At 35.3% G+C, this 233,559-nt stretch overlaps 12 protein-coding genes, 7 long non-coding RNA genes and 2 other non-coding genes across 28 annotated transcripts; 10 read left to right on the forward strand and 11 right to left on the reverse strand.

The window, feature by feature from the left end:
* Nucleotides 1-5,806: 5,806 nt before the first annotated feature.
* Nucleotides 5,807-124,739, forward strand: LOC124455229. 5 transcript variants are annotated; one of them, XM_047005921.1, is made up of 16 exons: nt 5,807-6,063; nt 10,719-10,781; nt 11,998-12,069; nt 15,162-15,269; nt 16,386-16,493; nt 17,610-17,717; nt 18,836-18,943; nt 20,062-20,169; nt 21,286-21,393; nt 22,510-22,617; nt 23,731-23,838; nt 24,955-25,062; nt 26,179-26,286; nt 123,481-123,588; nt 124,103-124,145; nt 124,705-124,739. In XM_047005921.1, exons 2-15 carry the CDS (start codon nt 10,727-10,729, stop codon nt 124,132-124,134), a joined length of 1,347 nt encoding a protein of 448 aa, XP_046861877.1. In that variant the 5' UTR covers nt 5,807-6,063; nt 10,719-10,726; the 3' UTR covers nt 124,135-124,145; nt 124,705-124,739. The 5 variants fall into 5 exon arrangements, with proteins under 5 accessions (XP_046861877.1, XP_046861878.1, XP_046861879.1 ...); XM_047005922.1 differs by lacking the exon at nt 124,705-124,739 and adding an exon at nt 124,369-124,423; XM_047005923.1 differs by lacking the exons at nt 123,481-123,588; nt 124,103-124,145; nt 124,705-124,739 and adding an exon at nt 29,724-30,310.
* On the forward strand, nt 36,164-37,322 carry LOC124455236. The gene is made up of 2 exons (XR_006951782.1): nt 36,164-36,392; nt 37,131-37,322. It is a non-coding gene; the product is annotated as an uncharacterized LOC124455236 (long non-coding RNA).
* LOC124455239 lies at nt 45,937-46,993 on the forward strand. Its single transcript, XR_006951785.1, has 2 exons — nt 45,937-46,071; nt 46,802-46,993. It is a non-coding gene; the product is annotated as an uncharacterized LOC124455239 (long non-coding RNA).
* Nucleotides 48,199-51,270, forward strand: LOC124455235. The gene is made up of 2 exons (XR_006951781.1): nt 48,199-50,341; nt 51,079-51,270. It is a non-coding gene; the product is annotated as an uncharacterized LOC124455235 (long non-coding RNA).
* Nucleotides 79,116-80,436, forward strand: LOC124455234. Its single transcript, XR_006951780.1, has 4 exons — nt 79,116-79,327; nt 79,488-79,671; nt 79,875-80,087; nt 80,290-80,436. It is a non-coding gene; the product is annotated as an uncharacterized LOC124455234 (long non-coding RNA).
* Nucleotides 80,658-85,938, forward strand: LOC124455232 (cytoplasmic dynein 1 heavy chain 1-like). Its single transcript, XM_047005928.1, has 7 exons — nt 80,658-80,927; nt 81,003-81,159; nt 81,526-81,750; nt 82,064-82,157; nt 82,251-82,418; nt 83,177-83,521; nt 85,509-85,938. The coding sequence occupies exons 1-4, from the start codon at nt 80,845-80,847 to the stop codon at nt 82,097-82,099; spliced, it is 501 nt and encodes a 166-aa protein (XP_046861884.1). The 5' UTR covers nt 80,658-80,844; the 3' UTR covers nt 82,100-82,157; nt 82,251-82,418; nt 83,177-83,521; nt 85,509-85,938.
* Nucleotides 86,478-89,392, reverse strand: LOC124455230 (midasin-like). 2 transcript variants are annotated; one of them, XM_047005927.1, is made up of 7 exons: nt 89,229-89,392; nt 88,795-88,951; nt 88,570-88,686; nt 88,407-88,491; nt 87,894-87,996; nt 87,687-87,817; nt 86,478-87,300 (listed from the first exon to the last, which is right to left on the reverse strand). In XM_047005927.1, the coding sequence occupies exons 2-7, from the start codon at nt 88,941-88,943 to the stop codon at nt 87,271-87,273; spliced, it is 615 nt and encodes a 204-aa protein (XP_046861883.1). In that variant the 5' UTR covers nt 88,944-88,951; nt 89,229-89,392; the 3' UTR covers nt 86,478-87,270. The 2 variants fall into 2 exon arrangements, with proteins under 2 accessions (XP_046861883.1, XP_046861882.1); XM_047005926.1 differs by having other exon boundaries at nt 89,136-89,387.
* Trnaa-ggc lies at nt 92,073-92,147 on the reverse strand. The gene has a single exon. It is a non-coding gene; the product is annotated as a tRNA-Ala (tRNA).
* On the reverse strand, nt 92,309-92,383 carry Trnaa-ggc. Its single transcript has one exon. It is a non-coding gene; the product is annotated as a tRNA-Ala (tRNA).
* On the reverse strand, nt 119,466-119,855 carry LOC124455237. Its single transcript, XR_006951783.1, has 3 exons — nt 119,692-119,855; nt 119,561-119,604; nt 119,466-119,490 (listed from the first exon to the last, which is right to left on the reverse strand). It is a non-coding gene; the product is annotated as an uncharacterized LOC124455237 (long non-coding RNA).
* On the reverse strand, nt 120,612-123,105 carry LOC124455233. 2 transcript variants are annotated; one of them, XR_006951778.1, is made up of 4 exons: nt 123,038-123,099; nt 122,481-122,523; nt 121,814-121,921; nt 120,612-120,697 (listed from the first exon to the last, which is right to left on the reverse strand). It is a non-coding gene; the product is annotated as an uncharacterized LOC124455233 (long non-coding RNA). The 2 variants fall into 2 exon arrangements; XR_006951779.1 differs by lacking the exon at nt 122,481-122,523 and having other exon boundaries at nt 123,038-123,105.
* An 11,918-nt stretch (nt 124,740-136,657) lies between the features above and the next one.
* LOC124455167 lies at nt 136,658-137,539 on the reverse strand. Its single transcript, XM_047005876.1, has 2 exons — nt 137,194-137,539; nt 136,658-136,702 (listed from the first exon to the last, which is right to left on the reverse strand). Exons 1-2 carry the CDS (start codon nt 137,519-137,521, stop codon nt 136,692-136,694), a joined length of 339 nt encoding a protein of 112 aa, XP_046861832.1. The 5' UTR covers nt 137,522-137,539; the 3' UTR covers nt 136,658-136,691.
* A 4,659-nt stretch (nt 137,540-142,198) lies between these two features.
* Nucleotides 142,199-149,555, reverse strand: LOC124455168 (complement C3-like). Its single transcript, XM_047005877.1, has 4 exons — nt 149,500-149,555; nt 149,300-149,390; nt 148,838-149,018; nt 142,199-142,267 (listed from the first exon to the last, which is right to left on the reverse strand). Exons 2-4 carry the CDS (start codon nt 149,360-149,362, stop codon nt 142,257-142,259), a joined length of 255 nt encoding a protein of 84 aa, XP_046861833.1. The 5' UTR covers nt 149,363-149,390; nt 149,500-149,555; the 3' UTR covers nt 142,199-142,256.
* A 288-nt stretch (nt 149,556-149,843) lies between these two features.
* LOC124455166 lies at nt 149,844-150,799 on the reverse strand. Its single transcript, XR_006951739.1, has 4 exons — nt 150,558-150,799; nt 150,313-150,398; nt 150,089-150,246; nt 149,844-149,997 (listed from the first exon to the last, which is right to left on the reverse strand). It is a non-coding gene; the product is annotated as an uncharacterized LOC124455166 (long non-coding RNA).
* Nucleotides 150,800-151,159: 360 nt separating this feature from the next.
* Nucleotides 151,160-155,013, reverse strand: LOC124455260 (targeting protein for Xklp2-like). The gene is made up of 9 exons (XM_047005949.1): nt 154,826-155,013; nt 154,124-154,745; nt 153,869-154,057; nt 153,457-153,778; nt 152,580-152,953; nt 152,179-152,344; nt 151,894-152,070; nt 151,656-151,802; nt 151,160-151,567 (listed from the first exon to the last, which is right to left on the reverse strand). Exons 1-9 carry the CDS (start codon nt 154,929-154,931, stop codon nt 151,160-151,162), a joined length of 2,511 nt encoding a protein of 836 aa, XP_046861905.1. The 5' UTR covers nt 154,932-155,013.
* Nucleotides 155,014-155,198: 185 nt separating this feature from the next.
* On the forward strand, nt 155,199-159,827 carry LOC124455261. Its single transcript, XM_047005950.1, has 11 exons — nt 155,199-155,329; nt 155,457-155,673; nt 155,761-155,804; nt 155,875-156,011; nt 156,078-156,176; nt 156,372-156,484; nt 156,606-156,716; nt 157,395-157,521; nt 158,659-158,772; nt 159,099-159,447; nt 159,700-159,827. Exons 2-11 carry the CDS (start codon nt 155,486-155,488, stop codon nt 159,825-159,827), a joined length of 1,410 nt encoding a protein of 469 aa, XP_046861906.1. The 5' UTR covers nt 155,199-155,329; nt 155,457-155,485.
* Nucleotides 159,828-164,962: 5,135 nt separating this feature from the next.
* On the forward strand, nt 164,963-180,605 carry LOC124455209 (kinesin-like protein KIF18A). The gene is made up of 14 exons (XM_047005902.1): nt 164,963-165,574; nt 167,448-167,552; nt 168,951-169,259; nt 169,565-169,662; nt 171,110-171,260; nt 172,890-172,990; nt 173,692-173,800; nt 174,919-174,975; nt 175,661-175,956; nt 176,477-176,682; nt 177,140-177,435; nt 178,399-178,552; nt 179,769-179,859; nt 180,358-180,605. Exons 1-14 carry the CDS (start codon nt 165,053-165,055, stop codon nt 180,452-180,454), a joined length of 2,592 nt encoding a protein of 863 aa, XP_046861858.1. The 5' UTR covers nt 164,963-165,052; the 3' UTR covers nt 180,455-180,605.
* A 1,560-nt stretch (nt 180,606-182,165) lies between these two features.
* On the reverse strand, nt 182,166-185,438 carry LOC124455262 (exosome RNA helicase MTR4-like). The gene is made up of 10 exons (XM_047005951.1): nt 185,402-185,438; nt 185,027-185,113; nt 184,830-184,930; nt 184,593-184,690; nt 184,414-184,479; nt 184,153-184,266; nt 183,824-184,041; nt 183,284-183,347; nt 182,712-182,773; nt 182,166-182,645 (listed from the first exon to the last, which is right to left on the reverse strand). Exons 1-10 carry the CDS (start codon nt 185,436-185,438, stop codon nt 182,593-182,595), a joined length of 900 nt encoding a protein of 299 aa, XP_046861907.1. The 3' UTR covers nt 182,166-182,592.
* A 126-nt stretch (nt 185,439-185,564) lies between these two features.
* LOC124455263 (brefeldin A-inhibited guanine nucleotide-exchange protein 1-like) lies at nt 185,565-187,915 on the forward strand. Its single transcript, XM_047005953.1, has 6 exons — nt 185,565-185,620; nt 186,059-186,143; nt 186,324-186,489; nt 186,738-186,889; nt 187,213-187,341; nt 187,793-187,915. The coding sequence occupies exons 1-6, from the start codon at nt 185,580-185,582 to the stop codon at nt 187,913-187,915; spliced, it is 696 nt and encodes a 231-aa protein (XP_046861909.1). The 5' UTR covers nt 185,565-185,579.
* Nucleotides 187,916-200,539: 12,624 nt separating this feature from the next.
* Nucleotides 200,540-202,400, reverse strand: LOC124455122 (zinc finger MYM-type protein 1-like). 2 transcript variants are annotated; one of them, XR_006951714.1, is made up of 3 exons: nt 201,948-202,400; nt 201,539-201,630; nt 200,540-200,734 (listed from the first exon to the last, which is right to left on the reverse strand). XR_006951714.1 is itself a non-coding variant. In XM_047005851.1 (2 exons), exons 1-2 carry the CDS (start codon nt 202,391-202,393, stop codon nt 201,582-201,584), a joined length of 495 nt encoding a protein of 164 aa, XP_046861807.1. In that variant the 5' UTR covers nt 202,394-202,400; the 3' UTR covers nt 201,153-201,581. The 2 variants fall into 2 exon arrangements, 1 of the variants encoding a protein (XP_046861807.1); XM_047005851.1 differs by lacking the exon at nt 200,540-200,734 and having other exon boundaries at nt 201,153-201,630.
* Nucleotides 202,401-224,856: 22,456 nt separating this feature from the next.
* On the forward strand, nt 224,857-230,419 carry LOC124455264 (fibroblast growth factor receptor 3-like). Its single transcript, XM_047005954.1, has 12 exons — nt 224,857-225,127; nt 225,223-225,521; nt 225,602-225,628; nt 226,336-226,574; nt 227,165-227,501; nt 228,252-228,555; nt 228,628-228,760; nt 228,836-229,007; nt 229,393-229,503; nt 229,790-229,974; nt 230,058-230,180; nt 230,259-230,419. Exons 1-12 carry the CDS (start codon nt 224,877-224,879, stop codon nt 230,331-230,333), a joined length of 2,256 nt encoding a protein of 751 aa, XP_046861910.1. The 5' UTR covers nt 224,857-224,876; the 3' UTR covers nt 230,334-230,419.
* The last annotated feature ends 3,140 nt before the right edge of the window (nt 230,420-233,559 follow it).

The raw sequence follows: 233,559 nt of genomic DNA on the forward strand, positions 1-233,559 counted from the left end.
GATATGCCATTGAACATATCTTCTACTAAAAACGGTATCTTTATCAATTCTTTGAATTATTCCGTTTTGCAATGTCGAATTGTAGTGTGTATTCTTTTTTGCTTGCTACTTGCAGTGAAAATTATTGTTTAAAGTAATTATAAGTCCGTAAGTTAAAAGTTTTTAGAACATTTTCTAAAGAATTTTACCAAATCAGAATATCGGCAACAATGGCTTGCTTCCGTAGTCCGTGTGGTTTTTCTGATATCTAAAACGTAGCTACATTACATGATAACTGTGATTATGATAACTGTCTCAAAACTCAATTTTTTGTCCTTGTATGTGATGGCAACAGGATGTATTTTTATACTAAAAATAATTAGAGGAAACAATTTTAAAAAGTATGCATAAAGTTCCAAAGCAAAAAGAATTCCAAAAATAAACCTTATTATGTTTACGTATACTTCTGTTTTAGTTCCCACATCATGTTTCTCAATGACAAGATTTTCAACTGTTATGCCATTCAACATATCTTCTACTAAAAACGGTATCTTTATCAATTCTTTAAATTATTTCGTTTTGCAGTGTTGAATTGTAGTGTGTATTCTTTTTTGCTTACAACTTGCAGTGAAAATTATTGTTTAAAGTAATTATAAGTCTGTAAGTTAAAAAGTTTTCTAGAACATTTTCTAAAGAATTTTTACCAAATCAGAATATCGGCAACAATGGCTTGCTTCCGTTGTCCGTGTGGTTTTTCTGATATTTAAAATGTAGCTACATTACATGATAATGTTATAAAAATTGCTTATTAAAAATAAATTATTTCAATCTAAAAGAGGAGAGCATTAGCTAATTCAAATTTTTAATAAGTTAAAGTTAACAAAAATATGATGTTCATTTGAATTGTAGTGTGTATTCTTTTTTGCTTACTACTTGCAGTGAAAATTATTGTTTAAAGTAATTATAAGTCCGTAAGTTAAAAAGTTTTCTAGAACATTTTCTAAAGAATTTTTACCAAATCAGAATATCGGCAACAATGGCTTGCTTCCGTAGTCCGTGTGGTTTTTCTGTTATTTAAAATGTAGCTACACTACATGATGTGTTTGATGATGATTACATTGTGATTTATTAGCCTATTTTTGCCTAAAGCCTTAACGAGATAAATGAAACAGCTGTCGTTGTGTATGAAGAAAAAAACAAAGAGGAGTTGGAGTCATGTGCTGTTTCAGAAAATCCGTTTACTATTGAAGACAACACGTCTGGTACACATGAAATAGCAGAATTTGAGGCAATGCTAGATGATAATATAAACGAAGAAGTGGAACTTTGTGTGGCTGTTGAAGAGCCATTATTTGTTGACGACGACACTTCTGTTAACAGTCACGCAGCGAGACTTGGAGCAGTAGAAAATAGTTGTTTGCTTAGGTTATCCATCTGTTAAAAGCAGATTTTTGTATTTAATTTACTGGATGTGTCTTTTTTACAATGTCTTTATACGTTTAGGCTGCACAAATTGAAAAGTCATCAAACTGTGATTCAGATAACCAAGAAGATATTACATGGATCACTTGTGCAGGACACTTATTACCGATAACATTAACGATTGCATCGACAAAATAAAACCTCTTGGAGAGAGCTTACAGCTGCAGCTAGAAAGGCCGATGGTTGAAACAGTTAATGAAATGTGTAGTCTTTTTCCACCGGCGGTAAAAGATGTTGATGCAGAAATACTGCTGTTGGAGTTGGAAATTTTCAACGATATTGTGTCATAAAAACTAAAATCAGAACCTAAATCCCTTCAAGACGTTGCGTTATTTGCTTTCAAACACAAAAACATCTTACAACGGAGTGCAAGGCGTATTAACTATTGCTGACCGCTCCAGTGTCCGTGGCAAAAGGTGTTTCAGCAAGCTTAAGATGGTCAAAAACTGCCTGAGATCCACAATGAAAGATACGCGATTAAATGACTTAATCGTTCTTGCATGTGAAAAAGATCTTACGGACATGTTGACTTAAATATTATTTAAAAAAATTGGGCAACTGCAAAGATGCGAAAACTGCTATCAAAGATATAATAGTATGCTGAAGTGCGTTCTGCCACTAAAATACAACATGTATTACAAAAATATATAGTGTAAGTACTGTTCCATATGATCTGCAGGGCATCTTATGTCCTTGCAGGGCAATTTCATCCCCAGCCCCCCCTCCTCCCCCCATTAAAAAGGTGCTAGTTTCGCCCCTGCCTACAGTTCCTCCACTCCTCGCTAATGACTAATAGAATTATAATTAAACTTCGACTTAAGGTAAGTCTCGTATAATTTCCAATAGGTAACAAAGTGAGACACCTAAGGATCACAAACATGAATGATCATAGGATCACTCCATCTTAAGGTCATGAATGATCATGACCTTAAGATGGAGTCTGTTTTTAAAATTACTACCAAATAATTATTAGATGACAAGGATTCTTTTGGCCAAATTTGGACTTAACAATGTTTTTCGTTGTGCAGCTACATTGTAATGAATGAAAAATTGTCCCACTTCGCTCCAGGTTACGCTAAAATATGACGGGAAAAACGACAACAGTGTTTTATGGCTAATGACGAGTCACGGTTTCCCGAATGATGGAGGTTTTTGTATGTCTGGAGCATTGCGATATTAAACAGTTGGGATTCTTCAGTACATTTGTTTATATTTCAAGTATTAAGACGGTAAATTTTCTAAAGGTGCCCGTATTCTTGAGGCTCTCTCTGTGTTGTTGAGCACCCCACTAATCCTGTATTAAAAATGAAACCATATAAACTGTAAATAATTTTTGTTACGATTGGCGCTCCATAGTAAATCACTAAAGGTGTTCTTAACTATCCAACTATGGTCATCTCTTAACTAGATGGGTCTCAAGGCATTCTCTAATCAAAAACAAATTTTGAAATTTACGATTTCGGTTCATCAGAAATAAGATTTTGTGCTTTTTCAGGGCCTTTTCGTGATCCTGTTCTAAACAATTTGGTATACACAGGAAACAAGTCAGGAAGGCAGGTGTATAGTAAGATAAATAGAAAATACTTATTCAAAACAGTATTACCTTACACTGTTATCAAAAACAACCAATGAATGAGTCAGAATGACCAGTGTATTTTCCCATCCAAAAATGCCTTCCTTCTGGAAATCATAAAGTATTGGCAGCTCCAAAGGCAGGAAAAGATGCAAAATTCAAATCTTATCAGAAAATGTAAACGTTCGTAAAAGCGCCATTGTGACTTTACAACATGGAAAATGTTTATAAACACATGTTTAGAATAAATTTATGATTTTCTTGAAAACAAATTACTGTTCTCATAATTTCTTCTTTCGTCGGCTATCACGTACTCCGATTCATTATTTTTTTCAAAGATTCATAATTATTATCTTCTTTATTCCTTTTTGACAAATGCAATTCTTGATAATTTGTATCAACAGAATTTATCCTAACTTCAGATGGAGATTGAAATTGTTGACAATTTTTACAAAACGAATGTCGACGATATTGAAAAACAATTAAAATAGAAACCAAAATTACAACGATAATTCCAGATGTTAAAGTTATTAAAATAATGTACCATTCTGTTTTGCACTGTTTTATTCTCTCTTTTTGGTCATCACAAAGAACGTTGTCTAGAGAAGAAACATAGAACTTACAACATGGAAAAAAATCAAAAGAGTCTTTTTGCATACAATACTAAAATACACATTTAATATAAACGACAACTTTTTTGAAAATAGACATGTTTCGACATCTCATGATGCCATCTTCAGTATGAGTGAAATAATAGGTGATACAGGGAAATAAGATAAATTAATGAGGAGCGTCCGAGCGTATTATAAACTAAATATTGTATTGAATTTAAAAACTTGAACATTGAGGTCAGAGTTAGTTTTGTTAATGTGGAGTGCTTCTTTGATTTTAAGGGTGAGTGAGGTGTCGGCAGTGTCGATGATTTTGAAACAAGAGGGTGAATAGTTGATTTTGCATGAGTGAGATTTAAGAAAGTGTCGGTAGAAATGAGAGTTTTTCTCTGTTGTGGTATGTTCCCTCATTCTGGTGGATAAATGGCGCGAAGTTTCGCCCATGTATCGGGAATTACATCCCGCGCAATTGAAATCATATACCACCATAGATTTAAGTGAACCAGGGATTGGGTCTTTGAATGACAAAAGGTTTTTGATTTTGAATGATGTGAAAATTAGTCGAATGTCAATATCTGTACAGAAGCGTTTCATAATGTTTGTAAGTCTGCGTTGTGTGTGTTGTGAGTAATGTCCGATGTATGGTAGTTTGAAGTATAGAGTTGTTCTTTTGGAAATGAAAATTCCCGATACATCGGCGAAACTTCGCGCCATTTATCCACCAGAATGAGGGAACATGCCACAGCAGACAAAAACTCTCATATCTACCGACACTTTCTTAAATCTCACTCATGCAAAACTAACTATTCACCCTCTTGTTTCAAAATCATCGACACTGCCGACAGCCCGACACCTCATTCACCCTTAAAATCAAAGAAGCACTCCACATTAACAAAACTAACCCTGACCTCAATGTTGAAGTTTTTAAATTCAATACAATATTTAGTTTATAATACGCTGGGACGCTCCTCATTAATTTATCTTATTTCCATTTTATTGTTGTAATTTATGTATCATATTACTTTTATATAAACCTTGTATCACCTACTATTTCACTCATACTGAAGATGGCATCATGACATGTCGAAACATGTCTATTTTCAAAAAAGTTGTCGTTATATTAAATGTGTATTGGCAATAGTGCTTTTACGAAATTATAGAAATACTAAAATACATATGATAACAAGATTGGAGCATTTTGATTGAGCATTGGATAAATTGAATTAAACATTTCCATTAACTCTAAGGCGAAGGTCGAGATGTTTATTGCATTGTGTGGTTAGAGCTAAAGTTTGCTATAAAAGAGCCATTTGCTTAAATTTTCTTTTAAAGAAGTATCAGAGATAATGAACGTTATTATGTTACACCTGTGTTACACCTATACACAAAATTTAAATTCAGTCCTTAACAAAAATCTTTTGTGGTCTTATGATTTATCTGTTGCCACAGTCAACAAAAACATTATCCACACACCACGAGATCCGGAAACTTTTGCTTAATCTGCCCAGTCACGTTGTGTAACGAAACAGTTCCTTATCAGGTTTGTCCCACCTTCCTCAGTTCCACTAACTACTGTGTCCTGTCTGGATAATGGTATTGTTACCATTATACAAGTCATAGCTCTTCTCATCTTGTTTTTCAAAAATATATAAAATATATGTTTGCACAGGATGGTCAAAGGAATAGACCTTTCATCTTTTGAACATTTCAATACACAACATTTTAATTTTAGGAATACTTTTTTGGAGACCTTGACTTGACCTCAGTCTGCCTGTCTCTACATAGTTTTCTGACTTATTTATGTTTTATTTAAAGACTTATACAAACTGAGGAGACTTAGGAAAACTTGAGAGAAAATCAGTGAAAGCTTGAGACCGAAGGTCGAGTTGTCGACCGTTGCACCTTTTACCCGCTTGATAGTTCTCATAAACGTCTCCTCGACTTAACTAAGCCAGTGCAAACACAATCATCTTTTATTTCTTTACAAAACAGCAATAATGCAAACAGACAAATGTAAAACAAACATTTTAAAATGTATTCATGTGATTTGCAATTAATTTGCCTTTAAGTACTTATTTCCATAGGAACTTTATGAATATCAGAATTTGTTTTTGAAATTGATACTATTGTCACATGACCTTAAATATACACTCCACAATGCAAACTGCTTAGTAATAGTAATTGAACATTCGAAAGTGAACATGTTTCTTACTTACTTGAGCTGTTAAATGTTCAGTTTGTTGGTTTAGTTGCTAAAAGACCGATCAAGCACTTCAGAAGATCACACTTTAGCTCTCGTCTCAATATCTACGAAAATAAATATTAAATAAGGGCATTTTCATTGTGCTGTTGACGACGTATAAAATACAAGAGACAAGCAACAAGAAACCAGCCAAAGAAACAAGCCAAAATATCTGGGTAAGTTACATTTCGTATTTTGTTTTATTGTTAATGCACATGCGTACTTGCTGTTGTAAGTCTTAAGAAAAAAGATTGTTTTGCTGTAAGGTGTTGGCTTAAGTATTCATACCACTTGGAAGACGCCATCCGCCGTTCATTGAATTCGCAGTACGAAAATAATGGCGATTTTGAATTTCAAATTGTGAGAAAAATCATTAAGCATTTCTTCAGTTAAAATGCTTTTGTTTGTGCTTTTGAAAATGAAGTACCTAAGAAGAAAGGTAGTACATTGAGTGGAAATCGATGATAATTTTTTACCATATTAAAGTGAATCTTTATATATATTATAATTCTGCGTAAAAGGATATCACAAGAATAATATTTCCATAAAGGCAAATTTTGTTTGTACAAGTCATATTTTTTCATCAAAAGTAAGAAACGATGCTGAAACATAAGACAACTGACATTCCGTATAAAGTAAACATTTTTAGTCTAAACGCTTCGACAAAGACAAAGCGTTAAATGAGCCGTTTGGTTTTATTCACTATGATGATATGATGTTTGAATTTCGAGTTAAACGTTATGACTTCCATGTACCCATATTGGTTTTCCGTCGGATGAAGTTAATTGTGATAACTCTTTGAATATGCACCATGCACAAGACAAACTTCCGGCCGATTAAAGTTTGGATAGAATACTTGCGAAGTACGTACGTTTTAATTGTATGTTATACGAAGTATACAAGTGCAGATTCATAAGAAAAGGAATAAGAGTAAAAAGACGAAACGGTGAAATTGGTCGTTTTTACAATATTTGGATGACAAAATAATTCAATATTTATATGTTAACGATGGCAGTAATTCTGTTCCAAGGACAGTCTCAGGCTTAGTTGAATTTTGGTAGTTTATTTAGCCAAATTTTGTTATTGATTTGTCTTATTACATTCATTGATTAAAAAGCAGTTCTTTATTACTGATTCAAGCATAAACAGTCTTTTTGCTCTTATGTGTCGTAAGGAATGAACCCTCCCTTTTTTTTTACTGTATTGTATATCATTCTGGAGGCAAAATGATTTTTAATTAACATGAGAGACATTCCTTTAGTTCATGGTAATGGCAATTTTAAAATACACATAAATATGTATAAGATACATAAATAAAATACACATAAAATACACATAAGTATGTTCATCGAAAATTACAAGAATCCAGATCTTACAAACAACTCCATCCTAACACAAACGAATTTGTCACAAACATCTCGAGCAAACCACTAACTGCACAGCAAACTAAAATTTTAAACAAAGGATTACATTACAACTTCAAAGACGCGAACAAACTTGACGAACTTAAAGTAAATGGCTCGAACCCGGGAGTATCGTTACATGTTTGTAAATGTAGATCGCCCAGGTTGGTATAGTCCTGAGAAGGACTGTTTTCGTTGTTGTTGACTGACGTTTCAACAACCTTAGCGGTAGACTCTGAAGATGACTACCGCTAAGGTTGTCGAAACGTCAGTCAACAACAACAAAAACAGTCCTTCTCAGGACTTTATTAACCTGGACGATCATCATTTACAAACATGAAACTTGACTACGTTGCCGACCTGGAATCAGCTTTAAAGTACACCAACTTAACAGACCAAAACAACAAAGAACTACGAGCACTTAAATACCTACAAAACGACGACGAAATAATCATATTACGAGCTGACAAAGGACGCAAAACAGTTATCATGGACATATCAGAATACATCGACAAAGCCAAAATCCTCCTACAAGACACCACCACCTACGAACTTCTCCACGCAGACCCCAGCAAAACGACCACCAACCGCATAAACCAGAAACTGAAACAACTAAAAGACAAAAAGAAACTGACCGAAGACGATTACATAAGAATCCGACCTAATGACGCATCCACCGCCAAATTCTACGGACTACCAAAATTCCACAAAGAAAACAACCCACTTCGACCTATCGTATCACTTTCAGGATCACCTACGTATGAACTTTCAAAATATCTTTATAACATCCTGTATCCATTAGTCAAAAATTCACCTCACACCATCAGACATCAACTCAAATCATGTTTCACCAAACATAAAGACAAAACAACAATTCATGATACAACTGACGCGATCTACATGATACCATGTAAAGAGTGTTCAAAGCAATACATAGGACAAACATCAAAGAAAATCGAAACAAGACTCACAGAACACAAAAACGCCATAAAACGACGAGATCCGAACTCACTACCGGCAGAACATACGCACGGAAACAACCACACATTCGACTGGACAGAAACTAAAGTACTCGGACGCGCACAGACTAAACACGCACGCAAATTTAAAGAAGCTTGGTACAGTAAAGACAACGACACAATAAAAAGACATATCGACATACCCATCATATACTCACAACTAAAGAAAAAAGACAAAAATACTACAAACAACACCAAAACTATCCTATAGGATAACTGCAATAGGATAATATTCGGGACTACTACGCACGCAACCAAGATGGTCTTGACCACTATAATATATTATTTTTCAACTCTCTTACCAACACTCCTCCTTACCCAAAATCTGCAGGATTTTCCTTACCTAGGCAATGTCATCTCTCTGCCACCTCTCCCAACTCTCTTTCACGCTCTTAGGCAACACATCATCCCAATCTGTAAAACAGGGACTTTGTCGTGGTGACAAATTTGAATATCGCCTTAAAGAGAGCAATTGCCATAGCGAATGGACTGAAACCAAATAAAAACCACGAAACCCTAGATAAAACCGAGAAAATACTAAACAGACAAAACAAAGAAAACATCAAGAGTTCGGAAAAGAACTGTTTTAGAAACTTTGCATTTAGGCAAACAACTCGTCAGTTGTCAACATTTGTTATCTGTTTGGGTGAATTAACTTGTGTATATATGTTAAGTTTTATCTTTACGCTGTCGACAACTCCTGCATGTTTGTTTGTCAAAGCGAAAAACGTTGATTGCTATTAAAGAAGAAATATTCTATAAAAGTCACGAAAACGTCTGAAACTTCAACTCACTGTCTCACAAATGAAAGTATCAAGTGTAAAGTAAATATTGACTTTCATAATTTATCAGTACTTGTACATGTTGCCATTATTTGGAAACAAGATCTTGGAGGAGTTACCGAAAGTAGAAAGTAAGGTCTCTTTTTCTTTGTATTTTAATTAAAACATGTTTTATCAATTTTGCCGCGTTTTTGCTTAGTTTGAGCTGAATAGTCTTTTATCAAACTATCTTTGATACGATATAGTTGTTCAGTTGGCCTTGACTTGTCGAATTATTTTCTGAATCTATCAAAGTTTCAGTCGTTTAATTTCTGCAGTTAGTTTTACAACCTTGAAATTGTAGTTTTTGAGTTGTTGCCGCTAAAACGTTTGTTGATCTTTTGTTTTTTTCTGTGCGTTTAGTGTTATAATACTGTTTTTAAAGCCTAGTTTGCATAGTAACTTATAATTTAAATTTGCAACTACTCTTTTGTCTGCCCACATAAATTTTTAGATGCACAGCTTGCATATACGGCAAAAACATACAAATCTTAAACAAACAGCAGATAAAGTGACGAAGTTCTGCCGAAAACTTTCGTTGTATTACAGCTATAGAATACTGATGTATACCGAGTGCTAGCCGCTAAGAGAAAGAGTCAGAGTTTGAGTTGTATTTTGTGCACATTTTTACGGGAAGTTCTTGCTATGAAATTTGAGCATACGTCAGTTGGGTGACATTCACAGCATTACATGTACTTGTATTCAAAAAGGTGAAAGGTCAGCAATTGCAAAAACATTTGTCAACCGCACTTTTACTCATTTCACGTAACACAGTACAAGGTATTTTTGTCCATACCAGCATTACTGCCAGCATTTTATCTGTTTCTAGAATAAAAGAAAAAGCAAGCACATATCACAATTCTTGTTATAATGATCAAAGCATGACATTAAGTAACTGTATATTTACAATTAAATTTTTTCTGAATATAATACTTCCATATATCCTGATATTATGTGCTATGCACAACGTCGATTTCAAATCGTTTTAAAAAAGTTATTTTTAAACAGCGTCAAAGTCTATCATATGCATTTCCTTTAGTATCATATCTTTGAGAAGAAAACTTTCTATGTGATAAGTATAAAACTGACAATGTTCTCCGAATGTTTTATAGTTACCTTCTTCAAGCAAACTTAACTCTCGCAGAATATAATTTAATTTAATATATTGACCTTCTTCTAATTCATAAAAATAACCCCACTTACTTGGATCCCGATAAACAGACTCAGGAAAATATAAATTGTTTTTGATTAGATTAACTCATATGTGGCTTAAACCTAGTAGTTAAGATTGTAGGCAAAAAACCTCTTGTAAATTGTCTACGCCCGAAAAAAAAACAATGGTTTTATAGGTAATGAGTAATAATGGAAATGCCTGAATTATGTCCAGGATTATTCAAATCAAATAAGATTATCAACACAAAACCATTCAAGCAATATAGACCGTTAGATCCCTCAATCATGGCAATATTTGATTTAAATCTTAACTATTTAGCTAGTTTGGTTTGATTTTTATGCAAAAAACATTTGTTTTTTTAAAAGATACTTAAAATGCTACATATAATTTTGAGCAAAAACTATTTCGTTTTAGGAAGAACAATGAAAGCTGCAACTGCAATTGTTTTTTTTACAATTTTTATTTCTCTTTGCAAAGGTATTATAAATCAAATAATTTTAATTTTCTTGACTTCTGATGCAAAAATACTCTTCTGTTTACAGGAAATATAACAGTTTTAAATAAGAACAAAACATTCTTATTTCGTCCTGGTACCACAATAAATATAACGTGGACGTTATATTTATTGTGGTACCAGGACGAAAAGTTTCATACCCAATTATATATCGGATGTGGCTTTTTACTCCCCATGGCTCGTCTTCCCGTAAAAGACTTGCAGACTTGCATGATCATGGAGGAATTGTATATTATCATCCTTATTCAAACTTAGAAATTCACGTTTATAAGCCATCAATCTTAGAACTAAAAAATGTAGATACACGTTACAATGGGGAATATACCCTAATCATCCATACCACAATGAAACGCTATTCGAGGAATGTCAATGTGTATATCGTTGGTAAGCTTTGATTTTATTCATTAGGCTCATTGTTTTGTGGCTTGGTACTTGTTCATGTGGCTTGGTACTTCTTCATCTTTATTATACATGTTGCCGTTTTCATGATCTTTATATGTAAATTATTGTTTAAACGAAACAACTTTTTTGAAATATATGATCCGATTAATTTTTCAGACCCATGGTTTAAAGTATGGCATCTTCAAAACGATACAAAGATATTGCGAATTAAAAAAATTTTTGCTTTTGTTCTAGCTTCTAGATCACGTTTAATGCCGACAGCATTTTCAACTATAAAGCTACCCAGAAATTCTACTTCTAGAAATAATAACTTTCTAATGTTTTTTCAGCGTTTTTCATCGTTAAACTGTGCATTTTTTTGGTTGTGCTTGCATTGTATGTGATTGTTTTAGGTAATAAAGTTCGTGAAAAAAGGTTTTCTTAAACATTTTTTTAAGAACTTTTCTTAAAATAAAATATGTGAATATCACCAGCTCATTAGTTTAAGCACCAAAAACAAATGATGGAATTAAGTTGTCAAATTTGCTTAATTGCTCAATATAAAATTCACAATTATGAATTTTACTTGGTTAGTTTTCTGAGCTAGCTTGAAGTATCGTGTCATTGTGATAACTGTCACAAAACTCAATTTTTTGTCCTTGCATGTGATGGCAACAGGATGTATTTTTATACTAAAAATAATTAGAGTAAACAATTGTAAAAAGTATGCATAAAGTTCCTAAGCAAAAAGAATTCCAAAAATAAACCTTATTATGTTTACGTATACTTCTGTTTTAGTTCCCACATCATGTTCCTCAATGACAAGATTTTCAACTGATATGCCATTCAACATATCTTCTACTAAAAGCGGTATCTCTATCAATTCTTTGAATTATTCCGTTTTGCAGTGTCAAATTGTAGTGTGCATTCTTTTTTGCTTACTAGTGGCAGTGAAAATTATTGTTTAAAGTAATTATAAGTCCTTGAGAAAAACGACGATTTTTTTGAGAGCAAACATGTTTCGACATTATCAGAATGCTATCTTCAGTGCAGAGTGGTTAGTGTTAAGTAATATGATACGTAATATGATATGAATAAATTAATTACAATGAATAGGATTATGATTCAGTTACTAAATATAAAATATATTACAAAAAAGGAAAAGAAAAATAAGTATTAAGAACTTATAACAAAAAATATTATTATAAAGTAAATATAGTGTTGTAGTGGTGAACTTGGATATTTAAATCGGGATTAGTTTTATTAATGTGTAGAGCTTCCTTGATTTTGAGTGAGAAAGTGGATTGATCAGTGTCGATGATTTTAAAACAGGAAGGTGAGAATTTGTTTTACATGAAGGAGAGGCTTGAAGATGTTTGTAGATAGTGGAGTTTTGTCTGTGTGAGTATGTTCCTTTATCCTGGTAGATAATTGGCGAGAAGTTTCACCAATATAGGGAATTACATCCCGCACATGAAAATTGATAAACTACCATAGATTTGGAAAGTTCGGGAAGTGGGTCTTTAAATGAAAATAAAGATTTTATTTTAAAAGGTGTGAAAATAAGTTTAACGTCAATGTCAGTGCAGTAGCGTTTAATGATTTGTTTGAGTTTGCGTTGTGTGTGTCGTGAGTAATCACCTATGTAAGGTAGTTTGAAATAACGTTTATTGTCAGGTTGTTGTATATCGTTAGTGTTAGTTGTGGCGTTAGATGAGTCAGTGCTTATCTTGTTGTCCAAATAGTGTTGTATAGTGTTGTTGATGAAATGAAAAGGAAAAGAATTACGTTGGAGAGTGAATATTAGTTTCTTTAAGTCACGTTGAAAGCCTATGTCCGTGTTGTTAAGTTTCCGTGCTCTGTCGGTCAGTGTTCGTATCAGTCCAATTTTGTAATTTAATGGTGTGAAACTAAAAAAGTTAGTCAGTACTCCTGTATTTGTTGGTTTATGGTACGTAGAGGTCATACAGTTTTCATGTGATTTAGTTAGTAAGATGTCAAGAAAGGGTAACTGATTGTCTTGTTCGGTTTCGTATGTAAAGTTTATGTTTTGATGTTGTTTGTTGATGTATTCGTAAAAGAGTAATGCTTCGTCTTTGTTATGAAAAATACAAAAAATGTCGTCAACCTATCTGCGGTAAAATAAAGGTTTGTTGTTGCCGTAGTTATTTAACCAGTTTCGTTCGTGAAAACCCATGAAAAGGTTGGCTAGAATGGGTGCCAAGGGTGAGCCCATACTTACCCCGTCAATTTGGTCGTAGTACTTACCGTTAAATAAAAAATGAGTCTCGGCTGTAGCGATGTTAAACAATAGTTTTAGTTCTGTTCTGTTCATTTTGAATGTAGGGTTGTTGGTAAAAATTAAATCAATAGCAATGTCTATGGTTTCGGTCAGTGGTATGTTGGTAAAAAGGTATAAATTCTTCAATCAATTCATATAACTACAAATTAGCCAAATACCTCAGCTCTTTACTCCAACCCCTAATAGCTAATGACCATTCTGCTAAAGATTCTTTTAGTTTTGCCGATGATTTTTTATCTTTTAACACTAACGCTCCACATGACAAATTCTTTATTTCTTTTGACGTTGAAAGCCTTTTTACCAACATACCACTGACCGAAACCATAGACATTGCTATTGATTTAATTTTTACCAACAATCCTACATTCAAAATGAACAGAACAGAACTAAAACAATTGTTTAACATCGCTACAGCTGAGACTCATTTTTTATTTAACGGTAAGTACTACGACCAAATCGACGGGGTAAGTATGGGCTCACCCTTGGCACCCATTTTAGCCAACATTTTCATGGGTTTTCACGAACGAAACTGGTTAAATAACTACGGCAACAACAAACCTTTATTTTACCGCAGATAGGTTGACGACATTTTTTGTATTTTTCATAACAGACGAAGCATTACTCTTTTACGAATACATCAACAAACAACATCAAAACATAAACTTTACATACGAAACCGAACAAGACAATCAGTTACCCTTTCTTGACATCTTACTAACTAAATCACATGAAAACTGTATGACCTCTACGTACCATAAACCAACAAATACAGGAGTACTGACTAACTTTTTTAGTTTCACACCATTAAATTACAAAATTGGACTGATACGAACACTGACCGACAGAGCACGGAAACTTAACAACACGGACATAGGCTTTCAACGTGATTTAAAGAAACTAATATTCACTCTCCAACGTAATTCTTTTCCTTTTCATTTCATCAACAACACTATACAACACTATTTGGACAACAAGATAAGCACTGACTCATCTAACGCCACAACTAACACTAACGATATACAACAACCTGACAATAAACGTTATTTCAAACTACCTTACATAGGTGATTACTCACGACACACACAACGCAAACTCAAACAAATCATTAAACGCTACTGCACTGACATTGACGTTAAACTTATTTTCACACCTTTTAAAATAAAATCTTTATTTTCGTTTAAAGACCCACTTCCCGAACTTTCCAAATCTATGGTAGTTTATCAATTTTCATGTGCGGGATGTAATTCCCGCTATGTTGGTGAAACTTCTCGCCAATTATCTACCAGGATAAAGGAACATACTCACACAGACAAAAACTCCACTATCTACAAACATCTTCAAGCCTCTCCTTCATGTAAAAACAAATTCTCACCTTCCTGTTTTAAAATCATCGACACTGATCAATCCACTTTCTCACTCAAAATCAAGGAAGCTCTACACAAGATCCTGTGCATACGTACATGGCCAAGAAAGAATAATGCATGCATTGTACCTATTGTAAATGTTTTCTGCATCATAATTGCGCCTGTCAAATAAACTGAGAAAGAATTTACATACTTCACAAGGATTACACCAAAAATGATTGAAAATAAGTAGAGTAAAATAATGGTCGTTGAAATTGATAAGAAAATTATAGTTTTTATTTCATTGTGTATTATAGACACTGCTTCTGCCTACAAGAATGAAGAAGACATCGGAAAAAGCTTGAAAACATTCTTACCAAAATATGGTCTTAAAAGATCTGACATATTCATAACTAGCAAGCTTGGTGAGTGTCGAAAATATTGTCAATGATCGAAATATTTCTCTCTCCATTGGGAAAGAAATGTACCCTGACGCGCTGGTCGCTTGTAGCACTTGTGATGTACATATTGCTGTCGGTGTGGCGATCTGAGAGACTGAGAATATTAAAACATTCAGAAATCAACCGAAAAAGTAGGTGTATAATGTTTGTAAGTATTAGGACTATATAATGCATTATTACTGTGGAGTGTACGGAATACAATCTCAGTATAATGGCTAACTCAGACCGCCACAGCCGGACCAGTTTGAGATATTTTTTCACCTTCACATATTGTTGGTCTGTCTAGGACAATTTGTGATGTCGTGTTTTTTTCGTGATACAAAATTTTTCAGCAAGGCTTTTTCATTTTGCGAGCGGATGCAGATGTATGAAGTTTTGATATAGCGAATCAGTTGAATTAGTTTTCTCCTATAGGCAATTTTCAATTTGCATGTTATGTCATAGCAAAACCGCTCTGCATTAAGTCTGTTTTTTGCAGTAATTGGTGAAGAGAGGACACGTATTCCTTAATAGACAAGACGGTAAGCGAAAATAATTGCAAGGATCTAGCTACAACAATAACTGTAAAACGGGAAGACGGTTTTTTACTTCTGTACGGTAACTGCTCGATGGAAATTCCAATCTGAAGACAGTTTGTTGTAACCATATTTTTATATTTGTTTAAAGCTCTAAATGATCAAGGTCTTGATACTGCGTACAGTGCGTGTTTACGAGCAATAGCAAACATCGGATACGAATATTTAGATTTATATCTGATTCATTGGCCTGGAGCAGCGCAACTTAAACGCGAGGATCAATGTTGTAATCAATTAGAAGAATGGTGAAGTGAATATAAAATTTATTTGACCAAATTATCCAGCAAGATCCTGTGCATACGTACATGGCCAAGTAAGAATAATGCATGCATTGTACCTATTGTAAATGTTTTCTGCATCATAATTGCGCCTATCAAATAAACTGAGAAAGAATTTACATACTTCACAAGGATTACACAAAAAATGATTGAAAATAAGTAGAGTAAAATAATGGTCGATGAAATTGATAAGAGAATTATAGTTTTTATTTCATTGTGTATTATAGACACTGCTTCTGCCTACAAGAATGAAGAAGACATCGGAAAAAGCTTGAAAACATTCTTACCAAAATATGGTCTTAAAAGATCTGACATATTCATAACTAGCAAGCTTGGTGAGTGTCGAAAATATTGTCAATGATCGAAATATTTCTCTCTCCATTGGGAAAGAAATGTACCCTGACGCGCTGGTCGCTTGTAGCACTTGTGATGTACATATTGCTGTCGGTGTGGCGATCTGAGAGACTGAGAATAATAAAACATTCAGAAATCAAGCGAAAAAATAGGTGTATAATGTTTGTAAGTATTAGGACTAAATAATACGTTATTACTGTGGAGTGTACGGATTACAATCTCAGTATAATGGCTAACTCAGACCGCCCCACCCGGACCAGTTTGAGATATTTTTTCACCTTCACATTTTGTTGGTCTGTCTAGGACAATTTGTAATGTCGTGTTTTTTTCGTGATACAAAATTTTTCAGCAAGGCTTTTTCATTTTGCGAGCGGATGCAGATGTATGAAGTATTGATATAGCGAATCAGTTGAATTATTTTTCTCCTATAGGCAATTTTCAATTTGCATGTTATGTCATAGCAAAACCGCTCTGCATTAAGTCTGTTTTTTGCAGTAATTGGTGAAGAGAGGGCACGTATTCCTTAATAGACAAGACGGTAAGCGTAAATAATTGCAAGGGTCTAGCTACAACAATAACTGTAAAACGGGAAGACGGTTTTTTACTTCTGTACGGTAACTGCTCGATGGAAATTCCAATCTGAAGACAATTTGTTGTAAACATATTTTTATATTTGTTTAAAGTTCTAAATGATCAAGGTCTTGATACTGCGTACAGTGCGTGTTTACGAGCAATAGAAAACATCGGATACGAATATTTAGATTTATATCTGATTCATTGGCCTGGAGCAGCGCAACTTAAACGCGAGGATCAATGTTGTAATCAATTAGAAGAATGGTGAAGTGAATATAAAATTTATTTGACCAAATTATCCAGCAAGATCCTGTGCATACGTACATGGCCAAGTAAGAATAATGCATGCATTGTACCTATTGTAAATGTTTTCTGCATCATAATTGCGCCTATCAAATAAACTGAGAAAGAATTTACATACTTCACAAGGATTACACAAAAAATGATTGAAAATAAGTAGAGTAAAATAATGGTCGATGAAATTGATAAGAGAATTATAGTTTTTATTTCATTGTGTATTATAGACACTGCTTCTGCCTACAAGAATGAAGAAGACATCGGAAAAAGCTTGAAAACATTCTTACCAAAATATGGTCTTAAAAGATCTGACATATTCATAACTAGCAAGCTTGGTGAGTGTCGAAAATATTGTCAATGATCGAAATATTTCTCTCTCTCCATTGGGAAAGAAATGTACCCTGACGCGCTGGTCGCTTGTAGCACTTGTGATGTACATATTGCTGTCGGTGTGGCGATCTGAGAGACTGAGAATAATAAAACATTCAGAAATCAAGCGAAAAAATAGGTGTATAATGTTTGTAAGTATTAGGACTAAATAATACGTTATTACTGTGGAGTGTACGGATTACAATCTCAGTATAATGGCTAACTCAGACCGCCCCACCCGGACCAGTTTGAGATATTTTTTCACCTTCACATTTTGTTGGTCTGTCTAGGACAATTTGTAATGTCGTGTTTTTTTCGTGATACAAAATTTTTCAGCAAGGCTTTTTCATTTTGCGAGCGGATGCAGATGTATGAAGTTTTGATATAGCGAATCAGTTGAATTATTTTTCCCCTATAGGCAATTTTTAATTTGCATGTTATATCAAAGCAAAACCGCTCTGCATTAAGTCTGTTTTTTGCAGTAATTGGTGAAGAGAGGACACGTAATCCTTAATAGACAAGACGGTAAGCGTAAATAATTGCAAGGATCTAGCTACAACAATAACTGTAAAACGGGAAGACGGTTTTTTACTTCTGTACGGTAACTGCTCGATGGAAATTCCAATCTGAAGACAGTTTGTTGTAACCATATTTTTATATTTGTGTAAAGCTCTAAATGATCAAGGTTTTGATACTGCGAACAGTGCGTGTTTACGAGCAATAGAAAACATCGGATACGAATATTTAGATTTATATTTGATTCATTGGCCTGGAGCAGCGCAACTTAAACGCTAGGATCAATGTTGTAATCAATTAGAAGAATGGTGAAGTGAATATAAAATTTATTTGACCAAATTATCCAGCAAGATCCTGTGCATACGTACATGGCCAAGAAAGAATAATGCATGCATTGTACCTATTGTAAATGTTTTCTGCATCATAATTGCGCCTGTCAAATAAACTGAGAAAGAACTCACATACTTCACAAGGATTACACCAAAAATGATTGAAAATAAGTAGAGTAAAATAATGGTCGTTGAAATTGATAAGAGAATTATAGTTTTTATTTCATTGTGTATTATAGACACTGCTTCTGCCTACAAGAATGAAGAAGACATCGGAAAAAGCTTGAAAACATTCTTACCAAAATATAATCTTAAAAGATCTGACTTATTCATAACTAGCAAGCTTGGTGAGTGTCGAAAATATTGTCAATGATCGAAATATTTCTCTCTCCATTGGGAAAGAAATGTACCCTGACGCGCTGGTCGCTTGTAGCACTTGTGATGTACATATTGCTGTCGGTGTGGCGATCTGAGAGACTGAGAATAATAAAACATTCAGAAATAGACCGAAAAAAGTAGGTGTATAATGTTTGTAAGTATTAGGACTATATGATGCATTATTACTGTGGAGTGTACGGAATACAATCTCAGTATAACGGCTAACTCAGACCGCCACAGCCGGACCAGTTTGAGATATTTTTTTCACCTTCACATTTTGTTGGTCTGTCTAGGACAATTTGTAATGTCGTGTTTTTTTCGTGATACAAAATTTTTCAGCAAGGCTTTTTCATTTTGCGAGCGGATGCAGATGTATGAAGTATTGATATAGCGAATCAGTTGAATTATTTTTCTCCTATAGGCAATTTTCAATTTGCATGTTATGTCATAGCAAAACCGCTCTGCATTAAGTCTGTTTTTTGCAGTAATTGGTGAAGAGAGGACACGTAATCCTTAATAGACAAGACGGTAAGCGTAAATAATTGCAAGGATCTAGCTACAACAATAACTGTAAAACGGGAAGACGGTTTTTTACTTCTGTACGGTAACTGCTCGATGGAAATTCCAATCTGAAGACAATTTGTTGTAAACATATTTTTATATTTGTTTAAAGTTCTAAATGATCAAGGTCTTGATACTGCGTACAGTGCGTGTTTACGAGCAATAGCAAACATCGGATACGAATATTTAGATTTATATCTGATTCATTGGCCTGGAGCAGCGCAACTTAAACGCGAGGATCAATGTTGTAATCAATTAGAAGAATGGTGAAGTGAATATAAAATTTATTTGACCAAATTATCCAGCAAGATCCTGTGCATACGTACATGGCCAAGAAAGAATAATGCATGCATTGTACCTATTGTAAATGTTTTCTGCATCATAATTGCGCCTGTCAAATGAACTGAGAAAGAATTTACATATTTCACAAGGATTACACCAAAAATGATTGAAAATAACTAGAGTAAAATAATGGTCGTTGAAATTGATAAGACAATTATAGTTTTTATTTCGTTGTGTATTATAGACACTGCTTCTGCCTACAAGAATGAAGAAGACATCGGAAAAAGCTTGAAAACATTCTTACCAAAATATAATCTTAAAAGATCTGACTTATTCATAACTAGCAAGCTTGGTGAGTGTCGAAAATATTGTCAATGATCGAAATATTTCTCTCTCCATTGGGAAAGAAATGTACCCTGACGCGCTGGTCGCTTGTAGCACTTGTGATGTACATATTGCTGTCGGTGTGGCGATCTGAGAGACTGAGAATATTAAAACATTCAGAAATAGACCGAAAAAGTAGGTGTATAATGTTTGTAAGTATTAGGACTATATGATGCATTATTACTGTGGAGTGTACGGAATACAATCTCAGTATAACGGCTAACTCAGACCGCCACAGCCGGACCAGTTTGAGATATTTTTTCACCTTCACATTTTGTTGGTCTGTCTAGGACATATTGTGATGTCGTGTTTTTTTCGTGATACAAAATTTTTCAGCAAGGCTTTTTCATTTTGCGAGCGGATGCAGATGTATGAAGTTTTGATATAGCGAATCAGTTGAATTATTTTTCCCCTATAGGCAATTTTTAATTTGCATGTTATATCAAAGCAAAACCGCTCTGCATTAAGTCTGTTTTTTGCAGTAATTGGTGAAGAGAGGACACGTAATCCTTAATAGACAAGACGGTAAGCGTAAATAATTGCAAGGATCTAGCTACAACAATAACTGTAAAACGGGAAGACGGTTTTTTACTTCTGTACGGTAACTGCTCGATGGAAATTCCAATCTGAAGACAGTTTGTTGTAACCATATTTTTATATTTGTGTAAAGCTCTAAATGATCAAGGTTTTGATACTGCGAACAGTGCGTGTTTACGAGCAATAGAAAACATCGGATACGAATATTTAGATTTATATTTGATTCATTGGCCTGGAGCAGCGCAACTTAAACGCTAGGATCAATGTTGTAATCAATTAGAAGAATGGTGAAGTGAATATAAAATTTATTTGACCAAATTATCCAGCAAGATCCTGTGCATACGTACATGGCCAAGAAAGAATAATGCATGCATTGTACCTATTGTAAATGTTTTCTGCATCATAATTGCGCCTGTCAAATAAACTGAGAAAGAATTTACATACTTCATAAGGATTACACCAAAAATGATTGAAAATAAGTAGAGTAAAATAATGGTCGTTGAAATTGATAAGAGAATTATAGTTTTTATTTCATTGTGTATTATAGACACTGCTTCTGCCTACAAGAATGAAGAAGACATCGGAAAAAGCTTGAAAACATTGTTACCAAAATATGGTCTTAAAAGATCTGACGTATTCATAACTAGCAAGCTTGGTGAGTGTCGAAAATATTGTCAATGATCGAAATATTTCTCTCTCCATTGGAAAGGAAATGTACCCTGACGCGCTGGTCGCTTGTAGCACTTGTGATGTACATATTGCTGTCGGTGTGGCGATCTGAGAGACTGAGAATATTAAAACATTCAGAAATAGACCGAAAAAGTAGGTGTATAATGTTTGTAAGTATTAGGACTATATGATGCATTATTACTGTGGAGTGTACGGAATACAATCTCAGTATAACGGCTAACTCAGACCGCCACAGCCGGACCAGTTTGAGATATTTTTTCACCTTCACATTTTGTTGGTCTGTCTAGGACATATTGTGATGTCGTGTTTTTTTCGTGATACAAAATTTTTCAGCAAGGCTTTTTCATTTTGCGAGCGGATGCAGATGTATGAAGTTTTGATATAGCGAATCAGTTGAATTATTTTTCCCCTATAGGCAATTTTTAATTTGCATGTTATATCAAAGCAAAACCGCTCTGCATTAAGTCTGTTTTTTGCAGTAATTGGTGAAGAGAGGACACGTATTCCTTAATAGACAAGACGGTAAGCGTAAATAATTGCAAGGATCTAGCTACAACAATAATTGTAAAACGGGAAGACGGTTTTTTACTTCTGTACGGTAACTGCTCGATGGAAATTCCAATCTGAAGACAGTTTGTTGTAACCATATTTTTATATTTGTGTAAAGCTCTAAATGATCAAGGTTTTGATACTGCGAACAGTGCGTGTTTACGAGCAATAGAAAACATCGGATACGAATATTTAGATTTATATTTGATTCATTGGCCTGGAGCAGCGCAACTTAAACGCTAGGATCAATGTTGTTATTAATTAGAAGAATGGTGAAGTGAATATAAAATTTATTTGACCAAATTATCCAGCAAGATCCTGTGCATACGTACATGGCCAAGAAAGAATAATGCATGCATTGTACCTATTGTAAATGTTTTCTGCATCATAATTGCGCCTGTCAAATAAACTGAGAAAGAATTTACATACTTCATAAGGATTACACCAAAAATGATTGAAAATAAGTAGAGTAAAATAATGGTCGTTGAAATTGATAAGAGAATTATAGTTTTTATTTCATTGTGTATTATAGACACTGCTTCTGCCTACAAGAATGAAGAAGACATCGGAAAAAGCTTGAAAACATTGTTACCAAAATATGGTCTTAAAAGATCTGACGTATTCATAACTAGCAAGCTTGGTGAGTGTCGAAAATATTGTCAATGATCGAAATATTTGTCTCTCCATTGGGAAAGAAATGTACCCTGACGCGCTGGTCGCTTGTAGCACTTGTGATGTACATATTGCTGTCGGTGTGGCGATCTGAGAGACTGAGAATAATAAAACATTCAGAAATCAAGCGAAAAAATAGGTGTATAATGTTTGTAAGTATAAGGACTATATAATGCGTTATTACTGTGGAGTGTACGGAATACAATCTCAGTATAATGGCTAACTCAGACCACCACACCCGGACCAGTTTGAGATATTTTTCACCTTCACATTTTGTTGGTCTGTCTAGGACAATTTGTGATGTCGTGTTTTTCGTAATACAAAATTTTTCAGGAAGGCTTTTTCATTTTGCAAGCGGATGCAGATGTATAAAGTTTTGATATAGCGAATCAGTTGAATTATTTTTCTCCTATAGGCAATTTTCAATTTGCATGTTATGTCATAGCAAAACCGCTCTGCATTAAGTCTGTTTTTTGCAGTAATTGGTGAAGAGAGGACACGTATTCCTTAATAGACAAGACGGTAAGCCTAAATAATTGCAAGGATCTAGCTACAACAATAACTGTAAAACGGGAAGACGGTTTTTTACTTCTGTACGGTAACTGCTCGATGGAAATTCCAATCTGAAGACAGTTTGTTGTAACCATATTTTTATATTTGTTTAAAGCTCTAAATGAACAAGGTTTTGATACTGCGAACAGTGCGTGTTTACGAGCAATAGAAAACATCGGATACGAATATTTAGATTTATATTTGATTCATTGGCCTGGAGCAGCGCAACTTAAACGCTAGGATCAATGTTGTTATTAATTAGAAGAATGGTGAAGTGAATATAAAATTTATTTGACCAAATTATCCAGCAAGATCCTGTGCATACGTACATGGCCAAGAAAGAATAATGCATGCATTGTACCTATTGTAAATGTTTTCTGCATCATAATTGCGCCTGTCAAATGAACTGAGAAAGAATTTACATATTTCACAAGGATTACACCAAAAATGATTGAAAATAACTAGAGTAAAATAATGGTCGTTGAAATTGATAAGACAATTATAGTTTTTATTTCGTTGTGTATTATAGACACTGCTTCTGCCTACAAGAATGAAGAAGACATCGGAAAAAGCTTGAAAACATTGTTACCAAAATATGGTCTTAAAAGATCTGACATATTCATAACTAGCAAGCTTGGTGAGTGTCGAAAATATTGTCAATGATCGAAATATTTCTCTCTCCATTGGAAAGGAAATGTACCCTGACGCGCTGGTCGCTTGTAGCACTTGTGATGTACATATTGCTGTCGGTGTGGCGATCTGAGAGACTGAGAATATTAAAACATTCAGAAATCAACCGAAAAAATAGGTGTATAATGTTTGTAAGTTATAGGACTATATAATGCGTTATTACTGTGGAGTGTACGAAATACAATCTCAGTATAATGGCTAACTCAGACCGCCACAGCCGGACCAGTTTGAGATATTTTTTCACCTTCACATTTTGTTGGTCTGTCTAGGACAATTTGTGATGTCGTGTTTTTTTCGTGATACAAATTTTTTCAGCAAGGGTTTTTCATTTTGCGAGCGGATGCAGATGTATGAAGTTTTGATATAGCGAATCAGTTGAATTATTTTTCTTCTATAGGCAATTTTCAATTTGCATGTTATGTCATAGCAAAACCGCTCTGCATTAAGTCTGTTTTTTGCAGTAATTGGTGAAGAGAGGACACGTATTCCTTAATAGACAAGACGGTAAGCGTAAATAATTGCAAGGATCTAGCTACAACAATAATTGTAAAACGGGAAGACGGTTTTTTACTTCTGTACGGTAACTGCTCGATGGAAATTCCAATCTGAAAACAGTTTGTTGTAACCATATTTTTATATTTGTTTAAAGCTCTAAACGATCAAGGTCTTGATACTGCGTACAGTGCGTGTTTACGAGCAATAGAAAACATCGGATACACATATTTAGATTTATATCTGATTCATTGGCCTGGAGCAGCGCAACTTAAACGCGAGGATCAATGTTGTAATCAATTAGAAGAATGGTGAAGTGAATATAAAATTTATTTGACCAAATTATCCAGCAAGATCCTGTGCATACGTACATGGCCAAGAAAGAATAATGCATGCATTGTACCTATTGTAAATGTTTTCTGCATCATAAATGCGCCTGTCAAATAAACTGAGAAAGAATTTACATACTTCACAAGGATTACACCAAAAATGATTGAAAATAAGTAGAGTAAAATAATGGTCGTTGAAATTGATAAGAGAATTATAGTTTTTATTTCATTGTGTATTATAGACACTGCTTCTGCCTACAAGAATGAAGAAGACATCGGAAAAAGCTTGAAAACATTGTTACCAAAATATGGTCTTAAAAGATCTGACGTATTCATAACTAGCAAGCTTGGTGAGTGTCGAAAATATTGTCAATGATCGAAATATTTGTCTCTCCATTGGGAAAGAAATGTACCCTGACGCGCTGGTCGCTTGTAGCACTTGTGATGTACATATTGCTGTCGGTGTGGCGATCTGAGAGACTGAGAATAATAAAACATTCAGAAATCAAGCGAAAAAATAGGTGTATAATGTTTGTAAGTATAAGGACTATATAATGCGTTATTACTGTGGAGTGTACGGAATACAATCTCAGTATTATGGCTAACTCAGACCACCACACCCGGACCAGTTTGAGATATTTTTTCACCTTCACATTTTGTTGGTCTGTCTAGGACAATTTGTGATGTCGTGTTTTTTTCGTAATACAAAATTTTTCAGGAAGGCTTTTTCATTTTGCAAGCGGATGCAGATGTATAAAGTTTTGATATAGCGAATCAGTTGAATTATTTTTCTCCTATAGGCAATTTTCAATTTGCATGTTATGTCATAGCAAAACCGCTCTGCATTAAGTCTGTTTTTTGCAGTAATTGGTGAAGAGAGGACACGTATTCCTTAATAGACAAGACGGTAAGCCTAAATAATTGCAAGGATCTAGCTACAACAATAACTGTAAAACGGGAAGACGGTTTTTTACTTCTGTACGGTAACTGCTCGATGGAAATTCCAATCTGAAGACAGTTTGTTGTAACCATATTTTTATATTTGTTTAAAGCTCTAAATGATCAAGGTCTTGATATTGCGTACAGTGCGTTTTTTACGAGCAATAGAAAACATCGGATACGAATATTTAGATTTATATCTGATTCATTGGCCTGTAGCAGCGCAACTTAAACGCGAGGATCAATGTTGTAATCAATTAGAAGAATGGTGAAGTGAATATAAAATTTATTTGACCAAATTATCCAGCAAGATCCTGTGCATACGTACATGGCCAAGAAAGAATAATGCATGCATTGTACCTATTGTAAATGTTTTCTGCATCATAAATGCGCCTGTCAAATAAACTGAGAAAGAATTTACATACTTCACAAGGATTACACCAAAAATGATTGAAAATAAGTAGAGTAAAATAATGGTCGTTGAAATTGATAAGAGAATTATAGTTTTATTTCATTGTGTATTATAGACACTGCTTCTGCCTACAAGAATGAAGAAGACATCGGAAAAAGCTTGAAAACATTGTTACCAAAATATGGTCTTAAAAGATCTGACATATTCATAACTAGCAAGCTTGGTGAGTGTCGAAAATATTGTCAATGATCGAAATATTTCTCTCTCCATTGGGAAAGAAATGTACCCTGACGCGTTGGTCGCTTGTAGCACTTGTGATGTACATATTGCTGTCGGTGTGGCGATCTGAGAGACTGAGAATATTAAAACATTCAGAAATGGACCGAAAAAATAGGTGTATAATGCTTGTTAGTATTAGGACTATATAATGCGTTATTACTGTGGAGTGTACGGAATACAATCTCAGTATAATGGCTAACTCAGACCGCCACACCCGTACCAGTTTGAGATATTTTTTCACCTTCACATTTTGTTGGTCTGTCTAGGACAATTTGTGATGTCGTGTTTTTTTCGTGATAGAAAATTTTTCAGCAAGGCTTTTTCATTTTGCGAGCGGATGCAGATGTATGAAGTTTTGATATAGCGAATCAGTTGAATTATTTTTCTCCTATTAAGTTGTATTAAGTCTGTTTTGCAGTAATTGGTGAAGACGACGTATTCCTATATACAAGACAGTAAGCGTAAATAGTGCAAGGATCTAGCTACAACAACTGTAAAACGGAAGACGGTTTTACTTCTCTACGGTAACTGCTCGATGGAAATTCCAATCTGAAGACAGTTTGTTGTAACCATATTTTTATATTTGTTTAAAACTCTAAATGATCAAGGTCTTGATACTGCGTACAGTGCGTGTTTACGAGCAGTATAAAACATCGGACACGAATATGTAGATTTATATCTGATTCATTGGCGTTTCTTTGTAGACAGAAGCAGTGTGTATAATGCACAATGAAATACAAACTATAATTCTGTTATCAATTTCAGCGACCATTATTTTACTCTACTTATTTTCAATCATTTTGGTGTAATCCTTGTGAGTATGTAAATTCTTTCTCAGTTTATTTGACAGGCGCAATTATGATGCGAAAACTTTTACAATATGTACAATGCATGCATTATTCTTTCTTGGCCATGAACGTATGCACAAGATCTTGCTGGATAATTTGGTCAAATAAATTTTATATTCACTTCACCATTCTTCTAATTGATTACAACATTGATCCTCGCGTTTAAGTTGCGCTGCTACAGGCCAATGAATCAGATATAAATCTAAATATTCGTATCCGATGTTTCTGTTGCTCGTAAACACACTGTACGCAGTATCAAGACTTGATCATTTAGAGCTTTAAACAAATATAAAATATGGTTACAACAAACTGTCTTCAGAATTTCCATCGAGCAGAGAAACCAAAACCGTCTTCCGTTTACAGTTATTGTTGTAGCAATTGCCACATCTTACGCTTACCGTCTTGTCTATTAAGGAATACGTGTCTCTCTTCACCAATTATCAAAAACAGAACTTAATGCAGAGCGGTTTTGCTATGACATAACATGCAAATTGAAAATTGCCTATAGGAAAAAATAATTCAACTGATTCGTTATATCAAAACTTATGCATCCGCTCGCAAAATGAAAAACCTTGCATTTTGTATCACGAAAAAACGACATCTGAAATTGTCCTAGAACAGACCAACAAAATGTGAAGGTGAATATCTCAAACTGGATCGGGTTTGGCGGCCTGAGTTTGCCATTATACTGAGATTGTATTCCGTACACTCCACAGTAATAACGCATTATATAGTCCTAATACTTACAAACATTATACACCTATTTTTTCGGTTGATTTCTGAATGTTTTAATATTCTTAGTCTCTCAGATCGCCACACCGACAGCAATATGTACATCACAATGCTACAAGCGACCAGCGCGTCAGGGTACATTTCCCAATGGAGAGAAATATTTCAATCATTGACAATATTTTCGACACCACCAAGCTTGCTAGTTATGAATATGTCAGATCTTTAAGACCATATTTTGGTAACAATGTTTTCAAGCTTTCCGATGTCTTCTTCATTCTTGTAGGCAGAAGCAGTGTCTATAATACACAATGAAATAAAGCTATAATTCTCTTATCAATTTCAACGACCATTATTTTACTCTACTTATTTTCAATCATTTTGGTGTAATCCTTGTGAAGTATGTAAATTCTTTCTCATTTATTTGACAGGCGCAATTATGATGCAGAAAACATTTACAATGGTACAATGCATGCATTATTCTTTCTTGGCCATGCGTATGCACAGGATCTTGCTGGATAATTTGGTCAAATAAATTTATATTCACTTCACCATTCTTCTAATTGATTACAACATTGATCCTCGCGTTTGGTTGCGCTACTACAGCCAATGAATCAGATATAAATCTAAATATTCGTATCCGATGTTTTCTATTGCTCGTAAACACGCACTGTACGCAGTATCAAGACCTTGATCATTTAGAGCTTTAAACAAATATAAAATATGGTTACAACAAACTGTCTTCAGCCTGGATTTTCCATCGAGCAGTTACCGTACGAAGTAAAATCTTCCCGTTTTACAGTTATTGTTGTAGCTAGATCCTGCAATTATTTACGCTTACCGTCTTGTCTATTAGTACGTATCTCTTCACCAATAATTGCAAAACAGACTTAATGCAGAGCATTTTGCTATGACATAACATGCAAATTGAAAATTGCCTATAGGAGAAAAATAATTCAACTTATTCGCTATATCAAAACTTCATACATCTGCATCCGCTCGCAAAATGAAAAAGCCTTGCTGAAAAATTTTGTATCACGAAAAAAACACGTGAAGAATTGCAGTGTGATTTCAATAACAAAGTGCACAATACAACTCAAGTTTAATAAGAAATAAATTTCTTGACTTCGCTATAAACTACAGCGTTCAAAAGCAGCGTTTCCAATGTACGTCATGTCCGGTGAACTAGACCCAGTCGCAGCACCTCACGGTCAAACACGAAAAAACCCAACAAAAGACCCCCCAAAGTCAAGGAAGATAAATTTTCGACTTATAAAATATATTGCAAATGTTCTTAAAATACTTAAATTTAGCTAAATAGACAATTTCCCTGAGGGTGACGTAGGCACTTTATAAACGTTTATAATTTCCCTGAGGGTGACTTTAAGAACGTCTAAGCTTAGAGCTTGTTCGTAACAGAATTGGAAACTTAGAACAATTTATTAACAAAGTAGGGAACTTAGAACAAGTTATTAACAAAGTAAGGAACTTACAACAAGTTATTAACAAAGTAAGGAACTTACAACAAATTATTATCCCAAAAATAATAAGGCGATTATTATCCCAAAATCGTACTTTTCAAATATTGTTACATAGTACGCCAGCGTCAAGTTAATGGCCAGAGAAATGGCAGACCTAACATGCGTACAGAAAATATGCCACGCGTTTCACCTGCGTGTTGCCCTTCTATATATTCTCTCTTCTATGGTGATACCTGGGTTTTTATGCTATCATAACTAATGGTATTGTAGATGATAAAATGATAAAAAATCAATGATTGTTTGTTAAATCTTTCTTGTAAAAGGTTAAATTTAGTCCCCGTCGTAAAGAAGGATTTGGCCTAACTGACGGTGAGATGTTGGAGAGATTGTGGGCTTACATTCGCAAATTTAGCAGAATGACTAAAGAAATGCGTCCAAGTCACAGAGTTGATGTACAAAGTGGTAGCCTCCTTTCACGATGGCATGCAGACAGAGTCCAGGAAAGTGGGAGACATCAGACCCATTTCCTGTGAAGAAGGGTGTGAAGCAAGGTTCTGTTCTTGTCCCCACTCTCAGCATAAGGACATTTGGGACTGGAAACTAGATTCAAGCTTCACATAACAATAAAGCAAAAGAAGTTAGTGAAGTCAAAATTACGAATGTGCTGAAGTTGCTGTTATCAAACGAAATATATCAAATCAAAAAAAGACAAAAATATGTACCGAGAATTGAAATGTCATGAATTGAAATGACGTTGAAAGTCATCGTGAAAATATACCTGAGTTTCAGAATGATTATTTTTGGCTGTATATGAGTGAATTCTGGAGACTTCTTTCATCGCGCATCTTAAAACGATTAGTGAATGCAGATAACATTAAATATAATGACAATAATGTTTGAAGGTGAAAAATCTCTATTAAAATTACTTGTTTCGTATTTGATCGGTGCCTTTACATCTAGTAAATGGAAACCTCGTTTGATTTTCCTTAATAACTCATAACGCCTCTGACCATGTACCTTTTTAAAAAAGTAAAAGACCTTCGTGGTGATAATCATTTCACATAATCTCCAATTGTTCTCACCTTCAGATAAAACGTTTCATCGGAACTTGAAGATAAATCAGCCGCACATTCTTAAACCACTTCCTCTCTTCACAACAAATCCATCGCTCACATAAGGATTTACAGGAAAATAATGTCGATTAAAATAATAATATATATTAAAATATATATTATTATCTTATTGATAATAAATTTAATTTATTATCAATTTATGTTATACCAGAATTGTTGAAGATTTTGAGATGTATTGTAGTTAGTTGTTTTCCTACGGTCTCGACGATACTTTTCTTCATTCTTCCAGCCATTCCCATGTCATCTGAGCCTGCTGTCCTTTCTTTTTCCACAATGTCGTGGAGAAATTTTCGAATCCAGACTTGACATCGACCAAACTCTATTTCATCTTCATTTTGCGATTGCTTATACAAGAAAAACTTGCGAAAATGTAGTACAAAATATCTGCCCTGCAGATCATATGGAACAGTACTTACATTTTATGGCAGAACGCACACTATTATATCTTTGATGGCAGTTTTCGCATCTTTGCAGTTGCCCAATTTTTTAAAATAATATTTAAGTCAACATTGTCCGTAAGATCTTTTTCACATGCAAGAACGATTAAGTCATTTAATCGCGTATCTTTCATTGTGGATCTCAGGCAGTTTTTGACAATCTTTAACTTGCTGAAACACCTTTTGCCACGGACACTGGAGTGGTCAGCAATAGTTGATACGCCTTGCACACCGTTGGAAAGACGTTTTTGTGTTTGAAAGCAAATAACGCAACGTCTTGAAGGGATTTAGGTTCTGATTTAAGTTGTGATGACACAATATTGTTGAAAATTTCCAACTCCAACAGCAGTATTTCGGCATCAACATCTTTTACCGCCGGTGGAAAAAGACTACACATTTCATTAACTGTTTCAACCATCGGCCTTTCTAGCGGCAGCTGTAAGCTCTCTCCAAGAGGTTTTGTTTTTTCGATGCAATCTTTAATGTTATCGGTATACTCGGTAATAAGTGTCCTGCACAAGTGATCCATGTAATATCTTCTTGGTTATCTGAATCACAGTTTGATGACTTTTCAATTTGTGCAGTCTAAACGTACAAAGACATTGTAAAAAAGACACATCCAGTAAATTAAATACAAAAATCTGCTTTTAACAGATGGATAACCTAAGCAAACAACTATTTTCTACTGCTTCAAATCTCGCTGCGTGACTGTTAACAGAAGTGTCGTCGTCAACAAATAATGGCTCTTCAACAGCCACACAAAGTTCCACTTCTTCGTTTATATTATCATCTAGCATTGCCTCAAATTCTGCTATTTCATGTGTACCAGACGTGTTGTCTTCAATAGTAAACGGATTTTCTGAAACAGCACATGACTCCAACTCCTCTTTGTTTTTTTCTTCATACACAACGACAGCTGTTTCATTTATCTCGTTAAGGCTTTTGGCAAAAATAGGCTAATAAATCACAATGTAATCATCATCAAACACATCATGTAGTGTAGCTACATTTTAAATATCAGAAAAACCACCCGGACTACGGAAGCAAGCCATTGTTGCCGATATTCTGATTTGGTAAAAATTCTTTAGAAAATGTTCTAGAAAACTTTTTAACTTACGGACTTATAATTACTCTAAACAATAATTTTCACTGCAAGTAGTAAGCAAAAAAGAATACACACTACAATTCAAATGAACATCATATTTTTGTTAACTTGAACTTACTAAAAATTTGAATTAGCTTCTGCTCTCTTTAGATTGAAATAATTTATTTTTAATAATCAACTTTATAACATTATCATGTAATGTAGCTACATTTTAAATATCAGAAAACCACGGACAACGGAAGCAAGCCATTGTTGTCGATATTCTGATTTGGTAGTAATTCTTAGAAAATGTTCTAGAAAACTTTTAACTTACAGACTTATAATTACTTTAAACAATAATTTTCACTGCAAGTAGTAAGCAAGAATACACTACAATTCGACACTGCAAAATGGAATAATTCAAAGAATTGTAGAAGATATGTTGAATTATATACATAATAATGACGGGAAAATTTCAAAATACAAACTTTAACATTAGTCTGCAAAAATAGCAAGCTTATAAAATAGCACATTTCTTCATTTTTTCGCTGTTGTCCAATAAGAAAGTGAAATTGCATGCTTGTCTCGGTGCGTAAATTAATTACATACATGCATGGTATGTAACTATAATAACTGACCCGTAATATTGTCACATTTTGTATGTTCTCATGATATAATATAGTAAAATTCATCACTGTAAACTTCAGAACAATGTCGTCATTTATTTCCGTAGAAATCTATTGTTTTAACAGCAAGTAATCATCATGTGGTAAACACATAAGCATTAGGCGGCCAAATTTGCCAGCTGGCTACCCGGCTATGCCACAGATAATATGACTTTTGACCTGAAACCCTTGACCAAAAAGACATACGTTTAATGACCTTTGACCTGTCAGTCTAGAGAGGTTTAGACATATACATATTTATTATAAAAACGGCCTTTAATAGGTTATTTCTCGTGCTTCTTCTTTCAAATTTCCTAACCAAATTTCCCAGTTTTAATAGAAACATTCAATAGCTTACTTTAACTGTTTATACTTATCGAAATGAAACCCATGTCACAACAACTCCAGTAATGGCAAGAATGGCCAAAAAGCTGATGACTAATATTAAGATTGCTTTTTGTTCAAACTCTAAAATAATGTGTATAAAAATAGCTTCATTAGCAGTTTAGCACTAAACTTTCAGGTAAATGAGTCATTAAATCAATCTCATAAGTTAACTTAAGACCTTATACTTGGAATTTAATTCAGACAAATTTCATTGGATGTTCAGTTCATGACAGTTCGTCGATAGATCGTTCGACGGTTGTTTATTTCAAAAAAGGTAACCTCACAACTTCAATTGACAACTTACCCTCGATTTTGCAAACTAGTAGTTTGGATAAAATTACCATAAAAAAGAACAATTAAAGCAGACATAATTTATTTTAATATAATATATCAACATACCATCGTTTAAGTGAACAGATGGATTAATTTGATTTGTTGTAACCATAACTTTAGAATGATTTTTATTTATAGTCGGTATAGTCATCGAGATTTTGTTGTAATTGGGAGCTGAGAAACAGACAAAGAAAAGATGGACATAAACAGCCATCCTACTATACAATTACAAACAATGCACCTAATGAGTAAAATCAAAGCTTACCAATGATATACACATTGACATTCCTCGAATAGCCTTTCGTTTTGGTATAAATGTTTAATGTATATTTCCCCTTGTAATGTGTATCCATATTTTTTAGTTCTATTGTTGATTGTATGTAAACGTGAAATTTTAAGTTTGTTTCATGATGATAATATGCAACTCTGTTATCATCATTCGTTTCTGCAAGTTTTCTGCTAGTTGAGGAGCCATAGGGCGAGAACAGCCACACCCGATATACAATGGGTGACGAAACTGTAAAAGTCCAGGTTATATTTCGAGTTGATCCAACGATTATTTCAAACGTATTTCATCACGTGATAGTTTCGTAGGAAGCAGAAGGGCTGAAGGAGTTTACTCTTGAAGAGTTTATAATTGGATTAGATTAGTGTCTTTCTGAAAGTGGTGTAAAGAAGTTACTGCTTGGCCAGATTTATGCTAAAGACTGATCATCTATCTGGACAAACTTAAGCAAGCAAAACATAGTTCGTCTTCAAGTTCGTCTGTGTGTATATGCGCGCAAACTTACAGATCATCCGTCAAGATGCTTACGAATTATTTGAGTAGTTTGTTTATTTAGACGAATTTGCACGGGTATTTTGACTTGAGGCATCATCCTTCTGTAAATACAAATGTGAAATGAGGACAAACTACGGAAAAAATGATACTTCGTAGTTCATAACTCGCTCCAAAATCTTCCAAAGGCAAAATTGGAATTTGTTTAGTTTATTAATAGATAGTTCGTCTTGTCTACTTATACTTCTTTAGATTGGATCATCCTCCATACAGATGATCCGTCTCTAGTATGAAAATTGACCTATACTAAAAATTAACAAAGACATGATCCTGATTTTGCAATCGTGACTTTTGCTCATTAACGATTTTCACTAAATCTGACATCATTGATAGTTATTCTTCAAGGCAATATCTATATCATTATTGGAGTTCCTACATTCTGTATTATTGGTAAATAGCACAACAACTACATGCATCTTAGCATTTATCACAAGTTCTTGAACTTTTTATAAGAGCTTTAAACTTTCCTGATCAACCTGAGCTCTAGTTCATTCGCATCAAGGTGTATCAATTCAAAATATTGCTATTTGGGTACAACGCTCGAATTACTTTTTCCAAGAAGACATCAATCACTGCAGTTCAGAATGAAAGAAAATCTTGTCTCGCACAAAGGTTAATTAGAGGGTAGCATTTTGGAGAGCCAATCCTGCCATAAGTCAATGAAATGGGTGAGGCTTTAGGTGATTATCCTGACATTATTTACGACAAAATTATACCAAATAAGATAGAAAGTATATACAATATGCATAAATTGCGACAGCAACTGCAATGCTCACAAATTGTTGGTATGTTACAGTCCACAAAAGTCAGATCGATCATGTTAAGCTCTATGTTTTTTGTAAAAATTATCTTGATTGCACTATACTTTGTGTTGCAGTTTTTCTCCTTTGCGCGTTAACACAAAGCAGTTATGCGTCCACCGATTCGTTATTGAACTGTATGCCATCCAAATTGTATGCGATCTCGACACACAATATTGTTTAGTAAATTGCCTAAACGACTTATCAAGCGCAGCAAAATCATTCAAATTAAATCCTGATAAGGCTAAATTACCTGAAGGAAGTATCGTCGCATGATCGAAAAGTGCTTTGAATGGACCCAAAAACACTTGTAGAAATACAATCGTTTTGTTTTTGTAGTGCATTTGGTTGTGATGTTTAACAATAGATCATTCTTTCCATGTATTTTTTTGAAAGTTTTTGTTGTTTCAATGTTTTTATGGGGGACTGTTTTGATGTCTACCACAGGTCTTCGATGTCCAGCATATGAAACGATTCAAGTTAATATTGCTGGACTTTTAGTTTCTTTTTTTGGTAGGGATATCAATATCATCTTTGCATCTAAAATATTTCAATTTCAACTTGAATCAATGTGTGTGATACCTACCAAAATTTTTTTAGTATAAAGTCCGCAAATTTTGTTGTAACTATACAAAGTTTCTCAGAAAAAATGTTTCTAAACATTGCAAATAAAATTAGTTTCAAGAATGCTTAGTTTAGAACCTTGGCCAGGAGTGGTCCAGGAGATTGTGAAAAAGGGAGCCGAACTCTTTGAACTTGTTTAAAACTAAAACTTTCCTGTCATTTTTTATTATCATTCAATTTTTGTTTTTTTCCAGCAAAAGGGGGATTTGCGGCCGTTTTGCCTCCCCCCCTAAATCCGCCCCTGTTGGCGTTTCAAAAAATGCTAAACTGAAATTCACTTCGAGAAGTGCTTATTAAAGGCTAAACAGTTTGTTTCTTGACGAATAGCCTTAAACGTAAATAAACCTTAATTTCGTATTTGCACTTAAATAGCGTATAAATAATAAGGACATTTGGCACGCCACAATCATACATTTGTCATACATGCATCACATTTATTTTTTTTTACTATGCAGTATACAACTTAAAAATTACGAAATCACTCATGATTTACTTTCTTTGTTTCGGTTATGTTGTATTTTTTTATTCTTCTGACACATATGCGAAGCTCATGTGTTCGGAAGAATAAATTGATTTGTTTGCGATATTTTCTAGCGCAAAATTCCACCTAAATAATAGGGCAACGAGCAGTAAAATGCAACGGTATTCAATAAATATTTACGTAGTACAATTTGCATCATTTGATGAATAAGTCCAGTTTTTAGCAAGTTTGCGTGAATGAACATTCATTTCGTATTTGCACTTTCGTAACGATTACATGAAAGTCGACAAATTAATAATGTCTTACATGACTTTGTCATTTTGTTCTAAAGCACACCACAACTAATGCTTTCTTCAAGGACAGTAATAGTGCACTTTATTTCTCGTAAAATGTTTCTTACCGAGGCAGATGTGTGCGCAACTTCAAATTTTACTGTCATATGTTTAAGACGAATTCACCAACACGTAGTGTATGAATGTAGTTAGACAAGAAGTTGATAGCAGGTTGCTAAACAAACAGCACTAGCCAAGTACTTGGCAAATATACGGCAATACGGCGAATTAAATAGCAATATTCTTACATTCTATATAAACTCGAGCTTGCAAAATCTTCAAAACATTTGTCAACAGTGCCAGCATTAATGAAAAGCGTCATAGTTAAAACAAATTTTTTTGGATTTCGGAATATTTTATTTCCCCTTACTTTACTCTTAATACACAATTCACGATACAGTTTGAACAAAAACAGCGCATGCGCATTTAGATATTTTTTCAAATAATAGAGCTGCTGGGGATAAAACGGGGTAGATACATTGTTATAAATGTCTTAACTAATGTGAGTTGAAGTTGGTGTTAAAATCTTTTTTAAGAATCGCTGATAAACTAATAATAAATTTCTAAAAAATCATTAAACATAAAATGAGTGTTATTACTAGACACCACCCAGAAGGTTTTCATTATGACTGACTGACTGACTGACTGACTCGTGTGAATTTTCGCCACTTACAATAATACTGCAAAGCTCCTATGAAAACATTACACTAAAAGTAAGGCGCTATGATGTATTTATGATGTATTCTTAAATACGCGACACTCTATCAGTATTGATTTGCAGTTGATCGCTGGAAGTGATAAATTAAAAGAAAAATTTTGCCAATGCAAAAGGACAAAATTCTATTTGAATTATTATTTAAAAATGTAGAGGAAGGTTTATTAAGCTTTCGTTAAAAGTTCAACGATCAACAGCGTGTTTTTATTTCTTGTTTGCGAATGTGTGGCGAATAGTGTGCATTTCATGGTGCATGTTTGAATATTGTTATGCCACAACTAAATAAGAATTTGAAGATGTCAAATATGGCCTTTTTGTGGACGTTGCAATTAACGGCTTAAAGCATGATAAACTCTTTCCACTTTCATGTATCAATTTTTGTTGGCGTCCTCATATTGACAAAGAAAATTAAAATACGGGCAACTGCCGCCTCCATTCTTATTTTCAACGATGTATTCTTTATGATTTTGCCTCCAAGTTAAAATACAACTGCAAGCAAACATTTTGCAATCAATTAGAAGAAGTAATCCGGTGGCCCCCCAAAAAAGTATGCTGCATATTAATGACGTCTGTGGCTGAATTATCTAAAACGTCCTCTGAGTTTGGTGCACGTGTTTCCTCTGAAGTTGGTGTTTTGCCTTCTTCAGAGGCTGGCATTATTTAGTCTTCTGACTCGACATAGAAACATTTTTGTTTTGCCGCAAACGTTAATCGTATTATTTGCTGATATGGATTTAGTAACCTTTTCTGAGACTTCGACGCTCTTTCACATAATTTTGAATGCATTAACAAAAACCTCACCTAATAAATCACGTGACTATTCGAACAGAATAAAAATGTAAATGTAAAATAGAATAAAAAAAGTTTGATTTACCCAGATCACAAACTCGTTCTGAATTTTTCTCTCCTCTATTCTGTTACAAATTTTTTAAACTTTCGCTTAATTACGTATGCATGTCTCTCTGTTTTAAAGTTGACTGCTAAATGTCTATAAAACATTCTTATTAATTTATTGCAGTACACAAGTAAAGGCTGTTTTGTAAATTTAAGAATATTAATTATTATTCAATTTATTTTAAAATTTATTGCTTTCGCGGAAAGTGAACACAAATAACTACAACAGGACTAAATAAGCGAGGTGTCTGTTATATAAATGCATTAAATTTACAAAATTGTTTAACACTATGCAGCTACTTTTTTACCTTTGTCGATCAAAGCTAAATATAATGAAAACAAAACGTTTATAAATGAAGCATGTAGCTGACAGAATATAGGTTTTGCCAACGAATTAAAGAGTAGCTTCTTTAGAAAATTTAGTACAAGATCAACTGAGAGGGTTGAAATAGTACGTAAGGCTTTTTTAAAAATGTAAGAACCTAGAAAGGTGAATAACTTTTAGTTTTGTTCGTCGTCAATTTATTTATTATGTCCAGCTACATATCAGTCATTCAACCAAAAAACAACACTAAAATAATGCTTAGACAGTATTTTTTTTTCTTCTCTTTTTTGTCTTTATCAAACACCACTGGCAATGATTCCTTTTGGTTTCGGCTTTCGATTATCGTCATTAACCGAAAATTCTTCGTCAAGCTTATGACCAGGAATGACATTTTTACTACTTGAACATCGAGAACCATAGCATATATTAGTATACTTTAAACTGATGATTTCGTCTGATGATATATACTTAATATAGCTGCATAAAAGCACTATTGATAACGCTAAGTGTATATGAGCAACAGAGGCGTGACTAGAACGTCCTAGAATCAGTTGTGCCCTACTGATTTCTTTTGAAATCACTTTCGAAAAAAATTGCATAGAAAATGGAAAGAAATGACAAGTAATAATTGCTAATTATAATGAATAAATCACTTACCGTTGTCCATTTTCCTTAATAAAAATAACACAAAAGAATCTTAAATCTCATTCAAATTTGGCGAACATAAAAAGTTGAACGCTAGAACTTACTTTGCTTTACATAACAATAAAAGATGACAAATAAGATAATGCCAAAAAACACCACAATACTGCCAATGATAATACCGAAGCTTGTTGTATAACCATATCTTTCTGAACTTTTTGTATTTAGTGAGGCACCTTGAAGAAACAGGTGTCAAATTATGTTTAAAAAAACAGTTTTTTGTGGCTCCACTGCATTTAAAGAAGTATTAATTCAAATACCAGTCCAACAAATTATATAAAACAGTTGAAAATAAAAATGAAACATTTCTAACATGTAAAAAATATACATTTTTCTGTTCTAGGTTAAGGAAGCAACTTTAAAAATGTCACAATTTATTAATTCCCTAGGTCTGCCATTCTTTTTAACACAAGCAGATAAAGTATCCACAAAAGAACGTAAGTACACTGTCCTGACATTTCCATTAGGCTAGTTGTACAAGTGCCTCTATAATCACTTAAACGTCAAAATTTAATGAATTATTTTTGATGCTGCAATATCTTTATAACCATGCTATACTCCAAACATCTTTTATGAACTTACTGATAAGCTATTCAAAAAAAGAGAAAAACTTACCGCTTGTTGTGGCAGAGCACAATTTATTAGTTGATAACTTTTTTGCACTAGGAAAAAATAGTTCAAAAGAAAAGATTACTTTTTTAAAATTTTTTTTTTGAAAATGAAAAGAAAATCTATTAAGTTTTGTATCAATTGTCCAAAACCATATTTCGAATTATTTGCTGTTGGTACTTAATTGAACTAAAGAACCAATAATAATCGTATAATAAATTCAGCGAGTAAGATAAAAATTCTATGAAACATTATGCAAGAAAACTTTTAAATTCACAAACTATAATACTTAAAACACTCAACGCTGACAAAATATACAAAAAACCATGAAAAAGTTACCGTTTCTACTGGTAGAGATTCTGGATTGCCTGATAGTTGAAAATGTTGTCGGCATTAAAGCTAGAACAACAGCAACAGCTCACATGAAAAGATTCATTTTCCATACTTTTATTGTTTTAAGATTTTACAAACCGTTTTTAGTAGAAAATGTGCTGAATAGCATATCAGTTCAAAATATTGATGGTGAAAAACATGGTGTGGGAACTAGAACAAGAGTATAGGCCATAAAACCTATAGGTTAGACAATAAATACAACAGGAAGTTGCCATCACATGCAAGGACAAAAAATTGAGTTTTGTGACAGTTCTCACAATGACACGATACTTCAAGCTAGCTCAGGAAACTAATCAATTAAAACTCATAGTTATGAATTTCATATTGAAGAATTAAGCAAATTTGACAACTTAATTTTATCATTTGTTTTTGGTGCTTAAAGTCATGAGCTGGTGATATTCGCATATTTTATTTTAAAAAAAAGTTCTTAAACCAATGTTTACGAAAACTTTTTTTTCACGAAATTTATCACCTAAAACAATTATATACATTGCAAGCATAACCAAAAATGCACAGTTTAACGGTGAAAACGCCGAAAAACATTAGAAAGTTACTATTTTAGAAGTAGAATTTCTGGATAGCTTTATAGTTAAAAATGCTTTCGGTATTTGATATATCATAAGTTTTTGCCACAATAACTTACATATAAAGATCATTAAAACGGCAACATGTATAATGAAGATAACGTCTATGCATGAAGAAGTACCTAGCCACAAAACAATGAACCTAATGAACAAAATCAAAGCTTACCAATGATATACACATTGACATTCCTCGCATAGTGTCTTGTTGCGGCATAAGTCTTTAGTGTGTATTCCCCATTATAAGTGCTATCCATATTTTTTAATTCTAATGTTGATGGTTTGTAAACGTGAAATTTTAAGTTTGTTTTATGACGATAATATACAGTTTTGCCATCACTTTTCGTTTCTGCAAGATCTCTACTGGAAGAGTAGCCATGGGGAGTAAAAACCCACAAATGTAATGTAATCGGGGACGAAACTTTAAGCTCCCATGTTATGTTTATAGAAGTTCCACGTCGAAACAAAAATGTTTCGTCCTTATTTTGAACTGCTATATTTCCTGTAAATAGAAGATTATTTTTTGCATCAGAAGTCTTTGAAGTATGTAGAATTCATTACCTTTTGCTACGTTAGTTGCTGGTTCAACTGTGCCATTGTGCTTTTGGTCTTGGATTACTGCATTGTAATCTTCAGTTAATTTCTTTCGCTGTAATCGTCGCTCTAAAGATTTCAACCTTCTGATGCTTCCTGTTTTGTTTGATGGGAGAGGTGGATGATTTCCGCGCCATGGAAGCCCGGTCTCGTACCAACCCTCCGGTGATCGCGTTAATTGCTCTTTGAATTCGTTATACACCATTGATTGGTCGTGTTCAGCAGTGTCTGCTAGGCCCAGCACATCCAACCGGCAGAGATCTTCATAATCCTTCTGCGAAACTTGGGTAGGCAACATCCTTTTACTGTCTGGCTCCACACCAGGGCTCATGGCAAACCATCCGAGTTTTGTTTTTTCTGCAATTGGTTGCCTCTCAGTTCCCACTAGTGGATTCGTGCGAGTTTTTATCCGTGCATATTCCCCGCTTCCCAAAACGATATGGACAGGTAATTGAGCTTTCTGATCATTATCAACAAATTTTGCATTCTTCAGGTGTTCAAACTCTCTTTGTAAGTTTTCATAGTGTGGATTGTCCACTGTGAGTAACTCTTGTTTCTCCAACTTGATCAACTTCACCTTCATTGAATCACTGTCTATTGCTTCAACTTCCCCTTTATAGATTTCCAGTCTTGTTGTTTTTGATGTTAGAAGCATGTCAACTTTAGTGGTTTGTGTCTCAATTGGTTTCACCCTCAGCATAGATGCAAGTTTACCAGATATGTATGAGCTTCCAGCCCCTGAGTCGATCAATGCACGACATGTAATTCCATTTATCTTGACAACAAGAATGGGGAAAATTCCTTCACCAGTACATCCATCTGTAGTCAACACAGTCTGACCTGTTTTTGGTGGTTCTTCTCGATTGTTGACATCACATATGCTCGTATGGTGTCGTTTGTGTCAATTTCTGCATGATGACTTGCTGGGGCAAGCGTTAGCATAATGCTGTCCTGCTGTGCAGTTGAAAAAAAGTTTCTTTTTGACTAAAATTGCTCTTCTCTCTTTGACAGTACTGATTACTTTACATTCCCCCGATTTATGATTTCCTTCACAGTAGACGCACATCCCCCTTTTCTTTGGTATGAAAGACTTTCTCTGACCTTCTAGATTTACATCCAGGAGTGTCTGACTCTTTCTCACAGACTGGATTTCGCCTGGTCCACTGTCTGACTGCTTCAGTAAGCTTGGAAAAGTCCCAACTTTCCCATTCTGGATCATTTCTAACAAGGTCCGATGAATTTAATTAAACAGCGGATGTAGACGTACCTACTGATGCATATTTTTTATGAGATTGTTGATTTAGTTATCGCTTGTTTTATGATTAAAGCTAGTATTCAGGATTTTATCTCAAGTTTTGTTAGTATTTTCTCACTCCTTACATAAGATAGGACATATAATACATGCATAGATAATTTATTGTTATATAATATACTAACATACCATTCTTTAAATGAACAGTTTGATGTATTGGTGCAACCGCAGCAGTGGAAATTTTATTTATAGGTTTTGTCATCTTCGTTGTAATTTTGATATAATCGAACTCTAGTATGAGGAAAAGTCATTTAAGAGAGGCTTATATATGTGTGGCAAAGACCATATAACCGACACACACCCTTTGATACTCCTCAGGGTGTGTTTTAAGTGGTTGCCTCTGTTTTAAGAGGCCATGCGTTTTGAGGGGCCCGCATACAGCAAAGTCATTTTTTTATTTCTATACCGCCTTATAATAGCGCCAAAGGAAGACAGAAGTCCCAGCACGAAACATTACATTGTAATTATTACATTATACTTATTACGGGGAAAGGTTGAATGCTTTCGTCATGTGTCAAGTTGATGTTTTGTTTTCAACGTGTGGTGATCAAGGGAGGCTTGAGGTTTGGTTCGGAGGGATCCCATGCAAGTTTGATGCACCGCTGGCTCTCCTGTTATGTAAACCTAAAACAACTGTCGGGGAAGGGTGGATAAAAATCCATTTTTAAACAGACATACATTTAAATGATTTAAAATTGCTTAGATTAAAATTTACTAGGAATGTTTCGATTCCTAAAATTTTGCAAGCCTTTTCTCAGGGCCTAGTTGACTTTCGAAATAAAGAAAATGCAAAATTGTTTATACTTCGCTGTTAACAAATGTTCTACTGATTGTTTAATGTGCCATTACAATAAGACATCGTATTGACATAATTTGTGAAATGAGCAAGAACAGAATAGGATTAATAGTATTTAGCTAAAAAAGCAAACTTTGTAATCGAGTTTCCCTAGGTAAAAGTTTGTCGTCATACAACGAGAATGAAATGTGAAACAGTCATTTGCATGCACCCATAATTATAAACCCATATGATAAATAATATGCACGAATTAAACTGTTTATTAGTTGACAACCATTATCTGTGTCAATATGTGTGTATATGTGTGTATAGGCGTAGGAAGCGGAAGGGCTGAAGGAGTTTACTCTTGAAGAGTTTATTATTGGATTAGATTAGTGTCTTTCTGAAAGTGGTGTAAAGAAGTTACTGCTTGGCCAGATTTATGCTAAAGACTGATCATCTATCTGGACAAACTTGAGCAAGCAAAACATAGTTCGTCTTCAAGTTCGTCTGTGTGTATATACGCGCAAACTTACAGATCATCCGTCAAGATGCTTACGAATTATTTGAGTAGTTTGTTTATTTAGACGAATTTGCACGGGTATTTTGACTTGAGGCATCATCCTTCTGTGAATACAAATGTGAAATGAGGACAAACTACGGAAAAAATGATACTTCGTAGTTCATAACTCGCTCCAAAATCTTCCAAAGGCAAAATTGGAATTTGTTTAGTTTATTAATAGATAGTTCGTCTCGTCTTTATACTTAGACGTATAATCTGTTAGACGGATCATTCCTCCATACAGATGATCCGTCTCTAGTATGAAAATTGACTTATACTAAAAATTAACAAAGACATGATCCTGATTTTGCAATCGTGACTTTTGCTCATTAACGATTTTCACTAAATCTGACATCATTGATAGTTATTCTTCAAGGCAATATCTATATCATTATTGGAGTTCCTACATTCTGTATTATTGGTAAATAGCACAACAACTACATGCATCTTAGCATTTATCACAAGAAATTGAACTTTTTATAAGAGCTTTAAACTTTCCTGATCAACCTGAGCTCTAGTTCATTCGCATCAAGGTGTATCAATTCAAAATATTGCTATTTGGGTACAACGCTCGAATTACTTTTTCCAAGAAGACATCAATCACTGCAGTTCAGAATGAAAGAAAATCTTGTCTCGCACAAAGGTTAATTAGAGGGTAGCATTTTTGGAGAGCCAATCCTGCCATAAGTCAATGAAATGGGTGAGGCTTTAGGTGATTATCCTGACATTATTTACGACAAAATTATACCAAATAAGATAGAAAGTATATACAATATGCATAAATTGCGACAGCAACTGCAATGCTCACAAATTGTTGGTATGTTACAGTCCACAAAAGTCAGATCGATCATGTTAAGCTCTATGTTTTTTGTAAAAATTATCTTGATTGCACTATACTTTGTGTTGCAGTTTTTTCTCCTTTGCGCGTTAACACAAAGCAGTTATGCGTCCACCGATTCGTTATTGGAACTGTATGCCATCCAAATTGTATGCGATCTCGACACACAATATTGTTTAGTAAATTGCCTAAACGACTTATCAAGCGCAGCAAAATCATTCAAATTAAATTCCTGATAAGGCTAAATTACCTGAAGGAAGTATCGTCGCATGATCGAAAAGTGCTTTGAATGGACCCAAAACACTTGTAGAAATACAATCGTTTTGTTTTTTGTGCATTTGGTTGTGATGTTTAACAATAGATCATTCTTTCCATGTATTTTTTGAAAGTTTTGTTGTTTCAATGTTTTTATGGGGACTGTTTTGATGTCTACCACAGGTCTTCGATGTCCAGCATATGAAACGATCCAAGTTAATATTGCTGGACTTTTAGTTTCTTTTTTTGGTAGGGATATCAATATCATCTTTGCATCTAAAATATTTCAATTTCAACTTGAATCAATGTGTGTGATACCTACCAAAATTGGTTTTTTAGTATAAAGTCCGCAAATTTTGTTGTAACTATACAAAGTTTCTCAGAAAAAATGTTTCTAAACATTGCAAATAAAATTAGTTTCAAGAATGCTTAGTTTAGAACCTTGGCCAGGAGTGGTCCAGGAGATTGTGAAAAAGGGAGCCGAACTCTTTGAACTTGTTTAAAACTAAAACTTTCCTGTCATTTTTTATTATCATTCAATTTTTTTGGTTTTTTTCCAGCAAAAGGGGGGTTTGCGGCCGTTTCGCCCCCATCTAAATCCGCCCGAAATTCACTTCGAGAAGTGCTTATTAAAGGCTAAGCAGTTTGTTTCTTGACGAATAGCCTTAAACGTAAATAAACCTTAATTTCGTATTTGCACTTACATAGCGTATACATAATAAGGACATTTGGCACGCCACAATCATACATTCGTCATTTACCCGTCGCGTTCTTTTTTTTTACTATGCAGTATACAACTTAAAATTACGAAATCACTCATGATTTACTTTCTTTGTTTCGGTTATGTTGTATTTTTTTATTCTTCTGACACATATGCGAAGCTCATGTGTTCGGAAGAATAAATTGCTTTGTTTGCGATTTAATAATAAGGCAACGAGCAGTAAAATGCAACGGTATTCAATAAATATTTACGTAGTACAATTTGCATCATTTGATGAATAAGTCCAGTTTTTGGCAAGTTTGCGTGAATGAACATTCATTTCGTATTTGCACTTTCGTAACGATTACATGAAAGTCGACAAATTAATAATGTCTTACATGACTTTGTCATATTGTTCTAAAGCACACCACAACTAATGCTTTCTTCAAGGACAGTAATAGTGCACTTTATTTCTCGTAAAATGTTTCTTACCGAGGCAGATGTGTGCGCAACTTCAAATTTTACTGTCGTATGTTTAAGACGAATTCACCAACACGTAGTGTATGAATGTAGTTAGACAAGAAGTTGATAGCAGGTTGCTAAACAAACAGCACTAGCCAAGTACTTGGCAAATATACGGCAATACGGCGAATTAAATAGCAATATTCTTACATTCTATAAAACTCGAGCTTGCAAAATCTTCAAAACATTTGTCAACAGTGCCAGCATTAATGAAAAGCGTCATAGTTAAAACAAATTTTTGGATTTTGGAATATTCTATTTCCTTACTTTACTCTTAATACACAATTCATGATACAGTTTGAACAAAACAGCGCATGCGCATTTAGATATTTTTCAAATAATAGAGCTGCTGGGGATAAAACGGGTAGATACATTGTTATAAATGTCTTAACTAATGTGAGTTGAAAATGGTGTTAAAATCTTTTTTAAGAATCGCTGATAAACTAATAATAAATTTCTAAAAAATCATTAAACATAAAATGAGTGTTATTACTAGACACCACCCAGAAGGTTTTCATTATGACTGACTGACTGACTGACTGACTCGTGTGAATTTTCGCCACTTACAATAATACTGCAAAGTTCCTATGAAAACATTACACTAAAAGTAAGGCGCTATGATGTATTTATGATGTATTCTTAAATACGCGACACTCTATCAGTATTGATTTGCAGTTGATCGCTGGAAGTGATAAATTAAAAGAAAAACTTTGCCAATGCAAAAGGACAAAATTCTATTTGAATTATTATTTAAAATGTAGAGGAAGGTTTATTAAGCTTTCGTTAAAAGTTCAACGATCAACAGCGTGTTTTTATTACTTGTTTGCGAATGTGTGGCGAATAGTGTGCATTTCATGGTGCATGTTTGAATATTGTTATGCCACAACTAAATACGAATTTGAAGATGTCAAATATGGCCTTTTTGTGGATGTTGCAATTAACGGCTGTAAGCATGATAAACTCTTTCCACTTTCATGTATCAATTTTTGTTGGCGTCCTCATATTGACAAAGAAAATTAAAAATACGGGCAACTGCCGCCTCCATTCTTATTTTCAACGATGTATTCTTTATGATTTTGCCTCCAAGTTAAAATACAACTGCAAGCAAACATTTTGCAATCAATTAGAAGAAGTAATCCGGTGACCCCCCAAAAAAGTATTTTAGACATAATATTACCACAGTTCGGCTAAATGAACACCATTACAGCAATTTCATAATTAAATGCTGGCATGCAACTATAAATTCGAATATGTATATGACAAATTCGAGACTCTAATTTGATTTGATGATCTATATATCTTGCATTTCCAACATATGTATTAATCTAGTAAAATATACAACTACGTCAAAAATTCGCCTTTCATAACTACACCACTGAGAACAAGAGTACAAAGAAAAATCACGTAGCTGACCAATTGCTGCTTAAAAAAAAATTAAATTTTCAAGAAACAAATACCCAGGGAAAGCTAACACTAAAGCGTGTAAATTAAGCTACCACAACTATAGGAATTTTTTAGTTCTGCACGTATATTCCAAACCTCTTTTATGAACTCATTGACAAGCTCTTCACCCCCCTCCCCTCCCCTAAAAAAAAAGAAAAACTTACCGCTTGTTGTGGCAGAGTACAATTTATTAGTTGATAACGTTTTTTTTGCGAAGAAAGTGATCTGGAAACTAGAAAAAATAGTTCAAAAGAAAAGATTCCTTTTTTAAAATTCTTTTGATATTACACACTTTTCAAGGATTTTATGTTATTTTAAAATACAACCACACTGCCATTAAATGGAAAAGAAAATCTATTAAGTTTTGTATCAATTGTCCAAAACCATATTTCGAGATGATTTAAGTGATCAATTAAATTTTGTACCTATGAACTTCATATTAAGCAACTAAGCAGCTTTGACAACTTAATTGTATTATTTGCTGTTGGTACTTAATTGAATTATTTGAGTAGTTTGTTTATTTAGACGAATTTGCACGGGTATTTTGACTTGACGTATCATCCTTCTGTGAATACAAATGTGAAATTAGGACAAACTACGGAAAAAATGATACTTCGTAGTTCATAACTCGCTCCAAAATCTTCCAAAGGCAAAATTGGAATTTGTTTAGTTTACTAATAGATAGTTCGTCTCGTCTTTATACTTAGACGTATAATCTGTTAGACGGATCATTCCTCCATACAGATGATCCGTCTCTAGTATGAAAATTGACTTATACTAAAAATTAACAAAGACATGATCCTGATTTTGCAATCGTGACTTTTGCTCATTAACGATTTTCACTAAATCTGACATCATTGATAGTTATTCTTCAAGGCAATATCTATATCATTATTGGAGTTCCTACATTCTGTATTATTGGTAAATAGCACAACAACTACATGCATCTTAGCATTTATCACAAGAAACTGAACTTTTTATAAGAGCTTTAAACTTTCCTGATCAACCTGAGCTCTAGTTCATTCGCATCAAGGTGTATCAATTCAAAATATTGCTATTTGGGTACAACGCTCGAATTACTTTTTCCAAAAAGACATCAATCACTGCAGTTCAGAATGAAAGAAAATCTTGTCTCGCACAAAGGTTAATTAGAGGGTAGCATTTTGGAGAGCCAATCCTGCCATAAGTCAATGAAATGGGTGAGGCTTTAGGTGATTATCCTGACATTAATTACGACAAATGTATACCAAATAAGATAGAAAGTATATACAATATTCATAAATTGCGACAGCAGCTGCAATGCCCACAAAATTGTTGGTATGTTACAGTCCACAAAAGTCAGATCGATCATGTTAAGCTCTATGTTTTTTTTTGTAAAAAATTATCTTGATTGCACTATACTTTGTGTTGCAGTTTTTTCTCCTTTGCGCGTTAACACAAAGCAGTTATGCGTCCACCGATTCGTTATTGGAACTGTATGCCATCCAATTTGTATGCGCAGTCGACACACAATATTGTTTAGTAAATTGCCTAAACGACTTATCAAGCGCAGCAAAATCATTCAACTTAAATTCCTGATAAGGCTAAATTACCTGAAGGAAGTATCGTCGCATGATCGAAAAGTGCTTTGAATGGACCCAAAAACACTTGTAGAAATACAATCGTGTTTGTTTTTGTAGTACATTTGGTTGTGATGTTTAACAAAAATCATTCTTTCCATGCATTTTTTTGGAAGTTTTTGTTGCTTCTAATTTTATATGGGGGACTGTTCTGATGTGTACCACAGGTCTTTGATGACCTGTGTATGAAACGATCCATATTAACATAGCTGGACTTTTTAATTCTTTTTTTGGTTTCGATTTCAATATCATCTTTGCATCTAAAATATTTCAATTTCAACTTGAATCAATGTGTGTGATACCTACAAAAATAGGTTTTTTAGTATGAAATCCGCAAATTTTGTTGTAACTGTACAAAGTTTCTCAGAAAAAATGTTTCTAAACATTGCAAATAAAATTAGTTTCAAGAATGCTTAGTTTAGAACCTTGGCCAGGGGTGGTTCAGGAGATTGTGAAAAAGGGAGCCGAACTCTTTGAACTTGTTTAAAAACTAAAACTTTCTTGTCATTTTTTATTATCATTCAATTTTTTTGTTTTTTTTCCAGCAAAAGGGGGGTTTGCGGCCGTTTCGCCCCCACCTAAATCCGCCCGAAATTCACTTCGAGAAGTGCTTATTAAAGGCTAAGCAGTTTGTTTCTTGACGAATAGCCTTAAACGTAAATAAACCTTAATTTCGTATTTGCACTTACATAGCGTATACATAATAAGGACATTTGGCACGCCCCAATCATACATTCGTCATTTACCCGTCGCGTTCTTTTTTTTTACTTTGCAGTATACAACTTAAAAATTACGAAATCACTCATGATTTACTTTCTTTGTTTCGGTTATGTTGTATTTTTTTATTCTTCTGACACATATGCGAAGCTCATGTGTTCGGAAGAATAAATTGATTTGTTTGCGATTTAATAATAAGGCAACGAGCAGTAAAATGCAACGGTATTCAATAAATATTTACGTAGTACAATTTGCATCATTTGATGAATAAGTCCAGTTTTTGGCAAGTTTGCGTGAATGAACATTCATTTCGTATTTGCACTTTCGTAACGATTACATGAAAGTCGACAAATTAATAATGTCTTACATGACTTTGTCATATTGTTCTAAAGCACACCACAACTAATGCTTTCTTCAGGGACAGTAATAGTGCACTTTATTTCTCGTAAAATGTTTCTTACCGAGGCAGATGTGTGCGCAACTTCAAATTTTACTGTCATATGTTTAAGACGAATTCACCAACACGTAGTGTATGAATGTAGTTAGACAAGAAGTTGATAGCAGGTTGCTAAACAAACAGCACTAGCCAAGTACTTGGCAAATATACGGCAATACGGCGAATTAAATAGCAATATTCTTACATTCTATAAAAACTCGAGCTTGCAAAATCTTCAAAACATTTGTCAACAGTGCCAGCATTAATGAAAAGCGTCATAGTTAAAACAAATTTTTTGGATTTTGGAATATTCTATTTCCCCTTACTTTACTCTTAATACACAATTCATGATACAGTTTGAACAAAAATAGCGCATGCGCATTTAGATATTTTTTCAAATAATAGAGCTGCTGGGGATAAAACGGGGTAGATACATTGTTATAAATGTCTTAACTAATGTGAGTTGAAAATGGTGTTAAAATCTTTTTTAAGAATCGCTGATAAACTAATAATAAATTTCTAAAAAATCATTAAACATAAAATGAGTGTTATTACTAGACACCACCCAGAAGGTTTTCATTATGACTGACTGACTGACTGACTGACTCGTGTGAATTTTCGCCACTTACAATAATACAGCAAAGTTCCTATGAAAACATTACACTAAAAGTAAGGCGCTATGATGTATTTATGATGTATTCTTAAATACGCGACACTCTATCAGTATTGATTTGCAGTTGATCGCTGGAAGTGATAAATTAAAAGAAAAACTTTGCCAATGCAAAAGGACAAAATTCTATTTGAATTATTACTTAAAAATGTAGAGGAATGTATTGGTTTGTGTGGAGCCAAAAACACATTTAGAAGTACAAGCGGTTTTGTTTTTGTAGTACATTTGGCTGTGATGTTTAACAATAGATCATTCTTTTCATGTATTTTTTTGTAAGTGTTTGTTGTTTCAATGTTTTTATGGGGGACTGTTTTGATGTCTACCACATGTCTTCGATGTCCAGCATATGAAACGATCCAAGTTAATATTGCTTTTCTTTTAGTTTCTTTTTTTGGTAGGGATATCAATATCATCTTTGCATCTAAAATATTTCAATTTCAACTTGAATCAATGTGTGTGATACCTACAAAATAGGTTTTTAGTATGAAGTCCGCAAGTTTTGTTGTAACTATACAAAGTTTCTCAGAAAAAATGTTTCTAAACATTGCAAATAAAATTAGTTTCAAGAATGCTTAGTTTAGAACCTTGGCCAGGGGTGGTCCAGGAGATTGTGAAAAAGGGAGCCGAACTCTTTGAACTTGTTTAAAAACTAAAACTTTCCTGTCATTTTTTATTATCATTCAATTTTTTTGTTTTTTTTCCAGCAAAAGGGGGGTTTGCGGCCGTTTCGCCCCCCCCCCTAAATCCGCCCCTGTTGGCGTTTAAAAAATTGCTAAACTGAAATTCACTTCGAGAAGTGCTTATTAAAGTAGTATTATATATATATATAATAATATTGATGAGAAGAAGAAAATACACAAAAACTACAATTTCATCCCGACAAGCCTGTTTCGTGATTTCTCACTCTTCAGGGGATAATATACGCTCTGCTCTTAAGCATCGAGCACTGTACTTACGGAGATTCAAATAAACAAAACTTCCTATTTATAATAATATATACCAAGTGTACAACAATGTGCCCTCCCAGCAACGAGTCTCTGATCGAGGCTCTGATCGAGGCTCGAAGCAACGAGTCGAAAGCTCAATAAAAATCATTTAAAATCCGGAGAAACGTTTCTCTTTATGTATTCAATGCCTGGATTACAAAATTTCAAACTTAATAATATATATGTAAATATAATAATATAATATTATGTAATATAATATAATATAATATAATATATTATATAATATTATTTATATATAATACCTATTTCAAAATTGCTAAACTGAAATTCACTTCGAGAAGTGCTTATTAAAGTAGTGTTAAATATATATATATAATAATATATAGTCAGCAAATATAATAATAATAATATATAATAATATATAGTCAGCAAATAATATATAATCTGTCAGTTGCCTGAAGATCGCCTTACGGCGTGAAACTCCGAGTAGCGACAGCAAACAATTGTCCATTTTATTTTAGTTCATTTTATAATTATATATTTATCATAATATGCCTGGGTTACCAATTTTCAAATATATATATATATATATATAATATTATACATGTTATTTTAATATTATATATATATAATAATATTATATTACTATTAGATGCCATATTTGTGTTTACTCAAATATGGCATCGTTGAACAGCCGACGATTGTTTACTTTGATTATCGCTGATTTTCCCGCGTATTCTCTTTGATCTATGCTGTGCTATTATATCGCGGGCCACAACATTTGTCACACAAAATTTGTTGATGGGTACAGACGGTCAAAGAAAATATGCCACATGAAAAACTTGCCAAAGAAAATTTGCTGCACGTGCACATGGACATTTGTCACAAAAAAATGGTAACATAGAGTTTTGTCATAGAAAATTTGTTCGTCTGTAAGAGCCTTTAAAAGGTGAAAGGTTTATCATAGCTTAATCAACTGAATATTCCTGCTAATTTTGTTTGGAAGCATGTTGAACAGTTCATATGGACAATACATCATTGCCCTTCATCCAATTAACGTGTGCGTTTTTCAAGTTCGAGCTCCCTTTCAGTGGACCGCTTATTACCCAACCTAAACAAGTATTGATGGCAACGGGTTTGTCATCCTTGCCCCTAATTATCTCTCCTTGTTGAATTGCCCAAAGGTTATCCGCACCTATCAAAACATCAACATCTAACGTGTCCTGCTACAAATTAACGTATGACAACCACATTTCTTTCAAATGCGAATACTTGTTCTTATCTGCCTCAAGATGCTCATTTTTACTGCGGTGCGCAAATCTCGCTGACATGAATTTTTTTAAGGCTTGACTATATAAGCTCATTGAGTTTGGGCACAGTAAGTTTGTCGCAATTTTTGCGGTGGCTTAGATTTTTCAATTATTTTTCTGCGCTCTTCAAGCCCAATATTCGAAGAATATTTTTCATTTGTAATCTAAGCGAATTTGGGATGAATCGCTGAGCCGCATGCATCGGAAGGTCTTAACTAACGTCGATTTCTTGAAAAAACTCGTCATTCTTTGAATCAATATTATTAAAATGATTTCCACCAAACAAACTAACAATATCGTCATAATTATGCTGCATATTAATGACGTCTGTGGCTGAATTATCTAAAACGTCCTCTGAGTTTGGTGCACGTGTTTCCTCTGAAGTTGGTGTTTTGCCTTCTTCAGAGGCTGGCATTATTTAGTCTTCTGACTCGACATAGAAACATTTTTGTTTTGCCGCAAACGTTAATCGTATTATTTGCTGATATGGATTTAGTAACCTTTTCTGAGACTTCGACGCTCTTTCACATAATTTTGAATGCATTAACAAAAACCTCACCTAATAAATCACGTGACTATTCGAACAGAATAAAAATGTAAATGTAAAATAGAATAAAAAAAGTTTGGTTTACCCAGATCACAAACTCGTTCTGAATTTTTCTCTCCTCTATTCTGTTACAAATTTTTTAAACTTTCGCTTAATTACGTATGCATGTCTCTCTGTTTTAAAGTTGACTGCTAAATGTCTATAAAACATTCTTATTAATTTATTGCAGTACACAAGTAAAGGCTGTTTTGTAAATTTAAGAATATTAATTATTACTCAATGTATTTTAAAATTTATTGCTTTTGCGGAAAGTGAACACAAATAACTACAACAGGACTAAATAAGCGAGGTGTCTGTTATATAAATGCATTAAATTTACAAAATTGTTTAACACTATGCAGCTACTTTTTTACCTTTGTCGATCAAAGCTAAATACAATGAAAACAAAACGTTTATAAATGAAGCATGTAGCTGACAGAATATAGGTTTTGCCGACGAATTGAAGAGTAGACTCTTTAGAAAATTTAGTACAAGATCAACTGAGAGGGTTGAAATAGTACGTAAGGCTTTTGTAAAATGTAAGAACCTAAAAAGGTGAATAACTTCTAGTTTTGTTCGTCGTCAATTTAATTATTATGTCCAGCTACATATCAGTCATTCAATCAAAAAACAACACTAAAATAATGCTTAGACAGTATTTTTTCTTCCCTTTTGTCTTTATCAAACACCACTGGCAATGATTCCTTTTGGTTTCGGCTTTCGAATATCGTCATTAACCGAAAATTCTTCGTCAAGCTTATGACCAGGAATGACATTTTTACTACTTGAACAGGTTAGCACTATTTTACACCCAGCAAACCGCCCTTTACTTTACACAATCGGAAATAAATTTAAGATGGCGGCTAATGGGAAAGAACCAAAGCTAAAAGGAAACCATGCATGCACTGGTGCTAGTTCGTTTTGAGATGGCGAGTAATTTTATATTTTTATAATACAGTTTTTAATATCAACATATGAAAATATTTACAGATAAATGTTACAGTATAAATTTTCATGTAACCACCTTAAGTTATAAACTTATAATCCAGGCTTGAAAATATGTCGTTTTCGACGATTGTGTAAAATATTATATAAAATATTAGATTGTGTAAAATATTAGATTGTGTAAAATATTATATTTCAAAGTAAAGGGCGGTTTGCTGGGTGGAAAATAGTGCTAACCACTTGAACATCGAGAACCATAGCATATATTAGTATACTTTAAACTGATGATTTCGTCTGATGATATATACTAAATATAGCTTCATAAAAGCACTATTGATAACGCTAAGTGTATATGAGCAACAGAGGCGTGACTAGAACGTCCTAGAATCAGTTGTGCCCTACTGGTTTCTTTTGAAATCACTTTCGAAAAAAATTGCATAGCAAACGGAAAGAAATGACAAGTAATAAGTGCTAATTATAATGAATAAATCACTTACCGTTGTTCATTTTCCATAATAAAAATAACACAAAAGAATCTTAAATCTTATTCAAATTTGGCGAACATAAAAAGTTGAACGCTAGAGCTTACTTTGCTTTACATAACAATAAAAGATGACAAATAAGATAATGCCAAAAAACACCACAACACTGCCAATAATAATACCGAAACTTGTTGTATAACCATATCTTTCTGAACTTTTTGTATTTAGTGAGGCACCTTGAAGAAACAGGTGTCAAATTATGTTTAAAAAAACAGTTTTTTGTGGCTCCACTGCATTTAAAGAAGTATTAATTCAAATACCAGTCCAACAAATAATATAAAACAGTTGAAACTCAACATGAAACATTTCTAACATGTAAAAAATATACTTTTTTCTGTTCTAGATTAAGGAAGCAACTTTGAAAATGTCACAATTTATTAATTCCCTAGGTCTGCCATTCTTTTTAACACAAGCAGATAAAGTATCCACAAAAGAACGTAAGTACACTGTCCAGACATTTCCATTAGGCTAGTTGTACAAGTGCCTCATAATCACTTAAACGTCAAAATTTAATGAATTATTTTTGATGCTGCAATATCTTTATAACCATGCTATACTCCAAACATCTTTTATGAACTTACTGATAAGCTCTTCAAAAAAAGAAAAACTTACCGCTTGTTGTGGCAGAGCACAATTTATTAGTTGATAACGTTTTTTGCGAAGAAAGTGATCTGGAAACTAGAAAAAAATAGTTCAAAAGAAAAGATTACTTTTTTAAAATTCTTTTGATATTACACACTTTTCAAGGATTTTATGTTATTTTAAAATACAACCAGACTGCCATGAAATGAAAAGAAAATCTATTAAGAGTTTTGTATCAATTGTCCAAAACCATATTTCGAATTATTTGCTGTTGGTACTTAATTGAACTAAAGAACCAATAATAATCGTATAATAAATTCAGTGAGTAAGATAAAAATTCTATGAAACATTATTCAAGAAAACTTTTAAATTCACAAACTATAATACTTAAAACACTCAACGCTGACAAAATATACAAAAAAACATGAAAAAGTTACCGCTTCTACTGGTAGAGATTCTGGATTGTCTGGTAGTTGAAAATGTTGTCGGCATTAAAGCTAGAACAACAGCAACATCTCACATGAAAAGGTTCATTTTCCATACTTTTATTGTTTTAAGATTTTACAAACCGTTTTAGTAGAAAATGTGCTGAATAGCATATCAGTTAAAAATCTTGATGGTGGAAAACATGATGTGGGAACTAGACCTGGTGGTGGGCAATGTGCTCGAATACAGCTAACATTGCAAGATGGTAGTGGTACTCTAATTTCCTTGCCCAATACATTCCAACACCATCGAACCAGTTGCCTGTAAGCCACATGTCTTTGTCTTTGTGTTCAGGTCCTTCTTCAGCTCTTGAACCATAGTGTTGTTTGTACTCACTCCATGCCAGTCTTAATACCCAATAATTTAAACAAAGATTTCGAAAAACAGGATTATCTGTAATACAGTCTGGAGTATCTATTCCCTCAAATTTTGCGGAGTCTTCATTCATTGTTATAACAGCTGAAATTTCTTTGCAACAAACATATTCTTCCACTCTATCCATCACTTGACAATGGCTACATGTGCATCTATTCAGGTAAAATAGCAACTAAATATTCATTTTATATCAAAATATTTAAAGGTTGAAAACTCAAGCATAATGTGATATTCGACATACGCGTAACATAATTCGGCAGTGTAATTCGTGCGATGAAACTTGTAAAAATAAAAACGACATAAATTGCAGAAACGAGTAAAATAATAGTATTTACCAGAATTTATCATGAAGTCTGTTGGGTTTTGATACGGATTCAGTCGATGATGCAGCGGTAACTTCGTCGGAGTCATCCATAGGCTCGTCGCTAGAGTTTGTTTCAATCGGCTCATAAGCATATGGTTGAATCATATTTTGATCGTTAATCATTCCTTTGAAGTTTGAAACACTGCTTCCAGAATAATTACTAGAGGAATCGTTTTGTGCATGTCTAAACAAAGATGTGTCAATACCGAAACGTGCTTTGAAAAATCCTCAGCGTTTTGTTGTTGAAGTTGTAGTAAGTAATGATTTTTCTATCAAAGAAACCAAACAACAATGCTTTAATGTTTGTCTTTAATGTTTCTCGTTTGTCTGCAAGCCCAATGTATTTTATAGACCACCAATTAAGATTGTGAAATCACGTTGAAGGTCATCGCCAGTTTTGGTTTGGAAAGTATATTATGTATCATAAATGTCTTTAAAAATTGTAGCCATTGGTCTGAACAATTATTATCTCTGCAATTTTCAATCGATTCTGCTTATATACAGTGACTAGGCAACAATTAAAAAATTATTATGTTTTAATAGGTAGGGTAAAAAGATCCCAACAGTAGTGGAAATTCAGTTGGTGAGGTTGTGGGGCAAATTTCATGCGATTTTTTTTTTGCCAAAGTCTCGCAAAACGTTTGCTTGCCATGCAATGTTCAAGAACTCTGTAAAATCGACTTCCGTCGTTCGCGATACGCTATATAGGCAAGGGCCAAGGATAACCACGATTAGGCCGTACTATTGCTTGCCAAGTTTTATACTTAACGTCGACGATGGAAAAATTTTTTTTTAATATATGCAAAATTTTCTTTTAAGAATGGGTGAATATATTCGACATACAAATGTAAAACTAAAAAATGTTACATTCTTTCTGTTGGTGCATTGATAAATATTTACAAAAAGTGAAATTTTCGTCTCTTTAGGTTTACTTAGATTTTTTTCGCGGGATACGAATATTTTACGACAGTCTTTACACATATATTATATTAGCTCAAGTCCATTTAATTGGGGGTGATGGTTTCATAAAGTTTTTCATGGCATTGTCTTCCGACACGTTTTTGAAGGCATCATCAAACTACGAAATCATACATTTCTCATTTTCCATCAATAAGCAATCATATTGACGTTGGCAGGGATGAACGATGAAACAGCCTTTGAAATTCTTTTTGACTTTTCCGCGTATCTTTGCAGCAATTTCTTCGGCATAGCAGTCTAATAGTTTATTTTTGCCACATGCTTTGACGCTGACTAATTTCATTTTTTCTAAGCCAGAAGATTTGTTCATTTTCAATGGCAGATCTTTCGCACAATCTGTACGAAGTGCTGGTTCACTGTTCTCAAAACTTCACTCGAACGATGGGACTGTATTTTGACAATTACATTTAACACTTCGATAGGATATTTACAGTGTTTGTGAAAGATTTTTACGTTATGGAGTTCTAAACGTTGGTTCTTCGCGATTTATATATTCTAAACGAATATTTAAATTGATATCGTTAAGATTACGGACAACCGTCAATCCTTAAACCGAGTTTTCGAACTTTATTGCCTTAATTCTACGACCTCTTATTTATCAAATTTGTATGACCAATGCATACACCAATAACGTCAACTTTTACGAACTCCCGAATTAACGCTTGCCAGCTATATTTTTATATAACTATTAGGAAGTGGTTTTAGGCGTTTACATGACTTGCAACTTCGCCATTCCGTTTCTAGAGATTTGTTTCTATCTACAATGACGCAATGACGCATTTCGGTGAGAAAGTGTTCCCTTGACATGACTATAGTATTTTAGCTTTTACGTACAGGATTTCCACTGAAACCACAATTTTTAACTATCTACGTATTTTCCATAATTTAATAATGTCAGTTATAATCTATAATATAACACAGTTACACACTACATAACTTGACATGACGATTCACTTGTTAAATTGTACAAGAAATTTGCTTTAGTTAACAAAATAGTTATCGTCTTCTGTCTTCAGCACTTTCCGTCAATCCCGAACGTTTAGCTTTATCGTTAAATGCTAAAGCCTACATCAACGTGCCATTATCCATGTGAAAAATTTCGTAAATTGAAGATTGTCATAATGTTATCACACCCATACTGAAAGGAAATTAAAGAGAAGTGTTCTTGATCCTGCAAAACTAATTCTCGCTACATACCCGGCAATTTTTGTGTTATTTTTTGATGATACTATGATAAGTAGCGCAGCAACGTAGCTAAGTTCTGAAAAAATAATGTGACCCGATTTAGTCAAAACTTTAAAAAAATAATTTGTGCATTTACTTTCGAATCTTACCCTGCTTCAATCCAGCAGTTTACCTAAGGACCGAAATACTTTTCGAACATTTGCGTTAAATTTTGTGAAATGTTATAGAAATCTCTTGTTCGAAGATCACACTGTAAGAGATCTGAAAACCATGTTGCATAATTAGTTACAGCTACTTCCACATCAATTTTAAGTTTCTTGGCAGCTTTTAAAGCTCTCGTACAGTTTGGTAAAGTTGTGGATATTAAAACACAACAACAAACCATATAGGCATATGCATTTAAAATGTACGTAAATTTTGTTTAGTGTATATTTATAGTTAACCGCAGGCCGTTACGAAGGACAGGGTGTGCAGGCGTGGGACACACTCAAGTAATATTTTCGGCTAAATAAGGCTTGTGTAAACATATACGTAAGCGTGAAAAAAAACTAAATCTTATTTGTGTTGAATAACCATGTGGGTGTAGTTCCTTTCAGAAGACCACGCCGCATAACCACACCCATTTTCGAGAAAGTTGATTTTCCACTCTTCGACACGGCCTTTGGTTAAGTCATACTCAAGCTTTCGTATTTCATAATTAATCTAAACTTTGGTTTCTCACTCCCAGGCAAAATCAAAATGCCTTTGTTTCTTTCTTTCGCTTATTTCTTATTTGAAATCAGAGTTTAAACTAAATTACTGTTTAGTTTAAGTGTGTTTTTTTAATTTGACATGAAATTTTTTCTGTTGTCATTGGATTACGCTTGTAGTGACGTACATAACGTGCGTATAGTATTCATCTAGATTTGTGTATTAGCAATAGAGGAAATAGCCAATCCTACACTTACTCAAACGTGCTTCTTAAACTTACGCACTTTACTTTATAATTACGTAAAACTACTCAAATTTCAAGTACATTAGCCTGTAAATAAATTGTAACAGATTGAACACTCACGATTGTTGTAAATAACCTCTTCGCTAGTGAATAAAATAATCACAAAATTTAATAGCGTTCTAGTACATTAAACTCACGTTCGGAGCTCATACGAAAGACTTATATATAACGCTAAATTGGTGACCCCGAAAGATATTCTTGACTGGCGAAATGGCTACAACTGATGAACTCAACACCTCTTCAACGACAGATTCTTCATCTGTCACACCAACCGCTTCTATGATCAGCATCAAACTTCCACCATACTGGCCTAACGATCCTGAACTGTGGTTTTCTCAAATTGACGCTCAATTTACGACGCGTAGTATCACCTCACAAAAAAAAACAAATACGCTTACGTTGTTAGTTCCTTTCAACCCGAAATTGCTCAGGAGGTTCGCGATATCATCCTTCATCCCCCAGCTCGTGATCCATATGACACCCTGCGACGCGAGTTAATCCACCGTACCTCAACATCTGAGCAACAGCGACTTCACCAACTGCTCACAGGCGAAGAACTAGGAGATCGGAAACCTTCCCAACTTCTTCGCAAGATGGAACAACTGCTTGGTACCCAGACATTGCCCACATCCATCATGAAACAATTATTTATACAACGTTTCCTAACCAATGTTCAGGCTATTCTGGCACCTACACAGGACACTCTTGACCTCAACAACCTTGCCAAGGTGGCTGATTGGTCAACCAAGGTGGTCAACAACATTGAACAACCCACATCCACCCTTTGACCTTCGCAAAGACCCTATTGTTGACACATCTGCCAAATCTGGGGAGCTTCATCAACTTCGCAAGACCATTTCTGATCTTGCTGCGTCAGTACAGGCTCTCAATCTTCGTTTCCCTTCATCGTCCGATGTCAATAACCGTTCATCTCGCTCTCGTAATCGGCAACCAAATGATCCAACTCACAGACCATCCAATAATGGTTATTGCTGGTATCACGCCAAATTCGGCGCCACTGCCCGCAAATGTGTTCACCCTTGCACATTTCCATACATCGCTACGGTTAAACTACAACGCCAGACAATAGACGCGGCAACATCGTCTGGCGCTTCCACACAAAGCCGCTTGCTCTTCATTACCGATCAGACCACCAAACGACGATTTCTCATCGATACAGGTGCCGAAGTTAACGTCATCCCACCACTTTCCGCAGATCGACGACAACGCCAAGCTTATGACCTCCAGGCAGCCAATTCCTCTACAATTGCTACCTACGGCAAGAGGTCAATCACCCTCAACTTTGGACTCCGCCGACGCCATTTTCAATGGATCTTCACCATTGCTGAAGTCCTCCAGGCAATCATTGGCGCTGATTTTTTACGCCATTTCAACCTCCTCGTCGACCTTCGCTCAGGCAGTCTCATTGATGCAGAAACACACATTCGAGTCAATGCAATCGCCACATCAATACCTTCTCTTTCTCTTGTTCATGCTACACAATCCTCTACACCTTTTGCATCAGTATTACAAGACTTCCCAAAGATCACTTAACCCACCACCAAAGAAACACCAGTGAAACATCAAGTAGTACACCACATTATCACCAAAGGTCCCCCATGCTCTGCACGTCCACGCCGGGTCTCACCTGATCGTTTACACATTGCCAAAAAAGAATTCCAACAAATGCTTGATCTTGGAGTCATCCGCCCTTCCAGCAGTGAGTATGCCCCTCTCCTCTCCACATGGTTCCCAAGCCACAACCCGGTGACTGGTGACCCTGTGGTGACTGCCGTGCGCTTAATCGAATGACTGTACCAGATCAGTATCCCGTTCCACATCTTCAGGAATTCTCTGCCAATCTCTACGGTATAACTCTTTTTTCTAAGATTGATTTAGTCCGTGCTTACCACCATATTTCAGTCGCAAAAGAAGACATCTGCAAAACAGCTGTCACGACACCATTTGGTCTTTTCGAATTCACCCATATGCCTTTTGGTCTCCGTAATGCAGCTCAAACATTTCAACGTTTCATGGGCGAAGTCACTCGTGGCCTTGACTTTGTATTTGTTTACATTGATGACATACTAATTGCTAGCTCTAACACCTCTGAACACGAAAAACACCTCCGCCTTCTCTTTACTCGTGTTCGTCAATATGGTGTTATCATCAATCCTCAAAAATCTGTTTTTTCATTTCACGCGAAAACACGAGCCCAACAGAGTTGACCTGCTCACCACTGTGTTACTTCATAGCTTAGTTGGTCAGAGCACTGCACCGGCACTGCAGAGGTCATGGGTTCGATTCCCGTTGAGTCACCTGATTTTTTCAGGTTTATGAGACAATTGCTTACTTTGTCCAACAATGTGCGAGAATCAAATCTTCATTTAATTTCAAACACCGCACTGCATAAAACATTCGTATAACATTCATTTCACGAGAAAACATGAGCCCAACAAAATTGACCAGAACACCGCTGTGTGACTTCATAGCTCAGTTGGTCAGAGCACTGCACCGGCACCGCAGACGTCATGGGTTCGATTCCCGTTGAGTCACCTGATTTTTTCAGGTTTATGAGACAATTGCTTAAATTGTCCAACAAAGTGCGAAGATCATATCTTCATTTAATTTCAAACACTGCACTGCATAAAACATTTATATAACATTCATTTCACGAGAAAACATGAGCCCAACAAAATTGACATGCTCACCACTGTGTGACTTCATAGCTCTGTTGGTCAGAGCACTGCACCGGGATCGAAGAAGTCATGGGTTCGATTCCAGTTGAGTCACCTGATTTTTTCAGGTTTATGAGACAATTGCTTAAATTGTCCAACAAAGTGCTAAGATCATATCTTCATTTAATTTCAAACACCGCACTGCATAAAACATTCAGATAACAATCATTTCACGAGAAAACATTGACCTGCTCCACACTGTGCAACTTCATAGCTCTGTTGGTCAGAGCACTGCACCGGGATCGAAGAAGTCATGGGTTCGATTCCAGTTGAGTCACCTGATTTTTTCAGGTTTATGAGACAATTGCTTAAATTGTACAACAAAGTGCGAACATCATATCTTCATTTTATTTCAAACACCGCATAGCATAAAACATTCATATAACATCCATTTCTCGAGAAAACATGAGCCCAACAAAATTGAACAGCACACCACTGTGTGACTTCATAGCTCAGTTGGTCAGAGCACTGCACCGGCAACGCAGAGGTCATGGGTTCGATGCCCGTTGAGTCACCCGATTTTTTCAGGTTTATGATACAATTGCTTAAATTGTCCAACAAAGTGCGAAGATCATATCTTCATTTAATTTCAAACACCGCACTGCATAAAACATTCAGATAACAATCATTTCACGAGAAAACATTGACCTGCTCCACACTGTGTAACTTCATAGCTTATTTGGTGAGAGCACTGCATCGGCACCGCAGATAACATGGGTTCGATTCACGTTGATTCACCTGATTTTTTCAGGTTTATGAGACAATTGCTTAAATTGTCCAACAATGTGCGAACATCATGTCTTCATTTAATTTCAAACACCGCACTGCATAAAACATTTATATAACATTCATTTCTCGAGAAAACATGAGCCCAACAAAATTGACCAGCACACCACTGTGTGACTTCATAGCTCAGTTGGTCAGAGCACTGCACCGGCACCGCAGACGTCATGGGTTCGATTCCCGTTGACTCACCTAATTTTTTCAGGTTTATGAGATAATTGCTTAAATTGTCCAACAAAGTGCTAAGATCATATCTTCATTTAATTTCAAACACCGCACTGCATAAAACATTTATATAACATTCATTTCTCGAGAAAACATGAGCCCAACAAAATTGACCAGCACACCACTGTGTGACTTCATAGCTCAGTTGGTCAGAGCACTGCACCGGCACCGCAGACGTCATGGATTCGATTCCCGTTGACTCACCTAATTTTTTCAGGTTTATGAGACAATTGCTTAAATTGTCCAACAAAGTGCGAAGATTATATCTTCATTTAATTTCAAACACCGCACTGCATAAAACATTTATATAACATTCATTTCACGAGAAAACACGAGCCCAACAGAATTGACCTGCTCACCACTGTGTGACTTCATAGCTTAGTGGTCATAGCACTGCACCGGCACTGCAGAAGTCACGGGTTCGATGCCCGTTGAGTCACCCGATTTTTTCAGGTTTATGAGACAATTGCTTAAATTGTCCAACAAAGTGCGAAGATCATGTCTTCATTTAATTTTAAAGACCGCACTGCATAAAACATTTATATAACATTCATTTCTCGAGAAAACATGAGCCCAACAAAATTGACCAGCACACCACTGTGTGACTTCATAGCTCAGTTGGTCAGAGCACTGCACCGGCACCGCAGACGTCATGGGTTCGATTCCCGTTGACTCACCTAATTTTTTCAGGTTTATGAGATAATTGCTTAAATTGTCCAACAAAGTGCTAAGATCATATCTTCATTTAATTTCAAACACCGCACTGCATAAAACATTTATATAACATTCATTTCTCGAGAAAACATGAGCCCAACAAAATTGACCAGCACACCACTGTGTGACTTCATAGCTCAGTTGGTCAGAGCACTGCACCGGCACCGCAGACGTCATGGATTCGATTCCCGTTGACTCACCTAATTTTTTCAGGTTTATGAGACAATTGCTTAAATTGTCCAACAAAGTGCGAAGATTATATCTTCATTTAATTTCAAACACCGCACTGCATAAAACATTTATATAACATTCATTTCACGAGAAAACACGAGCCCAACAGAATTGACCTGCTCACCACTGTGTGACTTCATAGCTTAGTGGTCATAGCACTGCACCGGCACTGCAGAAGTCACGGGTTCGATGCCCGTTGAGTCACCCGATTTTTTCAGGTTTATGAGACAATTGCTTAAATTGTCCAACAAAGTGCGAAGATCATGTCTTCATTTAATTTTAAAGACCGCACTGCATAAAACATTCAGATAACAATCATTTCACGAGAAAACATTGACCTGCTCCACACTGTGTAACTTCATAGCTCATTTGGTGAGAGCACTGCATCGGCACCGCAGATAACATGGGTTCGATTCCCGTTGATTCACCTGATTTTTTCAGGTTTATGAGACAATTGCTTAAATTGTCCAACAATGTGCGAACATCATGTCTTCATTTAATTTCAAACACCGCACTGCATAAAACTTTCCGATTCGCGGTGAAAATAGAACATCGCCACTGTCCATTGACTAAATTCGAAGACGAATGGCTGCTTCGTGGCTTAGTTGGCACCATCACTGAAGACAACATTGTATCCTTTTCTAAGGATTTTATGTCTTGAATGTTAGTAACTTGTTGGACGGTTGCTGATGGGGGTCGCCGTAATTGGCTGTACTGCCGGATAGCCCGTTCGTCGTACGTCGTGTAGATTGCGAAAAGGCAGCTCGCTGTCCTTTTCAATATCTAGTCTTGTCATTTTTCGTGCGTTTCGTCAAAGTTCGGGCACTTATGCCGGAGCTTCGTATCGTCGAGAGATCCTAGATCTCCTCTCCTTCGTTTCTCTGTTGGTTTCGTCCGCGGGGGAGAGGTTCGCAGCCTCTGTCGATCTGCGTCGCTGGTAGCGGCCTCCCTGAGTGTACCGGTCTTGCACGTACGGGTTCGTCGTCATTGCACTCCCCGACTTCGTAACCTACCCGGTCCCCACCCAAAACAAGATCAAGTGTAGTTGCTAACGGACACGGTGACCTGTCGAGATTTGCTGTTATCGAGTCTGCGCGTTGTGATCGTTTGGTGTTTGTTAATCGTATTCAATATCGTCGTCAAAACTGTGAGTTCGTTCCTTGTTTGTCAATTTTTGTATTTTGTATCTGGTTTTCTGGGAGTACCTTATTAGGGGGCCCATTTAAGGGGCAACCGAACGGGAGGGGGTCTTTTTCTTTTTCTTGTTGTTAGGGTCTAGTCGGGGGGTGGTTTGGCCATCTTCCGACTCTTCAGTGTTCGTTCTTGTTTTCGCGTGTTTATCGCCATTTTGTCATCGGGAAGCTTTCTTCCTCGATTTGGTTTTTGTGAATCTACACGATTTCACGTTTGTTCTATACTTATTTTTGTTCTGCTATACGTGAGAACTTTACTTTACGGTGTGCTTTCGAGTTTATATATTTGCTCGAACGTTTATTTGCTTTACGAAACGATCGTTTATCGAAGGTCGTTTGGACTTTGATCGGGCGTTGTTCTATTACTTCTTGCTCGTATTTTCTTGTTTTATATTTGCTTTATCGCTGTCTGATACTAGTCAGTGTTGTTTACCCTTTCGTGTGCTCTGCTTGGACCTTTGCCGTTCAAGTTGTTATATATTTTTCGCGAAGCGCGTTGTTTGTTTGCTTCGTTTCTGCCTTATTTTTACTAGTTTTGTTTATAGACTAGTGTATTCTGCCTACCTTTCTTGTTCTACAGTGAATTAACTATTTGTACTGTAGATTTTTCTTGTTATTTCGCCTTTGCCGTTATATTTTCGAGCGGCGTTTAGATTTTTCGTGGGCGTTGTCGAGCATATTTCCCTCGAAGCTACGCTCCTATTCTGAGTGTTTGTGCGCTGGTGGTTATATTCCGACTGGTGTTAGCGTGTTATTACATTTTGAATGCCTTTTTGGTCTGTTTGGCCAAAGACTTTTTTTGCTTTGGTCGTTTTCTTCTGCTATAAACGTCTCATCTTTTGTTTGTCTGAATTGCATGCTTGTTTGCATGCATTACTAAATTTTCATACGCCCCCGTTTGCTTATATTTTGTGAACGGAATAACACTTAATATTTAATGATGATACCGTACGCCTCAAGAACAGTCGACATCATCTTGCATCCTGACTGCCCCCTTCCGAAAAAGGGAGCCAAGGATGTCATCAACCTTTTGAAGGCACGCGAGTTATCTTCAGTTGTCGAAGCGGTCGTTCAAATCTCGCCGGAGCGATATCGCTTCACCTTTAACCATGCCCGCCAAATGCAGGCCTTTTCGAACCAGGATTTCTTCGTGCACGGCAAACCCGTGGAATTTCGATCTGTCTCCCCTTTCACATGGGTATACATTTCACGGTTGCCGTATGGAATCCCTGATGAAGCCATCACGCGGGCACTTGCCCCGTACAGTGGAGGCATTAAGACTATGAAATCTGTCGTACATGAGGACATATATACCGGTGAGCACAACGTGCTCATGAAGATTAAGACGAACATCCCTGCTCGCCTTCGTATCGCAGGACATTGGTGCGTTGTAAAATACAGTGGTCAAAAGCCAGTGTGTTTTAAGTGCCACAAAGAGGGACACGTCATCGCTAACTGTCCGTCTTATCAAGCTGCCCTTGCTGCTTACAATACTCATCCCAACGAGGATGCGGCCACTGCGATTAACAATACTGAGACAGAGCCTTCTGTTTCTACTGCACCCGCGCGATCGTATGCCGCGATTGCCGGGAGCAATCTGCCTGCCAACACCTCCGAGAGTGCCGGGTCATCCACTCCCGGACTAAATAATAATAGTAACACCCAGACAGCTCCTGCCTGCGTTTCCGACGCTCCGGAACCTGCCTCTTCTGCCCTGCCTGCCCTGCCTGCCCCTTCTGGGAGGGGTAGCACTGTTGTTGCGGTCCATTCTTTATCGCAACCCTCGAGCCCCGTTCGACAACGTGGGAAACGACGCCACTCTCCTTCTACCTCCCCACAACCGGAGGAGAAACGAGCGACGCCTGAAGACGAGGCTGGTAGTGAGACTGCTGCCCTGTCTGATCCCGAGCACGAGGATTCCGGACCTGAAACTGTGCCCCTTCCTCAGGACACAGATGAAGATGATGATGACAAAGATGATACGGACATGGACGACGATCATAACCTGAACACGGACATAGACGGCGACGATGATAATAATGTTAATGATGATAATAATGTTATTGATGACAATGATAGTAATGACAATGCTAGCAATGATGATAATGTTGATAATGGTAATGATGCTTTTGGTGACGACAATGAGTCACAACATTCGGGCGTGGACCAAATGGACCCTGCCAATAACTTTGATCTTGGAGACGATGAATACCCAAGCGATGATGAAACTTCTTTCGCTACGGTCTCGGAGGCGGAGTTGCCCAACTCGCCTGCTCCTCATCCCGTTCGACTCTCCCCGAAGAGGGACACACGACCTTTGAAGCACAATGAGTCTGCTGGTGCCGTGGCACATGACGCGGACGCATTATTTAAATTGGCGGCAGTGCTCCCCACCCAGGGGGGCTCTCCATCTTTTTAACTTTATTTAACTTCTTTTGATAATCTTTTCTTTTCTTTTTCGAACCTTTTTTGCTTTTTTCCTTTCTTCTTTTCTTTTTCTTTTCTTTCCTTCCTCTTCTTCTTTTCTTTTCCTTTTTCCTCTCAAAGTTCAAAGAAATCACGATCCTATGTCCGATTTGAGAATTGTTTACTGAAATTTGAGCCCCGATGAATGAATGTCGCCTGAAATGGATCGAGAATCAATAAGGGACCCTCCGGCACGACCCGTTCCCATCACCCTTCTCTTTCCGTTCTCTCTTCTTCAGCCGACTCACAAGGTCGGTTGCAAGTCATTCACTTCTCCTCCCATTCCATACCTTTCCAACTCGTCAATGTCTACGGCCCGAACCAAAAGAACGCGGGCATCGATTTCTTTCACTCCATCCTTCCATTACTTGACCTTTCGCTTCCAACGCTTGTCTGTGGCGATTTCAACACCGTTGTCGATCCCACCATCGATCGCACCGGGTGTAACCCCAACTCACCGTGGGCTTACAATTGGCCACACACATTGGAGACACTTACACACGACTTGGATCTCGTCGACATATGGAGAACGCATCATCCAACCGAACGCGGCTACACATGGTCCCGTGCTGGCGGACAAGTTGCTTCGCGACTAGACATGATCTGGGTATCATCCTTCCTGGTGCCTTTTGCTCGCGAGGTATCCATTCTTCCATACTTTAGCAGCGATCATTCCTATGTATATCTTACTTTTTCTCTCCCGGATGCGCCGGAGCGTGGGAGGGGCTGCTGGAAATTCAATGCCAGTTTAACTAAAAATGACAACTACGTAAACCTTATTAAACAATTTTGGACAGATTGGCAATGTGAAAAACGCTATTACCCTTCCTTACCTGTTTGGTGGGATGTTGGGAAGAACTTGATCCAACAAATATCCAAAGATTTTTCGACCGAGCTGGCTCAGTCACAACGAAATCACCATTCATCCCTAAAGAGCGATCTCATTACTCTAACTAATCGCAGTAAGGCTGGGGAGGATGTTTCTACACAAATCAACGAGGTGGAGGCATTGCTATACGACCATCACCGTCGCAAGGCTGAAGGCGCACGCTTGCGTGCACGTGAGCTATGGGCGGAAGAAGGGGAAGTTTCTTCTACACATTTTTTTCAGAGGGAGAAGTCACACGCAGTGAGGAACCTAATGACTGGCATAAAAGACACACAGGGCCACATAGCCAAAACCTTTAAACAAATGCTATATGTCTGGATGGTATTCTATACCACCTTGTTTACGGCAGCCTACCTTGATGCTGCAGAACAGTCGTCCTTCTATGACAAAATTGTTTTGAAGCTATCCGAGACGGATGCGGCCCTCTGCGAGGGAGAAATCACTTTGCAGGAATGCACTATAGCTTTAAAATCCTTTTCAAATCATAAATCACCGGGGGTGGATGGCCTCACTTACGAATTTTATAACACCTTTTGGGATTGCATGGGCCCCGATTTGGTGTCTGTGCTCAACGATTCTTTTAACCAGGGCAAACTGTCCTTGTCACAACGCACGGGCATTATCTCCTTATTATACAAAAAAGGGGACAAATTGGAAGCAAAAAATTGGCGCCCCATCACGTTGCTCTGCACGGACTATAAGATCCTTGCCAAAGTACTAACCGGCCGCTTGGCCAAGGTCATTCACTTGGTAACGTCACCATGCCAAACGTGCGGCGTCCCTGGCAGGTTTTCTGGCGAAGTAGTGAGATTGATTCAAGACAGCTTGGACTACGCCAACTCTACCACTCTGGGTGGCGCCCTCATCTCTCTTGACCAAGAGAAAGCGTTTGACAGAGTAGATTGGACCTTTTTAAATCAGACCCTGTTGCATATGAACTTTGGACCTTCGTTCCGGCAATGGGTTCAACTACTTTATAATAATATTTACTCACGCGTTTTAATCAACGGTACTCTCGGGGGTCCTTTTTCTATCTCTCGGGGAGTGCGGCAGGGTTGTCCCCTCTCGCCCCTTTTGTATATATTGGCCGCCGAACCGCTTTCCCGTGCAATCCAGGAGTCACCTGACGTAGTTGGCTTCCCATTACCCAATGGAGACCATGTTAAAATACTCCAATATGCCGATGACACATCATGCTTTGTTATGAACACCTCCAGTTTGCTTGCGTTACTTGCGACCTTCGATCGCTATGCCAAGGCCACTGGGGCCAAACTTAATGTTGATAAAACGGAAGGACTCCTGTTTGGATCATGGAAGTCTAGAACAGATCTTCCAGTAAAACTAAAATGGACATCAGAGAGCTTAACTATTCTGGGGTGTCGGGTCGGCAATTCTACACTGCCCGATTGGGACGTACTTACTAAGAAATTTAAAGTTAAAATATCATCTTGGTCCAAACGTTCCCTTTCTTTACAAGGACGCACTCTCCTTGCCAACTGTCTCGGTCTTAGTATCTTCTGGTACCAAGCCACGATATTTGATATACCGAAAACAGTCGTCCATGCCATTAACAAAATATTGTTTCCATTTATATGGAACAAACACAAGGAGCCTATTGCGCGCAGCTCTGCCGTTACTCCTCGTCTTCGGGGGGGGGCTTAGGTGTCGTGCACATTGGCACGAAACTTTTATCACTACGTACCATTTGGATACGGCGTCTATTGCTATCACAACATACAATTCCTTGGCCTCCTTTGCTGTCGTACCACATACGACAAGTCTTTAAACAAGACCTGCACACCTTTTTTTCGCGGGATACTACCCCTGCCTATTTGATTAAGAAACTGCCAAAGTTTTACCAATCCTTGGTACATACGTGGGTACAACTGAAGGGACGACATCAAGATGATTCGTGGTTGGTGGGAACTGGTGACCTCGCTCCCATCCCGCTAGCCGAACTTACTGCCAAGCGCACTTACTCCATGCTCCTGGAATATTCCTTGGCCCCTCACAAGGCAATTGCAAAATTCTCCGAAATGCAGATCAATGTCCACTGGCCATCTGTGTGGCGCTCGATCCGCCTCTGGAGATTCATCCACTCGGTTGCAGATAGCAACTACTACAATTTCCATGGCCGCCTTGCTACCGCGGACCGCCTGATTCGATTTGGGATGAAGGTAGATGAACAATGTTTTTGTGGCGAGCTGGAAACGGCTGTCCACCTTTTCTGCAACTGTCCTGTTGCCTCCACCGTTTGGGCCTGGCTCACCCCTTTCCTGGTGTCCTTGAACGTACCTACTCCCCTCACCACCTCCACCATCCTCTTCGGCTTTCCAGACGCGAAGAAGACCCCGGCAGCCGTGAATGCCCTTCTGGGTATCTTCCGACACCACCTCTGGCTTCATCGCAATCGATGCAGGTTTGACCGTCTCTCTCCCGATGCCTCCTCGGTATTGCGGATGGCGAAGTCAACCTTCCGATTCGCGGTGAAAATAGAACATCGCCACTGTCTTCTGACAAAGTTCGAAAACGAATGGCTGCTTCGTGGCTTGGTTGGCACCATCACCGAAGACAACATTGTATCCTTTTCTAAGGATTTTATTTCTTGAATATTGGTAATTTGTTGGACGGGTGCTGATGGGGGTCGCCTTGATTGGTCGTACTGCCGGATAGCCCGTTCGTCGTACGTTGCGTTGGTTGCGTACGGGCAGCTTGCTGTCCAATACAATATCTCGTCTCGTGATTCTCGTTCGTTTTGTCAAAGCTCTGGCATTTATGCCAGAGCTTAGTATCGTCGAAAGTTCCTGGATCTTTCCTTTTTGTTCTCTGTCGGTTTCGTCCGCGGGGGAGAGGTTCACAGCCTCTGTCGATCTGCGTCGCTGGTAGCGGCCTCCCTGAGTGTACCGGTCTTGCACGTAAGGGTTCGTCGTCATTGCACCCCGACTTCGTAACCTACCCGGTCCCCACCCATAATAAGATCAAGTGTAGCTGCTAACAGACACGGTGACGAGTCGAGATCTGCTGTTTCGGAGTCTGCGCGTTGTAATCGTTCATTTGTTCAATATCGTCTACAAAAATCGTGAGTTCGTTCCTTGTTTGTATATTGTCATATTTTGTATCGGTTTTTTCTGGTAGTTCCTTATTAGGGGGCCCATTTAGGGGGCAACCGAACAGGAGGGGGTCTTTCCTCTGTGCTTGTTGTTAGGGTCCCGTCGGGGGGTGGTTTGGCCACTTTCTGACTCTTCAGTGTTCGTTCTTGTTTTTGTACTTCGGGTGTTTATCGCCATTTTGTATTCGGGAAGCTCTCTTCCTCGACTTATTTTTGTGAAGCTACAAGACTTCACGTGTGATTTATCTTCTATTTTGTTCCTGCCATAAGCAAGAACTATTATTTACTGTGTGCTTTCGAGTTTATATATTTGCTCGAACGTTATTTTGCTTTAAAAACGATCGTTTATCGAAGATCGTTTGGACCTTGATCGGGCGTTGTTCTACACCTTCTTGCTCGTACTTTCTTCTTTATATATTTGTTTTACCGCTGTTTGATTATACTCAGCGTTTTTTATTCTACCGTGTGATTTGCTCGGACCTTCGCCGTTCAAGTTATTCTATTTTTCGCGAAGCACGTCGTTTGTTTGCTTCGTCTTTTGCCTTTGCTCACTTGCCTATTTTTACGCTAGTATTTAGACTGGTCTATTTGCCTTTTGCCTTTCTTGTTCTACGGTGAACCTAGTGTTTAGCTGTAGAGATTACGTGTTATTCTGCCTTGCCGTTATATATTTAAGCGGCGACTATATTTTTTCGTGGGCGTATTCGAGCGAATTTGCTTGACGATACGGTATTATCCTGAGTGTTTTTTGCACTAGCTATACTTCGCCTAGTGTCAGTGTTCTATACCTTTTTTGCTATCATTTGGCCTGTTTGACCGAGGCCTTTTCTGCTTTGGGCGTTTTCTCGTATAAACATCTCTTCTTCTTGCTTGTATGATCAGATGCATAACTGCATGCATGCCTAATTTATCATACGCCCTCATTTGCTCATAATTTAAAATAATTATAATAATATCATAAACACTAACTCATAATACTACAATGATACCGTACGCGACGAGAACCGTCGATATCATTCTACATCCTGATTGCCCCCTTCCTAAAAAGGGAGCTAAAGATGTAATTAACTTATTAAAATCACGCGAGTTGGCTAGCGCCGTCGAGGCGGTGGTTCAGATATCCCCGGAGCGCTATCGACTTACCTTCAACCATGCACGTCAGATGCACGCGTTCTCAAACCAAGATTTCTTCGTCCATGGTAAGCCTGTGGAATTCAGATCGGTATCCCCATTTACGTGGGTATACATTTCACGGCTCTACTATGGTATCCCAGACGAAGCTACCACTCGAGCACTCGCCCCTTACAACGGCAGCATCAAAACGATGAAATCGGTGGTGCACGAGAACATATACACTGGGGAGCATAATGTGCTGATGAAAATCACCGCTAACATCCCTGCTCGCCTGCGGATTGCCTGCCACTGGTGTGTTATAAAATACAGTGGGCAAAGACAGGTCTGCTTCAAATGCCATAAGGAAGGGCACGTCACCGCTGACTGCCCAGCCTCTCAAACTCACCACACCAGTACTACTGCTATTAATAGCAGCAATACCACAGAGAATGCTGCAGCTCTTTCAGTACCTGTTGCTCCAACGCGGCCGCTAGTCTCCTATGCGGCGGTAGCAGGGAGGAATCTCCCGCACACTCCTCCCCCCGAGAGTGCCGATGGGCCATCCACCCCATCACATTCTAATATTATCCAGTCAGCTCCTGACTGCGCGTCCGGTGCCCCGGTACCTTCTGCCCCTTCTGCCCCTTCTGGGGGGGGCGGCACTGTTGATGACGATGAACGTCCAGTGACCGTACCTCCTAGCCCGGTTCGACGACGCGGGAAGCGACGCCGTTCCCCCATCCAGTCACCACAACCGGACGAGAAACGCGCTACGCCTGCCGAGACTGACGAGCTTTCGGACAGGGAGTGCTCCTGGTCAGGCGTTCCTGAGGAACAATCGAGTGGTGAGCTGGCGGTTCCTGCACCCACGACGGAGAGGGATCACGCGGACTCCCATCCGGAGATTACACCTCTCCCCCAGGACAACGATGACGAGCTTGACGATGATGACGACGATGAAGATAACGAAACGGACATGGACAACGAGACTACCAGGACTACGGACGAGGATGGAGATAATGAGACGGAAGATGGACATTCAACACTAACCAATAGCAACGATAACGATGATGACAATATACAGGGTTCCGATGAGGACCCGCTCGACCCGAATGATCACCCAGACTTCTGCGAGGATGATTATTCAAGTGATGAGAATGCATCCCTTGCTACGGTATCCGAAGCAGAGATGCCTAATTCACCTGCCCCCCAGCAGGTGACCCTTTCGCTGATAAAGAACCACTCCAATCTACATCAAGTGGTACTCAATGAGCCTGCAAGTGCGGTAGCACGCACCGCGGACTCTCTGTTCAAATTGGCGGCGGTGCTTCCCACCCAGGGGGGCTCCTCCCCTTAATCATCTTTCCCCTTCTTTTTACGACATTTTTGTCTGTCTCTTTCGACTTTATCCTTGTCTCGTTCTTTTCCATTTTACAATGACTACGTCACCGTCATTATTAACAACTATTACACTGAACTGTCAAGGCCTCCGCAATTCTACACAGAGGTCTGTCCTATTCTCTTGGCTTTCGTGTTTTAGCCCTACAATCGTGTGTTTACAAGAAACACATTCAAAAAGTCAAGATGAATTTGTCCAATGGATTACAAATGAAAATGACAATGACAATAATAAGCCAAAGTACCAGGTTCTTTCTTCTCCCGGCACGACCCGTTCACGGGACGTTGCCGTACTATATCACCCTTCCCTCACTGTCCTTTCTTCCTCATCCGACTCACAAGGTCGGTTGCAGGTCATCCACTTCTCTCTTCATTCCATACCCTTCCAACTTGTCAACATCTATGGCCTAACCAGAAGAACCCGGGCATCGAGTTCTTCACTTCCATCCTCCCATTGCTTGATATCTCTCCCGACGATCGTTGGCGGCGACTTTAACACGGTGGTCGATCCACACATGGACCGCACAGGATGCAACCCAACCTCGCCTTGGGCGTATAATTGGCCACACACCTTGGCCACGCTTACTCACGACCTGCAGCTAGTGGATATATGGAGATCTCGTCATCCATATGAGCGTTGTTATACTTGGTCCCGGGCTGGCGGCCAGGTTGGGTCCAGACTCGACATGTTCTGGGTATCTTCCTCCTTAGTATCATCTGTCAGAGAGGTCTCTATACTGCCTTACTTCCGTAGCGATCACTCCTACGTTTTCCTTTCCTTCTCTCTTCCGAACGCATCGGAGCGCGGGACGGGCTGCTGGAAATTTAATCATACCTTAACGAAAAATACGACCTATGTCGAGGTCATCAACACCTTTTGGAACGACTGGAGGAGGGAACAGCACTACTACCCTTCATTGGCCGTCTGGTGGGATGTTGGTAAACAATTACTGAAGCAGATTACTATAGACTTTGCAGCGGACTTGGCTTCTTCTCAGCGGAAAACTTATCACACCCTTAACAACAACCTCAACATTCTTACCTCACGACGTAATTGTGGAGAAGACGTTTCGGCTAAAATCAGGGAACTAGAAGACCAACTCTACGACCACCATTCAAGAAAAGCGGCTGGAGCGCGTATACGCGCCCGAGAACAGTGGGCTGAGGAAGGCGAGATCTCTTCCAGGTATTTTTTTCAAAGAGAGAAATCGCACGCCATTCGTAGTTTTATGAACGGCATTTACGATGTCCAAGGACGAACTGTAAGGAGCTTATCCGGTATGCTGTATGTTTGGATGCTTTTCTACACGACGTTGTTTACCGCAGCCTACCTTGATGGAGCCGAACAGACCTTCTTCCTCCAAAAAGTGATTCATAAACTGTCGACAACAGAGGCAGCCCTCTGCGAGGGCGAAGTTACATTGGAGGAGTGCACGGCAGCACTACACTCCTTTTCTACTAACAAATCACCCGGGGTGGATGGCCTCACCTATGAATTCTACAAAACGTTTTGGGACTGCTTGGGTTCCGATTTGGTAACTGTGCTGAACGACTCGTTTGCTAAGGGCAAACTGTCTTTGTCTCAACGGACAGGAATAATCTCCCTACTCTATAAAAAGGGCGACAAACTCGACACGAAAAACTGGCGTCCCATCACTTTACTGTGCACGGACTATAAAATCCTTGCCAAAGTGCTAACGGGCCGCTTGGCCCAAGTCATTCATATCGTTACTTCGCCATACCAGACGTGTGGGGTTCCTGGTAGGTTCTCTGGTGAAGTGGTCAGGCTCATACAGGATAGTGTGGATTATGCAAACTCGAGCAATCTTGGTGGGGCCCTTCTCTCTATGGACCAAGAAAAGGCATTTGACCGGGTAGATTGGCCTTTTCTGCATCAAGTTTTGCTTCACATGAATTTTGGGTCTTCATTTAGGCAATGGGTCCAATTGCTTTATACTAATATCTATTCACGAGTCTTAATTAACGGCGCTCTCGGGGGCCCTTTTTCTGTTTCCCGGGGAGTGAGGCAGGGTTGTCCCCTTTTGCCCCTGCTGTACATCTTGGCCGCGGAACCGCTCTCTCGGGCTATACAGGAGTCACAGGATATTCATGGCTTCCCACTACCCGATGGCGACATCGTGAAGATCCTCCAGAACGCCGACGACACGACCTGTTTTGTCATAGATGATACCAGCTTGTTTGCTTTGCGGAATATCTTTCATCGTTATGCTAATGCCACCGGGACAAAGCTCAACCTGAATAAAACGGAAGGTCTACTGTTTGGTTCCTGGAAATCGAGGACAGACTTACCAATCCCATTAAAATGGACGTCAGAATCCTTAACTATCTTGGGCTGTCGTGTGGGCAATGATATATCACCAGATTGGGACTCACTTCTCCACAAATTTAAAATCAAACTTACATCTTCGAATAAACGTACTCTTTCCCTGCAGGGCCGGACACTCCTTGCCAACACCTTGGGCCTCAGTATCTTCTGGTACCGAGCAACAATTTTTGATATGCCCAAAACCGTGGTCCACTCGATCAATAAAATGCTATTCCCTTTTATTTGGAATAAGCGTAAAGAACCCATCGCACGCAGCTCTGCCGTTGCTCCTCGCCCTAGGGGGGGTTTGGGGGTGGTCCATGTTGCAACCAAGATTTTATCTCTAAGGGCCATTTGGCTTCGCCGTCTTCTGCTGTCAAGTTATACTGTTCCTTGACCTACCTTATTCGCACACTATATGAAAGATTACAGGAAATCTTTCAACAAGACTTGGACACCTTCTTTTCTCGAGGCAACATTCCTGCCTACTTAATTAAAAAACTGCCCAAATTTTATCAGTCAGTCACGCATACATGGATGCAATTGAAAGGCAGACGAGACGATTCTACATGGTTGGTAGGGATCGATAACACCATTCCTTTTCCGCTCGATGAACTCACTGCTCGACGGACCTATTCCGCGCTACTGGGATGTTCCCTGGCACCACACAAGGCTGTGAAGAAATTTGAAGACATGCACATTAGTGTCCACTGGCCGTCTGTATGGCTTTCCCTCAGGCTTTGGCGATTTATACGTTCGGTCGCGGATACCAACTTCTATAACTTTCATGGCCGCCTTGCCACGGTGGATCGCCTGCTGATGTTCGGCATGCGAGTGGATGAGAACTGTTTTTGCGGAGAGATCGAGACTGCTCTTCATCTCTTCTGTACTTGCACCGTCGCCAAGACTATTTGGACCTGGCTGACCCCTCTTCTGGTGTCCTTGGACATACCAACTCCCCTTTCCATCTCCACCATCCTCTTCGGATTCCCGGAGGCAAAGAAGACCCCGCTGCCGTAAATGCCATTCTGGGCATTGTCAGACACCATCTGTGGCTTCACCGCAATCGATGCAGATTCGACCGTCTCTCACCCGATGCCTCCTCGGTATTGCGGTTGGCGAAGTCGACTTTCCGATTCGCGGTGAAAATAGAACATCGCCACTGTCTCCTGACCAATTATTATGCAATTAATCATAGAATTAGCGTTGTAAGCGTTGCAATTAATCATGTTCTAAGCGTTGCAATTAATCATGTTAATTAACGCTGCAATTAATCATGTTCTAAGCGTTGCAATTAATTAGCGTTGCAATTAATTAGCGTTGCAATTAATCATGTTCTAAGCGTTTTATTTTGCGTCTTGTATTTTGCTATCTAAAGATGACTTGTTTTTCGGAAGTTGTGTTTCGGTATATAAAATACTTTTTTTTAGATTCTCATATTTCTATTGAATTGGTGAGCAAACAAGTGAAAGTGATTCGTGATATGGCCATCTTTGTGACAATGAATCCAGGTTATGCAGGACGATCTAATCTACCTGATAACTTGAAGAAATTATTCCGTAGTCTGGCAATGACTAGTCCTGACAGACAGCTTATTGCACAAGTTATGCTTTATTCACAAGGATTTAGGATGGCTGAAAAATTGGTCCAGCAAGATTGTACCGTTCTTCAAGTAAGTGTATTTGACGATTGCTTAAGTGATGTTAACGAATAATTAAATAAATTTACCCAGGTCTGCTTGGTTGGTATTCTAAGAATTGCCTACATGAATTGTTAATGAATTATGCGGTTGGTTTTGATAAACTAAGTCACATAATTTGTTTTATATTCAGGCTTTGTTTAGAGCAACTTTCAAGTCAATCTCATTACGATTTTGGTCTTCGTGGGTTGAAGAGTGTATTGATCAGTGCCGGTAATGTGAAACGAGACAAAATATCAAAAGTTAAAGAAGAACTTAAGGCCAAAGGTGAAGATGTTGATGAAGCTTCAATATCCGATGGATAAGATGAACAGCAAGTAAGTGAATGTTATGTAATGGTTATCTGTTTTATTGGGTTTTTTTTATATTACTTCAAGGATATTGCTAAAATTGAACTTTTTTGCGATCATCTTTCACTCTGGTGTTCAAATGAAAAATTTGCATAGTTTTTAGGACTACACTATGCACGTCTTTGAATTACCAGGATTTTTTAATTTTTTGTCTTGTAAATTTCTTCCAGATCCTTATTCAAAGTGTTTTTGAAACTGTGGTTCCCAAATTGGTTGCTGAAGACATTCCTTTGTTGCATAGTTTGTTGTCTGATGTCTTCCCTGGAGTTAAGTATATGGGCGTTGAAATGATTAATTTGAAAGAAGAAATTAAGAAAGTTTGTGCTGAAATGTTTCTCACTTTTGGTGACGGTGAGGATGAAGGAACCGCATGGGTGGATAAGGTAAGGATTGTAACTACATAAATTTTTATAATGTACTAAATGAAGTATATTTATTAGTTGCGTCTGCAATGAACACCTCTGGAAATAAAAAAGATGTAAAACAACTATCCGCTATAATAGTATTCTGATGTCTTCATTGTTGTCATTATTGAAGACGTATGTCCTATATTCTTTCAACCTTTGTTGTTTTTTTTTTACGTAGATACTTCAGTTATATCAGATAAGTTTGATTCACCATGGCTTAATGATGGTTGGGCCAAGTGGCAGTGGGAAGAGCACAGCATGGCGAGTTCTTCTTAAAGCTTTAGAAAGATTGGAAGGTGTTGAAGGTGTTGCCCATGTCATTAATCCCAAGGTAAGTCAAAATCTTCTCCCAAAAATTTGAAATGTTTTAATTTGATGTTGTGTATCTTGCTTGGCTCCTTTTATCATCTACCAGACAAATGTTGAGACAGATGTAGACAAATTAAAAGAATTGAATTTTTATTATTGCGGATGTGCAGTATTGTCGTTTTGTTGAATCTTTACAACGCTCTCCTTTTAAATATTAAACAATTGATTTGAATTTAAAACTAGTTGGTCGACAAGTTCACCTTGTAAGTGAAGGAACGCTCATGATTGTCCTGTTGAAGAATGCATAATATGTTTTATTGTTGTGAAACTATCATATGTAGTATTCTTGAGTAGTTTAATGTATTGTATCGTTAATGTATGTTTGTATAGAATTATAAACTCTGTATTGTTATGCTTCTAGGCCATGTCTAAAGATGAACTTTATGGTACACTTAATCCCAACACTCGAGAATGGAGTGATGGCTTATTCACACATTTCTTAAGAAAGTAAGCAAAATCATTGTAAAAAAAAAGTAATAACATGTATAACAATAAATGATGTTATGTTGTCTCATTTTTGAGGATCATAGATAATGTTCGTGGTGAATTGAGCAAACGTCAGTGGATCATATTTGATGGCGATGTTGACCCTGAATGGGTGGAAAATCTAAACAGTGTTCTTGATGACAATAAACGTTTAACTCTACCTAACGGTGAGAGATTGGGAATTCCACGGAATGTAAGTTTGTCTTATCTGCTTTTTATTCATGGCATGGTTTACGTTTAAATGTTGTGGGCTGGCTTCACTGGGTTTTTTTATTCTCGTATTTGAATAATTTGTACCTTTTTTCGATAGCTTAAATATACCACTGTATGAAAATATTTCTAGGAAAGAAAATATTTTAATATGAAAATATTTTAATATTTTTATTGTTTCTTAATTTAGCTACTATTGCCCATATTAATAGAGCGCCCCGCCTTTGTGTATTTTCTTCAAATTACGTTGAGTAAAGAGTGAAACTTTGAACTTTTTCGAAAACTTTCGTTGATAACTTAATGAAGATTCTGGAATCTGTTTATCTCGAAGTTTTTTCGTTGTTTATAGGTACGTATAATGTTTGAAGTGCAAGACTTGCGTTACGCTACATTGGCAACTGTCAGTAGATGTGGAATGGTGTGGTTTAGTGAAGATATCGTATCAACAGAAATGATTTTTGATAATTTCCTGAGTGAGTTGAAGGCCAAGCCAATAGAGGAGATCGAAGAGGACATCACTTTGAGAAAACAGAGCAGAAAAACGGAAGAAAACGTGTTGTCTCCAGCTATGCAGGCTCGTTTAACAGTGTTTATCATAATGTTTTTTATGTTTAGTTTTGTCTTTGATTTGTGGATTAAAGTGTTTTTCCCTTTTTTAATACTCGAGTGCCTAGAAAATAGAAATTTAGCAAAATAAATTTTTGCTATTTTGCACACAAATTTTAACAAAACGACAGAACTTAAACTTTTTACCAATGAAAAGTTTTTTGTTTTGTTGCTATACAAGTTGATTGTTGTATATTTTTAGTGCATTCAAAGAGTAATAAATTTACAAAAAATTTTTCTTCAAGTTTTTTATTTGATCTGTTTTTATGACGTTTTCTTAGGTTCACTCGATTGAGGGCGTCATTCTCGATGTTTAAACAAGCTGTTCGCAATGTAATTGCGTATAATCAACAACACTCTGATTTCCCAATGGAGGTATAGTATAATTGATGGAAGATTTTAGCTAATATGAAGTTACACAAATTATAGTATTTAGTTCATTAAAAGCTATATTAATTACTTTTTCAGCGTGATCAGCTAGAAAAATATCTACCTCGCTATCTAGTTTACAGTTTATTGTGGTCATTTTCTGGTGATTCCAAAATGAAATATCGAGAAGAACTTGGTAAAATGGTGCAAAAGATAACTACGATACCGCTTCCGAACACATCCGTCATGCCTCTTATTGATTACGAAGTAAACATACTTTTTCTTTTTATTTATCAATGATTTTTTTTGTATAAAAAGGCGTACATGTTTTCAAAACTGACACCATTAGTCCATTGTTATTACAGACATTGGACTATTTGTCCTGTTGTCGTCACTTGTATTATCAGTAAGCAATTTGACTAATCAGGTGGGCGATCTCTTTTCTCTTGTTTTGTTGGTGTTTTGGCCAAGGACCTTGATCTATTATGTCCACCCCTTAATCCGGCATTGACATGAAGCATATATGAATTGCAAATTAACTAGCCAATTCTCTAATGGTGTTTTACCATAAGTTAGAACAAAAGCCAAAAGAAGATACTGCTCAACATGAAAAAATGGGAACTGATGAATAAATCCAATTCATTCTTCACAAATAGCATAAATCGACGAATTGTGAAAATAGCTTGCTAATTTTTCATTCTTAGATACGAGCAACAAGATTAAATCTCTAAATTAATTAGATGTTGATCAGCCAAGTAAAATTAGTACAGAAGGCCGTGTCAATTTTTTTTCAAATCACTACTGAGCATATGTCTGGCCCAATTTGCTATACAATCCATACTTTCATCAAAAGTTCGACTCGTTTTTTAGCTCCTTGACCCAACAGCATGTCGTGAAAAGTCAAAGCAAATCTAATACTGCCTAAACAAACACTCCAAATCAACTATGTTGTGAATCCTTCTGGATTTCTTATCAATTCCTTGAATATCAATTGTTCACCTACGTCACTTTTTTATTTCATATAGTCCCACATAAAGACGAGGAGAGAAAATATTGATAACATGGCACGGACAAAAGATGACTCAAGTCCCTTTGTACTGTTGATGAACAAACTGTCGCAGACATTTCCGTCGAAAACGAGGCAAGAAAACAACCATTTTTTCATACGATAGCCCTTTTTCATCGCAAGCATTTCAATTTTGTTTCGAAATTATTTATATCGACAATAAGTAATTGACTGTCTTAGAGAGGAACTGGTCCAGTTGTTAAAGGTAGCCAAGGTGACTTTCGGAGATAAAGGTTTTAGAGGAAAGAAAATAGAAGAAATCGTTAAGCGAGTTATGAAAATCACTGTTTGAGTACATAAGCAGGTATGATTCAATCTTCGACAATGATTTGTAAGCGTTTAAATATACTAAGACTACGTTTACACTACGCCGGAGCGAAAAGGTGACGGCAAAATTTGACTGCTTTTACACGTTTAAATTCCGCTGTCAAAATTCGTTAGTTGTTTGTGAAAGATGGCGCCATTTCTTATTTTCATATTGCTAGATGTTTATTGGTCAAAACAATGATTTCTAATAATTACAACGACACCAGTCATTAAAAGCTTTCCAAAACATAAAATGTTCCCCATTTTCAACTATGCGCTACCACACGGGACAAATTAAAGAGAAATGGTATCTAAAGTGTAGCGAAATATTAACGGTTTGCTGTTTACATGGCAATGCTTAGCGTTCCGTTTTCGTTCGACCACGTTTAGAAAGTGTGGTCATAACGCTCCGGAAAAAGTAACGTTTTCAAACAACTCCGCTCCAATGCAGTATAAACGGAACCCGGTTCTGTTACTTTTTTGCGCTGTCTTCAGATCGATCCGGAGTAGTGTAAACGTAGTCTAAGTGGACAAAAGCTGCACTTTTAATCATCCTTTTTGATACCTACGATATAACTGCTAAAACATGAAATAGACTATTGTTAAAAATCGACCAACCTAACACGAGCATATTCATCAGAGTTGCATCCGAGTCCAAGAAAATTTTACTGGAGGATTAATTCGATGAATATCACGTTGGATATCAAATTTTTCATACCTTTTTTAGTTTACCCAAGAATGCAGAACACGCGTTATTGTTTTATATAAAAGCCCATCTGTGTAAATCTTTAGTTAAAGTTGAAGAACATGTTCAAAATTAAAAGCGACGGTCATTTTCCTTCTCTCTCTCTCCGTCCTACATGATGTTTTAACGATATGCTGTAAGTAATCCAAGAATATCGTCGTGGTTTACAAGAATTTTCAAAAGGGGTCATGAATTATTAAAGTGTGTTCAGACATGTGCATTGGAAGATAAAAGTATTTTTATCGAGTAACTGTATTTCACTTTTCTTTATACCAAAAGTTAGCAACTCTGCTTCATGTAATTTCAAATCAAACGGACGAGAATATACTCGAGTATGCTGCATAAGAATAGAGAGGGCGGTAAAAATGCTGTTCTTATATTGAAGACATGTCGTTTCGCAGACACGTGTACGCTTAGCGTACCTATTTTTCATTATCATATCGATATCTAAAAATTTTGTGGTAAGCGTAATCGCGAAAGCTTAGAATTCAGACGCCATCTTGAAATGATTGATTGATAATTAGAGGGCTTATGACATCCAAAGATATTTCATCCTTTAATGACATGCATAATATTCAGGTATCTCTCTGTTCTGCTAAGTGATCATACGTGATTAACCATCTTTTTTGGTTAAACATTTTTCAGAGGTGTCATGTTTCGCCCAGTCATGTAAATCTACAGACGAAAGTTGAATTGTAGCAACCGCGATTAATTTGGCGCGCCTGGCATGACGGTCCACACTCTTGACTGGAGATGATTACTCTGAATTGCTATTTCATCTTGCCATAGCTATAGCTCATGTACTTTATAATTTCAGTCATACGGTTTTTGTCTGCCCAGGCCTGACGTAAGATAGAAATAAACTCGGCTAAATCATTGTTAACGGTTTTTCTGCGCAACGGTTAAATGTGACCTTGAAAATGCCATAGGAACTATCGAAATACAAAAAGATAGTAGTAGAATAAGCTTCGTGTAATCAAATAATAAGTCTTTATAACACAACATGTACCTAAAATTATTTCAGTTGATCCGATATGATCGCTAATATTTCGACAAGGCTGACGGGAAGTTTTATCAAAGCGTTGTAGATAGACTTTTAAAAATAAGTGAACATACTTAGCGTTCATCCTATTGAACTTGTTAAGCTAGTGTATAGTAGCTACTGTTGCTAAATAGCGTGTGAAAAAGGATGCGTTGTTAAATGTTACTAATGCTCATTTTTGTTGCTTCGTTTTAATAGAGTCCGTGGATTTATGTCACTGACAGATTGGCCTAAATTGAGAGACACTGAAAGAAGAAATGTCCAATTAGCAAAGAATGCTGCTTTTCAGCTGAGTTCATTATTTATTTACTGGCGGTTACATGAATGATGTTTTTTTTTCGTTTTTGTTCACTTAAAGTCCATACAAGCTTGGCAATCAATAAATGACTTGTCGTGTTAGACGTTCTGTAAGGCTAAACTATTGCTGTATTGCAAACCAAAAAGGGAAATTTAAATCATAAAAACTTTACTAGAAAAGAAAAGGAACTTCTACAAAACAGACGGACGTTCTTGAAAATTTGTTCATACAATTGCGTATGCATCCAGGAAAATTTCATATGTTCATAGTTCGGATTGTTTATAGTTGTGTAGTTATTGTTATTTTGCTATAAATGAATGTACAGTTTCATTTGTTGTGCAGATATTGTTATTTCGCTGTACATATAGCTACTAAGGGGTGTTTATCGTTTTTTACACACTAAAATTCCCCTGTATTCTTGTGTGTACGGTTTTGCATGATTGTAAATGTAGATCGTCCAGGTTGGTATAGTCCTGAGACGGACTGTTTCTGTTGTTGTTGACTGACGTTTCGACAACCTTAGCGGTAGTCATCTTCAGAGTCAAATGAGGAGTTAACGTCATCTTCAGATTCAAACCATTTACTTTATTGTAAAGTTCGTCTTAATTTGTTTCGTTTGTTTCCACTTCTGATATTTTCCGTTGTGCATAGTCGACAGTGTTTGCCGAGATTAACTCATAAATATTGCCGAGGCAACTATGTTTCTATTTGAAAAACAATCAAAATCCTATCTCCACGTTATAGGCTTGTATTACTACATTTGACATAATTGCATGCACATCAGAACGAATTATATCATATTGTTGCTTCTACGTCAGCCATCTTGACAACATCTTTAATATTGCATTGTTTAAGATTTCATTGTCCGTTGTGTTCTTAGAGAAGTTTTGATTTATTTATGACATCGTTACCGCAAACAACACTTGATACTGTTACATTACAATGTACTGCACTAATTGCTTTCACGCACAAACTTTTGGTTAAATATGCGGTTCTAACCTTAATCTTACAAGAAGAAAAGCAATGCTCAAGAAACGAGAATGCAATAAATCACATTTGAGAATGGCGAATGCACCAAAATTAAACATTTCCTCATTGAACATTTTCTGCATGAGTTTGGCATTTGACGTGTGGTACTCATCAAAAACGTTTGCAAACATGTAACTATGCTCCCGGTTCAAACCATTTACTTTATTACGATCAATTGGACGACAGAGCAAACAACTTGCTAACGACTACATATCTTTAAGATCTTCGTATACATAACAGCATTATACTTCAAATACAACAAAAATATAAAAAGAAAAACGTACCTTTAAATTCACCAGCCATTAATGTGAAAAAGTCGAACAGTGCTTTACAAGCATTGCTACCAAATAAACGTTCAAGAAAATATTCTGCCTTCTGGACTTCTGTCGTTGACACATGATCCTGTAGCAAACCAGGTAATGAACATTTCAACCATTGCAATCCCATTCTCCAGTCTCCTATACAACACCACTCCAGAAAGAGAGAAATGGCCAAAGTACTGTCTTTATAAGTATTTCTTGCATCATTCAAAATTCGTCTCAATGCATCAAAATGCCAGACGATCATAGAATGAACAGATTTTTTCTGAAAATCGATTCCAGAAGGACTCTCGAGACAAATGAAACCTTTTCATTATCTTTTCATTATCTCTTCATTTGACAGCTGCAAGGAAATTCAAAAAGTCCAATTCTTGAACTAAGCTAAAAAACATTTGAAGTTGAATACAATCAAACATATGTAGTTGAACGTCTTTTTAAAGTAGAGATTAAAAACCAGTGAGGTAAAACCATTCAACTAAAATACATGGAACGCTACCTAAAGCAAATATTTGAAGCCCAATCTTAGATCCAGACACGCGTGTATTTTGTTTCGAGATTCTCTGGCGGAGTGAAAATTGATTGAATACACACGCGTGTCTGGGTGTAAGATTTGGCTTCAAAAAACTATTAGACTTTTGTATAGCGTTCCAAGTATTATATAGTTCACTGGATACAACTGAAACAGTAAATGTATGTTAAAGTATGATAATGTATTTATTAAGATTTTACCAAAGAGAGGTCCACATTAGTGTAACCAACAGCGTGCATTAACGACATGACAATTGATTTATCTCGTTCCAGTCCTCTTTGATAGAGTTCGGTGGTAAGAGATGCAGCGTGTATAGTCTGGACAAGCGTGTCTAAAGCAAGCCATTAAGTCAAATGGTTAATAATAAATATCAACTTTCGCTAAAGGGAAAACACTTCTTAAAATACCTTCTTCCTGTTCGTAGTAATATCTTGAAAATACGGCCATCGTCGAAGGATGTTTGCATCCTGACGCATTCAACATACTGCAAAGATCACTAGCATCACACAACTGAAAGAAACAAATTATTTAAGCATTTAGCAAATGTGAAATAAGCAGGAACTATACAAGAGTAGAGACTAATTGTTTATATACCATTTCATTTACCCTTTTCTGTAAGCAAAGTTTTACTGCCAGTTTCCTATGCAGTCGTTAAGTCTATTTAAACACTAACATTACTTTCAAAAATGGTGTAAGTAAGTACATACATGTACGTATAAGTACATTTTCATTCATATCAAAAATGGAAAAGCATGTACACCTTCGAAGGCATAAATAAGTACATACATGTACGTATGAGTACATTTTCCTTCATATCAACAAGGGAAAAGAATGTGCACCTTCGAAGGCATAAATAAGTACATACATGTACATATATAAGTACATTTTCATTCACATCAACAAGGGAAAAGCATGTACACATTCGAAGGCATAAATATTTCAACGCCTCTATTCCTCATCGCACGAGAGATTTTTCCATGTTTTGGATCCATGGTGAAAATCAACCTGTAAACACGCAGCAAATTACGATAATAAAATTACAGCAAAGATCATAAACAATAAATGCCATCAAAAATTTCTCACCGGAAGTTTGGATGGGGTTTCACAACAGGTATCTCATCCTTCACAATCCCACGTTCGTTTATACTCAATTCTCCATTCGGTTCCAGAAGACCATTTAAACGATCCAAAACAGATGCACTACAACAACATGAAAAACACCTTATTTCTCTGCATGGTTTATGGCAACTCTGATACAACTTGATCCCCAATTAAACATCATAATACATATATGTACAGCATACTCACCTACAAAAGTTTACGTTGTCGATCAAAAGCCAATCTCCTTCTTTCAATGCTTTCACCAACTGACCATCGACACATTCAAATTGACCACTAAGATGCGTATTTCCCTTGCTTTTAATCAATTGAGAACGAAGCTTTGTAACAGCATTCATAAGATGTTCTGAAAATATATCCGTGATCAGTTAGTTAGAATCAAAGCGTTTAAAATACGATTGAAAAGAAAGTAGTGCGATCGCAAGCTTACAAAAATTTGATGAAAAATTTTGAATTCAAACACTTTCAAGCGAAACAACGCAAGCCTGAATGAATGACGTAATAAAGTAACGAATAAATAAAGAACTCACCAAAATCGATGTCAATCGAGGCGTACTTCTTTTAATTTCACAACAGCATCTATGAAATCCTCCATGGAAACGTGTTAGTGCTATAATACGTACTGGCGATGTACTCTTGATTTTTCTTGGAATTCTCTGAGCACGATCAAAGACTAATTAAGCAAAAAGGAAACAGGCATTAGAAAGGGGGTGAAACACCACACGAATGATCTTGTGGCAAATAGGCTGCTCTTGATGTTGTATACTGGCTGTACCTTAAATATATGTATTATTTTGATGTAAATTTTATCAACAGGACGTACTTAAGTCACGTGTTTGTGGGTAAAAATCGAATGTTATGCCACTACACTCTGTCAAAAAGGTCAAGATAATTGTATTTTGCATTTAGCTTATAATACTTTGATTTTTTGTACCGCAAATGATATTATAGTTGATATTAGAGTTCATTTGATATTAGAGTTCATTCGTGCTTATTGCATTTGAATTACACTTTCCAGAGGGTAAGTTTTGTGTTTTCACTTTCAATCTCTGAGAGTAAAACGGAGTACAAAAGTTGAACTTCTTAAGGTCACTAGAATTGCCATCAGTCTACCAGTAAGCACTGCAGGGCTGCGAAAGGTCGCTTGCCAAGTTGAAACTGAGAAAGAATTATCACAGAACGACCATGACAATTCAAGACTTAAACATTTGTTAATTATCAGAATTCTCAGGAAACGAGCAACGATGAACACTGGTTTAGAACTAGTTGTTGACAGGTTTATTCAAAAATTTCCAAATAGGTGCATTGTTTTAAAGTTCCATTTCAAACCGTTAGTAGAAAACTTTATGATTGTATGTTTGATGTTAAAACGCACTTTAAAAATTTGATGTTAAAACTTAAACCATTCATTCATAAGACATTTAACAATATTCGTGTAGCGAACTTAAATCTACGAAATCGGATACAGTCAATTTTATATTCTTGCCCCCCCCCCAAACATCTCTTTGCCCCTTAATTTCCCCCCAGCTGATGAAGACCCTGTGCCCGCGGCTGCTTCTTGGTAACACAATTATATCTTTCTCCCTAAAAATGTTTATTTACGGTGATTTTACTGTCAGATGAACCATTCGAAGTTCAACTAACTATATTTCCACCAACAGGTTTTTTAAAAAGATTGCGCGCTGATCACTTAAGTGACGTTATCCATACTGTAGGACGCATCAAAAGGTTTGTGGAAATAGGTGAGGATATACATGAGTGAAATCGACGGATGTCTCAAAAATATACATTGGATTATTGACAATCTGCACAGATTATAAATATTTAGTAAAAGACATTAATTTATGCATGATTAATTACTTTGACTGACGCGTAATTTGATGCGCAAGATTTAGTTGGACAGTTAAGGATTATAGTCTATAAGTGAAGCTTACAGTTACCAGGGGTGGATCTAGGGGTAGGCACCTAAGGCAATTGCCTATGGTAAAAATCCTAAAGCAATATGATTTTGATTTTATTCGATCGAGATACTGGCACATCAAAATTATAAATTAATCTATTAATAATTTGCAGTTAGCAGTCCAGTTAGTACATATGCAATTGCTGGCTAGGTCATAATTTTGTTATATGATGATATAGATAAATATGTTAAAATCATGAGGTTGCCATTCTACACTAAACAATAAGCAGTTAGTTTGTAATATAGAATTATATGTTTGTAGATGTAGATCGTCTAGGTTAGTATAGTCCTGAGAAGGACTGTTTTTGTTGTTGTTGACCGACGTTTCGACAACCTTAGCGGTAGTCATCTTCAGAGTCAAATGAGGAGTTAACGTCAGGTTAGCCGTATTTGTTATCTAGTTCTACATCATTGTATTGTGTGTACAGGAAATGTGTGGGTGTCAATTTTGTATTGTCCTTTGTGGATTAGTGTGAAGTGTAATGTTTTTAGTTGATCGTTTGTTTTGTATTGTGAATAAGTCGTTTGTAAGGTGCCGGTAATGGCTGTGATCTGTTCAAGGGGGTTTGCCAGCGGGTTTGTTCCAAGTTGGTATACCAACTTTCTAATGTAAGCCGTTGCCTATAGTCAGTACTGTAAGTAATGCATTTTGCCGAGTCCCAGTCAATGTTGTGCTTTGTGAGTCGGTACTGTTCGGCAATGTGATTAGTTTTGTCTTGTTTCTTTGAATCTCGTTTGTGTTCAGTAAGTCTTATGTTTAAGTTCCTGCCAGTTTCCCCGATATAGGAGCCGTGGCAGATTTCTGTATGTAATTTCGGCAACCATATTTTAGCTCTAATGTTTGATATTTCACTTTACTGGCACTGTCAGTGATTTTTCTTGATGAATTCCTCAGTTTTTATCTTTTCCATATGTTATTAATGTTCCTGTAAACTCTGCATCTTCAACTTTTTTGAGAAAAGTTGTAATAACTCAAATTCTATCAACCTACTTTCATCTAAAATTTGGATTTAATTTGTAAAAGCTGAAGTTGATTACATGGGTGTTTTTAAATAATGAAGTATGATTGTAAATGTATCATACTGTATCAAATGTATCAATTGTGTTCTAAACAAATAAATTATAGGTTTTTTGAGTTAGTCTATTGTAGCAAAAGGATAATTGTTTAAAGCTTTCCAATGCAACATGCTCCAGCAAAAAAATTGTCGGATCAATGTATAGGAAGTGAAGTAGGGTTTTGTTGAGTGCTGCCACTCGTAGGGGAAATCCCCTACAGTAGGGGAATTTAGTGGTTTGTAGGTGGTAGTTGAAACCTACGGGAAAAACTGTAGAATGTAGGGCGATTGTAGGGAGAAAAGAAAATCCTTTAAAAATGAGCCTCATTTTTGCCCAAAATACTCTTTTCTTATGAATGTTTTCTGCAGTGCGGTGTTTGAAATTAAATGAAGATATGATCTTCGCACTGCTGGACAATTTAAGCAATCGTCTCAGGACCTGAAAAAATCAGGTGACTCAACGGGATTCGAACCCATGACCTCTGCAGTGCCGGTGCAGTGCTCTGACCAACTGAGCTATGAAGTCACACAGTGGTGAGAAGGTCAATATTGTTGGGCTCATGTTTTCTCGTGAAAGGAATGTCGTGTGAATGTTTTATGCAGTGCGGTGTTTGAAATTGAATGAAGATATGATCTTCGCACTTTGCTGGACAATTTAAGCAATCGTCTCATGACCTGAAAAAATCAGGTGACTCAACGGGATTCGAACCCATGACCTCTGCGTTGCCGGTGCAGTGCTCTGACCAACTGAGCTATGAAGTCACACATTGGTGAGCAGGTCAATATTGTTGGTCTCATGTTTTCTCGTGAAAGGAATGTCGTATGAATGTTTTATGCAGTGCGATGTTTGACCTGCTCACCACTTTTCAATAAACCTTTTTTTGTATGCATTTTTTAAAAACAAACTAAAAAATTCAATGGTCCGACCCGACGTAGGTATATAGTAAGGGTATATGCTAAAGAGTTCTCATAAACGTCTCCAGTGCAAACACGAAAAACATCTTTTATTTCTCTTATAAAATAACAATAATCCGAAACCGATAAATTTAAGACAAACGTTTTAATATTTTCTTGAACATGTATTCATGATTGATTTAATTCTATCTTGCCTCGATTGGTTTGCACAGGCTAATGAAACCCCCAGCTCTAGAACAATCAGCGTACGCGTTGCTAATTTATAATAATTCTGTGAATGCTATCAATTACAGTTTCTCGGCAATAATTACTTGCGGCAAATGTTTACAGCTTTTTTCTGTTACATCATTAATGGCAGCCCAAAATTTTTACTCAAGACTATGTATATTTTCTTGCGCATTTATAATATTTTTTTATAAATTTCATTCACTACTTTTTCTGTGCAAAAGTATTTTGATTTTAGGAGTAAATAGCCAGGCCGCAATACTGCCTACTGTTACTTTAAATAAGTGCTTACATTCATTTGGGAACACTCAAAACTTACTTGGCAAAGATATTGAAAGTTTTTACCGCAAGTGGTGGGGAATTGTAATCGGCAAACTAAAAGTGATAAGCATATGTGCCGGCCGCGAAATATGATTGTATGATTTGCAGAAAACATGTGGATTTACGATTCTTGAATACGCATGTTTTTCTTTAATTCATGAAAGCAGGTAAAAAAATGAAGGAAAAAAGATCAAAACTCTTGACGAAGCAATTGTTCCTTTAAAGGGAAATATATTTTTCTTTTAGGTAGTTAGGAGCGTAGTTAGAAAAAAGCAATGGAGAAAAACGCCCCTCTCCCCTTTCCATGCTATTGTCTATACGCTTTCAAAGTGCACTTTCTTATTGTACGAATCACTAACCAAAGCAAACTAATACAAACAAAAAACATATGAATTTCATCTGTTAATGCAATACATAACAACAAAGTAGGTTTTACGACACTTTGCTTCGATGTCTTTCGATTAAATACAACATAACAAAAGTTCTTAAAAAAATATATTATTTACAACTCTGACAAATTTTTAAGAACATGAAACAACTGAAATTTATAACAAATCATACGTCATGTTTTTTGTCTTATAAACTTTCTTGAATGCGTTAGCTATAAGTTTCCAAACAATAGTTCGCAAGAAGTGTTTCTACAATACACTACTTCTTAACAAAACCTTAAAAAGGCAACTCATCAAGTCAAATGAAGTCCAAGACAGGGTATTCAAGAAATAAGCACGATACAAAAATAATAGCTTGAAATTCAAAGCGTTCTAAGATAGTTGAATATATGAAAGATGCATGGGTCAGTAAAAATGTAATAAATAGCAAGATCGCTGCTACTTTGGGACACCCTGTAATATGACTTCAAGAGAAATGTCAACAGAACCGTAAGAGTGAAGAAAGTTTCAAATTGTCACATGGTTTGACAATTATCCTATTCTAATTGTTGCTATAGCAAAAATAAAATGTGTATGACTACGACAACAATCATAAACTAAACATTCTAACCGTAGTTTATTTCTTATAATATAAATAACTGTCTATCACACACAACTTTAAAAAATATCTATATCAGCTCTATCACAACAAGAGCGTCCGTCATAACGTTTGTATAACTAGGAATGCCAAATGTCACAAGGTACCACCATGCATGGATGGAACCAAACAAGGAATTACATTCGGAGCTTCTTGATCAACGGGAAAAAATTTTCAGCAAGTTTGTAATAAAAAATAATGAGCTTCAGTAAAAGTATTATGATTAATTGCATAATACCTTTTAGCAACCAGTATGAGAAAAGTAGAGTGACTGCAGCCTTGTTACGCAGCTAAAGGTGGGAACTTGGGGGGCAGATCACGCGAGCGAAATTCTTGGTCCCCTACAATTTTATATTTTACTTACATTACGTTGTTTAAATCGGGCATGCTTCCCATGCCGGTAAACTGGCCTCCTTGAGAGAAAGTACACAGCTGCGCAACTGCTGTAGGGCCCTCGACTTCTTAAGTCCGATACGCCACTGATCTATACACATCCGAATGCTCACTTTTGTTTTAAAAACACAAGTGAACATTCACTTGTGTTTTTACCTCCACAGTAGCAAAGCCAGCCAGAAAGTTTCAGTCCTGACATGTAAATTCCACAACATTATCACCATTTATTTCATTATGGAAATATAATGTTTTTTCTGTAAGTGAAGACATTGCACGACAAAATTTGCAAGCTGACAACACTACTGTTCGTCTTGAAAATGTTGATATACATTCACTTGGATTTTCCCAGCATATTTGAAAACAAGTGAGACAGTTTAATGGAAATTGGTGTTATAGAATGTTCGATGAAACAAGTCACATGACGGTCGATACTTTCCTTTCAATGCGAATGACTAAAAGCCTTACTCGTAAACTTGTACACGAGGCGAGTTGGCGGCTTTGCCATGAATCCTTTTGAAATATATGTTCTCAAAGAACGAGCAAAGTTTTCGTATTTCATGTTCGGCTTGTCACGACGCCTGCCCCACTGAGAGGCAACCGCTGATGAGTTGACAAACTTGAAAACTCCATCTTTACGATCAATCCACACAATAATGTTCGAGTAGAGGTCAGGTTTGTCTAGTAATTCTGATAAAAAATGGCACAAACGCGGTTTTTTAGAACGACCCCGGGCTGCTTTTGTCCCATTTTTGTGTTTCTTCTTTTCCGCTTGACATACTGAGTTTGCAGATTTTGAATATTTACAATTTTCAAAAATCTGGTTGCTATTTTTCTCAATCGACTTATCGCAGCAAGCATGTGCGTAGTCCTGATTGATCACGAGATCAGTAATATTGGTATTTAAGAAGTTGTTGGTCGTGGATGATGCCATGTTTGCTGATTTGTCTGAACATACACTGGGCTGAGGTGTGAACGGAGTCTCATAAGATGGAGTTTGTACAGATTGAGCATGATGATGGAGATTGTAGGATTGTTGAGGAAAGAAAATGCTGATTTGATTATGTTGCGTGAAGTTGATCTCTCAAACGTACATCTGGAGTGAGTTTTGACTCGATGAACTGTAAGACATAACAAAGCTGAAACTCAAGTTGTCATTTAAATTTTACCACTTCAACCCATGCAAGCAACTTCAATTCAGATGGTTGTCCAGACTGTAAACTTTTGGTTAGCAAAGGACTACTTTGCTCTTTTTAATCGGGTATATTAGAATTTGAAATTGCTTAAAAAAGAGAAAATAGCATGGTGAATGGTCAAAATAATATCGTAATAGTTCTTAATAGAACTGTTTAAAATTAGAACACTAACCCAACAATTCTAAAGAATTGTTTTTAAAGCTGAAAGACACTATGCATTTCGGCAGACTACTCATCAGAGAAAAAACACTTACAGGCAATATACACATTTACTTTTGTTGTTTCAGCAGTATTAGCTACGATAGCAAATGTGTAAACACCAGTGTTTGATCGACATTCTTTCACATCAGAGTTTCAGGTTCAAAAACTTGAAATGTTAATGGGGATGATTCATATCGCGGTCCACCATTACCAGTTATCGCTACAAGTCGTTGCGCAGCATAAGCACCACGAGGGATAAAGGACCAAACACGCGCAATAATGGATGAGGTAACATAAAATCGCCAAGTTATATTGTGAGAAGATCCAGGTAAAAATACAAATTTTTCACCATCCAGGTGGAGATATTATTGAACCTAAAATTATCAATTGCATATTGCTACACCAAAATTAAATCATTTGTGGAAAAAACATAGATGTACAGAATTGAAGTTTTTGTTATTGGTCACAAATACCAAACATTTCTGCAATTGATGGAGCTGTCCACTTTTCGTTCTATATATACGGAAATATTAACATCTTTCCCATCATTATACACCACTAGTAAAAAAATATTGATTAATCCATACGAAATTCAGTGACATGTTCATATAAATGAAAGTATACGTTTGAATGAATGAATTGCTTAATCCATCTTTCTTAACGTAGAAGTTACATAATTCAGTTCATCACTTTATCTTCAACGTGAGAAAATTGCTCCTATTTTCATCAACAACAGGTAACTTTCTTTTTTCAAAAGGTTTCCAGGTCTCATGGTGTGCAAATATTTATTTTTTTGTTCATCGTCATGATACATTCAATTCACATTTAATTGAAGACCACTAAAAATCTTTCTTGTTGACTTTCGATGTTGTGAATTTGTGATAAATATCTTTTTGGTTATTTGTTCATAACTATGGACTGCAGTTAATGTCTGTAAAACTATTCCCAGTGTAACTAGTACACAGAAGATAAAACAAAAGATTTTTCATAAAGTAAAATATCATTCACAAACAATATAACCCTAAATACAGCGTATGTTCTTCACCGGCGGGTGCTCCATTACTTAATAACTGCTGACTACGATATCAAAGCAAAACATCTTTAGGCCTTTGAATGTAAATGTATTATAAAGTTAAAGTTATTGCTCTTGTTGTTTTAGCATTCAGATTGAGAATGAAATATCAAAACGTTAACAGTTTTATTGCTGCTCCCGAATGATGGACGTTTTTGTATGTCTGGAGCATTGCGATATTAAACAGTTGGGATTCTCCAGTACATTTGTTTATATTTCATGTATTAAGAAGGTAAATTTTCTAAAGGTCCCCGTATTCTTGAAGCTCTCTTTGTGTTGTCGAGCACCCCACTAATCCTGTATTAAAAATGAAACCATATAAACTGTAAATAATTTTTGTTACAATTGGCGCTCCATAGTAGATCACTAAAGGTGTTTTTAACTATCCAACTATGGTCATCTCTTAACTAGAAGGGTCTCAAGGCATTCTCTAATCAAAAACAAATTTTGAAATTTACGATTTATGTTCATCAGAAATACGATTTCGTGCTTTTTTCAGGGCCTTTTCGTGATCCTGTTCTAAACAATTCGGTATACATAGGAAACAAGTCAGGAAGGCAGGTGTATAGTAAGGTAAATAGAAAATACTTATTCAAAAACAGTATTACCTTACACTGTTATCAAAAACAACCAATGAATGAGTCAGAATGACCAGTGTATATTAACATCCAAAAATAGCTTCCTTCTGAAAATCATAAAGTATTGGCAGCTCCAAAGGCAGGAAAAGATGCAAAATTCAAATCTTATCAGAAAATGTAAATGTTCGTAAACGAGCCATTGTGACTTTACAACATGGAAAATGTTTACAAACACATGTTTAGAATAAATTTATGATTTTCTTGAAAACAAATTACTGTTCTCATAATTTCTTCTTTCGTCGGCTATCTCGTACTCCGATTCATTATTTTTTGCAAAGATTCATAATTATTATCTTCTATATTCATTTTCGATATGTCCAGTTCTTGATAAGTTTTATCAACTGTGTCATCCTTTGGTCTCAATGATTAATAATTATCTTCTTTATTCATTTTTGATAAATCCAATTCTTGATAATTTGTATCAACAGAATTTATCCTAACTTCAGATAGAGATTGAAATTGTTGACAATTTTTACAAAACGAATGTCGACGATATTGAAAAACAATTAAAATAGAAACCAAAATTCCAACGATAATTCTAGATGTTAAAGTTATTAAAATAATGTACCATTCTGTTTTGCACTGTTTTATTCTCTCTTTTTGGTCATCACAAAGAACGTTGTCTAGAGAAGAAACATAGAACTTACAACATGGAAAAAAATCAAAAGAGTCTTTTTGCATACAATACTAAAACACACATTTAATATAAACGACAACTTTTTTGAAAATAGACATGTTTCGACATCTCATGATGCCATCTTCAGTATGAGTGGAATAATAGGTGATACAAGGAAATAAGATAAATTAATGAGGAGCGTCCGAGCGTATTACAAACTAAATATTGTATTGAATTTAAAAACTTGAACATTGAGGTCAGGGTTAGTTTTGTTAATGTGGAGTGCTTCTTTGATTTTAAGGGTGAATGAGGTGTCGGCAGTGCCGATGATTTTGAAACAAGAGGGTGAATAGTTGGTTTCGCATGAGTGAGATTTAAGAAAGTGTCGGTAGATATGAGAGTTTTTGTCTGCTGTGGTATGTTCCCTGATTCTGGTGGATAAATGGCGCGAAGTTTCGCCAATGTATCGGGAATTACATCCAGCGCAATTGAATTCATATACCATCATAGATTGGGTCTTTGAATGAGGGGTTCATCATCGAATCATGGATTGGGTCTTTGAATGAGAAAAGGTTTTTGATTTTGAATGATGTGAAAATTAGTCGAATGTCAATATCTGTACAGAAGCGTTTCATAATGTTTGTAAGTCTGCGTTGTGTGTGTTGTGAGTAACATATTACTATGCATATGTAATATTATTTTATATAACATGCATATTATTATATATAACATATTACATATTATAGATATATACATATATATATATAAGTTTTACATATATATATATATATATTATAGTACGGATAATATTCCAGGATAAAAGAGCGCTCAAAATTCTATATATTAGAAAAGCGTAAGATAAAATGAACTAAAATAAAATGGACAATTGTTTGCTGTCGCTACTCGGAACCTGCCGTCTTTGCCTTGAAGAAAGGCTACTTATCCTGAAAGGACGTAAAAAGAACATTTTAAATAAACGTTCCAATATGTTTAGTGCATGCCGTCATGTAACTTAACACCTTTTAGTCGATGTATATAGTCAGCAAATAAAATATTATCTGTCAGTTGCCTGAAGATCGCCCTACGGCGTGAAACTCCGAGTAGCGACAGCAAACAATTGTCCATTTTATTTTAATTCATTTTATATATATTATATATATATATATTAGAGAAAAAATGGCGACAAGAAAAACCACGCCCACAACATTGCCAGTAATAAAACCGATGCTTGTTGTATAATCATATCTTTTTGAACTTTTTGTATTTTTGGAGGCACCTTCAAGAAACAGGTGTCAAATTATGTTTTAAAGAACAGTTTTTGGTAGCTCCACTACATTTAAAGAAGAAATAATTCGAATACCAGACCAACAAATAATGTAAAACAGTTGAAACTCAAAATAAAACATTTCTAATATGTAAAAAATATACTTTGTTCTGCTCTAGATTAAAGAAGCAACTTTGGAAATTTATAAATGCTTTGTCTGCCATTATTTTTAACACAAGCAGATAAAGTATACGCAAAAAAAACGTAAGTACACTGTCCTAGCATTTCTATTAGGCTAGTCGTACAAGTGCCTCTAAAATCACTTGAACGTCAAAATTTAATGAATTAATTTTGGTTCTGCAATATCTTTATAACCATGCTATACTCCAAACATCTTTTATGAACTCATTGACAAGCTCTTCACCCCCCCCCCCCCCCCCCAAAAAAAAATAGAAAAAGTTACCGTTTGTTGTGGCAGAGTACAATTTATTAGTTGACAACGTTTTTCGCGAAAAAGATGATCTGGAAACTAAAAAAAATGATTCAAAAGAAAGGATTCCTTTTTTTCTAATTCTTTTGCCATGACACACTTTTCAAGATTTTATGTTATTTTAAAATACAGCCAGACTGCCATCAAATGAAAAGAAAACCATATTTCGAGATGGTTTAAGTCATTAAATAAATTTTATACAACTCAATTGTATAATTTGCTGTTGGTACTTAATTGAAATAGAGAGTCAATTATAATCGTATATTAACTTCAGTAAGATAAAAATTCTATGAAACAATATTCAAGAAAACTTTTCATTTCACAAAGTATACTACTTAAAACACTCAACGCTGATATAATGCACAAAAAAACGGCATTAAACGTGATCTGAAAACTAGAACAGCAACTCAACAAATATTATTTGTTGTTGGTACTTTAACTAAAGAGTCGGTGTTGGTCGTATTTCAAATTCAGTATGATAAAAATTCTATGAAACAATATTCAAGAAAACTTTTCATTTCACAAAGTATACTACTTAAAACACTCAACGCTGATATAATGCACAAAAAAACGGCATTAAACGTGATCTGAAAACTAGAACAGCAACTCAACAAATATTATTTGTTGTTGGTACTTTAACTAAAAAGTCGGTGTTGCTCGTATTTCAAATTCAGTATGATAAAAATTCCTTGAAACAATGCTCCAGAAAACATTTCACTTCACAAACTTTATTTAAAACTAGAAGTTGCTATCGCAAGGGGGGATTGCTGCCCCGACCCCTTATCTGGAAAAATTGCAGGGTTCAGAACGTAGTGACATCCATTGGAGCCACCTCCGTGTACAGCATTCTAGGTGGTTTCATACATACGTTATGATTGGGTGATTAGAATGATAGACAAAGAAATTTTACATGCGTGTCTCTTTAACTTTTAGCTTTGCATTGGCAAGGTTTATTTCGCCATGTGTAGAGTTTTCTTTCTATCTAAAGGCCTGTTTACACGTTCCGATTTGTCAGATCCTATTGTTTTGGGTCCGTCTTTTGATTGCTTGTTCAGACGGTCAGATAGTTGTGTTGATATTTAGATACGTTTAGATATTTATAATCTTGAGAGCAGCCATTTGTGTTGTCCATTTATCGATATAATTGCGTACTTTTCTTCTTGTTTCCAAGTCTTTTTCAAACATATTTAATTTGGCTAGTCATTATATTCTAGGCTATTTCTATCCTCTTTTTTAGATTGACGGATCCGACTGTCGGAGACTAACTTTATATGTGCTCACACGATCCGTTTTTAGGATCTGACAAAACCGGATCCGACAAATCGGATCGAGTGAACGGGCCTTTCAAACGTGTCATACCTTATTTGGTATACATGCAAACAAAGGCACGCGTTCTGAAAGTCGACGGTTGATTTCCGAGGAAAAATAGCTCCCGTGCTTTACATCTTATTTCATTTCACGTTTCAAATAATTTTAAAGATAAATTCATTACCATTTCGAACGAAAACAATTTTTTGATTCTTTTAAATATCTTGATGGTTTTGATTCTTTTGAGTCTTTAAATTGCTTTTTGATTAAAAGTATGATACTTTGTTTACTCAAACGATCGATCGAACGCATGTTTACAAACGTAGAAGCGGACTATATTATAAAACTGTAGTTTTTTTTCCATTATTTCCTTTATAATATTTTGATAGAACCTTTTTTCCGATGATTCTGTGCGACTGCGATAAAATGATGAAAAGTTATCGCAAAGGGCAAATGTTTCATCGTATTCATAATTCATATTTCATGGTTGACTCGCACCATGCGTTTAAATTATTTTTGACGTTTTGTTAAATCCACACCGATATTTCAAGTAATAATAAAAGCTCGAACAAATTAAATATATGCTTACACGACATTTTTCTCACCGTGCGATCATAGAGTGCAAGATAAAATATGTGAACCGAGCTGGCTAAATACGGCACGGTGAATCCATTTCATGTGTTTTTCGCCAAACGAGATATGTGTAATTGATGTCGGTAATCACTCGATTTTGGTATCTACTGTATAACGTTGTTTAGGCCGCATATCTATTCGGATTCCGGACATTTAAAATCAAAGAGAAACTGACAGGAGTTCCGAAAGGTTCTACCTTATTGTGATTGTTCTTCCCCCCTCATTCCGTAAAAATCCCCCCCGGAAATGTTAACAGACAGAACGACACAAATCGAGATTTTACCTCTATATAGGTCGAGTAGAGGAATGGGCCGAGACATGTCAAGATTAGTGTGCTGCCACGCTGATGCGTGGCAGCAGTAACAGTAATATTCAATTCAAGTACAACTGGAAACTAAAACAACAGCAACTCGATCAACAGTTCTTTTTTCTTCGCAATATGTTTTTATTATTATGAACATAGTATACTTTGGTAGCTATACTTTAAACTATGGGCTGAACATTGGCAAAACGCAAAAAAGTAAACTTGAAAAACTTTGTTACCGTTTGTAGAGGCAAAGACATTTGATTGCTGGATTGTCGGTGAGAGGGCCTCAATGGAACCTAGTATAACAAAATTTGCTTGCATAATATTCATTCTAGAATTATTATAATTCAGGGGCTGGTTTACAAGATCGTGACTAAAACACCACACGAGTACATACGAGTACATACGAGTAACATGCGAGTACATACGAGTAACATACAAGTACATACGAGTATCATACAAGTACTTACGAGTAGCATACGAGTACATACGAGTGACATACGACTATATACTGGTCAACAAATGAGAAAAAACACAATTTCTTCAATACATTGATATTTGCGTTTATTTTTCCTTGTATTTGTGTGGACTTTAGGGGAGCCATTTGATGGATTTAAATGCTGAAAAGGTATTTTACTTTCATACTACATTCATTTGTATGTTTTAGTTGAATTTGTTATAGATATTTTGTCGATGCGATTTGCCAGCATTATTTATACGTTGTTTATCTAGTCGCTTTCATAAATATGTATTTCCTAGGTGAAAGTGTGTCAAAAAGCGCTCAAATACTGGCAAATCGCATCGACAAAATATCTATAACAAATTCAACTAAAACATACAAATGAATGTAGTATGAAAGTAAAATACCTTTTCAGCATTTAAATCCATCAAATGGTTGCCTCAAGGTCCACACAAATACAAGGAAAAATAAACGCAAATATCAATGTATTGAAGAAATTGTGTTTTTTCTCATTTGTTGACCAGAAAATAGTCGTATGTCACTCGTATGTACTCGTATGTTACTCGTATGTACTTGTATGTTACTCGTATGTACTTGTATGTTACTCGTATGTACTCGTATGTTACTCGTATGTACTCGTATGTACTCGTATGTACTCGTACGTACTCGTGTGGTGTTTTAGTCACGAACGGTTTACAAAGCCTGCATAGCGTTATTCAATGGATAGCAAAATATTTCAAACTTGTAGAAATGGTGTTTATAGTTTTGTTGCGACAAAAAATTTGGTAATCTTCGAAACAATATTTTATTTCAGTGATTGAACAGTTAAAATCGTATAATTTTCTTTCATAAGAGATTTTTTGAAAGTTTAAAAATATTTGCTATCTAATGCAAAGCTATTCAGCCTTTGTGCAACCGGCCTCTGTTGTTTGCATAATACATTATGATTGCCTTCAAATGAACATCATATTTTTGTTAACTTTAACTTATTAAAAATTTGAATTAGCTTATGCTCTCTTCTTTTAGATTGAAATAATTTATTTTTAATAAGCAACTTTTACAACATTATCATGTAATGTAGCTACATTTTAAATATCAGAAAAACCACACGGATTACGGAAGCAAGCCAATGTTGACGATATTCTGATTTGGTAAAAATTCTTTAGAAAATGTTCTAGAAAACTTTTTAACTTACGGACTTATAATTATAATTTCTAATTAGCAGCAATTTTAAAAAACACTTGAGAAAAACGACGATTTTTTTGAGAGCAAACATGTTTCGACATTATCAGAATGCCATCTTCAGTGCAGAGTGGTTAGTGTTAAGTAATATGATACGTAATATGATATGAATAAATTAATTACAATGAATAGGATTATGATTCAGTTACTAAATATTAAATATATTACAAAAAAGGAAAAGAAAAATAAGTATTAAGAACTTATAACAAAAAATATTATTATAAAGTAAATATAGTGTTGTAGTGGTGAACTTGGATATTTAAATCGGGATTAGTTTTATTAATGTGTAGAGCTTCCTTGATTTTGAGTGAGAAAGTGGATTGATCAGTGTCGATGATTTTAAAACAGGAAGGTGAGAATTTGTTTTTACATGAAGGAGAGGCTTGAAGATGTTTGTAGATAGTGGAGTTTTTGTCTGTGTGAGTATGTTCCTTTATCCTGGTAGATAATTGGCGAGAAGTTTCACCAATATAGCGGGAATTACATCCCGCACATGAAAATTGATAAACTACCATAGATTTGGAAAGTTCGGGAAGTGGGTCTTTAAATGAAAATAAAGATTTTATTTTAAAAGGTGTGAAAATAAGTTTAACGTCAATGTCAGTGCAGTAGCGTTTAATGATTTGTGTGAGTTTGCGTTGTGTGTGTCGTGAGTAATCACCTGTGTAAGGTAGTTTGAAATAACGTTTATTGTCAGGTTGTTGTATATCGTTAGTGTTAGTTGTGGCGTTAGATGAGTCAGTGCTTATCTTGTTGTCCAAATAGTGTTGTATAGTGTTGTTGATGAAATGAAAAGGAAAAGAATTACGTTGGAGAGTGAATATTAGTTTCTTTAAATCACGTTGAAAGCCTATGTCCGTGTTGTTAAGTTTCCGTGCTCTGTCGGTCAGTGTTCGTATCAGTCCAATTTTGTAATTTAATGGTGTGAAACTAAAAAAGTTAGTCAGTAGTCCTGTATATGTTGGTTTGTGGTACGTAGAGGTCATACAGTTTTCATGTCATTTAGTTAGTAAGATGTCAAGAAAGGGTAACTGATTGTCTTCTTCGGTTTCGTATGTAAAGTTTATGTTTTGATGTTGTTTGTTGATGTATTCGTAAAAGAGTAATGCTTCGTCTTTGTTATGAAAAATACAAAAAATGTCGTCAACGTATCTGCGGTAAAATAAAGGTTTGTTGTTGCCGTAGTTATTTAACCAGTTTCGTTCGTGAAAACCCATGAAAATGTTGGCTAGAATGGGTGCCAAGGGTGAGCCCATACTTACCCCGTCAATTTGGTCGTAGTACTTACCGTTAAATAAAAAATGAGTCTCGGCCGTAGCGATGTTAAACAATAGTTTTAGTTCTGTTCTGTTCATTTTGAATGTAGGGTTGTTGGTAAAAATTAAATCAATAGCAATGTCTATGGTTTCGGTCAGTGGTATGTTGGTAAAAAGGTATAAATTCTTTAATCAATTCATATAACTACAAATTAGCCAAATACCTCAGCTCTTTACTCCAACCCCTAATACCTAATGACCATTCTGCTAAAGATTCTTTTAGTTTTGCCGATGATTTTTTATCTTTTAACACTAACGCTCCACATGACAAATTCTTTATTTCTTTTGACGTTGAAAGCTTTTTACCAACATACCACTGACCGAAACCATAGACATTGCTATTGATTTAATTTTTACCAACAACCCTACATTCAAAATGAACAGAACAGAACTAAAACTATTGTTTAACATCGCTACGGCCGAGACTCATTTTTTATTTAACGGTAAGTACTACGACCAAATTGACGGGGTAAGTATGGGCTCACCCTTGGCACCCATTCTAGCCAACATTTTCATGGGTTTTCACGAACGAAACTGGTTAAATAACTACGGCAACAACAAACCTTTATTTTACCGCAGATACGTTGACGACATTTTTTGTATTTTTCATAACAAAGACGAAGCATTACTCTTTTACGAATACATCAACAAACAACATCAAAACATAAACTTTACATACGAAACCGAAGAAGACAATCAGTTACCCTTTCTTGACATCTTACTAACTAAATGACATGAAAACTGTATGACCTCTACGTACCACAAACCAACATATACAGGACTACTGACTAACTTTTTTAGTTTCACACCATTAAATTACAAAATTGGACTGATACGAACACTGACCGACAGAGCACGGAAACTTAACAACACGGACATAGGCTTTCAACGTGATTTAAAGAAACTAATATTCACTCTCCAACGTAATTCTTTTCCTTTTCATTTCATCAACAACACTATACAACACTATTTGGACAACAAGATAAGCACTGACTCATCTAACGCCACAACTAACACTAACGATATACAACAACCTGACAATAAACGTTATTTCAAACTACCTTACATAGGTGATTACTCACGACACACACAACGCAAACTCACACAAATCATTAAACGCTACTGCACTGACATTGACGTTAAACTTATTTTCACACCTTTTAAAATAAAATCTTTATTTTCATTTAAAGACCCACTTCCCGAACTTTCCAAATCTATGGTAGTTTATCAATTTTCATGTGCGGGATGTAATTCCCGCTATATTGGTGTAACTTCAATTATCTACCAGGATAAAGGAACATACTCACACAGACAAAAACTCCACTATCTACAAACATCTTCAAGCCTCTCCTTCATGTAAAAACAAATTCTCACCTTCCTGTTTTAAAATCATCGACACTGATCAATCCACTTTCTCACTCAAAATCAAGGAAGCTCTACACATTAATAAAACTAATCCCGATTTAAATATCCAAGTTCACCACTACAACACTATATTTACTTTTTAATAATATTTTTTGTTATAAGTTCTTAATACTTTTTTTTCTTTTCCTTTTTTGTAAATATTTTATATTTAGTAACTGAATCATAATCCTATTCATTGTAATTAATTTATTCATATCATATTACGTATCATATTACTTAACACTAACCACTCTGCACTGAAGATGGCATTCTGATAATGTCGAAACATGTTTGCTCTTAAAAAAATCGTCGTTTTTGTCAAGGACTTATAATTACTTTAAGCAATAATTTTCACTGCCACTAGTAAGCAAAAAAGAATGCACACTACAATTTGACACTGCAAAACGGAATAATTCAAAGAATTGATAGAGATACCGTTTTTAAAATAATATAAATATAATATAATGGTAATATAATATAATGGTAAAAGTAATATAATAAGTTGATAGTTCTTAAAAGAACTGTTTTAAGTAAAGAGCACTAACCCAATAGTTCTAAAATAAATGTTAATGCACTGGGGAAGAAAGAAGAGATACGTTCCCTTTGAGGACAAAATTCCCAAACCTCTGAGATCTGGTGTAGTCTATTTCTCCAAGTGCTGAAGCTGCTACGCTTCGTATGTGGTCAAACCACACTTCATCTACACACCAGATTTTCGGAGCATTTGGCAATATCCCCCCCTTGTAGGCAACCAAGTTTCCCACCCTGCGTTATCGAGCATTTTGCTCACATTAACGCAACTGGACACACCCCTAACTTAGACGACTTTAAAATAATCTCCATTCATGAGAGCCTTCTAATCAATAAATAAAAGCCTTCACTTAACGTGCAAGGAAGTTCCATTCCACTAAACCTCTTCTAATTTCACATTAAATTTTATTATACGAATTTGATTTCCGCTCGGCAAGTCTCTCGCTACTATTATAAATGCTCAAATTTTACTAAAGCTTAAAAAAATAGAATTGTCACAATATTAGCTGTGTTACCCTCCATCTGATAGCTACGATGTTATATCACATGGCAAAATGATCAAAGATTACTTGGCACTACTTCATCTAACGTTATTTTAAAGTTTCAACTGCTCACATGTTTTTTAATGTGCAACAAAAGAAAATGTTTTGTTTATATTGTCGCACAACATAAAACATACTGGTCTCAACCTTTATAGTTTTAATTCAAGTTCTCTTTTCCCACTACATGCATAAAATATTCTTAGAATAACAACTGGCAGAAAATAGAAATACCATTTCTTACATTCAACATTGTACTTTCATCATCATTGCCATTGGTCAATAGCAAACTTTCTATTTCCTAAATTGACAAAAAATAAGATTCACATAAATGATGCAAACTTTGTAGCTATTTGATTTTTGATAAAATATGAAATATCATCTCAACTTTTCTAAACTGCATCTGAGCTAAATAAATTAAACCAAATCTTTCTTTCAAAAACAAATAAATCTCAACTTTCAGGGCACTTTCCTGAAAGCACACCTACATCCCTGACTGTAGAAGTATAACTGTAAATGTACATCTTTAAAACACCACCCCCTTAACAGAAGTATCTATTTTCAATCTGCTAAAGCATTTGAATACTTTCTAACTATAATCAAACAATTTGATATAAATAATCACAATACAGATTTAAGTCACGGCTTACAAAATGTCTGTTACATGAAATAAATAAAGCAAGTCCATAAAAAAACAAACCTAGCAGTATGTAATGTGGCACAAATTAGTCTACCTCAAAGTTATATTTGGTGTATGGAGTTTCAAGCTCATCATGATCTATAAGATAAAAAATAAAAATCTAACATCAATTTTGACTTCTCCCCTTTCTAATGCATACATTAATCACTTTACACTCTATCACCCCATTTACCACACCTAATCCTACATTGGTAAAATTTCAAATTACATTGGTAAAGTCCCATCTTGTTGACACTACAGAGTGCTGTGCAATTTTTTTTAATCTGGTATCGGGATGTTTTCAGGTGGAACCACCCAGTAGTGCGTGCGCAACAAGTCGATGAACATATTTACTCCGACCTCCCGACGCATCAGATCTGGACAACCAGGATTGGTGATGAGATCCGTAGCAAATACACTAAACAAGTGAAGATGAACCTATAATGAAAATGAAAAACTTCTCAAACGGAGCGAATGTTGGCAAAACGGAGTGAAGGTTGGTAAAACGGAGTGAAGGTTGGTAAAATAAAGTTTAGTCGATATGAATCAATTAAATCTTATGTTAGATTAACGGTCTTTACGTTATACCTTAAACGGTGTGTTTATCCACAATTTAGCATTGAATATTATATTGGTAAGCAATGTGCCAATCAGGGGGCTTTTTCTCGGTTGCAAAAGTAAAAACCTTAAGAAAATATTACGTATCGTTACTTTTGAGGAGTGAACGAAATCGACACAATGAAAGAGTGGACGTTTTCAAGTTTCGTGCTTTCGTGCACTAAAATAATATTGTTGTGAAGTATGTTATACCTTGTTAATGACAGTAAATAATCCGAGGCTTCTTCTGTAAGTATGGCAACGTCAGCGCACTAAAAGATGACGTTTTTATTGATGAAAACTGACTTTATAATCAGCTAATACATTTAGTTTTTCTGTGTTTTATTTCCCACAATGGAGGCTCTACAAACTTAGTATGGCATTTGAGGTGAACATAGTTTTAAGCATCCGTACTTTGGCGATGGGAAGCAACAGCAGCAAGCTTCTAAATGGAGCAAATACAAAATAACAGCACGTTACATACATCATGCAAAAATACCTTCTCCAATAAGAAACTGACAACGTTCAATCCTCTTCCTTGAATCATTAGCTGCTGGCTTGTCTCCAAATTCTTCAAGAAGTCGCAAAGGAGGGAAAGAATCAGCGTGCTTGAAATCAAATTGAAGTAGAGAATGACGTAGAGAATAGTGGCGATTAATGGTTCGGATTAAAATGGGTTGCAAATATGATTTTATAAAGATCAGTATAATCTGCACACCATTTGCTCATCTTTAAAAAAACATCGGGCATTCAATTAAATTCTATGTTCTCTAATGATGAACAAATGGTGTAATATTTCACCCATGGAAATTTTAAGGTTACTCCTACATAAAGAAAAGGATTTCAACTTCGATTCAAAAATCTATTAGGATTAGGAGCTCGAGTGAAAATGCATTTCATCACAGAATAAATTTTATGTAAAATCAGGAGTTCAAAACACCAACGCAATACACACAAGCCAGGAAACCTTCAACAATACTATGTGCGCACAGTTCACTCTCCCCCCCTCCCGCCACTATTTCATTTCCATTGTTACATCGATAAATTTAACACTTAGAAATTACCATATGTCTCTATCGGCCTCACGGTCCTCCCTCTTTTCTGCATGAATATAATCCATTTGAGCAAACAGAGGAAATAGCATCTACAAAAAAATTTATGCTGTTTTACGAGGACGATTCATCGCTAGGTTTGTGTATTCTAAAGTCTCATTGGTACACATTAATCACTTTAATTTATCGGAACAAAATATGTGATTGACTTCGTTTTTTCTGGATTTTAACACAAATATTTCAACATGAGTAAAGTTTAAACTATAAAAAAAAGCAAAGTCGCTTCCCACGTCAAAAGTTCAACGGACGTTTTGCTGGATTTTAACACGAATATTTCAACATGAGTAAAGTTTAAACTATAAGAAAAAGCAAAGTCGTTTCCTACGTCAAAAGTTCAACGGACGTTTTGCTGGATTTTGACACGAATATTTCAACATGAGTAAAGTTTAAACTATAAGAAAAAGCAAAGTCGTTACCTACGTCAAAAGTTCAACGTACGTTTTGCTGGATTTTAACACGAATATTTCAACATGAGTAAAGTTTAAACTATAAGAAAATAGCAAAGTCGTTACCTACGTCAAAAGTTCAATGGACGTTTTGCTGGATTTTGACACGAATATTTCAACATGAGTAAAGTTTACACTGTAAGAAAAAGCAAAGTCGTTTCCTACGTCAAAAGTTCAACAGACGTTTTGCTGGATTTTAACACAAATATTTCAACATGAGTAAAGTTTAAACTATAAGAAAAAGCAAAGTCGTTTCCTACGTCAAACGTTCAACAGACGTTTTGCTGGATTTTAACACGAATATTTCAACATGAGTAAAGTTTAAACTATAAGAAAAAGCAAAGTCGCTTCCCACGTCAAAAGTTCAACAGACGTTTTGCTGGATTTTAACACGAATATTTCAACATGAGTAAAGTTTAAACTATAAGAAAAGCAAAGTCGCTACCTACGTCAAAAGTTCAACGTACGTTTTGCTGGATTTTAACACGAATATTTCAACATGAGTAAAGTTTAAACTATAAGAAAAAGCAAAGTCGCTTCCCACGTCAAAAGTTCAACAGACGTTTTGCTGGATTTTAACACGAATATTTCAACATGAGTAAAGTTTAAACTATAAGAAAAAGCAAAGTCGCTACCTACGTCAAAAGTTCAACGTACGTTTTGCTGGATTTTGACACGAATATTTCAACACGAGTAAAGTTTAAACTATAAGAAAAAGCAAAGTCGTTTCCTACGTCAAAAGTTCAACAGACGTTTTGCTGGATTTTGACACGAATATTTCAACATGAGTAAAGTTTAAACTATAAGAAAATAGCAAAGTCGCTTCCTACGTCAAAAGTTCAAAGGACGTTTTGCTTGATTTTAACACGAATATTTCAACATGAGTAAAGTTGTCCACTAAACTGCAGTAGTCCCAATCAATCCTTCTCAGATTTGTTAACATAATTTTATGTTTACGTTGAATTTTGATTTAAACATTAATGCTGAATTTCGAAAAAGTCACTTTTTATAACCCGTACGTACGTTATTCAAGATTCTAACAATGGTTATGTTGGTTTCTATAACGCAAATATACGTTGTAAAAAGATTCTAGATCACCTTTGAGCAACGTCCATAGTTTGTTCCCAATCTTGTAAAGCAAGTTGAATTTTAATCTTTTCAATAAGTGCAGGCTCAAAATCAGGAAAACATACAACCACCTTAAGTAGAAAATTATTTTACACTATTCCGTTCAATGATCATATGTATGATCGTTTCAATACTATTGCAATACAATCATAGAATTGCAATACTAAAACTTGCCAGTTAGCTACGACACCGAACAAATTTTATTTCAATCAATGCTGCCCTTCAATTCAATTGCCAATAGCTAACTTCATAAATTTTTTGAGTGTTTGAAACATAACTCAATGTACTTCCATACTCTCACCACCTTACCAAAAATATGTATGTGCTTGTGTAAAACAACATAGATTATAAAATAAAAGCCTTAAAACATGTGCGCTGATTGGTCTATAGCTGTGCTTGAATTAGCCAATGAAAACTGATCTGAGCTCAACCAATGAAAAGAATCAATCAATAAAAGAGAATTTGCGAATCAATTGCGAATATATTTTAGTGAAAAATTGAAATGTTTGTGTTCATTTGTCTGTTTTGCATTTTTGTTGTCTTATAAAAGAAATTAAAAATGTTTTTTGTGCTTGCACCGACTTATGCAGACCTCTGACATGTTTGGGACTGAGAACTATAGAGCTGGGGCATCCTTTGACCTTGGGATTGCACTGATCAGCTCTATAGTTAGCCCAAAGATCTCCTTTTGTGAATCTTGCCCGTCGCCCAGGCAATATTCCTTTTGACTATGTCGAATAGATGCAACAACTCAAGCTTTTGAATATTTTATTCCCTGGCAATGTTTATCGCATACATATATTGCTCGCTCACTCAGACTCTCTCTTCAACCCCTTTACAACAAAACCTATTGGTTAACGAAATTATAACAACTAAGGAGAATTTGTTTCTCTGTCAGTAGGACATTCAAAATAACATAACTTATTCCCAACACTCCTTGGTTTGCATGAGCCGATGCAAACAAAGTAAACATCTTTTATTTCTTAAATGCATTTAAAATGCATAGATATTTCACAATAAACAACTTACTTTATTAATAAATTCCAGTGCCAAAGTAAAATTACTCTTCTTTACAAGGTATGCAGCCTTGAAAGAGAAATGAAAAACACGACATGACGAAATGGAATGTATGTTTTCTATGTGCATTGTGTACTTTACATACATTCCCAAACAATGCATCAATGTTCTCTGAAGTTGGAAAATATTATATTGAAATATTGAAAATTGTAAAGTCTTTATGAGAAAACATTAACATACCCCTGTAAAGCCTCATCAAAATATTTTATGGATTCCTTAATGGCAGAATCTCGTGTACTTGTAAGATCAATCCATCCACGTAAAAATAGTTCCCTGTATGTACATATGAAAGAAGACAGGTTAAATTGTGGTTATGATGTGAAAGGCATGTTTAGAAAACCTCTTTCGAACCATTGGACATTTTAAACATTCTGTAAACATATTCTCTTGCTTTTCCATGACGTACTGTGTGCCATAAAAACATTGCACCAAACTCAAAGTATAGCGCATTCTCACCAACACTTGTTTGAATCTTTTTCAATCTTGTTTCCAATTCATGTACACTTTCCTTGTCAATTAATTGTACCTTTTTAAGTGCATAGATTAATGCCATCAAACAACACACGACAACTTCTTCACTTTCTTGGATTCAAATTCTCTAATGGCTTCTGACACACGATCTGCAAGTCAATGTAAGCAAAAGATGAATGCTTCACATTGCATACATAACTGTACATAAAGTTACATAACTGTACACATAAAGATACATAACTCTACACATAAAGATACATAACTGTACACATAAAGACGCATAACTGTACACATAAAGACGCATAACTGTATACATAACTGTACACATAAAGACGCATAACTGTACACATAAAGATACATAACTGTGCACATAAAGATACATAACTGTACACATAAATATACATAACTGTACACATAAAGATACATAACTGTACACATAAAGATACATAACTGTACATAAAGATACATAATTGCACACATAAAGACGCATAACTGTACACAAAAAGAAGCATAACTGTACACAAAAAGACGCATAACTGTACACATAAAGATACATAACTGTACACATATAGATACGTAACTGTACACATAAAACATACCAAAAAAATCGATGAAACTCGACGGATAACAAACGGAGGAGTTAAGCAAAATTGAAGACTTTGTATTCGCATCTGATACGACCAAAAAACAATCATGTTTGTCATTCTCGTCTTGTAAATAAAACTTGATCAAGTCAATAGTTTCATCACCATTAACATCGGCAAACGTGAAGACTTAGAGTCGAATTGCAACGAAGATAACGGTTCACCATTTTCCAAATTCAGGACATCAATTCCTCTGCTGTGCTTAATAACAACCAGGGGCGGATCTAGAGTATGTCAAATCCGTCGCGCGACTGATGTTTGAAATTCAAAAATTACCTATTCATATTAATTAAAAACATTAATTATTCTTATTTTCTTATCGCATTTACTTCGTGATAAAAATCCTGCATTATTTATTATTGAAAACTAATGACTAATCCAATGAATATCTCGTTGGTAACCAGATCAGTTGAATTTTAATTGACCTGGAATAACCGACTGATAAGCGGGGTGGCTTGACTGGTTCGACGGATAAAGGAGTCTATGAACGTCAAAAACGCTTATTTTATTGGTCTATAGCCAGATCAGTGGACAGTCTGGAATGGTCTCGACTGATAATAAGGGTGGCCGGACGTATAAGGGAGTCCAATTGCTATCTTACAATTGGTTCATTTGAATTTTTGCTTTATTGTGATTGGTTTGACGATTTCGACTGATAGCCAACTGAATTAACATAGTCAAGCTCACTGTCTGAATTGAATGTTTGATCGTTTCATAGTAATTTTTATAAGCATGATAGAAACTAAACTACAATCAGATGGAATTTATGGAAATCTTTTACAAATTCATATATTGACATGAATGCTGCTGTCCAAAATGTGAATTTTTTCAAGAGGGTGGAAATTTATGGATAAATTTTAAATGCTTGGCAAAGACGATCTCGCGAGCGACATTTCAGTCATTGATGTTCAAAAGAAAGCCAACATTGTTTTGAGTTTTATCAGCAGAAATTTACATCCAAAATCGTAAGTAAAGGACAAGTGAAGTGTATGCATGAATGTAATATATCAAAGTCAATTATGCGAGTGTGTGATGCGATTTATGTCAATATGGCGTATGGTAAGCAGATCGATGCTTCTAAAATTGTTGTTGACGAAGGACTTTTAGCTATGATTTCTTTAGTGCTTGGGGAATCGTGGCCGTTATACGGCAGCGAAGTCCTACATTCCTGCAAATATATTTCAATGGACAAAAAATCTATAGCCATAAGGCGCCATACTATTATTTACTTTATCATAAACAAATGTTTGGGGCTTTTCAGTTTATGATCATTGATTATTCAATCATTGGACAGTTATACTACATATTGTTTAAGATATGAGAAAACTAACATTGATTACATGAAAAGTTGTTTACTATAGCCTGTGATTTTGAGTCTTCTGATCCATGAAGCTTTTTATTTTGACAATTTGACTGGAATGGTATTAAACCTGAGTATTTCACATACATGGAATGTTGTCCCATGTCACATATTGTCCCCTTTTCTAACTGAACACCTCATGTAGAGATGTAAAGGTGTGTTAATCCACGACTCATACCAGATTGTTTGCCATAAATTCCATAGGGCTATTGATGTATGAAAAGCATTTTCTATTAGGTAAAAATGTCTTTCTATGTATGCAGATAAACCTTGAAATTTGGCAAAACAGCAAAGTATTTTTCATGATCACTAGGTAATTTTTCTGATGATCATTACAATTTCTAAACTAAATTATTTCTGATTTACATTTAAACAAGCTTTGATCATATGAAAAGATATTTATCATAACCAGTAAGCATGACACATGAACCAATTTTAACATTCATGTAATTATATAATTAAAGACATGTTGGTTACATTCTGTTTGTATTTGCAAATACAATGCTACTAGTGATTGCTATATAGCACACCTTGCATATACTTACAGGAGATAATAGTCTAGTGAAATGCCTAATAAACATTTATGGCATTAAGCTGTCCTTAACTGCAAATTTTCACTCTGATAATTTTTGCTTAACCTTTGGCAGAAAGAAATTTTGAGTTTTTTCTCAAAAGGTGAATTTGCTGGCACTGATGTGGAGATGGGTAAAGGGTTAAAATAAACTTGCATGGTTTGAAGTCTGAGATTTTCTATATCTATGAACTGTCACTTGTAGTACCAAATTTCTAACTTAACTAAACTCATTACATAGAGGTTTGAATGGGGGTCTCTAGGGGGGTCTATGCCTGACAACTTGGTAGAAATTTTTATAGACTATATCTGTTTTTGAATAGCATTATTGCAAAATAAATTTTACGTTCCTAGACATGCTAATGAGTCATATATTTGGCATGATATTGAGCCTAAATATTTGGCAAAACATTCAAGTATTGTTCACTTCATTTTTTTTTTTTTGAAAAAAACGTAAGCAAAATGTGTTGTTTTTAAGCAAGCGATGCCCACAAATACATTTTGTATTGCTCTAAAACACTGAAAATGGCATTTTCAAAGCTCTGAAATTCAAAATTTCTCAGGGGAGAATGCCTTAGACCCCCCCAGGTGCGGAGCGCCTACGACGTTTTATGACTGATGTTTGAAAAATCCTAGATCCGCCCCTGATAACAACCGAATTCAATTGACTAGACGCGGTCTTATTTTCAATAATTCCACCATTTCCAACAAAGTTCATAAACACTTCTGTTTTTGTCCTTTTCCTTTTCTTTGGTTTGGCTGTTGTAAACTCTGCCAAAGTTATACTAGTTTCAGAGGGATGGGTCCAAAAGAAAGGAAGATGGTCGAGAAACGAATCGCTGTATTTTGTCCAGTAAACTTCACCACGATGAGCAGCTTTCTTTCGCAGGTGAAGTTTGAAATGTGAAGTTCGGTGATCCTATAATGGAAACACAAAATAGCACAATAACCACAAACCATTACACAAAAGCACTGGCGTAGCCATGGGAGTAGTCAGCCCGCTTATTTACTTCTCGTGTTTTAATTTATCTGTGTTCACTTGTTATGAAAACAACAGATTTCTGAAGAAATGAACAAAGATAATGTTTAGAAATTTACACAGCAAGACTAAAACTTGCTGGCTACGTCACTGAACTAAGGTCTGTTTAACAATGAGTTTATGATATCAAGTGCTTATAACCATTTTCCATGATTAAGAGTGGTTGGGTGATATTTTAACAGAAAAAGCTACTTTAATACACCCACCTGATGAGATTCTTTACTTGTTTCCAAGTCTCCAGGTTCGTGTTTCCACACCACTTTTCCAGAATTTCCATTTAATGCATAAGTAGTAAAATGACCAATGTATTTTGTCAAATTCTAGGGATGTTAGTGAGCATGTTACATTTACTTCCACGCAAGAAACGCTTTGAACAGTTGAAATGAAAGATATGGGTTTATGGATAAAGATTCTCAACTAAAATGCATTGCAATATCACAAACGAGTGGATGCCGTTGGCAAAACTTTTTATCATAATCTAAAGTTTAGGAAATGAACTCACAAACGAGTGGATGCCGTTGGCAAAACTTTTTTTCATAATCTAAAGTTTAGGAAATGAACTCACAAACGAGTGGATGCCGTTGGCAAAACTTTTTTTCATAATCTAAAGTTTAGGAAATGAACTCACAAACAAGTGGATGCCGTTGGCAAAACTTTCTTTCATAACCTAAAGTTTAGGAAATGAACTCACAAACGAGTGGATGCCGTTGGCAAAACTTTCTTTCATAATCTAAAGTTTAGGAAATGAACTCACAAACGAGTGGATGCCGTTGGCAAAACTTTTTATCATAACCTAAAGTTTAGGAAATGAACTCAAAAACGAGTGGATGCCGTTGGCAAAACTTTTTCATAATAAAGTTTAAAATGAACTCACAACGAGTGGATGCCGTTGGAAAACTTTTAATCCTAACCTAAATGTTTAGAAAATGCAAGCAAAATCATTATTGACATGCATGAACTTACAGGATTGATATCATGATGAAGTCCATCATTATTAATGTTCTCGGTTCAACACCAGCTTGTTCATTACTGATTTCCTCAGGAGTTTTGTTTGATGTAACCTGTGTACTTTGAGGGTGATGATGATTTCTTGAATGTAAATAATACAATTATTAAGCATTTCTCATGAAGCTTTTCTTAACAATAAATCAAAGAATAGTACAAAGTTTCAAAAAAAGATCATTTGAATTTGAATCAACCATACTTTTCTCCTGTCGCAGGAGATCAGGAAGCATGGACCCAAATTGGGATTTTCATTACAAATTTAAATGCTTGCTATCTTTCACAATATAACTCTTTCATTGACTATTTCAAACCATCCATGACAGGGCTGGGCTTCATGGCAAAAAAGGATTATCAGTTTTCCTTGTCTCGGTTACCGTTGAATAAATAATTAGGTCAAGACTTCAAAGTTCTTACAATGATCAACATTAACAAGCAAAGCCATATGTATGGCTGAAATTGAACCCCATTTCCAAATCTTATGTTTTGAAAGTGTAGAATGTTTTGGAACAATATGTTTCATGTTTATTTAAACAAGACAACATCATCAGTACACAACAGAACACAAATTTTCTAATACATTAAAAATGTCAAACTAAGGAAAAATAAATACACTCAGACACATACCATTCTCATTTTAATTTCTTCACACATAACAATAATATAGAGCAAGTAAAAAAAAATATTGCAAAGTGTAGTCATAATAGTCAAAGAAAATGAAGACAAAATATTTATTGCATCATTTGATATAAATCAACTTACATTTTCACATCACTGGATGAATGACCAGAAAGATGAAGGACGCCACTTACTATTACAAGCCCATCATCAAATGGGGTTTCATCACCAGAACAAACTTTTACAGCCATCTCTCTAATTAAAATAAATCAAAACTATCAAAATCATTTCAAAAATACTCCAAAGAAGTGCAACAATGATTGACTGGAGTCACATCGTTTTGATCAAAATACTGAATAATCAACACTTACGTAAATTGTAAGTTTGAATCAAGGCTTAATGTCATTGGTCTGGATTTCCATAATATTTTCATATCATGAGATAATAATGTAACAGACCAGTCATTCCATATGATAGCCAAAACCTGTCATATATTTGCAATGTTGATAACTGGGACAACAACTTTCTTAAAGAGTCTCAAGAAAAACCTCAACACCAATTTCCTCTAAATTTCAATATCAAAAATTCACATACAAATTTCCATTTTTTTGCTACTCAGTTTGGTATTCTGTTTCAAATTCCACCAAATGTAAAAATTACCAGCTGTTCATTTATTTACCTGAGGGCAGATGTTATTTCTATGAGACATACAGCCTGAGTTCATTGCAATAGGATATAACACTTCTGTCTTGTTCAAGATATTGTAAAAGATATTGATTTTATTGCTCCTTCTATGTAAAAGATATTCCTTCTATGTAAAAGATATCTTCTATGTAAAAGATATTGATTTTATTGCTCCTTCGACATTTACTTCGTATAAACCAAAAAGAAAAACCTTTTGGTGAAGATGGAAGAGCACAGGACTGGAGTAATTTTTGTTTTCTTTCATTTCGGAAGCATCATGTTCATCGCCAAAGTCTTCCGAATGAAATGAAAACATTTTTACTCCACTACCAGATACAATGATGATTTCTGTGAGAAAAAAATAATAAAAACAAGTACAATAAATTTTAACAGCGAGCCTTTCGGAATATAGAGTTACCTTTAAGACCGTTTCCATCAAAATCAACTATCAATGGTGGAACCCTAAAGAGTTAAAATAAAACGTTCACAAAGCTTTAGAAACTGATGAAAATAAAACTAAAAATGAAAATGAGTGATATCTAATAGTACTTGATAGATTGCTCGGCAGATTCAGTTTCTTTTAGCTGCCATATAGGCATGAGTTGGAAACCGTCTTGCGGTCGAAACAAGTACATAGCGACAAGTGAGCTGACAACTACAGCAACATCGATGGGACGAATAGCTTTGATGATTCCCATTAACTTGTTTCTTACTTTGAAAGTACTATCTGGTTCCATTTCAATAACACGCCTTGAAACTTTAACTACTAATAAAAAAGAAAGTAACGGTCAGATATAAAGTAAAAGATGCCGTATTGCAAGCAAATGCTCGAAAAATTAAAAAGAACTTGGAGTTGTTGTACCTAGATCCTTGCAATTATTTACGCTTACCGTCTTGTCTATTAAGGAATACGTGTCCTTTCTTCACCAATTACTGCAAAAAACAGACTTAATGCAGAGCGGTTTTGCTATGACATAACATGCAAATTGAAAATTGCCTATAGGAGAAAAATGATTCAACTGATTCGCTATATCAAAACTTCATACATCTGCATCCGCTCGCAAAATGAAAAAGCCTTGCTGAAAAATTTTGTATCACGAAAAAAACACGACATCACAAATTGTCCTAGACAGACCAACAAAATGTGAAGGTGAAAAAATATCTCAAACTGGTCCGGGTGTGGCGGTCTGAGTTAGCCATTATACTGAGATTGTATTCCGTACACTCCACAGTAATAACGCATTATATAGTCCTAATACTTACAAACATTATACACCTATTTTTTCGGTTGATTTCTGAATGTTTTAATATTGTCAGTCTCTCAGATCGCCACACCGACAGCAATATGTACATCACAAGTGCTACAAGCGACCAGCGCGTCAGGGTACATTCCTTTCCCAATGGAGAGAGAAATATTTCGATCATTGACAATATTTTCGACACTCACCAAGCTTGCTAGTTACGAATATGTCAGATCTTTTAAGACCATATTTTGGTAACAATGTTTTCAAGCTTTTTCCGATGTCTTCTTCATTCTTGTAGGCAGAAGCAGTGTCTATAATACACAATGAAATAAAAACTATAATTCTCTTATCAATTTCAACGACCATTATTTTACTCTACTTATTTTCAATCATTTTTGGTGTAATCCTTGTGAACTATGTAAATTCTTTCTCAGTTTATTTGACAGGCGCAATTATGATGCAGAAAACATTTACAATAGGTACAATGCATGCATTATTCTTTCTTGGCCATGTACGTATATACAGGATCTTGCTGGATAATTTGGTGAAATAAATTTTATATTCACTTCACCATTCTTCTAATTTATTACAACATTGATCCTCGCGTTTAAGTTGCGCTACTCCAGGCCAATGAATCAGATATAAATCTAAATATTCGTATCCGATGTTTTCTATTGCTCGTAAACACGCACTGTACGCAGTATCAAGACCTTGATCATTTAGAACTTTAAACAAATATAAAAATATGTTTACAACAAACTGTCTTCAGATTGGAATTTCCATCGAGCAGTTACCGTACAGAAGTAAAAAACCGTCTTCCCGTTTTACAGTTATTGTTGTACCTAGATCCTTGCAATTATTTACGCTTACCGTCTTGTCTATTAAGGAATACGTGTCCTTTCTTCACCAATTACTGCAAAAAACAGACTTAATGCAGAGCGGTTTTGCTATGACATAACATGCAAATTGAAAATTGCCTATAGGAGAAAAATGATTCAACTGATTCGCTATATCAAAACTTCATACATCTGCATCCGCTCGCAAAATGAAAAAGCCTTGCTGAAAAATTTTGTATCACGAAAAAAACACGACATCACAAATTGTCCTAGACAGACCAACAAAATGTGAAGGTGAAAAAATATCTCAAACTGGTCCGGGTGTGGCGGTCTGAGTTAGCCATTATACTGAGATTGTATTCCGTACACTCCACAGTAATAACGCATTATATAGTCCTAATACTTACAAACATTATACACCTATTTTTTCGGTTGATTTCTGAATGTTTTAATATTGTCAGTCTCTCAGATCGCCACACCGACAGCAATATGTACATCACAATTGCTACAAGCGACCAGCGCGTCAGGGTACATTCCTTTCCCAATGGAGAGAGAAATATTTCGATCATTGACAATATTTTCGACACTCACCAAGCTTGCTAGTTACGAATATGTCAGATCTTTTAAGACCATATTTTGGTAACAATGTTTTCAAGCTTTTTCCGATGTCTTCTTCATTCTTGTAGGCAGAAGCAGTGTCTATAATACACAATGAAATAAAAACTATAATTCTCTTATCAATTTCAACGACCATTATTTTACTCTACTTATTTTCAATCATTTTTGGTGTAATCCTTGTGAACTATGTAAATTCTTTCTCAGTTTATTTGACAGGCGCAATTATGATGCAGAAAACATTTACAATAGGTACAATGCATGCATTATTCTTTCTTGGCCATGTACGTATGCACAGGATCTTGCTGGATAATTTGGTCAAATAAATTTTATATTCACTTCACTATTCTTCTAATTGATTACAACATTGATCCTTGCGTTTAAGTTGCGCTGCTACAGGCCAATGAATCAGATATAAATCTAAATATTCGTATCCGATGTTTTCTATTGCTCGTAAACACGCACTGTACGCAGTATCAAGACCTTGATCATTTAGAACTTTAAACAAATATAAAAATATGTTTACAACAAACTGTCTTCAGATTGGAATTTCCATCGAGCAGTTACCGTACAGAAGTAAAAAACCGTCTTCCCGTTTTACAGTTATTGTTGTACCTAGATCCTTGCAATTATTTACGCTTACCGTCTTGTCTATTAAGGAATACGTGTCCTCTCTTCACCAATTACTGCAAAAAACAGACTTAATGCAGAGCGGTTTTGCTATGACATAACATGCAAATTGAAAATTGCCTATAGGAGAACAATAATTCAACTGATTCGCTATATCAAAATTTCATACATCTGCATCCAATCGCAAAATGAAAAAGCCTTGCTGAAAAATTTTGTATCACGAAAAAAACACGACATCACAAATTGTCCTAGACAGACCAACAAAATGTGAAGGTGAAATAATATCTCAAACTGGTCCGGGTGTGGCGGTCTGAGTTAGCCATTATACTGAGATTGTATTCCGTACACTCCACAGTAATAACGCATTATATAGTCCTAATACTTACAAACATTATACACCTATTTTTTCGGTTGATTTCTGAATGTTTTAATATTCTCAGTCTCTCAGATCGCCACACCGACAGCAATATGTACATCACAAGTGCTACAAGCGACCAGCGCGTCAGGGTACATTTCTTTCCCAATGGAGAGAGAAATATTTCGATCATTGACAATATTTTCGACACTCACCAAGCTTGCTAGTTATGAATATGTCAGATCTTTTAAGACCATATTTTGGTAACAATGTTTTCAAGCTTGTTTACGAGCAATAGAAAACATCGGATACGAATATTTAGATTTATATCTGATTCATTGGCCTGGAGTAGCGCAACTTAAACGCGAGGATCAATGTTGTAATAAATTAGAAGAATGGTGAAGTGAATATAAAATTTATTTCACCAAATTATCCAGCAAGATCCTGTATATACGTACATGGCCAAGAAAGAATAATGCATGCATTGTACCTATTGTAAATGTTTTCTGCATCATAATTGCGCCTGTCAAATAAACTGAGAAAGAATTTACATACTTCACAAGGATTACACCAAAAATGATTGAAAATAAGTAGAGTAAAATAATGGTCGTTGAAATTGATAAGAGAATTATAGTTTTTATTTCATTGTGTATTATAGACACTGCTTCTGCCTACAAGAATGAAGAAGACATCGGAAAAAGCTTGAAAACATTGTTACCAAAATATGGTCTTAAAAGATCTGACATATTCATAACTAGCAAGCTTGGTGAGTGTCGAAAATATTGTCAATGATCGAAATATTTCTCTCTCCATTGGGAAAGGAATGTACCCTGACGCGCTGGTCGCTTGTAGCAATTGTGATGTACATATTGCTGTCGGTGTGGCGATCTGAGAGACTGAGAATATTAAAACATTCAGAAATCAACCGAAAAAATAGGTGTATAATGTTTGTAAGTATTAGGACTATATAATGCGTTATTACTGTGGAGTGTACGGAATACAATCTCAGTATAATGGCTAACTCAGACCGCCACACCCGGACCAGTTTGAGATATTTTTTCACCTTCACATTTTGTTGGTCTGTCTAGGACAATTTGTGATGTCGTGTTTTTTTCGTGATACAAAATTTTTCAGCAAGGCTTTTTCATTTTGCGAGCGGATGCAGATGTATGAAGTATTGATATAGCGAATCAGTTGAATCATTTTTCTCCTATAGGCAATTTTCAATTTGCATGTTATGTCATAGCAAAACCGCTCTGCATTAAGTCTGTTTTTTGCAGTAATTGGTGAAGAGAGGACACGTATTCCTTAATAGACAAGACGGTAAGCGTAAATAATTGCAAGGATCTAGGTACAACAATAACTGTAAAACGGGAAGACGGTTTTTTACTTCTGTACGGTAACTGCTCGATGGAAATTCCAATCTGAAGACAGTTTGTTGTAAACATATTTTTATATTTGTTTAAAGTTCTAAATGATCAAGGTCTTGATACTGCGTACAGTGCGTGTTTACGAGCAATAGAAAACATCGGATACGAATATTTAGATTTATATCTGATTCATTGGCCTGGAGCAGCGCAACTTAAACGCGAGGATCAATGTTGTAATAAATTAGAAGAATGGTGAAGTGAATATAAAATTTATTTCACCAAATTATCCAGCAAGATCCTGTATATACGTACATGGCCAAGAAAGAATAATGCATGCATTGTACCTATTGTAAATGTTTTCTGCATCATAATTGCGCCTGTCAAATAAACTGAGAAAGAATTTACATAGTTCACAAGGATTACACCAGAAATGATTGAAAATAAGTAGAGTAAAATAATGGTCGTTGAAATTGATAAGAGAATTATAGTTTTTATTTCATTGTGTATTATAGACACTGCTTCTGCCTACAAGAATGAAGAAGACATCGGAAAAAGCTTGAAAACATTGTTACCAAAATATGGTCGCGCAACTTAAACGCGAGGATCCATTAAATCTGACGCGGCGAAAAGAAAGGTGGAAAGCATTGGAAAAGCTTCTTCGCGAAGGTTGATGGGATACATTTAAATTACTCATTTTCTTTATTATTTCAAGACCTTTGTATAAAGATAACCATTACCGAAATTTAACCAACACGATATACCGTCTTAGACGTCATAAAAATTGTGTAAAAATGGTCTATTACAGGAAGAAACATATTATAAGTAATGACCTTCGCAACAATTTAATAATTTAAATAACACGACGTAATGTAATAGTAGTAATACTAAATACATATATTTTGGCAAAATGACCTGAAGATAGAATCTTAACTGTCTAGTGTTCAGACTATTTTTATTTTAAGTACGCTTTCCTTTGCGATTGTTTCTCTTGATCAACTCAAATGCAACAAAGGTTGTGTTTTCATTTAATGGGAAACATTTTTTATCTACAGGCCTTAAAAGGTAGAAAAAAGAAGTTATGTCTTCATTTATCTCCCTCTTTAGTAAATTAAAAAATCACCGGAAAGTTGATAAAATCATCTAAATGAATTTATAACAAACTAATTAAGCTCTATTCATTGATACCCGCGTTTATAAATTTGAGTTTACTAATGTAAAAAATCTTTTTAAATTCAAGTAAGTATTGAATATAATAGCATTCATTGGCAACTTTTCTAAAAATTTATGTACCCCACCCCCCCACCCCCCCACTCCTCGTATAAGACTCATCCTCAAATTATCTCCCACTTTATGGGAAGTAAAAATCCAGGAGCTAAATAGAGGAAAAACGGTATAAATAAATGTGCGATAACTTACCCGGCTGTTTCACCATCAATTACATCAAAAGAAGATTCGTGATCGCGATTTTTTAGAGCCTTTATCTCAGCTTTGAGCTCGCTGCTCTGTCTGGCAAACAAACTAACGTCTTTTTCCAAAGCAAGCATCTTTTTCACGGCGATGTCAAGATGCATCGTCTTTTCTCTTTCGTTAGTTTTCTCGAGCTCTCCGACTGCACAGCGATAACGTTCCGCATCGCTATCCAAAGCGTTGATTTTCGCGCGCAGTATTTCAATCTCACTGGTTTTATCTACAGCGATGATCGTAGTTGCAGGATTGCCGTCTGTGTTATCAAGCGAAGTCTTAAGTTCTTCGTGTTCATCTTGTAGATCACGGAACTCAAACTTTAAGTCTTGTAATTCGTCTAAAAATTAGTCACATCATTAACAGAGTTTATAGCCCGCATGACAAATGAACGAGTTTCGTGAAAGTCCTTTATGAAGTCATGTAATCTCGTTTATAAGTCTTCGTTTGAAACATGCGTAACATCTAGAGATGGAGCTAGTGTAAGTTGAATTAAATTATAGTTGGTCAATTTTGAATTGGATAAACCTTCTCAACAAAACAAATGGTTATGAGTTTTTAAAGATTATGAAATAAAAACAATAAAACACGTGCGTCGATTGGTCTATAGCTGTGTTTACACTTTTCATTAGCCTGTGCAAACCGATTTGAGCTCAACCATCAAATCAATCAAGCAAAGAGAATTTCCAAATAGACAATGAATACATGGTAGACGAAATATTAAACATTTCTTTTAAATTTGTTAATCTTGCATTATCGCTATTTCATAAAAGACACGAAAGAAACTTATCGTGTTTCCACTGGCTTATGCTAACCTCGGAGACGTTGTGAGAATTCTCGTGTAGGGGCAACCTTGCCCTGATCTGCTCTGGTGTTCTCCCAAAGGTCGCCTCGGTTTGAATGAGCCTGTGCAAACATAGTAAACACATTTTATTTCTTAAATAAAATTTTACAAATTAAACTGCCTCTAACGTATTTGGAAATGGAAATACATTGTAATTTATTTCAAAAACTGGCAACACCAATATTTTTATGAGTTGCTCGTTGCATCATATGTACCATCGGTAAAAGGAAGCGAAAAACCCTTTTAAACGAAATAATTATTGCACCGCAAGTAGCAAAATTTCAAAACACGTGTATCTATGTCTGAACAGACAATGGTTAAGTGTAATCTATTTGTTTTACGCAAAATCGAAGGAATTCAGGCAAACAGTTGTATTTTGTTTCCTTCGACGTTGGCAAACCGTTTTTTTCCTTTTCTTTTTGTTCAAATACGTCAACCGCCTCAAGTAGGTTTATTTTAAAGAACTTCATTTGTCCAGGGATAAATTCTCGTATAATTATTCGTATAATAACACACTTTTAGATATTTCTCGACTGTGATTGGATGATGGCAGTGCAGTTTATCTGCAATTGCACTGTTAAAATTTGTAATTGCAATGCTGAAAATCTCTAATTGCACTGTGAGAGCTGTGAAAGCCAAACATACTTCTTTTTGATTAAAAAGACATGGTGGAAATTGTAAGTAAACAAGGCTTTCCACATTGCAATCGTTTGAAATTCAAGAATTGCAAAAGAATGCAAAGAATAAAAACAAAACAGCAAGTACTGTTTTTTTGGTGAACATTCCGTGCCTCTTTCGTAGACAAAATAAAATTAATGCTTAAACTCTTGACGTTGTCCTATAATATGCTGAAACACAATATGTTTTTGGATTATACCTTCGCATTCTCTTAAACACATATTTAGTTTGTAATTTTCTTTCTTCAGTTTGGAAATTATCTTAGACTGTTTGACAACTTCATTATTCAGCTCGGCGATTCTTGCATTTCCTTCGTCGATTTGCAGACGGTATTTATCTTCAAGCTCTTCCTCCCTATCTCGTTGCAGTTGAAGACATTTCGCCATCGAGTCGTCAACAGCAGTGGCATATTTTTTTAACTGCATTTTAAGTTCTTTGGTCTCGTCTTCAAGAACTGTGCATTTCATTTTAAAATCTTGTATCACGTCTGCATGATGAACACAAAATTAATCGAATTAATTTTTTTTCAACTCAAGAACGTTCAGTAATTTACGTTTCTAGTTACGTAATTTGAATGCTCTGATGACGTAATTCTAACGCTTGAAGGACTGTATTTTGACTAATGAGATAAATAACCGCTGATGGAGCTTCAAACATATGAAAGTTGGGAAAAATAAAAACAGAGACTTACCTTCGAATTCCTTTAAACCAGTGTTCAGTTTTTGATTTTCGTTGTTCAGTTTTAGATTTTCGCAGTTCAATTTTTCATTTTCTCGGCGTTTCTGTTCAAGTAGAGCAGTCTCTTTTGTCAATTTCTCTTCACTGGCACGCAAATGTGCATTTTCACATATCACTTTTTCATAGTCGATGACATCAGATAACGAAAGACGTTTTCATCACTGACTAAAGTTCAAAGAAACATAAAAGGACGTTTGATCTTTGACGCTTGAAGAAAGTCAATGCAGTTGACTTATTAGATGAAAAACTATGCAAAATAAAAAATTCACATGGACTTCGCTGTGCGCATGCCTTATTATGTTGTTACCCCAAGGAAAATGATAATTACGTTGCACATAAGATACTTTTACATAGCTTTCTCTACCATGCTTTTCCTTCAGGTTTCTAATGCCAATGACATCCACCATATCATCATGATGTTCTGTGTCCAAAGAACTGTTTTTCATCCGTTCATTAGCTACCTAAAATATTCGGTTACGCATAACTATTCACTTTAATTAAACAAGTAACAGCGTTGCAAGTAATTTTTAACTATAGCAATTAACATGACTAGAAACTGGACTAAAAAGAACAAAAAGTCGGGAAATTGGGGGGTAAAATACCCGGATCGCCACCCAAAAAATATCAGTGCGCAAGCCCATGACTTATCGTGAATTTTAAAAGCAGTTACTCGAGTCACTAGAAGCACCTCGTTCTCATAGAAGCGATAACGGAAACTACTATCTCCAAGAAATCCATCCCCAGTCCAAGGTCCAGTAGTTTCCGTTATCGCTTCTATATAATGTGTAGCCTTCCAACTGTTGCTTGTGTTTTCTTCCAAACTATCTGTGAGCTTTTTGAAAAAGTTCCTGAAAATATATATTTTATATGTTGTATAGAATATAAACTGCTTTGTATATCATTTATATTCATTCAACAACGAAGGTAACTAAAACGCGATTGTGATTGCCTATGAGAATACACATAATTCTCAATGTCTTGCCGTCAGCAAAAGATGTATGTAGGTGACGTAATTTTTTATGTGACAACTGTAAACACAAAGAGTAAAATGGCGGAATCTTCCTAGACATTTGAGAATCTTCCTAGACATTTGCCAAGGTTTACCAACGGATTTGGCTGAAACTTTTAAGGTTAAGGACGCAAAAACCCGAAAACAGCAACACGATCGGGAGTGTTTTTAACGATTTTTACGGGCGAGAACACAAAAGCAAACCATTAAAACCTCGTGAATAAATAGACAACCACGTCTAACTCATTACTTCTTTGCGCATGTAGATCGTCCAAGTTAGCAGAGTCCTGAGAAGGACTATTGGTGTTGATGTTGACTAAGGTTTTGATAACCTTAACGGTAGTCATCTTCAGAATCAAGTCACTTATACGATACAAATACAGAAACGCTTTATATGGATAACATTTATCAAATTCGTGATATCGTGTTACATCGTGGCGAATTTTCTCACCTGCTTTCGCGTTCTTCTCGACAGTCAGTTCATCCTGGGAGCGTTCGAGTTCGACGTAATTCTGTTTCATTTCATCTTCTGAATCAAATGAATTTGTTGATTTGTAAATGCCACTCTTTAATATGATAAGAATCGTACCCGGAGAGAACAATGTCCTAAATTGCGGATAGGGATGGGGGATAGGGGGATAGCGGTTGTACTCCACAGAAAATACACATTTAAATAAAACAAAGGAAAAAAAGAGTCTACCAACATATGCATTGCACGCGTAATCTGCAATTTTTTGAAGCACAAAATGTACTGGCAAGAATATATTTGCGATTTGATTCTTCGTAATTCCTGTAGTCATGTAGCAATTAGTATAGGTAGTAGTAGTTTCGAGTTCGAAGGACGAGCGCTATTTTCAGTCTTTAAAAACTCAAAAGTGCATGTTTAGTCGTAATTGCACGGGTAACTATACTACTACTTATAAATAATAACATACTTTACGATATATTGGCTTTCAGTGGTTTTTAGCCAATCAATCAGGTTACGGTATTTACAGGGCAATTACACTATTCCACAGTGCAATTACAGATAAACTGCACTACAATCAACCAATAACAGTCGAGAAATATCTCAAAGTATGTCAATCATTATATTTTTTGTAAAAGAGGAAAGGCGAAATTAAATTTCGACTTAAATTCAACGACATTCAAGTTTTGTACAAACTATGACATACAATCACGGCGGGTCATACCTTTTTGTTTAAAACAGGTTATTTGATCATTGGAATCAGCTAGGATTAATTCATATTTTTTGATCAAGTCAGCATTTTCCGTTTCCAGTCGAGCAATAGCTTCGTCCTTTGCGAGTATTTCTAGCTCCTTCTCGTCCAAAACGAACTGCTTTTGCTCCAATACATCTTGATCAGAGATCAACGCATGTCTTTTCCTTTCCTGAATAAACAAATATAAGCATGTCAGATGTATGTGTCCACTCGTGTTTACCGAGGTAAAACGAGTGGACACATACATCTGACATGCTTATATTTGTTTATTCAGGATAAGCTTGTGGAGGAGTGTGTGTCGACTCGTCTTGTGACCGTTTTTATCGGTCCGATAAGTTTAAGCCGCGCACCAAAGAAATCCGTCTTACGTCGTCCGTCTTAAGACGCATGATATTAACTTTCTTAAGCATAAAAACGGCCATTGATTTCTCTCGTGTTGTATGCACTGTTGACCGGATGTTAGTAGCATTTCTGCAACGTAAAGATGAGATCTCAATGTATTGTTCCTGTTGGAAAACTCCTCTCCGCTTTCCAGTTGCTGGTTCAGTAACACTCTGGAGACTGTATCTTTCGACAATTTTATTGAACATACTCACAACTCTCACTCAAAAACTCTCTAATTATTTACATGTATTTATACTGATTGCTTCGGGCAAACTTCACAGCACTCCATTCATTAGGAACTAAGCTTGTGGGTCTTAAGGAAATTATGAGTACATACTACACCTACCAGGAAAAGACAAAAAGAAAGAGGTCCCATACTTCTCAGTTAAGACTGAAAAAGCGAGGTGATTAAAAGGTTTATTATATGGCATTATTTGACCTGAAATGAAGCTTGCTTCCTTTCTCGTCCTTGCTGTTTCTTACCGGTTGGCATTCACTTTTCTAATTTTTGTCCATTAAAAATGAATCGCTTCAAATTATATCGTCTGGATAGTTAAACTGTTTTCCAAGTGTTTTTCCTTCGAATCACATTCGTAAATGTTTCTTTGTTTCGTTTATTTTGCGTTTTGCTGTTTGCATTACTAAAGGGACGGCGTTGGGATGTGCTCTCCCTTAGCACCCATACTTGCTAACATTTTCATGGGCTCACATGGACGAAACTGGCTAAACAACTACAACTACACTAAACCACTATTTTACCGCAGATACGTTGACGATATTTTTTGTGTTTTTACTAACGAAACTGAGGCCATGAAGTTTTATAATTACATTAACACACAGGAAGATAACATTAGATTTTCATTTGAAACTGAACAACAAGATCAACTGCCATTTCTTGACACTTTACCAACAAAATCTCATGACAGCTGTACAACATCTACATACCACAAACCAACATGCACAGGACTTCTGACGAACTATTTTAGTTTCACACCACTTTCATACAAAACCGGACTTATACGCACACTAATCGACAGAGCATACAAACTTAACAATACGAGCAATGACTTTCAACGAGACATAAAAAACATCACATCCACTCTTTCACACTACACTTTATTGACAGAACCGTAAAACGATATCTCGACAACAAACAAAGCAGCAACCTCAAACTAGACACCGAAACTCCCGACACGACCATCACAACCAACACAAATGAAACTTCCAAAATAACAACTCTATACTTCAAACTACCATACATCGGACATTACTCGCGACACACACAACGCAGACTTACAAACATTATGAAACGCTTCTGTACAGATATTGACATTTGACTATTTTTCACATCATTCGAAATCAAAAACCTTTTCTCATTCAAAGACCAAATCCATGATTCGATGATGAACCCCTCATTCAAAGACCCAATCTATGATGGTATATGAATTCAATTGCGCTGGATGTAATTCCCGATACATTGGCGAAACTTCGCGCCATTTATCCACCAGAATCAGGGAACATACCACAACAGAAAAAAACTCTCATATCTACCGACACCTTCTTAAACCTCACTCATGTAAAACCAACTATTCACCCTCTTGCTTCAAAATCATCGACACTGCAGACACCTCATTCACCCTTAAAATCAAAGAAGCACTCCAAATTAACAAAACTAACCCTGACCTCAATGTTCAAGTTTTTAAATTCAATACAATATTTAGTTTGTATTACGCTGGGACGCTCCATATTAATTTATCTTATTTCCTTGAAAAGTGAACGCGCGTTTGAATAGTTATCTTATTTCCTTGAATAGTATGTGGAATACGAAACCAAAATATCAAAGAACGCTTTAAACACAGCTTTCGGCAGTGTTAAATCCGACTCTCGAAGTAATACTTCGAGAAGTCGGATTTAACACTACTTTCGGCAGTGTTAAATCCGACTCTCGAAGTAATTAAGTTCTACTTCGAGAGTCGGATTTAACACTGCCGAAAGCTGTAGATATATGTCGAGCGTCTGAAGTATCTCGCGAGCAAATGAAATCTCTAAACGACCAGAATTCTGACAATGTCGACACATTGGGGAATTATCAGCTAAAACATGGTTATGAAGGGAAATTTCACAACCAAAAAAGCAAAAACAACAAACCGGAAAACGGAAGATCTCCAAAAAAATGCGGCAATTGCGGTCGAATTCACGAGCCGAAATCATGTCCGCATATGGGAAAAAATGTAATAATTGTCAGAAATTGGGACACTTCGCTAAGTACTGCCGATCACAAACAAAAAACAACAAGAAATCGATACATGACGTCGATTATGAAAGGGACTCTTCAGCGCACGGAATAGATATGGTAAAGACAGCTGTCAAAAGTGACAGTGATGAGGAACACGCATATCTAAAAATAAACAACAAGACAATCCGAGTGAAACTTGACTCTGGGACAGAAACAAACGTTCTGAGTAAGAAAGATTATGAAACTATTATTCCAAAGCGGCAACGTTTTAGTAAATTGAAGCTCAGTACAGCAAAATTGACTGCTTTCGGAGGCCACAATATTCCAGTCATAGGGAAATGCTATTTAAAATGCCAATACAAAGGAACAACGCAAGTACTCGAGTTTCAAGTGGTTGAAAATGGTAAATCATTGCTTGGATGCGCCAACTGCAAAAGTATGAAGCTCGTAACATTCCACAATGTAGATCAATTGCGCAGTAAACAGAACGACGGGACTACACACATAAGTTCACTGACAGGACTTTCCAGAGATCAAATATTTGAGAAATACTCAAAATGCTTTGACGGATTAGGACGCATATCAGAACCTTATCATATCAAGATCAACCCTAATGCAACACCTGTCGTTCATCCTCCTCGTAAGATACCTTCAGCACTGAGAGAACGTGTCCACAAGTACCACAACGAGCTAATAGATATGGAATCCAAAGGAATAATTAAGAAAGTGAATGAGCCGACAGCATGGGTCAACTCGATGGTAGTTAATGAAAAATGCTCTGGAAAGTTACGCATTTGCATCGATCCACGTGACCTCAACAAAGCTTTGCTCAGAGAACATTACCAGCTTCCCACCCAGCAAGAGATTACCAGCCGTTTGACCAAGGCCAAATTCTTCAGCAAACTGGATGCAAACTCGGGATTTTGGCAAATGCCTCTTGACGAGGAGAGCTCTTACCTGACGACGTTTAATACGCCATTTGGTCGATATCGTTTTACCGTAATACCCTTTGGAGTAGTGTTCGCACAAGAGGTGTTCCATAAAACAGTACACAAGAAGTTTCAGCATCTACCGGGATGCGAAACAGATATCGACGATATACTAATCTGGGGACGGACACTGGAGGAACACGATCGCAACCTGGAGCGTGTTCTCAATCGTGTAGCAGACGTCAATATGACACTAAGCAAGGATAAGTGCCAGTTTCGAGATAACATACCTTGGAGAAACGCTAAGAGCATGTGGTGTCAAACCTATATAGGTTGAAGCAATCAAGAACTACCCCAAACTAGAAAACAAGCAGGACGTCCAACGATTGTTGGGCATGGTTAATTTCATCGCCAAGTTTGCACCAAATGTTTCGGACATCACCGCTCCACTGAGAGAACTTATAAAGAACATTGAATTCCACTGGCATGAAACACATGAGAAAGCATTTCAAGATCTACAACATTTACTAACTCATCCTAATACTCTCCGTTATTACGATGTAGCAAAACCAGTGATACTCCAGGTCGACTCTTCACAGAATGGCATTGGAGCTGCTTTAATTCAAGACCAGGGTCCAGTAGCCTACGCATCAAAAGCCATGAATGACACACAACGACGTTACGCACAGATTGAGAAGGAACTGCTAGCTGTCGTCTTTGCCTGCAAACGCTTCCATCAATATGTCTACGGTAAAACCATAACCGTTGAAAGCGACCATAAACCCCTGGAAGTAATATTCCGAAAACCACTATCTCAAGCACCCAGTCGACTCCAGAAAATGTTGATGCAGCTGCAATCCTACGATATAAATCTGGTGTACAAGAAAGGAAGCGAAATGTACATAGCTTATGCGCTCTCGCGTGCATTTCCTCCCGAGATTATACATGAACAATTTGAAGAAGACATTGCGTCAGAAAGATTTATCCATCTGATGTCATCAAAGTCTTACGTCACAGACCGGAAACTTCAAGCCATCAAAGATGAAATCCGCAAAGACAAGACGATGCAACTCTTGGTACAGCAGATACAAGACGGATGGCCGCCTCATAAGATATTGATACCATCTGAATTAAAACCTTATTATCCATACCGTGAAGAACTGACAACGGAAGATGGTCTTATCTACAAGAGCCACAACATCCTGATTCCACCAACATTGCAAGCTGATACCCTCCAGAAACTGCATCAATCGCATCAAGGCACTGAGAAGACCAAGAGACTGGCTATAGAGAGCATATTCTGGCCAGGTATGAACGCACAAATAGAAGAACTAGTGTCAAACTGCTCAACATGTCAGCACTATGCAAATGACAATCAACGAGAGCCACTCCATCCACACGATATTTCCAGTCGTCCCTGGCAAAAAATTGGCTCTGACCTTTTTGACTGGAATGGAAAACCATATCTAATAGTTGTTGATTATTATAGCCGGTATCCCGAAGTGGCTGAACTTCGAGACACGAAAGCACAAACAGTTATTAACAAGACAAAGTCCATATTCAGTCGTCATGGAATCCCAGAAACTGTAGTGTCCGACAATGGCCCACAATACTCGTCGGAAGAATACAGACAGTTTGCAAAAGACTATAACTTTTGTCACAACACCATAGATATCCGAGATATCCACAGTCTGGTGGATTAGAGATATCCACAGTCTGGTGGATTACATGAGAAGACAGTCCAAACAATGAAGAATATTCTAAAGAAATGCAAAGCTAACGGCGAAGATCCATACCTCGCGTTGTTAGATTATCGTCAGTGGCGTAGCTAGCGAAAAACATTTGGTCGGGCTCACGAGGCGCCACCATGGTTGGCGCCGAGCGAGAAAATTTTCCGAATTTAGACTCCCTAGAACGTCGGAAACGGCTATCTTAGAAAGCAAATGCGTGATATTTATGCAGGAAATAGAACCATTTTGGTTAATTTAAATTGCCGAAGGATCTTATAGTAAAGCAGAGAAACAGTTCAAAAATAGTTGCAGATATGTGATTTATTTTCTCAACACCACATACATAAATAGATACCTATGTACATCTTGTAAAGAAACTTTGACAAAAGAACCGAAAAAGGCTCAGATTTGTCATCAACAACTATCAAAAGTTGTGATGAAATTGTCGTGCTGAAATGACAATCATCATTGACTGCATTAAAAAGTTCCCTGAAAAAGTCTCACATGCCATGGACATCATCAGCTTGCTATCAGCCATATATGAATACCTATTTGTATAAGAAAGCAAGTCTTCGTGGTTTTTCAATGAACTTCTTTACTACCTCATCATGCAATGTGTTGGCGTCTTATTTCTCTGATAGTATGTCTTTGTGAATGGCAATCCTGCAAAGAGAACTAAAACGTCCTTGGCTCACAGTATTTCTAAGATAATTTTTACCCTCTTCAAACAAGAAAATGACCTCTAAACTGAAGCACTTGTAATTGACAAAACCCCATTTATCTTTAACAGTTTTACAACTTCTGGAATACTAGATTGATAATGGAACTAAAAAATATATTTCAATAGTTCATCGCATGAATCACAGTGAAAGTCTTTATCTCTGTAAATAAAACAAAGTTGGCTAACTAGCATTGGTATGTCAAACATATCACCATAAACCTCCTTTAGAAGATTTATCTTTTCTGAGGGCACTTCACCTTTCCACATCTTAAACACCCTAGGGTTAACAAGGTCAAAAATCTAAAACGCTCCATATCCTGAAATCGCTCAGTCAGCATAGTCACAATTGTGTCAAGAATTTCAAAATACATTTGTTTGTACCTGGTTACTGGTGGTCCCACTTTCTCAACAGCCAGGTCGTACACCTGACAATATTCTGTATCATTTCTCAGAGGAGCAACAAAGGCCTTGAATCTCTCAAACCTACTCATTCCATAATGAAAGTCAGTGTTCTTGTCTTGCAAGATAGAATAAAGTATGGATGACTGCTCAAGAATTCTCTGGAAAACATGTACCAAGAAACAAAACAAGAAGCCATTAAGGTAGCCAAGTAAACCAGTAACCTTACTTAACGTTTCATCATCCCAACCTATTGGATTATCAGTAAGATTTTCAAATATGTCTATCAGTTTCTCATAGTTAGAATGCAAGACATTGATGACATGAGCCCTATAATACCATCTTGTGTCACCAGGACTAGGAAACTCAAGCCTATGGGATGATAGTAAAGCTTTTCTTTTGGGGGAATTGCTAGTAAAGGTGCAGAAAGCACTAATATTAACAAAGAAAATCTTAACAGGTGAAATGGAGGATGCAGCTTGACATAATACTAGATTTAGTCTATGGGCAGCACAGTGAACAAATTGAGCATAAGGATAATCCTGCTGAACTTGAGCTTGAACACCATTGAGATGACCAGACATAACAGATGCACCATCATAAGTCTGTCCAATAAATTTCTCTTTCACATTATTATATTGACTTAACTTACCCTTAACCACTGATGATATAGCAGTTGCAGTCCTATCACAACTAACATCAACAAACCCAAGCTGTCTTTCAATGACACTTTCCCCTTTGTCCATTCGAACAATTACACTCAATTGTTCTTTGGTAGAAACATCAGTTGCCTCATCAACCTGTATACTTAAGAAAGTGCAGCAATATATTTCCTTTAAAATCTCATCCTCTATTATCTTATCAAGACAATCAATCAAATCATTCTGAATATCAGGAGAGACTCCAGTAAACTGCCCTCCCCCATCAAGGTGGGTTTCAGCAAGCTTTCCATGTAATCGCCTTTCAAAAACAGAATCCATCTTGGCAAAACTTTCAAGTAGCTCTATAATTTCCTCTATTCATGCTGTTACTAGATTCATCATGCTCCCTAAATGCAAGCTCTTGCCTAGACAAGTATAAAACAGCTTCTGTTCTGGTTTTCAACATTTCCCTGTTTTGCCTTACCTCCTCGTTATGACGCAGAATCTCTTCACGTCTAGCTTGTGACATGAGACAGTCGACACGAGGCTGAAAACCGTAGGTCTTCCAGGTCTTGTAAGCACCCATGTGCGATTTTGCCTTCTCATGCTTCTTACAATCGGATAGGAAATTCTTCATGTTTTTGAATCCCGTCTGCGTCCAAGAAGATGACGATAAAGCGCAAAATAAAAGACAAGACTAACAGAACAATGCATTATTTTCTGAGCTACCACAAAGCCAATCTTTCTTCGAGTACCAACTTTCCTGAAAGCTTCTATTGCCTGTCGTCGCTTGTAAATTTGGAATTGGCCGCTGCTTTACGAGTATATTTTGCTCGCCCGATTGTCGAACAGAAAAGAGTTTCTTTTGTAGTTCACTTATTATATCGATTTCATTAGCCGAAGCCAATGTAATGTAAGTTATCACGATTTCCCAAGGTATATTTCGAAAGCTCAAAATTCAAGTCACGCTTTTGAAAATGAGCCCGACTAGATGTTGTTAAACGTGTGGGTGTGTTCACAGCTACTCACAACCAATCAGATTACAGATATTTCCATTATAGATTTTACTACTTGGTCGGGCTGAATTTTCAGAGCCCGACCATTGAGTTCTATTATAACTGGAGCGGCTATCTCAAGCACGGCCCATTGAGTTCTATAATAACTGGAGCGGCTAACTTTACTGGGGCGAGGATGCCAAAAAAATGGCGGCCAACGGACGTATTTCCGCTGAAATGATCGCTTTGCAGAAAAATAAGATTCTCGACCTCCCCCTGGTGTCTATAGTAAATTATAAAAATTTTCAAAACAACACGATATCACAGAATATGGATATCGTTAGTTCCATATTCTGTGACGATTCTTTTTGGCATTTCTTTATAATGCCAACACTTCAATTGTTCAATTGTTGGATGTCGTAGTCCACAAAAGGAACATATCGCTTCTCACAGGTGAGGTAGTTGTTTGTTTTGTTAGTCCGTCGACGATTGAAAAGCAATTATACATGCACTTGAAAAGCCATAAAATACATATTAAAGATCGTATTTTTTAAGATTGACTTGAACGCTAAATATACTGATGTTTTCCTGTTTTTGTCTATAAAATCTGCATACTTTTCTGTCATTTGTTAATGCACGAAATCGTAAATTTACCTATCTATTTGCAAAATAGTTTCCCTAAAGCAAAAAAGACCCTGCACACATTTTGCTCTGTGAAAAGTATCAAAAAGAAATGATCAGCCCAAACAGTACCCATGATTTGGAGCAGAGCTTGTTATGTTCTATTTGCTGACAACATGCAGGAAGACCAAGGAGAAAGATGACTGGAAGATGTTATTGACCAGGCAGAGTCTTAAAAAAGTGATAATGCTGTAAAGATAATTGATTTATTGTCTTCCTTATCCAGAGTTATTTAATTTGATCATGGTCAAATTCTATGGATGGAGACAATGGATTCACTAATGATGCCTTGAATGCTTTTAAGTTAAAGTTCATGAACCAAAAAAAGATGGCAAGAAGGTTGTGTGTGTTTTGATGCTTAATTGAATGTCAATTCACAATATATAAAATGGAAAGGCCATAAAGTTTGTGTCTATGTAAACATTTGTACTGAGATTGATGATGACTCGATGCAGATGTGAAGCATCAAACTGTATAAGCCATTGGGTTTTATATAACTTAATGTTTAAATCATGTCATATCTTTATCAAAATAATTTAGTTGAGTGTTGTTTAAATGTTACTAATATCTAATGCACTATACTGAAGCATTAAAGATTCAGTGATGAAACCTTTAAAATTACTGTACTGTATATTTCTTATATTTCTTTAAGAAACAGTTTGAGCTTATTTACCTATTAGAGTACAGAATGGAGATTTATCATATGCATCATTGCTGCTTTTTTAAAAAAATGTTTTTCACTTTTCAAAGCTTTTCTACAAAAATTGCTTCTTATTTCTTTTCATGAGATTGATGATATAGAGGTAATATAATCACAATAACTTTTATAATTTCTAGAAAGCTTTTAAGCCTTGCCTTTTATTGCTTGCTATGACATATCCATATGCATTTCATCATTCATGTATGAAGAAAACACCAAATGGATACTCAGAGAACAAAATGCACTACCAACTGCTTATGAAATTTATTATTGAAGTGAAAACTGTGTTAATCATTCAAATTGTGCACTTATATTGAAAATATAGGAAAAACAAAAAAAGTGAAAAAGAAGGGTAGAAGTATTAAAACTAAAAATATATTATAAACACCATTGGAAGCATAAGTGTTTTGATGATTATTTGCATTTTTCCACTTCATATATCAATACAACAAAATCAAAATGTGTGCAGGGTCTTTTTTGCTTTAGGGAAACTATTTTGCAAATAAGTGGGTAAATTTACGATTTCATGCATTAACAAATGACAGAAAAGTATGCAGAATTTTATAAACAAAAACAGGAAAATATCAGTATATTTTGCGTTCAAATCAGTCTTAAAAAATACGATCTTTAATATGTATTTTATGGCTTTTCAAGTGCATGTATAATTGCTTTTCAATCGTTGACGGACTAACAAAACAAACAACTACCTCACCTGTGAGAAGCGATATGTTCCTTTTGTGGAAACTACGACATCCAACAATTGAACGATTGAAGTGTTGGCATTATAAAAGAAATGCCAAAAGAATAACGTCACAGAATATGGAACTAACGATACCCATATTCTGTGATATCGTGTTTGTTTTTGAAAATTCTTTATAATTTACTATAGACACCAGGGGAGGTCGAGAATATTATTTTTCTGCAAAGCGATCATTTCAGCTCGCCTAGCTAGTTAAATAGAACTCAATTTTCGACTCAGATGTTGCGAAACAGCGCATTTGAGTTTGCTCAGTTGCTGTCAACCAATCAGATTGCAGATAATCCCACTATAGATTTTACTATTTGGTCGGGCTGAATTTTCAGAGCCCGACTAAACTGCGTAAGCACTGTAATGCCTGGCACTAGAAATACACTAGTCATTGTTGCTAAGTAACGATTAAAAAAATAATAATTTTGCTAATAACGACGCAATTTGACAAATATTACACTAATAGACTGTGGATTATTCCAAAAAGAGTCGCAGAATTTAAAATTGTCGCAAAACCGATTTTAAAGAAAACAAATTTTTCATTTTTGGGAAAATATTTGGTCGGGCTGGGCCCGACCAGCCAGACCGCTAGCTACGCCACTGATTATCGTAATACTCCTATTGACGGTGTAACTCCGGCGCAAGCACTAATGAGCAGACGACTTCGATCAACCATTCCCACCTCTCAAAGAAAACTAAATCCAAAGCTCATCAACCAAACTACGTTTAAAGCAGCACGTCCACAACAGCAAGAACAGAAAAGAAAACACTATGACCGCACAGCCAAGTCTTTGGCACCACTGGAAGAAGGAGATATTGCTCGATTTCGCAAAGATCCTGCAGCACCATGGACTCGCGGAACGGTAACACGAAAACATGAAGCACCCAGAAGCTACATAGTAAAAGGGAAAACGGGACAGAATACAGACGGAATCGCAGACATCTAAGAAAGACAAATGAAGAAATATCTGATTACAACACCACGGATATTGACGGTGCTAAAGTTCTGACTCCGCAAAAACAAGAAGCCAGTAAAGAAAAAGACAACGTCTCAAATCCTACACAAACTGATACAATTCACCAAGTAAAAACAAGTCGTTATGGTAGACGAATCAACCCAAATCCAATTTACAAGACCTGAAATATAAACGTGTTATCTATAGCGCCTGAACACTTAAACTTAAACTATTTTCAATTAAAGAAAAGAGGGATGTAATATATGCACATAACTAACTATAAACTTCCGTTATGTCATATATAATTAACATGCACTGAGGCATGACTTCATTATTACATTAGCACATGTAGAGAGCACAACGTGTAAGCTGAGAGATAGCACAATAAACGTAGACTAATAACTATCAGAGTTATTACAGTACCTTCCTCTTTTCTTAATGTTGTAGTGCGAGGTACTTTCCTCTTTTCCTAATATTGTAGTGCGAGGTACTTTCCTCTTTTCTTAATGTTGTAGTGTGAGGTACATTCCTCTTTTCTTAATGTTGTAGTACGAGGTACCTTCCTCTAGTTCCTAAAAACCGAATTCTTAAACACAAAAGAAATATATTTACTTCGATCAGGCTATCTTGCTTCACACTAAATCCAGTGAGAACACCAACATCGATAATTGACATTCCTGCGCTTTCATTAACAGTCAAAAACCTGTAGAAATGTAGCGTTTTACACATCTGGTAAAATAAAGAATGTATAACAGCTTGCTACCAAAAAGTTAAAACATTTTACATTTTACATTTTACGTTCTCGAGCTGTGAATAAATAAGCGCTTACCTGGATCATAATAGTCGTACACGGACACAGGGACAGGTTGAACTATTCCGACTTCAAAGTCACGTTTGAACTCCAGATTGAAACAAAGCGCGTGTGTGCTATTTGTCCAGGTACAAATACACTTGTCGGTCAGATATTTCAAACTTCGCTATTCCTGGATTAGCTTTATCTTGAAGCTAAAAGAAAATGTAATTTTTAACAAATGGATTCAAAGAATTAGGTATATATTTTTTTACGAGGGAATAGCGAATAAAGAAAAACACTTCAATTGCACGAAATCTGAATACTGTTTTTTTTATTGTTCTGTTTGTTTGAAAAATATTTTAATGGTCGCCAAGCTACAGATAAAATTGAACGATCCATGAAATTAAGACCACATTTTCATTCTGGTGCAACTGATTTGTGTAGTTCCTAAAAACCGAATTCTTAAACACAAAAGAAATATATTTACTTCGATCAGGCTATCTTGTTTCACACTAAATCCATTGAGAACACCAACATCGATAATTGACATTCCTGCGCTTTCATTAACATTCAAAAACCTGTAGAAATGTAGCGTCTAGGGCGGATCTAGAGTATGTCAAATCCGTCGCGCGACTGATGTTTGAAATTCAAAAATTACCTATTCATATTAATTAAAATCATTAATTATTCTTACTTTATTATCGCATTTACTTCGTGATAAAAATCCAGCTTTATTTATTATTGAAAACTAATGACTAATCCAATGAAAATCTCCTTGGTAACCAGATCAGTTGAATTTTAATTGACCTGGAATAACCGACTGATAAGCGGGGTGATGATATCATCTGCAAATCTCAGGTTGTTCATCCTCTCTCCATTGATGTTAATTCCCACTTCAACTTCCATTCTACTGAATATTTCTTCCAGCGCTGCTGTAAACATCACTGGTGACAAGGTGTCTCCCTGCCTCACCCTCTTCATCTTGATTTTTCGGCTAGTTGATTCAGTTCGAATCTGAGCTGTGCTTCCATTATATGTTTCTTTTAAGATGTTGATGTACTTTTCCTGTACGCTGTGCTGTTTTAGCGCCTCAAGACAGCCTTATGCTGGATGGAGTCAAAGGCTTTTCATAGTCTACAAATGCCATGTGGATGGGTATTTTATACTCATTGGTTTTCTCGAGTATTGCAAAACTGACTGCAGATGGTCGATGGTGGAATGACCTCTTCTGTAGGCTGCTTGTTCTGGTGGTTGGTGGTCACTAGGGTGTTGTTTAATCTATTTTTCAAGATCTTCATGAAGAGTTTGTAGACTTGAGAGAGTAAGCTGATTGGTCTGTAGTTTGCGAGGTTTTTCTGTCTCCTTCTTAAATATGAGTGTGATGATGGCATTTTCCACCCATTTGGCACTATTTCTTCAGTCATCACTCTATTGAAGAGCGTCCTCAGCTTCGATCTGACCACTTCTGCCTCCGCTTTTAGCATTTCAATCACAACCTGATCTTCTCCTGGTGCTTTGTTGTTCTTCATACTTTTCATTGCGTGCTCAATTTCACTGTCAAGGATCGGTGGAACATCCTCTGCCTCTTCTTTTCTGATGTTCTGGGCTGCATCTTGGTATAAGTTTTCATAAAATTCTGCGCACCTCTCCAGAATTCTCTCCCTGTTATTGATGACGGTTCCATCATGTTCCTCTAAAGTTGGTATAAGAACCTTGCAGCCTTCTTTCTAAAGTTGGTATAAGAACCTTGAAGGGAGGAAAGATGGAATGAAAATGAACAAAAAGAAGACAAAGATCATGTGCAATGAAATAGCAAAGAAAAGGAGAAGAAAAGGAATATCGATTGACGGAGAACGGCTGGAAGAGGTTGAAGAGTACAAGTATTTGGGAAGACTACTAACACCAGGAAATGAGATGGCGAGAGAAATAGATGAGAGTATAACATCAGCTTGGAAGAGATTTGGACAGTACAGCATGTTCATGAGAGATCAAAGAATGCCCATGTGTCTCAAAAGGAAGATCATGGACACTGTCATACTACCAGCAATGACTTATGGAGTAGAGACGTGGGCACTTACCAACCATCAAAGAGAGAAACTGGCAATCACCCAAAGAAGTATGGAAAGATCAATGCTCGGTGTCACGAGGAGAGATAAGATCCGGAATGAAGACCTGAGAGCAAGAACAAAAGTGAAGGATGTCATGGAGAAAGTTAATAAAGCCAAAGGAAAGTGGGCAGGACATCTAGCCCGAATGAAAAATCATGAATGGGCAAAGAAAACAACCGAATGGACCCCGTGAGACAAGAAAAGAGGCAAGGGAAGACCAAAAAGGAGATGGAGAGATGACATCGAGCAGAGAGCGGGCAGCATGTGGACCCAGAGAGCCCAAGACCGTAAAGAGTGGAGAAAGATGTGGAGGCCATCCGCCAGCAGTGGCGTGACAGGCTGATGATGATGATGATGAAGCGGGGTGGCTTGACTGGTTCGACTTATAAAGGAGTCTATGAACGCCAGAAACGCTATTTTATTGGTCAATGGCCAGATCAGTGGACAGTCTGGAATAATCTCGACCGATAATGGGGTGGCGGACTTATAAGGAGTCCAATTGCTATCTTACAATTGGTTCATTTGAATTTTGTCTTACTGTGATTGGTTTGACCGATTTCGACTGATAGCCAACTGAACTAACATAGTCAAGCTCACTGTCTGAATTGAATGTTTGATCGTTTCATAGTAATTTTATAAGCATGATAGAAACTAAACTACAATCAGATGGAATTTATGGAAATATTTTACAAATTCATATGTTGACATGAATGCTGCTTTCAAAATGGGAATTTTTCAAGAGGGTGAAAAATTTATGGATGAATTGTAAATGCTTGGCAAAGACGATCTCGCGAGCGACATTTCAGTCATTGATGTTCAAAACAAAGCCAACATTGTTTTGAGTTTTATCAGCAGAAATTTACATCGAAAATCGTAAGTAAAGGACAAGTGAAGTGTATGCATGAATGCAATATATCAAAGTCAATTTATGCGAGTGTGTGATGCGATTTATGTTAATATGGCGTATGGTAAGCAGACTGATGCTTCTAAAATTGTTGTTGCCGAAGGACTTTAGCTATGATTTCTTTAATGCTTGGGGAATCGTGGCCGTTATATGGCAGCGAAATCCTACATTTCTGCAAATATATTTCAATGGACAAAAAATCTGTAGCCATAAGGTGCCATACTATTATTTACTTTATCATAAACAAATGTTTGGGGCTTTTCAGTTTATGATCATTGATCATTCAATCATTAGACAGTTATACTCATAGATATAGTAGGTCTAGATTACTGACGAGCCGCCATATTGCGTGACATTCATGATAAATCCAAGATGGCGTGGGAACCGGGCAAAAAACATAGAGTCACTATAGAGCAATTGATGTTTTTCGCAATTTACTTCTTTTCATTGTTTTCAAACTCTTCCGATCAAGTTTTATTGGAAACAAATCGTTATTGCAAGTGTTTTGAAACCATATTGGACAGTTATTATTAAAATACGGGCGAAAATATCACTTTCGAAATATTGTGTAAATTGGTCATTTGGTTGTCTCGAGTCGTTCATCCACTAAAATAAACAGATTTTGTCAGCTTTATCTCACATACTGGTTTGTTGCGCATTGAAATATATCATATTGACAATTTATAGAAAGATGGGAAAATCAATCTGAACATTTATGACAAAAAAGCAATTTATTTACGAAGGTACTCCCACTGTACTCGTACTGATATGTGAGATTCATCCACAGTTTAGTAAGGCCATTCGACGCTGAATGGAGAGAGGAGCAAGGAGATACATAACACTGCAGCACTATTGTTTACTGACTAGATCTTAGAAAAGCTGTTAATGTTGGGAAACGTAGCTGAAGGAAACTTGCCTCATCTCATTTGCTATACTGATGAGATCTTACAGCTAAGTTGTTATACGAAAGAGAAGAAAACATATGTATGTTCAGTAGCTTGTTATATTACTGGTTATTTCAAAATCTGACATAGTAACATTCAAATGCATAACTCAAGATACTGTTACAATACAATTTTTGGAGAGAGTTATAAAGCTCTGTATAAAGTACTTTTTTTTTTTACCAGAGCTAAGGTGTTTATTGAATTTATATATTATCTTATAAAATATTTGATATAGATATTATCGGTGGCATAGCCAGACGATGTTGCTATGTAAATTTCACTGCATCATTGTTCATTTCATTAAAAATCTCTTGTTTTTACAGTCAGTGAACACAGCAACATTAGGATAGCATGACCAAATAAAAATGCTGGCTATGTCCCAGATTATTATAAGATGTAGCTGTGAATAAAATATATGTGACTTATATCCTCAATATACTTTGTTATAGTATATGTTTTTATTATGCTATAGCTACAAACACCATCCTTGACACCAGTTGTTTCTAAACTGAGGAGGTTATCCTTATTAAATAAATGCAATTATTATTATTATCATGTTACTCTTATTATTTGTTTTTCTTCTACAATGCCAATACAATTTTATAACTAAGAATGTCTAATTTGCATCACATTGTTAACATACAACTAATGACTTGCGAGACAAAAACTGTATCATACTGCTCAGTTGGTTCATTTTATGACACCTATGTACAAAGATAAGTAAAGAAGATAAAAACTTACGGATATTTTACCATTCAATACATGAAATTTTACGTGTAAAGAAAATTGCCATACAGTTACAGTTTTCAGTTACATATGTGTACAGTAAAATATTTGTACACCAGTTCTCCAAACTCTACTCCGAGAGAATAGTTTATAAAGGAGCGCCATCTAAGCGACAAAAGCTGACAAAACTCATCCTTTTTGGAAACGATTAAGACTGTGTCTGTTAAGTGCCAACACATATTTGAAGAATGAAAGAACGAATAGCATCTTGAAGTGAAATTTATGTAAAAAATATGAAGATTAATTTTCCCATCTTTTTGTATGTATTCAATATGATGTATTTCAACGTGGACGAACCAGTACGGGAGCTAAAGCAGACGAAATCCATTTATTTTGGTAGACAAACGCCTCGAGACAACCAAACGACCAATTTACACAACACTTCGCTAGCGATATTTTCGCACGTATTCCAATAATAATTGTCCAATATGGCTTCAAAACATTATTAATAACGCTTTGTTTCCAATAAAACTTGATTGGAGGAGTTTGAAAATACTGAAACGAAGTAAACTGCAAAAAACAACAATTGCCTAATAGTAGCCCCAAGTTTTTTGCCCGGTTCCCGCGCCATCTTGGATTTATCATGAATGTCACGCTGCCGTCTTAATAAGTCTTATATTACGTCACACTCGTCAGCGATCTAGACCTACTATATCTATGGTTATACTACATATTGTTTAAGATTTGAGAAAACTAACATTGATTACATGAGAAGCTGTTTACTATAACCTGTGATTTTGAGTCTTATGAACTATGAAGCTTTTTGTTTTGACAATTTGACTGGAATGGTATTAAACCTGAGTATTTCACATACATGAAATGTTGTCCCATGTCACATGTTGTCCCCTTTTCTAACTGAACACCTAATGTAGAGATGTAAAGGTGTGTGTTAATCTACGGCTCATACCAGCTTGTTTGCCATAAATTCCAAAGGGTTATTGATGTATGAAAAGCATTTTCTATAAAGTAAAAATGTCTTCCCATGTATGCAGATAAACCTTGAAATTTGGCAAAACAGCAAAGTATTGTTCATGATCACTAGGTAATTTTTCTGATTATCATTATAATTTCTAAACTAAATTATTTTAGATTTACATTTAAACAAGCTTTGATCATATGAAAAGATATTTATCATAACCAGTAAGCATGACACATAAACCATTTTTAACATTCATGTAATTATATAATTAAAGACATGTTGGTTACATTCTGTTTGTATTTGATAATACAATGCTACTAGTGATTGCTATATAGCACACCTTGCAGAAGATAATAGTCTAGTGAAATGCCTAATAAACATTTATGGCATTAGGCTAACCTTAACTGCAAATTTTCAATCTGATAATTTTTGCTTAATCTTTGGCATAAAAAAATTTTGAGTTTTTCACAAAGGGTGAATTTGCTGGCACTGATGTGGAGATGGGTAAAGAGTTACAATAAACTTGCATGGTTTGAAGTCTGAGCTTTTCTATATCTATGAACTGTCACTTGTAGTACCAAATTTCTAACTTAACTTATTACATAGAGGTTTGAATGGGGTCTCTAGGGGTCTATGCCTGACAACTTGGTAGAAATTTTAAAGAATATATCTGTTTTTGAATAGCATTATTGTAAAATAAATTTACGTTCCTAGACATGCTAATGAGCCATATATTTGGCATGATAATGAGCCTAAATATTTGGCAAAACATTCAAGTATTGTTCACTTTATTTTTTTTTGAAAAAAAACGTAAGAAAAATGTGTTGTTTTTACGCAAAAACGATGCCCACAAAATACATTTTGTATTGCTCTAAAACGCTGAAAATGGCATTTTCAAGACTTTGAAATTCAAAATTTCTCAGGGGAGAATGCCTCAGACCCCCCCAGGTGCGGAGCGCCTCTAACGTTTTATGACTGATGTTTGAAAATCCTAGATCCGCCCCTGGTAGCATTTTACACATCTGGTAAAATAAGGAATGTATAACAGCTTGCTACCAAAAGTTAAAACATTTTACATTTTACATTTTACGTTCTAGAGCTGTGAATAAATAAGCCCTTACCTGGATCATAATAGTTGTACACGGACACAGGGACAGGTTGAACTATTCCGACTTCAAAGTCACGTTTGAACTCCAGATTGAAACAAAGCGCGTGTGTGCTGGCTATTTTGTCCAGGTACAAATACACTTGTCGGTCAGATATTTCAAACTTCGCTATTCCTGGATTAGCTTTATCTTGAAGCTAAAAGAAAATGTAATTTTTAACAAATGGATTCAAAGAATTAGGTATATATTTTTTTACGAGGGAATAGCGAATAAAGAAAAACACTTCAATTGCACGAAATCTGGATACTGTTTTTTTTTTTATTATTTTTCTGTTTGTTTGAAAAATATTTTAATGGTCGCCAAGCTATAGATAAAATTGAACGATCCATGAAATTAAGACCACATTTTCATTCTCGTGCAATCGATTTGTGTAGTTCCTAAAAACCGAATTCTTAAACACAAAAGAAATATATTTACTTCGATCAGGCTATCTTGTTTCACACTAAATCCATTGAGAACACCAACATCGATAATTGACATTCCTGCGCTTTCATTAACAGTCAAAAACCTGTAGAAATGTAGCGTTTTACACATCTGGTAAAATAAAGAATGTATAACGGCTTGCTACCAAAAAGTTAAAACATTCGTTCTCGAGCTGTGAATAAATAAGCGCTTACCTGGATCATAATAGTCGTACATGGACACAGGGACAGGTTGAACTATTCCGACTTCAAAGTCACGTTTGAACTCCAAATTGAAACAAAAACTTTTGTAACGTTACTTTAAGTTTAACTTTTACTTTGTTTTTTTTTAAAGTTTTTTTTTAAGTTTTTTTAAAGTGTATTTGTAACTTTTTGTAACTTTTTAAAAGTACCTGTAGTGATAGGAGAGTCCAAGCCCACGGATAGTATGCCACATTGGACCCTTGAAAATAAAATATCCAGTCCATGTATAAAAACGTGCAAAAACCTCAATAAATTTTTCATCCAAAGCATACCTCCAAAGCAGTCAAACACTCAATGAAGACTAAAATAGCGGGAAAATCTGGAAATGTGTAAGTTTGAATACAACGACAGCATTGAATGAGAAATGATAATTCCACAGAACCAACTCCGATGATTTTACTTCCAACATTTTCTCATAAAAACACACACACATTTTGCACATTCTCCAACCTGATACAAACATAATGGATACATAGGAATAAGCATGGATAAATGGTGATTTAAAAGGAATTTAAAAAGAGTATCCTCTGGTAATACACACTGTAGTTGTGTTTTATATGGACAAGAGTTGGGAATGAATTCAGTCTCCCATATCTCGCTCGTCTTCTCTGGTAAAGTATTTACATTACAGGCCATGTGAACACGAATGTTATTATGGTGAGTTAATTTTTCACGTAATGAAAACAAATCTGTAATGACCTGGAAAAGATAGAGTTTAAATATGGCGAATAAAAAGATCACTGAGAGTATTTTTAATGTCTTTACCTCGTTAGAATCACTTTTTAAATCATTCAATATTTTGGTGAGAAAGTTCTTTTGATGAATGAAATTACTATATCTGTAAGGGCTTTCTGAAAAAACAACAGTCGATAACTAATACCTCACTTCACTAATACCCTTCTCATTTTGACTGACGTTTTGACAACCTTAGCGATTGTCGTCTTCTAAGTCGTCGTATCCTATTTTGTATACAGGATGACGTATGACAAATAAAGACAAATACGGCTAACCTGACGTTTACTCCTCACTTGACTCTTAAGATGACTTAACAAATATGCTTTTTATCATAGTCTCTTTGAAGTAACATTCAACACTCTACGTCGGCTGCAACTGGAATGCTCAACGTATTCTCACAAATTTCTTCATATGACGTAGGATCAGGCAAGGATCTGATTTCTGATGCGCTCGTAGATGCCACTTCACTTGACAAAGTAGTCGTACACTCGTACATGTTTCATCTATTTTCTCAGTTTCAGAAGAAGACTGAGAATGAACTAATTTGTTGACTTTAACATAACAATTCTCATGAAACGTTCGTTTTTTACCCTTCGATCGAACAAACTTCTTATTATTAGGCATTTTCACCAGATTTTGACACGATTACAACAAAGCATTTCACTGACTTTCTTTACAAGCATGAATGCATGAACATTCTGTGCCTAGTATTATAAAACTCTATTGTATATGAAAGATTATTAGAAAAACTGTCTAAAAATGATACTTTTGAAAAATTGAATTTTTCTTCATTTTTTTTCTATCGAGCCACCTTAAAAAATCATTAATAAGCCTCAGTTTAGTTAATGATAAAGACGATGGTGCTAACGGCCAGCGTTCATCTTGTGTTTTCAACTCTACGTCGCTTCATTTCACTCCAAACGGGCGATTGAGCTTCGGTCAGTGACTTATCGCTCGGTTTTATTTTTACATTCTTGTATTTGTGAATTGGTTGAGCCTTATGAACCAAATGTTGCCTCAACTTAACAAGGGCTTCTTGTTCCTCCTTCTCTCGTTGAGCATCGCGCTCTCTTCGTAATTCTTTGTCAATCTGTTCACGTTCTTTCTTGTTCAATTCCAGTTCTTCGTGTCGCTCCGCGCGACTGTTCGTGTTCAATGTGAACTCACTGACTTCAGTCAAAGGTTTCTTCGATTTCTGCGGCAGAAATGGAGCATCGTGGACAACTTTACATGGCTTTGCTTTGAAAATGGCAGTCGTTCGACTTTCTTCTAGTTCTGTTTTAATCTGAGAATACAAATAGCTGAAGCACCTCGACACTAGGAAAACTTACAAAAACCCTCACTGTTGATGAGAAAGCTTTGCAATTACAAACCTTCTGTATCCATTTTTCTGCCTTTTTCGCTCCTATGTTGTCAGTATTTAATAAAAATGGCATCATGTTGGTACCACATCTCGTTGCAACAGCTGGCAATGGATCTGGCGAATCTGATGGTAACGGTTGAGCTTTGAATTCTCTTAGCTAAATATAGCATAAACTATAAGTGTTGAGCTACTTTGAATCCTTTTTGATGAGAAAAACATGCAGACCAGTCCAGTCGTTTGAACTTTACCTTTTCTTCTTCCTTGTAGACGTCTTGGATTTTCTCTTCTTTTTTCTGCCATCTTTCTTTGTCTTTCTCAATAAACGAGAACGGTTTCGGTTCTGTGTGTTCGTGCTTCAGTTGAGGCCGGAAAATTTTCTCGAAATTCGGTTGCGGCATCGCTTTGAAATTCACTGCTGTCGTTTCCTTAAGGGTTATAAAGATAATAAAAGAAACGCATCTATTACAGGTAATTATAAGTTTACGTGTTTATTCCTCATGATAAAAAGCCGCGGGTTTAGAATAAAATTTTACCTCTGTAGATGATTTCTCTTTTCTTTTTAGTTGACGCTCGTCAGACTCGAACGAGAAAGGTTCAGGTTTTGTGGGCGCGATAGCCTCATGATATTTCACTGGGATTCCGTACATGCCATCGCATTCTACAATGCGACGGTCAAACGGTTTTGCTTTGAAGGTATAGCTGAAAAAAAGACGCGACTGTTTCAATGGTTTGTTGCTCAATGTATGTTGCAGAAGAACTAAAAGATAATGAAGTAAGATCAAAGGAACTATCATCGTCGAGAAGCTGGTGTTTTCATCTTACAACAAAGGTTTGTAGAAATGCAAGACGGAACCCGTTTTCAGATGATTAAATTGAGAACAGAAATTTAAGAGTATATGATATGACATCTGGACTAGTATCCAAGCCTACTAACTTTTTCATTTTTTCAACTTCTTTCTCTTCTTGTTCTTGCCAACTCAACACGTCACTACCAACGGGACGTGAGCGCGTCTTGGTGCTCAGATTCGGAGTCTTCGGGACGGTAAACGATTTTGTCTTCGTTACAACCGTATTGGCATTACTGTCTTCTTGGTTGTTTGCACAGGGCATGTTTTTATCGTTTGCTGCCTTAGTATGAAATCTTGGAGGCGTTAAAGTTTGAAACTTGTAAACTTGAAGAGCTACGGGAACGTATGAATCACTCTCTACACCGGCGTCTTTCTCCATTGTCGCATTCTTCTTTTTTTTTTGACCACCGTTGCTCAGATTAAAAGGTTTTGGTATTGTTACATTACGATTTTTCCATGTCTACAAGAATCGAAAGAAAGGATTGAGTTGCGCAGCAGATGCAACAGTTTGTACACATCATTAATAGTAGAGACAATTCTAATGCATTAGATTTTTTCTTACTGATTTACCTAGATAAACGACTATGGAGAAGGTTCAAATAGGCAAAAAACGAACAATGATAATCCTTCATTTGGGGCTATCCATTTTGTTTGAATTTTTTGTGATTAGTACAACAACAGTACATGAACAAACACATGTAACCCATCAGTTACATGTGTTTGTTGATGTACAAGATCATCCGCGTAAGTAGAGTACTGAGAAAGATTGTTGGTGTTGATGTTAACTGACAGTTCTGACAACCTTAGAATTAGTCATCTTCACAGTCAACTTCAACACCAACAGTCCTTCTCAGGACTCAACCAACCTGAATGATCTACATCTATTAACCGATTATTATTCAGTAAGTCACAAGGTGAATTTTTTATTGGTATTTCTTTACAAAAGTTAGATTTTAGGTTTACTGGTGAAGGTGGATGTTGTCTTAAACTGTTCCAAAATCCCTTTTCAACATCTTCACTAACTGTGTCTGATGATTGGTTTGATATTTCTCGATTTTGCTTTATCCTTCTTTCAGTTTGAAATTTAAACTCCTGTGGTTGTGTTAGACTAATGCAATTTGTTTTTACTGGCTTAACCGAGGTACATGAAAATGCTTTTTTCATCATGTTCTCATTTGCTTTGATGTGGTTCTTGGTTTGCTTATGAAGTTTAGCAATGCATTCCATCTCAAGTTCTTCGGTTGTTTTCAGTTTGATCATTGTAGGCTTGTTGGTTTTCTGACGCCTTAACAAAAGATTATGTAAAATGTAACTCAATCCTATCTGTTATTATTCCCTAGCAATATGTGTGAGTCGATTTTTTTCTTCTTCTTACTTCAGTAATTGTGGTGTTACAGGTACAGTGAGTTCCTGGGGTTTCAACTCTGGAATATTTGATCTTGATCTTGAACGGCGGCTTCTCTCACTTCCTGCAGATGATCTTGTCTGCCTTTTCCTTTTAGCAGCATTGGCAAGTCCCGTTGAATTCAAAGAACGATTTCTTCTCTTCGAAGCCCTGCTCAAACTTTGATATTAAACATATCATTGTGTGAAATACTGTACTGTTATTGAAAACAATTGGTATAAATACCTTTCTGGTTTTCTTGGTTGGTCAGTAGAAGATGTTTCTGATGATGTGTCACTGTTCTTGGTATCATCTAATTGACTTTCCTTTACAGTCACAGTTTCACTTTGTTTCTTCTCATTATCCATTGTTTCTTTCCCTTTCTCAACATCATTACTTTCTTCTGTCACATTATCAATTGCTTTCAATTGAGAATCATGATGTTGAACTTTGTCGTCCTCATCATTCACTTCCTTCTGGTTCTGCACATTTTCAGTTTGGACTATTGGACATGAGACATCATCAGAATTCTTACTGTTTCTCATGCTTTTCATCTCTTGGCATTCTAGGACAATTTTTGGTTCACATTTGTCTTCCTCGTTCCTTGATAAACTTGCAGGCTTTTTCTCAGTAATATCATGGTGATTTTCAACAATTTCAATTGCGTTTTGAACATTCTCTCTTTTTATTTCAGGTTTTGTTGCTACTTCGTTGTCGTTGTCATGAATTGATTCTTCTGTTCCCATTTTTTTAAGCAACGTGTCTTTATTTGAAGTGCTGTTTCTCTCTGGTTTTGGGGTTGCCTTTAGAGGAGCTTCGTTAATTTCTTCTGGAATAACAATACCTTCATCATCTCCTCGTCTATTGTCTGAAGAGAGCAATGGTTCAGTTAAAAAGAAAATCAAGTTGCACTAACATGTATATATATATTGTTAAATATGGACTGACCGAACCAAGAATCAACATCTGTGTCATCTTCATCTTGTAATTTCGCGAAATCTACAAATTTGCACGCTTCGTACTCAAACGTCGGATCGATAATAGATTTTTCCATTTTTCAGTCAGTCGAAAATTTAATGGATGAGTTTCAGATTGTGGTGTGGAAAAAAAATTCAAAATAGTATAATGTAAATATACGTTGCCGTTGTATCTCAATTCAAAGTTTCAAATATTGTGCATAAGATTTCACCAATTATAAGCCGTTTGTGGTCTTATTGACCAATAAAATGCGATAGAATCTCTTGTTTTGATTGGTCAAACGTGTTTTGACTTTTTGAAGAACAATCAATTTTAATTAGCTCTATCTCAAAATGGCGGTGTTCTTTAATTTTATTTTCTTGTACAAGACAATAGATGGCAAAACCAACAAATGGTTATTTTGAGGATGAACACTTAATTACATATTGCTGCCCTGAAATGTTTTATGCAAAATGACGGAGTGAATGCTAGCCTGTGAGTTATGTTTTCTTACAATTATTTCTCAAACTAACAACTCCAAGTTCTTTTTAATTTTTTGAGCATTTGCTTGCAATACGGTATCTTTTACTTTATATCTGACAGTTACTTTCTTTTTTATTAGGAGTTAAAGTTTCAAAACGTGTTATTGAAATGGAACCAGATAGTACTTTCGAAGTAAGAAACAAGTTAATGGGAATCATAAAAGCTATTCGTCCCATCGATGTTGCTGTTGTTATCAGCTCGCTTGTCGCTATGTACTTGTTTCGACTGCAAGACGGTTTTCAACTCATGCCTATATGGCAGCTAAAAGAACCTGAATCTGCCGAGCAATCTATCAAGTACTATTAGATATCACTCATTTTCAGTGTCAGTTTTATTTTCATCAGTTTTTAAAGCTTTGTGAATGTTTTATTTTATCTCTTTAGGGTTCCACCATTGATAGTTGATTTTGATGGAAACGGTCTTAAAGGTAACTCTATATTCCGAAAGGCTCTCTGTTACATTTTATTGTACTTGTTTTTATTATTTTTTTCTCACAGAAATCATCATTGTATCTGCTAGAGGAGTAAAAATGTTTTCATTTCATTCGGAAGACTTTGGTGATGAACATGATGCTTCCGAAATGAAAGAAAACAAAAATTACTCCAGTCCTGTGCTCTTTCATCTTCACCAAAAGGTTTTTCTTTTTGGTTTATATGAAGTAAATGTCGAATGAGCAATAAAATCAATATCTTTTACATAGGCTATGTTTCATTTTAATAAAATGAACAAGACTGAAGTGTTACATCCTATTGCAATGAACTCTGGCTGTCTGTCTCATAGAAATAGCATTTGCCCTCAGGTACATAAATGAGCAACTGGTAATTTATACATTTGGTGAAATTTGAAACAGAATACCAAACTGAGTAGCAAAAAAATGGAAATTTGTATGTGAATTTTTGATATTGAAATTTAGAGGAAATTGGTGTTGAGGTTTTTCTTGAGACTCTTTAAGAAAGTTGTTGTCTCACTTATCAACATTGCAAATTTGTGACAGGTTTTGGCTATTGTATGGAATGACTGGTCTGTTACATTATTATCTCATGATTTGAAAATATTATGGAAATCCAGACCAATGACATTAAGCCTTCATTCAAACTTACAATTTACGTAAGTGTTGATTATTCAGTATTTTGATCGAAATAAGATGATGTGACTCCAGTCAATCATTGTTGCACTTCTTTGGAGTATTTTTGAAATGATTTTGATAGTTTTGATTTATTTTAATTAGAGAGATGGCTGTAAAAATTTGTTCCGGTGATGAAACCCCATTTGATGATGGGCTTGTAATAATAAGTGGCGTCCTTCATCTTTCTGGTCATTCATCCAGTGATGTGAAAATGTAAGTTGATTTATATCAAATGATGCAATAAATGTTTTGTCTTGGTTTTCTTTGACTATTATGACTACACTCTGCAATATTTTTTTTTACTTGCTCTATACTATTGTTATGTGTGAAGAAATTAAAATGAGAATGGTATGTGTCTGACTGTATTCATTTTTCCTTAGTTTGACATTTTTGATGTATTAGAAAATTTGTGTTCTGTTGTGTATACTAGATGATGTTGTCTCGTTTAAATAAACATGAAACATATTGTTCCAAAACATTCTACACTTTCAAAACATAAGATTTGGAAGTGGGGTTCAATTTCAGCCATACATATGGCTTTGCTTATTAATGTTTATCATTGTAAGAACTTTGAAGTCTTGACCTAATTATTTATTCAACGGTAACCGAGACAAGGAAAACAGATAATCCTTTTTTGCCATAAAGCCCAGCCCTGTCATGGATGGTTTGAAACAGTCAATGAAAGAGTTATATTGTGAAGGATATCAAGCATTTAAATTTGTAATAAAAATCCCAATTTGGGTCCATGCTTCCTGATCTCCTGCGACAGGAGAAAAGTATGGTTGATTCAAATTCAAATGATCTTTTTTTGAAACTTTGTACTATTCTTTGATTTATTGTTAAGAAAAGCTTCATGAGAAATGCTTAATAATTGTATTATTTACATTCAAGAAATCATCATCACCCTCAAAGTACACAGGTTACATCAAACAAAACTCCTGAGGAAATCAGTAATGAACAAGCTGGTGTTGAACCCGAGAACATTAATAATGATGGACTTCATCATGATATCAATCCTGTAAGTTCATGCAGCATGTCTGTAATCTGTTTGATGATGGATTTTCTTGCTGAACACATTGTAAATGTTTACAATGAAAGATTTCATGGCTGACATGCAGTGTTGCCAGACGAAATTTTAAAATATTCATGCTCGCTTGCGTCAAAAGTTCACAAAAATGGCAAAAAGTTCATATTACAACTAATTTTTAAGATCGGAAGTTAGCGGATTAACTCGGACATTTTCGGAAAACATCGGAAATTTTCGAAAACTTTTGGAAGTATTCGCAAAACATCGGATTATCTCAAAATCGTCGTTGTTTTGAAAGAACTGTCGAGCTATGAAGATTTTTGTTTCATTGAACTATGATTTATCTATGCATTCTTTATGAAAATGATGAAAATACAAAAATGCGTAATATTTAGAAAAGTTCACAAAAAGTTCACAAACTTTTAATGTTCATGAAATGTTCATGAAGAGAAAAAAAAGTTCACCACTCTGTGAACTTTTTTCACGACCTGGCAACACTGCTGACATGACATGTTAAAACATTGTTTGGACTGGGATTGAGTTGCACAATTAATTGCTGTAATATGAAGAACATCAGTCCTTGAGTTTGTAAGTGTTTAAAAAATTGCCTCTTAATGAGAAACAATAACAAAGAAACGCCGAATGGACGAACAGAAGCATTCAATTTCACACAACTGTATCAATGGGCAGCATAATGATTTTGCTTCATTTCCTAAACTTTAGGTTAGGATAAAAAGTTTTGCCAACGGCATCCACTCGTTTGTGAGTTCATTTCCTAAACTTTAGATTATGAAAAAAAGTTTTGCCAACGGCATCCACTCGTTTGTGAGTTCATTTCCTAAACTTTAGATTATGAAAAAAAGTTTTGCCAACGGCATCCACTCGTTTGTGAGTTCATTTCCTAAACTTTAGATTATGAAAAAGTTTTGCCAACGGCATCCACTCGTTTTGAGTTCATTTCCTAAACTTTAGATTATGATAAAAGTTTGCCAACGGCATCCACTCGTTTGTGATATTGCAATGCATTTTAGTTGAGAATCTTTATCCATAAACCCATATCTTTCATTTCAACTGTTCAAAGCGTTTCTTGCGTGGAAGTAAATGTAACATGTTCACTAACATCCCTAGAATTTGACAAAATACATTGGTCATTTTACTACTTATGCATTAAATGGAAATTCTGGAAAAGTGGTGTGGAAACACGAACCTGGAGACTTGGAAACAAGTAAAGAATCTCATCAGGTGGGTGTAATAAAGTAGCTTTTTCTGTTAAAATATCACCCAACCACTCTTCATCATGGAAAATGGTTATAAGCACTTGATCTCATAAACTCATAGTTAAATAGACCTTAGTTCAGTGACGTAGCCAGCAAGTTTTAGTCTTGCTGCGTAAATTTCTAAACATTATCTTTGTTCATTTCTTCAGAAATCTGTTGTTTTCATAACAAGTGAACACAGATAAATTAAAACACGAGGAGTAAATAAGCGGGCTGACTACTCCCATGGCTACGCCAGTGTTTTAGTGTAATGGTTTATGGTTATTGTGCTATTTTGTGTTTCCATTATAGGATCACCGAACTTCACATTTCAAACTTCAACTGCGAAAGAAAGCTGCTCATCGTGGCGAAGTTTACTGGACAAAATACAGCGATTCGTTTCTCGACCATCTTCCTTTCTTTTGGACCCATCCCTCTGAAACTAGTATAACTTTGGCAGAGTTTACAACAGCCAAACCAAAGAAAAGGAAAAGGACAAAAACAGAAGTGTTTATGAACTTTGTTGGAAATGGTGGAACTATTGAAAATAAGACCGCGTCTAGTGAATTGAATTCGGTTGTTATTAAGCACAGCAGAGGAATTGATGTCCTGAATTTGGAAAATGGTGAACCGTTATCTTCGTTGCAATTTGACTCTCAACGTTTGCCGATGTTAATGGCGATGAAACTATTGACTTGATCAAGTTTTATTTACAAGACGAGAATGACAAACATGATTGTTTTTTGGTCGTATCAGATGCGAATACAAAGTCTTCAATTTTGCTTAACTCCTCCGTTTGTTATCCGTCGAGTTTCATCGATTTTTTTGGTATGTTTTATGTGTACAGTTATGTATCTTTTTGTGTACAGTTATGTATCTTTATGTGTACAGTTATGCGTCTTTTTGTGTACAGTTATGCTTCTTTTTGTGTACAGTTATCGTGATGGAAAGTACGATGAAGCTGCTGAAGAGATCAGTGAATTGATTCATCTCTATGACAGACATGAACCTAAAAGTCATTCACTGTATTTTGAAGCGTGAAGACTTTTTAGCCGTGTGGTAAGTCTGGCAAAAATCATTTATCAGTTTTCTGCTATCGACTTGGAAGTGACTGACATTCGTTTTCATGAAATACTTTACCTACTAACTATAGAACTATATATACCCAAATAGTCTAGCATATACTAACACATTTTTTATTATATTTAAAAAATGATCGCTTTTCTTGTAGTGTGGAAGGAATACATTAGTTCTTCAACAAACATTTGAATTAATTGTTCGTTCCCAGTCTCTCAGTGAGACGAATGCCGAGTACACTGTTGAAGTACGTAGCTACCTTTGAATTTGTTTTTGAAATTTACTTAAATTGTACTTGACGTACTATAAAAATTCAATCTCTTTCTCAAATCTTTTCTTCTGAGAACACCTCGTAACTACTTTTAAGGAAAAAAAATTGAATATTTTTTGAAACTATTATGATTTTATTGATGTGTGATACTCATTTGTGAATTTTAACACAGAAAATTTTTATTTCAAATCTTGGTAATCAGTTAGTTATGCAGATGAAAATTCGTGATGCAATGAAGGCGTATATGAAACTAGATGAAACAAGTGTTCCTGCATTGACCGGTAAACTGAATTACAACGTTGTTCGTCCATCGCAAGCGATGATGACCATGACAAGTTAACTCAAGTACTAGAAGACTGGGTACGGTGAGTTCTGAGGTGGCTCATAAGCCCAATCTTGGCACGGAATGTTCTCGAACACGAAGGGCAAACCAGAGAGGCATCTGATGTTGAAGCACTGGCTGCTCTTGATTTCCGCAGCTCACGTTTCTGTTTGGCTTCAACATTAAGAAAAGAGGAAAGTACCTCGCACTACAATATACGCAGAAGACTATAGTCTTTGAATTTTTAGACTTTTTAACGCAAAAGACTATAGTCTTTGCATTTTTACACTTTTTTATAAAAAAGACTATAGTCTTTGCATATTTACACTTTTTTATGCAAAAGACTATAGTCTTTATTTTACTCTTTTAAGCAATAAGATCTTATCTTGCATTTTTTATTCTTTTACGCAAAAGACTATAGTCTTTGCATTTTTTCTTTTACGCAAAGACTATATCCTGACTTTTTACAAAAAAGATGAGGTCTTAGATTTTTACACTTTTTTTTATGAAAGACTATAGTCTTTGTGATTTTACATTTTTACAAAAGACTATAGTCTTTGAATTTTTACACTTTTTGTTGAAAGACTATAGTCTTTGATTTTTATCTTTTTAGAAAAGACCAGGATCTTGTGATTTTTACACCCTTTATGAAAAAGACTATAGTTTTTAATTTTTATTATCTTAAGATTTAAAAGACTATAGTCTTTGATTTTTATACTTTTTTAGGGCAAAGACTATAGTCTTCGGAATTTTATACTTTTATCGCAAAGACACTAGATTTTTTCTCTTTTTTATGAAAGATCCAAATACTCTTTTTTAAAGTAAGTACTAATAGTGTATCCTATCCTTTTAAAGTAAGTATAATGTTCTTTGATTTTATACTTTTTACGCTAAAGACTATAGTCTTGTGTTTTTTTATCTCTTTTATGAAAAACTAGTCTTTTGCATTTTTTGACCTTTTTATGAAAAAGACTATATCTCAGATGATTCTTTACTGCCAAAGACTATATCTCTTATTTTTTGACTTTTATGAAAATCCAGTCTTTGATTTTTACTCTTTATGAAAAGACTATAGTCTCTTTGTATTTTAACACTTTTTATGAAAAGATCCAGGTCTCTTTAGATTTTACACTTTTTATGAAAAGACTATATCTTTGATTTTATTTTTTATAAAAAGACTTAGGTCTTGATTTTATTACTCTTTTTTATGAAAAAGACTTAGTTTTGATTTTTGCATTTTTAAAAGACTATAGTCTTTGATTTATGACTTTTTTAAAGACTATAGTCTCTTGAATTTTATACTTTTTAGAAAAAGACTATAGTCTTTGATTTTTTATACTTTTATGAAAGCTGATAAAAATGATCTTTGAAGTTAAGTAACACCAAGAAATGACACCCTTTTTTAGTGGTCTTAGATTTTATACTTTTATAATTAAAGACTTAGTCTTTTTTTATTAATTTTTATGAAAACTGTCTTAGGATTTGCTTTTTTATGAAAGACCAGGTCTTAGATTTTATGACTTTTTAAAAGATCTTAGTCTTTGATTTCATTATGAAAGACTAGGTCTTTATTTTATGACTTTTTATGAAAAAAAGACTAGTCTTAAAGTTGATCTTTTATGAAAGACTATAGTCTTTAAGATTTTATTCCCTTTTATGAAAAAGACCATGGTCTTGATTTTATTATTTTTTATGAAAAGACTCAGTCTTTGTGATTTTACTTTATGAAAAGACTATAGTCTTTAGATTTATTACTTTTTTATGAAAAGACTATAATCTTTAGATTTCTTTATACCTTTATGTAAAGACTATATTCCTAGATTTTTAACTTTTATGAAAGACTATAGTCTTTAGATGACTTTTCAAAAAGACTATAGTCTTTTCATTTTACACTTTTTATGAAAAAGACTATAGTTCTGATTTTTACCTTTTTATGAAAAAAGACTATAGTCTTGATTTTATTTTTACGCAAAAGACTATAGTCTTTAGATTTTATTCTTATTTAAAGACTATAGTCTTTGATTTTTTTACTTTTGAAAAAAGACTATAGTTTTAGATTTTAGACTTTTTATGAAAAGATCCATAGTCTTTGTTATTATTCTTTATGAAAAAGACTATAGTCTCTTAGATTTTAACCTTTTACGCAAAAGACTATAGTCTCTTGTGATTTTGACTTTTATGAAAGATCTATAGTCTTTGTGATTTTACACTTTTTATGAAAAAGACTCATAGTCTTAGATTTTATGACTTTTATGAAAAGACTATCTCTTTTGATTTTACACTTTTACGCAAAGACTAGTCTTAGATTTTATACTTTTATGAAAGACTTATCTTTAGATTTTTATCTTTACTTAAAAGACTAGGTCTGAGTTTTACATTTTAAAAAAGACTATAGTCTTTGATTTCTTCATCTTTTTATTAAAGACTATAGTCTTTAGATTTTTAACTTTTATGAAAGATCGGTCTCATTTTACTTTTTTTATGAAAAAGACTATAGTCTTTGATTTTACACTTTTTATAAAAGAGATTCTGCCTTTGATTTTTTGACTTTTTAAAAAAAAGACTATAGTCTTTGGATTTTTTATTTTTACTTAAAGATAAATTCTTAGGATTTTACACTTTTTATGAAAAGACTTGTTCTTTGTTTTACTTTTATTAAAGAAATAGTCTTTGCATTTTACACTTTTTTATGAAAAAGACTATAGTCTTTGCATTTTTACACTTTTTTATGAAAAAGACTATAGTCTTTGCATTTTTACACTTTTTTACGCAAAAGACTATAGTCTTTGCATTTTTACACACTTCTTCACACTTTGAATTTTTACACTTTTTTACGCAAAAGACTATAGTTTTGCATTTTTACACTTTTTAACGCAAAAGACTATAGTCTTTGCATTTTTACACTTTTTTATGCAAAAGACTATAGCGTTTTAGCAATGGTCATCGAATATCGTGTTTTTACCGATTATAACCCTAAATATCTTTTTAAATATTTCGCGGACGACTTTGAAACTTGGTACGTCTTATTTTCACGCTATAGGCATTACAATAAAATAAAGTTGTCTTCTAGCTTGCATGTGTCCTTTAAGCAAAATAGTGTATCCTTATCTTGTTGATGTTGTAGTGCGAGGTACTTCTCTCTCTTCTTACTGTTGTAGTGCGAGGTACTTTCCTCTTTTCCTAATGTTGTAGTGTGAGGTACTTTCCTCTTTTCTTAATGTTGTTGTGCGAGGTACTTTTCTCTTTTCTTAATGTTGTAGTGCAAGGTACTCTTTTCTTAATGTTGTAGTGTGAGGTACCTTCCTCTTTTCTTAATGTTGTAGTGTGAGGTACTTTTCTCTTTTCCTAATGTTGTAGTGCGAGGTACTTTCCTCTTTTCCTAATTTTGTAGTGCGAGGTACTTTCCTCTTTTCTTAATGTTGTAGTGTGAGGTACACTCTTTTCTTAATGTTGTAGTGCGAGGTACCTTCCTCTTTTCGTAATGTTGTAGTGCGAGGTACTTTCCTCTTTTCGTAATGTTGTAGTGCGAGGTACTTTCCTCTTTTCCTAATTTTGTGGTGCGAGGTACTTTCCTCTTTTTCTAATGTTGAAGTGCGAGGTACTTTCCTCTTTTCTTAATGTTGTAGTAAGAAGTGCCTTCCTCTTTTCTAAATGTTGTAGTGCGAATTAGCATGCAAAGACGGGGGAACATTGATAATTGGGGATGGGGCTGTATTCAAATATTCATATGAAATAATCCGTAACACAATTGATTTCGATAGAAAGCAATAATTACAACATGCATATTTAAATACTACCCCCCTCCCAATTATCGATGTTCCACCGCCCTTGCGATTTAGTTACTCTTCTCTTTTTCTAATGTTCATTTGCTAATTCTTATGTCAATATTGCAAAATGCTATCGGCAAGAAATCTATATTTCACTAATTATCTCATAAGTTTAAAAATACTTTTGACCACCACACATTGTTTGCAGTTTATTTCAGGAAGTTTCAGGCAGAAGTGAGTGCACCGACTCGTAAAAAATAGCGCCCTAACAATTTTATTTCCATTATTTGCTCAGAGTCAGATGATGTCGTCAAATTACACACATATGTACCAATGGAATTTTTATTGCTGTTTTTTAAGAAGATTTGCAATACTTTTTTTGCTATAGCTTGTGTAATAAAAGCTTTATCTTGCAAATATGATTTTCCATTTACATCATATCCATTGTGGAGTCCCTAACAGACCAAATAAAGATAAAATTTTCGTCATATGAAATACATGGCGTGAAAATGTTCTTAAACTATCTAAAGGAGTTGTGATAAAGGAGTGAACTCAGGATAAAATCGCCAATTTGTCAAGATGTCCCCTTTTTCGCCAAAAGACTAAATCATTTTCGTTCGTATTTATATCAAGTATTCATAAATATATCATTTTGCGACTTTAATTTTGGCCAATCAAAGCGCTCTTCGCCAAGAACCGTTTCTTTCAAAATTTTAATTTTGTGGTGCCATCAGTTCGATCAACGTGAAAACGAAATTCCTGAAATAATTATACAACCTGTCGCGGAAAAATAAAGAATCGATAAAGATGGTTAGCAAAGGTTTCAAATATGTGTCCCAGTAGAAAGCGTAAACTGTCTAATACTACGAATGAAATTGGTAAAAGCAGTAATGTCAAAGTTGTTGTGCGAGTGCGACCATTGAACTCGATGGAGTTAGTTGGGAATCATACAAATGTTGTTCGTCCCATGGACGATCGTGTTGTGGTTTTCGATCCTCACGAAGACTACGATGCGAGCAGTTTTATACCAAATGCGAGAACACGTCGGCGAAGTAATATACTTGAAAAGAGGGTGAAAGACTTGCGGTTTATATTTGATCGTGTCTTCGATGAGAGATCGAACAATGAAGAAATATTCAATCATACGACAAAGACGATAATCGACGGAGTTCTTAATGGATACAATTGTACTGTGTTTGCATATGGTGCTACGGGAGCTGGCAAAACTCACACAATGCTTGGTAATGATAAAACTCCTGGAGTCATGTTTTTAACTATGATGGATTTGTACAAAAGAATTGATGAAATGAAAATTGAGAAAACATGTGAAGTAGCTGTGTCCTACCTTGAGGTAAAATTTGGTAAATAAGATTTACTAATCAATTTAATGACAGCTTTGACTATTTGTAAACAACCATTTGTTGCTTGTGGTCAACTTACGGTGAGCTATAAATACAACGCCTTTAGACAACATTTCTCTTGTTATAAAAGATAAATTGATCTTGCTCGTAACCTACTTTTAACAGCACACATGATAACTCATAAACTGGAATAAAAACTGCTTCGTGTGTTGCATACAGTCATCTTTTTTTAATAGTAAATAGTTATTATTGTAATTATATTCAGAAAAACAAAATACACAGTAAAATATTTCAGATAAGTTTTGTACAAACCCTGATGTTATTAAGAAAAGCACACCAGGCCTTAAGACTGTTTTTGCTTTTAGGTACCCTAATAATCACACCAAATAGTCACTATATAATTACGGATGAGCACCAGCTACATACTTAACTCAATAACAATATACCAAGGGTTCTTTAGCCTATCTACAATCAAAATCATTGCTGCTTTTATTAAAGGTTTTGCTATACAATTGAGATAAGGGGTACTACTAACTCATGTATAGTTGCCTCTCGTAAATTTAAAAATGTACAAAATCTAGCTATATGCAGAATATGAATGATAAACGAACAATGGTAATACATTAGCTGGGCATTAGTCTCCATAAATGGATGCCACTACTATATATGCCGATACATATGAAATAATGAAAGTATTGTGAACATCATCAATGCTCAGAAAAAATATTCGAATTTTTTGAGATGCAAATGCATGTGATACGACATTAAGATTTCATTGCCTCATCGCCTGTGATTCTTATCAAGTCTTTTAGTAGCTATTTTGAACATAATAAACTCTTCTCTTGAGAAGTAATCTGATTTTACAGAGGCCAAAGTTTCATTCAGTGTATCTTAAAAAGTTGATTGTTCTACTATACCAAGAAGTTCCCTGACACCATGTGGGAATTTGCTAATTAAATGTATTTGACATAAAAATGATAATAGGAATGACTGAAGACCCTGGTAGAAATCTTAACTAAGATCTTAAAAGGCTCTTAGGGGGTGTTTACATGAATCCGGAATGAGTTTCGATCCGGAATGAACTCATTCCACTTTAAATGAAATCCTATTGCATGTTAACATGAATCCGGAATGAGTCACAACTCGATCCGGATCGAGTTCATTCCTAGTTTCATTCCGGATCGAAATTTACTTGTTATCTCATGTAAACGCGAATTGAGTTTCATTCTGGAATGATATTGTGATTAATGACGAAGCACGCATGTGGCATGGGTATTGTCTTCCGGCAAATTGAAGCTCGTAAGCAAATAAAGAGGCTAAATGGGTTAAAATGAGTGCGAAGAAAAACAACAATTAGTTTCATGTAAACACGGATTGACATCACGTTTCGATCGGGATTGAAAGTCATTCCGGATTCATGTAAACACCCCCTTAGTAAGATCTTACGTAAGATCCTATACAGGATCCTATTAGGATCTTTCATATAATCTTGCCATTGTATCCTACAAGATCCTATAACATCATCTAAGTTGCTTATTTCAGGAATGTTACAATTACATGTCTTACATTTCTCATACTTTTTAAATTAAAACAATATAAAATTGAACAATATAAGAAATATTTTCCAGTGCTTTAAATTGAAGGGAAATGGTGCATGGAAACTGTGGGATTATATTAATTTGCTTTCGCAGTTCTTAAGTACTACTTTTAAATACTTCTGTGAGTTTGGTTCTGCTATGTTAATTTTAGATCATCAGCATTATTTGCTTATTAATATTTGTCGATAGAGTTTGAATTGAATAACCTAGTTATTATTCGTGTGAATGTTTGCTTTATATTCATTTTTATCTTGCCTGTTTGCAGGTCTACAATGAAACAATCAGAGATTTGTTAATGGCTGGTAAAGATCTTGCAATAAGAGAAGATCCACAAAAAGGGGTTTGCGTGAATAATCTCACACTCCATCAGGTAGTTTGTATAAAAATTGTTTTAAAAAGAGCAAATATTACAGTGAATGGTCAAAATACGTAATAACGCGATAGTTCTTAAAAGAACTGTTTAAAACTAGAACTATTACGTTATTAATTTGACCATCCACCGTGGTATTTGCTCTTTTTAAAACGACTTTTAAATATATAACCACAAAAAAGTCTATTTCAGTTTATATAGCATGATTTATACGTACATAAATTATACATACATTACAATAATTTATACATACATTATGAAACATTTCAAATATCCTCACTCTCTTTTATTTGCACAATTCAAGCTATTTAATGGCAACTGGCCCATCCAACTTACGATATATTTGTTTTTCATGCAATTAACTTCATGATTTTGTCTTTAACTGTCATGTAATCGTCCATACGTGATTTTTTGACTTCACAAGAAACTTTTCGAGGGATGAAATGATTATTGCGAATGCATAAACATAGCTACAAAGAAATTAATTTATTTCATTCGTCAAATGCAATTATTATGAACGGCATAAATTTACAGAAAAGTACTGTGTGAAGTAGCAAATAGCGATTAAGTGCTGTGTACTTCATGATTGACATGATTTCCCCGTTTGGTGATGTCATTCTTATTCTTTCTTGTCTACGTACGTAAATAATTATTAAAATCAGAAGCGGCACTTCATGAGAAATCAGCTCAAATTACGTACGTCCACCAAGTCTCGTGTTTTAATTTAGCAATACAGTTACAGCTACAGCAATTGTAGCAGCATGATTTTAAGTTTAAAGCGCATTTTAAAGCATGCTGTGGACAAGAGCCCGCGATCTTTGTGGCTTAAATTCGCTCAATGCTCGCTCAAATGAATTGCCTGCTGCTAGAAATCAAAATGCTCGCGTATTTGTTAACATACGGTACGCGTATAAAACGCATATGATACGAAAAGCATACGTGAATGAAAACGAGAATGATACGTGTATGGGAAGGGAATGATAGGCGTTTATTTTTTCGCGACGAAACGTGCTTTCTATTAAAATACGATTCGATTCATACGAATAGAATATACGTTTATTAACGTGAATTAGCATCGAGCAATTGTCCTGTAAGCAGACAGACTATATCAGCCGTTGTCAGAGATTCAAAAAACCATACGCGTATAAAATAGAGCGATACGCGTATGGTACGAGAACGATACGCGTATCATACACAAAATTATGTTAACAAATACGCGAGCGGTACCTTATGTCATGAATTTATGATATATACGTTTCTTTAATTTGTGACTTATGTTGTCGAAACTATTGAACGTCTTCTTAGTCTTTCCTTTATTGACAATAAACCTGTGTAGAATTTTTTTTTATAACAACTTTTACATTTCGTCGCACCTAACCTCACAAATTTTCACTATAGCCAAGAAGCGCCGAAGAATTATTTGGTATGTTGGAGTTTGGAAACAGAAATCGAAGTCAACATCCGACGGACGCCAACGCCACCTCCTCTAGGTCTCACGCGGTTTTTCAAGTGTTTGTGAGGCAGAAAAGGACTGGGTCTGGTTTGAAAGCCGATTTTCAGGTTGCAAAGATGTCTCTTATTGATTTGGCTGGTTCAGAAAGGGCGACTGTTACCAAGAATAAAGGACCACGCATGCGCGAAGGAGCAAACATCAATAAGTCATTGTTGGCTCTTGGAAACTGCATCAATGCTTTAGCTGAGAACAAGGTTTTGTATAAAACGCTTTTGTAAAAATAAAGTAGACCAAATGCCTTTTTATATTGCAGTGACCAGGAACTCTTGTGTTAAAACTTTAGGCCAAGTGTCTAGCACCTTCCTATTCAGATTTACAGGATCTTAAATTACGTAGTACAAATCTTAAATTTGAATTAAGATTTTATCAAAGCACTTCGTACGCATAAGATTTTGAAATCTCACGTTAAGATTTTAACAGGATCTTATAGTTTTTCTTTTAAATTCAAAATATGGCACCTTCAATTTTTCCACGTTTTATGTGAGATATACTTTTTTAGAAAAACGCCCACATTCCTTATCGCGATAGTAAGTTGACAAGAATTTTGAAAGATTCACTTGGAGGCAATTGTAAAACTGTGATGATTGCCGCTGTCAGGTAAGTATTGCATGCAATTATTGTCAGCAGTCTTTGACTTTTACGTTCTAGTAGAATTTATTTTTTCTGTGCATACGTATACCGTATTTTGTCTAACATACGTACGCCGCAAAGTTTATTAACTTTTCAACGGGCTTGGTGCGGCGTGTATTGGAGGGAGGCGTCTATTATGGAATGAAATTCTTAAGTTCTCATGCAAGGCTTGACATGTAAAAACAAAGCAACTTCGAAACAGCTCGATCTTGTATGAAGAATTCAATTACTATATTGCCTTATTTTCCTGTAATTTTTCATATAAAATGCCGCATTAGCATGCTCGTTTGCAAAAAGGGAGGCGTTTATTGTCAGTTTTATGTAATAGACAAGGCCCTTATTAGAGGATGGCATGTAATTGAGGCTAGACGTGTATTAGAGGAAATACGGTATAGATATACAAGTGCATCTTTTGTTTGCACCTGCGCATATATATTGTTCTCGTGTTTTTTGTGTGTGTGTCAAAGGCCTAGTTTAGACGTTGAACTTTACATGAACCAAATGCATTTAAAACAAAAGATAATGAGGGAGTTCATCTCATTTTCTTTTGTCTTTAATGCATTTAGTTCATGTAAAGTTCGACGTCTAAACTAGGCCAAAAATTCATTTAATCATTCTTCTTGGCACCTGAGATTTAATTTGCATTATGCTCATAAATCTTACATGAAGTCTATTACTCTCAGAAAAAGAAATCAGAATAATGCGGAAGATGTTAGAAGCAATAAGATTATGTATGACAGTCAGTTCATTAGCGTTGGGCATAGTTTGATCGAAATAAATTATTCAATTATTTTTTCAATAAAAGATGTTTGTACTGTGTTTGCACAGGCTAATGCAAGGAGACTTTTGGAAGAACTCGAGCAGTTTAGTGCAAGCCCGAGATCGAAGGTCGACAGTTTTATGAACCTGCTCGCGAGCTCTCACAAACGTCTCCGAGTTATTCAAAAGCAAAAGCAAACATGAAAAACAACTTTTTTCTTTTATTAAATAAAAACAATGTAAAACAGATAAATTTAAAACAAATTTTTGAATTTTTTCTCTAATATGGATTCACAATTGATTTGCTAATTCTTTTGATTTGTTTAATTGGATGAAGTCAGATCGGTTTGCACAGGTCAATGCAAACTCAGCTATAGACCAATTAGTGCACGCGTTTCAGTTCTGTTATTAAAGAAATGTTTTGTGATGGTGTTGTGAAAGTGAGTTACGGTAAATGTAGCTACAAGGGTGGTTTTTTGCAATTTTCCTTTTTGCATTTTCTCCTTGGGAGGAATAGATATCACTTAAAGGCCAACAATTTTGTCTCAGCTTACAGGGAAAGCGTGAATCGTCGTTCCTTTTACACTAGTTAAATGAAGTAACGACCGATGATACTCGTCAAACAGCATCATTTCTACATTCCCGTTTTATGTAGTCCTTCATCGTTATCGTATGAAGACACTTACAACACCTTAAAGTATGCTGATAGAGCAAAGAACATCAAATCAAGTCTTGTGAAAAATATAGTCAGTGTTGACCTTCACTTGAGCCAGTATCCAAAACTCGTAAAAGAACTACAGGCAGAGGTATGCAAGCAAAAATCTTTATTTGTACCAAGCACTGATACCAAGTTATTTAGATTGCGTATAACAGCTTGCGTGTAAAGCTTATTGTTATATTTCAAACTTTACACTTTGTCTATAAATCGATTGTTTGTTCACGTGATACATGACGTGGTTACACTCGCACTCTCTTAAAAACCTGATTACCCCTCCCCTCCCCCTTTTTTTGCGATAAACAAAACTGATCTACTTCATTTATTCTGCTACTCGCCGGGTGTATTTATTGACTTTGATGATATTTGAACTTGTAGTTTATCGGGTGGAGGCTTCTCTTTTGCTATTGAGTTCATGAAAAATTAGTTACGGAAAACAGCACAACAAAAACATAAAAAGTCAGAGGCAGAAAAAAATTGATGCTCTTTGACTTTGAATACGAGAAAAAGAATGCAACATGTAATGGAATAGGGGCATTTTCAAGTAGAATGCCTGTATTGATGATGAAGACGTTTATCATCATTTCAATGTTTGTCAATGGGGCGCTTATTAGAGGGTGGTGCGTAAAGGGGAACACGGTTATAAGCTTTTAAAAATGCACGAAGATCAAATTTTCTAATTATAAATTATATTGACAATATGTTTAAAATCCTCTGAACTATCTACATAGCTAAACTAATGATACTATCAGCACACGATATTTTTAAACTTCCCTATATAGGATATTTCTTTAAAATCACTCAAAAGCGTTTAACTGTACTGATCAAACGATACTGTGCTTACCCATTGAAATTAAATTAATCTTTATGCCCTGCAAAATTAAAGATCTTTACAGTTTTAAAGATTCGATTCCCTTTGATCTTAATCCCGGGTGGTATATCAATTTACTTGTGCGGCTTGAATAGTCGCTATATTGGCGAAACAATTCGTCATATTTCTACCAGGATGAAAGAGCACATTTCCACTGATAATAACTCACACATCTTCAAACACCTTCTCTCCTCACATAACTGCAAATCACAATACACCAACAACTGCTTTATAATTATCCACACTGACAATTATTCTTCCACAATCAGAATTAAAGAAGCCTTACACATTAACAAACTTAAACCCGATCTCAATAAGCAAGTTCACCACGTTAATACCATTTTTAGTTTATATCTAATTTTATGTTAATATTTTTTTTCTTCCATTTAATGTATCGTCCAACTTCCATATGTTAATTAATTGTTAATATTTATAATACTATCCTCATCTCAATTACTATTTATATGTTTAAGTATCACATTCTTTAACACATTCATTTACACTGATGATGGCATAAGTTTGCCGAAACATGTCTGTAATAAAGAAGTCTGTTTTATATATTCAGTTTATTATTTCAATTGTGTTTTTCCGTAAATGTGGAAATATTATATACATAGCCCAATTACTAAAACATGATACAGGCACTTTATGTATTCTTTCGTAATTTCTTACAACAGCGTGTTTATAAAAGCATTTTCAATTTAGAATCAATTTGTATAATTTATTTTCACCACTTTAGACCACTAGTTGATACTGCAACTGTTACGTAGCATCTCAGATCACTGTTTCTATGTTTTATTAGCCATCTTGCAAATTGAATATTTTTAATCAAAGATTATTTTATCGCAGGTTTGTCAATTAAAGGAAAGACTAAATAAATTTGAAATGGGTGAAGCTACGCCAATGAAGAAAAGACGTTTGGACGAGAGTAGGAAAGACGAATTTGAAAAGTACGTATGTTGACGAACATTTTATCTCCCGTTATAAACAACAGCGATTATTAAAGTATTCAATGTTGCTTTTAAAATTATTTGTTTGAAGTGGGTCTTTTTATGTATTTACGCTAAATTATGTACTATCTACATAGAAGAACCCAATTTTATCGGTTTTGTTAGGTAAAAGAAATTAATATTCTGATCAAGTAAATGCATAATTTTTCATGCTATCCAACGTGGTTTTCGTGCGCATGGTCAATTAGCATGCTCACTTATCATTTACTTTTATTACTGTACGAAGCACTTTTTTGAATTTCTTTTGCAATGTTTTTTTTATTAATTTTTAAAGAAAAAATGGCTCGCATTTTTGTCTTAGTCTCTTTTGCTGCAGCATTTTCTATTTGTCAACATCGTTTATGTCTCATAAAATCGTCAAAGCATGCTCCGTGTTTTGTTTCAAATGCAATTGTTGATATTTAAAAAAACTTTTACATTTCACACAGCATTTGTTTTATAAATTGAGAGAGTCGGACCTCTTCTTACGGACATCTCTCGGAAGCGTACACTGCTTTCGTGTTCATGCCAACATTTTATTATTTATGACCTATCATTGGCGGACATCTCTCGTGGCGGCAAATGTGTCCGCTCTTCGGAGTTTCTATTGTATAAATATTGCTCTATAGTAAACAGGTTTTAAGATTCTTTTTTGTTTTTAGGTTGAAGAGTGAGATTAAATCTGTGTACAATCAGAAAGGTGACATTCGTAAAAATATTCTTGATACTGAATGTCTAGAGAAAGAAATGATGGAAAAACTACATCGAAAGGTTTGTTTCTAAAACTTGCGACAAGACAGTAAATTATTTTGTTGTACTTGCGTATTATAATAGTTTCCAAATGGCACAAAGAAATTGACGGCAGTGTAATCTCACTTGTAACAATATATTATAAGTTTGGCAAATTATAGTTCTTTGAAATCTCCTGTTTTTCGGCTTAGCCGTCTTGTCAGTTCTGAACTCCGGCTTCGGGAATCATTCAAATATCTGCTTTTGGCTGGTTAATTTTTCGAGTCACTTTTCAGGTTGTTTCTTTTAGATAATTAAGAATGTCATTTGGCTCATTCGGTAAACAAAACAAAAAAAACAGTCACGAAGCAAAGCAATGAAGAAAACAACATCGAAAAGTAAAATTTCTATATACACTCCTACTTTCGATCTTGTGTCAACGCTTTGTTGTGTCATGCATAAAATGTTTTATTTCATGCAGGTTTTTCAATTTAGCCGATAGTTATCGTTCGTTAATACGAAAAGGTTTCGTTCTGATACGTTTACCAAAGTCTGACAGTATTTTGCAGCACAAATAACTGCTGCGGGGGTTTTGCTGGATATGAACAAATTCTGGCTGCGGAAGGCAAAAAACGCCTGAGCTCTGGCTTAACTCCGGTGCACAGCATTAATAAATAAATCGATGATTTACTTACATGTTTCATTACAGGTCTCATTAGTAACTCTTGCGCGTGAAACAATCCAAGAAAGATTTGATTGGTTCTAGGACTTTCGTGTCTGTCACGCGTGAATTACGTAATCTTGCGACAACACAAAAACTCCTAATTTCAAGCTCGGGCTTACCTTCGGTATCCCAAGTAATTATGGAGAAAAAAACAATTGAAAATGTTTTTAATTTATATTATTTGACATCCTGTTCCATCTATGACCCGTTGTAAGACGCAAACATTGTAGCTACGACTTTCAATAAATAATACTGAATAGTTACGTAGCCTTATCTTTTCATCTTTTTGTTTGTCAAACTTTTATTTTGGTAATACTTTTGGTTATAACTCGTTTTAAAGATTTTAATTTTTATGAATATTTTGTGATTGTTTTTCTGAATGTTTTTTTATTGTCGTGGATTACGTCATGATAATTACGTATGTGTTGTTGTTTAGAAAAGAAACATGGAATGGATGAATATTCTTTCTTATGACGACTTGAAAATGAACAAGGTTTGAAATTATTGTACATATTCTATAGCTACGGTTACGTAATGTATTGAGAATCGCCGAGCTGCCTAGATGTCATTACAAATATATTCCCAAAAAAACATATATATTTGCAAAGTAAAGACAAATATGTTAGCAAAATTGCACTTCAAATCAGTATGTCACAGCCGTAAATGGTCATATCAATCTTTGGCAAAACATTTTACTTATTCTTAGTTCGTACTGTGCTTAAAGCCTATGTTTCATCTTGGGGATTTTCTGTGCGCAAAGTCAAGTTTCGAACATGGTTGGTGGTCAAGAAATTATGACACATTGTCTACCAATCAGGCGCGTTATCTGCTTTTACGCACTAAAAATTGCACCTGGTGGAAAATAGTCATGATGATACTTGTCTCACAAGGATTTTGGCTTTCGATAAACATGTCACATACAGCAATGCCTTGTACAACTTCAGACAAGTTGCGAGAAAACTTATACAGTGCTACAGTGCCCCTTGTTTCATGTATAATGTAAATTGTAACCTTATAAAGTAATGGGTTGCTATAAGACTTATTTTTAGTAGATCGTAACTCAGTTTAATAACTTAACTAGAATAATTTTTTCACGCAACTTTACATTTCTGACAGGTATTGTGTTGAAGTGACTGAAAAGCATCAAAAACATAATCAAACCGGCTAATTTTTCATAGGTCGAAACAAAAGTACGAAAGTGTTTATCAGTTACAAAATCGCGGATAAGACACTTGAAAGAACGACGAGAAAAGTTGAATGAGCAGGCTCGTGAGAACAGTGAATGGCTTCGTCGTACTCAGAATGATTTCAAAATTATTGAATCGCTTCAATCTTCTATGGATATGCTATCATTTTTAACTGTGTACGAGACATCGTGCCGCAATAAAATACAGGCAGATGAATTGATGCAAGAAGCAAAGTATTACAAGAAATGTATAAAAAATTACGAATTGCACAGGAAAATAGAAAAGCGGTACGGTAGCTGTCAGTTGCCTATCGATTTGATGAGTTTTAGTTAATGCGAGGTCAAGTATAGCATCTTTAAAAAAAATTTTCACAGGAAAATAGTTTATGTCATTGACGTACATTTCTAAATAAATGTGGAGGCAAATATTCAAATAAGAATTTTTATATTAATAAGGCATAGATTTATATGTTTTCTCTCCATAACTCAATGCATTGCCTTCATGGATTATCTTTAATTAAAAGCCCTATGTTAAACAATAACTTAGGTGATATGTTTTGTGCATGCTCCTGAAGAACTGTTAAGTCATGGCTGTGATGCCCTTCGTTTTCAAATAATCGTTAACTGTCATGACTGGTATAAACGCAAACAAAAAAGTCATTTCGCTTACGTTGATTTAACTAACATAAAGTATTCGGAATATATTTACCTATACTTCATTTTAATGTGTTAAGTTAACAATCAAGGTTTTCTCTTTGAAAGTATTATTTATTGATAATGTCAGTTGTTTTTACTTATAATTATTTAGTTTGATTGAGTCGTTGCTAAAATGCGTTCGTAAGCAGCACGTCGTTCTGATGTCCTCTGAAATGAACACTGAGGAAATGGATAAAGAATATGAAAATATTCTTAACATGGTTGAGGATAACAGAGAGGTGGCATGGGCCGATCAAATGACGACCTTAGATAACAGGGAAACATCTGACGGGATATCTTTTGCAATAGAAAACTTAAGTGAGTATACCGCTGACATTTAGGTACATTTAAATAACATATGAATTTATCTTCCTATGAAGTTTGTTTTTTTGTGCTAAAATAACAAAAAGTGGCAGCAAGTTAGATTTGTGTAGTTTGTCTCAATCGTAGTCTTTCTCTTATGTTACTAACTTTTCTACTTTAGTCGTATTTTTTCAATTTTGGAATTTTTTCCTAAAACTACTCTTTTGCTGTCTGGTGTGTTCTGTATTTATTGTCAAAGTTAATTAACCTATCAAAAATGACTCAATAAATATTTGATGTTGACTGTAAAGTTTTTTTACTGTTTTTAAAACTATCGCAATTCTTTTGCAAAAAAATTATTTAGACATAGTAGTTAGTAACTTAACAATACTTCCTTCATACTGTCTGCTGTATTTATCAAAACGTTGATATAAATAAGAATTCGCTTACTTAATTATTCCATTAATTTCAGGAACTCCCTGCCGTTCACCTCGATCGCAAAGAAGGGTTTGCAGTATTGATCTTACACCACGTAGAATGAACATTGAACGAACGCCATCGTTAACGCTTAGCTCTACTGTTCCACTACGCGTAGAAAGTGACGTCATTCCTCAAAGTGGATTACCAGGATCTTCATACACTGACAGAGACGAAAATATGTCGAAAACAAAGTCACCATGCTCAGTCCGTCTTAATCTCATTAATGAGTTAAATAGGCATGATTCGGGAGTTGAATGTGCATCAAAAGCAACTGTCGACTCTTCATCGGTAAGTCTTTATGTAGCAATGATCTATATATGTGGTTTGTACTGTATTAGTTATCATAAAATTTGTGTATATTTGATTTAAGGCCTCTACAACTTCAGAATTAAGTTCGTTATGCACTATCAGTTTTTGTGAAAATGAAATGGCTAATTTTAATTTTACTGTGCGTTCAAAGGTTGAAATACAATTCTGAAGAACTGTCGCCTTTCTTTTAACAGTTCGACAAAGTAAAGGAGCTGTGATTGCTCGTGTATCTATCTTTGTCTATCAATTACAGTAATACAGAATTATCACGAAAGTAGCCCTTCCCCCGAAAGTTGCTTCCCCCTGAAAGTGACCCCCCTCGAAAGTAACCACACCCTCGAAAGAAACCGCACCCTCGAAAGTAAACGCCCTCGTTATAAAATTTTTAAAAGCTTTACTTGATTTGCACATTTATCCAAACGTTGATGTACATTTGTGTTAACTACTGAAACCTTAAACAACTTCTAACGCATTGAAAAATACTGCTCTAACTACGTAAATCAAGAGTTAACCAGTGGAGTTAAACAATGCTTTAATAACAACTTGAAACTAACCATCCTCCCCCAGGGGGCGAGGTTCTTGAGGTCGCTTATTTCAATAGGAGCTCGGGTCGTTATTTTCGAGCCTCCACGGTAATCAAGGAATGGTTATTTTACCATCAGCTAAATTATGTAAGCTATGTATAAACACAGAAATATTGAAGATTCAGTACTGATCTTTAAAATAGTAAAATTATAATCGTGTTGAGGTGTCCTTAAACATTTGAACTCAGAAGCATATTTATATGTGACAGAACTCTATATACAGTAGAAAAAATTATGCTAAGCTGAAAATGCAAAATTATTTTTGATTTGTTAAACTAATTTTTTTGTGCGTCGAACTACATGATCAAAAACACACAGCTCACACACGCACCCGTTTTTTCTCTTTTAAATCCACCAGGAGAATAAGACGATTGAAATGAAACGATCGAAGTTAAAGACAAGAAATACAGTTAACAAGAGCGTAGGTCTTCCACTTCGAGAGAAAACCAACAACTCAAACCCAGGAAGTTATAAAAACATGCAGCCAGAGCAGAATTTTAATTCAAGTTCAGGTACAGTATTTGTTGGCTGTTTGTCATTGACTCATGGTACATATTTATTATTTGTCGAATTCTTTGCCTTACAATAATGCATTATTAATGGTATTTCCCATTTACATTTCATCGAAAAAACAATTTGATGACAATGATATGCATTAAAAGGGAACTCTATTATTATTTTCTTATCCAGCTATTTGATAACGTTCAGCTTCTTTTGTTATCGTTGATTTTTGATTCTCATCTTTCCTTGATACAATCGTTTAAGTTTATTTGGTTATTATCTGTAATGTTTTATCAGCAGAAAGATAAAAATAGCGTTTGCGTGATGATGATGCGTTTAGGTTATGATCGCATAAATTACCAAATAATTAACCATATTCTGGGGTTTATTTCGCCAGTGCATCACGTTGTTCTTTTTCTTCGAATGATGTTGATGCATATCAACGATTTTCACTTGGAGTTTATAAAACGTGTCAGGATCAGAGAAGTAACTTTTTTAGGTGTTAGATCGATTTTAAGAGCATTTGCAAGTTATTTGATAGGGCGAAATTGTTATCTTTTTGGGTGTTTGAGGCGTAGAAGTAAGGTGACTCCAAACCGGATGTGACGTAAAAAAGAAAACATGTTTATTGGAGATAAAGCTTTCATTATATTGAATAAAGCTGCTATCCCAAATATTCTTAAAAAATCTTCCTACAAATTCAAGATATCGCAGATGTGTAATTTGACGACAATCTTGAAAAAATAATCAAAGAAAACCTTTTTACGTCACATCCGGTGCAATTGTACATGTTTCTAGGCCCAAAAAGATGAAATTTTCGACATGTCAAATACATTGCAATGTCCTTAAAATCAATTTATCTATTTAAGGAAGTTATTTCAATGACCTTGATAAAGGCACTTTATCCTCTTTATTCCTTATTTTAAGTACGTCCATATTTCTGCAAAATTGTATCAAATAAAGCAGTTAGACAGCTTTTACCTTGATTTTGTGACCAAGCTAATGATTTTAATACAAAACTCTTCCATGAAACGCTATTGCAAGCTTTATTTAAAAGGTATTTTCTTTTCAACTACTTATATGGTTTACAAGTTTCTTCAAACTATTTCATAATTACTTGATGACCACAAAGGTTTATATTGGCTATTGAAGACTTAAAAATTATTCATGAAGAAAATATTAATTTGTCGTTCATATGTCCATTCTCGTGTTTCTATGATTTAACAGATATCGAAAATGCTCGTGGAGTACGTGGCAATACTTTGTTAAAGAACTCTAATTCCCAAAGAATAAAAGGAAAAGATATGTTGCCAAAAAGGTTTGTGCTTTTTTGTCATCGGAATTTAGTTTTTAGCCATTAAATTATGATGTCAATCAACGAATCAATCGGCTCCATGCAGCTAAAGAAGATTTTTACGTAACTGATTCGTGGTTTAGTGTTTTGAAATTTCAATGTTCAAATTCGACGAATCATACTTAAATTATTCACACATAATAGCTTCATATTAGCTTCTAAAATTACTACTGGTACCTTGTTTTAAAAACGTAGTGTTTAAAACAAAAACTTCTATTTTGAAATTCAATGAAAGCTTTGAAATCCTTGACGTCTTTATTCAAAACTTCATGAATAGTATGCATAACGTTGACAGCATGATTGCATGTAAAAAGACGCGCTCAGAATCGCTTTGTGTAATAATTTTGGTAAGTGGGGGGCTTGGCCTAAGGCTTTTACACATAATAAGAACTGTGCGTCGTGTCCATAGTTAGACTGATGTTAGTGTTTGTGGTATTTTCCATCACTTATTTCAAAATTTAGGGTTGTCACACATGAATCCTCAGCTAGCCAATCAAGACGTTTGTGTTCATCGCGATCTGAGTCATCCATTGGTCATGCACAAAAGATAGAAAATTGAAAATTAAAAGAGTTAAAAGTAAGAGTAATTAATCCGATTAATGCGATTGCTCTTACTTTTAATTGTTACAAGATAGAAAATTGCAGTATTGTTATGAGCAAACATGTATATAATACTTGGTTTGAAAGAATAAATATTTTAACAGTAAAAATTGTCTAACCCTAACCCTAACCCTAACCCTAACTTATTCTATAGAGGGCTCTGGTTGCTATGGGTGATAAACCAGTCTATATTATGCTAGCTTTCGATTTCCTGTATATAATAACATTAAACTAATTAAAGCAGGATATTTAATTGCGGAAATTATACTTTTAAAAATGTAAACCCGAGAGTCTAAGGCATTGAATCATTCTTTTCGGACAAACAGGGAGCACGTTTGGTGAATCTTTCATAGTTACAGAACAAATAAATTGATGTTTATCTGAATTTTCTACGACAGAAATAATTGAAATACAACAGGTGACAATGACGGTGTACATCAAAAATTATTTAGCAAGTTTGCTGCTGACTTTAAGCACTCTATACTTTCCAAAAGCCATCTCTTGTAATGGTGTGGCAAGATAAACTTTAACATTTCAAGGAGAATGGACAAGCGCAAGGCATCCACTGTAACATATCGTCATCTACAGTAATCTACTGCTATCCACTGTAACATACCGTCATCTACAGTAATCTGCTATGCACTGTAACATACCGTCATCTACAGTAATCTACTGCTATCCACTGTAACATACCGTCATCTACTGTAATCTACTGCTATCCACTGTAACATACCGTCATCTACAGTAATCTACTGCTATCCACTGTAACATACCGTCATCTACAGTAATCTACTGCTATCCACTGTAACATACCGTCATCTACAGTAATCTACTGCTATCCACTGTCACATACCGTCATCTACAGTAATCTACTGCTATCCACTGTAACATACCGTCATCTACAGTAATCTACTGCTATCCACTGTAACATACCGTCATCTACAGTAATCTACTGCTATCCACTGTAACATACCGTCATCTACAGTAATCTACTGCTATCCACTGTAACATACCGTCATCTACAGTAATCTACTGCTATCCACTGTAACATACCGTCATCTACAGTAATCTACTGCTATCCACTGTAACATACCGTCATCTACAGTAATCTACTGCTATCCACTGTAACATACCGTCATCTACAGTAATCTACTGCTATGCACTGTAACATACCGTCATCTACAGTAATCTCCTGCTATCCACGGTAACATACCGTCATCTACAGTAATCTACTGCTATCCACTCTAACATACCGTCATCTACTGTAATCTACTGCTATCCACTGTAACATATCGTCATCTACAGTAATCTACTGCTATCCACTGTCACATACCGTAATCTACTTTTTCGTACCGTTACCAAACGTCAACTACTGTAACATTAAGTCAACAAACGATTGTGCTATCATTGATCGTTTGTTCGGAGATTGTGCTACTACAGGTAATAATGACAAAGTCATTTCATGTTGATTGTGCCATGTTCACGTATGTAAAACATCGAATTATTCGTACAAGGATATAAAATGGTAATGTAAGGATTAGTGATTATAAAAACATATTTGTATTGGGTGTGAAACAAAAAGACAAGCCCCCGTCACTAACTATGCTTAGATTATGGACATGCATACATTAAATATCTTTGTCACAAGCATATAAACTGACACAAGCGTTTCTGCTCCTGGGAATTCACACCACATCAATTTGCAAAATGAAACATCGTAATTGAGGAAATCAACGATTTATGTGGTTACAACGAATGACTGACTCAGTCAAAACACATTAATTATAACGCATAAAAATTTTGGTTTACTTATGAAAAACGCGAAGTTTGTATATCATGTACATTATACAATTCACTCCGTCTTTTCTGTCCAGGAATTCAAGTTTTTTAAATATAAAAGACCATTATTGGTTCATTATCATTTTGTATCTCTCTACATCCATTGTTATAATCCACAATTTATACAAACATTGGTGATCAATCAATCTCCATAAGATATCCCGTATAATGAAACATTTACAGGGGCTTCATCTTGTTAACTCCATGTGACACCTCAATCCTTTCTTAAAATCTCTGCTCGTTTAGTTTCACTGCCTATTACAGATACAAGCTGGTAGCAAATACAATGTCCCTTTTGATCTTCGTTATCCCTGTAACGTAATGAATGTATTGTATGTTTAACTTGTCTTTTTTGACCTTATAGAAAATTTCTTTACCTTCAGCAAATTTATTTTCTAATTCAGTGTTTCCAATTGCTTTAGCAGCTTGACACATCTGTCTTAGGGCCTGTTTATATGGAGCCGAATTACCCGGCTGAGCGAGTTACTCGCTCAACCGGGTTTGACAAAGTGATCTGTTTATATGGCACCGGGTAACTCGGCTAGTACTTCCGTTCATTTGTCTTAAATGAAGTTTGGTAGTGCTAACTTGGAGTAAAGGCGCGAGATTTTAAAAAGTCTCACAGTTTCGCAGCAAAAATGGAATGGGTGAATATAAAATTGAAAATTATGATATGTTTATGTTTTTGTATAATAATGCTGCAAGTACAAGGCTTAGTACGCATGGGTACCAACAGAACCAATTTTCTTGCCTCGCTGAGTTACCCGGCAAATGCGTTTATATGGAAAAATTCATCCCGCCTAGCCAGGTAACTCGCTTACACAAACCGAGTTACCCAGCAAGGCGAGTTACTCGGATGTGTCATATAAACGATTCACCGGGAAATGCATACATTTTAAATAAGGGCCGATTTACCCGGCTAGGCGAGTAACTCGCTCAGCCGGGTAACTCGGCTCCATATAAACAGGCCCTAAGAAGTTCTTCCAATCGTCTCATACAACGAATTACACTTCCTATTAAGGTACAAACAGTTGATTACGTCATAAATATATATGTTATTCACGGGCTGGAAGGTCCGTGTGAAAAAAATATTTTCACGAGCCCCGAGGCCGTGGGACGTATTTGAGGCCGAGTAGAAGTATTTTTTAAGTATGGACCGACCTAAACGGTAAAATAAGATAATTATTTTAATTTTTTTTAACGAAGAAATTCGCGTTGTAAAATGAACAATATGCGGCTTGTTTATACTTGCATTAATTTTGTATAAAATTCACTTCGTCTGAATAGTAAAATTCACTGTCGCTATGGTAACTACTATCTGAATACACTTTGTTTTCTCTTTAAACAGTTTACATCGCTTTTAAATCAATTTTAAAAATTATATTTCACTTTGTAAACGAACACTTTGCCCAAAAATATCACTTTACTTCGCATGCATAAATGAAAATAAAAAATGATTATTTAATGTTGAATGTCATCGTAGTCATACCTTCAAAAACATCTGTCATTTTACAAATTTGTGAGAATGAAGCGCCTTTACTCCATGAGTAAACAACATCCATTATTTGTGGTTTAAATGACTCGACATAATCTTCAATTTCGACATCAAGTTTAGCATCTTGAGAAACTTTTACCATTCTTCTGGCAGTTTCCTGAAGTTGCCGTAATGGTCCAGATAATTGCTCACTCATTTTTGGCATCTCTGAACTTTAGATGACGTAAATAAATGAATAAATTATGGTGAGCAAAAGCAAAATCAAGCAGACGTTTAAATATATTTTAATAGTATTATTATTATTTATTAATATATTATAAAACAGTAATACCTTTTCTTGAAAAATAAAACAACTAAGTAAAGCAGTACATTGTTCAACAGTAAGATCATTAAACACCCCATTGAAAATCATTTCAGTCAAAACGAGTTCATCAGCACTATAGCATTAAAAAAGAAACGTTGTATAAAAATATACACGACAAATTAAACATACATAAAAATAATTCTTAAAAAATATAAAGAAACGCAACTTTGGAAGGCCATAACATTAAATTAAGAAGTCATAATAAATAAAATTATATGACCTGCTAATTTCGCACGCTACTCTTCCTTTAAGCTCAATAACGTCAGCTGATGTTGAATAACCCAATCTAAAATATTCGAAAATTAATTCATTTAGTAAAATAACACTTGGAGTAAAATAAATTTTACGTCAAGAGAAACTCACTTCGCTCTGATTTCAAAAACACAAAAATTTTCATACCTTCGTAAAACTCTTTTTCTGCACTTTAGTTCGTCCATTTGTAAAACTGTTCGACATTTTTTTATCTCCTTTTTGGCTTGCTTTATATCTTCATCAAACTGCAATAACACAATTTAAGTCAGTAAACACAAAGAAAAAGATTTTTTTCTATGCATTGTACAAATAAAATTGTGATAAATAAATAAACAATGAAGTATGTATGTGAGTGTTGACGTTAAAATGCTGCGTAACAATTACTTTGGATTTCTGTTCGCACAACTGATAAAGAGATTCACGATCTGTATCTTTTTGCATCGGATGAGTGTACAGTTTATGTTCTAGTGCTTCAATTTTCTGAAAACGAAAATCTACATACGTAGATAAAGTTTATGTTTCGCAACTTCAACTGTAAAAAACAGTTAATAGAAAAGCAAAAAAAAACATGAGGTCTTACCCTATTGATTTAAGACCTTCGTCTTTAATTCCCATGTCATCAATAGGATCCAATAAAGGTAGACCATCTTTAAAGCGATTTTTACTTCCTAAAAAAATAAAAACAGGACAATAGCTGTTAGACAGTCATGGTTATAACAATGTTAGATAGTTATAAGCTTTCATTAAACTCGATATAAAAGGAGAAAAGCTGTTTGAAACTAAGCATTATCTTCAAATCTCTAGGACATTTTTGTTCATAAAAAATAAAAAATTTTCTAAATGCTCGAAATTTCTCTATCTAGTAGATCATGTTGACAGAATTCAGTAAGATTTGGTACTGTTCAAAATAAGCAAACAATGGTAGACTTAGATCTATTATTCGTCATGTCCTCAACTGTTATTCATATGCTCAACTGTTCCTCGTGTCTTCATATACTTCTTAGATATAAACGGGAGATAATGTACGCCTATATAGATTAGTTGGAATTCATTGGTACCAATCTTGTGCAAGCTCTGCGATTGTTCTTACATAACTTCTGGCTTCCCAGTAAAGCGCAAAAGATCGATCGACTCATGGAGAAGTTTGCGAGTAGGATCTGTGAAACGAACCCAAAGTAAGGGCATGATTTGTGTCTTGTTATCTGTTGTTTTACATCTCGCATTGCATGCCGGTTCGTGAAACTTACCAAATGACTTTTGTCTATGAACCATGTGTTAATTTTTTTTTTCATTTAACATCAACAATAATTTAGGACAGGTTTTTGACGATTTTCGTTTTTTTTTAAGTATTTTCTCATCGAGCTTTTGTTATTCGAGTTTTGAGGGCTGCAATTTGCTGTTAGATAGATTTAAAGTGAGTTGTTTGAACTGGGATTATTGTTACATGTTTGTAGATGTAGATCATCCAGGATTGTAGAGTCCTGAGAAGGACTGTTGTTGTTGATGTTGACTGACGTTTCTACAAACTTACTCATGTACAAACATGTCTAAATATAACTAGGTTAGACTGTCTTTGATAAACTTTTATTTTATATTTATCATTTATATTTTAGTGACGATGTGTTTGCTAGTTCAGACGCTGCCTACGTTCTGGCTTATTCTATCATGATGTTGACTACTGATCTACATAGTTCACAGGTTAAACAGACTTACTTCCTTTGCAATTGTTTTCTATAAAAGTGACTTTATGTCTAAGATCACGTGACTCCATTATGGTCACGCGAGATTTTCATGGCGTTGATATGGAGCCTTCATTGGAATCACGTGAAAATTTAGCCTTTAGATGCGACATCGTAATCATGTGAAATTTTCTTTCAGGTTAAACGGAAGATAACGAAAGAGCAGTACATTCAAATAAATCGTGGTATAAATGACAGTAAAGATCTTCCATCTGAATATCTTGAAGCAATTTATGATGATATTGCACAGAATGAAATCAAGATGAAACATACACCAAAAGTGAACAGTAGATACGATGCTACATGTATGTATTGGAACATTAATACGAGAATCAAGGCTTAACTGAAAAAATTGTACAGATGCTAGGTAAAGGTCTTGACTGCGAAGTGTAGAGTTCAGCTCTGAGACGAAGGTGAAGGTCTTGAGATGGAGGTGTTGGTCTTGAGATGGGTGTAGGAAAGGGGCTTATAATGGATATTGTGATGTTCGGTGTTGGTCCAATGACATTTTCATGAAAGTAAAGAGATTTTTTATTGTGCTTCCACTTTACAGATTTGCAAAGTGAGAAACATCGTCGTATGTTGTATTCTATGGAAATGGAGCAGATGGCGGAAAACGCCAAAAAACAAATGGAAGACGTGAGTCATATTCAGACGGATCTCGTCACTGCGACACAGATTGGTCACGTGAAGACAATGTTCAAGGTACGGGGGGTGGAGTCTGGAGGATAATCCTGGAGTCTCGAGGAATTGTGATGTCAACTCATATGGACAGTGCCAAGTACGGGGGGCGTAGATTTCAAAACATGATGACATTCATCTTAATCTTGTTAAAGAAAAGACTTAGATTTTATGTAATGAATGTTTGCGATGACGAAGAGTAAATCTGTTTGATAATCTAATATTTTAACTGAGCATTGAATGATTTTACTGAATTTTCTATTGAGATAATCCACTACTTAAGCTAAATCTGCTTCTTACAACCTTCCCAGTCCCCATTGTTGACCATTTTGCTTTGTGTGTTTAAGGTTGCATGGAGTCCGTTTCTTGCCGCGTTCAGCTTCAATCTACAAGACAACGACGATTCTTCTGTTTCTTCATTTTGTCTTGATGGAATCAGCTGTGCAATACGAATATCTTGCATATTCAGCATGCCTGTAAGTTGATAAACATACAACATTCTGTTCTTTTTTATATATTTGGGTATGAAATAACGACATTAATGTCTCTGCATACCTTTTCATCACCTGGTGACCCTTTCCCGGACATAAATATATATTCAAAACTATGTTGAATGTTGAATTGTTGAAATTTATGAATATATTTACGTAGTTACATACACGTCATGTTCTTTGCGTGTTATATGTTCAAAGTTTAGATTATACTCATATGTATACAATAAAAACAGATGTTTGTTTACCTTTGAATTAATTGTCTGTTTGTGTACATATATGGATATATCAGAATGCATGTGAATGTGAAATAATCTTTTCTTAGAAGTTTTTCAATGATTACAGCTAGTTATAATGATGTTAGGGAATATGAATGGAGATTCTTTACCATTAAGTTCATTTTTCGATACTCCTAATAACTCTTTTCACATTGTAGTTGGAAAGAAATGCTTTCGTACAAGCGCTATCCAGATTCACTTTACTTACTGCGACCAGTGGCACGCATATTCATGAAATGAAAACGAAGAACATGGAGACGAAAAATAATAACATATTATAATATAACGACATATATACTTTTCGTATTATAATATGTAGTTTATAATATGTTGTACTTTTTTGCAATATTAACATGGTCAGGTCCAAATGTTTTCTTTTTGAATTTCTATGGCTCGTTCATCAAAATCTTTTCCTTTTTCGTACTCTCCTATTTTACGGTAAAGCGAACCAAGATTTCTGTACGTTGTTGCAATATTAACATGGCCAGGTCCAAATGTTTTCGTTTCAATTTCTATCGCTCGTTCATAAAAATCTTTTGGTACTCTCCCATATCATTGTAACCCGAACCCAGATTGTTGTACCTTGTCGCAACATTAACATGGTCAGGTCCAAATGTTTTCGTTTCAATTTCTATCGCTCGTTTATAAAAACCTTTTGCTTTTTCGTACTCTCCCATTTTACTATAAACTGAACCCAGAATGTTGTACATTGTCGCAATATTAACATGGTCAGGTCCAAATGCTTTTTTTTTGAATTTCTATCACTCGTTCATGAACATATTTTGCTTTTTCATACTCTCCCATATTATCGTAAACAGAACACAGATCGTTTTACGTTTTCGCAATATTAACATGGCCAGGTCCAAATGTTTTCGTTTCAATTTCATCGCTCGTTCATTAATATGTTTTGCTTTTTCGTACTCTCCCATATGATTGTAAACCGAACCCAGATTGTTGTACCTTGTCGCAATATTAACATGGTCAGGTCCAAATTCTTTTTTTGAATTTCTATCACTCGTTCATGAACATATTTTGCTTTTTCATACTCTCCCATATTATCGTAAACAGAACACAGATCGTTGTACGTTTTCGCAATATTAACATGGTCAGGTCGAAATGTTTTCGTTTCAATTTCTATCGCTCGTTTATAAAAATCTTTTGCTTTTTCGTACTCTCCCATTTTACTATAAACTGAACCCAGAATGTTGTACATTGTCGCAATATTAACTTGGTTAGGTCCAAATGTTTTCATTTTAATTTCTATTGCTCATTCATAAAAAAGCTTTTGCTTTTTCGTACTTTCCCATATTATCGTAAACCGAACACAGATTGTTGTACGTTTTTGTAATATTAACATGGTCAGGTCCAAATGTTTTCTTTTTGAATTTTTATGGCTCGTTCATGAAAATCTTTTCCTTTTTCGTACTCTCCTATTTTACGGTAAAGCGAACCAAGATTTCTGTACGTTGTTGCAATATTAACATGGCCAGGTCCAAATGTTTTCATTTCAATTTCTATCGCTCGTTCATAAAAATCTTTTGCTTTTTGGTACTCTCCCATATCATTGTAACCCGAACCCAGATTGTTGTACCTTGTCGCAATATTAACATGGTTAGGTCCAAATGCTTTATTTTGAAATTCTATCGCTCGTTCATGAACATCTTTTGCTTTTTCATACTCTCCCATATTATCGTAAACAGAACACAGATCTTTGTACGTTTTCGCAATATTAACATGGTCAGGTCCAAATGTTTTCGTTTCAATTTCTATCGCTCGTTTATAAAAATCTTTTGCTTTTTCGTACTCTCCCATTTTACTATAAACTGAACCCAGAATGTTGTACATTGTCGCAATATTAACTTGGTTAGGTCCAAATGTTTTCGTTTTAATTTCTATTGCTCGTTCATAAAAAAACTTTTGCTTTTTCGTACTTTCCCATATTATCGTAAACCGAACACAGATTGTTGTACGTTTTTGTAATATTAACATGGTCAGGTCCAAATGTTTTCTTTTTGAATTTCTATCGCTCGTTCATGAAAATCTTTTCCTTTTTCGTACTCTCCTATTTTACGGTAAAGCGAACCAAGATTTCTGTACGTTGTTGCAATATTAACATGGCCAGGTCCAAATGTTTTCGTTTCAATTTCTATCGCTCGTTCATAAAAATCTTTTGCTTTTTGGTACTCTCCTAAATCATTGTAAACAGGGGCGGATCCAGGCTGGTGCAACTTATGCGAGTGCATCAGTCATAAAATTGAATAGTTAATCTTTCACAAAATTATAACTTACAATCAATACGAGCAAAATGCAAGAAATATATCAGATTGGAACGTTTCTAGTTTCTAAATGCTTTAAATACCTTAACACTGACAATATATTGACAACAGATATCATTGATGATTGAGAAATATTGTTAAAAGCCTTTGTAGATGGTTTACATGTGTCTATCATTTTGATTACAGCCGCATTATTTAAAAATGCGTTGTTAAATATGGCGTTTTTATGTGTCGGAATTTTTAGTGAAAATTTGTTTGATCATCCAGCTACACTGAGCTGAATTTGTATTACTACGTCACGGTGGCTAGATAGTGAATCACTACGTCACGGTGGGGAAAAAGTGCACCAGTTGGTGCAACAGTACCGAGTCTCTTTGGCCGAGTGAACCACCTAACCTCACGAATTTCATTGTTTTTTAGCCTACGTCACGATGGGAAATCGCTGCTGTTGCACTTAAGCCCACGAACACCAAAATTTCCTTCTGACTGGTGCACTTGAGCCAGAGTTATAAATCTTCAAACCTTCAAAATTATAATTACATGACTATGGCATTTGGCTTATTTATATCTTGAAGTCATCATGGCTGAAAGTAGGCATATATACGATCTTGGCTCATTGATTCAAGACAGTAAAACCAGCGAGATTTCTTCTGTAAGAAAGGATTATGAAGCAAAAGTCTCTGCTGCCATTCCGACTAAAACAGACCTGTTTCGAAAAGGAAAGCTGGCGAGAGATCTTAACGCAGAGTTGCTTACCCTAAGCATATGGGAGATAATTGGCGGGCTTTAAAGTAAGTAGCTAGATGTGCTTACTGCTTACTATGCTTGACATTGTTATGCATAGCTATAGGTCTATACTTGTATTTATGTAATGCTTATGGCTTACTCTCTTTAATGTTAGGAATATGATGGGAAGGGCACATGGGGTGTTTATTCCCTGTTGAATTTATTTAAATTTCAAAGCATCCTGACCTGCATTAACCTATTAAATCGAAATTTACTGTATTCTATTTTACAATGTCAAATTTCAAACTCCATGTCCAATATTGCTGGCTCAATGAAATTTAGCCAGTAGTATAAAGCAATGCTTTGGATTTATGCCATAACTAGTGTGCACATAATTATGCATGTTGTTGTGCCAAGTTTATAAAGTGTCATATAACATAAGATCACAAAACATTTTATTCACAACTATATGTTTGAATTTGGGTAATCCTGCATATTTATAGTGAAGATTTCTTCGGATTAAAGTCACTGGTAGAAGTCTCTACGTACTTCCTGGAGAAATCTCCACTCTAATTGTGCTCACATGGATATTGTGATTTCAAAGTTACTTAATATACATAAAAATATAAGATTGTTGTGCCTTGTCGCAATATTAACATGGTCAGGTCCAAATGCTTTCGTTTGATTTTCTATCCCTCGTTCATGAAAAGAAATCCTGATGATATGGTGGAGAAATTAAAAGCAAAACTGGTAGCGCAAGGATGCAGTCAGTCAGAAGGTATTGATTATCAAGAAGTTTTTGCTCCTGTTGCTATATACAACTCAATAAGATCATTGCTTGCAATTGCAAATGTATGTGATTGGGAAATCCATCAAATGAATGTGAAAACCGCCTTTTTACAAAGTGAGTTAGAAGAAGAAGTATATCTTAAGCAACCTGATGGTTTTGTTGATAAGAGTCGACCAGATTATGTATGCAAGTTGAAGAAGAGCATTTACGGTCTGAAGCAAGATGCTGGAACATTTCCATTCATGGTTATCTGCTGACTAATAATTATAAGAAGAACAGTGCAGATTCATGTGTTTACATAAAATCTGTTGAGTCCAGCAATGGCAAAATTAATTTTATCATTATTGCAATTTACGTGGATGACATGATCTTTCTATCAAATGATCTACAGATGCTGAAGGAAGAAAATTAAGCGATTGGAAAGCAGTTCCAAGTTGAGAATTTGGGTGAAATTCATCATGTTCTTGGAATGACCGTCAAACGCAACCGCAGACTACGAACTTTGTCAATTAGCCAAAAGAATTATCTAGAGGAAGTTCTTAAACGATTTCACATGGAAAGCTGTAAATCTGTGTCAACTCCTTTAGAATTTGGCAAGAAGTACGAAGCTTTATCACAAAGGGAAAAGTTTGTCGATATCTAAGCATATCAAATTGCAATTGGATGTATGAATTGTGCAACACTCATTAGTCGGCCTGACTTAGCAGCTGCTGTTTGTGTCCTTTCGACGTTCATGACAAATCCAGGTTTAGAACATTGGAGAGGGATAAAGAGAGTGTTTCGATACATTCAGGGAACACTAAACATTGGTCTAGTGTACAGATGGAAGCGATCCTGTCCTAAGAGGATACTCCGATGCCGATTGGGCAGGTGATTTGACCACACGACGTTCAACAACTGGGTATGTCTTTCAAGTTGAGAATAACACAGTTAGTTGGTGCAGTAAGCGACAAGGTTGATGTGTCGAAGTCAACTTCTGAAGCTGAGTATATTGCTCTAAATACTGCTTGCCAAGAGGGAATTTGGCTTAGAAGATTGCTTGAGGATATATACATAAAAATTGAAAAATTAACCGCCATATGAAAGTTATTTGAAGTTGACAGTCTAATGGGGAGAACTATTGGATACTTACAATTTTTACGTGTTCACCAACGGGGATTACAATGGAGCTAGTCATATGTACAATACTCTTAAATTGACTGCATTCTTATCTCGAAAAATCGTCAATTATTCAAGCCACGAACAATTCAAGGGAGCACGTGGTAAGATGGCGGACAGTGATGACTTGACGAGCTCCTCGAATTCATTAAATTTATCTTCTGAGTCTAAAAATCATTCCTTGAAAACAGTCAAATCAAATGTAAAAACAGATAATCTTATAATATCTGACAATCAGATTCAATGGCATGGAAACCTGAAGTTATTAAAATGTTTTATATCGAATACGCTGAACTGACGTGGCAAATGGAAATCACCTGGAGGCAACGTGAAGGTGTTCACTAGCTCAAACGAAGAATTCATTTTCAAATGGCACGGAGCAAAATCTAAAAAGATAACCATTCTTGATGACACAGGCAACAAGTTCCTTGAAACGTTGAAAAGCCACAGTTTCCCAAAAAAATACTCATCTACCGACCAAGTTTATTGTCAAGATGACCACATACAAAAAGCCATGTCCCTAATCTTGCCTACGGAAACTACTGAAGCTACTGATTCAGATAAAGAAAGCGAAGAGTTAGTCATTAATGATGTTGAAGGAAAACTCGGCCAAATCCTCGCTCGTTTACACAATTTAGAAGAAAAGTCGAGAACTGAAAGTAACGAAAGAGCGGTACTCATAGCCGATAACATGAAAATGGCAGCCCAAATAGAGCAGTTAAAATCAACTATTAGCTCGTTAAGAGAAGACAACGACCAAATCTTGTCACTCCTAGATGCCAAACAAAAACAAAATGCTTGGATTGTTGTCGAACGTACGAAACAGTCCAATATTAACCAAAGCAAATCGATCACATATCCTTTTCCTGTTTAAAATAGATTTGAAAATCTTCCTGTGATGGAGATGAAGCATTGCCTACAGTTAGCCCTAAACCTACAGAAACAATCAACACTGAAGCACAACTGAAAGCTTACCGCAGTAAGCATAAGAAAAAGTTTGCCGAATCAAGGAATGGCATTTCGAAGGAAGATGAAGAGCAGACCCACTACAAAAACCGCAAAGAATCATTTTCAAGAGCTCTGATCATTGGTGAGTCAATGGTCAAACATATCAACCCAAAAAGATCTCAAGGGCAGCCAGAGGGAAATCTACTTGCCATTTTTTCAGTGGTGCCAAGGTAAAGGATGTACACCAAAATTTCCTAGAGTTCTTTTAAGATGAATATGATACCATAATTCTTCATGTTGGTACCAACGATCTGGTCAACAGTGATGCTGATGAAGTTGCTACAAGCATGGAAAGTTTGATTGCTGGTGTGAAGAACCAAGCAAGTAAAGTGGGAATTTTCAGTGTAATCAAAAGTTTTGATGGTAAGGTCCCATTAAGTAAAATAGCTTATTACAACACTCTAATTTATAGATTATGTGTTAAACATAATGTTTCATGTATAAATAATGATGATATTGGCAAAAATCTTCTAAATGGCTCCAATCTCCACTCAAATAAATTTGGAGACAAATCACTAGGTAGTGCATTTTCCACCTTTGTTAAACCAGTAATGAATAGTCATGATGCTGCGACACAGTCAACAACCCACCAGTCTTTTTTTCAAAGACCTGGCAGATGGAGCAAAGAATGGACAAATTATTTGAGATTTGTCAAGAGACAACTAAGCAAGTAATTAATTTCGATAATTTAGATGAGAAGAATGTGGGCAGCGATTTTTCTACCTGTTTTAAATTGGTTCCTAAAACTAGAGACTTCAAAATGGCTTTTCTCAACATAGCCAGTCTTCCAATGAAGATTGATGACATACGGTTGTCAAGGCCAAGCAAGCACATTGATTTGTTTGCCCATAATGAAACCCGTCTTGATTCTACTATAACTGATAATATGATTCATATTGATGGGTATGATGTGGTAAGAAATGATAGGTCAAGAAATGGGGGAGGAGTTTGCTTATACTTGCGTAGCTCCATTAACTACATAGTTCGAAAGGACCTAATTTCTTCAGAGTTAGAAGCTGTTTGTTTAGAAATTTGTAAGCCTCATAGACGACCATTCTTGGTAACTACTATTTATCGCCCACCAAACTCACCTAATAACTAACAAATACGACATATTTACCTGACTTAGCTGCACCAGAATTCATGATATACTTTGATAATCTCAACAATGGTAGTGATTCTTACGTGTACGAAAATGACACAGACATTTTCGACAGTCACAGTCACGATGGACACACAACACGCAACCACAATAGAAGCTCAACAGGTGAACAACGAGAGGTGCCATTGATACAATTAGATTCTGATAACGAGTCTATAACAAGCGGTGGATCTGCAGTTCCATCACCTGCAATACCACTAAACTTTAATTTTCCAACTTCAAGCTTACCAAAAGACAACGAGCTAACGGTGTTGAGTGTTAAGCAACTCAACACTAGACTAAAAGGATTGCCGAGAAATGTCGTCAATGACATAAAGAAAAGAAGACGAACATTGAAGAATCGTGGTTATGCGCATTACTGTCGCCTTAAGGATGTCGAAATGGGATACTAGTCTGCGAAGATGCGAGTTCAAATCTCGTCCAAATCACGTGTTTTCCATGCGTGTATAGAGACCGTGTCAGGATTCATATTATTATGTTGCTCTGATGATGGTTTGGAATAATTAAACATAAGCGCGCAAAACATTACCGTTATTTTTCTTTAAAGTTCACACGATGTTTTGTCTGCAGGCGACTTCTTGGGTATAGCATAAAATGAGTTCGACCATAGCTTAGTTTTTTACTGCAATGCACCTTAGTCTCAAGGACAAACAAGTAGATAAAGCTAAAATCTCAAACATTTAATCAATTCATTGACAAAGGATTCGCCTTTGTTTTAGGTATACTCCTGCGCGATCAACCCGCTTCATTTTTCCTGAAACTCAAAGATTTGTTGACGGCAGAGGGACGGCCCAGCTGGAGGCAACTCGCCGGGAACTGCAGTTTACTTACGATCAAATTTGCAATTTAGCCGTTGCAATTTGGCAATATTAATTTGCAAACATAATTTCTAATTCCCTTGACTTTTATGTTGTTTTGAATACACCTTTATGTATTTCACCGGTACATTGTTGGAATTAAAGTTTTACAATTCGGGGTAAGTACGACATTCGAGACAATAACTTTTTCTGACAAAAATCCTCGTTGAAAACTGTCGTTATTCACAAAGCAAAATCAATATTAGCTAATTCCACCGATTAAACACAATATATATCTGTTAAAAAATCCCCAAGAGCTTAAATTCGACTTTCTAAGTGTACGGACTTGAAACACGACTCTTTCAATATACATTTATAGCAGTTTTCTTTACAGTTTGAAACTATGCCACAAGATCATGAGAAAGAAAATTATTCTACAAGAATGTGTTTTAATAATGTTTTACATAATTGAAGATGACATATCCTGCACGCAATAAGAACTACTGCGGAATTTACCGACAAGCAAAGTGCTTGACCATCATGTAAAAATGTCAACTGAGATTATACGGAAAAATCGTGGGAAAATTATGAAATTATAACAAGACAATAGTGACAATTCTTTAAGCTTGATTTTTTATTTTTAGTTAGTTACACTAAGTTTCAGTACAGTTTCTCAAAAAATTCGATGTAAATGTTCCACACTTATGTAATGTGTGCCTTTAAGGTAAAGTTATTTGGTGTTAAATTTGTCAAATGCCAAATCTACACAACTAAGCAAACCGTACATTTCACACAGACTTCTACTGTTTGATATTTAATGTAATGTGTGATTTTTTAAGTAAATGATTTGGTGTTGAATATTTCAAATGCAAAATGACTCAACAAAACAATCCATACAATATGTAACCGTACATCCTGTGTCACAAGTGCAGGAGTCACCACTGCACAATGGTGATAACCGGGAGGGCACATTGTTATACACTTTGTAACTAAACAAACAGTGGCTACATTTGACACAGACTTCTACAGTTTGATATTTCATAAATCTGAGAATGAAAAAAGCTTTTTTAAAAGATATCCAGACACTCGAGAAATTTCGAGTAACAAAGTCTACAAGGCGCTTGCTACACTATAACATACAATTATTCCTAAACAAGTAGCTACAACTCCAATATTTTTTCAAATTTATCGCTCAGTTGTAATTTTGATGAGTTACATGATTGTCACTTTCATTACATGCTGAGATTTTGTTGTAAGTGTTTATCGAGATGCAAATAGAAGTATGATATCGAACTTCTGAGAGGCTTATTTTCTCTTCGCTGCTGATGAGACAGTTATAAAAAAACGTTTTGTTTCGTTGGTAAACACTGGTTCGTCAATGTGATTAAATTCGACGCCATGTTGGTCAAAAGTCTTGTAGTTATATGGCTATATAGCGTCTTTTTTCAATTAGAACAGTTTGTTAAAATAACGGTGTTTGTAAGAAATGAAGTACTTCTAAAAACTTGCAAGATCACGAATTTGGATTGCAGTTTTATAGCTTTGTGTATATTACTGATTGCTAAAGAAATGAACACTTGCCACTTATGTGAAATAAAAGAATAAATAAAAATGATCAAGTTGATGGGACTCAACTACAGAAACGAACCAACCATCACAAGACACATATTAAATATATTGGCTTATAACATATATTGGCTATGGTCACCTTTGGTCACCTTTCTCCGCTGTGTCCTGCTCGGGTAGCGGGTCTTTGCCGGAGACCCAGTTCTATCAGACTTTTCCAGGCTGCTCTGTCCTGGGTATCCTCTTCTTTGACACCAAATAGCTGCATGTCTCTCCTGATGGTATCCTTCCACCGATGCTTTGGGCGTCCGCGTTTCCGTCTCCCCTCCACTTGCATCTCATAAACTCTCCGAATGTCTGCATCTTCTTCACGCCGGCACACATGTCCGAACCACTGCAGTCTTTTTCTTCTCATCAATTTCAATATACTCATGACATTCGCTTCTTCTCTTATGCTTTCATTTGTTCTGTGCTCCTCCAGGCTGACTCCCAGACAATAGCGTATCATTCTCATCTCGCATACAATGATCTTCTCTGCTAGGTAGTCTGTAGCAGGCCATGTTTCATTCCCATACAGAAGCACTGGGCGTATCACCGTTTTGTAGATGAGGATCTTCAGTTTCTTCGGCATCTTCTTATCACAGAGCACTCCCGTTAACTCCCTCCATTTATTCCATGCCCGGCTAATCCGTAGTTCAACCTCAGTCTTGCAACCGCCATCCTGATGGATGGTGGTCCCGAGGTACTTAAATGTCTCGCACTTTGGTAGATCTGTATTTCCGGGTCCAGCATATTCTCTTAGCTTGATGTTTCCTATGCAGCCACTCGGTGGGAGGTACTCCGTCTTGGCTCTACTAACTTTCAAGCCAACATCTTCTAGTATTCTTCCCCAATCTTCTAGTCTTCCTTCCACAAGACTTGTCTTCTCATCACACAAGACCAAATCATCTGCAAACAGCATACTCCAAAGTGTGTGCTCTGTCGTGTCATCCGAGATTACATCCATAATGACAATAAAGACTCGGCTTAGTGCCGAGCCTTGATGTAACCCGACCTCTACTTGAATTTTCTCAGTCTCACCAACGTTCGTTGCGACACTAGTGGAAGAGCGCTTATACATATCTATATGACATATTAAATATATTAAATATATTGGCTTTACATAAGACTTATCTGTCGGATGTACTGACCAAATCTCTCTAAAAGCCATGAATTATAGCAAACGGTTTTGAATACCTTAGAAGCACTAATCTTCAAAGACACAACCAAAGCATTTCCGTGATTTAAAAACTGTACGCCATATCTTTTATTGTATCAATCCGTACTATAATTGTTGACAAAATAAAGTTAAATTTTTCTGATTCGCATTCGCTGCAGGTAAAGTGAGGAACTAACTGCCATAAAAGCTACAGGCGGGAAGTTAAAGTTGATTGGCAGCAGATTCCCGTCACATGACCACAAGGGAAGTATAAATGTAATATTGTGTTCCGATATTAGAATCCGATACGTTCCACCTTGACAACTAAAAAGTTCGTGCGATTTTTCAAAAATGAAAGCAAACATAGCGATACAAACTATGTTTTAAATGAATAATCCGCCAGCAAATATAATATATCTTCAGCATGGCATGTTTAAGCTTTTAACAATGTATTATCGCAGTGTGAAAAGCTTCTCTCTAGTATCATTGTAATAGCAACATATATCCGGTTGTATTTGGACTTTATACTCTTTCAGTCCTGAAAACTAAGTTCAACTTTTCTAGTGACAATCCAGTGTAGCGGTAGCAATTCTTCTGGCAAATAGCTTGTTCAATTAATAAGTTTCTTTTCAACGTTTTAACGTCGCCCTGGCAAAAACAGTCAATGAGGTCATGTTTATCACTTTCAAAGCTGTAGCTATCATCAGAATCATAACTTGTAACATCCAAGTCTGTAGTACAATTTATTTGTGAACTGTCTTCGTGCACAGACTCTGGCTCAGTACACTGCTCAGGAGCAGTGATTTCAGCAGCAAAAAATGCCTTATCCTGATGCTCAAAGCTTTTCTCAGCACTGCCTTCACACAGAATTTTTCGTCTCTTTCTTTTTGGAATATTTGATTTGCTTCTATCTTTCGGCGGTAATCGTTTACTGCTTTCTTTTGATTGGTATCCTTTTAGATACAAAGTTGGATTGGGACAGCCCTCGGATCGATAACCAGCAAGAAAATGATTAGAACAAACCTTCGTATTAGTAGTCACTTTGAAGTTTTTCCTGTTGATCACCTTTTGCCAAGCACTCTTGTCTTTCGCGTTTTTCGAAGAAAAAAAGCGAAGAATACCAACGTGATCGGAAACGATATATTTTTCAGGATATCTTCTATCGTTATCACAGCCATAAACAGCACAGTGATCCCCTTTTCCCATTATAATTTGAATATGAACTCTTTACGAAAAGATATTTTTATAAAGATACACAATGTTTGCCCCCTGGCGATCCCAGAATGCATTGCAAAAACCGCGCAAATTTAAGGGAGACTGGCAACCGGCAAATACTCCATTAGCCAGTCTGTAGTTAGCATGCTGCCTCAGGGGCGGATCTAGGATTTTCCAAACGTCAGTCCTAAACCGGCGAACGCCGGAGGCGTTTGCCCGTAAGGGGTCCGAGGGCATCCCCCCCTGGAAAATGTTGAAGCCTAGGGTCCCAGAAATGCGATTTCCAGCGTTTTGGAATAGCTTTACAACAAATTTTCAAAGTGAATGAAATCGCAGTTTTTCATTTTTTTCTTACAAAATATTGAGGACAAACACGCTAAGACCGTTTCGCCCAATGTCAGGGCTCTTCAGCATGCCTAGGAAACACATAGTGCAAAGCAACAATGTGATTCCGGACATGGACAGTCTTTGATTTAGCAGCAACGGCGCATTAAGCAGCCAGTTGCACTGTCTTATTTCTGCAGCAACGGCGCATTAAGCAGCCAGTTGCACTGTCTTACATTTCTGCAGCAACGGCGCATTAAGCAGCCAGTTGCACTGTCTTACGTTTCTGCAGCAACGGCGCATTAAGCAGCCAGTTGCACTGTCTTACATTTCTGCAGCAACGGCGCATTAAGCAGCCAGTTGCACTGTCTTACATTTTTGCAGCAACGGCGCATTAAGCAGCCAGTTGCACTGTCTTACATTTCTGCAGCAACGGCGCATTAAGCAGCCAGTTGCACTGTCTTACATTTTTGCAGCAACGGCGCATTAAGCAGCCAGTTGCACTGTCTTACATTTCTGCAGCAACGGCGCATTAAGCAGCCAGTTGCACTGTCTTACATTTTTGCAGCAACGGCGCATTAAGCAGCCAGTTGTGCTGTAAGACATTTCTGCAGCAACGGCGCATTAAGCAGCCAGTTGCAAAGTCAGTAATATTTCTACAGTAACGTAGCCATAACACATTAAGCAAATTTCAAACGTGTATTACCTTCAGCAAACTTATTGATCACTCTTTCTATGTCAGGAATAATTTCTGGGTGAATTCGCATTAAAGCCAGGCCATTTAAACGTTCCTCTACCATAGTGCTCCTTTGGTAGGTTTTTAGATTCCTCAGTGCTGAAATTGATCTCTCACATTCACATGAGGTGATTGGTAGTGTACCTAAAATGCGAAGAATAACTTTAATATTTTCAAATCCTGGAAATGTTACATGCTTCAGTGTTTTGACGATGTTTTCTGGCAAAGGCCCATTGTGCGTTTCCCAGTATAAACGCCATTGCCTTAATTCAGCATCTAAACCAAGGGGGTTGGGCAAGTCATCATGATAGAATTTTGCAACACTTTTAAACTGTTCTTTCCAATCAATTCCTTTGTCCGACAGAGTCATCATTTTGAAGGAACGATAGATAATCCTCGGTACACATTAACACTATCCAAGTTAAACCTAGTGCTCAAAGATGTTTGAAGATGGTCTAATAACGGAATAGTGATGGTTAGTTTATAATGTTCTTTGAATGATTGACTGGGAGGATTAGATCGCATAGTTTGTCTTCCAGCAATTCGCTTTTTTGTTTCTTGAACGTTCACCTCTTCAGCAAGTTTTAAAGCCTCTTCATACCAAGTGTTATGATAAAAATTAATGCTTTTCCTCATGTTGGCTACATCATTCTTCAAAGTGGTTATCAAATGAAAACCATCCATGACATCAATAGTTTTTCCCTGCAACAATTGCGTGACTGGAAGAGTAGCATCAAGAATATTTCTAGTAATAACTAGCGCAACAATAAAATGAAATTGAGTAACTAATGAAAGTAACTGGGAAGCATCAGCAGCAAGAGAAGGCTTCACCTCGCCACTTACATTGTTTATCATGTCCTGAAGAGTGTCGATTAAAGGAATAAACAATTGTTGAAACGTGTCAAGACTGTCAACTCGCTCAACCCATCTGGTTTTACAAAGACTTACCAGTTTTGCCTTCTTGGTCTGAACATCTGACTTTTTAACGTGCTCAGCAAAGGGTATGTTGCGTGTCTGTGATATGTTGATAAAATTGGCAGCTTGAGAAACAACAGATAACATGTTATTAATTTCAACGTTAGAAAGAGTGTCACAGACAGACAAATTTAGTCGATGACTGTAACAGTGAGTGTAAAGAGCTTTAGGATTAGTTCTTAAAATGTGGGCTGCTAAACCATTTATATGCCCAGAAACTGCCCTGCACCATCATAACCTTGTCCCTGCAATCCATAATGGGTAAAGCAAATTTCTCTAGAGTTTCTAAAATAAGCTTTGAAAGTTGTTGACCACTCAACCCCATTTGCAATGCAGGAAACACATGAACTCTTCTTTAACATTCATTGAAGAGTCAACAAACCGTAGAACAAGGGACAATTGCTCTTTGTGAGAAGAATCAGCAGCTTCATCTGCAATGATAGAATAATATCTATTTTTTTTTATCTCGTTTATAATATCTTCTGATATTACCTGACCAATACAATTGATGATTTTGTTTTGACTGGTCTTGGAAATATAACTTTTATTCTTGCCACATTTGAGCAAATGATTTTCCAAAGTTTGATCACCAGCTCTAACTCTAAAATTTAAAGATTCAACAAAATTACCAACATTGCCATTGACTGAATAGCAACCGACCTCTGGGTGAAATTGAGCATCATCACGATGACCTCGTAATCCAATGCCAAGCCTTCCACAAAAAAGAACTGTATCAACAATATGTTTAAGAATTTTCCTATTTTGCTCAATTTCAAGTTTTATGTTAGTATCTAAGATATTTTCAATGGGTTGAGCTACACCTGACATTTGAGAGCATATATCATTCAAAATTGGAGAAGTAAATGCATGCAGTCCCATTTTTTCCCCCTTACAATTTCCAGCATGTCGCCTAAATGTACCTACAGCATCATTCCAATAACGAAAAGGTGAACGAAATAGCTTGCTTATTCTCGAGCATTTACTGGGGAATTGATGTCCAAAAAGAACACATGATAAGCAATAAGCACCATCTTCCTTTGGTGAATAACACAGCCAGGTAAAATCTTTGAGCCATTCATATTTAAAAGACCTTTTATTGTTCTCACTTAAAGGAGGAAAAGTGTAATTTTCATCTGGTTTAAAAACATTTTTAATAAGCAAACAAATATCAGACATTTTCAAACCTTTAGCTCTTTCGTAGTAGGTAGCTACATCAAAATTGTGACTAAAGTTAGGCTTTACCTGTAAATCTTCAATGGTTTGTTCAGAAACCCTAGTACAAGAAACCTCACTTGTAATGATTTCTGGTTTTCCATTTTGAAAAAACTTACTGATATTCCCTGACTTATTTTCTGCTTTTGCTTTTTTTGAAGGCACTGGGCATGTTGGACCAGAAATTGTCCTTTTAGTTTTGCTAGGAAAAAAAACTAGAGGAACAAAATGATTAGGTTGGAAACATTGATCTGATTTAACTACCCTTTATAACAAAACAAAGATGAATTGCATCGGCTGATTCTTTAATATTCTTCTTGGACAAACGAGAGAGTTGAATATTGATTTAGGCGGCTCTCTCCACAATCTGGGTAATAGGTAAAATTTTTGTCTCCAACACAGAAGAAAGAGCTAAAATGCATAGAAACGATGACCACTTTTGGTCATGACAATTCAAAAAGGCCTCCTTTTTGACAAGATCAACACCTACAAAACCAGAATCTAGACAGTCTTGAGATACTGTCAAAGGTAAAATATTCTTTGAGGTGTTGTTGAATTCTTTATGCTGTTCAACAATTGAGGAAAATAAAGGATGTTGGCAGTAAAAAGTAGCATTCAAAAACAGCTCAAGTGATGTTAACTGCCTCAAAATATGCAATAAACTGTTATCACCTGCCAAAAGCAATGACACTGAACTGTAGAGACAGTTGCCAGATACTTCTGATCTAAATTGGATAAAAAAGTCGTGTTCCTATAAGTCATCCAACAAAAATTTAACTAACTGGCCAGGAAATATCTAACATAGCCACGTAGTTACATGTAGAAGATAATTCAAAGTTCAAATATAAATTCACTATTCGCTGAATTTATGCCAATATTTATAATAGAATTAAAAGACTACCGTGAAATTGGCACCACATTGGGCACCACATTCAACACAACATTCATCACAACATTCATCACCACATTCAACTAAAATTTATCATTCAAAATGATGAATCAAAAAATCGTCTTTAAAACACGTTTTCCATCAAATACAAAAGTAAAAAATAATTCTTAACTGTTTATTACTATTTTACAGTCCTTAAACATCACAAAAATGTATAAAAGTCAAGAAATTGAAGAAAACACTAAGATTTATATTACAGTGTACTTTCCATTTCTCTTAAATAGCCTATAATTTAAAAACTACACGGTAGAATTTTTTAACTTGGCCAGAATATAGATAATTATATTGTCTAAAATATATCCAAAATCTGGAGGTGGCACAAAAATAAATGATAGAAAATCATCGACAAAGTCGGATGACACGAATGCGCGTAATATAATCTTATATATTTAAGTTAAGAATTCCGGTTCTTTAACAAACAAAGCCTTATAAATAGAAAACTACACGGTAGAATTTTTTTAAACTTGGCCATATTGTAGATATTCTTATTGTCTATGACATATCCAAAATCTGGAGGTGGCACAAAAAAATAAATGATAGAAAATCATCGACAAAGTCGGATGACACGAATGCATGTAATATGATCTTATATAATTACGTTTAGAATTCCGGTTATAAAACAAACAAAGGCCTATAAATAAAAAACTACACGGTAGAATTTTTTTAAACTTGGCCAGAATATAGATAATTATATTGTCTAAAATATATCCAAAATCTGGAGGTGGCACAAAAAAATAAATGATAGAAAATCATCGACAAAGTCGGATGACACGAATGCGCGTAATATAATCTTATATATTTAAGTTAAGAATTCCGGTTCTTTAACAAACAAAGCCTTATAAATAAAAACTACACGGTAGAAATTTTTAAACTTGGCCATATTGTAGATATTCTTATTGTCTATAATATATCCAAAATCTGGAGGTGGCACAAAAAATAAAAGAAATAATATTCCTTGAGAATGTACTCTGGTATAAACCGTGAAGTTGGCACCACATTCGACAAACAGCTCTATAGCTAAAAACTACACGGTAGAATTTTTTAAACTTGGCCGTAATGTAGATATTCTTATTGTCTATAATATATCCAAAATCTGGAGGTGGCACAAAAAATAAGTTGTAGAAAATCATCGACAAAGTCGGATGACACGAATGCGCGTAATATAATTTAATAATTAACTTCCTATATCCAGGTAACTTTGCAAACAAAGGCCTATAAATAAAAACTACACGGTAGAATTTTTAAACTTGGCCATATTGTAGATATTTTATTGTCTATAACATATCCAAAATCTGGAGAGTGCACAAAAAAATAAGTTGTAGAAAATCATCGACAAAGTCGGATGACACGAATACGCGTAATATAATATTATATAATTAACTTCCTATATCAAGGTATCTTTGCAAACAAAGGCCTGTAAATAAAAACTACACGGTAGAATTTTTTAAACTTGGCCATATTGTAGATATTTTTATTGTCTATAACATATCCAAAATCTGGAGGTGCACAAAATATAAAAGGAATAGTATTCCTTGAGAATAAACCGTGAAGTTGGCACCACATTCGACAAACAGCTCTATAGCTAAGAAACTACACCGTAGAATTTTGTTAAACTCAAGTGTATTATAGAATTTTATATTGTCTAAAATATATCCAAAATTTGGAAAGTGCACAAAAATATAAATGATAGAAAAACATCGGCAAAGTTGGATGACTCAAATGCGCGTAATATAATATTGCATAAATAAGTTAAGAATTCCGGTTCTTTAACAAACAAAGACCTATAAATAAAAAACTACACGGTAGAATTTTTTTAAACTTGGCCATATTGTAGATATTTTTATTGTCTATAACATATCCAAAATCTGGAGAGTGCACAAAAAAATAAGTTGTAGAAAATCATCGGCAAAGTCGGATGACACGAATGCGCGTAATATAATATTTAATAATTAACTTCCTATGTCCAGGTAACTTTGCAAACAAAGGCCTATAAATAAAAACTACACGGTAGAATTTTTAAACTTGGCCATATTGTAGATATTTTTATTGTCTATAACATATCCAAAATCTGAGAGTGCACAAAAATAAGTTTTAGAAAATCATCGGCAAAGTCGGATGACACGAATACGCGTAATATATTATATAATTAACTTCCTATATCCATGTAATTTTTCAAACAAAGGCCTATAAATAAAAACTACACGGTAGAATTTTTTTAAACTTGGCCAAAATATAGATAATTATATTGTCTAAAATATATCCAAAATCTGGAGGTGGCACAAAAAAATAAATGATAGAAAATCATCGACAAAGTCGGATGACACGAATGCGCGTAATATAATCTTATATAATTAACTTCCTATATCCATGTAATTTTTAAACAAAGGCCTATAAATAAAAAACTACACGGTAGAATTTTTTTAAACTTGGCCAGAATATAGATAATTATATTGTCTAAAATATATCCAAAATCTGGAGGTGGCACAAAAAAATAAGTTGTAGAAAATCATCGACAAAGTCGGATGACACGAATGCGCGTAATATAAAATTTAATAATTAACTTCCTATGTCCAGGTAACTTTGCAAACAAAGGCCTATAAATAAAAAACTACACGGTAGAATTTTTTTAAACTTGGCCATATTGTAGATATTTTTATTGTCTATAACATATCCAAAATCTGGAGAGTGCACAAAAAAATAAGTTGTAGAAAATCATCGGCAAAGTCGGATGACACGAATACGCGTAATATAATATTATATAATTAACTTCCTATATCATGGTATCTTTGCAAACAAAGGCCTGTAAATAAAAAACTACACGGTAGAATTTTTTTAAACTTGGCCATATTGTAGATATTTTTATTGTCTATAACATATCCAAAATCTGGAGAGTGCACAAAAATATAAAAGGAATAGTATTCCTTGAGAATAAACCGTGAAGTTGGCACCACATTCGACAAACAGCTCTATAGCTAAAAAACTACACGGTAGAATTTTTTTAAACTCAAGTATATTATAGAATTTTATATTGTCTAAAATATATCCAAAATTTGGAAAGTGCACAAAAATATAAATGATAGAAAAACATCGGCAAAGTTGGATGACTCAAATGCGCGTAATATAATCTTGCATAAATAAGTTAAGAATTCCGGTTCTTTAACAAACAAAGACCTATAAATAAAAAACTACACGGTAGAATTTTTTTAAACTTGGCCAGAATATAGATAATTATATTGTCTAAAATATATCCAAAATCTGGAGGTGGCACAAAAAAATAAATGATAGAAAATCATCGACAAAGTCGGATGACACGAATGCGCGTAATATAATCTTATATAATTAACTTCCTATATCCATGTAATTTTTAAACAAAGGCCTATAAATAAAAAACTACACGGTAGAATTTTTTTAAACTTGGCCATATTGTAGATATTTTTATTGTCTATAACATATCCAAAATCTGGAGGTGCACAAAAAATAAGTTTTAGAAAATCATCGACAAAGTCGGATGACACGAATACGCGTAATATAATATTATATAATTAACTTCCTACATCCATGTAATTTTCAAACAAAGGCCTATAAATAAAAACTACACGGTAGAATTTTTAAACTTGGCCAGAATATAGATAATTATATTGTCTAAAATATATCCAAAATCTGGAGGTGGCACAAAAATAAATGATAGAAAATCATCGACAAAGTCGGATGACACGAATGCGCGTAATATAATCTTATATAATTAACTTCCTATATCCATGTAATTTTAAACAAAGGCCTATAAATAAAAACTACACGGTAGAATTTTTTAAACTTGGCCAGAATATAGATAATTATATTGTCTAAAATATATCAAAATCTGGAGGTGGCACAAAAAATAAGTTGTAGAAAATCATCGACAAAGTCGGATGACACGAATGCGCGTAATATAAAATTTAATAATTAACTTCCTATGTCCAGGTAACTTTGCAAACAAAGGCCTATAAATAAAAAACTACACTGTAGAATTTTTTTAAACTTGGCCATATTGTAGATATTTTAATTGTCTATAACATATCCAAAATCTGGAGAGTGCACAAAAAAATAAGTTGTAGAAAATCATCGACAAAGTCGGATGACACGAATGCATGTAATATGATCTTATCTAATTACGACTTTGTCGTAATTACGTCATCCAGATTTGTCGATGATTTTTATTTTTGTGCCACCTCCAGATTTTGGATATATTTAGACAATATAATTATCTATATTTTGGCCAAGTTTGAAAAATTCTACCGTGTAGTTTTTATTTAAAGGCTTTGTTTGTTTAAACCGGAATTCTAAACGTAATTATATAAGATCATATTACATGCATTTGTGTCATCCGACTTTGTCGATGATTTTCTATCATTTTTTTGTGCCTCCAGATTTTGGATATTATAGACAATAAGAATATCTACAATATGGCCAAGTTTAAAAAATTCTACCGTGTAGTTTTTATTTATAGGTCTTTGTTTGTTAAAGAACCGGAATTCTTAACTTATTTATGCAAGATTATATTACGCGCATTTGAGTCATCCAACTTTGCCGATGTTTTTCTATCATTTATTTTTGTGCACTTTCCAAATTTTGGATATATTTTAGACAATATAAAATTCTATAATATACTTGAGTTTAAAAAATTCTACCGTGTAGTTTTTAGCTATAGAGCTGTTTGTCGAATGTGGTGCCAACTTCACGGTTTATTCTAAAGGAATACTATTCCTTTATATTTTTGTGCACTCCAGATTTTGGATATGTTATAGACAATAAAAATATCTACAATATGGCCAAGTTTAAAAATTCTACCGTGTAGTTTTTATTTATAGGCCTTTGTTTGCAAAGATACCTTGATATAGGAAGTTAATTATATATTATATTACGCGTATTCGTGTCATCCGACTTTGTCGATGATTTTCTACAACTTTTTTTTGTGCACCTCCAGATTTTGGATATATTATAGACAATAAAATATCTACAATATGGCCAAGTTTAAAAATTCTACCGTGTAGTTTTTATTTATAGGCCTTTGTTTGCAAAGTTACCTGGAATAGGAAGTTAATTATAAAGATTATATTACGCGTATTCGTGTCATCCGACTTTGTCGATGATTTTCTACAACTTATTTTTGTGCCACCTCCAGATTTTGGATATATTTTAGACAATATAATTATCTATATTCTGGCCAAGTTTAAAAATTCTACCGTGTAGTTTTTATTTATAGGCCTTTGTTTGAAAAATTACATGGATAGGAAGTTAATTATATAAGATTATATTACGCGCATTCGTGTCATCCGACTTTGTCGATGATTTTCTATCATTTATTTTTTGTGCCACCTCCAGATTTTGGATATATTTTAGACAATATAATTATCTATATTCTGGCCAAGTTTAAAAATTCTACCGTGTAGTTTTTATTTATAGGCCTTTGTTTGTTAAAGAACCGGAATTCTAAACTTAATTATATAAGATTATATTACGCGCATTCGTGTCATCCGACTTTGTCGATGATTTTCTATCATTTATTTTTGTGCACCTCCAGATTTTGGATATATTTTAGACAATAAAATATCTACAATATGGCCAAGTTTAAAAAATTCTACCGTGTAGTTTTTTAGCTATAGAGCTGTTTGTCGAATGTGGTGCCAACTTCACGGTTAATACCAGAGTACATTCTCAAGGAATATTATTCCTTTTATTTTTGTGCCACCTCCAGATTTTGGATATGTTATAGACAATAAGAATATCTACAATATGGCCAAGTTTAAAAATTCTACCGTGTAGTTTTTATTTATAAGGCTTTGTTTGTTAAAGAACCGGAATTCTTAACTTAAATATATAAGATTATATTACGCGCATTCGTGTCATCCGACTTTGTCGATGATTTTCTATCATTTATTTTTGTGCCACCTCCAGATTTTGGATATTTTAGACAATAAGAATATCTACATTATGGCCAAGTTTAAAAAATTCTACCGTGTAGTTTTTATTTATAGCTGTTTGTCGAATGTGGTGCCAACTTCACGATTAATATAGAGTACATTCTCATCCGAATATTATTTCTTTTATTTTTTGTGCCACCTCCAGATTTTGGATATATTTTAGACAGTAAGAATATCTACAATATGGCCAAGTTTAAAAAATTCTACCGTGTAGTTTTTATTTATAAGCCTTTGTTTGTTAAAGAACCGGAATTTTAACTTAAATATATAAGATTATATTACGCGCATTCGTGTCATCCGACTTTGTCGATGATTTTCTATCATTTATTTTTTTGTGCCACCTCCAGATTTTGGATATATTTTAGACAATATAAATATCTATATTATGGCCAAGTTTAAAAAATTCTACCGTGTAGTTTTTAGCTATAGAGCTGTTTGTCGAATGTGGTGCCAACTTCACGGTTTATACCAGAGTACATTCTCAAGGAATATTATTTCTTTTATTTTTGTGCCACCTCCAGATTTTGGATATATTATAGACAATAAGAATATCTACAATATGGCCAAGTTTAAAAATTTCTACCGTGTAGTTTTTATTTATAGGCTTTGTTTGTTAAAGAACCGGAATTCTTAACTTAAATATATAAGATTATATTACGCGCATTCGTGTCATCCGACTTTGTCGATGATTTTCTATCATTTATTTTTGTGCCACCTCCAGATTTTGGATATATTTTAGACAATAGAATATCTACAATATGGCCAAGTTTAAAAATTTCTACCGTGTAGTTTTTATTTATAAGGCTTTGTTTGTTAAAGAACCGGAATTCTTAACTTAAATATATAAGATTATATTACGCGCATTCGTGTCATCCGACTTTGTCGATGATTTTCTATCATTTATTTTTTGTGCCACCTCCAGATTTTGGATATATTTTAGACAATATAATTATCTATATTCTGGCCAAGTTTAAAAAATTCTACCGTGTAGTTTTTATTTATAGGCCTTTGTTTGAAAATTACATGGATATAGGAAGTTAATTATATAAGATTATATTACGCGCATTCGTGTCATCCGACTTTGTCGATGATTTTCTATCATTTATTTTTTGTGCCACCTCCAGATTTTGGATATATTATAGACAATAAGAATATCTATATTATGGCCAAGTTTAAAAAATTCTACCGTGTAGTTTTTAGCTATAGAGCTGTTTGTCGAATGTGGTGCCAACTTCACGGTTTATACCAGAGTACATTCTCAAGGAATATTATTTCTTTTATTTTTTGTGCCACCTCCAGATTTTGGATATATTATAGACAATAAGAATATCTACAATATGGCCAAGTTTAAAAAATTCTACCGTGTAGTTTTTATTTATAAGGCTTTGTTTGTTAAAGAACCGGAATTCTTAACTTAAATATATAAGATTATATTACGCGCATTCGTGTCATCCGACTTTGTCGATGATTTTCTATCATTTATTTTTGTGCCACCTCCAGATTTTGGATATATTTTAGACAATAGAATATCTACAATATGGCCAAGTTTAAAAATTCTACCGTGTAGTTTTTATTTATAGGCTTTGTTTGTTAAAGAACCGGAATTCTTAACTTAATTATATAAGATTATATTACGCGCATTCGTGTCATCCGACTTTGTCGATGATTTTCTATCATTTATTTTTTTGTGCCACCTCCAGATTTTGGATATATTTTAGACAATATAATTATCTATATTCTGGCCAAGTTTAAAAAATTCTACCGTGTAGTTTTTTATTTATAGCCCTTTGTTTGAAAAATTACATGGATATAGGAAGTTAATTATATAAGATTATATTACGCGCATTCGTGTCATCCGACTTTGTCGATGATTTTCTATCATTTATTTTTTGTGCCACCTCCAGATTTTGGATATATTTTAGACAATATAATTATCTATATTCTGGCCAAGTTTAAAAATTCTACCGTGTAGTTTTTATTTATAGGCCTTTGTTTGAAAAATTACATGGATATAGGAAGTTAATTATATAAGATTATATTACGCGCATTCGTGTCATCCGACTTTGTCGATGATTTTCTATCATTTATTTTTGTGCCACCTCCAGATTTTGGATATATTTTAGACAATATAATTATCTATATTCTGGCCAAGTTTAAAAAATTCTACCGTGTAGTTTTTATTTATAGGCTTTGTTTGTTTTAGAACCGGAATTCTAAACGTAATTATATAAGATTATATTACCTGCATTCGTGTCATCCGACTTTGTCGATGATTTTCTATCATTTATTTTTTTGTGCCACCTCCAGATTTTGGATATGTCATAGACAATAAGAATATCTACAATATGGCCAAGTTTAAAAAATTCTACCGTGTAGTTTTTATTTATAAGGCTTTGTTTGTTAAAGAACCGGAATTCTTAACTTAAATATATAAGATTATATTACGCGCATTCGTGTCATCCGACTTTGTCGATGATTTTCTATCATTTATTTTTTGTGCCACCTCCAGATTTTGGATATATTTTAGACAATATAATTATCTATATTCTGGCCAAGTTTAAAAATTCTACCGTGTAGTTTTTAAATTATAGGCTATTTAAGAGAAATGGAAAGTACACTGTAATATAAATCTTAGTGTTTTCTTCAATTTCTTGACTTTTATACATTTTTGTGATGTTTAAGGACTGTAAAATAGTAATAAACAGTTAAGAATTATTTTACTGTTGTATTTGATGGAAAACGTGTTTTAAAGACGATTTTTTGATTTATCATTTTGAATGATAAATTTTAGTTGAATGTGGTGATGAATGTTGTGATGAATGTTGTGTTGAATGTGGTGCCCAATGTGGTGCCAATTTCACGGTAGTATTAAAAGCCCAAGCCGTAGATCTTCAGTATACACTGCACAAAATGAAATCTGCTTCATTAAAATTCATACAACAGTCAATAGACATAAACCACATCTCATAGTCGCATAAATTGATATTAATGGTTGGATACCTTAAGGCCATGCATACATTTCTTTTGTCCTCGTGTTGCTTACGCACGATTTTGGGGATGTAAATTTCTGCTGAGAACTCTCTGCTCAATGATGTTTCGCCTTTCAAAAGCAATGATAAGAATTCCGCTCTCGGAATTTTAGTCGCCCCACAATATTCCTCATTCAAACGCAATTTCAATTCATTCAGAGATTTATCATTCTCTTGCGAAATTGCAGTCTGAACAGCAGCATACACATCAATTTTTAACATTGTAGTTTGTAAACGATTTTCCAAATAAATACTATGAAACAGATTTTACAAACCACGCTAAAGTGAATCACAATGTGATGATCTATCTCGCATTCCAGACACCACGCTTGACTATGTTAGTTCAGTTGGCTATCAGTCGAAACCCGTCAAACCAATCACAATAAAACAAAAATTCTTGAGAAAAACGACGTTTTTTTTGAGAGCAAACATGTTTCGACATTATCAGAATGCCATCTTCAGTGCAGAATGATTAGTGATAAGTAATATAATATGATTTTGGAAGTCAAAATCAAAGGAAGCTCTACACATTAATAAAACTAATCCCGATTTAAATATCCAAGTTCACCACTACAACACTATATTTACTTTATAATAATACTTTTGTTATAAATTCTTAATACTTATTTTTAGAACTTACGTTATAGTTATTAATACTTAATACTCATTGTAATTAATTTACTCATATCATATTATGTATCATATTACTTATCACTAATCATTCTGCACTGAAGATGGCATTCTGATAATGTCGAAACATGTTTGCTCTCAAAAAAAACGTCGTTTTTCTCAAGTGTTTTTTAAAATTGCTGCTAATTAGAAATTATGGTAAAACAAAAATTCAAATGAACCAATTGTAAGATAGCAATTGGACTCCCTTATACGTCCGGCCACCCTTATTATCAGTCGAGACCATTCCAGACTGTCCACTGATCTGGCCATTGACCAATAAAATAAGCGTTTTTGTCGTTGATAGACTCCTTTATCCGTCGAACCAGTCAAGCCACCCCGCTTATCAGTCGGTTATTCCAGGTCAATTAAAATTCCACTGATCTGGTTACCAAGGAGATATTCATTGGATTAGTTATTAGTTTTCAATAATAAATAAAGCTGGATTTTTATCACGAAGTAAATGCGATAAGAAAGTAAGAATAATTAATGAATTTTAACTAATATGAATAGGTAATTTTTGAATTTCAAACATCAGTCGAGCGACGGATTTGACATACTCTAGATCCGCCCCTGCATGGCAGACATGTGCCATAAATTTATGATCTGGTAAGAAAAACCTATGCTAATTAGAAGCAGAATTCTTATTCTGGAACGCGATTTTCCATTAATGAAAACGATGATGATTGGTAGTGTTTGATAATTAATGATGTACAAACTTTGATGTGAAAAATATGAAAAGGCCTTTAGTTTGTTCATATGAAACGCCTGTTTAGCTGATTGAACTAAAGTACATGGAACATTACCTGTAATTACTAATACAAAACCTTAATAATTTTTTGAAGCCGTGTTTTACCCCAGACACGTGTGTAGTCAATCAGTTTTTATGCTCCGCGAGAGAATCGCGAAACACTACATACACGCGTGTCTGGGTAAATTCTCGAGTGTCTGGATGTAAGATTTGGCTCAATTATTTGCTTCCATGTATTTTAGTACAATGGTTTAGCTAGCTTGGTGAGGATATTATCACACATATCATTTAAAAGTGCGTTTATACAAGATTCCATAAATATTGGATAATTGTTAGAGATATTGGCGATGATAAAACATAAGGCTAAACACTTCCAACAAATGTTATGTTTGTTATGTTGGACTTTGACTGATTTACTATATTTTGCTATGCTAAATCTAGAAGTAACATTTATTTTGCTCTCGGAGGTCAATTTTTTTTGCAAATTTGAATTTAAAATTATGCGACTTTAGTTATATTTTTTCAAAACAATGTTTTCAAGATTTACATGTTTTCAAGATGTTTCAAAACAAAATGTCAGTTTTTATGATAAAATTGCAGTATTCCAAGAAAGAATCATGTACACGTCATGTACAGTACATGTAACTAAAAATGAAAACTTAATGTTTGTATTATTGCGGTCTAAATTTTCGTTTTTTTTGATTGTCGTGAATGTTTTGGTGCTTGCACATCTTTTTTTAAATTCCAACAGTAGTCCGCCATCATCACCACGTATCACCTTTCTCTTAAGTCATGGTGAAAGCGCTCTCCTTGCTCATCGCTTAAAGAGCAAAGATTTTCGAGATCAATACCAGCTTTAAATTTTTCAGTTGACAAATTGGGGAAGGTTTTACAACGAAACTGAAAACACCGTCCATCTTTATCCAAAGTTTTAGTGAATTGCCTTATCAAACCGAACTTTATGTGCAGTGGAGGAAATAAAATACGTCCCTTGTCAACTAGAGGCTTGTTTATCACATTTTTTGCTCTACAACTTGCAAGCTCTTCACGTACTGGCCATTCTTTTTTCACGTAATGATGAGTACGATCCCTACTATCCCAGAGGCATAAAAAGTATGGGTATTTGGTAAATCCAGACTGTTGACCAAGCAAGAAGTTGACCATTTTTAAGTCAACGCAAATCAGCCATTTATGTTGGTCATAAGAAATTTTTTCTAGGACGTACTTAATTGCTTCATGCTGTTCTTTTAATGTTGTGGAATGTGTCAATGGCACAGATGCAAATTGATTTCCATTGTGTAACAACACACATTTCAAGGACTTTTTGCTGCTGTCGATAAAAAGTCGCCAGTCCTCTGATTTGTATTCAGGTACGCTGAGATGTTTCAGTAGCTCTACTATGTCATTGCGATAGACTACTTCTTTTTCTTGAGCAAAATATCTTAAAAATTCCTGGTGCCTGGTACGGAAGAAACTTACCTTAACTTTACCATTTAGCATGCTCTTGTCCTTTAAACGAGATGCAAGAAGTTCGGCAGAGTCTTTTGGCAAATTTAAATCGCGAACAAGATCGTTTAGTTCGTTTTTGGAAAACAATTTTGGCTGCTCATCATTGTCATCGGGAAAGGTTGCATCATCGGTAGTGGCAATGCTTTGAGTTTCATCCTGGCTACTACTGCTTTCTTCAATACTTGTATCTTCAAATACAAGTACGGGTTTTCTTCACTATAAGGAGTTAGGCGCATAGCTGACGGTAGATTGGGATACTCCAGTGTTGTGCGATTTTTTTTGTTAATTCCCATGACATTGATAGCACAAAAGTAGCAATCGGTTGCATGATTTAAGGCTCTCGCCAAATCATGGGGATGCCAAAGTTCATGGACTTTTGCGTGCCTTTGCTCCATTGACGGAGATGCTCTCTGCATCTTTTGCAAACCATGTGAGGTGCCCAACTTTTGTCTTGATCGCCGAGCTTCATGCCAAAATATGCATAGTAAACGCGCTTGATAAAGGTGGTGACAGTATTGCGATTTGGTGCAAGTGTGTATTCACCACAAACATAGCAAAAAACATCTGGCTTATTTTTATTATTTCTACTTTTTATTATTTTTTACTTACATTAATATGTTGGTGTGTTTTAACAAGTTTTACCATTGAATTCCAGTATGGGCTAAATAAAGCTATTTTATCTTTAAATATCCCATAATAATCGCAAAACCTAAACTCCCTAATTGAAATTCAATCAAATATTGCTTATTCAAATGCTTTCTTCTTTTTATTGCTATTGCTAAAAAATTTAAATTTGTTCAGATAATAGAACTTTAAAAGGTAAATGGTTAGTACTTCTGTTGTACCTTTCTCGGGTATTTAAAAGTTAAAAAATAGAAAATGAACGATAGCTTAAAATCTCGACCTGACACAGCAAAAATAGTGTTATTTTTTGGACTCAGCACATCAAAATTGTCCAAAATCAGTTTACAAAACTGAGACACCAAATTTGCTGTTGACCAGTGTAATTCATGTATGCATGATTGTCTGCGAATTACCATCTACTTCGATATAATTATGGAGGAGACTGAGGATTATAATTTCGATGCAGAGCAATCAGAAGAAAACAATATTAGTTCTAAAACAAAAGCACGGAAAGAAAGCTGTAGGACTACAAATAATACAAAGCGAAAGGAGCGCCAAAAATGGCCAAAATGGAGCGAATCTGACATCCAACAATTAATAGATATGCTTGAGGAACGAGCTTGTCTTTGGGACGTATTCTGTGAAGACTATCACAAAAGAGACATCAAAGATAAAGCCTACAAAGAAATTGCAGAAGCACTAGAACGTGAAATTGCTGATATCAAGAATAAAATGTGTGTCTCAGAGCTCAACTTGAAGAGAACTAGGAAAACTAAGAAAACAAAGTCTGGACAAGGACTTTCTGAAACCTATAAATCTTCATGGATTTACTGGGACAGGTTGCAGTTCTTAATTCCAATAATGCAAGCTGGGAAAAGCAGGGATAATATGCCACGACAAACTTCAACTCCAGATTCTGTGTTTTCAACTGATGGAGATAGTAGTTTTGAGGGAAGTCTCAGTGAATTTCAAGGGTGTGAAACCCCTGTTACACCTGGAGCTTGTGCATCAATTTCATCTTCCAGGCCATCAAAAAAAATCTTCAAGAGCTACAAGTGAAGCAAAAAAAGGTTGAGATCCTAGAAACTTGTGTTAAAATTTTAAAGGAGCCAGTTGTGCCACAAACAGATCAAAAGAAATGCTACTTTGCTATGTATATTTCAGAGAAGTTGGACAAATTTGACAGCAGGACTAGGATGATAGCAGAAAAGAAAATAAATGACATAATTTTTGAACTTGAAATGCAGTCAAGTGCGCAATCTTTCCTGCCTATAATCCATCATCAGGATAGAGACATTGGTGTTCCAATGAACCAAGGATCATTTATGGGAATGTTTAATACTAATTCACAATGTTGAAATATTATTTGTATGATCTCGACTACATTAAATGAACAGAACGAACTGCAAAATATTTGTTATTCATGTTTATACCTATTTTATAAAATTCATCTTATTATTGGCTATTGGGTAAAAAATGTCAACATATGCAAAATTAAAATTGAAAAAAATGAAACCCATCAAAAATACTGAAACTAATTGCTTTTTCTAGAGTTCGGATATCTGAAAGAGATCAAAAACAAATTTAGACTGCAATTTAAGTGACAGCATCAAAGAGAGGATTTTAGATAGAAACATCAATTTGTTTACTTAGGGAAGAAATTGAATAAAAAACTTGTCTTAGAGAAAGAATAGAATAAGGCATGTACCAAAGCTTTTAGAATGCAACAATATTCAATTTATGTTCTTCACCATGACTTGTAAATTAAATTCATAAATGGCAATTTTCCAATGTGCTTTTATGTAAAAAGCTTTGTAAAACTTACTTTTCATTTAAGGCTAGGATCTTAAACAATTAAATTGTACCAAAAAGCTTTACTAGTTTACTACAATGAAATTGCACCAAAAAGCTTTACTACTATGGATAGTTTGAGCTACTATATTGTCAGTTACCGTTCTATGTCAACATTTTCATAGTTCACAAGATGGTAAATGGTTAACTTTTAAATTAAATTCCACTGCCATTCAACTGCTCCTTCATTGCAGAAATATTCCTTGAAGTTATCTCTAATGTTCTTTGTATCGGTTGTAGCATTGTGACCTGTTGGTGGTACAGATAATGGAAGAAATGACTCAGAATGGTTGTCATTGCGCCACTGACCAGGAATCAGTTCTCCCTCACTTGTTTCATTATCTGTAATTCCTACAGGACAGTAAATACTGTAGGATGTACTCTTTCTGAGGTAGTTGTGCAATATTATTGCAGCTAAAACCAGATCTTCAATGGCTCTAGGTGAAAGCAAAAGCACAGACCTGAAAACACGCCATCTGTTGGCTATAATTCCAAAAAGATTCTCTGACACTCTTCGTGCACGACTGTGTCTGTAGTTGTAAATTCTCTTGTCATCTGTAAGGCCGTGTTGGGGGTAAGGTTTCATCATGTCTTTTTGCAATGCAAAAGCATCATCACCAACAAATACATGAGGCACTTCAACCATCCCTAAAGGTAACAACTTTGGTGGAGGAAGAGACACTGCACCATCTTCTATTGCCTTGGAAAGTCCACACTTTTCCAGACTCCACCATCCGAAACTCTTCCATTTGTTCTAACATCAGCATAGATGCATTCATAATCAGGTCCAGCTATAGCCATGAGTACAATGGAATGAGTATGCTTATAGTTGTAGTAATAGGAGCCCACATTCGCAGGTGGCTGCATCACAATGTGCTTCCCATCTATAGCTCCAATACAATTTGGATAGTTCCACCTTTCTTCAAACTTAGAAGCTATTTCAAGCCATTGCTCATTGGTTGAGGGAACTTTGAAAAATTTTGGTCCAAGATGCTTAATTTTGGCCTTGCAAACTTCTTTAATAATGTATGATATTGCAGCCACACATACTCTGAACTGGAAGCTCATACTTCGGAATGTTTCACCTGTGGCCAGGAATCTTAAAGTTAATGTTAATCTTTCTGCGGGGGGAAATTACTCTTTGCCCTCCGTTGATTCTCTGTGGAGTAATGAGCGATGCAATCTCTTGAAGTATGTATTTAAAATCTTTATATGACATTCGCATCATTTCGCAATACGACGCAGTGTCTTCCATCATCAATTCTCTAACGATAGTATTAAAGTAACCCATCTCTCCGCGTCTTTTAATCCATCGACGAGTTCTTCCACGAGTGGGCTTCTTTTCTTGCTCGTCAAGACTGATGAATATAGCAAAAGCTGCAGCAAGTTTTCGCTTTTTAAATGCGTCGACCATGTTGATGTAATTAATTGTCATTGACATAAAACCAGTGAACTATAGTTGACAGTTCACTGCATAAAACTACTCATGTATCCCACAATTCATTTGTAGTTAAATGCTGGTCCAACATTGTTGGATCCGTACGTGGATCGTTTAAACACAACCGTCCAACATTATCCAATGTGCATCCAACAATGTTGTACGATGTTGGTCCAACATTGTTGGATCGTTTAAACGGGCCTATACTCGGATTTACCGTTCTTTGACAAGTGCGTAAATTCGATTTTGTTTACAATAAAAATTAATTCTCTTTAAAATATTGATTTATCATAAAGGAATTGCAACTTGTAACAACAACGTTTTACACTCGGCGAGCAGAGACTCATATACGAAAGTTCTATTTTTGCGTTACTCTGTCTTGGTCGATATTTTCAAGCCATATATGTTACTTTGGCGTCAATCCTATGTTAACCGCGGGGAAATATCACTACATTTATTCTGCTATGCCTTGCTAATTTCTTTTCAAAATACTTTCATTTTCAAAAGAAATCAACCTGACATTACATAAAATATGATAAACGGTCGTACATTTTGTTGTATTTCGCGACCGAACTTTGCAACGTTGTATTTAAGCTGCAAAAATTAAGATGTTGAAGTTTGTATTATATAATCAAACTTTATTTGTAGTATATAAAATGATTCACTACTTTATAGTTGTGTAACGATTGAAATAATACTTGATCTTAATCATGACACAAAAAACGACTGAACAATTAAGACATCTAAAATAAATTTATAAACCGAAGGGTTTTGTTGCTTTCTTTGATTAAATGTTATTAGCTATTAATGTTCAGTCAACTGAGTCAAGCAAAATTGAAAATTTCCCATCAAGTAAAACAGTATGAAGTATGAACCGAGCGAGTGTACGAATTTCGACAAGAGTTATTTCACGAGTAAAATGTAAGCTAAGATACTGGATATATAGCATAAGAAAATCGACTTCCTATAACATCCTCATTAAATAGAATGCTGTAATTTGCCCCATCGAAATGCTAACACTAAAGCATGCCTCGACATGAAAGTAATTAAGATGACAAACTTACTAAAAACTGAAGATTACTGGTATGAAACAACATATTAAATTCAAGAATATGCAGGCGTTTCTAAGCAAAATCAGTTATTTAACTCATCGCAAAAAGATTTGAATAGTGCGAGTTAAACGTTCCGCGAGTTTGGCTAATGTGGTATGTTATGGTCAGTGGCGTAGCTAGCGGTCCCGCTACTCCCGCCCGGCGGGAGTAGAAATTTCCCAAAAAAATAATAAATATTCTATTTGGACATAAGATATACATTATTTCACGAACAATTTGTAATATTATGTTTTATTCGTTCATATTTACGCTTTTATTAGGTGGTTCGTAATCGTAATACAGCAAAATCTCAAGATTTGTTATGTAACCTAGCAACCGCCTTTCTCGCACATTGCATACTCGCGCGATTCTCCACGTATTCCGCCCATCTTCAGAGGGCGGAACATACAATATAATTCTATATAAGAAGTTTTGAATTCTGGTTGGCTAAGGGACTTGACGCATGCTCAAATCTGCTGTTTTTATAGTCGAACTCCCGCTATTTTAAATTGGCGGAGGTTGTAATTATTCGACCTTTTAATACGAGTACAGCGATTAGTGATTATCAAATTACGTGTCATTGTCGGTATTAATTTTCCATTGTGTTTACTCTCAAATTGCTATTTTGTATTTGTGTATGACACAATGGCTTCAAGTCGACTGCGATTTGCTCAACTGATGTTGATTTAGTAAATAGCTTATTAGCTAAACCGTTCTCTGCTCGATCGTCGGTCGAACAGAATGTTATCGTTCATGAACGGCCTACTCCTGATTTAACTATCCAAAATAAGGAAGAGCATTTCAGAGAGATTGGTATGAGGCGAAGGACTGGCTGTGTGGCAGTACAACCTTGCAGAAAGTGTTTTGTTGGCCATGTCTAATGTTTTCCCCAAAAACATCGCCATCGTGGACTAAGAATGGCTACAACGATATGCGGAGTATTATGTCTGATGCTAAGAAGCATGAAAATCTAAATCGCATTTGACTGCATTTAAGACATGGAAAACGTATGGAGCTAGTGAACGAATTGATTGTCTTATGTCCCTCGCTAGAAGAAATGAGATTCAGCGTCACAATGAGGAGGTAAGACAAAATCGAGAAATTTTAAAACTGTTACTGAGGCCGTGCTGTATTTGTCAAAGCAAGAGTTGCCATTTAGAGGTCACAATGAGTCCGAAGGTAGCTTGAACAAAGGTAATTATAGAGAGTTGCTCGAATGTTTTGCTAAGTTTGATTCTGTATTTGAGCGTCGACTGCACAGTAGACTAGCAGAATCTGATATAGTTGGTGACAGAAGATTTACTGGAGTCTCCCAGAAATTCAAAATGGTCTTATCAGCTGTCTTGATTCAATTATTGAAGATGAAATCAGAAAGGAAATAAATGATTGCACATTTATGAGTATTCAGGTTGATGAAGCATCTGATGTCTCCACCAAAGAGCAGCTAAGTGTTATTGCTCGGTTTGACAAAGCAAGTGAAATTATGGAGAGGCAATTAGGATTTGTGGATGTAAGTATGAACAGAAATGCCACAGCAATATCACAAGTTGTCAAAGATAAACTTGGTGAGTATTCTAATATAAAAGAAAACTGGTTTTACAAACATATGATGGTGCTTCTGTCATGTCTGGCCATATCAATGGTGTTCAAGCATTGGTTCGACAAGAGTATCCTTTTGCTCATTTTGTTCATTGTGCAGCTCATAGATTGAACCTGGTCCTATGCCAGTCAGCCTCATCAATTTCTCCTGTTAAAATCTTTTTATTAATATAGCTACATTCAGCACATTTACAAGCAATGCCCCAAAAGAAAAGCTTTTCTCACATCTAACAACCTTGAGTTTCCTGCCCTGGTGAAACAAGATGGTATTATCGCTCTAGATTAATCAATGTATTGCACAAAACTATGAAAAACTTTTAGATATTTTTGAGGGGGTACTTGAACAACCAGCTGGGTGGGATGATGAGTCATTAAGTAAAATAAGTGGCTTACTGCATTATCTTGATAGCTTTCTCTTTTGTTTTCTAGTGTGTGTTTTTTACAGGATTTTAGAACAGTCCACAATTTTGTATTCCATTCTTCAAAATAGGGAAACCCATTTTAACTATGGCATAAGCAAGATTGACAATTTCAAGCAGTTTATTGTGTCACTTCGCACAGATCAAGCTTTCACTGAGTTTTACCAAACTGCACTAGAAAAAGTAGGCCCACCAGCAACCAGAGCAGATAGTAGATACAATTACAAACAGCTTTATTTTGAGATTATATATTCCCTTAAAGGCATGCTAAGTGAACGATTTCAAGATATTAATCAGTTCGAGTTTTTAGACCTTGTAAATCCTAAACTATTTACTACATGGAAGGGCATAGTTCCACAGGAGAAGATCAATCTTCTCAAAGATAAGTATAGTCCTCTTTTGACATCCAAACTTTGAGAGTCAACTTTCCTTCATTTACAACGACAAGGACTTTCACAAAGAGTGCAGTAATGAGGTTCTTACATACATCTTCAAATTTAATCTCCAGTCGAGTTTAGGTCAAGTGGTAAATTTGTTAAAATGGTGTGTTGGCAGTGGCAAGTGCTTCAGTAGAGAGGTCGTTTTCTTGCTTAAAAGGGTAAAAGCTATTTAAGAAATAGAATGGGTCAAGGTCGGCTTAGCTCTTTGTGTAGAATATCTATTCACAAAGATATCATTGAAAAGAAAGAGGAATCAGAGGTGTTGCATAACGAGGTGGTTGAAAATTTGTAGAAAACCCAGGAGGCTGGCCTTTCTTTATAAATGATGAGTATAGTATGTGTTTTGATATTTGTTCGTATAATACATGGTACTTCATTGAGAAAATTAAGCATAACTTTAAAGAATAAAGCCATCCCTGTCTACTTGCCCCAATCTAAACAAGTTTAAACTAACAAGTAGAATGCTAAGAAAAATCTCTCTCTATGCACTTTAGAAGTGTCGTATACTATATTATTTTTTGTGCTAATACAAATTTCTTCTGTTTATGCAGGGGCAGTGATGAGTAAATTATGTTTTAGGGGACAATTGTCTCCTGCGTAACGTTTCTCTGAGCCACCTTTAGTACCTTTTTAACTAGTTGCAGTTTCAACGATTGCCACATAAAGAATGCAGCTAACAAAAATGGGTTTTTATAAATTATTGTACAACAAATAATTCGCCCTCGAAATCGCAGGAAATGCTGTTTCCAAGGCTCTGGATTTCAAAATTTTCCGGGGGAGCATGCCCCCGGACCCCCCTAGTGGGGTCGCGCCTCCGGCGCGAGATGGATTGGCGGGAGTGACTATTTTTCCTAGCTACGCCACTGGTTATGGTATGTAATATGTGCATGTTTAAACGAGGATGCATTGTTATGCTAATCTCAGTTCAAATACGTTTCCTAAAAAGTAGAAATGTGCGAGGTGTGCTGAAGTTAAAATGATATAGACGAGGCACTTGCAAATGGTATTCACCATTAATAATAATGATTAATAATAATGAATGCGGAGAAAAAAGTTTTCACTAACCTTCAAACAAATCAGCATAAGTTAATTCAATGTTGGAGACCATGTTGCAGCAAAACATTGATTACTGTGAGTCGAACATAAAAGTTGTCAGAAAAACACATCAATGTATATAGCAGCATGCGTTACGAGGAAAAAATGAGTGAAGTACAGTTGCAATATACCACAGTGAAGGAACTCGAGTAAGGGGCGTGTCAATCAGTTTGATTACTAAAGTAAAGAATAATAATTTACCTATTTTATCTTCTAAGTTTAACGCAAAGCATTTAACATGATATATGATGCGATAAGAACTTTTCCACATTCACTTTTAAGTTTTTCTTAACGTATTTATAAGACGGACGAAAAGGAAATAATTGCTTGCAATGACAGAAGAGGATAAGAGTCTTTATTCTGTCATGACATCGTATTCATGTCCAATCACCAATATTAAAGTGGTTCTATGACGAAAACTTAACGTTGAAAAATCATCGATTTTAGCATTCAATAGTTTAAACACATATCAATTATTGCTTTCGTAAAATGTAAGCAAAAATAATAATATAACGAGGGAGTTATGAACATTTGAAATGTCTAATTTTCATGTCCGCCATTAAAATTGGCCATTTTGAATATTTGCAATCAGCAAAGGTCTGTGACGTCATAGTCTTAACACGGCAAGAAGCGCACAAGAAAGTATACAAAGTAATACATAAATAGAGCAAAAAAATGCCAAATTCATCGAGATCTAGCTCGCTCTCTGAGTCTTCGATTGAGACAAACGCATCGATTTCTTCATCGGAATTCATGACGGCAAATTCGGACGAATCTAATTCGGAAATTTTGCCATTTGCCGATAATATTGAACCGCTTGCTTCGCCCGATGAAATTGCTGAGTACGAAGCTGCAGTCGCAGAAGAACGGCAGGTTGAGGACATGCTGCAAGATCGTTTTGATGCCCGTGTTGATGTTACTTCATGGTAAGATGTCATTCTTAGTGTGTTACTTTGATCTGAATCGTCTGCCGTTAGCTATGATAACTTTATGGAAACATACAATTTGGCCAATATTAAAGGTGTGAATGTGGCCATTGTTCGTTGCATCTTGTTGTCAACCATCAAGAGTGCCGATGCTGCATGGGAATAGAGCAATGCCGTGGTAAAATGTATCAGTTCGAAGTCGATGAAAGGAAATGCATTTTGGATCAACCTGGCATTAACGAAGTTTGCCTGAACGAATTTGTTCTTCAAGCAGCTGAAAAAAACAGAGCGCTCAGATTAAAAAAGGTCCAATGGACAGATGCTGGGGAGTACGTTTGTTATGCTAAAAACGCAGCTGGAACGGTGAGCAGAAAGATTACAGTATCAATTTTCGGTGAGAGCTTTACTCCTGCTATGGATAACTTTACTAATTTTCGTATAATGCTATATGTCTTTTTCATTTAATTTATTCAGATCCAGTGTTGAGCAAAACAAAAGGGGGGTGAGTATTATATTTTCAGACTTCTTTTCAAGGCTTTTGATACAAATATCAAAATATTATATGGCGATCCTTAGGCATTGTATGAAAACATGGGTTATTTATTATAAATGAAATAATTTCTTGCGCTAAATAACGGAATGTGCGAGTTATCATGAATTTCTCGCCATTTTAGAGCAGCCTCGTGGCCTTCTATATTTATAGTTTGGAACAATTGTTTAATCATTTCATGATTGAAGAACTTTCAATAAATGTGTCAGTTTGAGCGGCTACATCACTGTTCGTAAACATAAGTTTATTCATTGTTTCATACTGAAGCAGCACTGTATTGAGTTTATCACTGGTTACATGATAATTTTTGTACTCTTGCAATCAATATTAATTTATTTTATTTAAGAAATAGAACACAATATTAGCACGAAGTACGAGCGTTTCCATGCTTATTTTGAGTTGCTAAAGAACAAGTAAAATGTTTCTATTTTCTGTATGCGCAAACCACGCAAACCACGCAACTTGTGAGACTGAAATTCTTGTGTTTCTATATAGAGTTATAGAAACAAAGGTTTATTAAGCAATTCGATCAATCAGTTCATCAGCGCCCGTGTTTTTAAAAGGCTATTTTATAATTTTACAATAATTTAAAAGAGTGCTCGATTACAAAAACCTAATATTTGATTTTTATGCTAAACACTGCTCGGTTTCTTTACAGATGTTGCACCTGTCTTTCGAGATCCATGGGAGATTTGGAACAATTTCTTTTTGCATCATACTGGAGATAGCATGAAAATAACCTGTGATGCTTACGGAAGGCCACCCCCCAAGATAAAATGGTATAAAGAAGACCAACTTATGAGATACACGGCAGACGGTGACCCATTGACAGAACATACAATGGTGTTAAAATTTAAAGACTTAAAGATGAAAGATCAAGTATTTTACAAGTGTTTCGTGTGGAACGAACCAAGTGGAATTGCAACGTAATAGAAAACTCTTTGTAATATCATATTTAAATTTTTTGCCTTTACAATACCAGACATCATGTTCACATAACATAACATAGTAATTGCCAAAAGACAATCATCTTCCGGCAATTGCACCAAGTAAACGTAATGGGGTTTCCTTGTGTTTGTCACTCATTCAAAACAGAGCATATAGTCTTTTCGCTATAAATTCAGATGCCCCGGGTATTAGCTTTAAAAGTATCGGCGTGTTGTGTGCAGTGGCGTAGCCAACCCATTGAATTGAATATAACTGGAATGGTACCTCCCGCCTTACATTCAAAGCCTCCAATTAAACCAGCCATAATCTTTTTTCCCCACATCCCAAAGACAGTTGATTTACAACGATAAACTAGATTGCGGGATTTGACACCCAGACACGTGTGTTTCGTGGTAAAATTGTGCTTCATGCAAGTTCAGACATTATAAGGTAGCCTTTTAGTTATTTATTTAGCTCATTTAGCCAGCCTTCAAAGTTCATGTTGTATAAATTTATGTTTTTAAGCAATGATGATAACGACGCCAATTCCTCTTCTTTAGGAGAACATAACTGTGTACGAAGGTGACAACGCGACCAACACTTGTAAGGCTATGTGTGACTACCCTCCATGGTTTGAATGGTATATATATGTTGGCAAAGGTAAAAATAAGCAACGGAAGCCTTTCACACCAGATTTGGACTATGACGAATACACATGGATTGGCGATACCTCTCGATATCTGGGTATTAACTTCAGAATTGATAACGTGACTAAGGAAGACGAAAGATATTATTACTGTGAGATCGCACTTGATGCAAATGGGGAGAGTTATACAGAATCAATATTTTTCTATCTGCATGTTTTACCAAAGCCAGTGACCACGTTACCCATAACAGGTTGGTGCATTTTTCTGTACGTGCTACATTTTGGACAGTTCAGTGTTATTATTATAGTTCAGATAGTTCGGTGTTATTATTTTTCAAATCTGGGGCCAGTTGCAAGAAGCGTGGATAGCGTTAACTCATAAAAAAGGTGTTTTTCTTACGACAAATAATTTTGTAATCTTCGAAACAATATTTTATTTCAATGATTTTACAGTTCAAATCGTATATTATTCTCTTATAAGAGATTTTTTAAACGTTAAGAAAAAATTTTTCCTCCAGTAATCCATCTATATATTATTTACCGGACGGAAAAATAACATTTATTTTTTATTTCTATAAGAAATTCGCTTTGCAAAGTCACCGATGTGGCTTGATGTAGATACTAAAATTGGATTGTTTTTTTACAAAGTTCACTTCGTCTAGATGATAAAATTAACTCTCGCTATGGTAACTACCATCTGAAAAAAATTTTCTTTCTCCTTAATAAACTTACGCAGCTTTTGAATAAAGTTTAAAAATTTGCAATTTATATAGTAAACAAAATCGCTTAAAAAAACAACACTTTTGGAGCACCATCAAGATATCGAAAGTAGTCGCTTGCCGCCGCAGCCAATCACACCGCAGGAAATCAAAAAATAAGATTAAGTCTGCACAATTAAAAAATCGAAAGACTTACGAAGCCAGTTTTGTACTACGTGAAATGTTATTGTAATCATGGTTTGAATTTGCATTTTTTGTAAAATTAATAATGCTTATTTGCAGATATTGTTACAACGCCTTCAACCTCGTCAAAATTTCTGTCGTTGTTCAGCACCAGTGGTAGGCTACCGGAAATGAAAGAATCAGTGAACACCAAGGAATCGATCGAGAGATCGTCTCCGAAATCACTTACGCCACTGATCATTTTAGTATGCAGTGTTTTTGCTGCAATTTTCTTGGGATCAGTGTTTTTGTATTTCTTAATATGCAAGCGCAAAAAACACAAGAAACACAGGCAGGGCTTTGCGGCGTATCGCGTACCAATCAATCCTCCGAATGGCAGACAGATGTTGAGTTCTGTCATATTGTGAGATTTCTTCTTTTTATTGCTTAGTCATATTACTTTTATACAGATCTTTACTTAATTGTAATATACGTAATATGACGTACGAAATACTAATAATTTACATAATAACTATACTACAAGTTCTACATCATCGATTTCGAATCGCTCGACGAATCCGCTGTTGAAGAGTTCGCGCCATGTAAGACTAGACTCGAATTTATCGCACGTGAGTATCACAATAAACGAAACAATTTTCCAAAGTTGAACGCAAAAATACCACTACTTTTTATCCTTTGAATAGATCAGTGAAATGACGATACATCTTGATCCAGAGTGGGAAATTGATCGAGAAAATTTGAATCTTTTGCACGCGATAGGCGAAGGTGCTTTTGGTAAAGTGCTTAAAGCCGAGGCGTTTGATGTGGTGAAACAGAACTCGGGAAAGACTATCGTTGCCGTGAAGACGTTAAAAGGTTTGACTTTAAAGACTTTATCAACGATACAAACGACTTGGTGTAGCTTGTAGCTCGACCAAGAAAACAACAACAACAACAACAACAACAGTTGCTCTCTGTTGCATTTCAGACTTTCTTTAGATGGTTCTTTCCAACATATCTAACAACAACAAATAACACCTTTCATGCTAATAAACTACTTTCTCACTTTTCACTTAAATTTCGTACAACTATTGGTAAAGTCCAATTTTGTTTTAATCTTTTGTTTTCGACATTCCTCTCCATTGCTTAAATATCATGGCAAATGTTAGGTCATGATGGGAAGAGTCAGAGAATATAGAGTTATTGCGACGTAGTTATACTTTCATAATTGATGGATGTATTTGTAATTTCTATCCATTAGATGACGCTACCGAGAGGGAGTTGATGGATCTCATCTCTGAAGCGGAAGTGATGAAGTGTATTGGTCGTCATAAAAATATCATAAACTTGATTGGATGTTGCACTCAAAATGGTGAGTTGGTACAAATTTGCAACAAGATTTTTTGATATGGTCTGAATTTAACTTTCTAAAGAAATTTAGTGAGATCATACGATATAAAAACAAGCCATCATTTGCTCTTACGACACGAATCTATCATAAGTAAAGTTTTAGCAGCCGAGCAAACTTTTAAAAATCTTAAAAAAATTATGGAGTACCTAAAGTTAACGAGTGCTTGAATATATATAAAAAGTTCACGGTAACTTCAAAGCAGTACATCGTCATTTAGCAATAAGCCATCTAACTCGTTGATTTACAGGACCGCCATTGATAGTCGTTGAATTCGCAGTGTTCGGTAACTTACGACAATATCTTCGTGAAAGAAGACCTGACCGAAACGGAAACACCATGCAGATAGAAGGAGAAGAAAAGTTGTGTTTGAGGGATTTCATCTCCTTCAGTTATCAAATTGCTCGTGGAATGGAATACTTGTCAGGAAGAAAGGTAGCTTTAGATTGAACTATATCACTGCATAGGTACAAGCATTGGTGTGATGATTTATCCTTACACCAGCAATAATTTTATAGTGTATTCATCGCGATCTTGCTGCCAGAAATATATTAGTTGGTGAAGATAGAGTAATGAAAATTGCAGACTTTGGTTTAGCAAGGGATATTCACCAGATTGACTACTATCGCAAGACCACAGACGTATGTAATCTTGTGAAAAATGTATTTCGATTGATCTTGGTACATTGTTTTCACATTACAAAAACTTTTTTAAAACAGGGTCGACTTCCAGTCAAGTGGATGGCCTTGGAAGCATTATTTGAGCGCGTTTACACAACGCGAAGCGATGTGTAAGTCCTGTTCCTAAAAACTGCTCATATCAATACCTGAAAATTTATTTATATAAGATATAGTATTTGCTTTGATTGATAATTATAAAATAAACACAATAGCTAAAACGGGTTCGGTGATTGGTCCATAGCTGTGTTTGCATGAAGACCGAACTTAAGCCGGACTTCCACTTGCGAATTTTTTCGCGCGAAGCGATAAATTCGAAGCGAAAAATTTCGTGCGAATGGGGGGAATATGATTTCCTCTACTAATAATAAAGCCGCCAAATACAAAACATGTTAATACAAAATGGCTGAATCAAACACTGGCTATATAACTGCTACTGCTTTGAAATAGCATGTTATGATTGTTATTGCTGGAGCGATAGCCAGAACTCTCAAGAAAGTTTAAAAGAGGGTTTTTCATACGTCGTTTGACTCGTTTATAAATTGAACCGGCACTTAAAATGAGAATTTCGTCTGCTCGTTAAGAGAGCTTAGTATTTACGTCCAGGAATATATTTCCATGAGCATCATTTGTTTTGTATTTTGTGTAAGAAATTCTTTAGTCAATATAGTCGGTCTTCTGTAGAGTAGAGTCGTTGGATAGACAGGATAGTATGGAAAGTCTTTCACGAGCCCGAGCAATTAACTCCTCAACGTCCGCCATTTTGAAAACTGAATATGCTTGACAAACATCACACATCAGAAACACTGAAATCTGATTGGCTAGCGAATTTTTTCGAAGCGAAAAAGTAGAAATCAATCGAACTCAAATTTTCGTCGTGGCGAACAGTTTATACGAATTTCATTGCTGTGTATATGTGACGTGTTGAACGTTTGCGCATGCCTAAACTCGAAATTATCGCTTCGCGCGAAAAAATTCGCAAGTGGAAATCCGGCTTTAGCTCAACCAATCAAAGAGATATTGCAGAGATAATCACTCGTGAATACATGTTAGACGAAAATTAAAACCCTCGTTTGAATTTAGTCTGTTTTGCATTACTTTTATTTTATAGAAAAATAAAAAATGTTTTTCGTGTTTGCACTGGCTTATGCAAACCTCGTAGACAGAGGCGTAACTTGAGCGTTAATTGGGGGGTATATATTTATATATTCAGTTGTGCCCTACTGATTTCTTTTAAAATTCAATTCACTTTCAAAAGAAATCAGTAGGACACAACAGAATATATGAATATGCAACCCCCCCCAAATTAACGTTCTATTTACGCTTCTGCTCATAGATGTTTGTGAGAACCCTCCAGCAGGGGCGGATCTAGGATTTTTCAAACATCAGTCATAAAACGTCGGAGGCGCTCCGCACCTGGGGGGGTCTGAGGCATTTTCTCCTCTAAGAAAATTTTGAATTTCAGAGCCTTAAAAATGCCATTTTCAGCGTTTTAGAGCATTACAAAATGTATTTTGTGGGCATCGTTTTTGCGTAAAAACAATACATTTTGCTTCCTTTTTTCAAAAAAAAAAGAAATGAACAATACTTGAAAGTTTTGCCAAATATTTAGGCTCACTATGATGCCAAATATATGGCTCATTAGCCTGTCTAGGAACGTAAAATTTATTTTATAATAATGCTATTCAAAAACAGATATAGTCTTTAAAAATTTCTACCAAGTTGTCAGGCATAGACCCCCCTAGAGACCCCCATTTAAACCTCTCTGTAATGAGTTAAGTTAGAAATTTGGTACTACAAGTGACAGTTCATAGATATAGAAAAGCTCAGACTTCAAACCATGCAAGTTTATTGTAACTCTTTACCCATCTCCACATCAGTGCAAATTCCTTTGAGAAAAACTCAAAATTTTTTCTGCCAAAGATTAAGCAAAATTATCAGAGTGAAAATTTGCAGTTAAGGACAGCTTAATGCCATAAATGTTTATTAGGCATTTCACTTGACTATTATCTTCTTCAAGGTGTGCTATATAGCAATCACTAGTAGCATTGTATTTGCAAATACAAACAGAATGTAACCAACATGTCTTTAATTATATAATTACATGAATGTTAAAATTGGTTCATGTGTCATGCTTACTGGTTATGATAAATATCTTTTCATATGATCAAAGCTCGTTTAAATGTAAATCTGAAATAATTTACTTTAGAAATTATAATGATCATCAGAAAAATTACCTAGTGATCATGAAAAATACTTTGCTGTTTTGCCAAATTTCAAGGTTTATCTGTATACATAGGAAGACATTTTTACTTTATAGAAAATGCTTTTCATACATCAATAGCCCTTTGTAATTTATGGCAAACAATCTGGTATGAGCCGTAGATTAACACACCTGTACATCTCTACATGAGGTGTTCAGTTAGAAAAGGGGACAATATGTGACATGGGACAACATTTCATGTATGTGAAATACTAAGGTTTAATACCATTCCAGTCAAATTGTCAAAATAAAAAGCTTCATGGATCAGAAGACTCAAAATCACAGGTTATAGTAAACAGCTTCTCATGTAATCAATGTTAGTTTTCTCAAATCTTAAACAATGTGTAGTATAACTGTCCAATGATTGAATGATCAATGATCATAAACTGAAAAGCCCCAAACATTTGTTTATGATAAAGTAAATAATAGTATGGCGCCTTATGGCAACAGATTTTTTGTCCATTGAAATATATTTGCAGGAATGTAGGATTTCGCTGCCATATAACGATCACGATTCCCCAAGCACTAAAGAAATCATAGCTAAAAGTCCTTCGGCAACAACAATTTTAGAAGCATCTATCTGCTTACCATACGCCATATTAACATAAATCGCATCACACACTCGCATAAATTGACTTTGATATAATACATTCATGCATACACTTCAGTTGTGCTTTACTTACGATTTTGGATGTAAATTTCTGCTGATAAAACTCAAAACAATGTTGGCTTGCTTTTGAACATCAATGACTGAAATGTCGCTCGCGAGATCGTCTTTGCCAAGCATTTACAATTCATCCATAAATTTTTCGCCGTCTTGAAAAAATTCCCAGTTTAGAAAGCAGCATTCATGTCAATATATGAATTTGTAAAAGATTTCGATAAATTCCATCTGATTGTAGTTTAGTTTCTCTCATGCTTTAGAAAATTACTATAACCCTTAAATGCCCCGTGTGACAAATTTGTCACACGCATATTTATAGAGCTAGTGCATCCATATTGTATTATATTTTTCCTTAAAAATGCCACCCGTTTCGCTCATTCTAAATGGGTATTACCCAGAGTTCTAAATTTTAGAAT

Source organism: Xenia sp. Carnegie-2017, unplaced genomic scaffold (genome assembly GCF_021976095.1).
Source record: "Xenia sp. Carnegie-2017 unplaced genomic scaffold, XeniaSp_v1 HiC_scaffold_30, whole genome shotgun sequence".
NCBI classification, from domain to species: domain Eukaryota; kingdom Metazoa; phylum Cnidaria; class Anthozoa; order Malacalcyonacea; family Xeniidae; genus Xenia; species Xenia sp. Carnegie-2017.

What these genes read in the sequence shown, in the direction of transcription:
- LOC124455229 (XM_047005921.1), top strand. Translation starts at nt 10,727, where the DNA reads ATGAAAGCTGCAACTGCAATTGTTTTTTTTACAATTTTTATTTCTCTT. An exon ending in ATTCATAACTAGCAAGCTTG is followed by an intron (nt 22,618 to 23,730) that starts GTGAGTGTCGAA and finishes TGTGTATTATAG; the next exon opens with ACACTGCTTCTGCCTACAAG. An exon ending in ATTCATAACTAGCAAGCTTG is followed by an intron (nt 23,839 to 24,954) that starts GTGAGTGTCGAA and finishes TGTGTATTATAG; the next exon opens with ACACTGCTTCTGCCTACAAG.
- LOC124455232 (XM_047005928.1), top strand. Translation starts at nt 80,845, where the DNA reads ATGTCTAAAGATGAACTTTATGGTACACTTAATCCCAACACTCGAGAA. An exon ending in GATTGGGAATTCCACGGAAT is followed by an intron (nt 81,160 to 81,525) that starts GTAAGTTTGTCT and finishes CGTTGTTTATAG; the next exon opens with GTACGTATAATGTTTGAAGT. An exon ending in TGTTGTCTCCAGCTATGCAG is followed by an intron (nt 81,751 to 82,063) that starts GCTCGTTTAACA and finishes ACGTTTTCTTAG; the next exon opens with GTTCACTCGATTGAGGGCGT.
- LOC124455230 (XM_047005927.1), bottom strand. Translation starts at nt 88,943, where the DNA reads ATGAATGCTGTTACAAAGCTTCGTTCTCAATTGATTAAAAGCAAGGGA. An exon ending in AAATATTTATGCCTTCGAAT is followed by an intron (nt 87,997 to 88,406) that starts GTGTACATGCTT and finishes TGTTTCTTTCAG; the next exon opens with TTGTGTGATGCTAGTGATCT. An exon ending in CTAATGTGGACCTCTCTTTG is followed by an intron (nt 87,301 to 87,686) that starts GTAAAATCTTAA and finishes ATTTCCTTGCAG; the next exon opens with CTGTCAAATGAAGAGATAAT.
- LOC124455167 (XM_047005876.1), bottom strand. Translation starts at nt 137,521, where the DNA reads ATGGATTCTGTTTTTGAAAGGCGATTACATGGAAAGCTTGCTGAAACC.
- LOC124455168 (XM_047005877.1), bottom strand. Translation starts at nt 149,362, where the DNA reads ATGTCAATTATCGATGTTGGTGTTCTCAATGGATTTAGTGTGAAACAA. An exon ending in AACAAGATAGCCTGATCGAA is followed by an intron (nt 149,019 to 149,299) that starts GTAAATATATTT and finishes ATTTTCTTTTAG; the next exon opens with CTTCAAGATAAAGCTAATCC.
- LOC124455260 (XM_047005949.1), bottom strand. Translation starts at nt 154,931, where the DNA reads ATGGAAAAATCTATTATCGATCCGACGTTTGAGTACGAAGCGTGCAAA. An exon ending in AGATGTTGATTCTTGGTTCG is followed by an intron (nt 154,746 to 154,825) that starts GTCAGTCCATAT and finishes TGCTCTCTTCAG; the next exon opens with ACAATAGACGAGGAGATGAT. An exon ending in TCTACAAGGAAGAAGAAAAG is followed by an intron (nt 151,803 to 151,893) that starts GTAAAGTTCAAA and finishes TGCTATATTTAG; the next exon opens with CTAAGAGAATTCAAAGCTCA.
- LOC124455261 (XM_047005950.1), top strand. Translation starts at nt 155,486, where the DNA reads ATGGAACCAGATAGTACTTTCGAAGTAAGAAACAAGTTAATGGGAATC. An exon ending in TGATGGAAACGGTCTTAAAG is followed by an intron (nt 155,805 to 155,874) that starts GTAACTCTATAT and finishes TTTTTCTCACAG; the next exon opens with AAATCATCATTGTATCTGCT. An exon ending in GAAATAGCATTTGCCCTCAG is followed by an intron (nt 156,177 to 156,371) that starts GTACATAAATGA and finishes AATTTGTGACAG; the next exon opens with GTTTTGGCTATTGTATGGAA.
- LOC124455209 (XM_047005902.1), top strand. Translation starts at nt 165,053, where the DNA reads ATGTGTCCCAGTAGAAAGCGTAAACTGTCTAATACTACGAATGAAATT. An exon ending in ATGCTTTAGCTGAGAACAAG is followed by an intron (nt 169,260 to 169,564) that starts GTTTTGTATAAA and finishes ATACTTTTTTAG; the next exon opens with AAAAACGCCCACATTCCTTA. An exon ending in GTGATGATTGCCGCTGTCAG is followed by an intron (nt 169,663 to 171,109) that starts GTAAGTATTGCA and finishes CGTTTTATGTAG; the next exon opens with TCCTTCATCGTTATCGTATG.
- LOC124455262 (XM_047005951.1), bottom strand. Translation starts at nt 185,438, where the DNA reads ATGAAGACACGAGGAACAGTTGAGCATATGAATAACA. An exon ending in AATGACAGATGTTTTTGAAG is followed by an intron (nt 183,348 to 183,823) that starts GTATGACTACGA and finishes GTACCTTAATAG; the next exon opens with GAAGTGTAATTCGTTGTATG. An exon ending in GCCTGTTTATATGGAGCCGA is followed by an intron (nt 182,774 to 183,283) that starts GTTACCCGGCTG and finishes ACAGGCCCTAAG; the next exon opens with ACAGATGTGTCAAGCTGCTA.
- LOC124455263 (XM_047005953.1), top strand. Translation starts at nt 185,580, where the DNA reads ATGGAGAAGTTTGCGAGTAGGATCTGTGAAACGAACCCAAA. An exon ending in ATCTGTGAAACGAACCCAAA is followed by an intron (nt 185,621 to 186,058) that starts GTAAGGGCATGA and finishes TTTATATTTTAG; the next exon opens with TGACGATGTGTTTGCTAGTT. An exon ending in CTTGCATATTCAGCATGCCT is followed by an intron (nt 187,342 to 187,792) that starts GTAAGTTGATAA and finishes TTCACATTGTAG; the next exon opens with TTGGAAAGAAATGCTTTCGT.
- LOC124455122 (XM_047005851.1), bottom strand. Translation starts at nt 202,393, where the DNA reads ATGTCAGGTGTAGCTCAACCCATTGAAAATATCTTAGATACTAACATA. An exon ending in CAATTGTCCCTTGTTCTACG is followed by an intron (nt 201,631 to 201,947) that starts GTTTGTTGACTC and finishes TTGTTTCTCAAG; the next exon opens with CTGCCAATTTTATCAACATA.
- LOC124455264 (XM_047005954.1), top strand. Translation starts at nt 224,877, where the DNA reads ATGCCAAATTCATCGAGATCTAGCTCGCTCTCTGAGTCTTCGATTGAG. An exon ending in GTTGAGCAAAACAAAAGGGG is followed by an intron (nt 225,629 to 226,335) that starts GGTGAGTATTAT and finishes GTTTCTTTACAG; the next exon opens with ATGTTGCACCTGTCTTTCGA. An exon ending in GACCACGTTACCCATAACAG is followed by an intron (nt 227,502 to 228,251) that starts GTTGGTGCATTT and finishes GCTTATTTGCAG; the next exon opens with ATATTGTTACAACGCCTTCA.